The 288,358-nt window shown below is 38.4% G+C and overlaps 2 protein-coding genes across 2 annotated transcripts; one reads left to right on the top strand and one right to left on the bottom strand.

Annotated features, from left to right (window-relative positions):
* Nucleotides 1-10,988: 10,988 nt before the first annotated feature.
* Nucleotides 10,989-65,975, top strand: CCNB3 (cyclin B3; the record flags this gene model as incomplete). The annotated part of the gene is made up of 12 exons (XM_081277943.1): nucleotides 10,989-11,042; nucleotides 15,447-15,558; nucleotides 17,938-18,021; nucleotides 35,647-35,771; nucleotides 40,589-43,613; nucleotides 44,913-45,008; nucleotides 46,376-46,468; nucleotides 58,756-58,893; nucleotides 61,243-61,398; nucleotides 62,232-62,381; nucleotides 65,547-65,677; nucleotides 65,906-65,975. Exons 2-12 carry the CDS (start codon nucleotides 15,463-15,465, stop codon nucleotides 65,973-65,975), a joined length of 4,164 nt encoding a protein of 1,387 aa, XP_081134069.1. The 5' UTR covers nucleotides 10,989-11,042; nucleotides 15,447-15,462.
* A 23,200-nt stretch (nucleotides 65,976-89,175) lies between these two features.
* Nucleotides 89,176-219,002, bottom strand: DGKK (diacylglycerol kinase kappa; the record flags this gene model as incomplete). Its single annotated transcript, XM_081277903.1, has 28 exons — nucleotides 89,176-89,255; nucleotides 90,227-90,350; nucleotides 93,533-93,643; nucleotides 97,106-97,192; nucleotides 98,263-98,404; nucleotides 98,975-99,135; nucleotides 100,263-100,397; nucleotides 100,744-100,857; nucleotides 101,520-101,627; nucleotides 101,902-101,998; nucleotides 104,666-104,773; nucleotides 106,802-106,898; nucleotides 107,359-107,466; nucleotides 109,230-109,458; nucleotides 111,019-111,118; nucleotides 111,966-112,057; nucleotides 131,974-132,055; nucleotides 133,313-133,452; nucleotides 133,970-134,078; nucleotides 134,645-134,828; nucleotides 140,202-140,304; nucleotides 142,114-142,239; nucleotides 142,557-142,663; nucleotides 143,127-143,262; nucleotides 168,194-168,298; nucleotides 170,338-170,418; nucleotides 172,093-172,203; nucleotides 218,397-219,002. The coding sequence occupies 28 exons, from the start codon at nucleotides 219,000-219,002 to the stop codon at nucleotides 89,176-89,178; spliced, it is 3,783 nt and encodes a 1,260-aa protein (XP_081134029.1).
* Nucleotides 219,003-288,358: the final 69,356 nt, after the last annotated feature.

Raw genomic sequence — 288,358 nt, 5'->3', positions numbered from 1 at the left:
TTTATTTCTTCTAGTTGATCTGTGTACAAAATTTGGGGTAACAGTTAAATTTGGCTAGGATCAAGCCAATTTCTGTAATCCTTTGAAATTGGGTGGCCCTCTATAAATTTAGGGTGCTATGTACTGTCTTTTAGAGTCTCTCCATGAAAACAGTAGGAATTTTGAAAAGGCTTACTAAAATTATTTTTTTTATATTTAGTTTATTTGTTGGGTATTAATCTGTTTCGTGGTCCAGACAGATTATCAGGTTCATCCCTATATTGTGCTATGGGACAATTGTTAAGATAAATATCCCCAAAACTGTTTTTTGGGTGGTCTTTTACCTTAAAATTTAGCTGAGTACTAGTATAATATCTTTTTTGGTCAGGTCAGACATTTGACATAAATTTTGAAACACTACAATACATGTATTTGGGCCTTTTAAAAAAATCTCTCTGAATTTGTTTCAGTCTATATCAAGTCTGAGAAGTTCATGTTGATCTTACTTTCCAGTAGGCAATTTTTAAAGGCCTTGTCTCATGAGTGATTGAGGCCAGATTTAACAATAAATGAAAATAAGATAACCTTTTATTAATCCTTGTAATTTCCCAGTATATAGACTAAGCTGATTCATCTTGATGTTGTATGTAAATGGACAATTTAAAAGAAACCTTTAATCTCTTCCTGAGAGAAGGTCTCAAAATATCCCTGTACTTTATAATAGTGTCCTTTAATTAGATGTCTCTTAATTGTCTTTAAAAATTATAATTAAGTTTACTTCCCAGAGTAGGAAGTGACATACAAGTCTTACAATAGGTTCAGTCAGAGAATCTCAAATGATATAAACAAATTTCCAATAAAGTTTTTAACTTTATGGTTTAACACTAACATATGGAAGAATTAGCAGTAATTATTGAAATCAATTAAATCTTATTCTTAAAATGGAAGTTTCAAAATTGGAACAATTATTGTTTAATCAAGGATGTATGAATTGGATTCACTAAAAATTGGTCCTTGTCTTAAACAGTAAGAATTACTAGGTAATCAATGACCTTATTTAATTAAAATAACTCAACATTTCAATGGTTTTTTTAATCATGTCAAAATATGGACAAAATCTTGGTTCATATCAGTATAATAAAATAGGGGGGAAAGATCTGAAACATTTAAAAACTGATCACTTATATATCTGTAGTCAATCCAGCTACATATAAGTCTGACTTTAAATTAGTTTGGACTTTTATCTCACTATCTAGATAATTATATAAAGATTCCTTTATTAAGGGAAATCTTTTTTTACCATAAAAGTCTTAAACATATAATGATTCTTTTCTTTTACCAAAAGATGATTTCTTTTTTCCTCTTATGACTCTCTGAAGTGTGTTTCTTTTCTGTTGAAGCATCTTCTTTTCCTTCTATAATTCTTTCTGGGCTATATTTGGAATAATTCCTGTAAATCTCAGAATCCAAATAATTATTATCTTTTAATAAGAAGAGATACTTTAAATGAAATACCTTTTGGATATCTCTGTTTATAAAATTTTATCTCTATTTTATAGTAAATTAATTTATCTTAAATGCCTACTCCTGGAGCTACACCTCTTGCTAGAGATTTGTCAGATTTTGATCTTTTGCCTTTTTAGAGGGGGGATGCAGGGGATTGAATTCAGGGGCACTCAACTACTGAGCCACATCCCCAGGCCTATTTTGCATTTTATTTAGAGACAGGGTCTCACTGACTTGCTTATCGCTTGCTCTCCATTGCTGTCAAAGTAACAGCTTTTTATATCATTGGTTTTCATTATTAGTTTTTCTGTTTTCAATTTCATTGATTTCTGCTTTTTGCTTTATTATTTTCTACATCATGCTTGCATGGTTTTATTTTGTTCTTGGTTTTATAGTCTGAGGTGGAAGCTTAGAGTTTTGACTTTTAGATTTTTCCTCTTTTCCAATATAAATGTGCTGTAAATTTCCCTTTCTGCACTACTTTAGCTGTTTCACACAAATTTTGATACATTGCATTTTTCTTCATTCAGTGTAATTTTTTATTTGTATTAACACTTAATTTTTTATTCATGAGGTGGTATTGTTTAGTTTCCATTTTTTTGGAGATTTTCCTGTTATTTTTTTAAATTGATTTCTAGTTTGAGTCTATTATGGTCAGTTATGACTTCAGGTTTGGTTTTTTTTTTTTTTTTTTTTTTTTTTTGGTACTGGGGATTGAACCCAGGGGCACTTAACCACCAAGTCACATCCACAATTTTTTTTTTAACTTTAAAATTTGTTCTAATTAGTTATACACGATAGTACAATGTTCCCCAGCCATTTTTATTTATTTTTTTTTTATATTGAAACAGGGTCTCTAAGTTGCCAAGGCTGACTTTGAACTTTCAATCCTCCTGGTCTCAGCCTATAGAGCTGCTGGGATTACAGGTATGTGCCACCATGCCCAGCTAATTTCAGTTCTTTTATTTTTGCTGAGGTTTGTTTTATGACTGAGAGTATGATCTAACTTGGTAAGTGTCACATGGGTGCTTGAAAGGAATGTGAATTCTTCTCTTATTAGGAGGGGTGTTTGTAAATGTGATTTAGATTGTTTGTTGTTGATTCTTCTATATCCTTGCTGATTTTTTTTTTTTTTTTTTTTTTTTTTTTTGGTACTGGGGATTGAACTCAGGGGAACTCAACCAACTGAAGCACATCTTCAGCCCTATTTTGTATTTTATTTAGAGACAGTGTCTCACTGAGTTGCTTAGTGCCTCACAATTGCTAAGGCTGCCTTTGAACTCATGATTCTCCTGTCAGCCTCCCAGGCCACTGGGATTACAGGCATGTGCTACCGTGCCCAGCTGATTTTTTAATCTAGTTGTTTCAGCAGTTATTGAAATAGGGAAATTAAAATCTCTATAAAAATGGATTTGTCTATTTCTTCTTTCAGTCCTATTAGTGTTTACATATTTTACTGTTGTTTGGTACATACATATTTAGGATTGCTATATCTTCTTGGTGGATTACCACTTTTTATCATTATATAATGTTCCTCTCCGTCCCTTATAGTTTATTTTTCTCTGAAATTCATTCATCAGACATTAGTATAGGTACTCTTGCTTTTTAAAATTAGTGTATGTATAAAATATATTTCCACATATTAATTTTTAACCTACTTAATATATTTGTAGTGGGTTTCTTGGTGGTGGTGTATTGTTGGGATGTGCTTTTTAAATCAAATTTCCCAATCTTTGTCTTTTAATTGCTCTGATGATTCACTGATATTTTTGATATGTTATGGTTTAGGCCTGCCATTTTGTTTATTTCTTCTGTTTTTCATTTTTATGTTTCCCCTTTCATGATTTCCAATTACTTTAATTTTTTTTTTTTTTTTTTTTTTTTTTGGTACTGGAGATGGAATCCAAGGGCACTGTACCACTGTACCACTGAGTCCTTTTTATTTTTTATTTTTTTGAGACAAGGTGTAACTAAATTGCTTAGGGCCTTGCTAAGTTGCTGAGGCTGCCCTTGAAGTTTCGATCCTCCTGCCTCAGCCTCCTGAGTTGCTGATATTGCAGGTGTGAACCGCCATGCAAAACTTGCTTGAGTATTTTTCAGAATTCAATTCTGATGTATCTAAAGTTCTTTTTTTGATTGTCTGTCTTTGTATAACGATTTCAGTGGTTGTTTTACATATATTTAATATATAAATTTTATGTATAGTATGTGTAGCTTATAATATTCTACTTGAGTTGACATTTTCCCATTTTGAGAGGGGGTATAGAAATCTTTGCTACATTTACATCTCTTTGCTCTTCTCTACTTATATTATTGTTATAAATTTATCTTCTGTGTACATTGGAAATCACATCAGACAATATTTGAATTTTTGCCATACCTTTTAAACATAATGGAGAATACTCAGGATCAGAAGGCAAGTCTATTGTATTTTTTCACACTTTTGTTCATTCCACTATCCTTCCTGGTATTTCAAGTTTCCTCACTATTATCAGCTTTTTCTTTCATTTTGTGAACTTTCTATTCTTTTAGGTTAGGTTTGCTGGTGACAAATTCTTAGTTTTCCTTCATCTGGGAATTTCTTGTTTTCCCCATCATTCCTGAAGGATATTATCCCTTGATATAGATTTCTAAGTTGACAGCACTTTTGTTTTATTTCTTAGAAATTATGTGTCACTTCCTTTTTTCAACTTGGTTTCTGATGAGAGGTTTATTGTCATTCAAATTTTTTTTATTCCCATTAGGAAGGAGTAAAAATTCCTCTCTTGCTACTTTCAAGATTTTTATTTTTCCTTTGTTGATAATTTTCAGATGTTTTATTATGATGTGTTTTGTGTGAATTTCTTTAGTTTTATCCTGTTTATGGTTTCATTTAACTTAATAGGTTTGTCTCTTCCAAATTTGGGGAAGTTTAAATCTTATTTCTTGGAATAAGTATTTTTAGAAAAGATTACCAAAATTAGAATCTCTTGATAAAAGGCTACAGACATTTAATATTCATTAGGTAGTTTCTAACAACTCTCCCAAAGTTTATGGCAGATTTTATTCCCATTAACAGTGAACAAAAGTGTATCTGTTTATCCACCCCCTCACCAACAGAAGTTATTAATCTATGAAACCATTTTCAATGTTATTAAACCAAAAACAATTAATTGCTGCATTTCTTCTCTAATTAATTGTTAATTTTCATGCCAACTATTTTTTTTTTTTTGGTACTAGGGATTGAACACAGAGGCACTTAACCATGAAGCCACATCCCCAGCCCTTTTTATTTTTTATTTTGAGATGGGGGTCTTGCTAAGTTACTTAGGGCCTGGCTAAGTTGCTGAGGCTGGTCTCAAACTTGAGATCCTTCTGCCTCAGCCTCATGAGTCACTGGGATTACAGGCACACACCACCACATTGGCTCATGCCACTTCTTTTTTCTTTTTTCTTTTCTTTCCTTTCTTTCTTTTTTACTATTTTTATTTGTAGATGGTCATAATAACTTTATTTATTATGTAGTGCTGCATATCAAACCCAGTGTCTCATATGTACTTAGGCAAGTGGTCTACCACTAAGCCACAACCCCAGCCCTCATACCAATTCTTTTGATGGGTAGTTAGTTCATCTTTTTCTTATTGAACATAGAGTTCTCATTATACATTTTGAAAATTATTCTTTTGTCATTTATATTGCCAATGTATTTTTCAGTTTTTTTTTTTTGAGGACAATCTGTGTTTTCTTTTTCTTTTTTTTTATTGGTTGTTCACAACATTACAAAGCTCTTGACATATCATATTTCATACATTAGAATCAAGTGGGTTATGAACTCCCATTTTTACCCCAAATACAGATTGCAGAATCACATCGATTACACATCACATTTTTACATACTGCCATATTAGTGACTGTTGTATTCTGCTACCTTTCCTAACCTCTACTATCCCCCTTGCCCTCCCCTCCCATCTTCTCTCTCTACCCCATCTACTGTAATTCATTTCCCTCCATGTTTGTTATCCCATTCCCCCCATAACCTCTTATATGTAATTTTGTATAACAATGAGGGGCTCCCTCCATTTCCATGTGATTTCCCTTTTTTTCTCCCTTTCCCTCCCACCTCATGACTCTGTTTAATGTTAATCTTTTCTTCCTGCTCTTCCTCCCTGTTCTGTTCTTAGTTGCTCTCATTATATCAAAGAAGACATTTGGTATTTGTTTTTTAGGGATTGGCTAGCTTCACTAAGCATAATCTGCTCTAGTGCCATCCATTTCCCTGCAAATTCCGTGATTTTGTCATTTTTCAGTGCTGCGTAATACTCCATGGTGTATAAATGCCACATTTTTTTTATCCATTCATCTATTGAAGGGCATCTGGGTTGGTTCCACAGTCTAGCTATTGTGAATTGTGCTGCTATGAACATCGATGTGGCAGTATCCCTGTAGTGTGCTCTTTTAAGGTCTTCAGGAAATAGTCCGAGAAGGGCAATAGCTGGGTCAAATGGTGGTTCCATTCCCAGCTTTCCCAGGAATCTCCATACTGCTTTCCAAATTGGCCGCACCCGTTTGCAGTCCCACCAGCAGTGTACAAGAGTACCCTTTTCCCCACATCCTCGCCAGCACTCATTGTTGTTTGACTTCATCATGGCTGCCAATCTTACTGGAGTGAGGTGGTATCTTAGGGTGGTTTTGATTTGCATTTATTTTTCAGTTTCTTGTTAGATTTTTAAACATTCTTTTAACCAAACAGAAATTTAAAAATTTTAATATACTGAAATCTTCATTCTATAAATTTAGAAAGGGCTTTCCCTTGAGATTATACAAATATAATTAATTAATTAATTTTTGGTAGTTGGGATTGAATCCAGGAGTGTTCTACCAGTGAGCTACATCTCCACTACTTTTTATTTTTAAATTCCAGGCAGGGTCTTGCTGAGTTACTGAGGCTGAACTTGATCTTGCCGTTCTCCTTCATTAGCCTCCCAAGTGGCTGGGATTATAGATGTGTGCTACTTTGCCTGGCATTATTTTATATTTTGTCTAGTATTTCCAAGGTTTAATTTTCCCATTTAAGTTTTGTATCCATCTGGAATATATTTTCATGTCAAAGTGAAATAGATAATAATAGATTTTATCTTTATTTTTATTTATTTATTTATTTATTATTATGTTGAGGATTGAACCCAGGGCCTCATGCATTCGGGGCAGGTGCTCTATCACTGAGCTATAACTCCAGCCCTAATCGATTTTTTTTTAAAAAAAATCAGATTTTGGTATAGGGATATACGGAAGAAGAGAAAGGGAAGTTTATAAGAATGTTGTATACCTGGAAAGAGGGAGATACTGGAAAATGGTGGAGTCAGGTGGCTGTCTCCTCTTTTCTCAGTGTTCTTTTTGGATGCTACATAAAGGAAAGGTTAAGGCAACTGGAGGTGTGAAGGCTGAGGGAAAAATAAGTTTAAAAAGTTGTGGGAGGGCTGGGGATGTGGCTCAAGCGGTAGCGCGCTCGCCTGGCGTGCGTGCGGCCCGGGTTCGATCCTCAGCACCACATACAAAGATGTTGTGTCCGCTGAGAACTAAGAAAAAATAAATAAATATTAAAAATTCTCTCTCTCTCTCTCTCTGTCCCCCACTCTCTCTTTAAAAAAAAAAAAAAGTTGTGGGAAATCACCACTTTTACTCAGTAACATTTTTGTTTTTATAAAAAGCTAGGAAGTAATAGGAAAAATGAAATTACTTTTTTGGTGATTTTTGTATTGCTTTTGGTTGCTGGATGGACCTTTCCCTCTCTTGACTAGAGAAGAAGACTTATAGTGAATTTATATTAAATTTGCTTTGCCTTTATAGTGCATCCCATTGGAACACTGGTCCACAGTTATGAGGCACATATTTACTTAGTTTACAAAAATTTCCAAGTATATATTAAGGATGAAGGTATAGGGGTCATGGTTATTATGTGTTTGGTCTCTGGAATAAGACAGCTTGTTTTTAAATCCTAAATGGGTCACTTACTGGCTGTGTGATCTTGGGCAAGTTACTAAACTTTTCTGTGCTTCATGTTCTTCATCTACAAAATAGGGATATTAATACCTCATGGAATTGCTCAGTGTATTAGAATAGTGTTAAGCATATAATTAGCAACTCGTTAGTGCTAATCATTGGCACAATACATATGGTCTGTGCCATTTTGGACTTTGCATTCTTGAGTGAGGAGATAGGTTTAAAAATCATAAATAAAAGTAATGATTACTCTAAAAAAGTTAAGGGACTGAGAGTATCACAACACAGTGGGAGGAGAATCTTCTTTTAGATAACATGGTCAGGGAAGGCATCTCTGAAGAGGGAATGTTTAAAGCTGAGAGTTGAACCTTGAGAAAAAGCTAGTGGTTTTAAAAATGGAGGGGCTGGGGTTGTATCTCAGTGGTAGAGTGCTCGTCTAGCATGTGTGAGGCCCTGGGTTCAATCCTAAGCACCACATAAAAATAAATAAATAAAATGAAGATATCGTGTCCAGTTACAACTAAAAAATAAATATTAAAAAAATTCAAAAAATAAAATAAAATAATAAATGGAGAGAAAATATTCCAGGCAGGAGGAACATCATATGCAAAGAGCCCAAGGAGAGGGAGTTTGGTATTCTCAAAACTTTGAAAGAAGACCATTATAACCAAAGTGGAGTGAAATGAGAAAGGAAGTGTTATGAGATGAGGTTCATGTAGTAGGGAGGAACCTTGTAGACCAGGAGAAGGAGTTTGGGTTTTATATTCTTTGGGAAGCCACACAGAAGTAAAGGAGGGACATGGAACTATTTTTCTTTTTCTCAAAAGCTATTCCCTGAAGACCTTAAAAGAGCATGCTACAGGGACGCTGCCACATCGATGTTCATAGCAGCACAATTCACAATAGCTAGACTGTGGAACCAACCCAGATGCCCTTCAATAGATGAATGGATAAAAAAAATGTGGCATCTATACACAATGGAGTACTATGCAGCAATAAAAAATGACAAGATCATAGAATTTTCAGGGAAATGGATGGCACTAGAGCAGATTATGCTTAGTGAAGCTAGCCAATCCCTAAAAAACAAATACCAAATGTCTTCTTTGATATAATGAGAGCAACTATAAACAGAGTAGGGAGGAAGAGTAGGAAGAAAAGATTAACATTAAACAGAGACTTGAGATGGGAGGGAAAGGGAGAGAAAAGGGAAATTGCATGGAAATGAAGGGAGACCCTCATTGCTAAACAAAATTACATATAAGAGGTGTGAGGGGAATGGGAAAATAAACAAGGAGAGAAATGAATTACAGTAGATGGGGTAGAGAGAGAAGTTGGGAGGGGAGGGAGGGGAGGGGGGATAGTAGGGGATAGGAAAGGTAGCAGAATACAAAAATTACTATTAGGGCTCTATGTAAAATTGTGGATGTGTAACTGACGTGATTCTGCAATCTGCATTTGGGGTAAAATTGGGGGTTCATAACCCACTTCAATCTAATGTATGAAATATAATATGTCAAGAGCTTTGTAATGTTGTGAACAACCAATAAAAAATAAAAAAAAGTTGCTCTTGTTATTATGTTGCTTTTGTATTAGAGAAACACAGAGAGCAGTTGGGAGGTTGTTGACAGACAAATGAGAGACTCAGTGGCAATGGAGATGGAAAGAAATAGATGGGTATAAGGTATATTTTGAGGTAGAATCAACTGGATTTGGTGAAGGATTTATGAATAGGAGTGTAAGGGGATGGAAACAAGTTTGAGTCGAAGTCAATAGGTTTTTTTTTTTGCTTTTCTTACATTATTTAATACAGTATTCATTTTATTTTTTAAAATTTTTCCCTTTTTTAAATTTTTAATTTTTTATTAGTGTTTTATGGTTATACACAGTAGCTGGTTCATTTCAAGAAACTCATACATGCATGGAAATTTATTTCAGTTGCTGATCCCCTCTTTCCCTGCTGCCCTCCCCTTCCTTCTCCTTCCTCTACTAGATTTCCTTTCGCTTATCTATTAATTTTTATTTGAATGGTTCTTTATGACTAAGTAGCAGTTTTGATGTGGTATCAATTTTTTAAATAGGGACGTTGGGGGAAGGATTAGGTTTGGGGAGAGGATTGATAATTAGGAATTCTAATGTGAACATGTGGTGTTTGAAATTTCTCTTACATGCCCAAGTGGAGATGTGGAATAGTCATTGGATTTGTGAGCCTGAAGTTTAGGGACAACTTTTAGATGCTGTTTTAAGTCATGGATCTCAATGAGATAACCCAGGGAGATTTAAAAAAGAAGAGGGCCTGAGATGCTATGAATATCTTTAATGTGGAGGCTATAAGAGACTAAAAAGAGAATGGGCTAATAATAAAGTTAGGAATGTAGTTCAGTGTGATAGAGTGCCTGCTACATATGCAGGAAATCCTAGATTTTATCCCTGGCATCTACACTTTCTTTTTGCCTCCACAGAGGAAGGGCAGCATTATAAATTCTGCAAGTCTTTTGTCAGTGAAAGGAAAGGGAGGAACCAGGAGACAGATGAGGGAGAAATGAAAGAGGAGACCAGGCAGAGATTCACACAAGAGCTTATTTGTCAGAGCTCACAAATAAAGGTCATCTTTCCATAGATGGAGAGAAGCCCGGAAATGTTCTGTCAGCTTCTGTGGGGTAGGAGTAGGGGTTGTAGCTGTGGTGCTATGGGATAGGCTTTGGGGGTGCTAGCTCAAATGTTAAATCAATACTCTATAGTCTGTTCCTCATATAATCTTCTAGTTCCTGGCACAAAGTAGGTGCTCATTAAATATTTTTTAAACAACTAAATTAATGTATAAATTTTTAAAAAAAGAATATCTGGGTTATAGTAGCTGCCCTGTCACAATGCAGCTTTGTGATATCGGGCAGTTAACAAGCTACAATTTTGTCATATGTAAATTGGCAATTTAAAAAGTACCTATCTTTTCTGGACAGAATTTAAAGCAATGAAATGTTTACAGCAATTACCACAGAGCTACTCCTGAATTAATGTTAACTTCATTAGCTCCCTGCACTTGGAGTGTCCGTTTATAAAATAGGGGCAACAACTTCTGACCTGCTTCTTTTACAAGGCCATTTCTGAAGCCTGCAGGAGTTAATGTTTGACTCTGTAAGGGGTTATTAATATTCATGTTTTAGTTTGTTTGAAACGACACCATCTGGCTGCTCTCCTCTCGCCTTCCTCGGAGAGGATTATTTAAATGCAAATGTGTCTTTGGTGAAATCCATTACTCCCCGCTGGCAAGCCTAGCTGGACTGACTAATTACACTGAAAACCACACCCCAACACGAAGTCCTATAGCTCCGGAGTTCCATTGAAAAATACTTGGCCCCCACCGGTTCCTTGCTAGTGGGAGGGAGCATCTTAGCTGTGTACGCTGATTGGCTCCCTGCTGGCCAATCACAACTGCGCTTCCTCCTTGGGCTACAGTTTTCAAAATCTATGGGCCAATTGGAAAGAGCACAGGCCAGGCTGAGATGGACTTGTGCCGGTAAGACACGGACCTCTGTATATTTCCCTCGCCTCTCCTGTTCTGTCCTCAGTCGCGGTGTGAGGTAGGCACCTTTGGGATTGTACTGCCAGCTGGAGTGTCTGACTTTGTCTCCTGACTCCTGCCGGTGGATCCTTGGGCGTCACTCCACCCCCCTTGTTACGTGTGCTGGGATATGCAGCGTCCCAGCAACAAAAAGTCTCCCCCCATCACTCAGCAGTCTGAAAAACTACTACAAGGTTGGGCAAGGAGTGTGGACAAGGGGGTAAGATGACAAAGCAAGGGAGTCTGGTCCCAGCTTTTAGATGGAGTGACCAGTATACATGACTGAACCAGAGTACTTTTAACAAAACGTCTTTCACAAGTGAAAGTGTGCAGGATCAATTTCATTTCACAAGTGCTTGTGGGATCAGATGCATTTTTAACTTGGAGAATATTACTTTAAGGATGTCTTTTAAACTACAGGTTGAAGGACATGAAGAGAGGATAGAAACATGCTCTCTCTGTTATACCTTTTATTTCCACTGGCTCTTTTCTATCCTGTCTCCAACACACTTAAGTTCTGGCTTGCCTGCCCACACCCTGCTCCTTCCACTAAGGTCCATTTAGAATTCTAGAACGTCTGAGGTGGACCCTTAAACCATTACCTCTTAAACTTTAAATAGTATGCAGATCACCTGGGCATATCGTTAATTTGGGATTTAGAAGGTTTACCTTGGGGCCTGAGGTTTTAAATTTTAAATTGCTGACAGGTTCCCAGGTGATGCTAATGTTGCACATCCATTGACCACACTTTGAATATGGAAGAAGCTCTGGTCCCATTGTCTGATTTTATTAGGTGAGGAAATTGAGGCCCACGTTGCCCAGTGCCACCCAGCTAGAACTAGACCCTATGCATCCTTCCTAGCCCAGTGCTCTTTTCAGATGACTTTTTTTTTAAACTGGGGAGGGGTTGCCTAACCACGGAGCCATATCCCCAGCCATTTTTATTTTTTATTTTGTGACAGGTTCTTGCTAAGTTGCTGAGGCTGGCTTTGAACTTGTGATCCTCCTGCCTCAGCCTCAAAGCTGCTGGGATTATAGGTGTGCACCTCTGCACTTGGCCTTTCAGCTGTTTTCATTGAAACCTTGCTGTGTTCTCTCTCCAGTGCCTTGCTGTATGTAACCTGCCTTTACATGTAAAATGAAGCTGCTACCCCTTCCTTGAGACTATTTTGCTCAACTTCACTGCTGCCTTGCGTAGGTTTCAGCACCAGCCCTAGGATGCCCAACACTGTCTCTAACAATTATCAGTGTGTATATAGGGGAGATGGAAAGTCTGAAAAGGGGAAAGGATTCTAATTTTCTTGACCAAGTAAAGCTCAGGATTTTGTTTGTGGTGGAATGAAAAGTGTCCTTTTATAAAAGAATGTTTTTGGTGGTGTTAGTCCTCCCCTCCTCCTCTCTTTACCCCTAATGGCAGGGAAGTTAGTTTATAGGTCATTGTATTTATCTTCAAGTTATTAGAGTTCAGGACAATGAATGTAGCATTTGACCATTATCTGAATATCCTTATTTTCTCTGAGGTTCAGTCTGTAATATCAGCTGAGGTTTTTCTAGCCTGTTGATTCCAGATTTATTCTTTCCCCTGGAAAGATAAAGGTTTCAGAGCATGAGTTTTTGGTCATCCATAAAAAAATGTATAAGGCATGAATAATAATCATGGTTTTCATAAAGTGTAGTTAAGCGTGGGTGCACCCAATTTTGCTTTATTGTTGCTTGGCTGAGTTTTGAGGGATGAGATGGAAAATAGATTTGGATCCAAGGCAATAGGAGAGTAAGATGCTCTATTTATTGCATACCTACCATGTGTGCTTTGTAATACAGATTTATATTTGATCTGTATGCCTCCTCTTTAAGTGGTATTATAGTTGTCTTGCAAATGAGGAATCAGAGATGTTAAGTTAGCTGATGTAGAAATTATATTGCTCAGACTCCAAAACCTGTGCCAGTTTTACTTCCCATCACTACAGCCTTTAGCTTTTTTGGAATGTTTTTAATGTGATCTGAGAGACTTCATGGTATTTTACAAAGAGCCCTAGAAGGAGCTGAATAATTTATACTGCTTAATAGTTTGTCTTGGGTAATAAGCCATGTAACTTATCTGGGGCTATAAAGTGGAGAGTTGTACCTGCTCTGCTTAATCTCATTGTTTTGTTATGTTTAACTGAAATAAAATGTCAAGGCATACTTGTGTTGGCCTTTCCTCACCTACAAAATATTTAATATTCTCCATCCAAAGCAAAACCCAAATCAGCCTTCATCCTTTCTTAGGTTTCCTCCCAAGCTATAGTCTTAACTGCTTCCTTTCTTTTTTTAAATTTTTTAAAAAAATATTTTTAACTACATGACAGCAGTGGAATGCATTACAATTCTTATTACACATATAGGACATATTTTTCATATCTCTGTATATAAAGTATGTTCACGCCAATTTATGCCTTTATACATGTACTTATACATGTACTTTTTTTTGCGTTACAATTCTTAATACACATATATACCACAAGTTTTCTATCTCTGTATATAAAGTATGTTGACACCCAATTCAAGTCTTCATACATGTACTTTGTATAAAGATGTCCATCACATTCCACCATCCTTGCTAATCCCTTGCCCCCTCCCTTCCCCTCCCACCCCTCTTCCCTATCTAGAATTCATCTATTCCTCCCATGCTCTCCCTCCCTACCCCACTATGAGTTAACCTCCTTGTATCAGAGAAAACATTTGGCATTTTTTTTTTGGGGGGGGATTGGCTGACTTCACTTATTAACTGCTTCCTTTCTTAACTAGCTTGGCCCTCACCTAGCATATCAATTTCATTCTAACCAGGCCCCAACATATTCTTTCTTTTCCTATATTTTTGAGGTACCGAGGATTGAATTCAGGTCTTGCACATGTTGGGCAGGTGTTCTACCACTGAGCTACATCCCCAAGTTCCCCTCCCCCAACATACTCTTTATATTCAGTACTCTGAAACAAGTGAGATGTCCCTGAACTCTGCATCTTCAACAGCTCTGCTGGGCTTGAGCTTTCTTTGCCTGGAAGTCTACTTGGGAACCTCTTTGTCATTTAAGTCCAGATCAACTATTATCTCCTCCATGAAGCCTTCCCCATCTCCTGACTTTCCATTACCTATTTATAGTACTGTCTTAGTTCAGGCCACCATGACAAAATGCACAGACTGAACAGCTTCAACAATAAACATATCAACTAATCACCTCCTATAGGTCCCATCTAATACCATCAAATGGGGGGTGGTTAGAATATCCATATGAATTTTTTGGAGGGGGCAGACAAACATTCAGTCCATAAGAAGTATCTACCTTTATTAAATCATTTGCTACATTTTTATGCTAATGTTAAGAGTTGTGCATGTAAATATCTCAAGGGTAAATTGCACAATTTATTTCTGTTTGCATCTCTTTCCTAAAGCTACTGTTACATAGTGGTAAGTTTGTCGCATTGCCTTGGGGGATCTTTCTTAGAGAAGTTTATTTTTTGTTAAATGAACTTGGAAATTGAATGTGGGTAGAATTGCAAGGACATTTGTATCTAAGCAGAAATAGTCTCTTGTATATCCAAACAATGATTGCTTTTAATAATAATGTATTTACTTGTTACACACACACACACACACACACACACACACGCACGCACTCTCTTTAAATATTGAGGACTCACAAACTAAAAGGACCTTTAAGGAGATAAAGTGGGGTCTTATACTGAGATGGGAAAAGGACTCCTCTGGGTTGTAATGACTGTTAAATTCTTATGAGAAATGATTTTCAATAATTTCACTTCTTCTGCTATCTCATCTTTTGATTTTTTTTTCCTACCAGGTGTCTAGGATTGGATAAGAGTTTCTTCTGATTAAATGCAGCCTCTGAATACTGTCTGGTCTGTCATGCATAATGTGTGTGGACATCGGCTTGTCTTCTCTATTAACTGTTGTGGCCAGGACCCCATGCCTTATTAAAGAACATTAAATCTATCAGCTTGTCTCCAGACCATATGAGCTACTTTGGACTTGATTGTTTTCAACTCAAAACTCTCATATAATTTGTTCCCAGTATTTATAAGCCTGTATGATGGGCTAAGTCATAGGCTGAGTGCCTCCAGAGGATGGGAGACATTATGCTGGGCTTTTTATATAGAGTATCTCATTTAATTTGAACAGCCTTTTAGAGGTAGATATGCTTATTTTCATTTTATAGATGAGGTCACTGAAACTCAGAGAGTTTTAAGTAGCTTGCCCAAGCTTAATTGTGATCAAAACAAGATTTAATCCCAGATCTAACCAACTTCAAAGTATGTTTTCTCCTCGCGATGCTATAGAGAGAATGAGTTTTTTTTTTTTAAGAGTTTCCAGAGAATTCTGTGATGTTTCTGGTGAATGGTGATTTAAAGAATCCCTTTCTGATTACAGCCCTGTCTTGTACAAGATGCCACTGCCACTACTACGACAAAGCTCCAAACCTGAAACAAAGAAATTTCAGTCTGGCAAAATTGTGCCCTGTGATCATGACCTCTCCAACAAGGTTAGAATAAGTCATTTTTTTTCTCACATAGTCTTTGTATTAGCTCAGTACTATTTTCACCCCAAATCTTTTAGAATATGTCTGATTAATCTGAGAAAGTGGTGAGGGTTGAAAGCCCTTAAAAGTTGGATAATACCCTCAAGTTAGAACTTGGGGAGAAAGTTCTTTCTCATAAATATATGATTCACATGAAGGCCTCACTCCACAATTTTCAAAACCAAACAATATTCATTTCTCATTAGTGAAGTTGGCTATACTCTTTCTCTGAGAAGTTCTAAGCAACTTTCCAGGAGGCTGTACATCCTGGAAAGAGTATGAAGATTATATCAGCAAATGTGTTACCATGCTTTTTATAGAAACAGGTTGAGCATCACATTTGAAGAATGTGGGTACAGTTTAACTCTGATGTTTTGACCTTTAAGATAGTCTGACATTGTTATTCTGACCCTGATATGTTCTATGTTCATCATCACATATATTTTAATCAGAATTATATTGACACTGATGAACTGTCATCAAGAGAATATTTCCTAGAGCAAACATAATTAGGCCAATTTAATTTTCTTGATTGACTTTCTCTCAGTGCAGATAAACATTTGCTAATCATTTTCACTTTTCTTATTAAAATGATTTTCACAGAGGGTTCAGTTTTATTTCATGTAAATTTATCAGGAAAGATTTGTTATATTGGTCAAGATTTTGTCTATATCCATTTTCTTATAGGATATGGCAGCATTTTAAGTTTTCTTTTGTGGCAGTTATTTCTCCAAACCAAACTTTCTTGGAGCACATTTTTGCAAATCTAAGTTCTGTTAGGTTCAGTTTCTACTGTTGTACTGATTATTTCTACCAGTAATATTAAGTAGGAATTGGATAATAGCCTGACATTTTATTTCTCATCTAATTTGTGAGAAAATGATATTTAGTTTTTTTTGCTAATAATTTCTACTAAGATTATTTATCATGAATAAGATGAAAGACTAATACTTTACTTATTTCTCAGTTTAATCAGTTAGAAAACAGAAGTAATTTTTCTTAGATCTTCAAGGAATGTTACATTGTGCTGGAATAGTTTGTTGTATCATGAATCCAATTCTTTAAATTTCTGATCACTTACTATGCCATGTACTGATGGTTACTGGCATACCTGGAGAACAGAGCAAATGAGTCAGATCCTGGTGTCCTGTTTCACATTGTAAGAACTGTCTCATATAGGTAGAAGGTAGGGTTGTTCTCAGAGTTTCATAAAGGAAATCTGAGACCTAGGAGACATTAACTAAACAAAAGCTGTTAAGGAATAGAAGAGCCCTGCAGTATGGCTTGCCCTGACTTCTTGCATAGATACCTAGGAAGAAAATCCCCTCTGCTCTAGAATATTCACTCTTCTTCTTCTCCCTTATATTCACTAACAATTATTAAAGATTAATCTGATTAACCAAACTCTTCTTAAAATTATAAATCTTTCCATGTGAGGTTTATAATCATATTGGACAGTATACATTTTTTGTGGTGCTGGGGATTGAACCCCATGTGAGGCAAACACTCTACCAACTGAGCTATATCCCTAGCCCCAAAAGCATATTTTTATAGGACTGGGGATGTGGCTCAGTAGTCAAATGCCCCTGAATTCAATTCCTGATACCCCCCCAAATACTATTTATGTTCATTTATAGTTTATACAAATATTTTTGATGGTGCTGGGGATTGAACATCTGCACGCTAGGAAAACACACTACCATTGAGCTACACCCCCAGCCCTTTATACAATCTTAAAAAAAAACTGTATTCTCTTTTTTTGATACTTAAGTACTTAGTCAAGTAGGTTATCATTCTAATTTTACTGATAAGAAAATTGAGGCTCAGAGATTAAGTGATTTGTCTATGGTCAGCAATTAGTAAAGAGCTGATTCTGAATCAGGATTTAGGTATGTACACTATTATCCTTATTAGAAATGCCTCAGATCAGTTACTTTAACATAAATATTTGTTAGATTATTGAACTAAGTTACCAGGAAGCCCCAATATTAAAGCAATGACTAGGAGTGGTGCTGGTTAATCTTGGATAGGATATCCATAATTATGAGAAGAGTGAGAGGAAAAATGAGCTTCATCAAGCTATTTCCCCATTCTGAGAGTTACTCTGAAGGTTACCTTGTCTCTTCACAGTCTTGTCTCCATCATCAGTGACAGTTACCTTCTGGGATTCTACTAGCATCTCTGAGGACTGAAATATTCTTTTGCTATAGTTTATTCAGCTTATCATATGTATCCCTAGTTACTTGGAAATTCTGGAGTTTTTCTAAGCCTTGAAGATGACCCAAAGTCCCTGAAGAGACTGTTCACAATTGGATATATCATTTACCTCTTCTTTTTCAAAAGGGGGAGAATCACCAAGCAAAAATATCTCCATTTTCACCTCAGGGGATGGTCAAAAAGAGATCAGCTTTTGAAGATCTTACCAATGTGAGTATGCTAGTTCAATTCTTTGCTGTGATTTTTGCACAAGCCTTATATAACCTCTTCCTTGAAGGATCTTTCCAGTTACTAGACACTGACCCTCTTTGGAATGGTAAGAGCGGGTTTTATTTGGAATCAATGACCTAATCTCACAAACTGCAGGGGCTCTTCTACTGACACAAACCATTTGGGTCAATTGGTAGGATTCTCTGGGAGTGGCAGATAGTGTGATTAGCAGATATGAAATTGTGGATCACTATGAGAACAATGGGATATTGTGTTTTCCTCAGGTCTAGAGGTGGCTCAGCTGTCTTCCTAGGCTCTGGAGATAAGTATTTTGGTGTAATCATTGTATTCTATGGTAGTATTTATCGATTCAAGCACTATGGATATTTTGGACAGGACAATTTTTTTATTGTTTAGGCTGGACCTCAGCCAGCATATCTGTCTCCCAGATATTATATTCCAGCATCATCCCAGTGACAATCAAAAATACCTCCTGAATCCACAGAACCATTGAGAACCAAAGTTCAAAGATCTGGTCTTCAACTATGAAAATCTAGAATCTCAATTTTGATTAGAATTCTTGAGTATACCTCCAAGTCACCTACCTTCTGGTATTATTAAGATACCAGCAAAAATAATGATTAATAGACTATTGTTAGTTGAATATAGAATCAGGACAAATGATAGTCTTTGGTCATAGAAAATAGTAATAACTGATGCCTACTGAATGCTTACTATGTGCTTATTAGGCAATAGTTTAAGTACTTTTTTCCTATATCCACTTACTTAAACCTTGTATAACTCTATGAGGTAGATACTGTAATTATCTATTTTACAGATGAGGACTTTATCATTATTGACATTGAAGTCTATTTCATCCAGGCTACAGAGAAACCTGGTGAACTATTCTTGCCTCTTACAATAGAGTGCTTCTATGACTGCCAAAATACCTGTATCTACCAGGTGATGCTTTAACTCACTGGGCAAGACGGGATAAGCTTTAGCAAGGTTCTTTTCTTTGGATCCCTGCTCTTTAGAATCAGTGTGACCATCTTTCTACTAATGCAGTGTCTTTTCTCTGCAGATTCCAGCATATATGTTAGCTTTCCGTGTAATTTCAGATTTGCTATCAGTTGGTAAAAAGAGCTCCCTTACATACATATACCTATAATTTAGGTTCTTTCTTGGCTTATTTAACCACACATCTAGAAACTTGATTGAAATAAGGTAGCCACAGATGCAGTCCATCTTTTTTGTAACTTTTGTTCACCTGCAGAGCCCATGGAGGAATGCAGTGGAACGGTACAAGGTGTCTTTGTCCATTTAGGCTACTATAACAAAATACCTTAAGCTGGGTAACCTGTTGTTTATACAACAAAAATTTATTGCTCACAGTTTTAGAGACTGGGAAATCCAAACTCAGGGTTCTGGTGAATTTGTTATCTGGTAAAGTATCCATTTTTCATGATCGATGTTTTCTAGCTCTGTCCTCACAAGGCAGTGGGGCAATCAAGCTTCTTTAGGTCTCTTTTATAAGGATACTAGTCCCATTCATGAGAGCTCTCCTCTCATGACTTAATCACTGCCCCAAAGGCCCATCTCCTAATATTACCACATTGGGGATTAGTTTCAACATATGAGTTGAGGTGCAGGCACAGATATTCAGATCATAGTAGTCTCAAAGCATGTGAGAGACCAACATTCTTGCCAAGTCTCAGTCCTTTTTCCCATGACGTTTATTTCACCATTCAGAAATAACAGACAAAAATGAATTGTACCAATAATAGGAACTCCATGTAGATATGCAGGACTTCCTCATAGGGGGCAGAAAGTGGGGAACAGGGCTTCCCAAAGCAGCATCTCTGCCTGTAGCTTTCCAGCAGCTCAGTAAGCCCATTTCTCTTCTATCATGTGCCACCACACCTGGCTAAAGTTCTAAAGATTGTTTTGGTCACCTTGAATGATCTTTGGTGCTTTCCACAGAAAGTTCCACCAATATAATGTACATAAGCTATTCCTAGGGTCTAGAGTCTACAGATGTCTGAACTTATCAATTTTAGGTTTGAGGGCTCCTTATTCTGTGAATTTTAGGGATTCCCTATCTGGTGATTTGCTTCTTCCTTTCAATAGTACTAGATCTCCATGTCCCTATCTCTGTCATCTTCTCAACATTTGCTATAGTCAGGTCCTGGCCTGACAACTAGAATTGATCTGTTTTGATTCTTTTTTTTTTTAATTGGTTGTTCACAACATTACAAAGCTCTTGACAAATCATATTTCATACATTAGAATCAAGTGGGTTATGAACTCCCATTTTTACCCCAAATACAGATTGCAGAATCACATCGGTTACACATCACATTTTTACATACTGCCATATTAGTGACTGTTGTATTCTGCTACCTTTCCTAACCTCTACTATCCCCCTTGCCCTCCCCTCCCATCTTCTCTCTCTACCCCATCTACTGTAATTCATTTCCCTCCATGTTTGTTATCCCATTCCCCTCATAACCTCTTATATATAATTTTGTGTAACAATGATGGTCTCCCTCCATTTCCATGTGATTTCCCTTTTTTTCTCCCTTTCCCTCCCGCCTCATGTCTCTGTTTAATGTTAAACTTTTCTTCCTGCTCTTCCTCCCTGTTCTGTTCTTAGTTGCTCTCATTATATCAAAGAAGACATTTGGTATTTGTTTTTTAGGGATTGGCTAGCTTCACTAAGCATAATCTGCTCTAGTGCCATCCATTTCCCTGCAAATTCCGTGATTTTGTCATTTTTTAGTGCTGCGTAATACTCCATGGTGTATAAATGCCACATTTTTTTTATCCATTCATCTATTGAAGGGCATCTGGGTTGATTCCACAGTCTAGCAATTGTGAATTGTGCTGCTATAAACATCGATGTGGCAGTATCCCTGTAGTGTGCTCTTTTAAGGTTTTCAGGAAATAGTCCGAGAAGGGCAATAGCAGGGTCAAATGGTGGTTCCATTCTCAGCTTTCCCAGGAATCTCCATACTGCTTTCCAAATTGGCCGCACCCGTTTGCAGTCCCACCAGCAGTGTACAAGAGTACCCTTTTCCCCACATCCTCGCCAGCACTCATTGTTGTTTGACTTCGTCATGGCTGCCAATCTTACTGGAGTGAGGTGGTATCTTAGGGTGGTTTTGATTTGCATTTCCTTGACTCCTAGAGATGGTGAGCATTTTTTCATGTACTTGTTGATTGATTGTATGTCCTCCTCTGTGAAGTGTTTGTTCATGTCCTTGGCCCATTTGTTGATTGGGTTGTTTGTTTTCTTATTGTCTAATTTTTTGAGTTCTTTGTATACTCTGGATATTAGGGCTCTATCTGAAGTGTGAGGAGTAAAAATTTGTTCCCATGATGTGGGCTCCCTATTTACCTCTCTTATTGTTTCTCTTGCTGAGAAAAAACTTTTCAGTTTAAGAAAGTCCCATTTGTTGATTCTTGTTATTAACTCTTGTGCCATGGGTGTCCTGTTAAGGAATTTTGAGCCCGTCCCCACCATCTGTAGATCGGAGCCAACTTTTTCTTCTATCAGACGGAGAGTCTCTGATTTGATATCTAGCTCCTTGATCCACTTTGAGTTGACTTTTGTGCATGGCGAGAGTAGGGGATTCAGTTTCATTTTGTTGCATATGGAATTCCAGTTTTCCCAACACCATTTGTTGAAGATGCTATCCTTTCTCCATTGCATGTTTTTAGCTCCTTTATCAAATATAAGATAGTTGTAGCTTTGTGGATTAGTCTCTGTGTCCTCTATTCTGTACCATTGGTCCACCCGCCTGTTCTGGAACCAGTACCATGCTGTTTTTATTACTATTGCTCTGTAATATAGTTTGAAATCTGGTATCGCTATACCACCTGATTCACACTTCCTGCTTAGAATTGTTTTTGCCATTCTGGGTCTTTTATTTTTCCATATGAATTTCATGATTGCTTTATCTATTTCTACAAGAAATGCCATTGGGATTTTGATTGACATTGCATTGAACCTATAGAGAACTTTTGGTAATATCGCCATTTTGATGATGTTAGTTCTGCCTATCCATGAACAAGGTATATTTTTCCATCTTCTAAGATCCTCTTCTATTTCTTTCTTTAGGGTTCTGTAGTTTTCATTGTATAGGTCTTTCACCTCTTTTGTTAGGTTGATTCCCAAGTATTTTATTTTTTTTGAGGATATTGTGAATGGAGTGTTTTTCCTCATTTCCGTTTCAGAAGTTTTGTCACTGATATACAGAAATGCCTTTGATTTATGTGTGTTGATTTTATATCCTGCCACTTTGCTGAATTCATTTATTAGTTCTAGTAGTTTCTTTGTAGACCCTTTTGGGTCTTCTAGGTATAGAATCATGTCATCTGCAAATAGTGATAATTTAAGTTCTTCTTTTCCTATTTTTATGCCTTTAATTTCTTTCGTCTGTCTAATTGCTCTGGCCAGTGTTTCAAGAACTATATTGAATAGAAGTGGTGATAGGGGGCATCCCTGTCTTGTTCCAGATTTTAGAGGGAATGCCTTCAATTTTTCTCCATTCAGAATGATGCTAGCCTGAGGCTTAGCATAGATAGCTTTTACAATGTCGAGGTAAGTTCCTGTTATCCCTAGTTTTTCTAATGTTTTGAACATAAAGGGATGCTGTACTTTGTCAAATGCTTTTTCTGCATCTATCGAGATGATCATATGGTTCTTATCTTTAAGTCTATTGATGTGGTGAATAACATTTATTGATTTCCGTATATTGAACCATCCTTGCATCCCAGGGATGAATCCTACTTGATCATGGTGCACAATTTTTTTGATGTGCCTTTGTATCCGATTTGCCAGAATTTTATTGAGGATTTTTGCATCTAGGTTCATTAGAGATATTGGTCTGTAGTTTTCTTTCTTTGAGGTGTCTTTGTCTGGTTTCGGAATCAGGGTGATGTTGGCCTCATAGAATGAATTTGGAAGAGCTCCCTCTTTTTCTATTTCCTGAAATAACTTGAAAAGTATTGGTATTAGTTCTTCTTTAAAGGTTTTGTAGAACTCCGCTGTATACCCATCTGGTCCTGGGCTTTTCTTGGTTGGAAGTCTTTTGATTGCTTCTTCTATTTCATCTATTGATATTGGTCTGTTTAAGTTGTGAGTTTCCTCCTGACTCAGTCTGGGCAAATCATATGACTTAAGGAATTTATCGATGTCTTCACTATCTTCTATTTTATTGGAATATAGGTTTTCAAAATAATTTCTAATTGTTTTCTGTATTTCTGAAGTGTCTGTTGTAATATTGCCTTTTTCATCCCGTATGTTAGTAATTTGAGTTCTCTCTTTTCTTCTCTTCGTTAGTATGGCTAGGGGTCTGTCGATCTTATTTATTTTTTCAAAGAACCAACTTTTTGTTTTGTTAATTTTTTGAATAGTTTGTTTTGTTTCAATTTCATTGATTTCTGCTCTGATTTTAATTAATTCTTGCCTTCTGCTACATTTGCTATTGTTTTGCTCTTCCTTTTCTAGGGCTTTGAGATGAAGTGTGAGCTCATTTATTTGTTGGTTTTTCCTTTTTTTGAGGAATGACCTCCAGGCGATGAATTTCCCTCTCAAAACTGCTTTCATTGTGTCCCATAGATTCCGATATGTTGTGTCTGTATTTTCATTTATCTCTAAGAATTTTTTGATTTCCTCCTTTATGTCTTCTGTAACCCATTGATCATTCAGTAACATATTGTTCATTGTCCCTGTGATGTAGGATTTTTCCTTCCTTCTTTTATCATTGATTTCCAGTTTCATTCCATTATGATCTGATAAAGTGCATGGTATTATCTCAACCCCTTTATATTTACTGAGGGTTGCCCTATGGCATAATATATGATCTATTTTTGAGAAGGTTCCATGTGCTGCTGAGAAAAAAGTATATCCACTTGATGATGGTTGATATATTCTATATATGTCAGTTAAGTCTAGGTTATTGATTGTGATATTGAGGTCAATAGTTTCTTTATTCAACTTTTGTTTGGAGGATCTGTCCAATGGTGAGAGAGGTGTGTTGAAGTCACCCATGATTATTGTGTTGTGGTCTATTCGATTCTTGAACTTGAGGAGAGTTTGTTTTATGAACGTCGCAGCGCCATTATTTGGTGCATAAATATTGATAATTGTTATGTCTTGTTGGTCAATGGTTCCTTTTAACAGTATATAATGTCCTTCCTTATCCCTTTTGATTAACTTAGTCTTGAAGTCGATTTTATTCGATATGAGAATGGCCACCCCTGCTTGCTTACGAGGAGCGTGTGCGTGGTATATTTTTTCCCAACCTTTTACCTTGAGCCTGTGTATGTCTTTTCCAATCAGATGTGTCTCCTGGAGGCAGCATATTGTTGGATTTGTTTTTTTAATCCATGTTACCATCCTATGTCGCTTTATTGGAGAGTTTAAGCCATTAACGTTTAGAGTTACTATTGATATATGGTTTGTACTTCCTGCCATGTTTGATTATTTATCTCTTTTTTTCCCCTAATTTAGTTTGTTTCTCCATGATTAGCTTTCCCCCCGTCCTCTGTCTTTACCGAGGCACTTCCCACTGATGGTTTTGGTTATCGTTTTCCATTTCTTCCTCGTGTAGAGTTTTGCTCAAGACGCTTTGCAATGCTGGTTTTCTGGCTACAAATTCTTTTAGCTTTTGTTTGTCATGAAAGATTTTTATTTCGTTGTCGTATCTGAAGCTTAATTTTGCTGGATACAGAATTCTTGGTTGGCATCCATTGTCTTTCAGTGTTTGAAATACGTTGTTCCAGGATCTTCTCGCTTTCAGCGTCTGTGATGAAAAATCCGTTGTCAACCTTATTGGTTTACCCCTAAATGTAATCTGCCTCTTTTCTCTTGTAGCTTTTAATATTTTCTCTTTGTTCTGTATATTGGATAGCTTCATAACAATGTGTCTTGGCGTTGGTCTACTGTGATTTTTTGTGCTCGGTGTCCTGTATGCATCTACAATTTGTATATCTGTTTCCTTTTTTATTTCTGGAAAGTTTTCTGTAATTATTTCCTTCAGCATGTTACTCACGAGAAAAACATCCAAGAAATTTGGGATAATTTAAAAAAATCAAACTTACGAGTCATCGGGATAGAGGAAGGCACAGAGATTCATGCCAAGGGAATGTTTTGATTCTTTAATAAACTGAGTTTTTCTTTCCATCTCCTTTATCATTTTTAGCATGGGAAGAATTTTTGATACGTTAGAACTGGTGCTAAGCCAGTAGACAAGGAGATGAGGCCTATATCTATAAACCATTTGCCTAAATGGTTTTGTGACAATAGGGTTTTCATCTCTATTCTCCTCTTTCATATTATGAAGAAGTATAGGTAAAGATCCTCTTAAGCTTAGGTCTGAAAGTAACAATGCTTTGAATCTGCATATATGGTAGATAGAGTGTTCCACCTTGGGGGTTAGGGTCTCCACCTCTCTTCTGCCAAAAATTCACCTACTTTCCCATTCTGATTCCTGATTGCACATATGAGTACTTTGTAAAACTCTAGGTGAAATTAAATGAAAACTCCCCTCTTCAAAAAAAGAGCAGTCCTCATTTTGTATTTGTCAGTGGGAAATGAAGCCAGAGGTGGATAACCTGAGGTATTAAGAAAGAATTTCCTACTGATTTGTAGTTGCTTATTATGATCTAATCATACAGAGGCACTCTTTTTTTTTTCTACTGTTCATTTGGAAATAAATTTAAATTTACAGTGTTGTAGAAATAAAAAATAATGCAACAAACATCCCTATACATTACCCTATACACTCTAGGACGTCCTCATAGGAGGCAGAGAGTGGGGAACAAGGCCCTTTATCCCTAATGACTTAAGTCTTTATTTCCTAAAAATAGGTAAATTGTCTTATACAACCACAGAACAGTTATCAATTCATATTGATAAATTTATATTATTCATATTGAATATCACTATAGTTATACATTTACATGATACAGCACTTTTATGTAGTCAGTCATCCATATTCCAGTTTTGTCAGTTGGCCTATAAATATCCTTGATGACATTTTCCCCCTCCAGTAAAGGATCCAGTCTAGGATCACATACTACATTACTTTGTGTTTTTAGCATCTTATCTGGGACATTTCCTTAGCCTTGTTCTTTAATAATATTACCACTTATGAAAGATACAGTCACACCCAACTCCCCTCTTCATAAAAAGAGCAGTCCTCATTTTGTATTTGTCAGATTATTTTTCTTGTGATTAGATTGATGTTATACATTGTTGGCTAAAATGTTGTGCAGGTGATGTACTGTCCTGGTAGAATCACATCTTAAGCACATGTTGCCTATTGGCCTTTCATTGGTAATGTTATTTATTTATTTTTGTGGTACTGGGAATTGGACCCAGGGGTGCTCTACCAATTGAGCTACATCACAAGCCCTTTTATTTTTTATTTGAGATAGGGTCTTTCTACATTGCTGAGGTTGGCCTCAAACTTGTAATTCCCCTGCCTTATCATTCCGGGTAGCCACAATTCTAGGCATGTGCTACTGTGACCAGCTGCTAATGTTATTTTGATCACCTGATTAAGCTGTTGCCTGATTTCTCCCCTGCATAATTATTGTTTATTTTTTTCCTCTTGCAACTAATAAGTAGTCTGTAGGACATATTCTTAAGAGCTTGCAAATAATCTGCTCTTCATCAAAATGTCCCTTAGGTGGGACACCATCCTTGATGATTTCTGCCTAAATTAATCTTTATTATGATTTTTCTTACTCCAGCACTCACTCCTCATTTACCAGTCTTTCCCTGTCATTCTGCTACAAGCTTGAGCCTTCCCTTCTCCCCTGTAATTATTGGTGTGGGCTCATCAATTCCTGTTGTTTTCAGTGGTTCATAGTTCACTATACTTTATTTTAGTGCTCAAATTGTTTTAGATTTTTCCAATAGGAGTCCTTGCAATCTTATTACTCTGTCCTTGTGACATGCTTTCAATATTTTTTGAGCATTTTCTTTCTAACATAAACAAGACGTTCCAGGCTCATCTTACTCCAACTCTGTCCCCAGCTCTATAGCAAACCATTTCTCCAAAGAGTTCTGGTTTCTCTCAATGGAAGTGGTATTAGATACCAAGGTCTCAGTACTACATGTGTTACTGGGATATTTGCTTTTTCTGCTCTTCCAGAAGACAGAGGTAAGAAATTTCTGTACACATGTTATGGTTTGGAAATATGGTATCCCCTAAAAGCTCATTGTGAGACAATGCAAGGAAGTTTATAGGTAAAATGATTGAGTTATGAGAGCTTTAACTTAACCAGTGCATTAATCTACTGATATGGATTAATCGGGCTGTAACTATAGGCAAGAAAGGTGTAGGTAGAGGAGGTAGGTCACTGGGGGCATGCCTTTGGGGGTTATAGTTTGTCCCTGGTGAGCAGAGCTTTCCATCTGCTTCCTGATTGTCATGTCCTGAGCTGCTCTTCTCCTCCACACCTTTCTGCCATGATGTTCTTGCCTCACCTTGGGCCCAGAGTAACAGAGTCAAACTTTTATGGACTGAGGAGACCTCTGAAAATATGGGCCCAAAATTAACTTTTCCTTCTCTTTGTTATTCTTGTCAGGTCTTTTGGTCACAGAGGTGAAAAAACTGACTGAAATAACACACAAACCCACACACAAGTGTATTTGAGTACATGTATAGCTATATATATATATATATATATATATATATATATATATATATACACACACACACACACACACACATACAGATATACAACCAATATACAGACACATACCTACTTTGAGAATTCATGAATTTTTATAACTCTAATTCTAATACACAGATTTTTGTATTCCCTTGTTGAGAGCCACAGCCGAAGGGGCCCCAGCAAACTTCCAGCTGCCAGCAAACTTCCAGCTGCCAGCTGATGATTGGCTCACAGTGGCCCTAGCAAACTTCTAGCTGCCAACTGATTGGCTCCTCTGCGGTGATGCTCATTGGGCTGTTTTCCCGCCCTTTCAGACCACGGAGCTGCTCATTGGGGGACTTTTTTTGGCTCTGCCAACGCGACCCAGCCAATCAGCCTCAAGAGCAGGAGGAGTGGGAGAGGTTGAGAGGCTTGTGGGAAGCCGGTGGTGGCAGTTGGGCTCTCAGGGTTTTTCCTGAGGAGCTATGTGGTGTGGTGTGTGTGTTCTAAAAATAAAGTTCGTTTCTTTTGACAAGTGGCTCCTGAATTGTGCCCAGACAGACTGTAGCATTTGGTGGCTTGCACAGGGGAATGACTGAGGGTAAGTGATAAGGTAAACTGCTTGCCCCTGAGGGCAGGGCAAGAGGATGGGTAGCCATTCTAAGTTTCCTCTTTTGTTTTGTTTCACTTTTGTTTTAAGTTGCCTGTCCGTGGAGATGAGTGAGACAGAAGAAAAAACACTCACATCTGAGGAAAAACTATTTGCGTCTGAGGAACAGATAGGGAGAAAGGACAGATGGACATTTCAGGAGGATAGAAAGGCTGATATAATGATTTTGTGTTGTTCCATTTTTGTTTCATTCTTTCTCGCTTTTGTTTGGTGTTATCTTGTTGGGTTGTATTATAGTAGAAATATGGGATCAGAAATTAGTAAAAAACAAACCGAAAGAGTGTTAAGTAAATTGTTAGAGGAAGGAGGCATCCCAGTAAAATCAAGAGCAGTCAGGGCATACGTTGATACAATACAAAAATGTAGCCCATGGCTTTTTAAGGAGGAGTTGTTAAATATATCACAATGGAACCATCATGGTGAAGATTTAAAAAGAATAGAAAAGAAAAGCCCAGGGACTCTGCCAGTTGGCACATTGCCATTGTGGATGTTCGTATCTTGTTTGCTTAGTCCAAAGCCTTCAGTTCAGAAAATGGTAGAGGAAGGAGAAGACATATTGATTCAAGTAAAAGAGAAGGTCTCTCAAGTTAGTCAGACAGAGGAAAAGATTCAAGTAAAAGAGAAGGTCTCTCGAGCTAGTCAGACAGAGGAAGAAAGTTTGGAGCAGAAAAAGCCATCATGGGAAAAGTTAGAACAGGAGACTCCTACTAACACCTTTCTATCACCAGAGGGTGTAAGTGTCCAACCAACAGCGCCACCTCTACAGGAGACTGCTGCTAACACCTTTCTATCACCAGAGGGTGTAAGTGTCCAACCAACAGCGCCACCTCCATATGCTGGGAGGCTCCCAACCCCCGCAGTTGATAGTTGGGATCCTGAGACAGGATCTCAAATATTAACATGCCCTGTATTTGAGCAGGCAGGAGGGCAGCGAATTCACCATGCTTTAAATTACAAAAAAGTGAAGCAGCTAAAAGAGGCTGTAATAACCTATGGTCCTCAAGCACCCTTCACTGTAAGCATGGTCGAATCCATTACCAACTTGAACATGACGCCAGCAGATTGGGCTAATATGTGTAAAGCTGTGCTAAATGGAGGTCAATACCTGTTACGAAAGGTTGCCAATGAGGAATTTTGCAAGGAGTTGGCTAGGCGAAATGCAGCAGCTGGTTATCCTCAGAGAAATCTAGATATGTTGTTAGGAAAGGGACCTTATGTGGATCAGCAGCAACAAATTGCATATGATCCTGGCATATACGCACAAATTGCTCCAGATGCGGTTAGGGCATCGAAGACTTTACAAGGACATGGAGGTTTACAAGGTCAATTATTTAAGGTAATACAAGGAGCTAATGAACCTTACACTGAATTTGTAGATAGGCTTATTCAAACAGCTCCCAGAGTTTTGGGGAATACAGAACAAGCAATGCCATTACTAAAACAACTGGCTTATGAGCAAGCGAATCGTTGGTGCAGAGAAGTCATTAGACCATGGAAACATGAAGATTTAAACACATGTATTAAATTATGTAGAGACATTAATGAACAAGGGCAAGTTGTGGCAGCTGCAGTACAACAGGTTTTAGATGCCAGGCCAAAAACATGCTACAATTGTGAACAAACAGGACATTTTAAAAGGAATTGCCCCGTAGGAGGAGGGTTTAACAAAACTAGGTATCAAAGGAGTAGAATACCAGGTATTTGCCCACGATGCCGTAGAGGGAGACATTGGGCTAATGAATGCCGTTCTCAAACCACCACAGAGGGTACTCCATTATCAAAAAACGAACAAGGACCAGGTGTCTATCCACGATATCATGGAGAAAGGCATCGGGCTCCATTGCCAAAAAATGGACAGGGGGGCCCAGTGCTCCGGGGCCCAAGACCACAAATATACGGAGCACTGGAGGAACCCAGCAACTCCATCAGGGTAGTGCCCAGGACACATTGTCCCTTAAATCCCTCACTAGACAAACCAGAGGAAGCGTAGGATTGGACGTCTGCGCCTCTGCCAGAACAGTACTAACTCCAGAGATGGGAGTTCAAATCATTCCCACAGGGGTAAAAGGACCTCTTCCCAAAGGAACAGTAGGCTTATTATTAGGGCACAGTTCTTCTACTCTAAAAGGACTTATGATAAGTCCTGGGGTAATTGATCCTGATTATGAAGGTGAAATAAAAATTATAGCCAGTTCTCCAAAGGGTATATCAGTAATTTCACCAGGAGATAGAATAGCACAGTTACTAATAATACCCAGCCTACATGATAAATTTTCCAGTCGTACTGTAGAAAGAGGTTCCAAGGGATTAGGCTCCACAGGTATAGATTGGGCTATGCTTTCTTTAAATTTAGATTCTCGCCCCATGCTAAAACTAAATATTCAAGGACATGAATTTAATGGGCTACTGGATACAGGTGCAGACCTTAGCATCATCTCTCGTCAAGAATGGCCAAAACATTGGCCATTACAACAAGCCACTCAAACGCTTCGAGGCCTAGGAGTGGCGACTAATCCCCATAGAAGTGTAATGGTATTAGATTAGAAGGATCCTGAAGGATGTGAAGGAACTATACAACCATATGTATTGGATCATCTTCCCGTAAATTTATTGGGACAAGATGTCCTAGATCAATTAGATTTGACATTAACAAATAACATCAATCAAAATGCACCCACTATTATGGCTAGACAAGGTTTTAGGAAAGGAAAAAGATTAGAAAAACAAGAACAAGGTATAGCAGCACCAATACAAATAGATCAAGGAACAGAGAGACATGGGTTGGATTTTCAGAAAGGGCCACTGAGACAATAAAAATTACTTGGAAATCAGAAAGACCAGTATGGGTTCCTCAGTGGCCCCTGACTAAAGATACAAGCAGCCCATGACCTGGTCAAACAATTAGCGGAAGGACATATACAACATTCTGTATCTCCCCATAATACTCCCATTTTTGTCATCAAAAAGAAATCTGGTAAATGGAGATTATTGCAAGATTTAAGAGCTATTAATAATGAGATGGTTATTATGGGACCTGCTCAATCAGGGATTCCTCAATTGTCTGCTTTTCCAAAAACCTGGTATGTTTTAGTTATAGATATTAAAGATTGTTTTTTTTTTTCAATTCCAATTCATCCTGAGGATAGTCCACGTTTTGCATTTACTATCCCTGCACTGAATCATGAAGGTCCCGATCAGAGATAGGAATGGAAAGTACTCCCTCAAGGGATGGCTAACAGCCCAACTATGTGTCAAATTTATGTTAACAAAGTAATCCAGCCACTTAGAAATCAAAATCCTGAACTACAAATATTTCACTATATGGATGATATATTATTAGCACATAAGATAAAAACACATTGCTAGAATGTTATGCCACACTTATAAACTTATTAAAAAATTATAATCTAGAGATAGCAATAGATAAAGTACAATTAAATTTTCCAGTTAATTATTTAGGAGTTCTATTATCCTCAACCATGGTCCCTCCACAAAAAATTCAAATACGAGTAGATCAACTCAAATCACTTAACGACTTTCAAAAGTTATTAGGAGACATAAATTGGATAAGGCCTTATCTAGGTATAGCAACAGGAGAGTTGGGACCTTTATTTGATATCCTAAAAGGTCCATCAGATCCAAATTCACCCCAAATGTTAATGTCTGAAGCAAGAAAGGCATTAAAAATCATTGAAACATATATGGAAAATATGCATTTGGATAGAATTGATATAAGTTTGCCTTTATTATTTATTGTACTACCAACATAAAATATTCCTACAGGAGTATTTTGGCAAGAAGGTCCATTATTATGGATACATTTATCTTATTCTCCTAACACTATTCTTACTAGGTATCCTGAGGCTGTAGGACAATTAATACTCAAAGGAATAAAAGCATCAAAGGGAGTGTTTGGAATTTCTCCCAAGAAAATCATTACTCCATATACTATGAATCAAATTGATGAGTTAGCTAATGAGTTAAATACTTGGGAAATAATTATGTGCAAATCTAATGTTTCATTTGATAACCACTTACCATCTAATCCTTTATTGTCTTTTTGGTCATCGAGTCCTGTAATTTTTCCAAAAATGACAAGAAAAACACCTATCATGAATGCTCCAAATATATTCACTGATGGGTCAAATAATGGTATAGCAGCAGTAGTTACTCCTGATCAAACTTTTACATTTTTAACACCCAAACAATCAGCTCAAAAGGTAGAGCTTAATGCAGTATTACAAGCTTTTGTGATGTTTAAAGATTCTGTATTTAATTTATTTTCCGATAGTCAGTATATAGTTAATGCTATAGTATCCCTTGAAGATGCTGGTAGGATTTCCCCTTCCTCTACTGTTTTCTCTTTGCTTTCCACTATACAAAGTCTAATCTGGGACAGAAAAGATCCATTCTTTATAGGACATATCAGGGCACATACAGGATTGCCTGGAGCCCTTAGTTTGGACAATGAATTAGCAGATAAAACTGTACATGACATACATATTTTCTCTACACTAGAAGAAGCTACAAATTTTCATGAAAAGTTCCATGTCAATGCTAATACTTTACAAAAGCATTTTAAAATAACTAAGGAACAAGCTAGACAAATAATAAAACAATGTCAAAATTGTGTGACCTTTTTACCACAAGTTAATCTTGGAGTCAATCCTAGAGGACTGATACCTAACCATATTTGGCAGGTGGACGTCACACACTTGCCAGAATTTGGAAAATTAAAATATTTGCATGTTACAGTTGATACTTCTTCTGGATTTTTGATGGGCTCCCTTCATGCCAGAGAAAAAACTAAAGATATTATAGCTCATTGCTTACAAAATTTTGCCACTGTGGGCGTTCCAAAACAGTTAAAAACAGATAATGCCCCTGGTTATACTTCTACCTCTTTTAAACAATTTTGCTCATCATTTGGCCTTACTCATATAACAGGAATCCCACACAATCCACAGGGACAAGGCATAGTTGAAAGAGCTCATCAAACTATTAAAATGTACTTATTAAAGCAAAAAGAAGGAATTGGGAAGGGGTATATATTCCTCAAAGATAAACTTAAAATAACCTTTTTTACTCTAAGCTTTTTAAATTTGGATTCATCAGGGCTTAGTGCTGCAGAAAGGCATATGTGTCCAAACAATGTACATAAGCCCAAGGTACTTTGGAAGGATATTCTAACACAACAATGGAAAGGTCCTGACCCAGTAATTGTCTGGAGTTGGGGGTCTGTTTATGTTTTCCACAGGGAGAATAGCAGCCGATTTGGATTCCAGAAAGATTAACTAAAGCGATTTCTACAGACCAAAAAGAAGATGATTTGGCTCAAATCCATAACAGCTGATATCCAGAACTCCAGTTTGGCTATCCTTACATCTGCAACAGAACCAGGATCCTTTTTTCAATATCTATTTTATTATTACCCTTTCCCACATCATGAAGTTCTATTTTATTTTTTGAGCTCATACAGACCTAGGTTAATGTTTTGCTGATCAGTTCTATTTTTGACTATAGAGATTTTAAACATTGCAATGGAGATTTCACCTGTAAAAAGTTATAAGGCCTTTACTATTATGTTATGTGTTGTATGTATTATATTATGTGTGCACACTTGTGTTTTATCTTGTATGTTTGTATGTACGTATGTCCATATATCCTATATGATGAGTGCTCATGAAAAAATGGATCCAAATATTTTTTTTTATTCACGTGATTTAAATGGTTTAATTTAAATTGGGTAAACAGCTGTTGAGGATTGTTTTAATATGTGAACAAAAAAGGAGGTTAACAGACCTGTTTGTTTACTTTCACCTTTCCTTTTCATTATATTTAATAATTCTGTTCAAGATAATGTAAATTGTTCAGAAAATTGTTTTCTTTTAGTGCCTTCTGGAATGTTACATACTTTTTTTCTTTAGCCATTATTGCCAGAATTCCTATCTTTATCCCAGTGCTGGTGAAGACAAAGATAAAACCAATCTACAGCTTCTGCAATAGCCATCACTGAACTGCTTTCAGAACTTGCCTGGACTATGTATCACTTGTATGCATTGTGAACTCACTTGTATGTATTGTGAACTATCTGTTGGTGCAGCGACTTGTGGTAGTGTTGGGGTATTTTTGCTGATGGTGTCATCGGTGGTACAATTTTTCCAAAAGGAGCCATCACTGAACTGCTTGCAGAACTTGCCTGGACTATGTATCACTTGTATGCATTGTGAACTCACTTGTATGCATTGTGAACTCTTTGTTGGTGCAGCGACTTGTGGTAGTGTTGGGGTATTTTTGCTGATGGTGTCATCGGTGATACAATTTTTCCAAAAAAAAAGTTCCCCAATGAGCAGCTCCTTGGTCTGAAAGGGCGGGGAAACAGCCCAATGAACATCACTGCAGAGGAGCCAATCAGTTGGCAGCTAGAAGTTTGCTGGGGCCACTGTGAGCCAATCATCAGCTGGCAGCTGGAAGTTTGTTGGCAGCTGGAAGTTTGCTGGCAGCTGGAAGTTTGCTGGGGCCCCTTCGGCTGTGGCTCTCAACATTTCTCCACAAACCATCCTGACTGAGAATATATATTTTGAGGGTATATAGTTGAATTGGTTTTTTCTTGTCTTTGGTTTTCTCTTCCTTTTTCCTTTAATGTGATTATAGTATTTATTCAAATTAAGTTCATTTGTTTCATTTCAAAACTGTCATTTTTAAGTTTATTTTTCCTGACATTATTCGTTATTCCATAATTTTTCATATTGTTTAATAGAGTTTGTCAGGATTAGAGGCTGATCAAACTCCTGAGAATCCCATGTTAAATAAATGTCGCTAAATGAGACAGGATAGTTTTATCACAGGTAGTATTATGTTAGAGGTCTATCCCCCCAAATTCGTTGGTCTTGGCATATCCAGACAGAAAAGCCAGACATATTCCATTTTTCTCCTTTGAACATCTTTTCAGGTCAAAGTAGAATATGATATTAACAAAAATTCTTTTCGGTTATTTGCCAGTCAGTATGCCTGGCATGGTGATCAAAATTATATCTCATATTCCATGGAATAGCAGCATTTAGGGTTCTACTTAGCTAATATAAACTAGTACTTTATACTGATTTTTTTTTTCCTGCTGGCTTCCACTGTTATCAGTTGTAAGATATTTGGATTATCACTCCTGGGAACACACAGTTGTTCAGGATGGAGATGTAGGTCCAGACTTTCTTATAAGAACCACTTATTGGGTAAGTCATGGTTCTCTTCAATTTCTGGTCTGCTCCTCCCATTTTTTATAGGCTTCTCAAAGTCAACCTGCACAGTCCAAGAAGGAAGCCAATAAGGAGATTGTAAAAGATGTTTTCAAGAATATAAGAAAGAATAGGCGTGTTTACGGATCTGCTAAACACAAGGAGATGAAAAGGTAAGAGGGGATTCAGATGGTATTGTTTTTGATGGTAAAGAAAAGTGTGTGACATCCTTTTGTCTTCCCCAAGAACATGTTTAGTGAGCCACAGTGGTGACTAGCATATTTACCCTGAATGCTGAAGAGTTACAGGGCACTTCACTCTCCTCTTTCATGGTGTGTGTGTTTTTGAAAGATCCATTGTTGTTATTGAGAATTTTCCAAAAGACCTTATGTTAATCTTTTCTCTATTTTGGTAATTCAGTCTCTGTTTGAGCTGGTCTGTGCATGGGAGTGTGGAGGCAACTTAACATTTCAAGGGACTCTCAGCATGTGACTGATAGTTCACCAGTTATCTCATCAGAAGCTTTGCCCCTTGTCACTTAAGAGGAATTACTATCTCCATGGGCCAAATCCATGTGTCCTCCAACTGTTACAGATAACTGTTTACATGCTCACAAGCAGAGATGAGCATTGCCCATCTAAGATGGGAAAAATAATTTGCTTCTGAGAAAACTTTTCTTTGCGGTGCTGGGGATCAAACCCAGGGCCTTATGAATGCTAAGCAAGCACTCCAAAACTGAGCCATATCCCCAGGCCACTCTTACTAGAAAAAGACTTAGAAAGTAGAGAGTGACACATTTCTGTATTCTCTCTTTATTCTAGTGGGAATTACTTCTTTAGAATTTCTTATTCCAATCTGCATTTGAATAGATTAGGTAAATGACTATGCAGGGCTATGCATAGGTTCCAGTGAGTGATATAAAGGTTGAGAGCTGAGTGTGGTGGTGCACAGCTGTAATCTAGAGACTTAAGAGGCTGAGACAGTAGAGTCTCAAGTTCAAGTTCAGTCTTCGCACTTAGTGAGGCCCTAAGCAATTTAGCAAGACCCTGCCTCAAAATAAAATATAAAAAGGGCTTGGGGATATGGCTCAATGATAAAGTACACCTCTGAGTTCAATCCCTAGTACTCTACAAAAAACAAAAAAGAAAAGGTTAGGAACTCCAGAAAATTAACCTGCTGTGTGCATAGAACTCTTTGCTAATTGCCCAGCAGAAAGAAATCAAACCAGAAAATTAGCATTTATACCTACTTGGTTTCCTGCTGAAATGTAATTCTGAGGTTGGGTTTACATGCATATTTGACCTGATGCTGGCTCTTAATTGGATATTTGATTTATTTTTAGATAATCTTTGTTGTTGGTTAGGGGTCTAACTTCATTATTTTGCATGGAGATATTTACTTTACCCAGTCTTGAGAAGACTAATCTTTTTCCTCTTGTATTGGCATACTTGTCAAAACAATTCAATATAAATATAAGGGTTTATATCTGGACTCTCAGTTTTATTCCATTGACCCATATGTCTGTCATTACCTATCATTATGCCAGTACCATACTGTCTGGATAACTGTACCTTTGTAGTACATTTTGAAATTGGGAATTGTGAATCCTGTGTTATGGCTTGAATCTGAAATGTACCCCCAGAAGCTTGTGTGTTGAAAGCATAATTCTCAGTGCAACAAGGTTCAGAGATGGAGCTATTAGGATATGATTAGGGCTCTGATCTTATCACTAGATTAATCAATTGATAGCTGAATGGGCTATTGAATGGTAACTATAGGCAGGTGGGGTGTGGCTGGAGGAACTAAGCTGGGGGTGCAGATTTGGACTATATATGTCTTTAGCCCCTTCCTCTCTCTCTCTCCTCCCAGGCTGCCATAAGCTGAGCAGCTTTCATCTACAATGCCCTTCTTTCATGATGTTCTGCCTCACCTCATACCCAGAGTGATAGAGTCAGCTAACATCGACTGAACTTCTGAAGCTGTGAATCCAAAATAAAACTATTCCTTCTCCAAGTTGTTCTTGTCAGGTATTTTGGTCACAATGACGAAAAACTGACTAACATATCCTCCAAACCTTTTTCTTTTTAAAGATTGTTTTCACCATTCTGAGTGCCTAGCAATTCCACATAAATTTTAGGTTCAGCCTGTCAAATTCTACAAATAAGTCAGCTAGGATTCTTGTAGAAATTGCCTTATATCTGTAAATCAACTTGGCAAATACTGCCATCTTAACAATTCTAAGTCTTCTAATCCATGAACATATAATGTCTTTCTATTTATCTAGATCTTTATTCCAACATTTTAAATAGTTTTCAGAGTGTAAGTTTTACATGTGATTTATTAAATTTGTTTCTAGCATTTTATTATTATTGATATTACCATAATTGGATTTTTTCCTTTAATTTCATTTTCAGACAGATCATTACAAGTATGGTGAAGCACAGATTATTGATTAAATTATTTATTCTAATAGTTTTTTTTTGTGTGTGTGTGTAGGAGTTCCTTAGGCTTTTCTCTATATAAAATCATTGTCATTTGCTGACACAGACAATTTTACTTATTCATTTCCAATAGGGATGTCTTTGTGTAGAATTTTGTTGCCTCATTTATTAAAAAAATTTTGGAGCCAGCTATGGTGGTGCACACCTATAATCCCAATGGTTCAGAAGACTGAGGCAGGAAGATTGCAAGTTCAAAGACAGCCTCAGCAACTTGGTGAGGCCCTAAGCAACTTAGTGAGATCCTGTATCTAAATAAAAAATAAAAAGGGCTGGTAATGTGGTTCAATGGTTAAGTGCCTCTGGGTTCAATCCTGGGTATAAAAAAATGGTACTGGGAATTTAACCCAGGGGTACTTTACCAATGAAGAACATCCCTAACTCTATTTATTTATTTATATTTTGTGATAGGGTCTCTTTAAATTGCTTAGAGTCTCATTAAAATGTTAAGGCTGGCCTTGAACTTGTGATCCTCCTGTCTGACCACCAAAGTCACTGGGATTACAGGTGTGTGCCACTGCTCCCAGCTTTCTTGCCTTATTGCCCTAGTTAGAACCTTTGGTACAGTGCTGAATAAAAGAGTGTCAGAGTTGGGCCTCCTTATCATCACTGGGGGGGATATTGTATCACCATTAACCATGATGTTATCTTTTGTATTTTTTTTTGTATATGCCTTTATTAGTTTATGGAATTTCCTTCCTATTCCTAGTTTGTTGGGTGCTTTTTATTATGAAAGGCTGGGATTTTATCATGATTTTTCTTAATGTAATGATAATGATCAATTTTTTTTATTCCATTGGTGTATTATAGTACATGAATTGAATTTTGGATGTTAAACTAAGCTTGTATTCCTGGGTTATTCCTACTGGATTAAGGTTTCTTAACCCTTTATACATTGCTGGGTTTGACTTGTTAGTATTTTGTTGGGGATTTCTACATCTCTAGTCATAAGAGGTATTGATCTTTAGTTTTCTTGTGATGTCTTTGTGGTTTAGGGTATCTTCATGAAGAACTGGTATTAATTCTTTAAATATTTTATAGAATTCACCATTGAAGCCATCTGTGCCTGGAGTTTTCTTTGAGGATAGGATTTGGATTATTAATTCAGTGTTTTTACTTATTACAGGTCTATTCAGATTTTTAAATTTCTTCCTTAATAGGATTTGGTAGTTTGCATCTTCCTAGGAATTTGTCCATTTCATCTAAATTATCTAACTTATTGGCATGAAATTATTTATATCATTTCTGTAAGTGTTTTAAGCATATTAATTTGTCAGATAGTCACAAGAAGCCTATGAAGGGGACATTATTATGATCCCCATTTTATATGTGGAAAAACTGAAATACAGAGAGTTAAACTTGCCCAATGTAACTCAGGTCATAAGTGGAGGAGCCAGGATTTGAATTCAGGCATTCTGTTTCCAATCAGAATGGATGTTCCTATCATAGCTAGACTATTTGAATATTGCCTCTAAAAGTTCTCATTAGGAAGGACCTGGAACCTGTCTTGTCTGGTAAAACTTTTGAGGCAATTTTATTTAAATTGCTCAATTAATTTTTACAATACAGTGTTTTTAAATTACATTTCTGGAATTCTATAGCTATTACCACTATCTGATTTTGTATTTTATTACCATCAAAAATACCCCAACCCTATTAGGAGTCCCTTTCCTTTTCCAGTCCCCCTCTCCAACTCCTCCTGATCCCAGCCTCAGTAACCATTAATCTACTTTCTGTTATTGATATATTTTTATGGATGTATTTATTCTGAATATTTCATGTAAGTGGAGTTAAATAATATCTAATGTTTAGAGGCATGTATTCCCCCTGTTCAGAGATTTTATTTACCTTTAATTATCACTCTTTTTTATTCTGATTTCTAGTCTTCCAGTAATTTGGTCACACTAGGTTAGGCACTCTAATTGGTCATAAAATGCTATTCAGAACAAAGCTTTGCACTGACACATGTGACAAATTTCTATTTTGGTCTCTTTTTATTACTTTCATTGGGAAAGTGTCTTTTGAATAACCTAAGGTGAAGGGAATGTGATTAGATCCCACCAAAATTAATTACAACCCTGCCTCTCTCATTAGCCTCCAAACAATATTAATTTGAGCCTGTGTTTTACCAGATGTTCGGTGCTAATAGACAAAGACAAATAATTGCAGCTGGTGAGGAAGACTGATACGTAAGCAGATAACTCATACAATGTGATAAGTATTATAACAAAAGTTGTATAAAATAAAAGTAATAAATCATATGAGAGACAGCATAAAATGGATTTCAGGGGGAAATTGTAAAAAAGTGTAGGGACCTAGGCATAGAAACTATATAGTATGCTGCTTACTTGATTTAATATGGTTCCCATTATTTTTTACCCTCTACTTTGTCTCTCGGGATTGAAGCCCTTTCTTCTTCCAGACCTTAATTCATGTAGCAACAAAATGAGATGGTAGGTGAGGACTGCAAGAACTATATTCTTCTTACTCAGACATTGTTTGCTTTGCAGGTATAAGTTGGAAATCTCACCAGTAACAGCTTCTACCACCCCAGTGCCAAATATAATGGAGAAAACACTCATTGTAGACATATCCACCAACTTCAAAACACCAGCTACCGAAGAGGCATTGCTCATCAATAAGTCATTAGTTTTAAAAGAGGAAACAACTACTGAGGAGACACACATCAACAAGATGTCATTGAAGAAGTGCAGAAATCATGAGGACATGTCTCTATTAAAGCATTCACTATCCTTGCAGGAGCAGACTGACAGTGATGATGAATTTGTTATAGAGACAGTGACTTTGGGGAAGAAGCATAAAGTTGAAGAGACTGCCATCAGTGAGAAGACATTATCCTTAAAGAAGAAGACATGCACACATCAGGGGAAGAAGTCTTGTTGGGAGGAGTTGTGGACTTCCCAGGACAACAATGATGATGACAAAGTTTTTGATATGGAGCCAATAAGTTTTCGGAAGAAACCTAAAACTGAGAAGTCATCTCCCACTAAGAAGCAATTAACCCTAAAGAAGCAGCAGCATGCCACAAAGGGGAGGATCTCCAATGTGATGAAGCCACTAGTTTTGCAGAAGGTCACCTCTGAAGAGAAGTCACTCTCTAAGGAACCACTGTCCTTTAAGAGAAAGTCTGCTTCTGAGAAGGTGTCCATTTTTTGGAAGCCATCTGCACTGCAAGAAAAGCCTGCCACCGAACAAGAGGTGTCCATCTTGAAGACATCATTGACCTTGTGGGAGAAGATAGACTTGGAAGAAGAGTCCTTCTTCAAGGAGTCATCAGATTTTAAGGAGAAGCCTACCACTGAGGAGACTTTTTCAAACAGGAAATGCATTACTCAAGGGAATATATCATATTTGAAGAAACCATTAGTACTGCAGAAGGTCACCTCTGGAGAGAAGTCACTCATCACAAAGCCATCACCCTTTAGAAAGATGCCTACCACTGAACAGGAGTCTCTCTCCTGGGAGTCATCTACATTGCAGGAGAAGCACATGACTCAAGAGGTGGTGGGATTCTTGAAGAAGCCACGGGCATTGCAGGAGAATAGGAACCATGAAGATAAATCTTTTATGGAGCTAGTTTCTTATAAGAAGAAGCATATTATTAAGCAGACAACATACACAAAGAAGCCATCACCTTTGAATAAGAAGTTTAATACTCAGGGGGTGATCTCTTGCTTGAAGCCTCAGACAGTAACCTTGGGGAGGAAATCACTCACTAAGGAGCCATTGACTCCCCAAAAGTCTCCCACTAAGGAGGAATCACTTCTTGAGGAAGCTGTGGGTTTTCCAAAGGAACATACCATTGAGAAAGCAACCCTTTCCAAAAATCCTTTGTCTTTAAAGAAGCAGCAGCCCACCACTCAAGGGACAGTGTCCCACATGAAGAAGCCACTAGTATTGCAAATGGTTACTTCTGAAGAGAAGTCTCTGGTTAAGGAGTCATTGTCCTTTAAAGAAGAAAATGTGTCTTTAGAGAAAAAAAAGGGTACTACTTACTCAGTGCCCTTCTGGAAAGAACTGTCAGACTGGCAGGATATAATTGATAAAGAAAATAATTCCATCTATGTGAAGCCAGTGTCACTTGGGAAGAAGCCTACAACTGAAGAGACAGTCCTTTCTAAGATACCATTGTCTTTAAAAAAGAAGGAAACCACTTATGGGAAGGTGTTCCTGGTAAAGAATCCATTGGTCTTGCAGAAGACCACATCTGAAAAGTCATCACTCTATAAGAAGCTATTGCCTTTAAAGAAGAAGCCTACAACTGAAGAGAAGTTCTCCCAGGAGCCATCTTCACTGAAAAAGAAGCATACCAACCAGCAGGAGGTGTCCCTCTTAAAGCAACCATCATTCTTTCAGGAGATCACCACTGAAGAAAAATCAGATAGTAAGGATCCAGCAACTTTGAAGGAGAAGCTTATCACTGAGAAGAAATTCCTCTTTCAGGAGCCACATTCTTTGCATTTTAAGCCTACCAATGAAGATGAGTCCCTTTTTCAGAAAGCTTTGGTCTTGCAAGAGAAGACTAGTACTAAAGAAGACTCCCCAGAGAAGCTGTTGGCTTTGCAGGAAAAAAGCATCAGTGAAGAGAAGTCCCTTTTCAATAAGCTCTCCAGTTTGGAGAAAGAGCCCTCCACTGAGGAAGCACCAAGCATAGAGGGGCAATTATCTTTAATGAAGCTTGATGCTCAGGGGCAGTTGGCTTTGCATGAGAACATTACTAGTGATGAGAAGTTTGTTATTAATCAGCCAATGATTTTGCAGGAGTTTCTGAACATAGAGAAAGAGATCCTCTTGGAGGAGCCCTTGGTCATACAGGAGAATCCCAGCATTGAGAAGGAGACTGTACTCAAGAAGCCATTGATCTTGCCGAGGAATTCCACCATTAAGAAGCAGTATACCATGGACACAGGAGCTCACTTCAAGGAAGCTTTGGCTTTCCACGAGGAACCCAGCATCGAGGAACAACAGAAACCCACAGTTGGTGGGGGAGGCCTCTTCATGGAACCATTGGCCTCGCAGGAGAATCCCAGTGCTGAGATGGAGGCTACCCTGAAAGAGCTCTGGGCCTTGCAGGAGAAGCTCAACATTCAGAAGGTGACCATACCTGAAGAGCCATTAGTCATTCAGGAGAAGTCCAACGTGGAGAAGGAGCCATTAGCCATGCAGGAGAAAACTACCACAAAGGAGATATTCCTTTTCAAGGAGATATTAGACTTGGACGAGAAACCCATCTCTGGGAAGGAGTTCTCCTTTAAAGATCCTTTGGCTTTGGAAGAAAATCCTACTCACAAGAAAGACACTTTTTCCAAAACATTCTTGACCCTTGATATTAAGAACGACCCACGTGTATCCAGCACTACCCTTGAAACCAGTACAGACAAATCCAGTGCTGCCAACATGTGCAATGCACAGTACAGTACCACCAGCCAGTCCAGTGAATGTGAACCTGATTCCAAAGGACCTTTTTCATCTCAGAGTGAGAGCATAGAAAAGGAGGTATTTATCTTTCTTCTTAAATTCGATGATGTGTTCTCTGTATTTTTGTAGCTCCTAGAAAATAGATTTTTGTTGAATTTGCTGCTGGGGAGATTGAAACAGAGCCTTGCATATGCAAAGAATGTGTTCTGCAAGGAGCTATACCCATAGCCCCAAAGAGGTTTCTTCTTATTTGCTTTCCTAAGGAATTGAACTGTATGTAGTAATTTATAGGAACACCTTCTACTTTGGGAGAGGGGGATATTTTGGGAGTTTACTTCTAGTTTTATTTAATGATAGGTGATGCAGAATCACCTTATTTTTCATAGCTTGAAGTTACTAGGTTCTTTGACATTTTTCTTTTGTTGCTGGCCTTGTAGCTAGGATATTTTGTTTTGTACCAGGGATTGAACACAGGGGCACTTAACAATTGAGTCATATTCCCAGCCCTATATATATATATATATATATATATATATATATATATATATATATATATATATATATATATTAAATTTAAGACAGGGTCTCAACAAGTTGCTCAGGACCTCACTAAATTGTTGAGGCTGGATTTGAACTCATAATTCTCCTGCCTCAGTCTCCAAGCTACTGGGATTACAGGCATGTGCCACCACAGCCCTTGTAGAATATCTTGACTTTCTGATTGTCATAGTGATAGACCTAGGCAATCAGAAAGTATTTAAATCCAAAAGCATCTGGAATATTGTCCTATATATTTGGACTTTGCAATAGTGTTTAGCCAATTTCATTCAGGAAATTACCTTTCTTAGTAATTTTAATCAGCATTACAGTGGACTTTAGTCAAATATGAGCAGAATTCACAGGGACATATCCCAAGGAAGGTGGTCTCCATGTTGTAAATTAGAAGAATGAAGTGATGAGATTTAGCATCCAGTAGGAGAAATAACCCTCATATGGGCAAAACATTCTGGGAAAATATGTAGAAGGAAGGAAAAGGCTACTAAGAATAATTGGCCATAAAAGGAACTTAAGAAGGCAGGTGATATAGCTAAAATAATAAAATAAGATGCCTTTATTAGAGAATTGAGTATTCTTGTAAAAAGGATACCTTGTTCCTAGGGCATGATATTCGTATATTAGGCATTTCTGAATCACTGGACAGTATGAGTATTAGAGGGCCAAGAGGTTCTCTGTTATAGCCCAGAATACATGAGGCTTGAGGAACTTAGCATAAAAAGTCAGTGGGGAGAAAGGAGTCATCCTTGATGTGTATGAGCTAAGATTTTCTTGGACTTTCTCTTCTTCTTCCAATATATCCTTTTGGTGATTTCTAAATAGATGACCATACCAGAAGATATTGACAAGGACCACAGCGATCCATGTTTCAATTCAATATATGCCAAGGATATCTTCAGTTACTTGAAAAAGAGAGAGGTATGTAGGTATCTGGGGGTGGGCAATGATTTCTAGTCCTCATTTCCTCCTTCAGCCTACAAGTTGACAGGGAAGGGAATAATAATGATGAAAACAACAATAATAGCAACTAGTATCTATTGGTAGCTTACTATGAGTTGGAAACTGTGTTTAGAGATTTATAGACATTATCTTGTTTAATTCTCCCATTAATTTCATGATAGTTGGTATTACTATCTCCCTTTTACATTTAGAGGAAACTGCCCAGAGTCTTACTATTAGCCTGTGGTAGAGCTGGGACAGGGACTAAAGTCTGATTACCTTGAAGACCATAATCATGCTGTTCTAGGTATGAAGGAGATATTCTGACACAAAATTGATCAAGTAGTTTATTTCTGGATAGTTGCTTTTAGAAATCTCCTTTTTCTGTGCATGTTTCTGGCATTGAATTTAAGAATACAACTTTTTTGTTTGTTTGTTTAGATCACAGCTTTTTGTAGCTCTCTAATCTGGTGCAGTTTTCTTTTTCTTTTGAAATCTGCTAGTCTCCTTTACTACTAATATTTATCAATTCCAAATTTCTTCTGTCTCTCACAAGGGACTAGATAAGATCAAGATTATTAACCACCTAGAATTTTTAGTAGGTGAATATCTTATCTTCTCTATAGGTAGAGAACAATTGATTATCTGACTTCAGAGTCCATTCTTTTTCTAATATATCTCATACTCCTTGAATCTTGAGGGGGGTTATATCCAGATAAACCCCATCATGAGTTGAAGCATCCTAGCTGAGACATACAGATCTCTATGGAGTATAGATTATTTCCTCTGGTGACCATCATCAAGTTGAAATTTATTAAGTTAACCACTGTTAGTCAGGAACTATCTATACCTTAGGGAAAGTAAGAGACAATTTTGCTTTTCTAAACATGTGAACCTTGGCTCAGAAGTATCAGTTTCACTTGGAATCTTGTTATAAATGCAGAAATTTAGCCCCACCCTAGACCGTCTAAATCAGAATCTGAAGTTCTCCCAGATCCCCAAGTAGTGCATATATAAAATTTTGAGACATACTGTTCTACATAGCATGGTATTATGATTTAGACTGGCTTGCAAAAGAGGACAGACGCTTTTTGGCATTCATCTATAGCCACAGGTGGAATAATAGTCCTTATTCATTCTGGATTCCTCAATACTTTTTCTAACACTTTAATAAGTGTCCATTTTCCAAGCATAACTGGAACTTGTCTGGAAAAAAATTATTTTGAGCTGCCCCTATCTGATACCAGTCGAAAATAATGAGTTAGAACTGGTGAGAGAGAAGTTAATTGAGTTATAATTTGGAACTAAAATGAGAGTTTATAACATTTCTTTCTCATTGATACTAGGAAAACTTCATACTTATTAAATACATGGACAAACAGACTGACATCAACAGTGATATGAGGGCCATTCTTGTCGACTGGTTGGTGGAGGTACAGGTAAGCCTGAAAACTGCTGTCTTAAGGAGCTTCTGTCTCTTTCTTTGGTTATTCATTCCACAGTACCAGCCAAAGCATGGTAAAATTTTACTGGATCCCCAGAGCTGAAGAAACTATAATTCCTGCTCTAAAGGAGCTTATGATTTAGGGGGCAAGATAAAATATGCAGACACATAAGTATAATACAAAGTAGAATATACTAAGTACTCTAAGTATGTTATAAATAAAATACTGTGAGAACCTATTGTAAGGAGAGACTTTCTAGAAGAGACAGTGATGATATGTTGGTTCTATCATTCTCAAAGTCTTATGAAAGTGTATCTAGTGATTTGAATTTGGGGTCATTGGCAAAGTCTTCCAAGTTTGAGTGGAATGGGTGATAGGGAGGACGATATGGCAACAGACATGATAGGCAGATGTCTGTTGAGGGATTGAGGAAATTCCACTATGGATACTTTATTATTTTATACTAAGGAAGGAGAGCCCAGAATACTACCTGGCACATAGTAGGGAGTCAATAAATATTTGTCAAATGTATGGAATGAATTGCTATAGAATTTGCAAGGAAATATAAGGCATAGTCTGTGTATGCTGAGCACAGTTTTACTATATAATTGAGAAGAAAAAGTAGTAGAGTTTTCTAGGCTTGATTAAGTGCCAGAAAAGTGATTTGGGCTCGCTTTGGTGTGACAAACAAGGGAAATGTGGTAGATACAGTATATTTCGACATCAACAAAGCATGGAAATGTCTCTCTTCTTATGGACATTACTAGTAAATTAGTTTAAGAGTAGAAATTGAGTAGATCTTAAGTACATAAAATAGAACCCCAAAGTTTCTGATCATTACCAAGTTAGAAATTTCTAGTGAATTGCCATTGGACTTTGAAATTTAAAGAGGCCTTTTCTATTGTTATTGCACAAAATGCATATTTACTATAGCAAAATAAGAAATTGAAATTACCTGTGATCCCACAGTCTCACACATTGTTAACATCTATAGGCATATATTATTCCCCTTCTTTAAGCAGTAGTTATCAACTAGGGGTACACCTGGGGTGCATCAGGTTTCATCACCGACTTAATCAGAATTATGGAGATGTAGTCCAGGCACACATATTTTTTTAAAGCTCCACAAGTGATGCCAATATATAATACTATATATTTTAGTCTATTTTATCATATGCATGAACTTTGTAATTGTTTCTATAGTCAAGACCAGAAGAATCTCTCATGCTACTTTTTTAATAGCCACAGCAATTTCCCTTCCTTCACTTTCCTGTCATTGACATCTAATTTTTCTCTCCATGATTTTATCATTTCACAAATGGTATATAGGTGGGATCATGTACTAATACCCTTTTTGAGACTTATTTTCCCATTCATCATAATTCATTGAGATCTATCACAGTCGTTGTATTTATCAATGGTTCATATCTTTTCTAAAGTTTATTTTAACTGATAAAAATTAAAATTATCTATATTAATGGAGTACCATGTTAGATTTTGATACATGTGTACACTGCATAATTTTTAAATCAAGCTAAGCATGTTTATCTCCTCAAATAGATATCATTTCTTTCTGGTGAAAACTTTGAAAGTATATTTTGACATATTATACATAAATGGAGTATTACTTATTCTAATTAGGATCCTATTCTTGCAGTTGTACATGATGGATAACACTTGTCTTTATTAGTCATCCAACCATTTCTGGTCTGCAAACAGAATACATTCAGTAATAACTAAATATAGTCATTTTGATAAATTCTTCTGATTGTGTAGCTCTGAGGGAAAACCCAAACTTCATCTCCCTCTGCTCTACACTCAACACTCAAAATTTTGCCTTTCTTATATTTTTAAAATGGTACAGTACATTATTTTTTGTTATTTTAGGATCACCCTAGTGTGCAATAGCACACTAGAACCTCTTGCTCCCGTCATCCAGTACCTATTGATTAACATTCTGCATCCCTGCCCTACTCCTACCTTCCCTGGCCTTTCTTTTTAAAATTATTTTTTTAGTTATAGATGGACACAATACCTTTATTTTATTTATTTTCATGTGGTGCTGAGAATGGAATCCAGTGCCTCACATGTGCTAAGCAAGCACTCTACCACTGAGCCACAACCGCAGCCCCTAATAACTACCATTCTAATCATCTTTTATGAGATCAAAATTTTTAGATTTCACATATGAGTGAGATCATGTGGAACTTGTCTTTCTGTGCCTGGCTATGTCACAAATGACAGGTTTATTTGTTTGTTTCTTTCTTTTTAAAATTTTTTCAGGAGTTACCAGGGATTGAACCCAGGGGCATTTAACCATTGAGCTATATCCCCAGCCTTTTTAATTTTTATTTATTTATTTTTTTATTTTGAGAAATGGTCTTGCTGAGTTGCTTAGGGCCTCCCTACGTTGCTGAGGCTGGCTTTGGACTTGTGATCCTCCTGCCTCAGCCTCCTGTGCTGCTGGGATTATAGGTGTGCACCACTGTACCTGGCAGGTTTCATTCTTTCTGTGGGCGAATTATATTCCATGGTGTATATGTACTGCATTTTCTTTATTCATTTATCTCTTGGTGGACACTTAACTTTCCATTTCTTGGCTATTGTTAATAGTGCTGTAATAAACATGGGAATGCAGACTGCTCTTTGAAATGCTGATTTCATTTCCTTTGGATATATATGCAGGAATGGGATTTTATTTTATTTTCTATTTTTAGTTTTTGGAGGAATCCCCATACAGTTTTCCATAGTAGCTGTACTAATTTACATTCCTTCCAATAGTATGCAAGGATTCTTTTTCTTCCCTTCATCACCAACACTTGTTATCTTTAATTTTTTTTATAATAACCATTCTTACTAGAGTGAAGTGATGGCTCATTGTGGTTTTGATTTGCATTTCCCTTATAATTACTGATGTTGAACATTTTGTCATATGCACCTGTTGGTCATTTGTATGTCTTTGAGAAATGTCTATTTAGATCTATTGTCCATTTTTAATGTCTTTTTCTTATTGAGTTTTGAAGCTCCTTATATATTTTGAATATTAACCTCTTGTCAGATTTATCGTTTGCAAATATTTTGTCCATTCTGTTGGTTATCTCTTCACTGTTCATTGTTTCCTTTGATGTATAGAAGCTTTTTAATTTGATGTAATCCATTTGCCTGTTTTTTAATGCTTCCATTTTCTGTGCTTTGAGATCTTGACCAAAAAAATATTTGCCTATTCCAACGTCTCATATTTTATATGTTGATTTTGTATTGTACAACTTTGCTGAATTCATTTATTTGTTTTAATTATGGGTTTGGTTTGCTCTTGTTTTTCAAGTTCCTTGAGGCGCAATGATAAGTTTTTTAAATATATTTTTTTAGTTGTTGATAAACCTTTATTTTATTTATTTATATGTGGTGCTGAGAATCAAACCCAGTGCCTCACATACACCAGGCAAGTGTGGTACTACTGAGCCACAGCCACAGCCCCTAGGTATAATGATAAGTTTGAGATCTTTCTTCTTTCCTTCATTTTTTCTTCTTTTTTGTTTTCATACTGGGGGTTGAACCCAGGGGTGCTTAACCACTGCCACTGAGCCACATCACCAGCCCTATTTTGTATTTTATTTAGAGACAGGGACTCAATGAGTTGCTTAGTGCTTCTCAGTTGCTGAGGCTGGCTTTGAACTCACAATCCTCCTGTATCAGTCTCCAGAGCAGCTGGAGTTACAGGCATGTACCACTGTGCCCGGCTCCTCAACCATTTTTGTATTGAAGTCTCTCTTTCACTTTAAGTTTACTAATATTATCTTGTATATTGTGTGTTCCAATATTTGGGTGCATATATATTTAGAATTTTTTATCAATCATTATATAATAGCCTCTAGTCTCTTTTTACTGTTTTTCATTTAAAGTCTATTTTATTTGAAGGAAGAATGGGCACTTATACTCTCTTTTTGATTCCATTTTGCATGGAATATTTTATTCCTTACTTTTTACTTTAATTCTATGTGTTTCCTTAGGGGTGAAGTGAGTTTCTTGTAAGCAACATATAGGTGGGTCTTGCTTTTTTTTTTTTTTTTTAACTCTGTTCAGTCACTGTGTCTTTTCATTGGAGAATTCAATCCATTTAAATTTGATGTGATTGTTGATAGATAAGGTCTTAATTTTAGCCATTATGTAACTTATTTTCTAATTTTGTGTAGTTCCTTTATTCTCCTCCTCTTATAGTCTTCCTTTGTGCTTAAGTGAATTACTCTAGTACTATGTTTTGATTCCTTATTATTTTTAATTTGTCTATTATAGATTTTTGCTTTATGCTTACCATGAGGCTTAAAAACCCATCTTTTGATCATAACAAGCTATTCTGAAATAATATTTGTTTAACATGATCATAAAGATAAGAACAGAAACAAAAGCAGAAAATATGTTAATAAGAAAACTCTACAGTTGTGTTTCATTCCTCCCCAAATTTTGAAAATTTGATTTTCCATTTTATATTTTTCTATGTTGCCTATCTCTTAACATATATTAAGGTAGCTATTATTTTTAATTGTTTCTTAATATTAAAGATATGAATGGTTTACATATTATATATATATATTCTGAAATTTTTTGCATATTTACTCTTACCTGTGAGTTTTATACCTTCCTGTGTATTTTAGTTTGATACACAGATGTATTGGCATTTTTAAAAAATTGTAGTAGTAGATGGACATAATGCCTTTATTTTATTTGTTTTATTTTTATATGGTGCTAAGGATCAAACCCAGTGCCTCACACATGCTAGGCAAGTGCTCTGCCACTGAGCTACTGCCTCAGCCCTGTATTGGCATTTTAAGTAATCAATTCTATATCAGTTCTTTTCCTTTGTGGTTTAGAAAGGTCTTTTTCAGTTCAAAATTACATAAATATTTCTCTGAATTTTTTCTAGAACATTTATAATTTCATCCTCACTTTAAACCCTTAGTCTGGAATTTTTTTTGGTTTTGTGTCAGCCTCTAAATACATATACCCAGTGATTATCCATTTATCCTAACCCCATTTATTGGTTTCATTGTGCACTGCTTTGAAATGCTATCTTTAGCCTATATGCTTGAGTTTGTTTATGGTATTTCCAATTCCATTCTGTTGCTCTGATTGCCTGTTCTAACACCAGTAATATATTGTTTTTATTATTATGGCTCTGTAATACATTTTATTGCCTCTTTACTTTTCTTTTACAAAATATCCCTTGTTGTTCTTTATATATTATTCCTTTCAGGTAGAATACTTTTATCAAGTTTTCAAAAATAGTCCACTGGGATTAATTCAGGGAAAATTCACATATTTACAATACTGAAATTTCCAAGCCAATTATGCCATATCTGTTTAGTTATCAGATCTTTTTTTTACCATTTTAATTTTAAAAATCATCTTAATATTGGTCCTACTGACTTAAAAATGTTTTTTCTGGGTATTGAACATTTTTAGAATGTTATGAATATCATCCCTTTTTCTTTTAAATGTATTGCTTATATATTAAGAAAGCAATTAATTTTTTTTATATTTATTGTGTGCTCATCCACTTTGCTGAATTTAGTAATAATTTATTTAACTTACTCTTATACCTTATTTGGAATTTCTGCATCTCTATTCATATATAAGATTCTTTTGTAAGTTTTTGGTGAAGGATACTATCACTTCTAAACTGTGTTTAGTGCTTTAGCGAGTTAATACAATTAGGGAAAAGTTCCCATAATATTAATTTAACGCAAGAGTTATATTTTCCTTGAAAAGCTTGCCTATGATCCCACTAATTCATGGTACCATTTATGTGTGTGATTCTTTGAGAATTTTTTCTGATAACATCAATGATTATTGGCCCACTCACCTAGACTCATTTTTGTAGGTTTTCTTTTCCTAAACTATCTATTTCAAGGATATTTTCACAGTTATCATAGATTATTCATGGTATTCTTGCATAATCCTTGAAATGATTGTTTTTCATATTCATAATGAATGTGCTATGTTATCCTTCTCCCAGGTGCTTGTGTACAATGTACATTATGTCTTTTCCTTAGAAGAGATTTTTTTCCAGTCCTCTAGTCATTTTCAGAAAACAATTTCGTGGAAAAATATATAACTTTTTCTGGTTTTTAAGTTCATCATCAGTATTATTTTTTTCTTATGAAGTTGATTTTTGCTTTTCCCTAGCTTCTTAAATTAAATACTTAGTTTATTTTAGTTATTTCTGACTTTGCTACACATTTTCTTCTACATATGGATCTAACTTACCCCATTAGTTTTTTGTTTTTTTTTTTTTTTTTTTGGTGGTGCTGGGATTGAACCCAGGATCCTTATGCATGCAAGGCAAGCACTTTACCAACTAAGCTGTATCCCCAGCCCTTACCCCATTAGTTTTGAAAGATAATTTTGCACCTGTTTTGATTTTTCTCAATTATCTGAAATTATAGTTTTTATTTCATTTTGACCCAGGTTTAGTTTCTGTTGTCATTGTTTACTTTTTTTTTTTTTTTTTTTTTTTTTTTTTTTTGTGGTGCTAGGGATTGAACCCAGGGCCTTATGTATGCGAGGCAAGCACTCTACCAACTGAGCTATATCTCCAACCTGTCATTGTTTTCTTTAAACCACTGCTTACCTTTTGTTTCAAATACTTTCCTTTTCTTTATTTTGTTTGGTTTACTGTCAGTGTCTAGATTTGTTATATTGTGCATAAACAATGTGACCCAAATGATAATTTCTGCTTTTTAAAAGCTAATGAGGTTTTCTTCAGATATAACAAGTTTTTTTATGAATGACTCACTGAAGAACTGTATTTTCCATAGGGTACAGAGGCCTAATAATTACATAATTTATATGCCAATTTATGTTTTTCTTAATATACTGAAGTCTGAGAACATTGTGATAATTACCCACAATTGTTGTTTTCTTAATTTCTACTGGCATTCACTCAACTTTTTCATACCACCTTAGCTTCCCTGCCTCTTACATTTTTAAAAGTGCACAATTGATATATGTTTATAATATGTATATGGGTATGTATTCATGTATATTTTTATATGTATGCATAAAATCAACCACCCTTTCCTCCTATGTAAAGGAACATCATACAAGTTCAATTTAACAGTTTACTTGATCATGAAAATGTTCCTAGAACATTCTAGACCAAAGGTGTTCAGACCACTACATAAGCAGGTTATACCCATAGCTGGAGACAAGTAAGTGACATATACAAGCAGCCTGATTGACTGCACTTGCATTTGCTTTATGTGGTCATGTTTTGTCAGTTTTCAATCTCAGATTGGCTGGAAGTTCAGCCTCTGTGATTGGCTAAGACTCAGTTGCTTAGTTACAGGGATATACTCTTGTTTAGCTTACCACCTGCTTGCATATCAAGCTAGGTTGTAATTCACAAAAGCATGCTTTAGGCCAAAATTATCCCTCAAGTACAGAGGCTGGTTTAGGCCAAATTTATTTTGCTTCAACACTCCTTTTCTTACTCTCTGGGGATAATAATATAAACATTTAGAGTGTATCCATCCAGTTCATTTTTTGTGTGTCTTATCATAAATTTTTAACTATCCTTTCTTTAAAAATCTTAAATTATATGAGTAATATATTAATACATACATATATACTCATGTATGACCTTATAGAGATATAGTTTTTTAAATCGGTATGTGTTTCACAATATTTTTGTTATATGAATAGATCATGCTGTATTCATTGATCTGCAACTTGCTGTTTTAATAATAAATCTTAGTAGTCTTTCAATGTAAGTGTAGTTACACTACATTCTCTTAAGCTTCTTTATAATTCTCTTAAATGAATATGATCTTTATTTAAGCAACCCCTTTGATAGAATTTATTAATTTCCCTTCGAGCAAGATGACATAATTTGCACATTTTAGTTCATTTCTTTATCTGCTTTTTAAAATGAGCTAGACTTTTAAATACAAATCATCAATGTTTAATACATTATGTTCCCTGTGAATAATTATTTTGACATTTCTAGATGTGGGCCTTTTTTCTCTTAATTTTTTCTGTTATATTTAAGTTCTTTTAACCTAAAGGTCCAGTCTTTCTTTGCCCAAGAAAGAAATTTGTATCTACACTTTCTTTGATAATTTTACCCTTCTACTTTTTCTCTCATTTTTTGTTTTTCTATTTTTTTTTTTTACAAACTTTGTGCCTGTGGCTGACTTTCAATAGTTAGCAGAGTGGGAGCTGCTTTGCCACCTATGAAATCTTGACCCAGAAGCAGGTTGTCTATAAGTGGTTTACCACCATATTCCCTAGGAACATGGCTCACGTAAGCACACGCAGGGCCCACTGCCCCAGGCTAACTGAACCTCCGTTGGTCCTATAGTGATGCCCTGTACTTTGTTTTTTTTAAAAAAAAATATTTTTATTTGTAGATACACACAATACCTTTTATTTATTTATTTATTTATTTATTTTTATGTGGTGCTAAGGATCAAACCTAGTGCCTCACATGTGCTAGGCAAGCGCTGTAACACTGAGCTACAGTCCTAGCCCTGTTGCTCTGTATCTTGCCTGGAAGAATTCTTATCTTTGCCCTTCCTTTTGAAGAGAGCATAGGGGATAGTTTGTATGTATCTCCAGGATCTATTCTCTATGTCTCTGAAGTTTTCATTTATTATCTTTTATCTCTCAGTTTCAAGAGAATTTCTTAAAGTAGTCTTTGGAATGTTGATTTGTTTTTTTGGCATTATCTAACATCCTGTTTACTGTTACAAAATTTTTTAAAACTAAGTTACCGTGTTATATCATAAACCAGTCTTTTAAAAAAATTTAGTTGTAGATGGACACAATACCTTTATTTTACTTATTTATGTTTTATGTGGTGCTGAGGATAAAACCCCATGCCTCACACATGCTAGGCGAATGCTGTACCACTGAGTCACAATACCAGCACCATAAACTATAGTCTTCCTTGATCCCAGAATTTCTATTTTCATAGGTTCAGTGTCCTTTCAGATCTTGTTAAGAATATACTTTTTAAAATTTCATTCTGTTCTTGGGAATGAAAAGGTTTTTTTTTTAGGTAGATGCTTGCTGATTCCTAAAAATGTTTCTCTTTTTAAAATTACTTGTTCCTTTTCATATGTCTGGTTGATGTTTTTCTGTTTATTCCTCTTTATAGAAGATGTTCTTTGAGTTTTGGAATTTGAGATGGATTTTGACCAATTTGTCTTCTAGTTCATGACATAGTGTATCTTTTATTACTAGTTTTGATTTATCTATTGCTTCCTTTTCATTTTCTCTTACCTATTTCCACTAAGAATAATAGTTATTTATTGAGAATTGGAAGAGTACTCTAGCCAGAGGCTGTTGTAAAGAGAGGGAGAGAATATTAGTACTGTGTTGAAGGGCTTCTTGTCACATTTGTTGGAGCTGCTTGAAATTACCTAGAATATCACCCCTTCTTCTCTAACCATCACAAAGACTTTCATTTGGAGCCTGACACTGAGGGAACAGAAAACCATATAATGTAAACAATAAAGGAAGTCAAGTTGCTTGGTCTTGAATGGGGAAGATTTATGGGAGTTATGATAACTGTCTTCAATAGCTGAAGAGCTGTCACAAGAAGGATTAGACTTCTTTCACATAGTTTCAAGTGGTAGAATAACATTAGAAAGATATTGCCTAACATTCAAGGAAGAGGTATTACTATAATGGACACAGCTAATTTAAACTTTTTTGATACAGGGGATTGAACCCAAGGGTGCTTGACCATTGAGCCACATCCTCATGTTTTATTTTGAGACAGGGTCTTGCTTAAGTTGCTTAGGGCCTTGCTAAATTCATGATGCTGGCAATGAACTGACAATCCCTCTGCCTCAGCTTCCTGAGCTGCAGAGATTACAGGAATGCACCACCACAACCAGCAAAGTTAAATACTTATTGTTTCTAAATTTTGACCATTCATTCAGATATTACCCACACACTTAGATGCTACCATCTGATACCCACATGTATATATGGGCAGCTAAGGGCCTATGTAAGGGACTAGAAGGAATTTATGTAAATAATGGCTATGTTGTTTGTTCACAAGCATTATCCTCAGATGACTGCTGCTTTCCATTCCTACCCTCTTTTATCTTTATTTTTTATAATTACCTGAACCTTGATTTCTTGATATTTACGGTGATAGTCATTATCTTTCATCTACATAAACTCTTTCCATCCTTTTCTTCCCATCTTATTTCTTTGGACAGTATGGTAGACAGAATAAAATATCCATGTCCTAATCCCCAGAACCTGTGAATACATTACCTTACACAGTAAAGTTGAATTAAAATCACTAATGAACGGAATTTAAGAAAGGGGAAATATTGCCTGGAGCTGTGGCGCACACCTGTAACCCCAACAACTTGGGAGGCTGAGGCAAGAGAATCTAAGTTCAAAACCAGCCTCAGCAAAAGTGAGGCCCTAAGCAACTCAGTGAGACCTTCTGTCTAAATAAAATACAAAATAGGGCTGGGGATGTGGCTCAGTGGTCGAGTGCCCCAAAACAACAACGACAACAACCAACAAAAACAAAATAGACCAAGAAAGAGGAATTATCCTGGGTTGTCTGAGTGAGTGTGTCCATTGTAATCACAAAAGTCCTTAAATGTGGGAGAAGGAAGTGGATTGTGATTTAATGTGAGACTTAGCTGATTTTGAATGAGGAAGGAGCCATAAACCAAGGAATATGGGCTTCCTCTAGATGCTAGAAAAAGCAAGACGATGGATTCTGTAGTAGAACCTCCAGAAAGGAACACATACCTGCTGACACCTTGAATTTTAGTTCAAGAGGACCTATTTTGGACTTCTGACATTCAGATCCCTAATATAATGAATTTGTGTTGTTTAAGTTGTTGAGTTGTTGGTAATTTAATTTCAGCAGTAATAGGAAACCAATACAGATTTCTGAGAAAATTCAAAGCCATATTCATGGAACAGTTTAGAACTGCTTCTTGGTATTTCCATGATCATAAACTTACTATGTGTATTGCTGAATTGTTGTATTCAGCCATTTTCTGATAATCATTTGCTTATGTAATATATACATCCATTTCTCCAATGCTTCTCATTCGCCTGCTTTTTGGTCATCTGGGTTCCTGGCCACAAGATTAGCCTGTACAAAAGAAGGCCCAAGGAAGTGAAGCTTACAGGGAGGGTGATTTCACTTAAGATAAGGGAGAATTTTCTGTTAAAACCATTCAAAGAGGAATTAGTGTGTATTTGCAGATTTGGAAGGCAGGAACTGAATAGCTATCTTGTGGAGATGTTGGGAGGGGGCTATTAGTTAGGTGTTATGCTAGGAAAGATTTTTGTTGTTCTTGAATCCTTGGAACCTGGGAGTTATGGGGAAGAAGTATCACTGATGGTTGGTGGGCCCTCTGTGTACAGTTGTGTAAATTGTGTTTATACAAGGGCTTTAGCCAAGGCAAAAGCAGCCAGTGAAATTGAATTCATGCTGCTTGCCAAGCCATGCATTCTGGCTATAGGGCTGCTGTGTACCTTTGCTGATTCATATAAAGATATTATGTAATTGATTTCTATCTGAAGGGCTTTATTTACCCAAAAAAAAGCCACCTTTTTTTTCTTTTAATTTCCACAAAGGTACTGCATGGGCCAGCATAAATTCTGGGACTGGGGTTATAGGAGAAGATTTCTTGGAGTTGGTGAAGGAAAGATAATGATAACTAAGAAAAAGAAAGGAAGGGGAGTTATACTGCTAATGATTTAATTTCACTCTGGCTCCCCGTATCTCTTAGTTCTCTTCCAAATTGTGCTATTGATACTTGCTCCCAATCAATATATTCTAATAGCATAGCTAGTTGAGAAAAGAAACTAATAATAAATCAGCTAATAGACTCTGTATTTCAACTAAATAAACGTGATCTCTTCATGTAGTTTACAAGTTGGTAACAAATGCGGAAAGCAAGAACCTCAGTATCAGAGATCAAAGAGAGAGAGAGAGTGTATATCCACTCAAGGTGCCCCCAGAGAAGGCAAAACAGCTTATCTCTCTCTCTCTGGCTTGAAAGACTATTTACCTATTCAGATATGTGAGGGCAGATAATACCGGGGTCCTCAAAGGCATGGGAGATTTATGCAGGTACCTTACTGAAGTAGTTTTCTGCATTCCTAGCACAGTCCCAACTGGCCAGGACTATCCATGATGTTACAGATAGTCCAGGAATCTAGATCAGTATGGAGATTTTCATGGATCTGTAAGATGTGTTTATTCTTGTCCTGTTTGTGTATTCCTCCAGATGACCTTTGAGGTTTGTCATGAGACCTTGTACTTGGCAGTAAAGCTGGTGGATCACTACCTGATGAAGGTAGTATGCCAGAAAGACAAGCTACAACTCCTTGGTTCAACTGCCTTTCTGATTGCAGCAAAATTTGAGGTGAGCATGAGTCCCTAAGAGAGAACTAATCTGATTTCTACCTAAAATAGTGAATGAACACGTATGTGTAGTTAGGCATGCATACACACATATGTACACAAACTTATGCATACACTTGTGTGCGTGTATCTATCCATGTGTTTCCAATTACATACTTGCATACAAATAATTTTTCCCATCAATTTTTTATCTGTCTTCCTAAAGTGGGAAAACTGATGCTTATTGGCTATGGTGCTCTATTGGTTTCCTGGAATCAGCAAGGTTCTTCCATTTCCTCTTTGAAGATGTTATGTATGCATGTGCCTAATTAAATGGGTGGTTCTTTTTAAAACTTCTTTCTGGTCCATGATTCTCTGCTTTCCAGCCTTTTCTGTTCTTCCAACTCTATCCCCATTTACTAGAGTCTTGATCTGCATATAGAACAAAATTTTTCCAAACCAGGATGCTTGGAGCTATTTAAGAGAAAATGGCTTGATATAGAAGGTAGTGAGTCTAAATGCTCCAAGTAAAGTAGTCATTTTTGAAGTTGCACTGAAGTGAGTTTCTGGTGTGTGTGTGTGTGTGTGTGTGTGTGTGTGTGTGTGTGTGTGTGAGAGAGAGAGAGAGAGAGAGAGAGAGAGAGAGAGAGAGAGACTGACTGTAATCCTCCTAGCTACATCTCTGATGCTTTCTCCTTTCCTGGGTGCCAACTGAACTTGTTTAACTTGTTAACTGTTATTTCTCCTTTATTTATGCTAGCAGTCATCTTAATTATATAATACCTTAAGGTTTGGCAGCAGAGAGGAAGTAACTTTTATTAAGAAATTCAAAGAACTTTAGAAATATGGATTTGTTTTTATGCTGGCTCCCTTACTCCCTCCCCAGTTCCTACTTCCTATCAGAATCCTCACTACTTCCCTTTCTACCTGCTCCCTCCCTTCTCTATCTCTTCCCCTCCTACTTTGGTCATGCCCCCTCCTTTCCTGCTTACCCCAAGAGATACCTTACACCTTAGCTTCTGTTTGGGCCTTGGCTAAAAGAAAAAGGGATGGTAGTGGAATAAAAGGGGTACTTCCTGGCACAGACCTTCAGAGTTGCTCTGAGAGCCACCAGATTCTGTTTGAGTTCCTCCACAGAAAAACAAAACCAGAGAGCTGAGAGGAGAGAGGCCTATTTACAAAAGTGTATTACCACCAGAAGGAAGATAGGACATTTTGGGGTGGATTTTTACAGTGTCAGAAGCACCATCACAAGTCATAGGGACTGAGAGCAGTGATCTACTGTCCTGATGAGTGAGAACCAGGCATAGGAAATCTAAGGCCTTGTCAGGGGAAGGGAGGGAAGGAGGCCACAGAAAGGGGAGCTAGAGGTGAGGAAAATGTACTGGATGAAGCTGGACAGAGGGGCTGAGGATTAGAAGAACTACTGTCCTGGGTGCTCCCTATTATCCCCTATCCTCTGGAGCCTAAACTTGATCATAGGAAGATCAGGAGGAGGCAGAAAGACTCTTAACTCTTTTTCTTACCAGGCGGTTACTGCCTACCCCAGCCTTCTTCCTAAAGCTCTCGCTCTCTTTGTCTCTCTTTCCTCTTCTTCCTTCCCCTTCCCTGTTTGCAGATCACAGATTGGACCAATCCTATAGTATTACAGAAAAGGAAGCTGAGGCCCAGAGAGTGGAAATGACTTGTTCAGGTTCTCACACTGCTGCTTTCTTTCTTCTCTCATCATCCCATCTCCACAGGTCTCCTTACAAAAGTCCTTTTGTACTTTTCAATTCTGTGAGGAAAAGATATCCCTCCTCCATAGCACTTAGTAGGGACCCTCTATCCTGGCCACCAGAGGATGGGTGTTCTTGGCTCTAAGATTTGCTAAGAAGTGCCCCTCCCTTTCCCACTCCACCTCTTTTCCTCCTCTGCTCTCCCTTCCTCTTTGTTGGCCAGGGCCCAAATGAAGCTAAGGTGTAGGATATCTCTGAGGGTAAGCAGGAAAGGGGCATGACCAGAGAAGGAGGGGAAGTGAGAGAGAAGGGAGGAGAGAGGAGGGAGCAAGAAGAGAAGGAGGTAGTAAGAATTCTGCCAGGAGACAGGAACTGGGAAAGGAGTGAGGGAGCCAGCATTGTGCTGTGTGATTTTTGTAGCAATCCATAGTTCTAAAGTTCTTTGAACTCCTTAATGAAAGTTGCTACTTCTCTGCTCCCAAACCCTAAGGTTTCATAAAACTAATAAATTAGAATAAGCAAAATTTTAAAAGACTAACATGAAGGATAGGTTGCCTCCTACCCTTCACCCTTCTTCCCCTTTGCCTTCATCTATAAGCAGAGAGGAGAGGGATATCTGTCTGGTTGTGACTGACTGTCCTCTCCACCCACAGGAACCCAGCCCTCCTTGTGTGGATGACTTCCTGTACATCTGTGATGATATTTACAAGCGAGATGAACTGCTTGCCATGGAAATCAGTATCCTGCAAGCCCTCAACTTTGACATCAACATTCCCATTGCCTATCATTTTCTGCGCAGATATGCTAGGGTAAGAGGGAGGAGGAACATCTTTGTTCCTCCACTTCTGGGTTATAGCCACTCTATAAGCAGAGTGGCTGGCTGACAACTTCTTGGCTTAAAGTTTGGTAATCTTTATGAGGGAGTTGGGGTGAGGGGCAAGTTGCAGATTAACACAATGTACCTATAAGATTTGAGATGAGGACAGAATCAGGGGATTTGATCAGAAAGAGACATTTGGGGGGAATGTGGGCAATGTTTTCTTTCTTTTTTATTTTATTTTTTTATTGGTTGTTCAAAACATTACAAAAATAGGGCATTATGTAAAAATGTGGATGTGTAACCAATGTTTTCTTTCTTGAGTTTTGGTTACAGAGGAGGCCATTTTATAATTATTCATTATATCCTACAAGTGTGTGTTCTGCACTTTTATCTCTGTGTTATAGATTATTGGTTTTTTTTTCAAATAAAAAAGGGAAGGGGCTATTTGGGAGAGTGGGACATCTTCTAGGGTAGAACCAGGTGCATAGTTGTAGTTGTGAGACTGACTCTTTGGAGGATGACTCCCACAGAAAGGGGAGGAGGGAGAACCCACAATTGATAATTTCATTTAAAATCCTAAAGGTAACAAATTGCACTGCCAATTTCAGAATTTCCCTGTAAAAAGTCTGCTTTTGCAGACACAGACTGCTGGTCCTGTGCTTTTGTAGGTGTATAACTTTAGGGTGAGTCATGATGACAGGAGAGATACATTGCTCAAGCAGAAAGCTATTTGGACTGGGGATAGGATAACTGGAAAGGAGGTCTTCCACCTGGTGCTGTTTTCTGAATTGATTGTTGAACCAGTCTTCTTGCTGTCTTTAGTGTGTCCATGCCAGCATGAAGACACTGACTTTGTCTCGCTTCATCTGTGAGATGACCCTGCAGGAATATGACTATGTCCAAGAGAGAGCTTCCAAACTAGCAGCTGGCTCCTTCCTCCTGGCCCTCTACATGAAGAAGCTTGAACACTGTGTAAATATTTGTGATGGGGGTTGGGGGTAGGGGGGAGTGAAAATTAGGGCTGTGGGAAGCTCTTGGTGACAAAGCTGCCATGTATCCATAGTTTTGATTTATTTCATACCTGTACAACCTAGGGACATGGGTTTGAAATACTTGTTTCCTTTTTCTTAGTCATAGTACCCCTTGTTACAAAGAAAGCTTCCTTAAAATGCTGGTATTACAAAACAGAGTAATGAGAAGTTATTCAGGTTGTCGCAGGGGTTGGGGTGGGCCCACTTCTTATCCCTGACCCTATTCCAACCCTGTTCTTTGCAGTCCCCTCAGCAAAGCTGGCCCCTGAGGGAATTTATTAGAATAGGACTTGAAAAGCCCTGGCCCAGAGAATATAGAGTAGTGAAAGTAACTGTGTGTATAACAGGGTACTCAGAGGCATATCAGCAATGTGGTCTTCAAAAGAGGAAGGCCCTCAGAGCCATCTACCCCCATACAAGTAAAACTCATAATTGATGCTTTCTCAATATTATAAAATGTTGTAGATAAAAACAGCTTTAGAGAGCTTTAAATACTTACTGCTGTGTTACATGCAATTCATAGAGAGATTATGCTTACAAATAAAGAACCCACTGTCAGTTCAATCACCTCTAAGTCCCTCTTATCTAGAAATCCTGAGCCACAACTGATGGGGAAACTTCTGAGTGCTGAGAAAGAACTGCACAACAATTGTGTAATCCCAGATAAGTCATAATGAAATGGAGGACATTTTGGGAGGACAGAGAATGTATTTAATAAAGTGATCATGATGAAAAATAATAATCAATAATAATGTCTAGCAGGGTGTTAAAAATCTAAATCTACTATATAATCAGCATGGGTATTAGCCATAGCTCTGGAACTGTGGTCCTGGAGGCCCCTGTTGAGCCAGACTTTGATCCATGGATCCTGCTGAAGTTCATAGTTCTTAAAGGGGGCAATTGAGGGGTTTCAGGGTAGCAAACTGTGTACCAACTAGGCTAGAAATATTTTGGTGTTTTCATACTTGGTGGCTAAACCAATGAGCATCAGCTGAGGACTACAATCTCCATAATCCTGTTTTATATACACTGCCTCTCCTACAGAGAAGGAGTGCAGTACAGAAGAGGTGACTTTTGAGTTGTGTCTTGAAAGATGAGTGGAAACTTGTGATAGGAGATATTCAAGGTGGAGGGAGCAATAATGGAAAAAATGTGAAGGTGCTAAGGAAGGAGTGTGATATGTTTAGGTCTGAATAAGACATCCCCTGTGAATACAGCAAAGGGTGTGTTAAAAGGGAATGGTGAAAGGTGAGACAAGAATGGTAGGTTGGTAAGTTGTGGTCATAAATGCCATGCTCAGGGAACCCACTTGACGTGTGTGTGTGTGTGTGTGTGTGTAGTACTGGGTTTTGAACCCTGGACCTTGGGCATGATAAGCAAATACACTACCACTGAGCTATATCTCCAGCCTAAGAGACCCAATTCTTACTAAGGCATTGAAGGATTTTTTAGGGAAATAACATACTCTTGTTTGTGTGTTTTGGAAACAATCCTTGTATGGCAGTATAGAAGAAATACTAGTGAGGGAGACTATAAAGGTGGGAATACCAGTGAGTAGGGTGTTGTAATAATCAAGGGGAAGAATCCAGGGCCTGAACTGGCACAGTGGCAGTGGCACTATGTAATTTTAAAAAATATTTTTTAGTTGTAGATGGACACAAAACCTTTATTATTTTATTTATTTTTATGTGCTGAGGATTGAACACAGTGCTTCATATGTGCCAGGCAAGTGCTGTGCCACTGAGCCACAACCCAAGTCCAACTTTCTAATCTTATTTAACATGCCCAAATATTGTGTTAGTCCCTTGATTGGCACCTTTCATGATTACCTTTTGTCTGTGGCAGTGGTTTCCAGACAGTACTCAGGGGACTCCTGGGTTTCTAGCAGAAGTATCTAAGGGACCATGTAAATGGTAAAGGGTTCTAATTGATAGGTTTCTTAACCCCCACCCTGACTTCCTGGTAACCCCAAATATGGGCTTCCAGGTAAGCTATTTGTGGAACAAAGGAGTTCGTGTCAAATACTTGAAGATATTTTTAGAAAACCACCAGCTTACAGATAAATCCTCTTCCTTTCTCTGCCTGTTGAGCTCTTGCTTGACTTTCAGCATGCACTGCAGATGTGCCCTCCTCTGTGAAGTTTTCTGTGACTCTCTGAGTTGGAGTTCATGGGTTCTGCTGCTCTGTTCCTCCAGTGTCCTGTACTCACTTCCATCATAGCACTTAGCATACATTTTGTAACTCTCTGTTTGCATGTTTGTCTCTTTCTCTAAACTAAACTCATCAAAGGAGATGGGTCCCTTATTCATCTTGGTATTCTCAGCATCTTACATGGGGCTTGATAATATTAATCCTAGCTAGCATTATTTGGGCATCTCCTATGTACTAGACTCTATTTTCTCTCTCTCCCCCTCGCTCCCTTTCTCTCTCCCTCCCCCTCCTTTCTTCCTTCCTTCCCTCCCTCTGTGTGTGTTTACACATTCATTTAATCCTGTAATAAAAGTACTATAAAAATCCCCACTTGACAGAATGAGAAACTGAGCCATGATGAAGTTAAAGAACTCTCTAGGCCATGCTGTTAATGGAGCTGGAGTTTAAACAGGTACTGTCTCCAGTACCTTTGCTCTTAAACATTGCCATATTGCTTTGGCCAGAGGATTCTTATAGTCAAGTGAGAAAATGAATGTATGGAATGACAGTTGTTAAAACCAGAGATGAGAAACAATGTTAAGTTCCTGTTGGCTGTTGGGTTGGGAGTCAGATTTTGTTTGGGGTTTTACTTGGCCATTGGCTCTGGGCCTCATAGTAAATTACAAAATCAGTCTTATTCCTTATGACTTTGGAGGTTTTCAGCTTATGTGAATGCTTGTGACCAAGGCTAACATCAAGTGGTACATGTGAATATGGCCATCCTAGAACTTTGTGTATGAAAACTTTTCTTCTAGATAGTACCCTATAATTTTTGGTTGGTGTCTGTACTGTATGAATCTTTGAATATTATTCCTGCCTAAATGATAGATGGAGAGTTTGGATTTAGGGTAGGAGGGATGGAGGAAGGTTATGCTTCTTATGGTAAAAGTCAAACTGTTCCTGCTTCTTCTTCTAGGTTCCTACCTTGGAGTATTACAGTGGCTACAAGTCCTCTGAGCTCCACCCCCTGGTTAGGCGGCTGAACTTCATGCTGACTTTCAGTTCTTACAATAGGCTCAAGACTGTGTATTCCAAGTATTCTCACCAGTAAGTAACTGATATTGGGCTTGTGTTCATTCATGGGGACACATTAAAATGCCAGGCCCAGACTAGTCTCACTTAAAAGAAAAAGGAATTCAGACACACTTCATATTCCTTTCTACTCTATGGTTAAAAAGTAAGAGAAAACTAAGGGCCTTAAGTCCTATTTGTTCCATGGAGTCTGTTTGGCTTTGACCTAGTTTACACTGAGCAGACCCACTCTTCCTTTTGCAGGATCTTCTTTGAAGTCGCCAAAATCCCACCCTTGGACACATCGAAGCTGGAGGAGATTTTGGGCTCTTAATTATGAGGCTGAGGGGTCTGGCACTCTGGCAGTAGCCACAAGGGCTAAGAAAGCATGAAAAGAAAATAGGCTGTATTTATTCTGTGCTTGAATTTGTCTTTTGGTTACTTTTCTTCATTCTTTACTTTTCTTTGTTCGTCTTTTTCCAAACTGATAATGTTGTAAAAATTTAAGTTGTTTTTATGAAAGAGAAGAAATTATTGTTATATTTAAACAAGAAACTTAATAAAAAATTAATAGTTGTTGTTCAAATGGCTTACCTCCCTTCTTCTTGCTCAGAAGCTCCATGCAGAGCCCAAGACATTTTCTTTCCTGCCTAGTAAAGGCTGTGTCTCAGTATCTAGCTTAATCAGTTTCTTCCTCTGTTAGAAGGTTTTCTCCTCATGTGAAAAGGAATTGTGAACTGATGGGATGGGTGTATAAGAAGGAAGAAACTGGGGAGTGGTGCCCACACGAATGGGAAAGTCCCTTACCCCCCAGGCAGACCTCAATATTCAGAACTGGGGCAGCTGATAGTGTAAGCTAATAGCCTTTGGTCCCAATCTCAAATTGCTTGCTTTATTTGCTGCTTTTTTTGAGAGAGAGAGAGAGAGAGAGAGAGAGAGAGAGAGAGAGAGAGAGAGAGAGAGATAAGTTTTTAATATTTATTTTTTAGTTTTTGGTGGACACAACATCTTTCTTTTACTTTTATGTGGTGCTGAGGATCGAACCCAGCACCCCACGCATGCCAGGTGAGCACGCTACCGCTTGAGCCACATCCCCAGCCCAATATTTGCTGCTGCTTAAATGATGAAAAGGTACGATAAGACTTTTAACCCAAATATAGCCTTATTTTCATAGTAAGGTAGCTCTTCAGAGGGTAAACATGAAAAGATACTGCTTGAAGTGGTACATTGAAACCTTTTTTTGTTTTAAAAAATTTTTTATTAGTTGTTGATAGACCTTGATTTTATTTATTTATGTGCAGTGCTGAGAATAGAACCCAGTGCCCCACACAGGTCAGGCAAGTGCACTACCACTGAGCCCTAACCCCAGCCCCCATTGAAATCTTTTTTGACTCTAATCTGCCAAGAGAAGAAATTTCTAGCTGCAAAATCAGTAAGATGAATGCAGTATCAACCACTTGCCCAATGTTTCATTCATCAAACCTTAGGAATTTTTGTTCTCTTCCTCTCTGTATCCTATCTTTGGGGTAATGTGTACTGGGAAGTTGTTTCATGTGTTATTAGACGAGTTGAGCATCTTCTGAGACAGTTGTCCAAGAACCTTTGTTCAATTCCACGTCTAGGGCCTCCCTGTAATCTTACAAGTAATGTCTGTTACAGTAGCAGTCATCCAGAACTCTATTTTAGTATTGTGGCAGTCAACTGTCCTAAATGGCCTGTGGCCATTTGTTACCACTTGTCAGATATTTTGAATATCAGTCCTGGGGTAGACATTTGATGGAAGGGACAATCAATGAAGATGTTATAGGGAAAATGCTTCCTCGATTCTGATCTGAGACATCCTGTGCTATTCTGATCACATCACCTTTTCTGATGGATTGGGGACAGGAGTGTGAGCATGACAAGCCCTTAGGTATCTCCCTGCTTTTTTCCCCCCTTTGAATCTGTTTCCCATTTCCCCTCCCAACTTGCTTTGCCTTGGAAACCAGGCATCAATTATTGACCTCCTGCCAAATTTCACTACATTTCAGGATGACTAAAGGATTTATTCAGATAGGACCAAGTCACTTGGTAGTTCAGTCTGCTAACATAATTAATTTTGTGTAAATGTCCCAAAAGCACTGGACTATAAGCCAACTTGAACCCATCCTCACTAAAAAGAAGATATCTTTTACTTGAATTTTAATGCTGGAGCTTCACATCAGGGGAAACAATTAACTAATTGAATTACTCGCCCCCCTTTTCCAACCCTGCTATCTATCTATCTATCTATCTATCTATCTATCTATCTATCTATCTATTATTTTTAGTACAAGGGATTGACCCCAGGGGTGCTTAACCACCACTCAGCCACTTCCCCAGCCATTTTAATTTTATATTTTGAGACAGTGTCTTGCTAAGTTGCTTAGAGCTTTGCAAAGTTGCTGAGGCTGGCTTCAAACCTGCGATCCTCCTGCCTCAGCCTCCCAACCTGCTGAGATTACAAGTGTATGTTACCATGCCTTCCATCCCTGTTCTTAAGAGGTTGGAAACCATCAGTCATTTTTGTTGTTATTGCAAATGCATCAAAATTTATTTTACACTCATCACTACTTCAAAATTAAGATAGCTATTAGAACTGTATCTTGTTATTTTTTGCCTTATTAAGCACATATATTTCTTTATCAAGTAATTGTTTCCATATTTTGATGACTCTAGTTCAATATAACTGATTTTCTTTGTAGCCGTGTGTGTTTTTAACAGTTTTATCAAGATAAAATTTACAGACTGTACAATTCAGGTTCCAATTTCTCCACATCCTCTCTAACACTTGTTAATTTTGATTATAGCCATCCTAGTAGATATGAAGTGGGGTCTTTTTTATGTGTGTGTTGCTGGGGATTGAACCCAGGGCCTTGTGCATGTGAGGCAAGCACTCTACCAACTGAGCTATACCTGCAGCCCTGAAGTGGAGTCTTATTGTGGTTTTGGTTTGCATTGCCCTGATGGATAATGATGTTGAATCTGTTTTCATATGCTCATTGGCCTTTTGTGTATCCTCTTTGGAGAAATGTATATTCCAATTTTGGGCATATTTTAAGTGGTTAATTTATCTCTTTATTATTGAATGGTAAGAGTTCTTTAGATATTCAAGATCATACATATGATTTATAAATATTTTCCTGATAATATAGATTATCTTTTCTCTTTCCTCATAGTGTTTTTTGAAACATAAAGTTTTTCATTTTGATAAGGCCCAATTTTACCTGTTTTTTTGACATTTTTATTTTGATGCCATAGCTGAGACACCATCACACAATCCAAGTTTATAATAATTTATGCAGAAGCTAGACATGGTTACACATGTCTGTAGTTTCAGCTACTCAGGAGGCTGAGGTGGGTGGATCACTTGAGCCCACACATTCTCTATATGGCAACATAGACACTATCTTTGAAATTTTTAATGTTTTCTTCAAAGATTTTTTTGGTCTTATATTTAATTTCAAATCCATTTTGGGTTGATTTTGGTATGTGGTATGAGGTAAGGGGCCCAACTTCATTCTTTTGCATGTGGATATTCAGTTGTTTGTCCAAGCAGCATTTGTTGAAAAAAAGTATATTTCCCCCCACTTACTTGTTTTGGCATCTGTGTAGAAAATTAACTATAAATATGAGATTTTTGGATTCTCAATTCTGTACCTTTTACCTGTGTTATGCCTGTCTGCCACAACCGACAGGTGAGGAGTCAGGGGAGATTAGAAAAGACAGACAAAGAAAGAGAGAGAAAGCTGAGATCAGGTGGGACATCATACCCATATAGAGAACAATGAGCCAGAGCTAGCTCAGCATGTTTATTATATAGATATTCTCATCAAAAGTGTTTTCTGTGAGAAAGTTTCTAAAAAAAGCAGGCAGGCTGAAGGATAAAGTAATGGACAATTATAATTATCGTTTTTGCACTCATAATTCTCTACCCCCAGGAGCTAGTGTCTGAACTCAGGGTCAAGATTGATAGTGTTGTACCTAACACAGAGTCTCCTTTAAGCAGGGTGTTACCATAGCAACTGGGCAGTCTTGACCTGTGCCTTTGCACAAGAAGTACCTAGCACAGGCACTCAGCTCCTGCCGTAGGACAGTAAGAGACCGTAATTCAAATCACTGCTCCTAACACCTATCCTTATGCCAGTACCACAATGTTTTTAGAAAGATTTTTTAAATTGGCATATAAATTTGCATTACTCTAGCTTTGTAGAAAGTTCTGAAATTGGGAAATGTGAGTCCTCTATTTTTTTCTCCCTCTCAAGATAATTTTGGCTATTCTGGGTCCTTTATGTTTCCTTATGAATTTTAGTATCATCTTGTCAATTTCTGAAAAGAAGTCAATAATGATTGTGTTAAGGATTTCATGAAATGTGTAGGTCATTGAAAAGTATTATCATCTTAACCATATTAAATTTTATAATCTCACCACTGCTGGTGGGACTGCAAAATGGTGAGGCCAATTTGGAAAGCAGTATGGAGATTCTTGGGAAAGCTGGGAATGGATCCACCATTTGACCCAGCTATCGCCCTTCTCGGACTATTCCCTGAGGACCTTAAAAGAGCGCACTATAGGGATACAGCCACATCAATGATTATAGCGGCACAATTCACAATAGCTAGACTGTGGAACCAACCTAGATGCCCTTCAATAGATGAATGGATAAAAAAAATGTGGCATCTATACACAATGGAGTATTATGCAGCACTAAGGAATGACAAAATCATAGAATTTGCAGGGAAATGGATGGCATTAGAGCAGATTATGCTAAGTGAAGCTAGCCAAGCCCTAAAAAACAAATACCAAATGTCTTATTTGATATAAAGAGAGCAACTAAGAACAGAACAGGAAGGAAGAGCATGAGGAAAAGACTAACAGTAAACAAAGACAAATGGGGGGAGAGAAAGGGAGAGAGAAGGGAAAGCATATGGAAATTGTAGGAGACCTTCAATGATACACAAAATTATAAGAGGTTATGAGGGGCAAGGGGGAGGGGGGAAAAAGGGGAGAGAATTGAACAACAGCAGAGGAGGTAGAGAGGGAAGATGGGAGGGGAGGGGAGGGGAGGGGGGATAGTAGGGGATAGGAAAGGTAGCAGAATACAACAGTCACTAATATGCCGTTATGTAATAATGTGAGTATGTAACAGTTGTGATTCTGCAATCTGTATTTGGGGTAAAAATGGGAGTTCAAAACCCAATTGAGTCTAATGTATGAAAGATGATATATCATGAGCTCTGTAACGTTTTGAACAATCAATAAAAAATAAATAAAAATTTATAATCTAAGAATATTGTCTATCTTTCTTTCTGTTTAGGTCGTCTTTAATTCTTTTCAGCAACGCTTTGTGGTTTTCAAAATATAAGTTTTATACTACTTGTGTTATATTTATTCCTAAGTATTTTGTTTTGTGATAGAGCCATCAGTCTCATGTCATTTTTAATTTCTTACTTCATTCCCCCCAAACATATTTACCTCTGCACCTATTTCAAGTATCTTCATTTTCTGTCTTGGGTTGACTCACCTCCTGTTCAAGGCATCCTATTTATCTTGAGACTTTTCTCCATCAATTTTCCTCACTTTTCTCAGCCCTCTTCCTGCTTTTTTCTGCCGCCATTTTCTGTACTTTCATTCTCTTTTTCTAGTTTCCTCTTCTAGCTTAATTATAATCTCTGTACACACATACACAATGAAAAGAAAAACAAAACTATCTTTTTATGTTTTTATTGATGCATTATAATTGCACATAATAGTGGGATTCATTGTGACATATTCATACATGCACACAACATTATTTGATCAATTTCATTCCCTGGAACTTCCCCCTTTTCTTCTTTCTTCCCTCCCCCATGCCTCCTACTACTCTACTGGGCTCCATTCCATTATTCTTTTAATTAGTTCATTATAATTATATACAAAGTGGGATTCATTTTTGGTATGTTTGTACATGGATATAGCATAATTTGGTTGATTTAGTTTCCCAATATCTCGCCTTGCCTTCCCCTCTTCCTTCCCTCTAGAACCCTTTCCTCTACTCTGTTGGTCTTCCTTCTGCTTTTGTGAGATACCTTTTTATTCCTTTATTTTTTCCCCTCTCTACCTTCCACATATGAGAGAAAATATTTGACCATTGACTTTGTGAGTCTGGCCTATTTAACTTAGCATGATGTCTTCCAGTCCTTTCCATTTACCATCAAATAACATAATTTCATCCTTTATGACCCCAGTAAAACTCAATTGTCTATATATACCGCATTTTCTTTATCTGTTCATCTGTTGATGGGTTGTTCCATAACATGCCTATTGTGCATTGTGCTGCTATAAGCCTGGGAATGCATGTAACACCATAGTATGCTGATTTTAGGGTTTTTGGGGGATAAATACCAAGGAATGAAATAGCTGGGTCATATGGCGTGTCCATTCCTATTCTTTTTTTTCTTTTTTTTTATTGATTATTTAAAGCATTACATAGCTCATGATATATCATCTTTCATACATTTGACTCAAATTGTGTTTTGAACTCCCATTTTCACCCCAAATACAGATTGCAGAATCACATCTGTTACATATTCACATTTTTACATAATGCCATATTAGTGACTGTTGTATTCTGCTACCTTTCCTATCCCCTACTATCCCCCCTCCCCTCCCCTCCCCTCCCATCTTCCCTCTCTACCTCCCCTGCTGTTGTTCAATTCTCTCCCTTTTTTCCCCTCCCCCTTGCCCATCATAACCTCTTATAATTCTATGTATCATTGAAGGTTCTTGAGGAATCTCCATACTGATTTCTATAATGATTGTATTAATTCACACTTCTGCCAACAATGTTAAAGTGTATTTTTCCTGTGAATCAGCAACATTTATTGTTGACAAAATAAAACTTTATTTTCATCCCTTTCCTATCTTCTGTCCATTACATCTCTTCTTACTGAACTTTGTTTAAAGGTATACAGACTCACATTCTCTACTTATGTTCTATTTAGTCTATTTAGTCATTTTTGCCTCCCACCACTTCATTGACATACCTTTTGCTGAGGCTACTGATAACATTCTAATTGTCAAATCCAGCAGATAGCTTTCAGCTCTTAATCTCAATTGGGCCTCTTTTTTGCTACATTTGACACCAATATCTTTTTGTATCTTCTTGGAATTTTCTAATCTCTTAGTTTCTGGGCCACTGGATATTTCTAATACTCTTGTTACTGAAAACCTGGTCCTTGACCTGGATGCCAATTTAATGAGGACACAATTTTGAAAAAAAAGGAAAAAAGAAATTTTATTGCTTGCTGGCAAAGAAGAAGCACAGGGGATTCCTGTCCTAGAGGCTGTGATTCTGCCCATCAGGGACAGCAGAAGGCTTTTTAAAGAGGATTCAAAAACTATAATTTCAGGTGTGCCCTGCAGGCCCAGAGCAGGGATCCCACCTACGCCCCAATGGTATGTTGAAATTCACCTGTTAATTTGGGAGATAGTCACCTCCTAGATCTTTTGTGGACATCGCCTTCCTGGAGTGGGTATGTTCTCAAAGACAGATAACTAAGCCTAAGATGGGGAAGAAAAGATAACCCTGTCTCCCTAATCTTATTAGGGAAAGGGAGAGGGAAAAGAGAGAGGGAAACATGTCCCCTTCAAAACTAACTTCATTGACAAAACAGCAAGGGTTATATTTGAAGCATTTGGTAAACGACTGTTACATTTCCCCATTGTCAATTTTTACATTCCATTTCTATGGAAAAATTAGAAACAACAACTTCAAACTGCTTCCTGCTAGGAGAGGGTGAAGTTGCTGGAAGGGTTGTTCTCTGTCAGGTGGGGTATGGATAGTTAAGGGTATTTAGCATCAGGGCAGTCCAGAGGTCCATGATATCAGCAGGTGACAGGACAAGGCATACATAGGGAAGGGATCATGCTAGGACAACGATAAATGAGACAGCAAAGTATTACATTTTTGTAAACAATTAACCAAAAGTAGTTTAGCCAGTCTATGAAATTCAGGACAAACTTGTGACTCTAGAGTTCTTTTGTGATAGTTATTATTAGGCACTCCCACATAAGAATCCTTCCTTTATAGCTTCCAGCTTTATTTACTTTTGGTGTGGCTTATGCACGTGTACATCTCAAATGATACTAGAAGAGCCATTGTCTCTCCTAAATGTTCATGTAGGGCTGGTTCTTTGGTTATATTCTCCTGTTTGGTGTTTAAGACAAAGTTGGTAAAAAGTGACCTTGGTCCTATCTACTGTTAAGGGTCATCTGAGATTCCTCAACAGGTAATTCTTGGGAACATGTGAAAAGGCTCTTGGTTCCTATAGCCTTCATCTACCAATTGTGCCATCTGCTAGGATAGGTCAGAGTTTTTATGTCCATATGTTGCTTACTTCAGAATCATCAGGGACATTCCCTCTCCAATGCTTTTCCTCTTTGTAGAATGTACACTGTTGTCTTCCTGTTCACGAGGGTCCTCTTGATCCCTAGAGAGGGTTCCTGTCATTTCCTGGATCCTGGCTGACCCTAGAGGGCAACCGCCAAATATTGGCTGCTTTCTTCCTGACTCTTTTACTTCCTTGACTTTAGTCTCTGATTTTTTTGGTTTTAAACATCTCTAGCAATTAGAGAAATGTAAATTAAAACTACTGAGATTCCATCTTACTCCAGTAAGAATGGCAATTATAAAGAAAACAAGTAACAATAAATATTGGGGAGGATGTGGGGAGAAAGGTACTCTCATACATTGCTGGTGGGACTGCTAATTGGCGCAACTACTCTGGAAAGCAGTATGGAGATTCCTTAAAAAACCTGGACTAGAACCACCATTTGACCCGGTAATCTCACTCCTCAGTATATACCCAAAGAACAGCATGCTACAGTGATACGGTCACATCCATGTTTATAGTAGTTCAACTCACAATAACCAAGCTATGGAAACAACCTAGGTGTCTTTCAATGGGTGAATGGATAAAGAGAATGTGGGGTATATACACAATGGAATATTACTCAGCCATAAAGAAGAATGAAATTATAGCATTTACTGGTAAATAGATGGAACTGGAGAATATCATGCTAATATGAAATAAGTCAATCCCAAAAAATGAAAGGCCAAATGTTCTGATTTGTGGATGCTAACCCCAAACAAGTGAGGATGGAGAGGAGCATAATAGAAATCCTTTAGATTAGACAAAGGGAAATGAAGGGAAGGGAGGGGTGGGGAAAAGGAAAGACAGTAGAATTAATTGGACATAACTTTCCTAGTCTTGCATTTGTATTCACAACCATGGTGAGTCCACATAATGTACAACCACAAGAGTGGGATCCTAAATAGAATAAGTTATACTCTATGTATGTATAATCTGCAAAATACACTCTACTACATGTATAACTAAAAAGAACACCCCACCCAATAAATATACTTATTTCTTTCATTACCAAAAAAAAAAATCAAGCAGACCAGTTTTACCAGTGTTGAAGTAATAATAATGGGTTTTGACTTCCATGTTTATAATTTTATGGTTACCTCTTCCATTGGGGTCAGCATTAGTACTAGAATTCAGCCTTATACCTTGTCTGTCCTGTAAGTGATGGCTTACTATCTCAAATTAACTCAGTTGTTCTATTAGTAGGAATACCCCTGCAAAAAACTAACAGGCAACAGTTATAAAGTTTACAACGAGGGGCTGGGGTTGTGGCTCAGAGGTAGAGCACTCACCATCCATGCGTGAGGCACCGGGTTCCATCCTCAGCACCACATAAAAATAAAATAACGATATTGTATCCACCTATAACTAACTAACTAAATATTTAAAAATAAAGTTTACAAGGAAAATAAAAATGAAACAAACAGTAGCAAAAACATTCACTTATGTATAGTAGCTATGATTCAAGAAGTATTTTTATAATCTTAAACCTTTACTTAGTTATGTATTATATTCCTTGTTTATATTGAGCTCACAATAATCTTTATAATAAAAATCCATCCTTTGAGCATAACTTTAAATGAGCTTGGGCCTAAGTTATTTTTGAGGCATCCTGACATGTAATAAGGTGAGAGGCAGAGCCTTATCTCATGTAAGGCAAGCCTCTTGACAGAAACAACAACAAAAAATACAATATTACCTCTGAAACATGAGTTAAACAAAAACTAAGAGAATTTTAACTTTCTTTTTTTTGGGAAAAAAAAATGGCAAAATGCTTCCATGCAGCCTTAAAGAAATCAGGCTTTCCTTATTATCTTTCAAAAATACATTTAAATTTCCATCCCAGTGTAAAAAATAGCATATTGTTATAATTGATAACAGGTTACTTTCATCCAGTTACAGAACATTACATGGCATAAATAAATCCCCAGCCAGTCATGGTGGCACACCCCTGTAATCCCAGTGGCTAGGGAGGCTGAGGCAGGAGGATCATGAGTTTAAAGCCAGCCTCAGCAACAATGAGGCCCTAAACAACTCAGTGAGACCCTATCTCTAAATAAAATACAAAATAGGGCTGGGGATGTGGCTCAGTGGTTGAGTGCCACTGAGTTCAATCCCCAGTACCAAAAATAAATAAATACATAAATAAATAAATCCCCAATAAAATTTGTATTTTAAAGTATTTTTATAAGTCTAAAAGAGATACTAATACAGACAAGTTTAGTTTGGAGAATACTAGAGCTTGGTAATGTGCTCTCCTAAGCTTTATATTTTCAACAACTTTTATACTAGAAGAACAATACATCTAATATGCAAAAGAAGCCAGTAATTGTTAGTGACACAATTATACAGATGTTCTTATATTAACTAGGTTTAACTTTTAAAGGAAAAATTTACAACCCATAGTGTATGATAATGATAATTACAGGCCTGTATAGTTTAGCAGAATTAGCAAAAATCAAAGGATAGCTTTAAATCTCTTACAAATTGAGGAAACACTGTTAATGATCAGAAATACTTAATCAAAGCAGACAGATATAAGTCAATATTTCAAATTTCAGTGTGGCTCTTTTATGCCAGATCAAATGTATAAAAAAGAGCAGGGCTGGGGTTGTGGCTCAGTGGTAGAGCGCTCCCCTAGCATGTGTGAGGCACTGGGTTTGATCCTCAGCACCACATGAAAACAAAATAAAGATATTGTGTCCACCTATAACTAAAAAATAAAAAATAAATATATTTTTTAAAATAGCAAATAGTACTTATTGGTTACTTTGCCTATAAACCTACAGGAAATTTAATTTTTAAACTCTTTAGTAGAACATTTAGTCAAATTTTATATATATATATATATATATATATATATATATATATATATATATATATATTGGTTGCCTGGTCATCCTTTTCTCTGACAAATAAAAATGCTAAAAGAAATGGACATTATACATTTTACAGCTCTCATGTCTTGCACAAATTGGTACTCATCAGTGTGAGGTGTTTTTTTTTCAAACAGGCAGGAAAAAGCATATGATATGGTATATCTGGCAGAGCTGATTCACATTTTAAAAATTTGTCCAGTAGAGGATAGATTCCCCTTAATTCCTCTCTCTTAAGAGGTTATTTTTTTTTCTGTGGGGCAAGTTAGGTCTTCCTTAAACAAAATTATGGTTAAAATAACATGGATCACCATTTTCAGGGTTCCTCTGGCCCAAAGGGCTGGCTTTCCTTTTAGTAGACCTCCAGCAGAGCAGGGTCAGTTTGCTTCTCCTTGGAGGCACTTGCAAATGAAGTTCTTGCTTTTTGGGTGAGAATGTTATCTGTACATTTATTAATTTACAAAATAAATTTTATCCCAGGATCGAACAGTCTGGCATATACAAAACAACAACAAAACTGTTCCTTAACCCTGTTTTCTTTCCCAGTGTTCATTTAAGGAGTCAGAGTATAGGATATTGTTGAGTTCAACCTGTCTCACGTGTCATCAACTTTAAGTAAGTTCTCCACTGTCAGTGGTATCCAGAGACCTTTTTATTTATTTATTTTTAAAATATTCAGGGCACTCTGTCCGATGAAGGCCATGTTGACCATACACAGACTGTTAGGGCCATCTCTTTGCAGAAATCAGCAGGGCCAAGACATAGGCACTTGCATACGTTGGGACTCCTGGAGTCTTGTATTTTAGCTCTGTGGGCAACAGGCACCCAGAAGTGTCCCCTGGCCAAGTGAAACATCCTGTCAGATCTTAAAAGGGGAGATCATTTTGTCCCCAGGTTATAATCTAACAGCACAGGTACACAATGTCATGTGTTTTGTGACTTCACCTCCTGAATAATATAGGATAGTTAATCATGAGATAGTCAGGACAATGAACCCCAATTAAGGTTCTATTTTCTTTTTTTTCCAAAAGTAAAGGCCACCTTGTGAGGTCAACTCCTTTGGCCCAGAGAGGGCGTGGGGGTGGGGGGTGGAAATGGGGATGGACCCAAATGGAAGGTACAGAAAAATTCAGACTCAAGGACTAAAACCACACAGCCAATTAGAAAGTCATGGCCAAGCCAATAGCCTTGGTACCCTCCCAACGCCTATATAGCATAGACTCCAACAATTAACCCCAATGCATTTTAATGTCTGCTCTGCATGGACTCTGATCAATGCCTTTATCCAAAAGCTGTAAATCCCTTTCACCAGTTTCCCCCTTGCATCATCGAAGTTCCATCTTTTGTCCTTTCATTCAAATAAATCTTATTCCTTTTATTTTTGCTCTCTGCCACCATGTGTGGATTTCATTCTTTGAACCTATGAGACAAGAATCCAGAAAGAAATCAGTGAGGCCCACAGCCTGCATGGATTATACCCATTAGCAGAAGCGGCACACTGAGACCCATTCTCAAATTGTGGTTTTATTGCTACGAACAAAAAGTGGCTGGAAGGCAGGATAGAGGCCAGGTTCTCTTTGTCCATTTCTCGAAAACCCAGGCAACTTCCCTGGGAATTTTTCCCCCTCAGCCCAGGACAGGTGTCCCTGCCCCAGAGCAAGATGATTTGCAGGTGCCTCGGGCCAGGCTGAGAAACAGTGCCGGGATTGCCCACACTGGGTTGAAAGGATTTAAATCCTTTTTAAAAATGCTTTCTTCTGGTGTCCTGCTATCTTTGCACACCAAAGCCAGTGCCTTTTAGCACTCTCAAGCTTAGTTTTTGGCTGCTCAGTCTCCTTATTATGCAAATGAATACACGCCTGTACATACAGGATTTCTTTCACTTATTTTACCTCTGACAGACCAACATCAACTGCAAGATTGTACAATAATTCAGAAAACCATTTAAGGGCCTCATTGTTACAGTCAAACATCATCTTTTTCTTAGACAAGCTTATCTTTCTCAAGAGACTGCCAATAAGGTCAATGTAGTATTGTCCATGTTTTTAAAGGGCAAGCAACCAATACAAACAAAAAACACAGTGACAACCACAGAGGATTCCCAAACCATGGTCAACAGACAGAAAACGTTAAAACAGACAGACCAGAGAGGGGATAAATGCCCCAAGTTCTCAAATCCCACTTAACCATGACTTCTACACCAGCAGTGCCTCAGACGTTCCCACAAAGGGGAACCAGATGTGTAGAATCAAAGATTTCAGTGTGCACACAGAGGAGCCTATTGAATGGCCAAGGTGTTGTGACTTTACTTCATTCTAGTTCTTTTTCTCAGAGTATACAAAGACTGAACAACCCATATAGGTAAGGGAGAGAAGATGGAGTTCGTGAAGCAAAAGGGGCTTTGACAGCTGTTGGGACAGTCCCTTTGTCCCTCTCTTTAGTCACAGGAATTGCTCCTCTGGTTTGACCCAAGGCAAGCTCTCTGGTCACCTAACTGTCCTGCAGTGGCCTGTCAATAAGTTCATCTTACATCCTCAGCATGGAAGTAGGGTTGTTAGGAGTGCCAGGCCTGCCCAAGAGTCGGGGCTGGCTCTGGGGTCCCCTCATAATCACCAATTTTCTTACTAAGAACTTGGTCCTTGTCTCCAATGCCAATTTAATAAGGAGGATACTGTTTTGAGAAAAAGGAAAAAAAAGGTTTATTGCTTTATTAGCACAGGGCACTCCTGTGATTCTACCCATCAAGGATAACAGGTTTTTTAAAAATTTTTTTAAGTTGTTGATGGACATTTATTTTATTTATTTTTATGTGGTGCTAAGGATCTAACCCAATGCCTCACACATGCTGGGCAAGCGCTCTACCACTGAGCCACAACCCCAGCCCAGGATAACAGGTTTTTAAAGAACAGATTCATTCCAGGTGTTCCTTGTGGGGGCTGAGGTTCACAAGTTAATTTGGGAGATGACATTCCTTACATCTTCTGGCACCATCCCTGAGAGTGAATTACTTGGTTCTTGTGGCGTGTGTGTACTTAATTACAGATAACTTGGCCTAGGATAGTAAATAGGTAACCTTTTCCCCCACTCCCAGGTTAGGGAGGGGGAGAGGGTGAAGAGAAGAAGAAAATCATGTCTATTTTGAAATAAGCCTCAGTAGCAGAGCAGCAAGGATTATATTCAAAGCATGAGGTGGACCACTGTTAATTCCCATCTTTCTGACCATCATTTTCTATCTTCTTTGTAAGCTGTTTTTTTCAAACATCTGTCCCTCATAAGTTGGTGATTGATTGCTAGCTTTAGCCTCTGCGTTAAAATCTCCCTGGGTGATCTCATCTACTGCCATAATTTCAATTACCACCAAGCCATTGTCTCTTAGGCTTGATATTCAGCCCAAACCTGTGGTTCTCTTTTCACGCTTATAATTACCTTCTGTTGGTCATATCCACCTGAATGTAACAGAGTTACCTCAAACTGAATGTGTCCAAAGCTGCATTTTTCTTCTTGCTAACATCGTTCTATCTCTGTATTCTCTATCTCAACCACCGTCCACCCAGTTATCCAAATCAGACCCTTGGGAGTCCATCTAGACTGTCTATTCCCTCACTAACAACCAATCAACTAATCATACTGTTTTATTTTTAAATCTTCTATTCCTAACTTTAAGCCTGGCCATTCATACCTAAGACTTACATTTTCTGATTATGGCCTTATTACTTTGCTAGCAAAGGAAAAGCACAAGGGACTCCTGACCCACAGGATGATTCTATCCCTTAGGGAGAACAGAGGGTTAATAAGGAAGAGATTCATTCCAGGTGAATAGGTCACCTTCCCCCCCCCCCCCAGCACCAGGTAAGTGTTCCCTGTGGGGAGTGGAATTATGATTCCCTTCTGTGCTCAAAGACAGGTAACTGGGCCTAAAATGTGAAAAATGTTACCCTGTTGCCAGCCCCCAGGCTAGGGAGGGGAGGAGAAGAGGAGAAGAAAACACCCTGGAGTGCAAACACTTGCTGTTATTCCAGCTCAGGAGGCTGAGGCAGAAGAATAATGAGTTCTGAGCCAGCCTCAGCAAAAGTGAGGCCCTAAGCAACTCAGTGAGACCCTGTCTCTAAATAAAAAACAAAATAGGGCTGGGGATGTGGCTCAGTGGTTGGATACCCCTGGATTCAATCCCCGGTGCAAAGAAAAAGAAAAAAAAAGTCCATTTTAAATAAGCATCAGGGGGCTGGGGCTGGGGCTCAGTGGTAGTGAGCTCACTTAGCATGTGTGAGGCACTGGGTTTGAGTCTCAGCACCACATAAATAGAAATAAAGGTCCATTTTACAACTAAAAATATATTTTAAAAAAAGAAAATAACAATTTAAATAAGCATGAGGCAGTGCAGCAAGGGGTATATTCAAATATTCAAAGCATGGGGTGAACCACTGCTTTATTCTGACTGGAAGATTGAAAGGGAAGCACCAGGAACTGGGTGGTAATGAGAATGTGGAGAGGTAAGAGCTATTTTTACTTTATTTATTATTTCTATGTTCTCCTGGATGTACATTACTAACTTGATCAACATGTGTTGATCTGATCCTAATTAGCATACCAAGAAATTTGAGAAAGGAGCTAATAGACTTCCATCTAGATTCCAAATTGACCATCAGTCTCTCTCTCTCTCTTTCTCTCTCTTTCTCTCTCTCTCTCTCTCTCTCTCTCTCTCTCTCACACACACACACACACACACACACACACACACACACACATACATGGCAGAAGATCTAAGGAATGTCTATTTCCCAAATTAACTAGTGAGTCAAAACCCGCCCCCCAGATCTGAGTAGCATTGTGAACTTTTGAGAATTGAACTGACAGTGGCCCCCAGCCTAGGGAGGGCAGGTGGGAACATGTGCTCCAGGGACTTGTTGAGACAACAATGAAAGGTCTATCACTTGTGCTATTAGAGCCTTAGAAGGAAATGAGAGGAAAAAACAGAGAGTAGCACTGAAAAATCTGAAGAAATAATGCCTGAAAAGTTCCCAATTTGGGTGAAAAACACCCCCCTAGAGATTCAAAACAGAGGAATTAAGCTCAAGCAAGATAAGTGAAAAGTAATCCCTAGATACATAAATCATAGCCAAACTGCTGAAAAAATCTTCAAAGCATCCAGAGAGAAACAATGCATTATACAGAGGGGGAGGATGAGTCCAATGGCTGCAGGTTTCTCATAAGAAACTGTAGACCAGAAAGAAGACACACAATATTTTTCAGATGTTGAAAGAATTGTCAGCACACAATCCAATATCCAGTAAAAAAAAAATATCTTTCAGGAATGAAGATTAATTTAAAAACACAATTTAAGATGAAGGGAAATGAAAAAAAATTGGAGTAAAAGACTTTTGCAAAGAATTCTTTATATAGAACTAAAAATGGAGTCAGGTGCAGTGGTGCATGTCTGTAATCCCAGTAGCTCTGGAGACTGAAGCAGGAGGATCATGAGTTCAAAGCCAGCCTCAGCAACAGTGAGGTGCTAAGCAACTCAGTGAGACCCTGAGGGCTGGGGATGTGGCTCAGTGGACACGTGCCCCTGGGTTCAATCCCCGACATTCCCATCTTAAAAAAAAAAGAAAAAGAAAAAAAAGAAATGGTACCCAAAGGGAAAAGGACTACATAAGACAGTGGTAGTATAAAGTGGAGGGGGGTAAAGGGCTTAATAATAAGATAAGGTTGTTATATTACAATTGAAGTGATAAAATATTGATTCTAAGCAGACCACAAAAAGCATGTATTTTGCAATCTCTAGAGCAACTATTAAAGAATTATATAAACAGATGTCACAGCTGCAACAGGTTAAGTGAAATACTAAAAAAATATTTAAATAAACTGAAAGAAGGCAGGAAAAAGAAAACAGGAATAAAAACAAGGACCAAGCAAAATAAATAATAAAATGGTAAACCTGAGTCATAAAACAAGCCTTAACCTATTAAAAAGAATTGAGTGGCACATAGTGGTGCATGCCTATAATCCCAGCTGCGTAGGAGACTGCCGCAGGAGAATCACGAATTCCAAGCCAGCCTCAGCAACTTAGCAAGATACTGAGCAACTTAGCAAGAACCTGTCTCAAAATAAAATATAAAATAGGGCTGGGGATGTGGCTCAGTGGTTAAGCTAAGCACCCCTAGGTTCAGTCCTTGGTACCAAAAAAAAAAAAAAAGAAGAAAAAAAATTGTTTGCATAGTGTGTTTTCTGACCACAGTGGAATTAAAGTAGAAATCAATAACAGAAAAATAATAGTAATGCTTGGAAAATAGCACTTTTATTTCTCTTTTTTGTTATTGTTGAGCTGGGAATCAAACCCAGGGAATCAAATCACATTACTAAATCAATTGGTCAAAGAAACTGGAAATACTTCAAAGATCTTCAGTGAGAAAATGGATAAACAGATACATGGATCCATATAGTGGAATGCTAGTCAGGTATAAAAGGAACAAACTGGAGCTGGGGATGTGGCTCAAGTGGTAACGTGCTCGCCTGGCATGCACAGGGCACTGGGTTCGATCCTCAGCACCACATAAAAATAAAAGAAAGATGGTGTGTCCACCGAAAACTGAAAAATAAATATTAAAAAAATTCTCTCTCTCTCTCTCTCCCTCTCTCTCTCTCTCTCTCCTCTCTCTCTCTCTCTCTCTCTCTCTCTCTCTCTCTCTCTCTCTTCTCTGAAAGAGTAGCTGAGTTAAAGAAAACTGTCTCAAAAGGATATATATCCCATGACATTCCTGAAAGCACAAACTTGTAGTGATGAAAAGTAGATTGGTGTTTAGGGGTAGGGTTAAGGTGTAACTATAAAGGAATAATGTGAAGGAGATTCATGAGGCAGTGGAAACTGTTCCATATGCTGATATCGATAGTGGTTACATAAATCTCTGCACATGTTAAAATTGACTAAACCCTACACGAAAAAAGATAATTTTATTGTATGATAATTTGAAAACATAGCCTTAAATTTTAAATCTGAGCTGGGTGTGGTGGCACATGCCTGTAATCCTACCAACTCAGAAGGCTGAGACAGGAGGATCACAAGTTTGAGGCCAACCTCAGCAACTTAGTGAGGCCCTAAGCAATTTAGCAAGACCCTGTCACAGAATTAAAGATAAAAATGGCTGAGGATGTGGCTCAGTGGCAAAGCACCCCTGGATTCAATCCCCAGTACCCCCTCCCCATTCAGTTCTGATAGTGCTTCACTAGCCTATCAGTTGCCATACACAATTATAAACATGGATCACATAGCCCATCCTGGTGAGTTGTTTCTCTCATAAAGCCTAAAAATGTTGTTTTGTGAGAGTACACTGTCCTCAATGTCACAGAAGTTTTGTCTCTAAACAATTTTTCATATTTGGAAAGTCAGAGATTTAGAAGGTTTGCATTCTCGCCCTGGTGTAGCATGCTGTGGGATCCTGGTCTAGAATAGCCTTAGATGCCTACCTATTAAATATGACTAATACCTGGCTCCCCCAGGTCACTGTTAGTAGGGCAGAAATTTTAAATATTTCCATGCTAGGCTAAACCAAATTGGGATCTGAATGGAATACCACTTCCTACTGTGATAGAGATTTAGTATAAAGAAAGAAACATACTGAATCTTAAAAGAAACACCCACAAGCCATTGAAATGCCAAAAGCCATTTGTACATGTTGGCCCAAGCCCTTGGAAAATGAGGGGGATATGAGCAAGTACAGGGAAAATTGGCATGAAATTGAGGCATCCACCTCTATCTAGTCTGGCCCCTTCTGTAAATATTGGACCCCCACCCCAAGTCAAGGCTGCTTGCTCTTGAGAGAGCCCATTCTCCTTTGAATGTGTATTTACCTTTCTAAATAAACCTCCCTCTATGCCTTTGTCTGGTTCATGCTGAAGTTCTTTTCCAATGTGTATGCCAAGAAACTCCTCAGGGAACTCCTCGAACTGTTCTCCGGAGACAATTCTTCTCTCTTGACACTACTTCAAATACTTGTAGAAGGGAGAGGAGTGTGTGATGTTTGTGTTTGGGGAACAGATTGTACTGTGAAAGTTTTTGTTTTGTTTTGTTTTTAGTACTGGGGATTGAGCCCAAGGGTGCTCAACCACTGAGCCACACCCCTAGCCCGTTCTTATATTTTATGTAGATCAGAGTCTTGCTGAGTTGTCTCGGGCCTCGCTAAGTCATGGAGGCTGGCTTTGAACTCGCGGTCCTCCTGGTTCAGGCTTCAGAGCTGCAGGGATTACAGGTGCCACTGTGCCTGGCCTGTGTAAATTTTGAAAGGTGCTTTATGCCTCTATTTAGCATCTAAGCAGTCCCCCAGTCCTCCTTCATCGCATTCCACCTCTCCAGTAACTAATTCATTTTATTGAGATCTGTATCCTGAAGTCAATTGACTTCTAGAACAATTATAACGGCATGTATTTCCCCAGAGAATTGTTTTGCATTGTAACTAGGTTGTAGAATTCTTATGATCAACCCCGATGGCCAGTTTCAGTCTGTGTTGCCCCTGCCTGCCCTCACCTGTCATCCTGACCAGCATGGGGCTTCTCTAGAGTGTGAAGGACCTCCCAAATTCACACTCCACTTCCATCACCACGCACCCCCCACCATGCGGCGGTAAATAACGAGGCACTGGTGTTGATTATATTTATTCGTTTATTAAAATATTTTAAGAAGCAATACTTTATTAACTTTGAGGACTGGTGTTCCATTTTTGGGGGGAAGAAGAATAAGCACACTTTCATGGAACCTTTTCTTTCTGCTTTTTTTTCCTTTTACTCATGACTATCCCAGCTTCCTCCCCCAACCAGTCCCTGGCCCTGCTGCTTAATTGCAGGGGCCTCTGAGAAAACAAAAACACAGAAGACCACAATGGATCACAGGTTAAGATACAAATAGGCAAATGCAATTCCACAAACCATATAGCCGATCAAGGTCCCTTATAGGATGGAATGGTGCGAATGGGTTTGGTAGCTTTGGTATTCCTGTCTATCTCTTTTGAAACTAAAATCCTTCTATTTGCATCCTGAGGGAAGTCTATGTTGATCCCAACTGTTTCTTCTGGCCAAACTTTTTATTAAATTGAAAATCTCTTCCTTACTATTCCTTTGCCCTATCCTAGAGGGCCCTTTTTTGGATAGCTGCTGAACTCCTTAGTCCTGATACCAGAAGAAGTTGGTGACGGCTCAAATCTATTTGGCCTTCCCCCCATACTGTTCTCCTCACTTACCCACCTCATATGATTTTCAGAAAGTGCTACCAAAGATACAACCATACTTCAGAGCTTTGGCTCCTAATGATTTCTGAACATAATTGAGATGCATATTTGGTGTCTGGTCCCACCACCTGAGCAATTGTATTCCTGCAAGTGGTTAATCTCATTCTGAAAGGAGCTTATACCCTCAGGAGCTAAGACAATTCCCTTGAGAGAGGGATCACTCATCCCCCCCCCCAGAGTACTGCAAGAACAGGTGCTTCCAAAGCTGTCTCACTAACTGTTAACTAAGTCACTTTAGGAGGAATCTTAAATGACCTCACAAGCCACACCTGCTCTTGGACCCCCATCATATATCAGTTCTGCTCCATATTGGGCTTTAGCTCCCAATCCTGGTTGTTTCATTCAATATCTTTCTGACTCAGGGTGGGAGGACAAGGTGGATGAAAGGGAATCCAGATGGGAAAACAGAGCAACAGCAGCAGCACACTTTACAAAGATCTATAGCACTTCAGCAAAGTAAGCACAAGAGATGGAGTCCTATTACAGTTGGCTATTATTAGTGATAAAAATAATTACAAGAGATAGCCCTGCTTAGTCGTTGCCAAGATAAGGCTACACTTTCCCAGTATTTTCTTCTGTTTCCTTAATTTTGGTCATTCAGAAATTTTTCCATTTTGAAAAGGCTCTCCTGCAAAAAAATACAACTCAGTTCCCAACTCTGTGAGTGTGTGCACAGGTGTCAATTCACTCAGCCAAGGAGGAGCTAAGATGGCCTGCAATGATGACCCTTCTGATTGGATCTGACACCTCCTCCTGGGAAGAAAGGGTGACACAAAGCCAGTGTCACAGCAACGACACACAATGACACATTCTCCACCTGAATACATACGATACATTCTGACGCCTCAGTAGGTTTTAGGTTTCTGTCATCATTTTCCATTGACTTTCTTCTCTAGTTGTAGAGCTAGGACTTTTTTGTTTGTTTGGCACAGCAATCAGACATTTGGGGACTATCCCCTTGTTAGTATTTTTCTCCTCACCCCTGCAGAGGTGGAACACAGGTGGCTGGTTTCAGTGGGTTAGGCTGGTGGAGTTCTAAAGTAGAGAACCAGTGCTTAGAGTTTGGATTGTGCACCTCGATGAACCAGCCATTGGACTGAGTCAGGTAATTGAGCACGCTAAGTTGGTATGAGAAGTGGGGAAAAGCCAGTTTTCTGGATTGATCTTGATAAGTGGGGAGGGACACTTACCTAAAGGTGTGAATTTAGGGTGGGGTGGGGATGAGAGGCAGGGCAGAGAAAATCTCTCTGGGCACCGGGATTTGATTAGATTTGTATGAATGGGAACAGACTTTTAAAAAAAATTGAATTAAGGATTTGGAGCAATCTAGGCCAAGTTTATATTTTATGAAGAATTTGGAAAAAGAACCATGGGGAAGCAGAGGCTTTTTAGCCTTCATTTCCCCAGGCCCATGTTCTTTCTGGTCACTCTAAATGTCCCTCTTGTACTCAAGGAAAGAGACAAGATGGGAAGATCTGAAGGTGATTTGGGGACTGACCTGACAGCCTGTCCAGAAGATTCAGACCAAGAGAGAATTTGAGGGGAAGGGCCTAGGCTGCGACTAGATTGTTAGATAGTCTATAGCTAAGACATCTAAGTCACAGAGCTCTAGGTCTGGTTGCTCCATGTCATCTTTTGATTGGGGAAGGGGACAGCACAGGTTGGGGCAGTTGCTGATGTAAAGTCTAGGACAAATAGAGCAAAAAAGGCAGCATGCCAGCTTAGCCCCTTCTCCAGGGCATTGATGTTTTTGTTCCCCTTTCTGTGGCCTGGCTCAGAATTTTAAGGGGACGTCAGAATCAGCTGGACCACAGGTAGATCCCAGCTACTTCTAAGACGTTAAAAATGCACCAAAAGATTAGAAGCTCCACCAAGAACTAGGGCAGTTGGTAGAGATGTATGTGTGTGTAGGGTAATGGGTGGTGGGGTGGGATTCCTGGGTTAGCACAATAAATTAGAGGGTCACTTAGAGGTCGAGTTGTATTTTCAGTTCTTAAAAATATATATATGTATATTTACATCTTTATGTCTCTATATACTCTATACTGCAGCACAGCGGCAAAACATCTAGTTAAAAAATCCAGCAAGAATGCAGGCAGACACTCCATGGAGGCATGCAGGCTAGGATCAAGGCAGTAGGAGGGGAGCCTATACGGTTGCCATGAGTGGTGAGTTCCAACCAATGGGCCCACCCAGCCACCAGAGCACCACCTGGACATGTGCAAAGACATACATGCACACATGGAAAAACAAAGGATTTGCAGAGAGAGGGGGAAGAGAGAGAGAGAGAGAAAGGGAAAGGGAAAGAGAGAAAGAGAGAGAGGAAGAACAGGAGAAGAGAAGAGAGAGGGAGAGAGAGGGGTTCCTACAGCAACACAGAAATATTTCACATAATCATTGTAACAGGCAAGTGGACAAGACCCTGGGACCTAATTCTCATTTTAAGAAGCCTACTAGAATGGATCTCCTGCAGTTTCAAGCTATACTTGGCAGGGTTTGAAGGAGAAACACAGCCAGGCCTGGCTGCCCTGCCCCATCCCTTCATCTCCCTAGAGTGTCATTCATTCATACCTCAGCTTCTCCAGTTTCTCTGCTAGTCAGAGGAAACCATTCCCAGACTCCATGAAGAGGTGAACTTCCTTGAATCCTGTATAGATCCCAGGCCATTCATGAAGCAATTATCCCAATAAATACTGTAGTTGCTCAAAATGTACAAAGAGAAGGAGAACTGAACAAGACAACTCGGAACAAGAATCTTTGGCTAATGAGAAAATGTAAACCTCTAAGGAGACCTGATTAAGTCCAGGAAAAATGTGTAAGTGTAAAGAATTAGAGGGTCTTTCTTGGTGGTGCTCATGTTTGTTCTGAAATAATTTAGTCCAGCCTGTATTGAGGTTTTGAGAGTTTTTGTAGAGTCCTAAGTAGTGTGAGTTCTCCTTCCAACTTTCAAGAGCTACAGCTGAGATCTTGATGGTGTTGGAGGATCGTCACTTTTTGTTTCATCTTCACGATATCTGCGACGCCACAAATTACCTTCAGAGAAAAAATAAGTATAGAAATTATGAGGTTGGTACTTTGCCAGATGCCCAAAATGTATGAATCCCCCAAAGAAAAGAGACTGTTATGAGACAGACTGGTTTGCTTCTGTTGTAGCAACTATCTCTGAACCATCAGAGAAAACCAGCAGAGACCATATGAGCCAAACATAAATGGAATGCACCTATGAAACCACTCCACGACTAGACTCCATCAGAGTCTTCAGAAATACTTTTAAATGCCATGGTCTTCTAACTGGCAGATTCTTAGGGAATCAGACCAGTTAGACCACACCTGAGAAAATACAGCTTAATCCAAGAAAATATCTCTTGGCATCTGTGCAAACTCTCAGATCCTCAAAGAAACAAAACAAACTGCTTCCCTCTAATCATGTTTTTCAATGTGTGCTATTGCTATAGCTCTCAAGTGCAGGTTATTTAGGCCCCAAATTTAGGAGAGACTGTGGATATCATTGAATTGACACAAGTGATAACTCTAAGAGAACCTTGAGTCTCAATGACATCTCAACAATGCTTAGGACCAATCATGAAGAAGGATGGGATAGAACCAATATTCAAAGCATGAAATTTATAGAAATTTTTCATTTCCAGAAACTTTTACCATAACAGGAGAAATACGTGTTTAGATAGGTCATAAAACCTGTTCTTGACTCTTAGGAATGGGTCAAGCAGAAAAAGCATCTACCTGATTGTATTTTTCTTTTGATCTATATATATCATAGAGGCTACTCAGCAACACTCCTTCTCAGATTCTTCCCTTTCCAGTGCCCATATCATTTTCTAACCCACACCATGTCCAAAAGTCTGCTTGGCATTATATAAAGTTGGCTCCAAGCTGGCTCCATCATCACTATGCCTGTGAATTTGAATGGGGGTTTCCAGTCTCTGGGAGGTACCCAGGCAACTAGGGAAGTCTTTGTGTTCTTTATACATGTAGAAGAGACTTACCAATAAAACCATAAAATCTTTGGCCTGATTTAGGCTTGTCTTCCTCTTCTAGCTTCTTCTTCCCCAATTTGGGGAACTTAATTTTCAACCTGAGGCTTCTACTATCAGTATCTGAAGATTTTTCCTAGAAAACCATAGCAAGAAGAATATCAAAATATTAGTCACCTAACATTCAGAAATAATTCCTAGGGGCCTGGCAATGTGATAAACAAGAATGGCTACAGAAAGCAGGCTTTTCTATTCTCTATCCCCAAGTATGAGAGACAAGCTCGGTTACATGCTCTAGGAAAAGAACTGATCTTTACAAAAAGCCAAGTGTCTTGCTAGATACTTCAGTAAATGTTCTCATGTCAATCACCCAACCTGGCAAAGGTTGCTTATATTTATATTAGAAATGAGGAAGCAGAGTCTCAGAGAAGTCACTTGAGTTCATGTTGCTAGAGATTGGAAGGGTGAGGTTGCTAGGGCCACTGTTAGCTCATGTAGCTCCTCTGCATGTATTAGGAAAAAAAGGTACTCCTTCCTTCAGACATGAAGTCGATGAGTGCCCACTCACTCCTTGACCACGTACCTTCCTATAGGGAAGATCATGCCTCCCAGACCACCTGCTTGCCTGCCTGGAATATAGAGTGGTCTCTAAACAAAGCTCTTAGTTATGTGGGTTCTCTGCTGTGCAGATCCTATACACTCTAATTCCTGCTCAGCCCCCTAGTCTCTTGCTCCTTTTACTACTGGTCTTAGTAAAACATCATTCCAAGGTTAACTTTTTCCCCCTGAGGTTAACTTTGTTGCCAGAAAATCATCCAAACACATCTCAAGAAGCTTTGGGATTACCTTCCTTTGGGGACTATTTGTGTCTTCAATCCCCTCCACTAGGAGCAGAGTTTCACCTGGCCTCTTCTTCTTCCTCTTTGGCTCATACTTACCCTCTCTCCTGTAATACTGCTCCTGGTTATACACACCAGCCTTCAGAATTATCTTTCAGGCTGGGTGCAGTGGCACACATCTGTAATCTCAGCAGCTCAGGAGGCTGAGGCAGGAGGATCAAAGTTCAAAGCCAGCCTCAGCAATGGTGAGGCACTAAGCAACTCAGTGAGACCCTGCCTCTAAATAAAATACAAAATAGGGCTGGGGATATGGCTCAGTGGTTGAGTGCCCCTGAGTTCAATTCCCAGTACCAAAACAAAACAAAAAAAAAAAAAACAAACAAATAATTGTCTTTCAGAAAAGAAGGATGTCCCTTCATTCAACATCTTGGGAAGCCCAATGAATAACTGTCTCTCATCCTGCTATTCCCCCCAGCAAATTGGATCTGAACCTTCTGTGGCCTAAAGGTGAGCAAGTTTGGTGTCTAGTGAATAAGAAATATCTTCCTAGCTTTCTTTCTGTCCATTCAGTTGTTCACTAGCATGCCTTTTATTCTGTGGAAATATTGTAGCTCAGAAAAGAGTTTTTGTCTCAGGCTGGGAAGACTCATATATAAACTGGAATCTCAGGGTAGGGGATGTGTTTGTCTCATTTCTCTCAATAACTACTGCATTTTCTAGATCAGAATCTTGGTGAGATAGAGCTGAACTGGGTAATAATAGAATGGGGTTTTTATGGTTTGGATGTGAAGTGTCCCCCCAAAGCTCATGTGTGAGACAATGCAAGAAGGTTCAGAGGAGAAAAGATTGGGCTATATCCTTAACCTAATCAGTGAATTACTACCCAAATGGATTAACCAAGTGGTAAATGGGGGCAGGTGGGGTGTGGCTGGAGGAAGGGGTTGATTTAGGGCATGGATTTGGGATATATATTTTGTATCTGGAGAGTGAAGTCTCTCTCTGCTTACTGATCACCATGTGAGCTGCTTCCCTCTGCCACACTCTTTCACTATGATATTCTGCCTCACTTTGAGTCCTGAGGAATGGAACTGACCTTCTATGGAGTAAGACCTCTGAAACTGTGATCCCTCAAATAAACTCTTCCTCTTTTACAGTTGTTCTGGTCAGGTCTTTTAGTCATAAAAGCAAAATAGCTGACTAAAACAGGAGTGCAATAAAAGTTTACTTCCTTTGCTGTCTTAACATTATGTTTCCTTCCCCAGAGAGCTATTGATCAAAAGCATCAGGTACAAACAGCCTTGGAAAGTTCTAGGGTCATTAGAGAAAGTTATTAAATATTTTAATACATGAATTGGAACTGGGTGCAGTGGTGCACACCTGTAATCCCAGTGACTCTGGAGGCTGAGGCAGGAGGATTGCAAGCTCAAAGCTGGCCTCAGCAACTTGGTGAGGCCCTAAACAACTTTGCAAGACCCTGTTTGAAAATTGAAAAATAAAAAAAAAGAAAAGAAAAAGGGCTGGGGATGTGACTTTGTGGTTAAGTGCTCCTGGGTTCAATCCCCAGTACAACACACACACACACACACACACACACACACACACACACACACACAAATACATAAATTTATATATACATTTCCTCCAAAATTGTACTGTGTCTCTATATACCACTCACATGCATATAATTGGTGTATGGAGACAGAAAACAGGTATACTGAATAGAGGGGCTAGGGATTCCAACAGGTTGAAATGAATGGTTCTATGGTAGGGAAGTTTTGAGGAATTTTTCATACCATAAAGAAAATAATTTACCTTGTGACAGGTGAACATCTTTGGGTCGTTCAATTGATGAGATGGGACTATTTTTCAATCTTTAGAAAGTGTTCAGAGTTGTTAAAACATGACAACATCCTTGCAACTATATTGGAACAACTGCTAATATGCTTGATTTTCTTTTAAACCATGTACCTGCTAAGGAGAGCCACTGAGAGGGCCTGCTCTCTCAGCAGCAAGAGAGGTTATATTTGGAAGATTTAACTACCAGTATGGCCTGGACACTGGCCATAGAGTAACTCCAGTATGAACTAACCATTATGATAGTTGTTGTCTGTGAACAACTGGTATGGCCATGCTGGTTCATATCAGATGAAGTTCAGCCCTGGCATAGGTAACTGAGCAGGGAGGGGGAATCTGCAGCCATGAGAACAACATAGAAAAAAAAAAACAATCTTTCTTCTTCCTGATCATCTCTTGCTATAGAGTGGCTCTTCTTTCTTGTTGTTTCCCCATGGTCACCTTACATTTCATGTTTTCTGTTTCATTCTTTCACTTATGATGAGGAAATGGGTAGGAGGAAGCTCTGTTAAAGCTGAAGCTGGACTCCTGCTGCATCAGCCACCATGTCCTGACCCACACTGGAAGGTAAAGCACCAAGGAAGAATTCCCTACCCCTTTATTGTCCATTCCCTACGTTACGTACCTCCGGAACTAGGATTGGATTCATCCAGTAGATCTCCGATAACTTTTCAAACTCCTGACTCATGACATCCAGGGCATTCTGTAGTGTGGCCTCAGCCTCAGCATTTCTTAGCTGGAGACAAGAAAAACAATGAATGACCAAAGCCTTGCAGCCTGCCTTCATAGACTCTTGCCCTCTCCTGTACTCCCAGTCCCTGCTAGTGGGGGACAACTGGGAGACAACTTTTATCTCCTTTGGATGGCAATCAGCTCTTTTCTTTCTCAACAGGAAGATCCAGGAAACAAACAAATAGTGGGGCGCTCCCTGCAGTTGGGTATGCTCAATTTGGCAAGCAAAGTCTTTTTGTCCAATATCACTCAATTCTTCCCCTACAACTTAGGGTCAAGGACAAGGGTCCTACCCTTAACCTATAGTTGCTGGAGCTTCCCAGTGTCCTCTTGAATAATAACTGCCAAATTTTGAGCACACAGTCTATGTCAGGCACTATGCATACATAATTTCATTTCACTTTCCCAATAACCTTATAATACCTTACAAGAGACCATGGTTCCAATTTCATAGTTGAGAAGGCAGACTCAAAGAAGCTTAATGCTCAGAATCACATAGCCAGACAGAACCCCCATTGGTTTAATTCAATACTCCACAACCTATACCAGAAAGGGCAGATGGGGTGCTCAGATGTTGGGGGAATCTTTATTACACACTTACTGTAATTTAAAAACTATATTGTGTATCAAGGAGAGTGGGTTAGAGAGAGACTGGCTCAGATTTTCCCTTCCTGGCAGAGGGTCTGCCTCCCCAGACTGTTGTAGCCCCTGTGCTCTTGATAATTAAGAAAAAAAGTTTCAGATGGTTTGTTCTATAGGCTCAGGAAACCAAACTTAAGTGCTAACAGTAATCCCCAACACCCCAGGATGAACTCCTTACAGTGCATGGGAGACATAAAATAAATTCTTTTGAGACCATCTACAATTCAGAAGAATCAAGTGCTAGACCAGCAACACAGGTGCGATCATTCTTGCCCCAGTAGATAATGAGCCGGGGCCACAGAAGCACGCTGATATATTCAGCTCTGACAGAGCTGTCACTTGTTCACCTAACCTGATCTCACCTCTCCTGCCCACCATGCCGTCTATTTTTTTTTTATTTTGGTACAAGGTATTGAACCCAGGGGAACTTAACAATTTAGCCACATCCCTAGCCATATCTAATTTTGAGACAGGGTCTTGCACAGCAAGAAGCCACAGATATGCCAGATTAAAAGTAGAGCTGGAAGCTGGGCCCAGTGGTGCAGGACTTTGGGAAGCGGAGGCAGGAAGATTGCAATTTCAGAGCTAGCCTCAGCAATTTAGCAAGGCCCTAAGCAAATTAATGAGACCTTGTCTCAAAATTAGATATGGCTAGGAATGTGGCTTGACACTGTTGGGAAGTGGAGGAAATTATAGTAGGTGGGGACTAACAGGAGGTCTTCTGATCATTAGGAGCATGCCCTTAAAGGGAATAGTGGCATCCGCCCTTGGAGAAGAGAGTTAGATCCCAGCCCCTCCTCTTTCTCTCTTTTTCATTCCTGGTCACAAAATATACATCTTTGTTCCCATACACTCCCTGCCATGATGTGCTATCTTGCCACAGTCCTCAAACAATGGAGCCAGCTGATCATGAAACTTCCAAAGTGTAAGCCAAAATGAACCTTTTCTCTTTATATGTTTATTATCTCAGGTTATTTGTTACAGCATCATAAAGCTGGCTAACGCAATCTCCTTGCCAACACTACACAGCTTACTGCCCTCCTTCCTCAAGGGAAGGAATAACACAAAAATGAAACAAATCTTGTCTTCATCCCACATCTATGACAGCCTTTCTGGAGATACATATTCTTTCTTGGTTAACTGCTGCTTGCTTTCTAGCCTCATTTGCATATATGTGTATGTGTGTGGGTCCTCACGAGGTCCTATGGAGTGGGAACCTTATAAGTGTTCTAGAGGCCTCCACCCCATGGTATGATATGCTCAAGTTGGGTTGTAGGCTGGTATAGACCACCTGTCAGGTCATGAACCTCCAGAAAGCCTAAGTAGCAATGAGAGGCCAGAATCTCATATTTCCTGCTGTTCAAAACAGCAAGAACACTGAGTTCTGTCTATACGTGTAAAGTACTTCTATTGCTGTTGTTTAAAGCTCAAAGAACCTATCTTGGGGATCAGATGCTGGGACAGCCTGGCCTGATTGCCTTAGCCACTCTGCCTCCTGCACAGTGTGCCAATTAGATGTGCAAATGAAAAGGGAAAGTGGTTATACTTCTTGCAATTTCAACTCAGAAGCCTTTCTTCAAATAAACCTTAATTAGATGAGAGGCAGGCAGAGCAGCTGCCTCAGGGCCTTAGCAGCTGACCTCAAGTTGGGGTGGTCATGATCGCTTGCCTCATTAGAGCACGCTCATCAAGTGTGCCCGTGGGTTTTGCGTTCTGAGAAACATGCAACTAGTCTTATAGCCCCCAAACAGAGCCTCAATCTCTTTTCTCTCTCACTACCAGCTACCATCTATTGAGCCACTATTCTGTGCCAGGCACTTGAGATAAAATAACTTGTTAGATTCTCACAATAATCTAGGGAGGTAGGGATTACACTTCATATCCTGTTGATATGGAAACAAAGACCCAGAGATGCAAAGTCACTCTACACAGGTAGTATTATGGGTTGAGTTGTGCCCCCGAACAAAGATATGTTGGAGTCTAAAGTCCCAGTACCCTAATACCCTAGATGGAGTTAGGGTGATTGCAGATGTAATTAATGGTTAGGTTGAGGTTATACTGGATAAGGTAGGCCCCATTCCATTATGAACGGGCTCCTTAGAAGGAGATGGTCACATGAAGACAGGCACACAGGGGAATTGCTATGTGAAGACAGAGATTAGAGTGATGCATCTACAAGCTGAGGAACATCAAAGATTGTCAGCAAAACACCAGAAGCTAAGAAGAGGTAAGGAAGAATTCTTCTACAGGTTTCAGGGGAGCACAGATCTACTAAAACCTTGATTTTAGACATCTGGCTTCCAGAACCAAGAGACAAGATGTTTCTGTTGTTTTAAATCACCTGGTTCTTAGTATGTTGCGACAGGCTTTGGAAATGAATAGAACTACTAAGTGGCAGATTTTGGATTTGAATCCCGAATCTCCCCAGTTTTCCCACCATTTCATATTGCCTTCCAACATGAATAAAGAAATATATAGAAACTTGAGAGACACAGAGCAGCTCAGAAGAACTCACTCTTTTCTCCTGCAGTTGTATCAGGTATGATGAGAATACCCTACTTTTGATTTACCTGGTCTGGACCCAGGAGACATTTGTCAAAGGAGAGAGAGGGAACTTCTTTCAAGGGTATGGTAGTCTCTATGGATTAACATAACCCATGAAGTAACACAAGCAATGACAATTCCGGGTGACACAGAAAAGACTGCCAGGCAAGCACCTGCTTAGAATGATCCCATCTTGCCTGTGCCCTGGAACAATGCACAGAGTCTGACCATCTTTGGATAGCATGTTTTGCCCTCCCATGCTCCAACCCTCTGCACTCACCAAGTTTTCATCCAGGAAAGCTTTGGTGTCATCGTGGAGCCCTTTAAGACTAAATATAACATCTACTGCGTCATTTCTGCTTATAGTCTATGAGAAGAAGAAAGGACAAGAAAGGAAGGGAAAGGACAAAGACAGAGGAGTTGTTGGTTAGTAAGCATGCAGCTGGCTTCTCTGGGAAGGTAGAAGTAGGCTAGAGTAGGACATGGCTGTAGGTAAAAAAAAAGTAATATTCAAAATATGGCATAACTAGTAGAGTATGGGTACTAAGCACATAGAACTGATGCCAGCTATATTGGTGTGCCCTACAAAGTGGCACAGCACAACTTGGCTTTTGGCATCATTGACTGGGTGCAGTAGTACAGGAAAATATGAAATATGCAAACCGGAGAGTAAATTTGAGGCCACTTGTCCCTAGGCTAAAACCATCGTTCTCATGGCAGGTGGAATTAGGTCCAATCATCTCTCTTCTCAAAATTCCAGGCCTTGGTCTCCAGGGCTCTTCCGGCTAAGATCTGGCCCAAAATAGTTAACCCACATTTCATCATACCCTGATTATATGGCGTTTTTTTAGCACTAAAATAACTTTTTTTTTCTGTGCTGGGATCAAACCAAAGGCCTCTTATGGTTTAGGCAAATGCTCTACCACTGAGCCACATCCTCAGCCTTGAAGTTAATTCTTAAAATTATCATTTAAATCTTCTGGAAGTGGGTAAAGCCATGGGATGGCACATTTAAAATAAATGTCTAATCTGGACATTTCCTTCAAGAAGAAAACAAAAACACCTTGGAACTTTGGTTTCACTTGCAGGTGTCCCTTTATTCAGTTATACAGGGAACCACATGGGATGAGGAAGGCCCAAGGCTAAGTTCCTCTCCATTCATTGGCCGTTTCTCCCTTGAGGTTGGTGTGGTGGATAGCCATCAGGAGAAAGGGCTAGTTCTCAGGCTGATCAAATCTGCTGTGGGATTCCCCCAGCAGCCATCTTGACCCTGTAATGAGTCAAGACGTGCCTGCCTTCCTGTCCACTCTATCCATCAGTTTCCTGCCATATAAATTTGCCCAGTTTCTTCATATCCAGCCTCTGGCTCTTCTTCCCTTTGCATCTCCTTTCCTATCTAGGTTGACCCCATTCCTTCATCTGCCCCTTTGACCTTACCTCAATGGGAGTACAAGAAGCTGCACCTGCCTCATTGCCACTGTCTTGGCCATAAAATACATCATTCAGGATGGTAGCACTGGCATTCACAGAATCCAGGAGGACAGACACGTGCTGGTGGACCTTGCTGAGGTCATTGAGTCTGTAATAAATCAAGGACAGATGGATGAGCTGGGAACTTAGGACTTCTGGCCTTGGGTGCTGATAGGTTGGGATAAGGGGAGAAATGAAAATCCTAGGTACTCGATTTGGACTTTTTATTCTCTTTTGTTATGTTTGCTCTTTTCTAGAGAGCCACTGATGCTTGGAACTGTTTCTACTCTTTTCTGCATATTCACTTTTGGCTAACCTGAATTAAGATACTAGGAATTTGAGTAGAGTGGGAGACTAAAATAAAGGAGAGTAGCTTATTCCAGAAACTCCAAGGTCCTCCTGATAATAAAGGGTGAGGATAAACATTCTTTGTATTCTTGGGTCTGGGGCAACAGGAAGACATCAAAATTCATCTCTGCCTAATGAGAAATTTCCAAGCTGGTTTATTGCTAAGCACAAAGAATATTTCCTCCATGGATTGTCAGGGAGTCAGTCAATGTTCTGAGCAACTAGGTGAGATGCTTGAGGCCAGGCTCCCCAGTAGCCATTAGACAAATTGGCTGCTTCTCTCTATCCTTTCTTGAGTCTCCCATCCTTGTATCTAGGCCAGTCCACTTACCTGCTAATGAGGTTTTCTGCAAGCCGAGCTAAGTGCTGCATCTGGGCAAACTCCTCATCAGAGAGGCTATCATGAGATTCCTGGGAGTCCAGCTGGGGTTGAGGGGCAGCTTGAATTTCACTATGCTTGCATGCCCACATTTTCATTGAATTCTCAAAGTCCTGGAGATGAAAACAGTGGCATATCCTAATGATTGCTGTAGCTAAGAGGGTACGTGACAGGTCTGTCTATGAGTCTGACATTAGCGGGTAACGTGTGGGTACAATAGGTAAATGGGGAATGAGGCTCCTCTGTGCATTCCCCAGTAAACCTGTCTATAGATCTATCTATCCTTTTATTCACCATCTCTTCTGTACTAGGCACTTTTAGTTTGGTCTTGAATCAGATATCTGCCTTCCAGAAGGTCCTATATAAGGGCATCATGACAGATAAGAGAGTAGAGTTCATTTCATGCTTTTTTTTTTCTTTGCCAAATCTAGGCAATATGTTTGTGATGGAGTTTAGAGCCAGACATACTTAATCCAATTTTCAATCATGCTTCTGTCATTTATCAGTTATGTGGCCATGAGCAATTTATTTAACCTCCTGAAATGGAAATAAGTGTATCCATCTCAGGATTGTTTGGGGGTAGCATGTGAGGCAATACATGTAAAATACCCAGCACAAAGTAGGCATCTTATAAATTAGATGTCCTATCCCCTCTATTGCTGTTTCTATGGACTGTTCGCAGGTCAGGATGGAAGACAGCCTCCTATCACTGAACAGCTAATCAATAATGACTCCTTTGTAGCTTTAGAAGATTTAGGTGAAGTGGGTGATATTTATGAATGCAGCATTTTAAGGAATCTTACATGAAGCTAAAGACCATCAATGCAGATGAAATATATTGTTGAAAGAGCAAATGTCTCTATTACCATCTAAGGCCTAACTTTGATTCTCTGTGCAATGGAGACTGGAAGGATAATTTTGTCTAAAACTACAGGAGAGAGCTCTTTGCCTTGCTTTTTTGGACAGTGGTTTGCAAGTGTCAATATATATCAGAATGTCTTCAGGAACTTGTTTATAAATGCAGGCTCCTGAGAACCACTGTTCCCCATTCTGTTCAGTGGACCTGGCATGGGTCCCAGGAGTATGCATTTATAACCAGCACCCCAGGTGACTGTGATGAAATGGCCATGCAGACCGCTCTTTGAGAAATTCTATTTGACTGGAAATTTTCAGTAGTCATGTGACAGCTATGGATGGATAAAGTAGTGTGAGAGCCCAAGATGAGCCTCTCTCCTCTTACCCGATCTCTCATCAGCATCTGGGCAGCATTCTTGTATCTAATCTTGATAATACCTGGCCTCTGGATCCAGGCCTCCCCATCCACCTGCACTGGGATACCTTCTTCACCGTCAATAGTTATCATCAACTCACGGCACTGTCAGAGAACAGGAGAGGAAATAGGGGAGAAAAATGAAGCACGTTCTATAGACCAATCTGACAATCTCACAATCATGTCCTAAATGTGTACCTAACGTAGCACTAGCAAACATATGGATTAGATCATGCCAGGGAGAAACACCCACTTCCTATGAGCTTTTTTGCCCCTTTGGTCTCTACCACCTCTATCTCCAATATCAGCCAGAACCTTGGTACCTACCAGATAACCTGTTTCCTTCACCCTGAAACTTTTATGCCTAGTTAATTCCTGGGATTACCCTCACATCCAGGATTGCAGATGGAAAATTCACCCCCTTTCTAGTACCCATCTAATCCCTGCCTACCTGGGCAATGCGATGATGATGCAGGTTGATGATACGGGACATGGCCATCTGCACAGAACCAAAGATTGCCACTACCTCCAGCTTTCCATCATCTATTGCAGGAGCATCATATTCCTAAGGAGGAAGAAATGGATTATATTTCCCACCCTTGAGAAAGTACACTTTGTGTATAACAAACAAGGGTGTTTTGAAGACTCCTGTTAACCATTTTCTAGTTCAAGAAAAGTGGAAAAACTGCATTCTTAAAAGGGGAAAGGATAAAGGGAGGAAGCCAATCTGAGTAAAAGACACTTGGGTCACAGCAATTCTTATCCACTTTTGAGATCATAACTCACAGCCAGTTTCTACCTTGTCCAATCCAACATCATAAATTCCCAAGGCCAGCTCTGGGATGGTAATTAGCCTAGCCAGGCATGGTGGTACATGCCTGTAATCCCAGCATCTGAGGCAGGAAGATAGCAGGTTTGAAGCCAGCCTCAGCAATTTAGTGAGGCTTTAAGAATCCTAGTGAGACCCTTTCACAAAGTAAAAAAAATAAATAAAAAGAGCTGGGGATGTGGCTAAGTGGTTAAGCACCCTTGGGCTCAATCCCTGCAACATAAACAAACAAACAAATAAATAAAAACCTGAGTCTACTGTGGCTGCTAATAGAAGTTTCCAGTCTATGTTCCCTCCTCACATTGTCCACTTCCTACTATAGTCGACCAACTCTCCTTTCTGAGAGGACTTAGCAGGGTCATGCTTTTCTCCCACCCCATTCCTTGTTCCATACTCACTGCAGTCGCTGTGTTGCTTCCCCAGAAGTTGACACCTCCAGCATAACTGGTAATGTTGAGCACTACAATGCCTTGCAGGTTTGGCAAGGAGATGGGTTCTCCATCACACTGAAAGGAAAGATAAGCTCTCATTAGCTGACTTTCAGATACCAATGTGAAGGGACATTTACAGAGATGGGAAAAGACTCTGTCTTCTCTTCATACTATTATTTGCTTATCCATACAATAGAAATCCATCTTTCTGCCTTTCTCCTATGAGCTGTGAGTGAGGATCACAGTTAAAGCTTGGTAATAACCAAGGATATAGTGGAAAGCTGATTTCCAAGGCCATGAGGTTTCCCTTCTCCATTGCCCAGGAAGGACCACTCCTTTTTCTACTAACCTCTAGATGCACTCGTTCTTCCAGTTTCCTGTAAGAGCGCTGCAGAAGTTCCTTGCTTCCCAGAAGGCCATACCATATCTTGTTCTTAAAGCGGCTGCTACAGGAAGACAAAGAAGAGAAAGATGGCCATAAGGTGAATAATACAAAGATTAATGGAGCCAAGGCATGGTGGTGCACACCCATCCCAGCGGGTCTGGAGGCTGAGGCAGGAGGACTGCAATTTCAAATCCAGCTTCAGCAATTTAGTGAGGCCCTAAGCAACTTAGTGACACCCTGTCTCAAAATAAAAAATAAAGAGGGCTGGGGATGTGGCTCAGTGGTTAAGTGCCCCTGGGTTCAATTCCTGGGTATCAAAAAAAAAAAAAAACTGGAGGGGCTGTTGGGATAGTGTAACTGGTGTTCTTATGCAAACACATGCAGGAATGAATCCCTGGGCTCCGTTGAAGCTTCAGTATCCTATTGATGAATAAATTTTCCACTTCTCCTTGCTGCTAAATATTGGTCCCGACTTGGAAGAAACAGGCTATATTTAGAAAGCAATACTCACCAAAATCCGTGAGCATAGCTGGCTGATACAAATCAGTTACCCTGGCATGTGCCATTCCAGGAGTGCAAAATTTCAGCGGCCTAGAATCAATTTTATATGAAACATCTGATTCTTGGACTGCAATTTTTTGAAGCAGTGACTTTTCTGACAAAGTGGAGAACTTTTCCAAATACCAGAACCTTATATTAAATACTTAATTCAGTGTCATAGAATAAGGCCAGGCTTAGTAAGGAGCTTTTAGATAGTGAGCCAGTGGAGAGAATATGAGACACGTAAGAAATTGGGAGACTCAAGATGGTGTTGGAAAGAACAGGGTCCTGCTGACTGTAGGACCTCTGATAAAAACAGGTAGGCAGCTATAGTCATAGTATTGCTTACTATGAGCTTTTAAAGTATAGCCACAGAAATGAGCTATCACATGAGCAACCACATGAGCAACCACAGGGGATGAGAGGTTTTTTTGTTTTTGTTTTTGTTTGGTACCAGGAGTACTTTACCACTGAGCTACATCCCCAGCCATTTTTTATATTGAGACAGGGTCTTGCTAAGTTGCTTAGAGCCTCCCTAATTTGCTAAGGCTGGCCTTGAACTTGCAAACCTCCTGCCTCATGTACCCAAATCACTGAGATTATAGTTGTGTGCCACCTTGCCCAGCGAGGGAATGAGTTGTGAAATGTAAGGCTAGCACAACCTTATTTGAACCCTATTTGAAGCCAAAAATTTTCTGGGCACTTTAGTTTACTCATCTATAAAATAGAGGTTTAATTATATGGGAATGTAAAGCACATAGAGAAACCAAAACAATTCTGGAAAAAAAAACAAAGCAAAGTTGGAGGACTTTCATCTTCCAACTTAAAAATTACAATAAGGCCACAGGTATCAAGGCAATTTGTTACTTGCACAGGATAGATACATAGATCAATGGAACACAAGAGTCCAGAAATAAACCATCATTACATATATGGTCAATTGTTTTATTTATTTATTTATTTATTTATTTATTTATTTATTTATTTATTTAGGTACCACAGGCACTTAATCACTGAGCCATATTGCCAGACCTTTTTAATATTTTATTTAGAGACAAGGTCTCGCTGAGTTGCTTAGGGCGTTGCTAAATTGCTGAGGCTGGCTTTGATCTCGTGATCCTCCTGCCCCAGCCTCCTGAGCTACTGGGGTCAATTGATTTTTGACAAAGATGCCAACACAATTCACTGGGGAAAGGATAGTTTTTTTTTTTTAAACATGGTGCTGGGATAACTGGATATCTTCATGCAAAAGGATGAATTTAGACCCCATCATAAAAAAAAAAAAAACCTCAAAGTGGATTATCGAACTCAATGTAAGAGCTAAAACAATGAAATTTTTAGAAGAAAACTTAGGAGCAAATTTTCAAGACCCTGAGTTAGGCAAATATTTCTTTGATATGGCATCAAAAGCATGGATCATAAAGGGAAAAAAATAAGGAATTGGACTTTATCAAAATTCAAAACTTTTAAAATTTAGAACATTTCACTAAGAAAATGAAAAGACAATCAATAGACTAGAAGAAACTATTTGTAAACCACCTATCAGATAAAATGCTTGTTCCTCACCCCTGGTCTGTTCTGAGACAGAGTTTCTAACAGCAATCGCAGGGGTCAGGTAGAGCGGTATGCCTCTTTTTATCTATAGTTTCAATTTATAAGGACTGTGAGGCTACCTTAGGGTATGTCTGAAGTAGAAATGTACCACAAAGTGCCAAGCAGGCCAATGCTAGATAGGGTGAAATCAACGGGTCTAGAAGAACCAGGTTAGGAATACCAAGAACAAATAGGGGGATCTTTGATATTTTGTAATCCTTCCAAACAAGAACAGAACTAAAATTCCTGTTACAATCTAGTTAAGCTCTCACAGGCAGAAAAAAAAAGATAAGAAATTTGCTAAATTGAGTCAATGTAATCTGTTCTCAATAATACTAACACAGGAAGCTATACTTATAGCAATTCACAGATTTAGACCATGATGAGAACTCCAAGTTCAGTAGGCCAGTGCAGTCATTACAGACCAGCCCAACATTTGGAGCAAGCTGAACAACTAGGCTAGTCTTGGGACCAGTGTATTTTACTTCCCAAGGAGCCCTTTCTTTCCGTTGCATGTCTGAGAGGTAAGGGACATATGTGTATTGTCATTGCGTGTTTGCATGTAGGAAGGGGAGGAGGGTTTTTCCCCCCTTACTTGTATTGTCCTGGATGTTCTTCTCTTCTGGTGTTGAACTCCAGAGAAATTTTAGCATCCAGCCCAATTCCAAAGTAGTTGTTCATGACACACTTTTCTTTGAAGCGTCTGAAATGAGCCAAGAAAAGGACAGAATGATGCAAGAAGGAAGTGATGCTGTCATTGGGTTGTAGACTTTATCTGCCTGATGGAAAATCACTGAGACAAGGCCTCTGCTGCATTAGGCACAATGCATAATGCCCTTGAGAGGCACATGTAGATGTTCTATTGTGTTAACAACCAGCCTGTCAGCTGTAAGAGAGGGTTCCCAGCCAGTTGGGAAGCATCAATGTGATTGGGGCTCAGTAAAAAAGTAACATTCATGATCTTACTCATCTTTGGAGGCCTCAAATATGAGTGACTCATATTTTCCAAATATAATAGAGGGAAAGAGAGTCATTGGCTTATTCTCATAATAAACTTTTGAGCATACCAGATACAAATGTATTATGGCAGTGAAGTCTGCACTATTGCTTTTAGTGACGTCTGACTTCTTTGTAATACTTTCATGTCAAAACGCAAAGTGACCACACCTTTGGAGGGCACAACTGATAAAAGAGGACACATATGCACTCACCCAAAACCCAAGTAGACTTTTGAGTTTCCTGTATCCATCTAGGGTGCCAACATCAAAACTAGTGGGGTGCTAGAGCCAGGTCATACCAGCTCATGTAAACTGATTATGCATATCCGTTCCCAACTCTACCTTCAATGACATTATATTAGTGGCTTGAAATAGGCCAGGATGGGAGGTTTATACCAAGATTAAATCAGTGCTTCCCTATCTCTGAGAGCTGTTTTTTAAACATTTGCTGGCATACTATGTATCAAAGCTCACTGGGTAGACATAAACTTAAACCAGTGGTGACATGGGGACTGTGAAAATTGGAGATAGGAATAAGAATTGTTTTCTTAAACAAATTGCTTAAGAAAACAAATAATTAACCCTCAACGTTATATGAAATCACATATAAGAGGTTGTGAGGGGAAAGGGGGGGGGGAAACAAGGGAGAGAACTGAACAACAACAGATGAGGTAGAGAGGGAAGATGGGAGGGGAGTGGAGGGGAGGGGGGATAGTAGGGGATAGGAAAGGCAGCAGAATACAACAGTCACTAATATGGTATTATGTAAAAATGTGAATGTGTAACTGATGTGATTCTGCAATTTGTATTTGGGGTAAAAATGGGAGTTCATAACTCACTTGAATCAAATGTATGAAAGATGATATGTCATGAGCTTTGTAATGTTTTGAACAACCAACAAAAAAAAAAAGAAAAAAAAAGAAAACAAATAATTTCTAGTTGTATCCTTTGGAGAATCTGAAAATAGATACAGTTCAGGTATTGGATCACAGATGATTTTTGTATTCGTTACTCAACCGAGCCAACATCCCTCATATGAGATTAGCCTTAGTCCTGAAATTGGACTTTCTCTAACTGATGTCTAATTGATCTTCTTTTTTATATTTGTTTAATTTTTTTAGTTGTCAATGGACTTTTATTTTTATTTACTTATACATGGTGCTGAGAATGGAACCCAGTGCCTCACAAATGCTAGGCAAGTGCTCCACCACTGAGCCACATCCCCAGACCCAACTGATCTTCTTAATGGAAGGCAAGATGAGAGAATGTGGAAGAATTTGGCTGCTGGTAATAGTCCAAAGGAGTAGGACTATTGAGACAGATGTCCTTAGATTTTCTACCTAGTCCCTTAGTGACTTCTTTAGTACTTCAACCATTTACGGTTAAAGGCAGCACTGGAAAAACAAGTCCTCTGAAATAACAACTAACATGTATTATGTGTTTCTAATAATAATAGTAACTGCTAACAATAACACTTAACTTTGAATGCCATGCACTGCTCAATGCAAGTATTTTTTCTGCAAGTACGTTTTATATATGAAAACAATAAATACAACAAACCTATGTTGCATGTTCTATTTATCTTCATTACATGTGAGGAACATGAGGATCACATTGGTTAAGCTACTGTGTCATCATACAACTAGTAAGTAGAGTTGGGAATTGACTCTATCCCTAGGCTGTGCTTTTAACCAGGAAGAAGACATCAAAAAGTAATTGGACTAGATACTTACATTGTTTCAGGTGTAAAATATAAGTGTTCCAAGTTAAGGTTATCTAGGTCTTCACTTTTGAGAGAAGGTATAGACGACAAAGTGCCATGACGAGAACCTAGACACAAAGGACATCTCTTTGGTGTCAGATGCAAACATTAGGAGCCTTTCTGCCTGCTTGTATTTGATCTTATTTTCCCTGTTGGGGGAGGGTCAAGCTCCATGACTTTCTCCTAAATAGCATGCAGTGTGCTCATTGCAAAGAGGATCCTCTTAGATAGACTGGGACTTTCACTGAGGGAATAGTAAGGCTGGTCTGCTTCTTTGTTGGCAGTGAAAACAGCCTCAAATCTCTGCTTTCATCAGTACAGCCTTTTCAAAGTGTGTAATGGGATCATTATTCTGGTCATTGACACATGAGATTTCATAGTATAAGGTTTCTGGAAAAGGGAGGGGGCTCTCTACTGCAGAGTAGGATTATGATTAAGAGGATGCATGAGGAACATATATTTATTCTTTGGAAACTAAATGACATGAAGAAGTCTAGAATAACAGAAGAAGAAGAGAAAGATCCTTACGATGTCTTGGGCTCATCTGGTTAAAATCCTCTGAGTCATAATCTTCCAGGAAGAGAGTTGATGCAAAGTTCTTAACTGATATTGTCTGTCTGCTTTCTTCATCCAGAACTATAGAGAAAACATGGAAGGAAGGAAGGGACGGAGGGAGGGAGGGAAAGAGGAATGGAAGGAAGGAAGAATAGAGGGAATGAGGATGGGTCACATTTATTGAGCATTTCTTTTGTTAGTTAATGCTAGTCAGTGTGTGTGTAGACAATAGACACTCCCATTTGACCATCATATCTCCTCCATGATGCCCTTTGTACTCCCTTTCCATTTTTCTCTTTTCTTTCTTTTTCTTCTTTGGTTTGGAGTGAGTTTCACTATGTTGTGCATGCTGGCACAATTCACCATCCTCCTGTGGTATGCACGCCTGTGCTCAGCTTGTCTTGTGCTATTGCCATGGCTTTCATAGCCATGTCTGAACTTTATCTTCCTGGTACTCTTTTTTGTCACCCATATACATGATTGTGAGTAGAAGCTTGGGACTAGGGAATTGGGGAGCAGGGTAGGAAACTCTCTGCTCTTCCACCTCCATTCTGTTAGTTTGTTTACTTACAGGACTTTTGTCTAGACTTGGGTCTCTAGGAGCATGCCACTCTTTTACTCAATTATCTCACCCATACCTAAAACACTTGGGATATCTCCTTCCTTTCCCCAGCCTATGTGTGGTACAGCTCAGGTGCTCAGCCTATGCCTTAGCTCATAGGTTCAATTCCTACCCTACTAGGGAAACTTGATTTGTCCCATAGCTACAAGCCAAACCTATAAATCTAACATATTGATAGAGCAGACGGAGCTTCAGTTGTGACAGAGTGGTGGGATGTTCAGATTAATCTGATCTTCATTTACTTGGAAACTAACTATAGAAATACAGGTGAACTGGCTGTTTAATTCATCCACAATGCATAAGGGAGACTTTCTTTATTCCTTATAAACATGACTGGGGTTTTGTGCCTACAGGTACCAAGGCAGGGGAAAGTACCAGGCTAAAAGTCAAAGGCCAGCCAAAAAGAATTCCTTGCTACTCAGTACTTCTGCTCAATTTCAGTAATTTAATTAGAACACGTTTGGTCTTTCACCATCTTCTGATCTGATTTTTAGAAGAATCATTGTGCTCTATATGTGTAATAAGGGTTATAATGCATTCCACTGTTGTCATGTATTTAAAAAAATAATAAAATCAATAAAAAAGAAAAATAATACTAATAGCTATTTAGGAGAAGACTTAAATAAAGCAATATACCATGTTCACAAAATAAACAAACAAATAAATAAATAAATAAAGCATGTGTGGAAGAAGTGGTCACCAAAATGTTAGGTGAAGAAATTGGGGGAGTTGAAAAGGTTTTCAAACTGAGTCAGAGATTGTATATTCTTCTGAGTCCTGGGTAATGGCAATCAATGTGAGGGCCATCAGAATTACTTTGAGGGCCTTATCTCTGATTAATACTTTGTCAGACATGCAGACATGAACACCATTTCCTGTTTAAATGAGTAACAGGTTTAAAACAAACAGGAGCACAGGTTGCATGACTAGGGGTGGGAGATAACAGAGCTTTGAGCCAGGTCTCTTAGCACCCGTAATTGTTTAACATTAGTGTTAGTTGACTGCCTGGGAGATAGGAGTAGCCAAAGTGGCAACTTATCATGACTGAAGCATTTCAAATTAGTACTCTGAGGACTGACTTTCAATACAATATGAATGCAGAATCTAATCAAATTTAGGTAGTGAGGTCAGATAGCAAACCCAGAATGAGGGAAACCAATCGACCATCCATTGGAACCTTCTCTTTCCCCTACTTCAGTCATCAAAACCCCAGGCCCCATACCTTGTTCAACCTGGAATATGATGAGCTTCAAGGATTTCTGGAGATTCTGGGCCTTTGTGGCCAGCTCCAACTTGTACTTGGCTATGTGGTCTACTTGAGGGACGAAGGGCTTTCCATCTGCCTTGCCACCATCTGTGTATACTGTAGCACTTTTCTCAACAGAGGTAGCTGCTGCCTCCTCAGCCAGGACATCAATCAGGACACTGAGCTTATCATACATTAAGTCGCTCTATAAAGAGAGGAAGGAAATGGCTCATTGTTATGAGGGACCAGAGACTGACAGGACAGAATAAGGAGTTAGGGTAGGGGTAGGGGGAGAGATGACAAAATGTAGTAGTTTTCTGAGCATAGAAAAATCACATATGAGGAGATCAAACATATGGGGAAAGAAATACAGGGCTAGATATGATGAGATACCCAAAGGGTATTGGGGGGAATCAAACATGCATCATTTGTTTCTGAGCAACCTCAGGCATCAATGTATGTTTCCAAGTCTTTCTTGAGCCAGACTGGCCTATAAAATGATGTATAACATGGAAAACTTTAGGAAAGATAAACATTTCTGGATGGCATGTTCATGGGCATGCTCATGTGGATGTGGATGGTCTCTGCACGGGTGTTGCTAGCTGCTTTTGTATGAGTGTATGCTTGAAGATATACATTTGCTGCAGGATTTATTATTTTGATTCCTAGCTTCATAACTTAATAGTTTATGATGTGAAGCAAATTACTTAACCTCTTTATTCCTTTATATTCTAGGGCAGCTGTCAGGTTTCAATAAATTAATACATTAAGAGCTCTTAGAACAGTCTCTGGCAAGAATAAGTGCAACGTAAGTGTTAGCTATTGTTGTTACAGAGGTTAATGCAGGCATGATTCTAGTGTGTGTTTATATGTGCTTATTTTCAAGTATGTTCTGGTATATATACTTAGTGCACAGTTGTGTCTAGTTGTGAGCAGATGTTTGGCATATGCTAGGTATACAGCATGTGTGTATGCATGCATATGCCATTCTTTATTTGGCAAAACATGGAGGGTGACAAGTTTGAACCCTCCCCATCAGGAAGGCTCAACAGTTGCCCTTCCTTGTTTTTCTTTTACAATTCCCAGTAAGAGGCACGTTTGCTTTGTTTAAAAAAAATCTGAAATACTGCCATTTTAATATGTAATCAACATAAAATTATTGATGAGTTATTTTTACATTCCTTTTCTCCATGATTTTTATTACACATATCAATTGTACAAATTCATGGATTTTACTGTGACATTTCCATATATGCATATATCATGTATTGATCATGTCCTCCCTCCCTTCTGTTCTCTCTCACCTTCCTCTCCCTCCCTCTTCCCCCCAGTCCCTGTCTCATTCAAGGAACCCTTATATGCTGTTGATGGTAATGTAAATTAATACAGCCACTATGGAAACAGTATGGAGGTTTCTCAAAAAAAAGTAGAAATCCCATATGATCCAGCTATCCCACTCCCTATTTTTATTATGGCACTGTTTATAGTAGCTAGGATATATAATTAGCTGAGGTGTTCTTCAACAGGTGAATGGATAAATAAAATATGGTCTATATACACAATGGTGTATTATTCAGTCATAAAAAAGAATGAAATAATGTCATTTTCAGGAAAATGAATGGAACCAGAGGACATCATGTTAAGGGAATAAGTCAGGCACAGAAAAACAAGTATCATATATTTTGTCACATTTGCTTTCATTGTAAAAGGGGTCCCTGGCTCCACAAAAATGGAGGACAAAAAGACAAAAGGAAAAGAGACTTACCTTCAAAATCACAGACTGTACTGCTGTGTTGTTCTGCTTTATCTGACTCCAGGCCTTTACAATATCTTCCACAAAATCTTCCACTGCTGAGCACAAGAATCTGGAAAGAAGATAGAAGGCATGATGTGACATGGACCATGCAGTCCAGAGCCCTATCTTCCATCTTTTTCTCTCTCTTTCCTCATCTCTTCTCCCTTTCTCCCTGTCTTTTTCTCTCCAACCTTCCCCCCTTTACTGCTCCTCCCATATATATGGTAAAATATGCTCCACTTCCACTTCAGTTCAGTTTCAAACCACTTTCCAAATGAAGTATCTAAGGCAGGTTGACTAGGATTTTTTAGTCCTAATTCTGCATTTCCAAAATAGAGCATTTATTTGGTTCAAGTTAGGTTAGGTTTTTGCCCTGGTTCAATCAGCTCTGATTCAAGGGCCTCAGTAATAAAGTATAAACATAATGACATCAGGAGGGCTCTCCCTGTGGGGACTAGTTTGCAAAGGAGAGTGTGATAGCTTGAGTATGAACCGGGGAAGAATGAATGACTGACATATTTGAGAGGAGGAATGTGTTGCTCAGGTTATGAAAGAGCAGCTATAAGTAGGTAGGTACTATAGAGATCTTTCCCAGTGTCAAAGATGGAAAACATGGTATATGAGCTGTTGAATGGTCTAGAGTGTTGCATTTCCCTCCTGTTACCTTCCTTCCAAATACCTGGCTTGCAGTTTTGTGCTTTTGGAGTGGCTGGACCTCTCAACCCAATAGTATCTTATTTTCTTAAACTTTGTATTCAGGAGGTTTGAGTTGGGAGAGATCCAATTAGGAAATACAATTCCACACTTTCCTTGGCCTCAACAACCCAGGGTATCAAAATGAGCCCTGTGTATGTCCTTGGAAGAGTCTGTGAGGGGCAAAATTACCCCTAAAGAACCAGAGAGAAAGGAATACTGACCTGGTTGCAATGATCATCTCTGTGGGGAACTTGGCCCTCAGGACTTTGTTCAACTCGGTGGTTGCAGATTCTACGTGTTGGATGGCAGCAGTCTAGGGGAGGAAACAAGTATAGAGCCCTGAAGTCTTAGCACTGTGTCCTAGCATGCTGCCCATCCTCACCCACCCCATAGCCTAATTATTTCTTCCTGACTCTTGTGAACAACTCAACTGCCTTTCTGGAAATAATCACAATCAAAGAATTCTTGTTGAAGGTCCCCAGAGATAATTGTGGCTCTTCAGTCATTCTAAAAATAAGAGATATATTCTGTGTCTTCTTATTTAAATTAGTCATCAGAAACTCAGATGAAGATTCTTCAGATACATTTCTATACTCCTCCTATGTTCAGGAGCCCTAGGTTTCTGTGATACACAGGTACTCAAAGAACCATAGGGAAAATGCTAGGTGCCCTGAAATCCAGGAAATGGTGGAGAAAAGATGGCAGAAGGGAGTTAGGTGTTGAGTCCCGACTTCCTTATAACACAAAAAGGAGGTAGTGAAGGAAAAGCAGGATTGAGAGGTGGGTGACAAAATGAATGCTCTAAGACTCAATATTACAAACTCTGAGATCTGGAGAGACTGGAGGATAGGTTATCAGAATAGAAATGTGTGCAGAGTTCTCCAACCCTGAACCCAGACCAGGGTGGGGGCAAAGGGGAGGGGCCACAGAGAGAGAAAGAGGGAGCAGAAAAACTCTTAAGCTCACCCACTTCAAAACATTTGGAAAGGCAAGTAAAATTTCAAGTGTGGTGGGAATGGCAGTGTCCTTGAAGCAGATAACAACTTAAAACCAAATCATGAAAAGGAAGCTGTGCTGGGGGGTCTGCAGCCATTTTGTGGAGCCCTCAGTCAACCAGTCACCCCTTTCAATCCAGACAGCTGCAGATTAAACCCAGGAAGTCCTGTGCAGACACCTCTTCAGAATCTGGCTAGAAAGAACTTCTAGAGGAATTGCTGCTGCTGAGACCCCCCTCCCCCTCATGCAAACAAAGGGAGTAGGTGGAGCAGACCTGCATGGGGAAATGCACCTAATCCAGTACTCTACTCAGCCTCCTTGTGGCCTGGGCAGAGGTGGAAAGGTCTGCACAGCTTCCATGGACCCCAGGAAAAATGGAGAAGCAAGGCAACTTTGACCCCAAGCAGAGAAAAGTGGATCCATTAGAAATCACCAGTCCTAGCTCCTGAGAGTGGGAGGAAGCACCATGGGAAGACGAGGGACTGTCCCCTTGATCATAGGACTGTACCAAAGGGAAGCTGCCTGAATATCCAGTAACATAGATATCCAGTTTCCAGATGGTGGCAATGGGCAGAAGGCTACTAGGAGAAGTTGCATGAGTATCACAGGATACTAAAGTGGCAGGCACCCACAACCATAGCCAGAGGGAGGTCAGCTAAGGGGGAACATTGCCTGATCCAAGGCAGCAAGGAGTGACTGCTCCCAGCCTGACCCATGGGCACAACTAGCCAGTGAAGGGCCATTATTTGGACGCTGGCTAAACCTTGCATCGGAGGAAATCAACGCCCGCTGTTCACAACCTGGGGCATTGGAAACTAGAACTCAAGTGAACCACTTGAGTCCCTTTACTACAAGACCTCAGAGAGCAGTGTTAGCTGGGGGAATACTTCTATACCACAGAAAACCCAGAGAAAATCCACACATCCACAACCAGAGGGCCTATGCTTGTACACAGCCACCAGGCAAGTTACCACCATGAAAAGCATCCTAGAGAGGGGAGCAGGTATATAGTGACCCATAGCAATCACAGGGACACTCCAGAGCCTGCATCCTGAACTCTTGCATACAATAGAAACAGCTAAGCCTCTGTATAGTCAGCTACAGGCCCCTTAACTGACAAACCACAACCAGCTGATGGGAGGCCCATAGCAATTAGGGAAGTGGCTCCTCTGCTCCTGAAACACTGGAGGGATCCATAGCCAAAGATCTATGCATATCTGCTAAATAAGCAAACTCCAATGAAGCCAAAGTCAAGATTCAATAAGAATTTTATTCACCTTGTTATGGTTTACTATAAATAATTCTAATGTGAACTTTGATCATATATATCACTCTTTAACTTGATTGATAGTTGTTACCCTAGTAGCCAATATTGAACCTACATTGACTGCATTTCTCCTAATTGTTTAAACCATCAATTGGAATCAATCTATCTTTGATTTCTGAGCTCTAGTTTATACTTGCTCCTCTTACCACCTATTCATCCTCTTACATTATCTGCTACTATCTCAAATACCCACCATTCATCTTTTTCTCCTTTATACCTTGGTGTGTATTATTTTGTATCTTTTCTTTTTCCTTCCTTCTTTCTTTCTTCCTTCCTTCCTCCCTCCCTCCCTTCTTCCATCCATTCATCCTTTCTTTCTTCCTCTCTTTTTTTGCCCAATATTTCTTCTTCCTCCCTTTCAGCTCTCAAATGTTATAGCAATTTTAATGTATTTAATAACTAATTGTTCATCTTATTTCAGAAACTTGATACAAGTTTATACCTGAATTACAGGAACAGTGGAGAACAATATCAACAAGTTTTTCACTTTTCATAAGGCCGAATAGTAGTACATGCCTTGACTCTGAAGTGATTGTATGTAGTAAATAGGATTTAGTGGTATCTCTCAAAGTGGTGCCAAAATTGGGATGAGCACAGGTCACACACTGAGTTGAAGTATCATATCTAGATATTCACCCAACCTAGAGTTCTTAAGAGAAAGAATTTAAGAAAGTAGTTCTTAAGTACACAAAGTAGTTCCTTGCTCAAAAGAAGTGATAACTATCCCAGTAGATGACTGAAAAAAATGAAAAAAGCAAGAAAACAAACCACCCAAAACATTGCATAATGCCTAAACAACTGACTCCATCAACAGCACAGTGTAGGAAATGTCAGGGAAAGAATTTAGAAAGTTATAATTAAAATGTTCAATAAGCTAAAAGAAGACATATGGAGTAAAATTAGAGAAAAATACAAGGAATGAAAGATCACTTCAATAAAGAGATAGCTATTCTCAAAAAGAACTAAAGAGAAATACTTAAAATGATTCAATGAACTAAATTAAAAATTCAATGGAAAGCTTCACCAATACATGAGGCCATTTTGAAGATAGGTTTTCAGGTCTCAGAGTCAAAGTGTATAATCATGAAAATAAAGTTGACCATGAAGATAGTAAGAGACTGTCACCAGACTATCCAAGAAATCTGGGATAACATCAAGAGGCCAAATTTAAGAATCATCAGGGTAGATGAAGGCTCTGAAATATAAGCTAAAGGAACACACAAACATTTCAGTGAAATAATATCAGAAGATTTTACAAACCTTAAGAATGAGATAGAAATTCAAATACAAGAGGCATATAGGACTCCAAATATACAAAATCTCAATACACCCACTCTAAGACATATTATAATGAAGATGCCTAACATGCAGAATAAGGATATAATTTTTTAAAGCAGCAGGAGAAAGATGGCTGGTCACACTTAGAGGTAAGCCAATCCTGATTTCAATTGATTTCTCAACCCAGACCCTAAAAGCCAGGAGGCCTTGGAATAATATATATGAGGCTCTAAAAGAAAATACAGTTGCCAACCAAGAATACTATATCCAGCAAACTTAAGCTTCAAAAGTGAAAATAAAATAAAACCCTTCCAGGTTGGGGATGTGGCTCAAGCAGTATCTCGCTCACCTGGCATGTGCGGGGCACTGGGTTTGATCCTCAGCACCACATAAAAAATAAAATAAAGATGTTATGTCCACCAAAAACTAAAAAATAAATATTAAAAAATTCTCTCTCTCTCTCTCTCTCTCTCTCAAAAAAAATAAATAAAACCCTTCCATGAAAAACAGAAGCTAAAAGAATTCGTTACAAGAAAGCTGGATTATAGAACATACCTAATGAATGGTTTCATGAAGAAGAAATGAAAAATAAAAATGAAAACCATGATAGAGATGAATTAAACTACAAGAATAGTCAATTAAAGAAGAATCAAGTCCAATTTTAAACATTATAAATACATCAAAATGGCCATTTTGGTACCAATACCATTCCATTTTTGTTACTATAGCTCAGTTGGTTAATTTAAGGTCTGGTATTTTGATGCCTCCTGCATCACTTTCCAAGGCTACTCTGGGCCTCTTATTTTTCCAAATGAATTTTATGACTGATTTCTCTATTTCTATGAATAATGTCATTGGGATTTTAATAGGAATTGCATTAAATCTGTATAGAACTTTTGCTAGTGCAGCCATTTTGTCAATATCAATTCTGCCTATCTGAGAACATGAAAGATCTTTCTACTTCTAAGGTCTTCTTCAATTTCTTTCCTTAGTGTTCTATAGTTTTCATTGTAGAAGTCTTTCACCTCTTTTGTTAGATTGATTCCCAAATATTTTATTATTACTTTTTTGAGGCTATAGTGAATGGGATAGTTTTCCTAATTTATCTTTCAGTTGATTCATCATTGGTGTATAGGAACACAATTGATTTGTGTGTATAAATTTTATATCATGCTACTTGTTTCAATTCATTTATGAGTTCTAGAAGGTTTCTGGCAGAGTTTTATGGGTCTTCTAAATATAAAATCTTGTCATTGGCAAATAGGGATAGTTTGAGCTCTTCTTTTCCTATTTGTATCTTTTTAATTTCTTTCCTCTGTCTAATTGATCTGGCTAGAGTTTCAAGGAGTATGTTGAATAGAAGTAGAGGAAAGAGGGGTGGGAAGGAGAGGGAGGGGGCAGGGGAGTAGCAAGGATGGTGGAATGTGATGGACATCATTATCCAAAGTACATGTATGAAGACACGAATTGCGTGTCAACATATTTTATATACAACCAGAGATATGAAAAATTGTGGTATATATGTGTAATAAGAATTGTAATGCATTCTGCTGTCATTTAAAAAAAGAAGTGGTGAAAGAGGGCATACCTGTCTTGTTCCAGCTTTTAGAGGGAATGCTTTCAATTTTTTTTTCCATTTAGAATGTTGGCCTTGGGTTTAGCATATATAGCTTTTAAACATTGAGGTATGTTCCTACTATTCCTAGTTTTCTAGTGTTTTGAATACAAAGGGGTGCTGTATTTTGTCCCATGATTTTTCTGCATCTATTGAGATAATCATGTGATTCTTGTCTTTAAGTCTATTGATGTGATAAATTGTGTTTATCGATTTCTGTATGTTAAACCAAACTTGCATCTCTGGGATGAATCATAGTGGACTATCTTTTTGGTTTTTGTTCTAATTACTTATACATGGCAGTAGAATGTATTTTGACACATCATATATATGTAAGTGGAGTATAATGTCTCATTCATCTGGTTGTACATGATATAGAGTTACACAGTTCATGTAATCATATATGCACATAGGATAATAATGTCTGATTCATTCTACTATCATTCATACCCCCATACCCCCCTCCCCTCCATTTGCTCCCCTCTGTCTAGTCCAAAATAACTCTATTCTTCCATTGCTTATTGTGAATTAGCATTTGCATATCAGAGAAAACATCTGGCCTTTGGTTCTTTGGAATTGGCTTATTTTGCTTAGCATAATATTTTCCAGTTCCATCCATTAACCAGCAAATGCCATAATTTTATTCTTCTTTAAGGCTGAGTAATATTCTATTGTGTATATATATCACAGATTTTTTTTACCATTCATCTGTTGAAGGGCACTAGGTTGGTTCCATAGTTTAGCTATTGTGAATTGAGCTCCTATAAACATTGATATGGCTGCATCATTGTAGTATGCTGATTTTAGTCCTTGGGGTATAAACCTAGGAGTGGGATGACTGGGTCATATGGTGGGTCCATTCCAAGTTTTATGAGGACTCTTCATACTGTTTCCATATTGGTTGCACCAATTTGCAGTCCCACCAGCAATGTATGAGTGTGCCTTTCCCCGCACATTCTCACCAACACTTATTGTTGCTTATATTCTTGATGATTGCCATTCTGACTGAAGTGAGATGAAATCTTAGAGTAGTTTTGATTTGCATTTCTATAATTGTTAGAGATGTTGAAAATTTTTTCATATATTTGTTGATTGGTTGTATGTCCTCTTCTATGAAGTATCTATTCAGTTCCTTAGTCCATTTATTAATTGGGATATTTGGTTTTTTGGTGTTAATTTTTTTTGAGTTCTTTACATATCCTAGAGATTAATGCTCTATCTGAGGTGTGTGGTAATGTTTTTTTCCCATTCTGTAGGCTCTCTCTTCACATTATTGATTGTGTACTTTGCTGTGAAGAAGCTTTTTAGTTTATTGATTCTTATCCCATTTATTGATTCTTGATTTTATTTCTTATGTTTAGGAGTCTTGTTAAGGAAATCAGTTCCTAAGCTGACATGGTAGAAATTTGGGCCTACTTTTTCTTCCATTAGGTGCAGGGTCTCTGTTCTAGTGCCTAAGTCTTTGATCCACTTTGAGTTGATTTTTGTGCAGGGTGAGAGATAGGGGCTTAATTTCGTTTTGCTACATATGGATTTCCAGTTTTCCCAGCACCATTTGTTGAAGAGGCTATCTTTTTTTCCAATGTATGTTTATGGTGCCTTTGTCTAGTATGAGATAGCTGTATTTATGTGGGTTGTCTCTGTGTCTTCTATTCTGTACTATTGGTCTATATATCTTTTTGGTGCCAATACCATGTCATTTTTGTTACTATGGCTCTGTATTATAATTTAGGGTCTGGTATTATGATACCTCCCACTTCACTCTTCTTGCTAAGGATTCCTTTGGCTATTCTGGATATCCTATTTTTCCAATGAATTTCATGATTGCTTTTTTATTTCTATGAAGACTATCATTGGGATTTTAATAGGAATTGCATTAAATTCTAATTATTTTGCTAGTATAGTCATTTTGACAATGTTAATTCTGCCTATCCAAGTGTGTGGGAGATCTTTCTATTTTCTAAGGTTTTCTTCAATTTCTTTCTTTAGTTTTCTGTAGTTTTCATTCTAGAGGTCTTTCACTTCTTTTGTTAGAATGATTCCCAAAGATTTTGTTTTATTTTTTGAGGCTATTGTGACTAGGGTAGTTTTTCTAATTTCTCTTTCAGTGGATTCATCACTGATGTATAGGAACACATTTAATTTATGGGTGTTAATTTTATATCCTTTTACTTTGCTGAATTCATTTATAAATTCTAGAATTTTCTGGTAGAGTTTTCTGGGTCTTCTAAATATAAAATTTTGAAATCCAAAATAGGAAAATTTTGAGCTCTTCTTTTTCTGTTTGTATCCCTTTAATTTCTTTCCTTTGCTTAATTGCTCTAGGTATATGTATGATTGCACATATGGTGCAATGCTATATTGTGTACAACCAGAGAAATGAAAAGTTGTGCTGCAATTGTGTACAATGAATCAAAATCATTCTGCTGTCATATAAACATAATTTTAAAAAGAGATAATGGACTGGTGGAACCATGTAAGGAGTGAAAGGACTGGAGTAGTTATTATCCTTGAACTTAAAACATATGTTTCCCAGAATGAATTTGTGAGTATATATAAATATTCTCTGTATGCTCTCTTTAATCTCTCTTAGGCACCAAGTATTAAGAGTTATAATGACACTTGAAGAAAATATCTTAGCCCTGGCATTGATATAAATCTTGCTTTGCCATTCACCAAAGTTTTTTTAACAGTATGTTTTTTTACAGTATGTTTTATGCAATTTCGAATCAAGAAAAATTTGTACTTCTGTTTAAAAAAATGGTGAAAGAGGGCATCCCTGTCTTGTTTCAGGTTTTAGAGGGGATACTTTCAATTTTTTTCTCCATCTAGAATGAGGTTGGCCTTGAGTATAGCATATATAGCTTTTAAATGTTGAGATATATTCCTACTATCCCTAGTTTTTCTAGTGTTTTGAATATGAAGGGGTGCTATATTTTGTCCCATGCTTTTTCTGCATCTATTGAGATAATCACACGATTTTTGTCTTTAAGTCTATTGATGTGATGAATTACATTTATTGATTTCTGTTTGTTGAAGCAAACCTGCATCCCTGGGATGAATCCAATTTGATCATGGTACACTACCTTTTTAGGATATTTTTAATGCAATTTGCCAGTATTTTACTGAGAATTTTTGCATCTATGTTCATCACAGATACTGGTCTGAAGTTTTGTTTCCTTGATATATCTCTGTCTGGTTTTGGGATCAGGGTGATACTAACTTTATGAAACGAGTTTGGAAGTTTCCCCTCCTTTTCTATGTCATGGAATAATTTGAGGAGGATTGGTGTTTGAAGTTCTGGTAGAAGTTGGCTGAGAATCTATCTAGTCCTGGGTTTTTTATTTATTTATTTATTTATTTATTTATTTATTTATTTATTTTGTTGGTAGAATTTTGATGGTGTCTTTAGTGTCATTGCTTGAAATTGATCTGTTTAAATTTTCTGTCTTCCTGACCAAGAGTCCTCAGGAAACTTGAAATGAAACCACCGTTTGATTCAGTTATCCCACCCTTCAGTATATACTCAGAGGACTTAACATCAGCATATTACAGTGACTCAGCCACATCAATGTTTATAGTAGTTAAAATCACAATAAGTAAGCTTGGAACCAAGCTAGGTGCCCTTCAACAGATGAATGGATAATAAAAGTGTGATATGTATATACACAATGGAATATTACTCAGCCATAAAAAAGAATGAAATTATGGCATTTGCCAGGAAATGGATGGAACTGGAGAATATCATGCTAAGTGAAATGAGCTAACACCCCTCCCCCCAAAAAGGACAAATGTCATCTCTGATATATAGATGCTAATACATAATAAGGGAGGAGGAGGGAAGAATAGGAAGTTCATGGGATTAGACAATGGGTAATGGAGGGAAGGGATAGGGTGGGCATATGAAAGAGTAGAATGAATAAGACATGACTTTGCTATATTCATATATGAATACACCACCAGTGAAACTCCACATCATGTATAACCACAAGAGTGGGATCCTAATTAGAATAAGTTATACACCATGTATGTATACAAGTCAAATATAATCTACTGTCATGTATAATGAAAAAGAACAACAAAAAATACACCAACATTGACATTGGTGATTCTTTCTGTGGTGTGTTCATTTTCAATACATTCTTATTTTTCTTTGGCTTAGAATTTTCTTTTTTCGACTCTTATTTTTATAAAATATTATTTTTCCAAACTATTAAATTGGATTATTTGCTAATAAACTCTTAGTCCTTTTATGGTTTACTAAAGAAAAAAAATAAATGCATCAAAATGGCATGAAATAAAGAATATCTGTCTAATGCCAAGTGCAGGGCACATGCCTATAATCCCAGCAGGTCAGGAGGCTGAGGTAGGAGGATCATGAGTTCAAAGCCAGCCTCAGCAAAAGCGAGGCACTGAGCAACTCAGTGAGACCTTGTCTCTAAATAAAATGGAAAAAAGGGCTGGGGATATGGCTCAATGGTTGAGTGGTACCAAAAAAAAAAAAAGTCTCTCTGTAACAACAATGAATGTAAATGATCTAAACTCTTTAATCAAAAGACAAAGGTTGGCAGATCAGATTTTAAAAAAAGACCCAACAATATGCTGTTAGGAAGAGACTCAACTCACAGGCAGACATGCGCAGACTGAAGGTGAAAGGATAAGAAAAGGCATATCATGCAAATGGTACTCCTAAATAAGCAAGAGGAACTATTCTCATATAAGTCAAAGTGGGTGTCAAACCAAAATTAATGAGAAGAGACAAAGAAGGTCAGTTCATACTGCTTAAGGGGAATGTCCAACAACAAGATATAATGATTTTAAATATTTATTCACCCCAAAATGGTGCATCTATGGACATAAAACAAACTTTTTCTCAATATGAAGAATCAAATATACCATGATACAATAATCCTGGGTGACTGCATCACTAGATTGATCATCTAGACATAAACAAAGATTCTACAGGACTCAAAAATACAATTAATGATATGGAGCTAACAGATATCTACAGAATATTTCATCCATTCAGGACTGAATTCACTTTCTTCTTGGCAGTGCATGGAATCTTTTCTAAAATAGATTGTATTTTAGGTCACAAAGCAAATCTTAGCAAATACAAAAAAAAAAGAGAGATAAAACCTTGCATTCTATCAAATCATAATGGGATGAAATTATAAATCAATGATAATATATAAAACAGAAACCACTCTAACATCTGGAGATTAATTGATGTGCTTTTGAATTATGAATGGATAGCAAAACAAATCAGGGAAAATATTAAAAATTTGTCTTTAGAAGTAAATGAGACTAGTAATACAACATATCAAAATGTTTGGTACTATATGAAGGCAGTTCTCCGAGGAAAGTTTAGCACTGAGTTTATACATCCAAAGAATAGAAAGATACCAAAAATAATCTAGCATTATGTCTCAAGGCCCTAGAAAAAGAACAAACCAATACCAAAATCAGTAGAAGACAAGAAAAAAATCACAGCTGAAATCAATGAAATAGAGAAAAAAAATACAAAGGATCCATAAAACAAAGAGTTAGTCTTTTGAAAGGATAAATAAGATTGATAAACCCCTAGGCAAATTAACTAAAATAAAAGAAGACTCACATAAATAAATGCAGAGATGAAAAAGGAAATATCACCACAGATACCACTGAGATCCAGAAGATCATCAAAAATTCTTTCTAAATTCATACGCAATTAAGCTAGAAAATCTGAACTTATTGACAAATTCTTAGAGATATGACCTATCCAAAATGAACCAGGAGATACAGAAACTTAAACATTTCAGTATCAAGTAATAAAATTGAAGCAGACATCAATATCCTTCCAAGAATGAAAGCTCAGGTCTGAATGGATTTTCAGCCAAATTCTACCAGACCTTTAAAGAAAAACTAATATCGATCCTTAAATTATTCCACAAAAATGAAAATGAGGGAACAATGCAGAACTCATTCTCTGGAGCCAGTATCACACTAGTAACCAATGCAGGCTAAGACATATCAAGGAAAGAAATCTTCAGGCCAATATCACTGATGAACATAAATGCAAAACTACTTAATAAAATATTGGCAAACAGCATGTATTAAAAAGATAGTGAACCATAATCAAGTGGGGTTCATCCTAGGGATAAAAGATCAAAGTGCAGCCTCTTCATGTTTAAAACACTAGAGAAACTAGGGATACAAGGAACTTAACTGAACATCATAAAGGCTCTATATGAGAACCCCAACCAGTAACATACAGAATGGAGAAAAACTGAGAGCATTCCCTCTAAACACAGGAACAAGACAAGGATGCCCACTTTGGTCACTTTTGTTCAACATACTCCTTGAAATTCCAGCCAGAGCAATCAGACAGGAGGAGAAATTTAAAGGAATACCAACAGGATAAGAAGAGCTCAGATTCTCTCTGTTTGCACATGACATGACCCCATATTTAGAAGATGCTCCAAAAAAACTCAACTAGAAGACTTCTAGACCTGACAAGTTCATTCAGCAAGGTAGCATGATGAACATACATTAATCAGTTGCTTTCCTATATTCCAATAATGAATCTGCTGAAAATGAAATTAGAAAATCTATTCCATTCAGAATAAACTAAAAAGAAAAAAACATCTTGGGAATAAATCTAACAAATGAGGTGAAAGAACTCTATGAGGAAAACTATAGAACACTAAAGAAGGAAATCTAAGTAGACCTTAGAAGATGGAAAGACCTCCCATGTTCTTAGATAGGCTGAATTACTATTGTCAAAATGGCCATACTATCAAAAGCATTATTCAGATTCAATGCATTACCCATCAAAATAGCAATGGCATTCTTCACAGAGCTACAAAAAAACAGCTCTGAAATTAATTTGGAAATATAAGAGACCCAGAATAGCCACAGCAATCTTTAGTGAGAGGAGGGAAGTTAGAGGCTTCACACTATTGGACCTCAAATTATATTACAGAGCTGTAGTAACAAAAACAGCATGGTACTGGCACCAAAAGAGGCATGGGATCCAGTGGAACAGAATAGAAAGCACAGAGATAAACTCATTTAGATTTCATCTCACTCTAGTTAGAATGGTGATTATCAAGAAAAAAATAATAATTTAATGTTGGTGAGGATATTGGGTAATAGATTCATACATTGTTGGTGGGACTTCAAATTAGTGCAACCACTCTCAAAAGTGGTGTGGCGATACTTCAAAAATCTAGGAATGTGGGATGGGGATAAACCCTCATCAAAACAGTTATTTCATATTAGACACTGGAGAAAAAATAGCCTCTTTAACAAATGGCTCTGGGAAAACTAGAGATCTACATATAAAAGAATGAGGCTAGATCCTTCTCTCTCACCCTGCACAAAACCCAACTCAAAGTGGACCAAAGACCTAGGAATTAGAGAAATTCTGCAACTGCTAGAAGAAAATATAGGTCTAACACTCCAACAAGTTGGCACAGGAACCACCTTCCTTAATAAAACTCCTAAAGTGCAAGAAATAAAACCAAAAATCAATAAATGGAATGGCATCCAATTATACAGCTTCTGCACAGCAAACGAACCAAGAGCATGAAGAGAGAGCCTACTGAATAGGAAAAGATCTTTGCTACCTGCTCCTCAGATAGGGCATTAATATCCAGAATATACAAAGAACTAAAAAATATTAACACCCAAAATACAAACAACCCAATCAATAAATGGGCAAAAGAACTAAACATATGCTTCTCATATAGCCAGGGCAGTGGCACACGCTTGTAATCCCAGCGGCTCAGGAGGCTGAAGCAGGAGGATCCCAAGTTCAAAGTCAGTCTCAGCAAATTAGTAAGGTCCTAAGTAACTCAATGAGACCCTGTCTCTAAATAAAATATGAAAAAGGGCTGGGAATATGGCTCAGTTATTAAATTCCCCAGGGTTTAATAAAAAAAAATAAGAAAAGGTTAACAAACATGAAAAAATGTTCGATTTCTCTAGCAATCAGGAAAATGCAAATCAAAACTACATTGAGCCAGGCACCATAGTGCATGCCAGTATCCCAGAGGCTCAAGAGGCTGAGGCAGGAGGATTGCAAGTTCAAAGCCAGCTTCAGCAACAGCAAAGTACTAAGAAACTCACTGACACTTTGTCACTAAATTAAAAAAAATTAACATATATATATGTATATATATATACATATGTATACATATATATACATATATATATGTATACATATGTATATATATATACATATACATATATATATATAAATTTTAAAAAATGGGGCTGAGGATGGGGCTCAGTGGTAGAGTGCCTCTGAGTTCAATCATCCCAGTACCAAAAAAAAAACAAAAGAAAAAAAAAACCTACATATAGATTTCATCTCACTCTAGTTAGAATGGCGATTATCAAGAAAAAAATAATAATTTAATGTGGTGAGGATATCGGGTAATAGATTCATACATTGTTGGTGGGACTTCAAATTAGTGCAACCACTCTCAAAAGTGGTGTGGCAATACTTCAAAAATCTAGGAATGTGGGCTGGGGATGTGGCTCAAGCGGTAGCGTGCTTGCCTGGCATGTGCGGAGCACGGGGTTCAATCCTCAGCACCACATAAAAATTTTAAAAAATAAAGATGTTGTGTCCACCGAAAACTAAAAAATAAATATTAAAAAATTCTCTCTCTCTCTCTCTCTCTCTCTCTCTCTCTCTAAAAAAAAAAAAAAATCTAGGAATGCAACCACTATATGCCTCAGCCATCCCTTTCCAGGATATGTATCCAAAAGATAAAAAAATCAGCATCCTACAGTGACACAACCACATTAATATGCACAGCAGCACAATTCACAATAGTCAAGCTATGGAACCAACTTAGGTGCCCTCTACAGATGAATGGATAAAGAAAATGTAGTATATATACACAATGGAATATTACTCAGCCATAAAGAATAATGAAAGTCTGGCATTTGATGGTAAATGAAAGGAACTGGACAATGTGATTCTAAGTAAATAAACCAGTTCCCAAAAGTCAAAGGTCAAATGCTTTCTCTAATACGTGGAAGCTAATACACAATAAGGGGTGGAGAGAAAGAGAGAGAGAGAGAAAGAGAGAGAGAGAGGAAAAAGGGAAGAGGGGGTCCATTAAAATAGAAGAAAGATAAGTAGAATAGCTAGAAGTGATTGAAGGGGGAGGAAGGAGGGACAGGAAAAGGGAAGAATAGTGGAATAAATCAAACTGAAATTTCATATGTGCAAACATTAATAAATTGGATCCTATAAGACATGAATCAAAAATAAACTATAAATTACAGAAAAATCAGTAGAGTAGAGGGAGGAGAGTAGGAAGGGGGACAGAACTGGGAAATTAGTGCATATTATATTCCATGCTTTTGTGATTATATGAAAATGTCTCCTAATGTTATATATAACTAAAAAGAATAAATAAAAATTTTAAAAAGAAACTCATATGAAGGAGATACTGTTTGTTTCACATGAATTATCTCATATTACATAGCTAGAAAATATAGAGTTGGGATTCAAATCTACATATTTTCAATGCCAGAGCATCACCTCTTAAATCTTGATTTTACTAATAATAACAGCATCCACTTATATAGTACTGAGTATGTGCTGGCTATGTTCCAAGCTATGTGTATATGTAATTTTTCATGTAATCCCAATGACCACCCTACATACCCATTTCACAGAGGAGAACACTGAGGCAAAAGGGAGGTTGTAAGTGGCAGAGCTTAGATTTGATTCCAGGTAGCCTGGATCTTGAGTCTGTACACCTAAATACAACTTTGACTCCTTCCATTCTTCACTCTCTACATTCAAAATTCTACAAGACCTGCTAACTCTATTTTTTAGTATGTCCCAAATACATGTCGTTCTCAACCCTGTTACTACTTCACCAATCTAAATCACCACCATCTCTTGCCTAGACAACTTCAGTCTCTCCTACTTTTTCTTTTCCCCTCTAGCCTTTATTCCTTCAATTGTTTCTCCACACATCATGGAATCCCTCTGCTCAAAACCCTTCTGTTAGCTAGCAGAATGGTTAGACGGCTGAATACGTGATAAAGCAAGTGTGGTGAAATGTTAATGGTAGAATCTACAATTTCTAGGATTGTTTTTTAATAAAAATTGAAAGAAAATTCTTCTGGAATTCTGAATACTCTTAGGATCAAAGTACAAACTTCCTATTGTGGTTTACCAGATCTTGCAGGTCTGACCCTGAATATTTCTCTAGCCTCATCTTTAGTGTGTCTGTCTCTGTCTCTGTCTCTGACTCTGCCTCTCTCTCTCATAACTTCATCCCTGGTCCCTGCGCCCCAGCCATTATGAACGTATTTTAGTTCTGTGAATATTCCCTGTCTTTTCTTGTCCTTGAAATAACATGTGTTGTTCCCTTTGTCTGGAACAGGCGTCTTCTTTCTTATTTTCCTGGTAATGCTCTCTGGTCTTTGGATCTCTTCTGAAATGGCACTTATCCATAGAGGCTTTCCCTGACTCCTTCCAGAATGTACTGATATATAGATATTGAAATATAGATATAGATATACATATAAACCCATATATGCATATATATGTAACAGACTATCTAGAGAGAAATAATTCTAATAATATATATGTATATACATATATGCATACATATATGTAATGGTCTCTATACCTTTTTTTAAGCAAATTTTTTGTTTTGGTGTCAAGTTTATTGAGTTCTTTATATATTCTGAATTTTAATGCCCTGAGAGGCAGGTGACAAAGACCTTCTTGCATTCTGTAGGCTCTCTCTTCATGCTCTTGATTATTTCCTTTGCTGTGCAGAAGCATTTGATTCCTTCTCAGTGTTTGATTATTGGTTTTATTTCTTGCACTTTAGGAGTTTTATTAAGGAAGTTGGTTCCTGTGCCAACTTGTTGGAGTGTTTGGCCTATATTTTCTTCTAGCAGTTGAAGAATTTCTGATCTAATTCCTAGGTCTTTGGTCCACTTTGAGTTGGGTTTTGTGAAGGGTGAGAGATAGGGGTCAAGTTTCATTCTTCTACATGTGGATCTCTAGTTTTCCCAGAGCCATTTGTTGAAGAGGCCATCTTTTCTCCAGTGTCTAATATGAGATAACTGTATTTATGAGGGTTTATCTCTGTGCTTTCTATTCTGTTCCACTGGATCCCATGCCTCTTTTGGTACCAGTACCATGCCGTTTTTGTTACTACAGGTCTGTAATATAATTTGAGGTTTAATACTGTGATGCCTCTAACTTCCCTCCTCTCACTAAAGATTGCTGTGGCTATTCTGGGTCTCTTATATTTCCAAATTAATTTCAGAGCTGTTTTTTTTTTGTAGCTCTGTGAAGAATGCCATTGCTATTTTGATGGGTAATGCATTGAATCTGAATAATGCTTTTGATAGTATGGCCATTTTGACAATAGTAATTCAGCCTATCTAAGAACATGGGAGGTCTTTCCATCTTCTAAGGTCTACTTAGATTTCCTTCTTTAGTGTTCTATAGTTTTCCTCATAGAGTTCTTTCACCTCATTTGTTAGATTTATTCCCAAGATGTTTTTTTCTTTTTAGTTTATTCTGAATGGAATAGATTTTCTAATTTCATTTTCAGCAGATTCATTATTGGAATATAGGAAAGCAACTGATTAATGTATGTTCATCATGCTACCTTGCTGAATGAACTTGTCAGGTCTAGAAGTCTTCTAGTTGAGTTTTTTTGGAGCATCTTCTAAATATGGGGTCATGTCATGTGCAAACAGAGAGAATCTGAGCTCTTCTTATCCTGTTGGTATTCCTTTAAATTTCTCCTCCTGTCTGATTGCTCTGGCTGGAATTTCAAGGAGTATGTTGAACAAAAGTGACCAAAGTGGGCATCCTTGTCTTGTTCCTGTGTTTAGAGGGAATGCTCTCAGTTTTTCTCCATTCAGTATGTTACTGGTTGGGGTTCTCATATAGAGCCTTTATGATGTTCAGTTAAGTTCCTTGTATCCCTAGTTTCTCTAGTGTTTTAAACATGAAGAGGCTGTACTTTTTCAAATGCTTATTGTGCATCTATGGAGATAATCATGTGATTCTTGTCTAAGTCTATTTATGTGGTGAATTACATTTATTAATTTCTCAGATATTTAACCAACCTTGCATCCCTGGGATGAACCCAACTTGATCATAATGCACTATCTTTTTAATATGTTTTTCTTTGCTGTTTGCCAATATTTGATAATAATTTTTGTACTGGGCTTGGTGGTGTATGCAATGTAATTCCAGTGGCTCTGAAGGCTGATATATAAGGATTGGAAGTTCAAAGTGAGCTTTAGCAACATAGCAAGGCCCTAAGCAAGTTACAGTAACCCCATCTTAAAATAAATACAAACAATTGCGGATGTGTCTCAGTGATTAAGTGCCTCTGGGTTCAATCCCATATATCAAAGGAAAAAATTATATCTATATATTCGCCATATATTTTATGTATTAATTTGCTATAACATTACACGAGGGCTGAAAGTGGGCTAAAAAAGATTTGGCAAAAGATTGAAAAAAGGAAAAAAAAAGAAAGTGAATATAGAATGGAATGGTGCAGTCCAAGGTAAAAATAGACATAGGTAGATGTGGTATATGTGAGGTATTATAGGGATATGAGGAGCAAGGAGAAACTAGGGTTAGGAGACAGAGATTGGGAGAATTATTCTAAGTAATGCTTTAAACCATTAGAAGAAATACATTCAAATGGGTTGAAAGTACAATGTTGGCTATTAGGATGATGACTAAGTATCAAGTTAAAAAGTAATATATATGACCAAAGTTGAAGTTTTTGCTATTTATAGTAAACCATGCCAAGGTGACGAAAATTTTGGTTAAATCTTGGTTTGGGTTTCATTAAAATTTGGCACATTTAGCAGATATCCATCACTCTTTGGCTCTGGATCCTTCCAGAGGTGCTGGAATACAGGAGCCACTCCCCTAATTGCTGTGGACCTCCCTCCAGTTGGTTCTGGTTTGTCAGCTCAAGGGCCTGCAGCTAACAGCTTGGAGAGTGTGGTGTTGTGTCTGTTGGTTGGTTTATTGTGTGCTGAGGTTCAGGACATAGGCTTTGGACCGGGGTTGTGATGGATGGGTCACTGTGTGTGTGTGTTCCCCTGCACAGGGTCTTTTGCTTGGTGGGGTGGTCTGTTTGCTGTCTATAAGCACAGGTCCTGTGGTTGTGTTTTCTCCATGGGTTTATCTGTGGTGTATAAACACCACCCAGCTTATACAGCTTACTGAGGTACTGTTGTTATGTTATTTTGGAGTAAAGGGACTCAGCCAGTCTATGTGGGTTCTAGTTTCTACTGCCCCAGCTTGTAAATAGCAGGTGCTGATTCCCTCTGCTGATTGTGTCTGAGGCAGGGTCCAGCCACTATCCAGTGTCTGATCACTCCACAGTTGTGGTACAGGGTCAGGCTGGGAGCAAGTCAGACTGGGTGCCGTTGTTTTTCATTGCCTTGGGCCCAGGGAAATTCATCCCTTGGCTGACCTGCTGGCTGTGGTAATGGTCTAGGCACTCTTCCTTTAAGCTTCCTGTGGAGACTTAAGCACTTGCCTGTGGCTTTCTACTAGGTGTAGCCATGGTCTGGAAATCTGTACCTCTATGCTGCTGAATATTCAGACAGGTTCTCCCCTATTTGGCCTCAATGAGGCCCATGATCCGGTCACCAGTCTCTCTGGGTTTCTTAGGACTACTGCTACTTTCCATGGATCTCACTCCCAGTGTCAGCCGGCAGCAATAGTGGTTCTATAGGTTCCCCTTTCCTCTCCTCAGTGCCCAAACTGTCTTGCCACTCAGATCTGAGCTCAGATTTCCACCACCCTGAATTTTGAGCATCTGCTCCATCTCTGCTGGGCTCTCTGCATCAGCTGAGCAGGCACTGGATTGGGCAAGCACTTCCCAAGCAGGCTTCTCCACCCTGTTCCCCTTGTTCACAGTGGGGAGGAGGCAGTTCCAGCAACTTTCAGATAGTAGTTGGATTCTTAAGAGAACCCACTACAGGGGTGTTCTGGTTTAGTTTGCTGCTAAGTGAGGTAGGGGGATGTCATGTTGATTTAAGGCAGTGACTATTCAAGTATGGGTTCCCCCAAATGGCTGCAGTGTCCAGCAGGGACACTCCATTTACAAATTTGGTTGTCTAGTGCATGATCTGCTTCAATGACACAGCTGTTCCTGTCATATTTTAATTTTTCCTGGTTTTCTTTCCAAATGTTAAGGGAGTGAGCTTATGTGATTTTCCTATTCCCTCTTTCTCTGTTGCCCTCATCTCTTCCTCCAATCTGGTCCAGATTCAGGGTTGGGGAACTCTACACTTATTTTCTACTGTGGTAACCAATCTTCAATTCTCTCCAGGTCTCAGACTTTGTAATATTGGGCCTCAGGGCATTTACTTTTTTCTTCCAACTCTCTGACTTGTTGTTTCTTCTCTGTCTTCTTTCTGTGTGGTGAGGGGACTGGGAATTGCTGCCTAGTCCCTTTCTGCCTCCTCCTCCTCCTCCTTCTCTTTCTTTTCCTCCTCCTTCTCCTTCTTCTTCCCTTTCTTCCTTCCTTCCTTCCTTCCTTCCTTCTTTCTTTCTTTCTTTCTTTCTTTCTTTCTTTCTTTCTTTCTTTCTTTCTTTCTTTCTTCTTCTTCTCTCTCTCTCTCTCTCTCTCTCTCTCTCTCTCTCTATATATATATATATATATATATATATATATATATATTTCTTTCCAAGTAGACTATGAACCTATAAGCTCTATATCATTTCTCTTTGCTCACTAGTATATAAAAACAGATCCTAAAAGAGTATCTAACATATAGTATTTATCCCATAAATATTTTGAATAAATAGATAAGTATATGGCTAAATAAATGCCTAACAAATTCTTATAAAACAGTTGTTGATTGACATGTCCCCAAGTCATCAGTGATCTCATCTTCATAAAACCCATGGATATGCAAAAACTTTTCTCTAGACTTTGCCTATTATTTCACTCATAATAAAGATGGTAACTTAAATTAGAGTAGTTACCTCAAATCTTGGTATGTCCATCTCAACCTGTCCTTTTAGCAGTGGGGCTTGTCTGGGAGTCTCACGGATCATCACACTCCATCTGAAATGAAGTTCAAAGAGAGATATTTAGGGCTCTCCTTTATTAAAAGTTGGAATCAATGATTCATAGGTCAAAAAAGATGGCAAAATGTATATGTGGTGGGGGGATGGTTTATACGGGGTACTCAAGCACTTTCTGGCCACTGATCTCAAGGTATACCACAAGAAGGGACTCTGCTTCATGACTTTCCTAGGCCAGTGATGGAAGGAATTCTTCCTAAAGTTCTCAGAGAACAGCAGTGCTTCTCAACCAGAGCAAGATCACTGGTGGTGCTTTTTTTAAATGCATATAACAGGGCCCTGCCCAAAGACCTACTAAATAAGAATCTTTATGGTTCTGGACAAGGTGGCACACACCTGTAACCTGTAATCCTAGCAGCTTGGGAGGCTGGGGCAGGAGGATTGCAAGTTCAAAGCCAGCCTCAGCAACTGCAAGGCACTAAGCAACTCAGTGAGATCCTGTCTCTAAATAAAATACAAAATTGGGCTGGGGATGTGGATCAGTGGTTGAGTGCCCCTGGTACCTCCCCCAGAAATCAATCCCTTATACCCCATCCCCCCAAAAAGAATCTTCATGGCAGGGCCCAGTTTGGTATCTTGAAAAAGCTCCTCAGGAAATTGTTTTCTAAATTAAAATTTTAGTTGTAGATGGACACCATACCTTTATTTTATTTATTTTTATGTGGTGCTGAGGATCAAACCCAGGGCCTCACACATGCCAGGCAAGTGTTCCACCATTGAGCCCCAGCCCCAGCCTTCCCCAGGAAATGTTTACATAGAGACCTAAATCAAATATTTGAATGTTCCCCAGCATAAAAAGTTTTGTTTTTACCCCCTCAGAGGTAGTAGGATGGTAATACTCTCTCTAGAGTAGAGAAAAATCTAAGCCAGGCATTTTTGACTCTCCCCCCACCTTTTTAAAGTTTCTTTATGGCTCTTTCCTGAGGTAAAAATATGTTTATATAGATACCTGGCTATGCAAATTGAAGGAGGTTCATAGAATTCTTGAACTTTACTCATGAGGCCTCTGCTTAAGATCTTTTAGATTTGGAGAGGGCCTTCAGTGATATTTAAAGGAAATATATTACATGCTTGGTTTCCCAAGAGGCAAGACCCCCCCACATTGCCTTCAATTGAATCCAGAAAGGGCATGGGGCTCTGGGAGAGAGTTTAGAATATACTTAATTGAGATGATATAGTTGGGTGTAATGGTGTGAGACTGAAAGAGGCACAAGGGTCTGGTCTTTTGGCCACTCACCTGTCTAGAATCCTCACAGTAGCCTGCTCCACTCGGCTGAGGATGTCCAGCGGTGACTTGTTTTTGTTCCAGAAAGCACCCCAGCCCAGGACACGTGCCAGATCATTGCCGGTTCCAAGTGGGATGACTGCCAGCTGACACTGCAAGAACAAAAGATAGTACACTTTATAGACACTCCTCCACCAATCTTCCCCCATGAAAGAACCCACAGGCTGTTTTTTCCCTATTCTATTTTTATTGATTGGTACATTATAATTGTATGATTGTATAATTATAATAGTGGTAGTCAGAAGGTGCTCTTTGTGAATAATTACAGTCTTAAAGACAGTGGTTTTAAGGGGCTTCAGAATCCAGGAAGAGTATTCGGAGGATGTTTGAAGGTGATTGAAATTTTCTCTAAGGAGGTGGACCCCACACTTAGCAATACAGAATCTATTTAGTAAAGGGGAAAGTTATTGGAATATGCCAAAAGTCACGGCCATGGTTATAAAAGAGAAATGTAGCCCCAAATTTCTCTTTGGGCTGGGCCCAGTAGGTGGGATGCCTCAAGAAATAAGCTACTAGAGTCGGGAGAACAGGGACCTGCCTAGGGGTGGGCAGCTCTATATCCCTACTCTTTCTAAAAGAGTGGCTAAACCGAGTCAGCCAAGGACTTACCCTTTCATGTAATCCAAAGGCATCAATCATCGATAAGACCCAGCTCACACTGCCATCGCCACCGCAGACCAGAACACGAAAGCGAGCAAAGTTCTTGAACATGCACAGCCTGAAAAGAAAGAGGGGAAATGGGGTCATTTCATGAACATCTAGGTTTTATATGGGTTTCCTACCATGTGTGAAGGCCCAAGTACTGCTACTTTAGCACCCTGATAAAAGACACCTGCTTTCTTTCCCTTATCCACTGCTTTTGTGCAGACCTAAGACCACAGACACTTTCCCATAGGTGACCCCAGAGGTCGAGCCTTGTCTCAAGTCATACTCTTGCTCTAGAAGCCATTAGTAGCCTAGTCAAGGCTTTGTGCTGAGGCCCAGGAAGAATGCCTGGTAGAGTGGCCAGTGGCCTTACAGGAACCAGGACTAAGCAGCTGTAGGTCACAAAATAGAACAGGCCTGTATATATATACATATATACATACATACATATATTTCACTACTCAAGGAGAGGGTTAAAAACCCTCCAATCAGCCAACCCCAAATGCTATGGAGTTATATGAGAAAAATAGATCCTTCCTCTCCAGGTACAGGGACCACTTCTAGGAATCTATCCTAATCCAGACTCTACAAAGGGAATCCCTTCTACATACCCAATTATATCCCTTGCCCTGTGCTTACCCTGCTTCAGGTCCACCCTTCGATAGGTCAAAGACTTGAGACGGATTAAGGTATTGCTTGAATTTTCGGAGGAATACGACCCCTTGATGATCACCGCTTTTGGAGTTCACGAAGATGAGCAAAGGACATGAACAAGCAGATGACCAATCAAGATTCCAGAAGTCTGAAGATACTACTAGCTGACCTGAAAAATATAAAAGGGAAAAAACTGGTTATTGATATGGAAATGAGATATGAATTAATATCATACTTTGCAATGATTTTTTTTAAAAAAATCCCAGTTCCAGTCTCCTGAGGGGCACAGGGAAAGCCAGGCCACCCAAGGGGGCTTAAAAGTCTCTCTCTTATCTGTTGCTAGGCAAATATTTGCTGAGCAACTATTAATATACCAACCATCATGCTAGATGCTGTCAGGGGTGTATAGCCCATACCCTCAAGCTGGGGATACAGACCCATACGCATGTGCCCATGTAGGAACACAAGAAATTGGTGCCATGACCAAATATTAGTAGATATCTGTAGAGGAACTGAGGAAGGAGAAGATTGAAAGTCCAGGAGGGCCAGCACACTGACTGCTCCTCTCTCTGCCCAGGTTAGATGAATTCTCACAGCAAGAGGATATCAGGAGAGAGAGGGGAGGGAATGGCTGTTGTTTAGCCAGGAGCTAAAGACAGAACATATCAATGTGGAATGAAGCAAAGAGCCTTAATCACTTCTCTAAGGCTTCCAGGGGAAAACAAGACTATAGGGAAATTTTCTGAACAAGAGAGAGGCTTTTAATAATCCCCAACACTGGAGTTGCCCGTGGAGAAGCGGGGTTATAACAGTCTCAACAGCCAAAGCCTGCCAGCTCTTACTGAGTTTTCAAGCTTGTTGGCAGGGAGACAGGCTGCGAGCAACGGCCCCTCAGGAGAGGGATGCTAGAGAAATAGCAAGTCCCTGAATGTCTGTGTCCATGGCTTTCCAAATATGCCAACCCAAATTCACAGGGCTAAAAGCACGTGGCTCACTCCTGAATGGGGTGAGATGTCCCATTTATTGTAACCTGGGTAAAACAGAGCCTGAAGGAAATCTGCTTGAAGCAGATTTCATGGCTGTTTTGCATGGAAAAATCTCAGGCTGGTTTCTTCTGTGGGTCATTTCCAATTCACTGGCCAGTAGAGTTTGAAGGCATCCTAAACCACTTACCAGCCATGCACCAAACTTTCAGGGCTTGCTAGAACTCATAGCTCCAAGAGTTGGCTATTGTGTCTCCTCAATGAGATAGTTTGAAAGTAGTTCCTTTCCCCAATCAAAATTGGTAACCCTTATTGGCATATTTTAATAAAAGGTAATTTCCTGATATGATGCTAGTGATAACACATTCATTCATTCATTCAACAAATATGTATTGAGAGCGTTCTCTGTGCCTGTCTTTGTTTTATGTTCTGAGAGTGCAGTACATGGAAAAAATAGATACAGTCTCTATTCTTGCAGAAGTCAGGGTTTTTTAAAAAAATATTTTTATGGTGCCATTGAGAGCTGAAATGTAATAATATTAGGCAGATTCATAATATTAGACATAACCAGGTAATCAACCCCACCCACAAAGTTTTGAGTAGGACTGATGTTAACCATGAGGAAGCATCCCTGTATCGTTTCACAATTTTACTTGACAATTCAGATGTGAACATAGAAGGCTGGCTTGTGAACTTTGAAGTCCCCAAAGCTAAAAGAAGAGCTACTGGATGATAGACTCAAGATTAGAATATGACCTCAACAGGTCTATGGGTCAAAATCAACAAATATAAAGGGAATAAGTATGAAATTTGGCCTTTAGGCTCAAGGATATACATTTCACTATAACAGGATAATAGGGACTTGGCTTGGCAAGTGTGAAAAGAGCTTAGGGGATTTAATTGACTTTAAGCTCCAGATGAGTCAACAGCCTGGAAGAACCTTTCAAAAATACCCATGCTTCTTTGAGCTGCATTAATAAAACCACAGAACCCTAAGCCAGGGAACCAGTAGTCCCACTCATTTTTTTTCAGTTCACTCCATAGAAGGATACTAAACAGGCATAAGGTTGGTTTAGTTGTTTTTTTTTTTCCTTCCTGTACTTTTAAAATCCTCTTTAACAAATGTTAGCACATTCAGCCTCCATAATGTACCCGAGTACAACTATCATTCCCTATTAGCAGAAAACAGATGGCAAATGAGGTACAGAGAGGTTAAGTAACTTTCACGCACATTTAGCCTTCATTATACACCCGAGTAAAACTATCATTTTTTATCAGCAGAAAATAAATAGCAATCAAGGCACAGAGAGGTTAAGTAACTTTTATAGGGCCACACAGCAAATGGTGGAGCATGCTCCAGGTCTAGTAGCATGAGAAGCATCTGGAAACTTTATATAAATGTGGATTCATGGGTCCCACCCAGGTCTTCTCAAACAAAAACTCCTAGGGTAGTTCAGAAATCTGTGTTTCCAGATGAATGTGACATGTGCTTATACACTATTTTTCCTCTGTATGAATCAGTAATGCATTCTTAAGACACATCTTATTCTCTAGATTGCTCAGTACTGGGCCTTACATACAGGCAGGATTCTGAAAATGGACTAATGAATTTACTTAACAAGTCTTGACTCTGCATATACCATATCCTCAGGTCTGAGTTAAATGGTAGGGGTTCACAGAGTTCATAGTCTGGGCTAGGAGACAGACTAGGTATTTAAGTGTTCAAGAAGATGATGAAATTAGTTGTATGCTCCTTAGGGTTATGCTTGTAGATACCTAGGCCCTTTACATATTATCATTTTATCCTCACAATTAAAAGCTTTATTCTCAGGGCTGGGGTTGTGGCTCAGTGCCAGAGTGCTTGCCTAGCATGTGTGAGGGTTAGGGTTAGATTCTCAGCACTGCATATAAATAAATAAATAAATAAATAAATAAATAAATAAATAAATAAATAAAGGTACATTGACAAGTAAAACGATTTAAAAAAACAGCTTAATTCTCAGTTATATGAGGAGAAGGCAAAGCTCAGAGAATATAAGAATATAATGTGGCTGCATCAGTGTAGTATAAAAATATTAAGTCCTTTGGGTATAAACCAAGGAGTGGGATAGCTGGGTCATCTATTCCTTAAAAACAAAAATAGAAGCAAAACAAAAACCCTTGTCCTTTGCCCTTGCTTCCTCTAACATTATCAGACCTCTTGATAGAATACACAAAGTTTATTCTTGCTTCATTGATTTCATACTTACCTTCTTCCTACTCGACTTCCTACAAATAGTTAACCTTTCCAACACTTTTTTTTTGGTTGTGCTTGGGATTGAACCCAGGGCCTTCTGCATGCAAGGCAGAGCTCTACCACCTGAGTTTTATTATATCCCCAGCCCAACAACCCTTTTTGATATCCAAGTATCTGTACCATTCCCTTGGCACTTAGCACATATCATATCTTCATTTCATACTTACCTTCTTTCTGCTCAACTTCCTACAAATAGTTAACCCTTCCAACATTATTTTTTCCCAACACATTTTTTTTTTCAGCCGGAAAGTGACTAAAACTCATAGTTACCTGGCATTACCCCCCCCCCCGCCCACCTTATACCATACTGCCTCTGTGTCTCATCTATTCTTTATATTATTTTATTTTAAAATTTGTTCTAATTAGTTATACATGACAGTAGAATGCACTTTTATATATCATATGTAGATGGAGTATAATTTCTCATTTTTATGGTTGTACATGATGTAGAATCCCACTGGTCATATAGTTATGCATGCACCTAAGGTAATAATGTCTGATTCATTCTACTATAATTTCTACCTCCATACCCCCTCCCCTCCCTTCACACCTCTCTATTTAATATAAAGTAACTCTATTCTTCCCTAGCCCTCCCCCTGCATTGTGAATTAGCATCCACATATCAGATAAAACATTTGACCTTTGATTTTTTGGGGATTGGCTTATTTCACTTAGCATGATATTCTCCAGCTCCATCCATTTACCAGAAAATGCCATTATTTTATTCTTCTTTATGGCTGAGTAATATTCAATTTTGTATATATACCACATTTTTTATCCACCCATCTGTTGAAGAACACCTAGATTGGTTTTATAATTTAGCTATTGTGAAGTAAGATTCTGTAAACATCGATGTGGCTGCATCACTATAGTATACCAATTTTAAGTTCTTTGGGTATAAACCAAGGAGTGGGATAGCTGGGTCATCTATTCTTTAAAAACAAATATAGAAGCAAAACAAAACACCCCTCTCCTTTGCCCCTGCTTCCTCTAACATCATCAGACCTCTTGATAGAATACACAAAGTTTACTCTTGCTTCATTGATTTCATACTTACCTTCTTCCTACTCGACTTCCTATAAATAGTTAACCTTTCCAACACTTTTTTTTTGGTTGTGCTTGGGATTGAACCCAGGGCCTTGTGCATGCAAGGCAGAGCTCTACCACCTGAGTTTTATTATATCCCCAGCCCAACAACCCTTTTAGATATCCAAGTATCTGTACCATTCCCTTGGCACTTAGCACATATCGTATCTTCATTTCATACTTACCTTCTTTCTGCTCAACTTCCTACAAATAGTTAACCCTTCCAACCCCTTTTTTGTGGTGCTGGGGATCGAACCCAGGGCCTTGTGCATGCAAGGCCAGAGCTCTACCACCTGAGTTATATCCCCAACCCAACAACCCTTTTTGATATCCAAGTATTTCTACCATTCCCTTGTCACTTAGCACATATCATATCTTCATTGATTTCATACTTACCTTCTTTCTGCTCAACTTCCTACAAATAGTTAACCCTTCCACCACTTTTTTTGTGTGTGTGGTGCTGGGGATCGAACTCAGGGCCTTGTGATGCAAGGCCAGAGCTCTACCAACTGAGTTATATCCCCAGCCCAACGACACTTTTTTATCTCCAAGTACCTCTACCATTCCCTTGGCACTTAGCACATATCATATTGAATTGTTAATTTGTTGTATTACATCCTCAATTCACAGTAATAACTTGGTCTGGCAATGCTTGCGTCTTAGGTCTCTTTAGCTTTCAAGTAACTTGTGAATAGAGCTCTCAATAAAACCCTACTATCTGGGAATTGACAAAGCTTCAATGAAGTGTTGGAGCAATGATCATGATAGTTTCATGTTTAAGAACAACCTTGGTATTAATTTTCAATTTAAAAGTAACATAATCCAGGCGTTGGTATGTTACTTTTAAACTTCTTTGACTATCCATACCCATACAAAACCATTTCATCAATTATCTAGTATTTGGAAATTATGACAAGGCTGCAAGCAATTTGATCAGTCAGAAAGAATGATGACATAGGCTACAGAGAACATCTCCACATACATATACACCAGGCAGACCATAATCCCCCACCCCAAAGTTTCAAAGGGAACCACAAACTGCCCATACACCCACACACTCCTATTGCCCTCAAATACTTGACTCATTGAGGAGAACAATCCATCCCATCCCTTCTTCCCAGCATGCATATTCCCTCCCTCCCGGGGATATTTCAGAAATTATGGTTTAGGTACTCACCGTCGCCCTTTGGGTCGCTAAGGGCGGTTGGGGGGACTACGAGCGAGCGATGAGCCCCCAGGAAACATTCCTTGGAAAACCGTCTCTGACAGTCATTGTGCACCTGAAACGATAAGAACACAGCAAAGAAAAAAAGAGAGAGAGAGAGAAAAAAAAAAGGATAGGGGAGAGAAAAGAAAACCTTGATCAGCGTTCGGTTCCAATATCAAAAATTGTACCCTTAATATTCTAATCTCCCTTTCTGAAATTTGGTGCCATATACAGACCCCTAACTCCCTGACCATCCCCACCTCACACTGACTTCCCCCGACGTAGCTATTCTTCCCAGGTTTCTGATTTCTACAAGGACTACATCCTGGACAATTTTTAGGGGACATGAATCTGACCTGGTTATTCAAAAGCAAGTCAAAGAGCCAGAGGACAGAGTCTTTTTTTACTTTTTAATACTGAGGATTGAACCCAGGGGTGCTTAACCACTGAGCAACATCCTCAGCCTTTTAAAAATATTTTATTTCGAGACAGGGTCTCATTGAGTTACATAGGGCCTCACTAAATTGCTGAGGCTGGGTTTGAACTCATGATCCTCCTGCCTCAGCCTCCCAAGCTGCTGGGATTAAAGATGTGTGCCACCACACCTGGCACAGACTGTCTTTTTTTTTTAAAGAGAGTGATAGAGGGAGAGAGAGAGAGAGAGAATTTTTCAATATTTATTTTTTAGTTATCGGCGGACACAACATCGTTGTTTGTATGTGGTGCTGAGGATCGAACCCGGGCCGCACGCATGCCAGACGAGCGCGCTACCGCTTGAGCCACATCCCCAGCCCCCACAGACAGTCTTTAGAGAAGAACAGCATACTTCAATTTCTACTTAGAAAATTCAGTTTAAGAAAATCATCTAAAAGGCTGGAAAATCAAGACCAGGATCTCTCTATCTCAGCCTTATTGATATTTTAGGCCAGATAATTGTTTGCATTGTAGGACCTTTAGCATAATCCTAGGCCTCTCTAACTACTAGATTCCAGTAACATGCCCAGCTTGAGTTTTTTAAAAATCGAAAGTGTCTCAAATAGCTCTGGAGCATTGCAAAATTGATCGCAGTTGAGGATCACTGGTATAGAGACGTAGCAGTACTACAGTTTAAAAAATATGGTCTTTGCAGAATTATGTAGGAACCAAGACTCTTTTGTTTTCTGGCTGCATGACTTTGGGCAAATCATTTTACCTTTCTGAACCTCACTTTTCCTCATTCATAAAATGGATACAATGAGGCCTAGTTCAAATTGTATTAAGTGAGATTATGTATATAAAACATTCAATACATGGTGGCAATACCAATTTGTTAATATTATCAACGATTATTTACTTGCAAAGAAATACTCAATGAGGAAAAGAGAAGGTTTCTTAAGGATAAGCTCAGAATTCTTTTTTTTTTTTTTTTGGTACTGGGGATTGAACTCAGGGGTGCACGACCACTGAGCCACATCCCCAGCCCTATTTTGTATTTTATTTAGAAACAGGATCTCACTGAGTTGCTTAGTGCCTCACTTTCTCTGAGGCTGGCTCATGATCCTCCTGCCTCAACCTCCTGAGCCGCTGGGATTACAGACATGTTCCACCAAGACCGGCTCAGAATTTATTTTTTTATTTGACCATACTGCCATTAAACAATTCAGCTTTTCCCATATGTTAGAAGGTCTGACCAATTAATAACCATCAGATATGAGCCTTTTAAATGTCTCCCAAACACTACCTAGCCAGAGGGACAGATTACTGAGCTCTATACTATGGAATCGAATCTGAATAATATTTGGGCTTAGTAACTCTGATAGTTCTATCTATGTATAGGCACCATTGAGCTCCACCCACCCCTTTCTAGAACTAAAGTATATCAAAGAGATGAATAGAGTCTTACCGTAGAATTGCACCAGAGACACCGGAAATCTTGGAGACGGTGCTGACTGCCACAGCTCTCGTGACAAACGGCACACTGAGAGCTGACGGGAATGTTTCCTTCTACCCACTGATGAGGCATGATTTGCTGAAGGGGGAAAAGAGAAAAGAGGTAGAGGTTAGTGATATCAGGAATAAAGGACTAGCTGGAATAATTTTACTATGCTATGAAGGATCTTAGGTAAAAGCCCCAAATTATTCATAATCCTACCTTCCCTGCTCTAATTCTAGTGACCAGTAACAGGTGGAAGTGCATGTGGGGCGGGGGATTTCATTCTTTGAGATTGATTGGAAAGCAAGCTTGGGGAAGAGGTCTACTTTCCTTATCTGGCAACAGGAAAAATCTTCCTAACCCCCATGTATCATGACTGAAAGGGACATAATAGAGGCATATCTGGTACTTACTATTTCATCAGCAGGTAGGAGAAGATCATCAGTAATGGACAAGGTATTCCATTTACAGTCTTTGCTCGCTCTCAAAGCACATAACTTATGAGATTTCACTTTGCACACTGTGAGAAGAGAGGGAAAAAAAAAAGAAGATGAGTGTGAATCTTGTGCCGATAAAGATTCTAATTCCCTTCCCTAAGCTACCCTGCAAATTCAAACTCAGATGTATTCTAAATCGTTATGACCCACTGCCAAAGGTCTATTTCTAACATGAATCAGTTCCTCTTGCTTCTTACCAGCTCAACTTTCTACTTATTCAACTTGAATGGAAATTAATGGTAAGAAGGAGTTGATTTCTTTCCTACTCTTGTGACCATTAAGCTCCAGCCCCCCCATTCCCAATTTTTCCTTTTCATCCACGAGAATTCCCTTTTAGGCTAGTTTCCTCCCTTCTTCTTTCCTTAACCTTACCCTTATCCCAGAGTGAGTGATCTAGAGCTAGTTGGGGATATTAAAGCCACCTGAGCTCCTTTACCCCTGTCTCCACCCACAGAGTTCCATTTTCAAAAAGAATAAAGAAGGTACCTTCACAGATGATGGCATCTCTCGATAAGGCAGGAATGCTTTCTCGACAAACATTGCAGTGCTGAGTCCGGGAACTGTGGCTGGAATACCAATAGTGCATTCCGACGAGGAAAGGGTTGTTTTCTGCGGCAGGTATCTAAAAGAAATCAAAGAGAAAAGAGAATGGAGGGTTAATCACAGAGAACTATTAGGAAAGGCTAGAAAATCTGCTGCTAGGATTCAATGATCTGCTATATAGGTGTCTGAGCATGCAAAGGGGAAGACTGAAAATTGGAGCCAATACCTGTTTTGTTTTGTTTTGCTAATGATTTAAAAAGGGGAGAAAGAATAGAGAGCAGATCCTGAACTAGGAGCAATGTTCTTTAGAATGCTTGGCCAACTGCTGTATCAGTTTAGTCCAAGCAAGCTTTGCTGTTAGCCTTGGCCTTGGTTCTCTTTAAGTCGACAGCAAAAAGGAGATGGTGAGTTAGAAATTCAGAGATAGTAAAGTGCTCTGCCCCGGGAAGGAAGAAAGAAGGCAGAGCTCTGCCTCTGGACTAAGGAATACTTGTCAGACTTCACCTACTTCCTGGAAGAAGGGCAGTTACTCCCCTTCCTGACCCTACTGATACCAGGTGAGCAGAGCATTGCTTTACCTGGACAACAGTTAAAGGAATTTAACTCCTTATCTCAGCAACTTTTGCTCAAGCATGTTTTTCTGAATAGCAAGCTCAGACTGCCTATAGCAGTTTCCTGGTTAATAGACTCAATTCACTCAATAACCCACTAAACAAATATCTACCACTTGCTATATGCTTGACACTGCTTAATATATTTGGGATATAGTGATGCACAAGACAAAGTCCCTGCCCTCATGAAGTGACATTCTGTTTGGTGTTCTCTTACATGATAATGACTCTGACATTATTGTTCATCTGCTTATGAATACTGCAGTTCTGTATCACAGCCTGACTCTCATGACTGTGGGGAAGGCACCAGATATACCACTGATAGTTTGGGTGTTGAAAGGAAGGAAGGGGTGGCACTGAAAACCCCCAACTTTGTTTTTCTATATTTTCAAAGGACTTTTCCATTTTTTCTATAATTCCTGTGATTAGAAAATCCTCTCAATTTCTCCTCTCTGCCTTCCTCTAGAGTTTAGACATAGGCACACACACACACACACATAGCATTTTATACTTGGCATGATAATGGATTGGGTTTGTAAAGGGATGACAAGACTTTTAAAATAATTGTGTAGTTTCCCTGATATCATCTGATTGTGATCCATTAGAGGGAGAGCAATTGTGGGCTCTGCCACCTTAGGTGCTCAACCTTTATCAATTTATAGGAATCAGTCACTCAAGACAGAACCTGCATACAGCAATCTGTCTGGTCCCTTCCTCTCTACCTCTATCAGCCTGCAGACTATAGCCTAAACTACTACTGGATTGACTTGGAAGGTTCTAGAAGAAAAAGTTAATCTGATGAGCTAAAGGCTCATTAAAAATGGTCCAGAATTTCTTTGTGATAGGAATGTTTATTGTATATTGAGGACCTGGAAAACTCTAGGAAGATCAAATTAGAAAATGAAGAGTACCAAGAAAGTGGCTTAGTCTTGGCTTTGGTACTCTGAGCTCTCAGTATCTTTCTATTCCTCAAGCCACTCGACTGTAACTCTCCAACACCTTCCCTCCTCCAATAATTATAATTATTCTACAATGTGTTATATAAAATACTAGGCATTGGGTCTACAAAGATGAAAAAGCCACAGTTATGGCCCTCAAGAAGCTCTTAATTTATCAAAGAAGAGAAACTCTAAAATAAATCATTTCAGTATACAGTAACAAGTGAAAATCTTTAATATGCAAGGTTCTAAAGGACATAAAATGGAAGAAATGCAAAACTCTGCCAATACAGAATACTGAATTCAATGGCCCAATTGGCTACAGAATAAAAAGGAATATATTAAGTGACAATTACTTAGGTTTAGCAGTTAAGGAGATGGAATTGATATTCCTGTTTATAAGGAAGCTGTGATGCATCTAACCCTGGAAAAGTATGTGTGATGGGTTGAATTGTGTGCTCCCTCCAAATATGTTCAAGTCCTAACCTCATACCTGTGAATGTGAAATTCACAATATTATTTGGAAATAGGTTCTTTACAGATGTGATCAAGCTAAGATGCACTCATGCTGGATTCAAGTGGGCCCTAATCTAATGACTGATGTCCTTATAAGAGGGAAGTATGGGTACAGGCATGCAAGGACATAAAAGGGAACACTTTGTAAAGATAGGTAGTGCACAGATACGGGATAGAACACCATGTGACAACAGAGGCAGAGATTACAGTGATGTATCTCCAAGACAAGAAATGCCAGGTTTTGCAATCATCAGAAGATAGGAACAGGTAAAGAAGAATCCTCCCCTAGAGCCTTCAGAGACACTATGGTCCTGTCAACAACTTGAATTTAGACTACAAGACTCCAGAAACTTGACAGAATAAGTTGCTATGTTTTAATTCATCCAGTTTGTGGTTGTTACAGCAGTCCTATAAAATTAATATAGATTTTGATACTGGCATATGGGAGCTTTTATAACAAATACCTAAAAATATGGAAGTGACTTTGGAATTGTGTAATGCATAAAGATTGTAAGAATCTCAAGGCACATGATTTATAAACCCTGGATTGCCTAAAATAGAATATTGCTAGAAACATGAACTTTTTTTAAATATATTTTTTAGTTGTCAATGGACCTTTATTTTACTATTGATACGTGGTGATAAGAATTGAACCCAGTGCCTCACACATGGTAGGCAAGGGTTCTGCCACTGAGCCACAGCCTCAGCCCTAGAAACATGAACATTAAAGGTGCTTTTGGTGAGGTATCAGACAGAAATGAGAACCAGAGAGGATTGGAAGAAAGGCAATGCTTTTTATGGAGTGACAGAGAACTGACTTAATTCCATTATACTGTTGGGTAGAGTATAAAATATGTAAATTATAACTTGGATATTTAGCTAAGGAGATACCCAAGCAAAGTAGGGAAGGTGCACCTTGGTTTCTATTTGCTATTTAGTGTAAAATTTAAGAGGAAAGAGATACATTGAGAAAGGTACTTGTGTTAGTCTGCTCAGGTTTTCATAACAAAATATCATAGACTGGGTGGTTTAAACAACATAAATCTATTTTCTCATATTTTATACTTGAGTAGTCCAAGAGCAAAGTGTCAACCCATTTGGTTCCTGGTGAAGACTTTCTTCCTGGCCACTTTCTCACTGACTGCTCACATGGCCTTTCTTTAATGCATGTTTGTAGAGAAATAGAGATCTCTTCTCCTCTTCATGTGAGGCCAACAGTCCTATTGGATTAGGCCCCCACCCTTATGATTCCATTTAAATTTAATTCCTTCCTAAAATTCCTATCTCCAAATATAGTCACAATGGGGGCTGGGGTTTCAATATAAGAATTTGGGGGAGGGCTGGGGCTATAGCTCAGTGGTAGAGCACTTGCCTAGCATGTGTGAGGCACTGGGTTCAATCCTCAGCACCACATAAAAATAAATAAAAGTAAAGGTATTGTGTCCATCTACAACTAAAAAATATTTTAAACAAAAGGAATTTGGGGAGAAAATTCAGTCCATAATAGAACTATTAAATGAAAAGTCACCAGAACTTAAATATTTGTAAATTAACATTCTAGCCTTATTCCAAATCAGAAGAAAGTGTGCTCTGGAGAGAATATCAACCATAGATATTTTCCCTAGAAAGATTAGGTGTGGAACACATGGCTCCAACCAACTGTCTCAGCAGGATCGCTCTTACCTTAGACCAAAAAGAACAGAGAACTAAATTAAGGAAGATTGTCAGACTTCTGAGACTATATAGCATAAAACAGACTGATAAAGCTACTCATCTCTGAATGTGTGTTATCCTTCAGGAAAGTGACTTCAAGGGATGGCTTAGAGTCTAGAAAGACTGCTGAGAGAAGCTCAAGGGCCAGAATTGCTGCTGTTGCCAACACAGGAGTATGGACCTATAGGGAAGGGCAACTGCCTCTTTGGTTCCAATGAGTAGGGTTCCCTTCTGAGTTCCAGAAGGTTCAGCTACTTCCTTGGTTACAAAGAGAGAATGCCACTCAGGTGCCTGAGATGGTAGCACCAGGAGACAGAACATAAAGGCACAGATAATTATTCTCAAGTCTGGAAATCTAATGAAATTGTCTTTCTGGGTTGCCAACTTCCTTCAAACCAGTACCTTTTGTTCCTTCTGGGTTTTTTTCCATTTTAGAATGAGAATGTCTATCCTGCATCATTCTCCACATTGTAATTTAGAAGCAGATATGTTGTTTTCTGTTTCATAGTTCCACAGGTGGAGAAGAATTTTGCCCCAGGAAAGACTATACCCAGAGTTTCACTCATGCCTGCTTTAGATTACTCAGAAGATGAGAGTTTGGAATTTGAATTAATTATAGAACGGGTTAAGGCTTTTGAAGATGTTTTGATGTGGTAAATGCATTTTGTGTGTTAGAAAGGTGAACTAAGTAGTTAGAATTGTGTTTCCTCAAAAAGTCCTAACCTCTGTATCTGTGAAGATGGTCTTACTTTGCAATGGAGAAATAGAGTCCTTTAGGATGTAGTCAATTTAAGAGAAGGCCATACTGGATAAAGAACAAAATCAGCATATTACAGGAATACAGGCATACCAATGTTAATAGAGGTACAGTTCACAATAGTCAAATTATGAAACAAGCCCAGGTGCTTTTCAATAGATGAATGGATAAAAACTGTGGTATATATACAGAATGGAGTTTTACTCAGATGTAAAGAATTAAATTATGGCATGTGCTGGTAAATGGATGGAACTGGAGAATATCATGATAAGTGAAATAAGCCTGGCTCAGAAAATCAGGGTTGAATGTTTTCTTTCTTTTTTTTTTTTAAGAGAGAGTGAGAGAGGAGAGAGAGAGAGAGAGAGAGAGAGAGAGAGAGAGAGAGAGAGAGAGAGAGAGAGAGAATTTTTAATATTTATTTATTTTTTTAGTTCTCGGCGGACACAACATCTTTGTTGGTATGTGGTGCTGAGGATTGAACCCGGGCCGCACGCATGCCAGGCGAGCACGCTACCGCCTGAGCCACATCCCCAGCCCGAATGTTTTCTTTAATATGTGAAAGAGAGAGAGAGAAAAAGAAAGGAATAAAAAGTGTGTGGGGGGGGTCTCACCAAAATACAAGGGAGACCAATAGAGTAAAGGAAGGGAATCAAGAGGAAGGGAAGAGGGAAGGGCATGGAAACATACTAGGGACTGAAATCTACCAAATTATGCTATGTTCATATATGAGCACATCATGATGAATCTGTTTATATATTTAGTTATAATGCACTACACTAATTGAAATGATAATAATAATGGAAGGGAAATCAGTAAAGTAGAACAAGCAGATCAGTGAGAGGGAGGAGAGGAGGGAATGGAAGGGACTGGGAAATGAGATTGATAAAACTATGTTATGTGAATGTATGAACATGGCATGATCAATCCCACTATTATGTATAATTATAATGCACCAGTAAAAATGTTTAAAAATATAAGGCCATACTGGATTGGAGTGGGTTACTATCCAATGACTGGTATCCTTATAAGAAGAGGGAAATTTGAATACAGAATATGCAGAAAGAACAACAACTTGTAAAGGCACAGAGCAAATAGACACAGGGAAGAGTACTATGTGATGATGGAGGCAGAGATTGGAGTGATGTATCTGCAAGCTAGAGAACACCAAGGATTGTCAGCAACCACCAGAATCTAGGAAGAGGCAAAGAAAGCTCCTTCTCTAAAGCCTTCAGAGAGATTATGGCTTCACTGACACTTTGATTTCAGATATCTGGCTTCCAGGACTGTGAGAGATTAAATTTCTTTTTTTTAAGCCACAAAGGTTGTGGTAATTTATTACAGCAGCCCTAACTAACTGTCACAGCCATGTCATTACAGGTCTTTTTTATTTGCTGATGCAGATTTCATACTCCATTTTGAAGACAGAGTCAATCTGTAGCATGTACACAACCTACCAATTTCTAAATGCTAGAAAAGTAGGTTTAATTAAAGCTTTTAGTGTGCAGTTATGTTTTTAAAATTTTATCACTTCTAAAATACTTAGGTGAATACATTCATTCACCAATACATTCATTGCTCCAGATTCTTCATTTGCAATTGACTGAATTTGCACCTCCCTTGATACATATGATGAAATCCTAACCTTCAATGCCATGGTTTTAGAAGGTGGAAGCTTTGGGAGGTGATTAGGTTGTGAGGGTGGGTCCCTGATAAATAGTATTAGTGCCTTTATTACAGACCCAGAATGCTTCTCTCACTGATTTTTCTGTCTCAGAAGATGGCTATCTATGAACTGGGAAGAGGGTCTTCATCAGGCACTAAATCTGCCAGTGCCTTGATTTTGAATCCCCCAGCTTCCAGAAGTGTGAGATATAAATGTTTATTGTTTAACACACCCAGTCTGTAGTATTTCATTATAGCAGCCCAAAATGACTCAGACAGGAATCATTACCAAGAAGTGGGGCTACTGCTGGAGCAAATAAATAAAAGTGTAGAAATGGCTTTGGAAGTGAGTTATGGGAAGAATTTGGAAGAGTTTTAAGGTACATGCTAGAAAAAGCCTAGATTGTGGTGAAGGGAATTTTGTCAGAATAAAGGTGATTCTGACAAAAGCTCAGAAAGAAAAGAAGGAGGGTAATAGAGAAAGCTTCTATCTTCTTAGAGAATATCTAAGTAACCATGAACAGAAAACTGGTAAAAATATGGACAGCCATTTTGATGAAGTCTCAATGCAAATAAGGAATATACTATTGGGCAATGAAGAAAAAGTCATTCTTTTTATAAAGGGGCAAAAAACGTAGCTGAATTGTATTTGTGTTCTGGTATTTTGTGGAAGGTAGAGGTTGTGAGTGATGAAACTGAAGTTTTAGTTGAGGAGGTTTGGTTCTTTCTGCTTATAGTAAAATTTGAGAGAAGGACTGATGTCAGCAAGATGGCAGAATAGGAGTTCTCCAGCTTTAATCTCTGCCTACCGAAGTCCAAGTAGTAACTACTCTCAGGCAAGAGTAGCATTTTGAATATCCCAGAACTCAGAAGTGAGGCTGAGACACCCCCACTTGGACTGCAGAACTAAGAAAAGCTGTGATTAGAGTACTATGAATGTTTCTTTTTATTGCACCATCCCTCCCTCCAGCTGGCACAGTACCACATACAGTAACTTCCCCTGGACTCAGTTTCTACACTGGGAAAAGAGCTGGAAGTGGACAATAAATTTCCCCATCATTCTGGGGGTTCTGCAGAATGTTTATTCCTGTTTTGTCCCCTGGGAAGCAATGGGACTACCGACAGGACCTGAGCACCTGGGATCAGTTAGAAATAAAGAAGAGGAATGGGGTTCACAGTGCACAGTGTGCAGATCTTGGTGGTTGTTCTGCATTTTTGCCAATGGAGGTGCCATACCAGAGAAACTAACCAATGGCCACACGGAAGGAAACACAGTCCACGGGTCTTCTAGGCTCAGATCCTTACCCAGCTTCCCCACACAGCTCAGGTGCTATTAAGTATTCCCCTGGGTGGAGAGGCAAGTGAAGGTCAGTGATTACCCACTGAAGGATCAGCTGGCCCCACCCAACCCTACCGTTGGGGAGGTGATCCAACTAAGTTTAGCTGTTCACATTAAGTCTTTCCCAGACCTGGAAATTACTTAGAGGGAGCATCTGGCCCTACCGAATCCTAGAGCTGTGACTCTTCCAAACCTTAGTGCTTTGCATAAGTCTGCCTTGGATCTGGAGGCAAGCCCAAACCCATACATTTATATGGAGACCAGCTTCTGGTCCTGCCCACCCTGTGGGGTTGAGCAACAACTCCAGAAACCTCATTTAGGCTTAGAGCCCATCACACAGCCCTGCCTAACTACAGAGTTCAACAGCAGTACTACCCAGCCAAGGAAGACAACCTGCAACCCTGCCCAATCAGAGGTGATTAGAGCCTAGCTAGCAGCCCCATCTAATGACAGAGTCCCCTCAGGGTCTCACCAGCCTATGGAACACAGCCAGAAGTACCACTCCACTCAAGAGCATAGGAAATAACACACTCAAGCTACAGAACCCAACATGAAGATCTGCCTGTGCAGGGTTGCTACTAGATTGCCCATCTTGAATCCTAAGCTAAACTGAACAGGAAAAGCCTGTCACTGCCAAAGAATATCTGCAAAGGCTAGAAGAGGTTACCATCTCCTCAAATGAGCAGCATGTAAGGATACAAGTATTATGAAAAATCAGGGAAATGTGATACAACTAAAAGAAATGAATAAAGCCCAAGTGACAGAACCAGAAGAAATATAAACCTATAAAATTACTGAAAAATAATTCAGAATTATCTTTTAGAGAAGCTTGTGGAGGTACAAGAAAATACATATAGAAAATTAAAAGCAATTTGGAAAATAATTCATGAACAAAATGAGAATTTGGACAAAGAAATAGAAATAATAAAAACAGAAATTATATATATATATATATATATATATATATATATATATATATATATATATATATATATATATATATTAACCTAACTGAAAAAATCAATAGAAAGCTTCAACAGTAAACTTGGTCAAGAAGGAAAATGCAGAATGTTTATTCCTGTTTTGTCCCTTGGGATCAGTAATCTTTAAGACAGGACATTTGAGACTATCAAATCAGAAGAGAAAAAAGAATGAAAAAAGAACCAATTAGAATTATGTGACACTGGTGGTGCATGCTTGTAGTCTCAGCAGCTTGGGAGGCTGAGGCATAAGGATCTCAAGTTCAAAGCCAGCCTTAGCAAAAGTGAGGTGCTAAGCAACTCAGTGAGACACTGTCTCTAAATAAAATTCAAAATAGGATTGGGGATGTGGCTCAGTGGTTGAGTGCCCCTGAGTTCAATCCCTGATACCCCCCAAAAAGAAAAAGAATTTTGTGATACCATCAAGTGAACTGAAATTTGCATAACTGAAAGAAAAGAGAAAGAAAAAGACCTAGAAAATATATTCAAGGAAGTGATGGCTAAAAATACCCCCAATCTGGGGAAAGATGGCAATATTTGAATATAGAAAACTCAATGGTCTCCAATTAAATTTGACTTAAAAGGGAGTTTATTAAGACACATGAGAATAAAATTATCAAAAATCAGGGATAGTTACGTGCAGTGGTGCATGCCTATGACCTAGTGGCTCAGGAGGCTGATACAGGAGGGTTGTTGAGTTCAAAGCCAGCCTCAGCAACTTAGCGAGGCCCAAAGTAACTCAGTGAGACCCTGTCTCTAAATAAAACATAAAAAGGATTGGGGATGTGACTCACTAGTTAAGTGAACTTTTGTTGAATCCCTGGTACCAAAAAAAAAAAAAAAAATCAGGGGTAAAGAAGAATACTGAGAGCAGCAAGATATATGAAACATTTAATATCCTCAAATCCCCAATATAGCTTTCAGTGGTTTTCTTAGCAGAAATTCTAAAGGCCAGGAAAGAGTGGGATGGTATATACATATTCAGTGCTGAAGAAAAAACTGCTGACTAAGAATACTTTACCCACCATATTATCCTTCAGAAATGAAGGATAATAAAAAACTTACTCAAAAAAAAAAAATCTAAGGGTCTGCTAAATAGCTAAAGAAGTTCTTTTGTCTAGAACAAAGGCTGCTAGTTAATAAAAAAATGAAAATAAAAAGCATAATGATATTATTAATACATTATCATACTGAGAATTCTCTGATACTGTAAGGGTGGTGTGCAAAGAAATTTTATCCCTTACTACAAGAGTTAAAAGACAAAACTATTAAAAACAACTATAGAGAAGATGAGATGGTAGATTAGATGAAGAGTTCATCAGCAACAAACAGACTTAAAAGCAAGAAGTCTGCTCCTCTGTGAGGCGGGTAGCTAAGGGAACCCACCAAATTCAATACTGAGTGATAAAAGAAACCATAGAGATACAGAAAGTTGGGAATTTTGAACATAATATAGGACATCACATCAGTTGCTGAGGGGAGGGGAGAGGAGTGCAGGGAGAGAGAGAGAGAGATGGAGAGAGAGAGGGGGGGGGGAAGTGCAGCAGAAAAAGGAGAAAAAAATGAGATGGTAGATTAGAACCTGTGCAATAAAGGTTTGTGGGAACCTGTGCAATAAAGAGGAGACTGATCCTAATGGACACAGAGATCGTGGGAGCAGTTGTTTATTAAGAAGCAAACAAAATCCTCTGCCTGTGAATGGATAGTTCCACATTAACCAGGGTTTGTTGGTGCTTGGAGCTTTATAAGGATTGCATGGGCTCCAGCAGAGGCAGGAGATTGGGAACTCATAAAGGAAGCTGCCAGATGACCCAGAAGTTGCCTATTGTGGGCCCCAGAATGTGCCTGGTCCAGTGTGACTGGAATAAGCACAAAAAGAATTGCGCCTAGGGCATCCAGGCTCCAGATATGAAGAACAGAGACCTTCCTTTGTTGCTGGCATCCCATAACAGCTATTGGGAAGATGCTGAAAATGGATAATGGCCATACAGGAGCTTCTGCATTCCAGGGCAGATGTTGGGTAATTCACATCCAGAGCAGTGAATATGAAACTGTGGGGTTTGGACTCCACACTATAAAAATGGAGTTTACAGGAGGCACCTTAGACCGAGATATTCAGCAGAGATTGATATCTTCCCAGCAACAGGAGGTGGGGATCAAATTTCAAATACCCACTGACCGAGTTCCAAGGGTCAGGCAAAATGAAACCCCAGCTACTGGTACTTCTAGTTTTAGAATTCTGTAGCACCCCCATTAGAATATACAATTTGCCAGCACTCACCAGTCTATCCCACCCTATATTGGGAGACAGGAAGCTGAAAGCTACTACAACCAGCTTTGGCTCCTGGCCACAGTGGCTGGCAGCTAGGTGAGGAACACAAAGAGGTTGGACTTAACAACCCCCAGCACTTGACCCAAGGGTTACATTGCACAAAAAGAAAAAGATGAAAATCCATCCTTGCGAGCCACAGTTCTGACCACCTCAGCAAAAACAAGCTCTTTATTTCTCATATTTTTTAATCTTTATTTTCTCTTTTTTCCATGTACTGCTCATTTAAAAAATTTTAAAAAATATATTTTATTTCAGCTTTGTTATTCCTCAGATTTAAAAAAAAATCTTTCATTTGACTGGATATTTTTAAAAATAATTCTTCTCTGGCTTGATACATAGTTCTTTTATTTTTTTGTTTTCTTAATTTTTTTTAGTTATAGATGGACACAATAGCTTTACTTATTTATTTTTATGTGATGCTGAGGATAGAACCCAGTGTCTCACATGTGCAAAGCAAGTGCTCTACTACTGAGCTATAGCCCCAGCCCTCATTTGGCTAGATTTTATTGTCATTTAGTTTTCCTGTTTACTTATACATTATTCATGTATGCCTAAGTTCTTTGCTCAGACACTAGAAAGATCACTTGATTAACTATAACATCCATGCCACATTTCCTTTTGAAACACCTTGTCTAGTGCTCTGTTGACTATAGGATGCTATAGTCCTTTTATTGTGATATCTCTCTTTATAAATTGGTTGCCTTGATTAGTAGCTGAGTTGTTTGATTTATGTTATTTTCTTCCAAGAAAAGTTCATGTGTGCTATAATTCTTACTTGAGAATTTTCCACATATAGTCTTCATACTTGAAGAACAATTTCACTGATATAAATTACTAGGTCAAACCCCCTTTTCCCTTGAACTTTAGACATTATTCTATTGGTTTCTGGCATTGAATGTTCCTATGGGAAAGTCTAGGATATTTTTGTTAGATATCTTGCTTTCTCTGTGTAGATACCTAAGGAAATCTTTCTGCATTTTGTTTTTATAACCTTTATACATTACTGCAAATTCAAACATTCTTTATCATTCTATGTCAGTTTTTCCTAAAATAAAGTTTGTATATTAGGTTTTTATTAGTTTACAAAAAAATTTATTACAACTTTGTCTATATTTTTGTGTCATTTGTGTCATTTTTATCTTTTTTTGCTATTCTTAAATTTTTAATTATTTATGTATTTTTATTAGAACTTTTTAGTTATACATAGCAGTTGGGTTCATCCTGACAAACTCATACGTGCATGGATTTTGATCACTGTTCATGATCCCTCCCATTTTTAAATTTAAATACTTAAAATATCATTTTATTATATTTTATAATTTTTTACTTTTTTTCCATTCTGTGAGAATATATGTATGTGTTCTTATTGTGCAGAGAAGTTCAAAACAAGCAGATGTGTATATATATATATATATATATATATATATATATATATATATATTTATTTATTTACACATACACATACACACAAAAACAATTTTATATTAATTTTAATTGCATACTTCTTTACCCAGTTATTATTTATCCTTGGTTTGTTGGGGTATAATTATATGCGGGTTAGAGTTGTTTGATCTGACATTTGTTTGTTCATATCTTGGTTTTTGTCCCACTGATTGCCACTTCTTCACTCTCTTTCCCCACTAATAGCCACAATTTCCCTTTCCCTCCTCTTCTCTTTCATTTTTTTATTATTTTGGTTATTTTTAATTCCTCCTTCTTCAGAGACATCATCTGCTACACTCTCCTGCTTCTGTCCTGTTCGCTTTTATATATTTCAAACTTTCTCTTGCTTTTAGTACCTTATTTTCTCTTCACCTGAGAAACTATAATCCCACAATCTAAGATAATTATATATTTGATTTAATTCCTACTCATTCATGTTGTTGTGATTATCATTACAGTGTATGATGTATTAGACATCTAATGTTTAATATCTGATCTAGTTCATAGTTTTTTTTTATTGTTGCTGTTGCTGTTAAATAGCAACCCTTTCATTCCTATGCAGGTGGAAATTAGTGTTGTACATGTCAAAGTAGATACTGGATATTTATCTTAAGGCTGTACATCTGTTGCTAACATTTGTACTATTAGTGACTCCCCACTTCCTCTAAGGGAGGGCTAGAATGTGATTGGGACTCTTCAAATACACAGGGTAGATTTCCTGCTGCTGAGAAACACTTATGACTCATCCATGTAACAGCAAACTTCACCCCACATATGATCTAGCCTCACATTACTTCAATTCATAGAACTGGGGAGACAAAAACCCTAAACCAACAACCAGGACCCAAGGAGGAAGAACCAGAGGGGGACCTCACTTCTTACACCTGGACATCTACTCATACATGAAAAACAGAGAGAAGTCCAAGAAAAAAAAAGATAACAACAAACAAAAGGACAATATAGAAGAGGAAGGGGAAACCATGTCAATTGATGTGTAAGTCCAAGATGTCTAAAAACTTGAGAAAAATGCAAACAAATGTCACCCCAAAATTCAGAATCCCAACAAAGGAACCTACAGATATGCAAGAGAATGAAATTCTAGAGAAAGACTGTAAAAAACTGGTTATTGAAATATTCTATGAACTCAAAAAATATCTCAGGAATGAAATGAGAGCAAATACAGGAGATGAAAGACCATTCTAATAAAGAAATAGAGATAATGAAAAGAAACCATTCAGAACTCCTGGAAATGGAAGACTCAATGAATCAAATTAAAATTTTACTTGAAAGTATCACCAACAGATTTGATTTATAGAAAATAGAACTTCAAGCCTTGAAGACAGAAGTTCAGGCTTTAAAGATAGTGTATATGAACTTGAATACTCAGAATTCAATAAAGAAAAAAAAAGACCATAAACAGAATATACAAATGTGAGACAGCATCGAGAACAAACCTGAGAGTCATTAGGGTAGAACAGAATATGGAGATATAGGCTAAAGGCATTAGGAACACCTTCAATGAGATAGGAATGGAAAAATTTCCCCATGTTAGAAGTGAGATAGACCTCCACATATAGGAGGCATATAGGAACCCAAATAGACAACATTGAAACAGAATCTCTCCAAGACACATCATGATCAAGATGTCTTGCAGAAAATAAGGAAAGAATACTGAAAACTGCAAAAGAAAAATGTCAGGTTGTATGTAGAGGCAAACTAATAAGGTTCACTTCTGACTTCTTAACTCAGACCTTAAAATAAAAGAGGGTATGGAAGGAAATATTCTAAGCTCTAAAAGAAAAAAAAATGCCAGCCAAGATTGCTATATCCAGCAAATCTATCTTTCATAATAAATACTGAAATAAAAACTTTCCATGAGAAGGACAAACTAAAAGAATTCTTGACCACTAAGCCAACACTACAAAGTATATTCAAAGATAAACTGCACAAAGGGGAACCCAAAAACAAATACCCAAACTCCCAAACAAATGAGATCACCAGAAGAACAACAAACTAAATGAAAATTAAGGCATAATTAAATACAGCAAAATTAAAATGTCAGGAAACTACAAACATACATCCATAACAACACTGTATGTAAATGGTCTTCAGTCCCCAATTAAAAGACATAGATTAGCAGAATGGATCAAAAATAAAATCGAACTACATGCACCTTGAAAGAGACTCAACGCATAGGCAAGGACTCACAGACTGAAAGTAAAAGGGTAGAAAAATATTCTATGCAAATGGAGTCCAAAAGCAAGTAGGACTGACAAAGCAGATTTCAAGCAAAAATTAATCAGAAGAGATAAAGAAGGCCACTATATAATGATAAAGAGAACAGTCTAAGAAGAAGATATAACAATGATAAATGCCCCAAATGTCAGTGTACCTAATTACATAATAAAATACTTCTTGAAATTAAATCCCAGATAGACACCAATATAATAATACTGGGTGATTTCAATAGACAGGCCATCCAAACATAAAATCAATAAAAATATATCTGACTTAAATAATACTACAAATCAAATGAACCCAATAGATATTTACAAAATATTTTACCCCCCCAAAAAAATCTGAATTTATTTTTATTTTTATTTTTTTTAAAGAGAGAGTGAGAGAGGAGAGAAAGAGAGAGAGAGAGAGAGAGAGAGAGAGAGAGAGAGAGAGAGAGAGAGAGAATTTTTAATATTTATTTTTTAGTTCTCGGTGGACACAACATCCTTGTTGGTATGTGGTGCTGAGGATCGAACCCGGGCCGCACGCATGCCAGGCGGGCGCGCTACCACTTGAGCCACATCCCCAGCCCTGAATTTATTATATATTCAGCAGTCCACAGAACATTTTCCAAAACATTATAGGTCACAATGTAAGTCTTAGTAAATACAAAAAAAAATTGATGTAATCCCATGTATCCTATCAGATCATAAAGAAATGAAATTAGAAAACAACAGCAAGAAAAATTATAAAAAGCATATAAATAACACAGAGATTGGAAATACTCTTGGAAATGAAGAATGGATCAGAGAAAATATGAGAGACAAAATCAAGAAATTCTCAGAAACAAAGAATATACAACATATCAAATTTTCTGAGACACTATGAAAACAGTTCTAAGAGGAAAATTTATAGCATTAAGTGCCTACATTAAAAAAATAGAGAGATCCCAAATAAATGAGCTTATGCTTCATCTCAAGACTTCAGAAAAGGAATAACAATCTAATTCCAAAATTAATAGAAAATAGGAAAAATTTAGATTAGAGTTGAAATTAATGAAATTGAAAATTAAACACTACACAGGATCACTGACACAAAGAGGTGACTTTTGAAAAGAGAAATAAGACTGATAAACCCACAGGAAATTTACCAAAAATGTGGAGAGAGAGATAATTAACAAAATTATGGATGAAAAAGGAGATATCACCACAGACACAGCTAAAATCCAGGGATCATTAGAAACTATTTTAAAAAATCATACTCCAATAAAGTGGAAGATCTAGAAGACATTGACAAATTTATACACACATGACCTGCCAAAATTGAACCAGGAAGATATAGAAAACATAAACAGACCAATATCAGGTCAAGAAATCAAAACAGCAATTAAAAACCTTCCAACAAAGAAAAGCTCAGGACCAGATGGATTCTCACCTGAGTTCTACCAGATATTTAAAGAAGAACTAACACCAGTCTTTAAAATATTCCATGAAATTGAAAGGGAGGGAACACTTCCCAATATATTCTATGAAGCCAGTATAACCCTGCTACCAAAACCAGACAAAGACACCTCAAGGAAAGAAAACTGAACCAATATCCCTGATGAACATAGATACAAAAATCTTTAATTAAATTTTAGCAAACCACATTCTAAAGCACACAAAGATAATCCACCATGATCAAGTTTAATCCCAGGGATGCTAGGTTGATTCAACAGAAGCTAATCAATAAATGTAATTCACCACATAAACAAAATTAAGGACAATAACCATATGATCATCTCAATAAGTACAGACAAGGTCTTCGATGAAATCCAACACCTACTTTGCTGGGGAAACAAGATATAGAAGGAACTTACTCCAACATTATAAAAGCTATATATGATAAACTCAAAGCCAACATCATAATGAACAGAGACAAACTGAAAGCATTTCCTCTATAATCAATAACAAGACAAGAATGTTCAGTCTCATCACTTCTATTCAATATATTTTTGAAACTGTAGCCAGATTAATCAGGAAGAGAAGAAATTAAAAGGATACAAATAGGAAAAAAAAATGGCTGGGTGTGCACGCCTGTAATCCTAATGGTTCTGGAGGCTGAGGCTGGAGGATAGTGAGTTCAAAGCCAGCCTCAGCATCTTAGCAAGGTCATAAGCAACTCAGCAAGAACGTGTCTCTAAATAAATATTTAAAAAAGGGCTGGGGATTTGGCTCAGTGTTTAATTGCACCTGAGTTCAATTTCCTGGAACTAAAACAAAGCAAAATAAAAACAAAACAACAAACAACAAAAGCATAGGTACTACAAGTTACAAAAACTATTATAAATTTTTACATCAAAATCAAAGGGCAAGGAGAGTGAAATTGTTGGATATTTTTATACAATTAAAATATTTATTGTCAGTTTAAAGTAGCCTGTATTAAGAAGAAGATATTTTATGTAAGCTTCATGGTAACCACAAAGGAAACACTTAGAGAACTTACACAGTATTAAAAGAAAGGATTCAAACCATACAATTACAGAAAACCTTTAAAGCACAAACTAAGAAAAAAAGCAAGGGAGAAATAAATACAGGGTTTACAAAATAATAAAAAAAAACAAGTGGAATAAACAATCTTTAAATTTATATGGAACTTAGTCCTACTTGGCTGCCAAACATGCCATTATTGAAGACAAGGAAAGAAGAACCCCTAAGGTGATTCAGAGACCATGAGGTGTGCCACTCCCACCAAAGGCCCAAAGTGAACAGGACAGAGGGGGCGGGCTAGCCTCATCCTCAATTTCTTTTGTTTTTCTTTATTTTCATTTTATTGGTTCCTTTTATTTATATATAACATTAGGATTCATTTTGACATAATTATAAAAGCATGAAATATAATATGTTCTAATTCAGTCCCCCGTACATCCCCTTTTTCTTCCTTCCTCCCTTTCCCTGTTTCCTTCCCTCTACTGATATTTCTGCTATTCAATTATAGTTTTTTCCCCTAAATTAGTGTCTTGTGAATGTACATGATGGTGAGATTCACTGTGGTATATTCATATATATACATGGGATAGTTAGGTCAGATTCATTCCACTGTTCTTCCCTTATTTTGTCCCTCCTCCCTCCCCCTCAATCCCCTTTCTCTACTCCACTTATCTTTCTTCTATATTTCAAATATAGAATTTCTTCTATATTTCAAATATAAGAAATTTCTTCTATTTCAAATTCTCTCTCTCTCTCTCTCTCTCTCTCTCTCTCTCTCTCTCTTCTTTAATATGGACTAGCTTCCACATATCAGAGAAAACATTCAACTTTTGACTTTTTGGTTCTGTCTCATTTCACTTAACATGATAATCTCCAGTTCCCTCTATATACCAGCAAATTCCATAATCTCATTCTTCTTTATGGCTGAGTAATATGCCATTGTGTATATATACTACATTTTCTTTACCCATTCATCTATTAAAGGGCACTTAGGTTGGTTCCATAGCATGGCTATTGTGAATTTTTTCTATTATAAAATTTTGATGTTGCTGCATTCCGATAGTATGCTGATTTTATATATTTTGGATATATACTGAAGAGTGGGAGAGTTGGTTCATATGGTGGTTCCATTCTTAGTTTTTTTTTTTTTAAGAGAGAGTGAGAGAGGAGAGAGAGAGAGAATTTTTAATATTTATTTTTTAGTTCTCAGCGGACACAACATCTTTGTTGGTATGTGGCGCTGAGGCTCGAACCCGGGCCGCACGCATGCCAGGCGAGCGCGCTACCGCTTGAGCCACATCCCCAGCCCCCATTCTTAGTTTTTTGAGGAGTCTCCATATTGCTTTCCAGAGTGGTTGCACTTATTTGAAGTCCCATCAGCAATGTGTGAGTGTACCTTTTTAACCACATCCTCATGAACACTTATTATTATTTGTATTCTTTTTTGTGGCGGGGTGGTACTGGGGATTGAACTCAGGGGCACTCAACCACTGAGCCACATTCCCAGTCCTTTTTTAATCTTTTATTTAGAGACATGGTCTCACTGAGTTGCTTGGCACCTTTCCATTGCTGAGGCTGGCTTTGAACTCAAGATCTTCCTGCCTCAGTCTCCTGAGCCTCTGGGATTACAGGCATACACCATCATGCCCAGTTTATTTATATTCTTGATAATTGCTATTGTGATTGTAATGAGATGAAATGTCAATGTAGTTTTGTTTTGCATTTTCCTAATTGTTAGAGATGTTGAACATTTTTTTCATATATTTCTTAGTTATGTGTATTTCTTCTTTTGATAAGTGTCTTGTTCTCTTGCCCTTTCATAACCGGTATTAAGTTTATTGAATTCTTTATATATTCTGGACATTATTGTCCTATCTGAGGAGCAGATAGGACATTCTGTAGGCTCACTCTTCATGTTCTTGTTTCCTTTGCTGTGCAGAAGCTTTTTAATTTGATGTCATCCCACTCATTGATTTTGATTTAATTTCCTGTGCTTTAGGGGTCTTGTTAAAGAAGTTGGTTCCTATACTGGCATGTTGGAGTATTGGCCTTACATTTTCTTTTAGCTGTTGCAGTTTCTGATCTAATCCCTAATCATATATGTACATGGGATAGTTTTTTATCCACTTTATCCAGGGTTTCTTTAACTATTCTGAGTCTTCTATTTTTCCAAATGAATTTTGTAACTGCTTTTTCTAGTTCTATGAAGAATGTCATTGGTATTTCAATGGGTTTTTCATTGAATTTGTATATCACTTTTGATAGAATGGCTGTTTTGATAATATTAATTCTGCCTATCCAAGATCCTGGGAGGTCTTTCCATCTTCTAAGGTCCTCTTCAATTTCTTTCTTTAGTGTTCTATAATTTTCATTGTAGAGGTCCTTCAACTCCTTGGTTAGATTGATTCCAAAGTACTTTTTTTTTAGATTATTGCAAATGGAATAGGGTTTCTAAATTCTTTTTCAGCAGATTCATTATTGAAGTATAGGATAGTGATTGATTCATATATGTCAATCTTTATTCCTACTACTTCATGAAATTTGTTTATCAGCTCTAAAATTCTTCTAGTGGAGGTTTTTTTTAATTTTTCTTCTAAATATAGGATCATGACATTAGCAAACAGATAGTTTGAGCTTTTCTTTTCCTACTTGTATCCTTTTAATTTCCTTCTCTTGCCTTATTGCTCAGGCTAGTTTCAAGGACTATTTTGACTAAGGTTAGTAAGAGTGGGTATCCTCAATCTAAATTTCAAAGAATGGGACAAATGCTTAGCAGGGCCGTTAGGGTAGAGCCAGCTCACCAGAGACCTGGGGGCATGATCCCTGCCCCCAAAAATAATTATGGCGTGGATGGGGTCACTGTAGAGAGATACAGCATTGGTCATGACCTCTGATTTGTCGTGTGACAGTGCCACCCAGCTGATGTGGAATGCTGAGATCTCTACTCTAGTGTGTGTTTGGAATGTGGATCCTCTGACCTAGTGTGTTTGGAATGAGAGACTGCCATACCACTGAGTCCAAAATGCAGAGTATGAAGCCAAAAATGGTTATTCTTGGGCCTTATGGTCTCATGGATCTCTCTTTGCTAAGTTTTGTACTTGCTTGGAACCCATCATCCCTTCCTTCTTTCCAATTTCTCCCTTCTAGAATGGGAATGTCTATTCCATGCCTGTTTCAACATTGTGTTTTGGAAGCACATAACTTATTGAGTCCACTCATTCACAAATGAAGAGCAATTTTGCTTCAGGATGTCTTACTCATATCTGATTTAAAATGATATTTAGATGATATTTTGAACTTAAGACTTCAGAGTTAATGTGGGAATGAGTTAAGACTTTGGGGACTTTTTTTGGTTGAAATGAACTTATTTTGCATGTGAGAAGGACATGAACTTTGATGGGACAGAGTCAGATTGTCATGAACTAAACTTGTGTCTCTCTAAATTCACATATTGATAGACTAACCCACAATATGATGGCTGTAAAAGGTGTTAATTAATTAATTGGATTAAAAAAGGAAACCCAGAGAGCTCTCTTGCTTCATTTTCTGTCATATAAGGACATAATGAGAAGCCAACTATCCATGAACCAGGAAATGGGCCCTGAGCAGACATAAAATCTGCCAGTGCCTTGATCTTGGTCTCCCTAGCCTCTAGGCATATGAGAAATAAATATTGTTTAAGCCATACAATTTATGTTATTTTTGTTATAGCAGATGGAACTGCCTAACACATTGCTGATCTATGACAGCTAAGGCTGTTTTCCCAATTTCCTTAATCCCTTTCAGAATAATCCAGAACTTAGTTATGTATATTAATTATTTGCATAATTCTTAAATGAGATTATGGTAGTTCAGCTGTTTTGCAAACTCTAAAATACTATCCAAATATGAGGATCTGGTAATATTACATGTCTTAAAAGTGCATAAAAGTCTCAGGTGAAACATCCCGTAAACCACAAAATTTTCTAAAGATGTAACTCCTTAAAGAATCTTGTTTGGAATTGCTTACATGATGAAAGGTTCAGTTTAGATAAAACCAAATCAGTGGTTTGTGCTGTAATGTGAACTCAACTGCTCAGTTTCATCAAGATTTGGGTAACTACAGAAGACTGTTAGGGCCTCTTTGGTTGGTCATTGATAAGGTAACCATATTGTCCAAGTCAGGGCACTTTCAACAGTGAAAGGGGACAAGTGTAAACCGAATTCATCCTGGGCAAACCACTAGGCATGGAGATACTGAGCTAAAGCATCTTTTATTCTCTTTGAATCTATTTGTTGATTTGCACAGTTCAGTTTTTATCATAGTATTCTTATTCCACAATCACAAAGGATGGGGATTAGAGGAGTGAAAGAAGAATGTTATTTAGGCAGAATTGAAGATGTCTTTCCAAGAGCATAGATTAAGAATTATAAGAGCTAAGATCTCAATATTGCCACAATCATCTGTGATTGCAGGCACGACATCTGAAATCTCTGAGGCTTAGTTTTCCCATCTGTTTAGTCAAATCTTGGAATCATATGCTTTACAAATTGAAAGGAATGCTGGAGTTCATTTAGTTTGTGCACCTGAAAAATTAATTTTCTATACAATATGCTGACAAGCAGTTGTATAAATGGTTTGCTTATAATATAGTCAATGATAGGAAACTTTCTCCCTCAAGAGGCAGCCAATGCCATTGCTGTAGCTAGCCATTATTGTTCAGATGTTCTTTCATTCTTTCTTCTACTTAGGCCAAAGCCTTTAAAATACACTGCAAGATTTAAGACTTTAGGAGCATTGAATGGACTCTTTTTTTTCTTTTGGTGATGATTGAACCCCAGGCCTTCTACATGCAAGGCAAGCACTCTACCAACTGAGCTATAACCCCAGCCCTTGAATGGAGACTTTTGCAAGAAACATCTCCTTGTTGTTGGAAGGGTTCAAATAAAGGCTTCGTGACTCATGATCTCTAGGTGCTCTAGGATCTAGAATCTGGAATCTAAATGAATTTTAAGGTCCATTTTTGCTTCCTTAATCAGTGGTTACATGACAGTTCATTAAAAAGAATTAACCTTTACATCAAGCCTTCTGAACAGCTCCTTATTTCCAATTTTTCCTTTCTATTCTTTTTTAAAATTCTGTAGCCTCAAACCTTTCATCTGCATATGACTCCTCTCTCTCCTTTGTCTCTTTATTTTTCTTTCTTCATTTCTTTCTCTTTTTTTTTTGTTCTCTTCTCTTTTTCTTTTGCAGTGCTGGGGATTGAACCTAGGATTTCTTGCATGCTCTACAAGTGCCCAACCACTGAGGTATATTCCCCTTTTCCCGTCATATGTAGGTTCTCCCCGGTTCCAAACTCAGTATCTAGTATTTGTTCTCACTTCCTTTTCTTATTATGGTGCTTAACTGTCTTGCCTGAATTAATATAGAGCCTCCTCTCTGAACTACTGGCCTCCATCTTTTCCCTTTCAAATCCATCCTGTGTTTCTAAACTGTCTCTCTGATCAGCTCTCTTCCCTTTTCACTTCCCCTTCACCTTAATTTTGATCATTGAAAATCTTCCCCACTCTTTATCATGGCATTGAAAAACCCTCCCCCGTCAGGTCCAACTTATCTCTAGACATATTTCTTGCACTCACTTTCCTAAAATCTTCTAGTGAAATGGATCCCCCCTGTACTGTATTCCAACAAAGTTCTGTTTTCTTTTTATTCAGTTTTTTATTATACAGTTCTTTATTATACAGTTCCCATGCTCAGGACTTCCCCTGCCCTAATCACTTGCACCAAAACAATCCTATCCATGTTTCAAGGTCAATCTCAAGTCTCTTCTCTTTTAAGTATTCCCAAATGACTCCAGCTGAATGCCTATAACATTTTATTTTCTGTATCATTCATCCAGCAGTCGATCATGTGTTGCCTTATAAAATCTGTGGATATTATTTACCTTAAGTAGTGTCATTTATTTTTTTATGTATATCTTGTCTTATCAACTACCTCAATGTTCAGTGAGGCCAGAAGTTCAGTTTTTACCTTTTTTTCAACTCTATGGAACAGAACTGAGCACCTAGTAGAATCTGACTCACTACTGTGTACTGACTAGTTTCCAATAGATTACCCAATTATATTGTCACTACTCTAATAGACCACTAAATCCATGATTAATCTTCCCTCACCACATTTGTCAGGTGCTGGTGGTGACAGAGGATAGAAGAGACTGTTAGAGATAAGGTGCATATGAGAGAAAGCGTATTTGTCCCTTTAAGCCTCGAGCAAGACAAATTGCTAAGATGCTGGTGGTGAGACATTTCTCTATCAGCTACTAGTGTTCCTTAATAGATTTAGGTCCCTGGGGCAGCTCACAGAAGTTGTGATTATAACCTGATACTCACAACTCTTCAAGAAAGTAAATAGGCAGATTATTTTTTTTTCCTTTCTGCTTTGTGCTGTGTAGTCAATACCTAGGTGTTTAATTCAGTGGAATAAGGAATGACACATCAACTCTCTGGTGCCTTTCTCTAGCATGTTTTGCATCCATGGACTAATAATTAAAATGCAAAATATCCTATGTGACCATTTATGCCAAATTTTAAATGTCACTTGATTTGTAAGAAACATTGCTGTTTGAATAGAAGTAAGCCAAGGAAAGAAAAAGATTGTTCCACGGGGATAAGGATGGGACAGAAGCATAGAATTTATAGCTTTTCATGGCTACCTCTAATGTTGTGCCATAATGGCCTCACTGCCAGGGAGGGGTATGCTTTTCCATCAGGAAAGGGAAAAGAAAATAACAAATGTATGAAATGCTGAGTCATATGAAGGACCATTATCAAATGCTAAGCAAAGGATCTCTTAATTAAGCACAACACATCATGGGCTTGGAAAAGGCTTTAATGACATGTGGAAAGGCCCCAGGTCAGCAAACTTGTCATGTTCCCTCATCACAGCCATAGGTATAAGAAGGTATATTTATAAGACTAAGTGGTCAAAACCTTAAGAAGCCCTGGGAGAATAAGGATAGATGGTTCTTCTTGGTAGTATTATTTTTACTTCTAAAGGCCATTGTTACTAAACTACATTGCAAAATGCTCCATCTGAATTACCTGGAATAATCCTCTGCCCTTTGCTAGTTATTTAAGACATAGAGATCTTTTAAAGGATGTATTCATTTGTTGATCTCCAAGACCTTCAAAGAAGAATGTTGCTTTAATATGAACCATGTATCATTCCTTCTCCAAAACCTAGCTCCACTATTGTCCTCAGATACATTTATTCACTCAAAAATAATTATTAAGCCCCTGTCAGGTGCCAGACATTGTTCTAAATAAATAAATGCCACGGATCCCTCCTTTCTTGGAACTCGCATAGCTTATAACTATAGAGATCTAATAGAAGAACAGGCTGGGGGCATAGCCCAGAGTTTGAATGCTGTAGGAAGCAGTGGTGAAAGACTTGATATTGCCAAGGAGAGGAAGAACCCTAATAAACTTTGGAGAAAACTGTGCCTTGCTCTTCCCTCTATGCTGATTTTATGATGAACAGAAAACACAGGAAGAATCCTATCCTGGTTAAGGACATAAGCTTTGGGATGACACAACCTAGGTTCAAATCCTGATTTTACTACTGAGTAGTTTTCACCTCAGTCTGATTCCTTCCTGATTCTGAGCTTCAATTCCTTTACCTGTTACTATAGTCATTCAGCAGATGCAACTCAAGACTTCTAATTGAAGCCTTCCTAACAGAAGGGCATCTAAGTTACTTGCACTTATACATCTTGAGTGCCTTGTTCATTGGGTAATACAGTGATATCTACATATCAAGTGCATGTGTGCCAAGGTATATAAACCATATATTTATCAGGGTCTGAATCTAAGCGACTTATTCCTTTTCAAGTATAGTTCTAAACAGGTTTCCTAAAGCTATCTGTTTGTACTTCCTGACTGAATACTCCGCTTCTATTATATTATTTCCCTGTTTAAAATGTGGATTAACCAATGCAATTACCTAAGCATTTACCCATGAGAGTTGTGTGGGTTTTCTACTATTTCCCTTACCTTATGAACTTCTCCTTGTTGGACGGTTTTTATGATGTTAATCCATTCTTCCATGTCTTTCCGGTTAGGTGCTGCCAGGGTGACTTTTCGTTCTGGTGTAATAACCTGAACAAAAAGTCACATTATTAGCTCATTCTTGGTCCACAACTTTTCCTCCATAACAATCTGTGAATAGTCTAAGGAACTAGCTAGATCTATCAAACATAACCCAAACCATTTCTTCAATATAACACATGATTTCCCAGGGTTACTCACAGCTCCTTATATACACACCCAAAATAATAACAATGGCAATAATAGTAATAGCTAACAATTTAATTGTACTTCCTATGTACTAGGGACTCTTCTAAAGGACTCCACTACAGCCTTCACTATAACCCCATGACAGGTGTTGTTAATTTTCCTATTTCATCATCAGGAAAACTAAGCCAAAGAAAGATAAATGACTTTTCCAGGGTCACCTAGCAGGTAAAAAGCTAAGCTAGAATGGAAAGATAGTTTGTGGCTCCAGAATCCATGTTTTTTTTTCAATACTGTAGATTCAGCTCAGAGGTGCTCTATAACTGTGTCACATCCCAACCCTTATCATTTTTTTTTAATTTTAAGACATGGTCTCACTAAGATACCCAGGATGTCCTTGAACTTGTGATCTTCCTGACTCAGTCTCCTGAGTCACTGAGATTATTACTAAAGCCATGCATCATCTATTATTCAAGTGAGGTTGCCTGAAAACCCTATGTGCTTACTGCTGCTGTCTACTCAAAGTGGTAAAAGTGTACGCAATTCATTAGGTATACATCTTTCTGTTTGGGTGTACACCAAAATGAGATGTCCAAAAAATCCAGTTTCTTTCTTTCTTAGGGGCAAGAACAACCTGAAGAAAATTTTATAGCTGTCTCTCTTAATTTTGCCTGGTTCAAGAACCCTTCAGGAATAATAAGTAAGTCATGGTGAGGGTCTAGCAGATGTAGACCATGGGCAAAACTTGGCCTTTCCCCAGAGGAAAGTGGGAACATGGATAGTTATAGCATCAGTCATTGCTTCAAAGGCCTTATTTGCTTTGGCTATCAACACCTCAAATCTTAGAACTAGAGCTCATCACACCAACAAGCAATTTCCCTTTCCTTTTGTATGTAACACAGCATGATTGTTTGGCAGGTAGTTGTGATTATGATCAGAGCCACTCCTTTGATCCAAACCTATTCTTAGTTGGGACTGATGTGCAGTGCCTCTGTGCTTACATTAGGCTAAGGAGCAGCCTTGCCTGGAGGATTTCTTTATAGAATCAAGGCCAAAAACATTAACCTATTGGCTCATTTGGGGACAAATCAGTAGAATGCCCAGATTTACCTTGGGCCAATGTGACATAATGTGAAAGAAACAAAGCTGGGTTTCTATGTTAGATCTATCTGCTCTCCTTTCAATAGAGGATGGAATGTGGACCAGCCATGGAAGAAGGGTATTAGGCCTATAGCTTTTTAGTCCACTAAATACCATCCCCTACCTGCTGCAGAGGATCAGCCACTGTTGAGATTGGGAAGAGATACTTTGGGGAGGAGGTGGGTAGGAAATTTCTGGGTCAATGGACTGGCTATTTTTCAGTGAGTTTTCTAGTCTGGATTCATTTGAATGACAAAAGCCCCATGTGACATTTCAGGCATACTAAGCCCTTAAACACTTCCTTAGAAAATCCTTTTTTTTTTCTTTGAGATGCTCTCATTAGTAATATCAACATGGGGGTAGATTTCACTTTGGATTTAGGTTCTTATCTATTTCATCAAAGGAGGGGATACCATGTAACTGGATTATCCTGATATTTTTCTATGACATGTTGGTAGTCTCTTGAAACCCTCCCAATGATACTCTTATAAATCACTTTATCAGGAAGATTGACTGACTATTTTAATAGTCACGCAATCTGAAATCAGCTTAGCTTTATAGTATGCTGATAATAGGGAAAAGGACTATCACTGTTTGGCCCCAAACAGTGGGTTTGTAGGAAATGTTTGTATGAAAAATAACACTTCAATATCAAAGGAGCCTTGGGAAACCTAATGTCCAAAGAGGGAATGAGTGGGCATGGCGGCCCCTCTTTTTATCTAGCCCCCACCCCTGCTCATTCAGTCTTTCCCAATCATACTTACAGAAAAACTGTGGCAAAGATTTCTACAGCTGCTTTCTGCTAAGGTGACTTGAGACAGATCAATTGTTTCAAAGTGTACAAACTGGAAAGATATAAGAGGAAGAGGAACCATTTGTTTAATGACGCAAAGTGACATTAAAAGGTAAATAGACATACATATACATGCACACACACTGACAGGCATTTTTGGCAGTAATGATCCAATCACTCTTTTATCTTCAGGGCTGAAATTTATTTAACAAATGATTTTTGTGGATATGTCATATGACAAATAAAAAATAAATCAATCTAAACCAAAACACAAATTTTCCAAAATCATTTATGTGGATTTATAGGAAACTTGGGTTACTGAGTCAGTCTACAGTTATTCAAATATAAAGATTAATGCTGGAGGAGATAATGGGATATCATCTGTTAGTGTACTAGTAGTACAGATTGTTATTAACATCTGTTCTATTGGATGACAGCCTTTGACCACATTGCTTGTCCCATCCAGTTTGATCCTTATATCTCCTTGTACATTGGGCATAGTAGATACTACCCAGCCAGCAGCAGGAATCCAGTACTACTGACATATACAGGGATGGCATCACCAATATGAAACCTGCACAGTTACACAAGGCCCAATATTCAGAAGGGCCCCACACTTGGTTTCATGATCAGCTATGGCCATATTGAAATTTGCAATCATGTTATCTTTGAGTTTGTGTTTTGCATATAAGTTCATTGGAACAGTGAGCTGTGATATGAGCAGAAAATGTATGGAAAAAGACATCCACCCATTTGCATTTGTGATGTCCATAAGCATAGAATCACAGTGGACCCATCATATGTGGGTCTACAGTGAAACTTAAAGCAAATACTAGGTTAAGTGTATTATATCCATGACCGAGTAAGCAGGGGAGCTGACAGCCCTGAGAGGCCACGTGTGCTGTTGGAAACAAAACTTGCTGCAATCATAGAAAAGAGGCAATGGCGTTCTGGAAAACGTGAACTATCAAGAACTCCTATCATATTCTTTCTTACTTATGTTACTTCTCTATGTTAGCCAACAATTTATGCTTAAAAGGATGACATTGAAGGAAAGGGGAAAATAGAGCAAAGCATACATAGTTCTTTCAGTCAGAAAGTGTTGATAGAGTGTGCAAATATTAAAAATTGAAAAAATACAGTTGAGCTAGTTTTGTACAGTTTTGTGTTCCGATACGAACAAAATACATATGCATGTATGAGATACTAATACAAATTATATAATTTTAGTGATTATTTACAACATATTTGCATTTAAAACTAGCACAGTACAATGTACAAATGAATGGTAAAATTCAAGCTAATCATTTAAAATTTTATTTTTACTTAGAACAACATTAAATATTAAAACAAAAGCAACATAAGTCATTGCTTTATATTATAATGTAAATATAAAACAGTATATTAGCACCATTAATGACCTATTCTTCCTGATTCTTGAATAAGGAGCCCTGTATTAGCATTTTACACTAGACCCTACAAATTATGTAGTTGACTCTGGGTGCAGAAGCTAACTGAAGAAAAAAAGGGAAGAGATACAGGAAGGGGAAAGGTGAGAAATGTGTCTCTCATTTGACCCAAAAGGAAGTCAAATTAATGGAAGAGTAGAGGGTTTTGACGTCCATCCAATATTTGCCACCATGTCTTAAACCTGTTGGCCATCCTCCCACCCAAGCATTTCCTGGCACCCATCCACTAACTCAATTGATACGATTCTATATATTACCGAGGGATGATGTGAAAAGTAGAGCTTTCGTCCTTGAACGAGACAATATCTAAGTTTCCATCTCTTGACGGAGTTACAGTTCTTCAGCAGAGGTCCTTCTTTAAGTATTTTCTGAAAGACAGAAGCATAGGGATCAATTATATCAATTTGCAAGACCATATCATTTGTTCTCTCAGATGAGAAGATTAAATATCTTGAAGACTCTATCTCTGCTGCGTAGGTGAGAAATGTCCTATAACCTATGTAGGAATACAATGAAGTTAGTATGACCAGAAAAGGGATTGGTTACCCTTGTGTAACACATTCAAGATGATATAAGCTTCAAGTTTCTCAGGGTACATGGCCTCCAATCCTTGGAGAATATCTCCATTTGTCACAATGAGTGGTGGTGTGAGGGAGAAATATGAGACATAAAGATAATATTCCTAGGAAAGTACAATGGTCAGGGAAAAAGGCTGAGTTCAGGTAAGGCAGAAATGTTCAAAGTAGCAAAGTTGTAGCTCTTTTAGAGTGTTCCTTTTAGAATATTAAGTTGTATCACTCCCCTTCCCTGCTCAAAGCATCCAATACCTTCCCAATACTTTTAGAAACAAATATAAATTCTATATCAAGACCTTCAGAGGACTCATGGTCATACTCTATATGCAGAGTTATGAAAAATTGTGCTGTGAATGGATAATTATGAATGTAATGCACTCCACTATTGTCATGTATATAAGAAATAAATAAATAAACAAAAGCACACCAATATACAACTATTTTCTAATTACTTTCTTTACATATCTCATAATGTGATCATTGATTTTCCAGCTATGTGAAAAACATGCTGACCCCCATGAAGACATTCTCATGTATGTTGTAGGGTACAAACCATCATGCAAGACTGGTGTTTGGGAGAAGTACTCATCCCTACCAAGCTGGAACCAAACCTATACTTACTGGACAATAAGCCAGATAGTTTAAATCAACAAATTAAGGTTTGTGAATTCTTTCTATTATGTAAATTAGAATTCACTATTGAATGACTATAAACATGTTTTATTGGCCTACTGAGTTTTTTTCAAAGGTTTTATTTAGTTGATAATATTTCAAAGGCAAAAGATTCCATATAAAAATCCATATTTACCATTTCTTAAAAAAACAGACTATCTACCAATGGTGGGATTATATTCTCACACATGGAAAGAATCTGCTGGAACCATGTAGCAGCTTCTTCCTTCAAATAAGGTGCCTGATTCCAGCAATTATTCATCTTTGATTGATTAAATGACTATTTGCCACTCTCACTCTCTATCACATATGCTTCTATATGTTCTATTCTCTAACCAGTAAGATAGTACTAATGGACAGAGTCTCTGTATCTCAACTGAAAAATGAGTTCATAAGCAATCACAATTTACCTGAGCCTTTTTGATAACTTATGAGTTTCAAGATTATTGTCCTACTCTTTTTAAAAAAATATTTTTTATTTTAAATATTTTTTGGGTGATGATGGACCTTTACTTTATTCATTTATTTTTATGTGGTGCTGGGAATTGAACCCAGTGCCTCACACATGTGAGGCAAGTGTTCTACCACTGAGATACAACAACCGCAGCCTTGTTGTCCTACTCTTATATGAAAATGGGTGATACCAACGAGGAGTCAGAACAAAGAGAACAATAACATCTTGTGGGAAAGGGGGAGGTGGCATGGAGAATGAGATATTACACTTAAATAGTTGATACTGAGTCATCAATGAAAAAAAAAAACTTTTGTCTAAGCATTAGCAATACATAGTTCCTTTCTTTTCTCTGTCCAGGTAGGCTATAGTGTATACTCTCAATCATAGCATTTAATTTTCTCTTCCCTAACCCTCTCTCCTATGCCATATCCTAAGTCCTACCATACTAATCTTCATAATACTTGGGAAACATAAGAAGTCATATTTACCTCTTTCTATTAAAGACTTAAATTTTAAAATGGAACCGTTCCACTGGGTATGGTGGCACATACCCATAATCCCAGTGAGACAAGAGGCTGAGGCAGGAGGATGGCCAGTTGGAGGCCAGCCTAGGCAACTTAATGAGACCTGGTCTCAAACTTTAAAAAATCAAAAATAAAATATAAAGGGGCTTGGGATGTAGCTCAGTGGTAAAGCACCCCTGAGTTCAATTCCCAACACAACCCCAAAAAAGAGAAAGAAAAAAAAAGATCCATTAAATGTTAGGTAGACTCCTGTTTTCTCTTTAAAGAAAATTTGCTCTTCCAAATCCTATGAAACTGAAGCTACACCCATTATTTATGTCCTTTCTCCAAGCTGTTCAGCACTATCAAGTGTTAAATGTTGCCTTTAGTATTCTTATTTTATCATATATGATGTCTCCTGTACTAGTTCATTTTATAGTCTTTGGCTAGATAATTTCCCTTCCCACATTTTCAGTTTAAAGCCTTATAGCACATACTGGCAGATATTTACACAATTATATTCTCTTCTCAAAAGCAACTCCCCCTTAAGGAACCCATTTTTGGAGTATTGCAAACCATGGACCAGTAAACTAAGATCTCGCATTTTGTAACCTGTGAATATGATAGCCCAAGAAAACTCAGATTTTAGTTAAGGTATTTGCCAAGTCCTTTCATGATATTACTATGAGCAAGACGGAAAAGTGATTATTTCCAAAGTTCCTATTTTATCTGTCTCCAGACCATATCCCCTCTCCCAGCAAACCATCGTGAATGTCAATGATTATTCAGAGCCCACTTCAAATAAGCCAGCACCCACCTCAATTTAGAGGACCCCAGCCAAGCACCACCAGTCAGAGGACCAATAGAGATAATAGGAGTAAGATTTCTCTATCTCATTGTAAATAAGTTTGAAGTAGATTCTGATAAGATGTGTATTGTAAACCCTGAGCAACTACCAAGAAAATAAGTTTAAAATATTGTTGAACCATGATAAAACTATAAAATACCTCTGCATGCCTATTATAATGGCTAAAATTCAAAACACTGATATTACCAAATGTGCAATAACAAGAACTCTCATTCATTGCTTGTAGGAATACAAAGTGGTACAATCAGAAGACAGTTTGGCAGTTTCTTTTAAAATCAAACATATGACCCTATAATTGCAGTCCTTAGTATTTACCCAAATGCTTTGAAAATTTATGTCCACACAAAAATCTGCTCACAACTGATTATTGATGCTTTATTCATAATTGTCAATTCAGGGTTTTTTGGGTGTGAAGTTTGATAATTTTGAAATGTTAGCAACAAGTTAAGAGAGAAACTTTTGAAGCCTAAACAAAACATGTTTGCAAGCCATGGTTGGCTCACAGGCAAGCAGTTTGTACCTTCTGAACTATATAGCTACTGTCACGTCAAAGGAGGTTAAGAGTGAGTTCAAAGTTCATGTGAGACACATACTTATGAGATATATATTACCAAAATGGGAGCAGATAAGTAATGTGATTTATGTATAGTAGGGAGAAGGGTTAAAATGCCATAATGAATTTCTTTAAGTTCTAAACACAGGCTTTGTATTATCAACTCTGAACATCTAGAAATACCCAAGCCTAGAGAAAAAGTAAAGTACCACACTACTAAATTTCCTTCTTCTAAATTCTGACCTCCTTCAGGAAAACTTACCTACTAATCCAACACTGTTTCTGGAAAGAAATTTAAAAAAAAAACTTGTTTATTTCAAAACCCAATAGGCAGTTCCAGGAAACTAGTTTGAATAGGGAGAAGTCAAAAACCACTCAATCAATGGATTTTTTCAAGCCAATAAAATACATGCATGAAAAACAACCTTTACCTGCTTGGGGCTACTAAACCAAACAAGGACCTAAGAGGAAAATTGCAAGCAAACGAGTCAACACATCCTGCAAATGGATGTGTTGGAAGGTAAACCCTTGCCTCTCCCTTAAGAGAACCCTGCACAATGCTTCACAGTCCCTGGCCTCTTGCAGATAACATCTCATTGCCTCCTCAGCACAACTATTCAGAGCGTCATCTCCAATTTCCAGATGGCACATCTGAAGCTTGGGCATTTTCCGCTACTTTGTTTAAAGACCCGCAATTACAAAATGCTGTGGACTCTGTGCTTTCTCTCCCCATGACAAGGAAACTAGGAGTTCCTAGTTAATTAGTATGTATAGGACACAACACGGTGAACACATAGCCCACCCAACCCCCCACCAAACTTTGTCCCCAAAGACAAGATTATAGATAGCATTAGGTTTTCTGTGAACAGCCTGAATACTCATTACTAGAATTGTTCATGAGTTTCCTTCCAAGAGGCAAATAGTATGCCTTATTTTTCTAAAGACTTAATGTTCCATGATGAGCAAAAGGGGACTTCTCCTGCTTTTTTAAAATGATGTCCAAGATTGACCAGAACATTAAATAGAGTTCACATGGATGCAGCACTTTGCAATTAATAAAAAGGCAGCAGAATACAACAGACACGAGTATGGCAATATGTAAATCAATGGAAGTGTAACTGATGTGATTCTGCAATCTGTATACGGGGTAAAAATGGGAGTTCATAACCCAATTGAATCAAAGTGTGGAATATGATATATCAAGAACTATGTAATGTTTTGAACAACCAACAATAAAAAAAATAAAATGCTTTTATTTTCATTATGGAACCTTCCCAGCAGCCCTCTGAAGTAGGTAGTAAAAGGCATGTTTCTGACTCAGTTCTGTCCTATGAAAACCACCCTGATCTTGGTTTCTTTAAGTCACTTGTCCATATATTCCATCATCAAGGAACTTTAAAATTTCCCTCTCAAACAAGGTAGTCCATGTTTTTTTTTTCCCCCACTTTTAAGACTTTCCAGCATCTTGGGGTTACAATATTTGTCAGAAAAATGCATTTCTAGTGCAGTTATAAAAGGCAATGAGGAATGGAACTCTATGGGAAACTTCTCAGGGCTACTAAACCACCTTTGCAGCCACAGAGCTATTGCATAAAATGGGGCATACTTATAATCTTCTTGTCCAAGCTGCCATATTCCCATTGCAAATATCTATGATGTGGCAGATACGGAAAAATGAGGCAGGGCTGCAGGAACCTTAGAAATTCTGAAATGCCTTGGCCCCACCTGCAAAGCTTCTCAAACCAGAGCACATTGAGGGCAAATCTCCTAGCCTTTCCTGTCAGTTCTATCACACATTAAAACCCAAATAAAGTTGGTCACAGTGGTGCACACCTGTAATGCCAGTGACTCATGAGGCTGAGACCGGAGGATTGCAAGTTCAAGACCAGCCTCAGCACCTTAGTGAGACCCTAAGCAACTTAGCAACACCCTTTCTCAAAATTAAAAATAAATAAATAAATTAATTAATTAATTAATTAATTGATTGATTGATTTTAAAAATGGGCTGGGGGTATAGCTCAGTGGCAAAGTGCCTCTGGGTTCAATCCCCAGTACAAAACAACAAGTAACACCTTGGGCTCTACTATTAAATTCTCACTGCTAGTGTTTTGTAGTGGGAGTGAGTATTGTGCTAATGAGTCTACTGTCCCAAGTTCAATCACCACAGACATCAGTGGTTGTTGTTCAAGTCCTAAGAGTGCAGGACTCCAAGGCATAGGGTCCTTTGTACAGGGGTCACCCAAAATGTCTGCCCAATCTACAGAAGACCTTGCAGAAAACCCTAGAGCTTTGTAAAACTCTGTTTTAGCTTCATTTTTGGATCCTCTTTGATCAGTCAATCCCTAAATCTATTTCTCCCAGAAACTCTCACACTCTGGCCCAGGTAATCTCTCTTCCTGATGCTCTCTACAAATCAGCATGTATAAATTTGTTGCCAACAGCAAGGATAAGCATTTCCTTTATTCCATATTTATAAAATAACTTCTAGAAAATATCTCACCAGGGTCTGTAAAGCAGCCCAATTCCCTATATGTAATTAACACCCGCCTGCTGCTTAATTGAGAAAGGGCAAGTACAGCTGCTGCCTTGACCTTTTCATATGCTCCTCTGAAGTCCCCAAAGCTTTTACTAACTTCTGCATCTTTTTCTATGGCTTGGTGGAGTTTGGGTGCATGAAGCTTTAGGGGATTTGCTACTCTTTCCTGGCAAAAGGATCCCCTATTACATAGCCAAATTGAATTCCACCCCCACCCAATCAAAAGGTAGGCAAGCATCATGACAAGCACCGCTACCTGTTATCAGCTGGCTTCTCTTCTCTTTTAATTGTTCATGCTGCTCTTGTTAGAGAGTGGGGATCAAGTTGTGTTGGGGGATGATCACTCTCCATGTGAGAACTGCACTCCCACTATGGACACAGCTGCAGAGACCAGCTTTCTGCCTATGGCTCCTTCTGTCCAAAAACCCAGACCATCTATTCTCTTTGCTTTGGGGGTGGGGGGTGATGGGAAGAAAGCCATTTCCCAACACAGGCCTGCCAAAGTTGATTCAGAGCAACAGTGTTTGATTTAGTTAAAATGCAACTCCTGGTGCTTTAGGCTTTAAGAAAGGCCAGATCCGCTGCTTCAGTGAAAGCTTTACATTCCCCAGGGTCCTATTGACATGGCAGGAGTCAGACAGACTGGCTCCAGCACTTACTAGCTGTGTGACCTTGGGCAAATCACTTAACCTCTCTGAGCCTCAATTTCTTTGTCTGTTAAATGAGGATACCCTGCAGAGCGTTTCCTGCCACTCTGTGAGTCCCTTGTCTCTTATAGGCTATGGAGGCAAGGGCTGGTACCTTAGCTTCACTCATTGCTACCAGGAGCTTCCCTCCCTGGCTGGCTAAGGGCTATAGCAGAAGGATAAAGGATAGGGTGATCTACTGTCTGGTCATCCCAGGAGTTTCAGCACTAAAACCAGGAGAGTCATGGGCAAACCAAGACATGTTCTTCATCCTAGCACTGAGAAGCCAACTCTTTCTATTATCCAAGACTGAAAGGACTTTGAATCCTCTTCCACTACTTCCAGTGCTAAGGAAGAATTGTAGAGGACCTTCCATGTCCCTGCTCTCCATCATTGAAATGAAAGAAAGCTCAGAATAATGACATATTTATTTATTTTTCTGCCTAGGCAAAAACTTTAACTAGCCCTTTGTATATCATTTAAAACATATTTAACACACATAAATTAACATATACATATACAAATGTGTACATGTATAACACATAACATATAACATGTAACATATAGGAGCTGGGGTTGTAGCTCAGTGGTAGAGAGCTTGCCTAGCATGTGTGAGGCCCTGGGTTCGATCCTCAGCACCGCATAAAAGTAAATTAATAAAAAAAAATAGGTATTGTGTCCAACTACAACAAAAAATATTTTAAAAAACATATAACATATACACATGTGTTAATTTTTCTTCACATAAATCATAGTGTGCTATGTACAATGTTTCTTACTTTCTACACTTAGTATATCATGGGCCCTCACATCTTGCTACATATTAAGCAGCTTCATTTATTTTTACAATTGCACAGTATTTCACTGCATGAGTGTAATATGATTTATTTAAACAGTTCTCTATTGATGCAAGCAGTTTCAAATCTTATTCTATTACAAACAATATTATAAGGACTGTTGTTATATCCATGCCATTATTTATTTATTTATTTTTGATAATGGGGTTTTTACCCAGGGGTGCTTAACCACTGAGCCACATCCCCAGCCATTTTTAAATATTTTACTTAGAGAAAGGATCTTGCTGAGTTACTCAGGGCCTTGCTAAATTGCTGAGGCTGGCTTTGAATTTATAATCCTCCTGCCTCAGCCTCCCGAGCCACTGGGATTACAGGTGGGCACCACCCCACCAGGCCCATATGTTATTTTTTATTTAGTGTGAATACATTGGTAAGTTAAATATCAAGAGTTAGTGACTTTAAAACCAGTACAATGAACTAGTAAAGCTTAAATACCTATACAGTTTTGGGGAGGAGCCAAAAGCTTAGAAGCAGGAAACAGTGAAAGGAATAGTGTTAAGTGGAATCTTAGCCTATAAGCCTCTGTCTTCTCAAATCTCTCTGCCTCCTCCCCCACATTCCTTTTTCTATTAGTGGAGTTTCTTAGGAAGGGTAAAGACCACTAATTGCTGGGGGAGTACAGAGGAGGTGAGCGACCTGGGCCCAGGCTGACAAAGTACAGAAAGTGGTAACTTGGCTCTTAGTAATTGGCCTGGGATTGACAGCAGCCAGCAAGAGGGAAGAGCTCAGCTGAGCCCTCCCAGATGCACACAAGTTTGAAAACTGGTTTTACTGTGCACTGGCTGTATAACCTTGGATAAGCCAATTCACTCCTCTAAGTAAGTTGGCAGGATGGGGATATGAGGAGCTCTGGACTATGTAGTGCAAATTCTGTATTCCTACCACAAAACTGCCTTTCAACTTTCTGAGCTAATCTTGACCATAGCAATAAGGACTCCTGGGCCAGGGCTGGGGCTCAGTGGTAGAGCGCTTGCCTAGCACGTGTGAGGTAGTGGGTTCCATCCTCAGCACAACATAAAAATAAATAAATAAAATAAAGGTATTGTGTCCATCTACAACTAAAAATATTTTTTTAAAAATAAGTATTCTTAGCACCCCCTCATTAAAGTTGATGAAAATAAAGTCCAGGAAGAGACTGCACTTACCCAAGACAAGAGCAAATTAGTGGCAGACCCAGGAGAGAGCTTTAGGCCACCCTTTCCATTGATATAATGCCTCCTCACCAACCTCCCTAAGGTGAATGCAGGTGCTCTGTAACCACAGCCATTGAGTTTGCTGTGCCTCCTTAAACATATGCAGCGTTCTGGAGTTCTGGAGAAACAGCATGGGAAGGGATGCGAGGAGACCAGTAGGAAGATGGCTTGAGTCCCCAAGTGGCATCGAGAGGAAGGGCTGGGTCAGAGCATTGGAAGTTGGTGGAGAAAGGTGGCTTCTGGGACAGCTTCCTGCAGAAGTTTGGTTTTCCTTTGCAAGTGCCGGGAAGACTAACAGTTGCCATCAGGAGAGGAAGATTGCTTTTGAGCCTTAGGGGAGCCAAAAGCTTAGAATACAGTCAGATAGGAAAGAATAGTGTAAGTGGAAGTCTAGCAAGAGACCCCTATTTCTACAGTAGCAGTTGCTTGCTGACTCGAAAAGGAAGTACTGTGGTCAAAGAAGTCCCAAAAGGAAAGATAACAGGGTATTTTGAGTTGGTATTCTCAACAGAATCAGACTCACAGAGGCCAAAATACCAATTAGCTTATCTAGTGCCACCAAATTACAAAGAATGACAAAGCAATACCTGCTTCCAACTGCCTTCTTCCCCACCCTTCCACTTGACCATCAGCTACCAGAGATGAAGAGAGATGAAGGTCCTAATATTCTACAGCTGTTTCTTCTCTCAGGGCCTGTCTGTCCACTGCTTCTAACCCTGGTTTCCCACCATGAAGCCACATGGGCTCTTTATCTTAGACGTACTATAAGATGGGTGGCTCTTAATCTGCTTTTGGTGATGGTCCTCATTCAAAGTAGTAGGAGCAGCAATTTCTTATTGAAGTTTCTTTTCAACCATTCCCTTCCAAAGGAAGAGTTACTTATGTCTGACAAATATCTATTGTATTCCCTTGCTTTACATGCACTATTTCACTTAAATGCCCACAGAAACATTCTCATGAGGGAGATAGAGAAGTTGAGGCTTAGAGAAGTTGAATGACTAGTTCCAAATCGTAGTGGGTAGCAGATCTGTGGCTCAAACGCTGATCTGTTTGTCTCCACTGCATGCCCCCAATAATACCAAAGAGCTACATAATCATCATCATGCTGTGTCACATCTAATTCATGGATCACTTTAGTCTGCCTTTTTTTCTCCTAGGGGCCACTATTGGTAAAACAGCAAGAAAAGCCATGAACTGGTAATGTCTGAAGATTTCTAAATAATTTAGTTGAATTTCTTAAGGAGACTATATATTGCAAATGATTTCACAAATAGGTAAGAGAAAAAAATCACAGTCCTTTGGAGAGGTACCTGAGATGTCATAATCCCAATTTTTTGCATATATTGAATACTTTGTTACAATATGCTGGACCCTATCCAGGAGCTCCCAGGTCTGGAGACTTTAGCCTTTAAAGGTATGTACAAATGCTTGGCATGGGTCAGGAGACTGAGGTAGGAGGATCTCCAGTTCAAAGCAAGCCTCAGTAACTTAGTGAGGCTCTAAGCAACCCAGCAACCCTGTCTCTAAATAAAACATAAAAAGGGGGCTGGGGATGTAGCTCAGTGTTTTAGTTCCCCTGGGTTCAATCCTTGGCAGCCTAAGGCCAAAAAAGGAAGCTTACAAATACGTAGCTCATTTGGCTAAAACTCACTCATTTTGTGCTTTCTGTGCTCTGGTCCTTCCAATCAGGGCTTTAAATGTCTCTCAAAATGTGGAATTGGTGAGTCCATATCACCCAACCATACATACTTGGGAAGTAAATGTTTACCTCCGAGTTGGAAAGATTGCTTTATTGCCAAAATGGCCCATTGCTGAAAGCCACATGGCACCAGCATAGGACTTAAGAATACATTCACAAACAAGTTATCTGGGGTTGAAGTGTTCAGATAATAGAGAATGTATTTTTTTTTTCTTAGCCTAATAAAGTGACATTGACAAGAATCACGAAGAGGGTAGATAGAAAATGATGCTAGCCCAGTTGATTCTGATTACTATTTTTTGTAGCAATGGCAGTCTCGGGAAGATGAAATTCACTATTCACTAGACACTGTGTGTGAATGGTTAGAATGAGAGGTGTGTGTGTGTGTGTGTGTGTGTGTGTGTGTGTGTGTGTGTATGCGTGCATGAGGCAGGGTGAGGAGGGAGAATCCTTTGTCTACTTTGCTCCACCAATGCTAGGTGAGAGGAGGAGGAACAAGTTGTCAGGGCAACTCTGGGGTGGGATTGGCTTGGGAGTAGGATGGATGATGATGGATCAATGGGAGAATCCACTCAAGCCCTAAAGCTGTGGATGGCTTTGTTGCCTTTGAGAAGAGGACTGTCCCTGCTGAGCAAACTTGCCTCAAATAGAGCCAGAGGTGTGGTAGGTTGCCAGCTCACCAAACCTGGAAGGGAATGGGAGGGTAGAACAGGGATTGCAGGAGATACTATGCCATCACAAAAGCAACTGTTGTGGGGCTTGGTTCAAGAGAAACCACTGGCCAGGTAACAAAGCTAAAAAGCTGTACCAGTTGGTGAAAGAAAGTTGTCAGAGACAAGCTTCTGGAGTAATAATAACAATAATGTGAATTGCTAACTGTTGCTGGTTTCTTAGGATGAAGACTATGCTAATAATATGACATGGGTTATCTCTTTTGATACTAATAACTCTAAAAGACAGGTGTCATAATAATTCTCATTTTATAGATGAAGCAACTGAGTTTTGGAGAGATTGAGTCATTTCCCTAATGGGTTAATACAGGGAAGATCTAAAATTCTTTGTGGAATTCTATAGGACATGGATGATCAGTTATTCCTTTGGGAAAGAAAAAAAAAGTAAGGTTTCAATCACTGATCTGATTGGAAGTTATATTGTATTCCAAGTCAATCAACAGAAGGAGGGAGGTTGGTGGTATAAATCACAGCTTGGTGGTTCAGTTTTGCTTTTCTTTTTAGTATTAAATGCTAAAGTAATCAAGTAGTAATAATTATTTAATTCACACAGCATTTTATAGACTATAATGATCTTAAAGATTTTCATTTGTCTTTGAAGACAGCCCTAAGGGGTGCCCAGGGTAGGCAATGCTATTGGATTTTTTTTTTTTCCAGATGAGAACGCCGTGCCTCAAGGAAGTGAGCTAAGTGACATATACAAGGTCACTACTACATGGTAATATAACTGGCCTCCTGATTTCCAGTACAAGCCTCTTTTCACTGTCTCTCCACATTTTATGTTTCCCGTGTTTGATGCCATTTTAATCAGCAGTCTATATTTCAAAGCCTGCTTTCCACTTTCCTGCTATCCTGCGATATAACTCTTTGCTATCCCTGCTGGTAAAGAAGTATGACATAATGAAATGTGCCATTGGAAGTCATCTTCAGTTAATGAAGGTAATATCATGCTGGACCCAAAGGGAAATTCTTCTCTGACCTGAGTGGCTCAATAATAAAAAAAAAATTAACTTGGTCATGCAAGTATTGCACAAAAGCATCCCACAAGGATCTTACAGAAAAAAATCTGAATGTGCTGCTTTTACTGTTGCCTCACCCTCCCAGCGACATTTCCACAGCTTGTTTAGGTGTTTTACCCTAAGACCCACTGCTACCCTTTTCACAGTTTTGGATCTGTATTTATCTCCCTGTTGAAATACCATCCAGATCTTTATCCTTTTCCTACTTCTCCCTGCAGGCAAACACCTGGTAAAATCACAGCCCCTTCACTCCTCTCTAGACAGGCTATGTTGAAGGGATTAAGACTGCTCAACTACTAAATGGCCACTAACTACAGTAATCAAACTCTGACACCCACTGGCCAGGCCTTAGAGCAAGGCTGACTGTTACCATCTGGATTTCATGCTGCTCAATAGCCCATCCAGAATGGGTGACCAGGAAAGAAAAAAATGCACTAAGGGAGCAAAGGAGGGAGGGGACAAGAGAGAGAGATTGGGTGGGGAATCAATGGTATGATAACTCAATCTGACAGACCTAGAAGTAGGAGACGGAGGAAGAGGAGTAGGAAGAAATAATATTAGCATGTTACATTGGAAGAGTCTTTAGGTGGTAGCAGCAAACACTCACAGACTCGTACATGATGAGAGATGCTCATTTTTCCGCCAATGACTCATAGTATTCCCACTGGTCCTGGAACAATCTCTGAGCCACCATTTTGTTGGCTCTGAGATTGTACCTTTATCAATGTGTGCAGCTCTCTGTTCAAAGTTGCTTGGGAGAAGGCAAAAGTGACTAAGTTTGGAAGAGAAGTGATATCACTTGCAATCTGGGGAATAGGTAGTTTTGAAACACACACACACACACACACACACACACACACACACACACACGGCAAAATTGTCCTGGGGGTGAGTGGAAGGGAACTGCCCTTTAATTGGAAACAGGGCCTTCCAAATAGGGCTTAAGAAAGGGAAGGATCAGGGGAGAGTCCAGTTTGAAACAAGCCCACTAATAGCAACGTGCACACCCCAAAACTGAAGCAGAAATATGGAGACTAGACTCAGCTTTCTCTTTCTTGACCTTTCTACCTCTACATACCTATGATTAAAAAAAATAATGGTCTCATTAGACTGACATCTGATATTCACTCCATTTTTGAAATAACTTCCTACTTTGTACACATTAGTGCTAACACTCACAATACTGCAAGATTGATATTATCTTCCTCATATTACAGATAAGGCACTGAAGCACAGAATGGTCAACTCACTTCTCCAAGATCACACACAGTCCCAAACAGTGATGAATTTGTACTCAAGTCTATCTAAGTCTAAAGCCTAGGCTGATTTCAAGTCATTACCCCATGCATACTATATGCACTGCCTCTCTCTCCTGGGAAGTGAGGGTTGGTTTTAGGTGAAAGAGAGGGATGATAGTTTGAAAAACCATGAGAGATCTGAATGAACCCATGTCACATTTCATAGCAATGTTTGTACATAGATACAGCATGGGCAGCAATATGGCACCTGGGAGAGACCATGGGCTTAAAGGCCTATGAATTCCATGGAGTTTGGTCCTCAGCAGTAATATGCTATACAAGCAAAGCATATTACTTCCCCATGCTGCCATCTCCTTGCTAGGAACTGTGGATAAGGATATTGAGATTTGGCACTTGAGTCATCAAGGGAAGCCAAGATATAACAGGAAAAAAAGAAACTATTAATATCACTCAGGTCTGTTGACATAAAGTAGCTTCCTACTAAATTTCAGACTGCATGGATAGCCTCTGATCCCAGGACTAGAAATTATCTCAAAACTGAGCAGATCCAAAAGGCAAACCTAGGAATAAAATTCTCTTGATAAATCATAATATGCATCATATCTGAGTTATGTTTGACAGGCACAGAATGCCACAATGCCACAACTTACCCACAGTAGGCACTTGATGAATGTTTATAAAGTGAAATCGAGTGAGGAAAAACCACACCCAGGGAAGACAATAAGAAAGGGTGTTATCAAGTGTCCAGGGATCCAGCTCTTATCAATTGGCTCCTAAAAGCTAGTTGCTGTTGCAGGAAACACGTGAAGATTGTTATATATCCAAGCACTTATATTTAGGCAAAACCCAATTTAGCACAGTAAAAAGGAATGTAGATTTTGGACTCAGATAAACCCAGATTTGAAACTCAGCTCCATCACTTACTATATTAGCTGTGTATCCTTGAGTAAGTCATTTAAGTTACAAATCTCAGAATTTTTATCTGTGAAAACACTTATAGGTGATATTCAACTTTAATAAGGATCAAGGCATGAAAGTGCCTGGTGTGAGGTTGAAATAAAATACATATTTCTTCTTTCTTGCTGTGGATATGGTGATCATTTTTTGGACCCCTAAAACATAAGACTTGTCAAGTGTGAGTGTATATGTGGTTACAACAGGGTCTTGAGGCTGCATTTGAAATCAGTGTTTGCCCCAAATTCAGGAGCATAATTTACATGTGAGTAGTCTAAACTCAGGGGGTCATTACCCACTGAGATTGATTTTTTGTTGATTTAGTCCAGGAAAACACAGACTCTCTCCTTCCCATGGGTAACAGAGCATGGATCACTGAGAAAGGAAACAAAGTCTATAAGAAAATCAAATTTGAATCTGTAGAAGAATGTGTGCCTGCTAACCCTGTAAAGATGCTCATTGAATACACCACAGTGAATCTCACCATTGTGTACATCCACAAGACTGGGATCCCAATTAGAATAAGATATATGGTTGTATAAATAGACCAAAATACATTCTATTGTCATATATAACTAAAAATAAGAAATAAAAATAAGAACATTCTTTGTGTTGGGATGTATAGAGTCCTCAGGAAAAACAGAACCTAGAGCATCAGGATTACTGTTGTAGATATGAAGATCTGAAATAAGTTAAGAGAAAGAGTTCTATTTAAGCCTGGAAGAGAAAACAGTGTAAGGATAAGTGGTGATTAGAACAGTTAGTGAATGCAGGTGTTTGGATCTCTTTAAATTTAGTACATAGACATTTTAAATCTGATGTGCTCTAATGTTTGTATGAAGACAGCCAGGCAATTTTCAAAGGCCTAAAAGCCTGACTGAGTTGAAAACATTCTCTTCTGTTGTAGTCCTTTACTCACAGATATGGAAAACATTGCTTCAAGAGCTGCTATAATCTGCCATAACTAAGGTACCACCATTTACCTGGTATAGATTTATTCAACTCATAGTGTATTCTAACTCAAGGCCAGTTACCCAGGAGGCTATCACTAGCTCTTTTTTCTTTAATCCAACTTTTCACACTCAAAACTAGTTAAATGAAATACAGGTAAATGTTAAAAGTGTCATTTTCCCATATAAAAATAAAAACAAAATTAAATTAAATTAAAAAGAGCAGTGTTTTATCTATGACTTTACTGGACAAGATCCAGAAGTCTACAACTATCTTCATAATGGCATATGCCATACACTTATCCTAAAACCAAATCAAATTCTTTTTCATTCACCTTTGTCATTCATGTGCTTTGGGCTCTCAAGGGAAGTCTAAATGTACAGCTCTACAATGAAATCTGTCAAATGCATTTTCTTATGTTATCTGTATGCCTTTGAAAAACTTAAGAGAGTTGAAGTAGACTACATGATCAAAAATCCATCTCCTTGCCAATGGCTATATGGGATGACTATATCCTATATCCTTAAGCTATATCCTTCAGATGGTTGTTCTTTCTGAAGTTTCTGCTCTTCCTTTTACCTTTGATGCAGAAGCGGGAAACATTTATTCTACTTAACTCTTAATTCTGCCAGGAGCAGCCAAAGATTTGTTATGCTAAGGTGAGACCAGTGGAAAACCAAGAACATTTGTGATGCAAAGAATGACTATAAAGCAGGTGGACAATAGCCCATGCTGGCGAACTCTCTAAAGTTAGTACAGACAAATTAGCTCTAAGGGAACTCTGTCTTCCTATAAGCCCCATGGTTTTTCTGAGGATTGGAACTTCTACTTCAGTGTTCGCAATTTGATGGACTTTCCCCCCTTCTCCAGGTCTTTCTTACTCGGAAACATGATAAGACTCTTTTCCAGGCTCATGATTTCTAAACTATCTGTACTCAGAAGTAGCATGTTACAAAATGAAAAATAAAGGAAATGTGAATCAAAACCTCATAAATCTTGAATAAGTATGAAAGGGGCCACTTTCTGACTTCAAAATGTGTGAAGTACATAGATATACTATCTCCTAATTTAAGGAATTGGGTACCATGAGATCCCTTTGGTCTATTTCAATTTCTTAATTGAGTCCCACATATATGTGTCCTTCAAATAGCATGTTCAGAGCTAAGAAGACATACCCATTGATGGCTTGAAACTAGGGTGGGTAGATGAACAGATGAATGAGATAAGGTAGCTCTGGAGGAAACTGATACTAGAATCAAAGAGAGAAGCAATTTTTTAGAGGAAAAGTACTCAGTGAACAGATTTGAAGAAGGCAGACATCAGTGTACAAAACCTTTTACCTTATGGAAAAAGAGTATCAAGTACACATTTGCCATGAAGTTTAAAATGTTTTATACACTACTTGATTCATCCTTTCAACATCCCACAAAGGCAATTGAGGAAGTAGGTCATGATTTTCATAACTTGTTGCCTTAATAGATGCACTTAGAGTGCTTTTCCTTCCCTAAGTTTAAAGTGCACTAAAATGTCATATTTTCTTAATAGCATCTATTTCCAAGAATATCAAAGTGTGTTACAGACTATGTTCATTTTGTATTATCACACTTATATGTTTTTTCAGAATGTGTGTGTAGGTATATATTAGTCTAGGTATGAACCTTTTAGTAAATTTATATAAATTAATAAAAATTTTAAAATGATGCCATTTTCATGGGCTAAATGCTTTCAGGGTCTCATTGATACAGTTCAATGAAGGATCTTGAGAAATTCCATTGATAGCATTCTTTACTTTCTTATTGAGTTCTATATTCTAATGCAACGAATAACTCCCAAAGAGGATTTTCGAATCAGAATGTTAATTCATTCCTCCAGGTAGATGTCACAAGGCCATTGCTTCATATAACAAGCAACCCAGAGCAACTTAGAGCTAACAGATATGCAAAATGTATATTTTTCAAGTTTTAATAGGCATTCTGCTTAAATTGGATACTTGGCCTGTGTATAAGATGTAATGCCATCTATTTTCTGAATGAAATGTGAAGTTACTTGGGCTCATATATCCATATTTAAGTGAAAACGTAAAACATGTTCTAAAAGCCAAATATAAATATATTTTGATCAGTCCTGCTACAGCTAAGAACTGATTATTTCAAAAAACTAAGCAAACCCTATTAGTTTTTCCATTACATTTAAACAATGAGTTGGAAAATTCTGGCCCCAGCCAATTGCAGGTATCCACTTTATTTTTTTAAAAATAGCATTATTTCAGGACATGATCAGCAAGAGAAGTGCAAAACTGCTTGTTTTAATCTCTCTCTGCCTCAAGATGATGAGGCAGGTCATGAGGAGTGGATCTATGTGGATCATGGCTTCAACTCTTAAGTTGGACCCTGAAAGGGACTGCTGCGGGTATTAGGTCTTGCCTGCCAAGTAACTAGTTACCCAAAACTTAGCTTCTTAAAAAAAATCACCTTTTTATTATCTTGCAGTTTCTGTAGGTCAGAAGTCTGGCTGAATCTCAGGGTCTTACCAGATTGTGATTCAGGTATCTGCCAGGGTGGTGGTCTGTCTAATCAGAATCTTGGCAGAGGGAAGATTTGCTTCTAAGATCCCTCATGTTGTTGGCAGAGTTAATTATGTTCCTTGTGCAGGACTAAGGCTTCAGTTTCTTGCTGGAAACCATACTTATTTCCTACCAACAACAGTTCTTTGCTACATGGGCTTCTCCAACATAGCCACTTATTTAAAGGATGATTACTTCTACAAGGGTCAGTGAAGAGAACACTGTCTAGCTTACTTGCTAGTAACACAAAGTTTTATACACACATATACATATTGATATTATCATGGGAATGACATCCTATAACCTTTGCCATATTCTGTTGGTTGGAAGTAAATCATATAGTTACAGGTTCTGCCCACACACAAACAGGAGCAAGTACACAAAGGAGTGATCTCCCAGGAGGCAAGGATCATTGGAGGTAAACTTAGAATCTGTGTGCCACAACATACTGATGATCATACCTCAATAAACTCCATATTAGTGTGTGTGTGTGTGTGTATACACACAAAAAGGCACAGATAGGACCAAAAGAGGAATTATATTATTTTTGGTACTGTGGATTGAATCCAGGGGTGTTTAAACACTAAGCCAGATGCCCAGCCCGTTTTTAAAGTTTTTATTTTGAGACAGGGTCTTGCTACATTGCTTAGGGCCTTGCTAAATTGCTGAGGCTGGCTTTGAACTTGTGAACCTCCTACCTCAGACTCTTGCGCTTCTGGGATTACAGGCATGCAACACCATACCCAGTGGAATGATTTTTAATACACAAACAAATTAATTATGATCTATATGTAAAACGAAATATACAGAATCCAAAAAAGGTTACCACTGGGTTTAAAAAAACATTTCTTAAGATTTTAGAATAATTATGGACTCACAGCAAAGCAATGTGCAAAGTGGTCTTGTGCATCCTTCACCCAGTTTTAAAATCTTGCATAGTACAAAATCAAAAGTAGGATATTGATATTAGCAAAATCCATAGAGCTTGTTCATATTTCATCAGTTACATGTACATTCATTGTGTGTGTGTGTGTGTGTGTGTGTGTGTGTGTGTGTGTGTGTGTCTATGTCATTTTACCACATGTATAGCTTTGGGTAATCATCACTACATCCAGATACTAAACTGTAAACATCACAAAAAGGCTCCCTCATGCTGCCCTCTCGTAGCCATATACATTCCCTCTGTTCCTGCCTATCTCTAACCCCTGGATACCACAAGTCTGTTCTCCATTTTGATAATTTTTTTCACAATTATTACATAAATAGAATCAATGAGTATGTATCTTTTATTTTTTTTAGTTATACATGACAATAGAACATATTTTGGCAAATTATACATACATAGTGTATAATATAATCCATTTTAGGATTCCATTCTTGTGGTTGTATATGATGAGAAGTTACCCTGGTCGTGTATTCAAAAATACAAGGCTAGGGAAGTTATGTCCAATTAAATCTACTGTCCTTCCTATTATCCTCCCCCTCCTTTTCCTTTGTTCCACTTTGTCTAACCCAATGGATTTCTATTCTTCTCCTCCCAACCCTCCCTTGTTTTGGGTTAGCATCCACATATCAGAGAGAACATTTGGCCTTTGTTTTGGGGGGGATTAGCTTGTTTAATTCAGCTTGATATTCTCCAGTTCTATCCATTTACCAGAAAATGCCATTATTTCATTCTTCTTTTTAAAGATTGACTTCTTACAGTATAATTTCTTTTGGGTCCACCAAAGTTGTTATGTTGCTCAGAGTATTCCATAGTACAAATATATCATAATTTGTTTTAAATATTCACCCATTGAAGGACATTGGGTAGTTTTCTGTATTTGGATATTATGACTAAAGCTGCTATGAACATTAGTGTACATGCTTCTCCATGAAAATGAGTTATCATTTCTCTGGAATATATACTCAATATAATTGCTGGGTCATGCGCTGTCCATTTTTAATTTTAAAAGAAACTGCTAAACTGTTTTCCAGAGTGACTGCACCATTCTACATTTCCACCAACAGTATGTATAATACAGTTTATCTATATACTCTCCAGCATTTGATGTTGTCACTGTTTTTTTTCCAGCCATATGTAGAGATATGTAGCCATGTATGTAGAGATATCATACTTTAATCTTAATTTGCATTGCCCTAATTATTATTGATGTTGCACATCTTTTCATGTGCTTATCTGCTATCTGTAAATCCCTTGGATTAAAATGTCTTGTGTCTTTCAACTGCTGTGAAAGTATATACTGAGGTTGGCTTTGAACTCACGATCCTCCTGCCTCAGCCTCCTGAGCTGCTAGGATTATAGGCATGAGTTACCATGCCCAGCATCAACTTTTACTTTTATTAACCATGCATTTGGTTGCATATTGTTTTGTTTTTTAAAAAGTGTTGAGTTTTTAGAATTCTTCATACATTATAGATATGTGATTTGAACATGTTTTCTCCTAGTCTGTAATTTATCATTTCATCCTCTTCACAGGTTCTTTCATAGACCAAAAGTTTTACATTTTTAACAAGGCCCAGTTTACCAATTTTTGTATTGTTGCCTTGGCAGGGGGGCATTACCAGGGATTGAACTCAGGTGCACTTGACCACTGAGCCATACCCCCAGCCTTATTTTGTATTTTAATTAGAGACAGGGTCTCACTGAGTTGCTTGATGCCTCGAGTTTGCTGAAGCTGGCTTTGAACTCACAATCCTTCTGCCTCAGCCTCCTGAGCTGCTGGGATTACAGGCATGAGTCACCGTGCCCAGCATCAATTTTTACTTTTATTGATCATGCATTTGGTAGCATATTGCTATGTGCTGGTTATACAATACCGTTGGAGAAATATTCTCTGTGAATATTTCTGCTGTCTTTCGTGCTTTTGGAGGTTTTTATGTCTGTGTACGCATGTGTGTGTATATGCATATGTACACATGTGTGTGTATACATATGCTGACTAGTCTAACTAGAAGAATTAGAGCTTATTGCTTGTGCAGAACTATTAGGGCATATATACTATGATGAAATTCATAGATCCTTCACTCCTGGAACTGCGTAAGTATTACAAAACATATATCTAGTTAAATTTATTTACCATGTCTGGTGTGAGCAGGAGGGAAATAGCTCATAAAGTTACATTCCCTCTTCAAATTATACTGCTGTCTATGTAGATAAGATAAATAAGGAAGCATGACTAGTGTATGTATATAGACATATATATATTTGTATGTATACAATGTTATATAAATCAGTGAAAATTCTATGTTTTCATACACAGGAAAAAAATCTAAAACTCAAAGTTCTTTGAGGAGAAGCAGTATATACTTTCACAGCAGTTGGGACACTCCCACTTTTTGTTTTGTTTTGGAACTGGGATTGAACCCAGGAGCACTTAAACCCTTTTTTACTTTTTTTTTATTTTGAGACAGGATCTTGCTAAGTTGCTTAGGGCTTTGCTAAATTGCTGAGGCTGGCTTTGAACTTGCCATCCTCCTGCCTCAGCCTCTCAAGCCACTGGGATTACAGGTGTGTGCCACTACACCCAGCCACACACCTACTTTAGTAAGACACTAATGTGGTTTGGCAAACTGGAACTCACTGAAGAACAAAGGATTTAGGTGTTTTATACAAGGATAATCAGATTTCATGAGTTTTTATATTGTCAAGCACAGACCAGTTATCATAATCAGCCCACTCCTAAAGCTCACCTTGGGCTAAAGTAGATTTCTGAGCCTACACCTCTGTACCAATATTTGACCAATTCTTGTTATTTTCACAGTAATTTTTGTGTTCAGGACAGACAGAGAATCCAAGTGACTTGCTTGGATTCTCTCTGAGAAATTCCCTCAGGAATTAGGGACCAGTAGCCCAGCTTTTCTGTGTTCTTTTTAGAAAAATCTTCTAGACATAAATATTGCTTTCTTCCAAAGGAGTGGCTTAAAGATGATCTAAAAATAACTTAAATACTGAACACACTATCCCTACCCCACCCCAGTTCACTGTCAGATAAATATAGTGGGAAGTATATTTGGAACCCTTGAGCAAAAACATCAGCAAAGGTCCTTTGACCTCTTGTTAAATGCAAAATAAATAGATCTCCAGTCACCTGGACAATTTAAATGCAAGAGCTATTTGTATGTTATTTTGAAACATTGAAGGAGAAATCAGGCATCAGCAGGGGGTCTTTTCACTCTTTTACCAAACATCCTTTCTCTCCTTTTTTCCTATCCCATCCCCAAGACCACCATCTTGCAGGTCTGGTCCCAGTACCTTTTCCTAGCTCCCAAATGGCTGATCTGAAATCTGGGCTATTTAATTTTCTGGCAGCTCCCCCAAAGAGTTCTGATTTGAATTGGTCCTTTTTGTAATCAGCCCAGTCTTCTTAGGGACATCTGGAGGTGGGAAGTGCTTTCTAAACAAATTGCTCTATTAATTCTCCTGAGAATGCCCCTCATAGGATTTGACTAAAAAATATAATGCTAAACTCCTACACAGAAACACTAACTCACACTGGTAGGAAGAGAAATACGCATGCATCAGCAGGGACAAATCTATAGAATGTGCGTAAGTATACAAAGAGTAACAGATGGATACAATAGTGCATGGAGGGGGTGATGTAGGGGCTGGTGAGCTTCAAAAATAGGTTCTCTGGTTCTTTTGAGGGTCTGTAAAGTCGATATAACTATCAAGGGTTCACAATGAGCACCGGATGACCAACATCCTTTAATAGGGTGACTCAGAAGATCAGGTGCCTACTATGAGTCACAGTCCAATGTGTTCCAATAGTGAACCAAACTGCATTCAACAAAACCTAAGGTTCCTATCTGCTACCAGACCTGGAACTACCCATGCAGGATTCTCTAGGAATAATGGCTCTTGCTACCCCAGAGGGACCATAGGGACTTGTAAAGTGGGGAGGGTTGGGTAGGTGCCTTTGTATTTATCCTGACAAGATAATTGCCAGGAGATGAGAATGAACTGAATGGCATCTTTACTGAGTAAGTCTTTGGGCCTTTTCTCCTAGAGCAGGTAGAGGGCAAACCAGATGTCAATCTTGTTAGCAACACCCTCAACACCTGGCCTACACCAGCTTGGTTTCTCCCAAAGATATCAATTGCCTTATAGATGCTGCTGCACAGGAAGTCCAAGTTCCAGAATGAGAGTTGCATGCTCAACCACACAGTGACATTAAAACACACACACACACACACACACACACACACACACACACACACACGAACTCTGGGTCCTTTAGGATGACAGATGAGGGAGATGTCAAGAGAGGAAATATGAGAAGTAAGAGCCTTTCAGATATATTACCCACTGGAAGCCTCCTGTCCTCACTCACTCCTCCCCACTTTTCCCCTCCTCAAGAGGGAGCTGGGAAAGGGCCTCCCAAAGGTGATGAAATACTCAAATGCCCCATCAGTAACCTTCCCACAAGGGAAGTATCTGCTGTGGTGGAAGCCTTAACCCAAATAGCCAAGACAGTTCAACAATAATGGGACTAGAAGACAGTGAGCAGAGAGAAGGTTGACTACTTGGATTGTTTATATCTTCCTCTATATGCTCAGAGTTAGAAAGAAACCACACGCCAGAGAACAGAAACCCCATGATGCCTTTGAGCAAAGAATGCAAAGGGTCATGCACTGACCCCAGTTACCAGTTTCCATAGAAAGAAAAGCCAATAATAACATACTCTGACCTCAAGAACTGGGCCACCTCATAACCCACCCTGTGCTGCTATTTATGCAAGAGTGGGTATGATGCCTACTGTTGATCAGGTATACATAGAGCACAGAGGCCCTTATAGCTGAGTAAAGCTGTAGTGGCTGACTTCTCCACTATCTGACTTTAACTTTCTCCTACAAAACTCTCCCTGGCAACCAAGAGTCAGTCTCTAGGATTGACCTTAGCCTAGAAAGGATGATTGGATATATATGGCACTTTTTTCCTTTTCTTTCCCCCGATTCATAGAAGATGTGTACATTGGCCTACTGTAATATGGATTTCAGAAACAAGGCACACATTGCTGTCTTTCATGCTGGAATGTGCTACAAGTTAGAGTGATGTCTGGTCATGTATACACGTGGCTGCAAATAATTACTGAGGGGGGGGGGATCTCTTCCATGCTCTTCACATAAACTCTTTCCTTGAGGCCAACCTTATCCATTACTCATGCCAGGTGTTTTTCATTCCTTTACAACTAAGATCCAGATATGGCTCAATATGTAAAATGATATTGTGTTTCTGAGAGTTCCTGACTAGAATGGCCTGCATATATAGTTTCACTCGTTGCAAGTTGAAGGCCAAGCCATGCCTTCTAAGCCAAGTCTTAGAAGCTTTTCTTCATCATCTAGCCTTCTGATGGCCTAATTTTATCACACACTAGCTGTTTAGTTTCCAGCCACTGTTTATAATCAACACAGTGCCAACTCAGATGGCTGAAGGTGTGATGGGAACTTGAATGTTGCTGCCTTAACATTTTGATATGGCTGGCCTTGTTCCATTGGTGGACTTTAAATGGCAGCTTTCTGCTGTGGGTCAGATGTGGACAGAACTTGATCTTATTGCAGGATGACACATAAGCTGGGTCTGCTTTATGCTTCCCAGCAGTGCAGGGCTCTCTGTATGTCATTTATAATCCCTTGCCTGTCTTCTGAGGTGTGTGCTTACCAAACACAACCATTCAACTACAGCAATGTCTACATGAATATCACTGGGATTCAAATGTCATTTTAAACTACTATGTCTAAGAATACCCTAGGGGAAAAGAGACACACTCTGCCATGAATCTCTTCTATGAAATCTCAAAGCTACTTTGTACTATGAATAAAATACCTAAAATCTTCTCTTCATTTCACCTAGTGATAAAGAGGTGGTTATACAAGATGCCATCAAGTGTGAGGAGCCTCGGGATCTTGGAGACATTGTCAGGCCAGCCAAAATTGATGTCAGAGCTCAGTTCTAATAGTAGCAAATGTTCTATCAGTGCAGAAACAGATTAGCACTGTTTCTCCCACTTCTCATGGTTATCCATCCATGCAACAGAGATTGGGGCTGTAACCTCAAATTACAAGGTGATCCTAGGAAAATATAGTTGCCAATATCCTTTGGTGATAGATTCAGAAGAATTATTTTTAAAAGGAAGTGGCATGGAAAAATACAATGCAAAACAGGTATTTTCCCCCCCAAATGGAAGAATGATAAAAGGAGCTTTGACATTCAGTGGCATCTCTCTAGTCTTCTAACAGAAAAATCTCTAGGTAGATATTGAATTAGTATCTCTTCTATCTGCTTGAAAATTTTCCCTAAGAGGGCCCCCAAGTAAAAGGAGAATCTCCCAGGGCTTAGGTTTCCACGACAATTTCTTCAGAAGTTATCATCAAGTTAACGCTAGAATTCATAAGCTCCCTCCCATTCCTTGGTTGTGGAAGCTCATCATCATCATCTTTGCTGAAGGAAGTTTGTCAGCTGTAATGATGAAAGTCCATGATATCCTTGATGACTGAAGGAAGATTACTCATGTGTTATTGATAAATTATTGCCAAAGGGCAGTTAAATTGGTGCCAATACTATGCACCCTAGAGAATATGCATACATTCATATATAAATATATACATATATTTACATTTGTATATTACATATAATATAAATGATAGTAATTAGAGATAAAGCTAGCTCAGATGTCAGGAGAGATTGAAATAAGTATTGATTAAACCATAGGAAATCCTACAATTATTCATATCAATAAAACATTTCCCCTTCCCCATTAAATTATGGCAAGAGAAGATAATTGGTTTTGAAAGAAGTCAAAAAATGACTCAAAATACTTGTTGAATTGAATTGCACTTCTCTGTCTTTATCTGCTCCTTTAACCAGAAGAAAAGAGCAGTAAGTAAAGGGCATATAGGCTCTGATGTTAAAATTCATGGTTAAGAGACAATGATAGCCACTCTTGTTCCTACTTTTTCATATTCTGTATGGGCACTCCTTTGGAAAGGTAAGGAAAGCAGAGGCAGTGAGCAAGTATAGCATTTGTTTGAAATAAAATCAGTGTCTTTGACAATGTAGCATCTACTCCTACCTAAGATCAACTAGGTACAAGGGATTGAACTAAGCCACCCATATGTCATTTGATCCTTAGAATAATTCAACAAGATGGGAATCATTGGCCCCATATTATAAATGAGGAAAACAAGACTCTGTGACCTTGGTCTTTGCCCAAGTTCACAGAACTAACACGTGACAGATCTGGAATTTTAATTTTAATTAAAAGTATATGATTCTAAAGCTCAGATTCACTTAATTTGAATTAACATATCTGACTCTAAAGCTCACTAATTATACTGCAATTCCTGCATTTAGCTTCGTACTCCATACTTTTAAGATCTGCAGGTAGAAGCAAATCTTTATAACTCTGTTTTATAGACTAAGACATTAAGGCATTGGACAGAGAAATATTATTCAAAAGGGCCTAAAACATTTGGGCTGGGGTTGTGGCTCAGTGATAGAGTGCTCATCTAGCACATGCGAGGCCCTGGGTTCAATCCTCAGCACCACATAAAAATAAATAAATAAAATAAAGGTATTGTGTCCAACTGCAACTAAAAATTAAATATTAACAAAGGGCCTAAAACATCATCCTTTCCATGTGGTCTAATCTTTAAAGGGTGGGAGATGAAATAGAGAATTAGCTTTCTTCAAATTAGGCTTCTACCTTAGAAAAATCCCCACCCAGAGATATCAGTCTTAGTGCCTTTTTACCATCCATGGAGTACCATGCAAGATAATCCATCTTGCTGTGGCAATACTACATTATGGCAGAGATGGAAGCAGAACAGTCCTTAGCTGCATCTATTTAAAACAGTAGTAGGCAGGCAGAAATCTTTGCTTTGACCATGTCTCCATACACTTATTTTGAATGAACAAATTCCATTTTGTATTGATACAGATTCATTTTGAAGCTGTGCAAACTGCTCTACAGAATTTGTAAGGCATTAAAATATTGTTGAGCCTAGAATTAGAATTTTAAAGTGCTTCCTAGATATTCTATGGTGGGAAATATGCTTATTTACAAATGGATAAATAAGATATGAGAGGTTAAAGGATTTACCTCAAATCACAAAGGCACAGCTAGGAATAGAATTAGCCTCTTAAATCTCAATTCTGGGCCCAAACCACTAGACTGGTGTGTTTTTAATCTCTTAAGACTGTAGAACGTTTTGAGAATTCTGATCTCAGGGAGTTTCAAACCATTTAAATGATGAATCATCATTATAAGCATTTTAAAGCAGTTTTTAGCTTTAGAAAGAAAATAATCATTATAACCACCTTAAAACTGTATCTCATCTTAAGTTTGTGAGTTTGGTTAGCTTTAAAGCAGGTAATTAATCCTAAAATGAAGTAGGTTGCCTCCATTATACCACTTTGTTTAGAGGAATCTAGATAATTTCTGGGCTCAGAAAACCTTGTATTAACTAGACTGATATAGATTAGGGATTGGTTTTGTAGTCAGGAGCTTGGGATTTCACTGAAATCATTAGTGCTTAAGTGGCTTTCAGTTTTCTCATATGCACAATGAAGATGAAATTAAACAGTTAATCACACAGGGTGGGGGTGAGAATCCAAGGACATAAGAAATGGGGGATGTGGAAACATTTTGTGAGGCTGTAGTATATGATTTAAAAAATAGCACTACATTTTATGGCTATCTCATGCCTAGGAAGGGTCTCTGAAAGGCTGAGTCTGTGATTTGAATATCACAAGCATATCTAGAAAGCTCATTAGAAGTCATATTTCCTACATGCATGATAGGGCCTTCCAAAGGTATGTCAATAGACATATACAGGCAGCAAAATTGAGACTGAAAGAGCTTCTTGAATGACAAGGACTCAATATAGATGTTGATTTGTGTAGAACCTGTTCATATATGAAATGCATGAGGGAATGGGTCCCCTTCTCAGACCTGGACATCTCTAGATCTGATGCTGTCACATGAAAGAAAGATGGCACACAGAAATGGGAAGTCCAGAAATTTTAAAAAATCATCTCAGATCCCAGAATGGCAATAAGAAAGAATCCAGAGATTGAGGAAATGGTGAATTGCAAAATGGAGAGAAAATGTGAAATTATCACTATCCTATGCTACCTTCTCTGGCCATTTCACATCCTTCCTACTTCCCCCATTTACTGTCCTCACCTTCACCTTCTAGTTCTTCATTTCTTGCTGCATCCCCAAACCTTCACATTATCTGGTCTCTAAACTCCTGTGTTTTCACATTTTACTTCCTTTGCTTATACCATTTTTTGCTTGCCTAGAATTCCCTTCTCATCACTCCACTCATCCCCTCCACCCAAATAATAAATTCTGGAATGTTCTTTTATTCATCTCTGTACCTAAGTCTACTCCATCCAGCTAGGCCCCAAACAATTCCTTTTTTAAAATTTTTATTTATTAATTTATATGTGGTTCTGAGAATGAAACCCAGTGCCTCACACATGCTAGGCAAGCGCTTTACAATTGAGCCACAATATCAGACCCCCCAATCAATTTTTATCTCTTATGAATTTAAGAGTTTCTCATGTCCATTCTCATTTTCTTCTTGGAATTAAAGTTATTCAAACACTTGATTTTTTGTTGTTCTTGTTTTTATCCAGGGATTGAACCCAGGGGTGCTTAACCACTGAGCCACATCCCAAGCCCTTTTTATTTTTATTTTTTAATTTTGAGACAGGTTTTCACTAAGTTGCCTAAGACCTCTCTAAGTTGCTGAGGCTGGCTTTGAGCCTGTGATCCTTCCACCTCAGCCTCCGAGCTGCTGGGATTACAGGCATGTGCCACTGCCACTGTTTGACTTGGTTTTATTTCCTTTACTTGTCTAGAATTACAGATATTGGCACAGTGCCCCACACAGAGTAGGCACTCTACAAATGATTTTTATCATCATTGTTTCCAATAAGCAGGCCACTACATCTTTCACTTGGATTTCTGTAACAACCTAGGTAACCTCCATGCCTCCTCCTATTTTACTGCCCTCCAATCTACCCATTACACTGTACATATACATATAATGGGTAGATTGGAGGGCAGTAAAATATATATGCAGATATACAGTTGGGGGTACAGACATTTTCCACCTTGCCTAATTTTCATTGAAAAATATGTTCCTTTAACCCCTAAGTCCTAGCCTCTCACTGATCACTGTCTTGAACTTCAGCTTCACCAACACCTCAAAGTGTTTGAGAAGCTCTTCCAGTCTCACTTCTCCAAAACTGAACTGATCATCTTACTCTAGCTACTACCTAAGCCTGCTTTTTATCCTGTGTTCTCCATAATTTTTATAACTCCAGGTTAGAAAGTTGAGAATCATCTTCTACTCTTCCCTCTCCCTCAGCCATTCACAATAAATCAACTACAAACTGAATCCTGTCAGCATCTCTTCTATTTCTTTCAGTACCTATTGTCTTAGGGTAAGGCCCTTGATAGCTTTTGTTCCGTTCTCCAGAGTTTTCCTACCTAACATATCCTATATATTGAGGTTATTTTTTCATAAATCTTAACCTAATAATTTTATTCTCAACCAAAAATATTCCAAGATTCTCCATTATTTATGGAATAGAATACATATTCTTTTGCCTGGCATTCTAGGTCTCCTGCAATTTAGTTCCTACCTAACTTTCCCAGCCTTTCTTTCTGATGCACTAAAAGTTCTACCCATGTCAATCTTTGTGGGATTCTCAGAGCACTGCCCTTTCTACCTCTTCCATGGCTATGTTTAAGATATTCCTACTGCCTCATGGGTCTGTTTTTGTATGCCCTTCCATCAAAATCCTACCTAATCTCCAGATATAGTTCAGATAGGTCTTTGCTCCTTCATAAAACCTTCCTTGCAAGACTAAATGGCTTCCATCTATACATAGCACTGTTCTTTGTCACTATTAAAGCCTTAGTAAAAATTTATTAAATTAGACTCACATAAGTGTATGTAAACTATAGGGAACTCACTGCCAGTGGGAGTGAGGCTGGCTGAAAATAGGTTAAAAGGAGAATTGGAAGAGAAGTTGACAACCACAGCAAATAGCCAGAGCTTACTCCTCCTTCATATGCACACCTCTCTCTTCTCTCTCTCTCTCTCTCTCTCTCTCTCTCTCTCTCTCTCTCTCTCTCCCCTCCCTCCCTTCCTCCCTCCCTCTCTCAAATTTATTTTGTGATTCTACAATTAGGCAACATTTTATTCTATAAAATAGAATTAAGTGTTCCCCTCAATCACTATCAGTGTGTATATGCATGTGTAACTATCAGGGTTTTCAGCAATTGGAATATATATACTTGGGTATGTTCTTGGGAGTGAACTTATCAGTGTGTACTGATGTCTGTATGTCTGCCTATGCTTGGGTTCCTTCATTCCTGTTTCAAATCCTTATTACAGTTTTTGGTTTTAAAATGACTCTTGGATTAAATATGATATGGAATTCATTATGTACTTTTGGAGATCAGTTCTGAGCATGTAATTTATTTTCTTCTAGGGGATTGCTAAAGAAATCACTGTATTTAAATGCAAGGAATTAATAGTAGGGTTATCCCACAAGACACCTTTGAGCACATTGGGAAAAGATACCTTTTCCTAAAGATACTTTACCTTCATTTGTCAGAAAATTGACATAATATATTAATTTTGCTAGAACAAGGCACTTCATTGCCAGAGAATTGTTAGAATAAATGTATACATCTGTGAGGCTGTAATATGAAAGCTGTCCCCTTGGACATGGCACTTCATATAGTATTCAACCTGAACAACATTATGTGGTGCTCCTGCCCAGCAAGCTATTCTAGAAAGGGTAAAAGTTTTCTATCTCATTTAACGGAACAATTCTTCCTTCTGATTGGAAACAAGATGGCTGATAGGGATCTCTGCTATCTGAAAAAAGACTCCACATTCCCTTTCCTGACCAGGCCATTTTCTAGCTCAGGGTGCTAATCTGCCCAGATACATTGGTGAAACAAGTTAAGGCTTTTTTTGTAATTAGTGGAAAGCTATTTTGGATACAACTTGGACTACCAAAGGAACATCAAAGCTTAGCTGTTGCTTCTCAGTCCTTCTGAAAAAGGGAAAGCCTGGAGTAGTCCTACTGACACCTAGCTCCAAATTCAAGTGACAGCTATAAGAGAGATTTGACAACAAGGTAATGACACAAGAGCTTTTCAATTAAAATGAAAAGAATACCATAAATAGATTAAATTTTGATTAACAGTTAAGATTAGTAAAAAAGGGTACCAAATGGTATCTGGTTACTTGTTTGAACTTAGTCTTTATATATTAGACTTAAATATAATATTCTTTAGTTTGGCTTTGCTTGAATATTTTCTTACATTTGCATTTTGCTTTTCTTAAGAAATGATTAGATAAAATTTATCAAAATTAACTATATTTATGATTGAAGACTAGGAACTTAAGACCAAATGATCAATACAGGGTTGCTTTAAGTGCATAAATTGCTTCTGTGAGAGTTAGAAAAATCTACTGTTATTTGGGAAGATATGACATAGCCCTGCCAACCATTACCTACTGGCAAAGCACCAGAATTGCTAAGTCCATTTTTGACAGATAAATATATTAAAACTCATCTGCATACCTAAACATAGGAGAAATTACAGCAAATATCTTGGCACATGTACAAATGATACTAAAACAAACTAGCATTTGCATGTTTCTTATTTTTGAAATACGTTCTAATTTCTCTGGTAAAATTCTGTGGTGAAAAAGCTAACTACACTGATCTTATCCTTATACATTGTACACATGTATGAAAATATCAAACTATATTCTATAAATATGTCTAACTATTATAGGTCATTTAATGATGAAAGAATAAAGTCTACTTTTTCATCATCCTTTATCATATTCTTCTAAGGTAGTTCCACCAGCATTTATTAAGTGGCAGATAGTATTCTAGGCCCTAAGGGCCTTGTTGTTACAGTCTAATGTGATACTCAGCTGATGATCTCAGTATATGGCAAATAAGCAGCAGAGGTTTGCATAATGTGTTCAGGAGCCCAGAGAAAGGGTGATCCAGCCTAGATGGGATGCTACTGCAAGCTTTCAAGAGGAGACTTCTGATCTGAGTCATTGGCATATTATTTGCTTCATTTCAGAGACACAAAGGCTAAGCCATGGAAAGATTAAGCAATTTACTCCATATTGGATAACTATCTAAAATGGAATCAAGTTAGACCAAAGAGAAGGGAGTCCCAATTTAAGAATGAGTTCACACTCTTGGGCTTCTGGCTACCAGTTACCATGGAACAAGGGCTTATTTGAGAAAGTTCCATACTGATATGCTTCACAGACACATGCATTAGAATACTGGGAAAATGCAGGCACACCAAAATAACCCAAGCTTGCAGCCTTCTAGGACAGCTAATTAACACCTATACCACAATCCTGGCAACCTTTAGTTCTTCATTTTGTGGTTGCTGCAGCTTGCTACAGAAAGATGTATTGCATAAAAATGAGGCATCGGTTCAGACTTCCTCAGATACAAACTTTAAGAGGGCTGAGTCATTCAAATCATTCCCTAAAGTCCTTCAACCACCCAAAGCAGCAAAACAAAAGTACTGCTAATTAAATGTGTAATTAGGGTTTATTATAACTAGCACATATTAGTTTTAGGTCTCATTCATCACTGCTTTGAGATGGCTTTGTTCTGTTTTTATTTGTTCTTAATTGTCCTATTTTATACACATTTAATTTTGTAAGATACTTCATGTTCTTTCTGGATTCAGGCAGAGTGTAAATTCCAAATAAATAATAAACAATACATTCAATTTGTGTACAATCGCCTCTTTTATGTGCTCCATGTACAGTTTATGGTGTACTGGGGCCACTTAGAAAATCGATGTGTATGGTACATTTATGCCCATTTTATAGGACTTGGAACAATTTTGCTGTCTTAAATGTTTACAGAAGCTTAGAGTTATATTTTAGCTTTTACTAGATATTTTTAGTTATATCTACAGTTTACTAGGTGTGGTGTCCTTGCTCAGGAACAAAATCCCCAATAATAATGTTCCTACAAGCAAAGACAGTGCTGAGACAACCCACTTTATGAGACAGTCGTAACATTCTGGGGCTGGGGGAGGGGAAAGAAAATCTCAAGATGGACCATGTTTCCAAGACAGTATTACCTAGTTTCTGGAATATTATAGGCCACTTTTTAAACTCTGACTTGCTTCTCTTCCCTGTCCAATTTGCTCCTGTATCACCAACTTCCTTGCTAAGGAGCCAATAATAAACAAGGTGTGCAAACTCACTCTCCTATTATCCTAAAATAGACAATTGGGGTGGTAATTCAGTTACAAACTCATTTTAGCATGGAAAAGGACTAATGAAACACAACTTGTTTTGTTAAATATTGGGTTTTCATTTATGATTTCATTGAGGAAAACATAAAATTCTACTTCAAAAATGTTTTTAAAAATACTGGACTAGCTCTTTCCCCAAAGGCCCTTTCCAGTACATTCTATGGTTCTATAATACTGAAGATAAAATTGAATGCCCATCACGGTTTCTTATTTTCACTATAGAAAACACTGGGATATAAAATACAAAAAAAATGATGGAGAAAGTAGACCAGATTTCCAAAAGTGGAATGTGGGTCAAAGAAGGCCTGAAACAGTAGAAAAAGTACACTAGATAATATAATTATTTTCTCCCATTTTTAGCTTTTATAGGTAAAATTGGCATACCAAGATACTGAAAGATAGTTTTAAAATTATATGTCCCATCTGCCCACTCTTCATTTCAGCCATCCTATACTAATCTACAGTCCTCTGATGGTTGTATGTCATCATATGATATCCAAAATTTTACCAGTTGTCTTCGAAGTTTCAGTAGTATTTGCCCCATAAAATTTATTTTCCACAATATTTAAATCTATACCCTATAATTCAATCAAAGTAGTCATATTTATATAACTTTATATACAAGAGCTTCACTACTGTCTCCAAGTCCTAGACTTTTCTGCCCAATTCAGCCATAACCTTGCTTTTACTAATACTTTTATGACACTGATTAATTTAATGCTGGTTTTCTCTATAGGTTTAAGGAGGCTGTGTTGTTCTCACTTACCTCAAATAATGTCTTCATTTCTCCCTCTAAGCTTCTTACATCAAAGTGAATTTGTTATTAGTAAATCCTTCATATTTGAACCTGATACATCTTTGAAAACTTGTTAAATAGTGAATTTTTGAAACTGAGAATCTTCATTCCATTATTCAAGCTGGAAAAACAATAATGCAATCCTATTCCATCTAAAAACCCAAACCAATTTCACCCAAACATTCTCAAATATCCATGTAATGATCCTCCAAATATGTATCATATTATGTAGCATTTAAACCACCAATTGCTTAATTATTGAAAACTCAAAGAACTAATTATCAGATATATTTGCATGAAGTTCATTATTTTTATTTTATTACATTGAACGCAAAGAACTACTACCCTCAGTCTAGAAATGTCTTTCTTTGATTTCCATCATTAAAAGAGAAAAATGCAGGCATTATTTAAAAACTTAGTGCTGATGAGGCGTGCTATAAAGGCAAAGAAAGGCTTTTCCAGGAACTTCTAAAAAGAGGAATCACCAGTGAGAAGCAATATAAGAAACTCATGGGGCTGGGATTGTGGTTCAGCGGTAGAGCACTCGCCTAGCACGGGCAGGACCCGGGTTCGATCCTCAGCACCACATAAAAATAAAGGCATTGTGTTGTGTCCATCCACACCTAAAAAATAAATATTAAAAAAAGAAAAGAAACTCATGATGAGAGCCACTGAGTGCTTTTATCCCATGTGAAATCAAAATGAATCCACCCCGCCCCAACCCCAAAAGGCCTGGAGATCTCATACCATGTTGAGTAAATTAAAGCAGAGGAGACAACAGCAATGTCAAAATTATCATTTTAATTGAAAATTATTAACAGTCAAGCAGAGTAAGTACTTTGTTGCTAGAGGTGAGGGAAAGAAAAGAGAACAAATATCCAAAATTTGGTGTAAGAAAAAATAAGGTTTTACTCAAGCCCATCCGGAATGAAATTGTCAAAGCATACATTAATTGAGGTTAGACTGAAGAGTAGCAACTTGTTAATTTTTTGAAAGCAAGAATCTTGTTCTGTAGGTGCATTGATTTTCCTCTTTACTGTTTATGCTTACCTGTTTTAATAAAGTGACATCACATTTTCTTTTATACTGCAAGGAACATGCATAGTAATATAAGTATACCATGAAATAATATGTGAAGGTATGATAATTAATGCAAATGACACTTATCAAAGGAAAATTAACAATTAAGATCATTATAAAATGGGGCTCAGAGACTACTGTTAGGATTCAAGAAATAGTCCCCTGATACTGATTGAAGCCTGCTTCAGGAGAGGGAGGACTCAACTGACAGAGCCCAAAGCTAAAGGAACTTTCCTGGGGTTTCAAGTCTCTCTATTCATAGCCAAGCAGCTTAACAAATTTTGCTAATCAGGTACTTTTCATATCCTGCCTCAAAGTTGCAAAATCTCAGATGAGAACAGGTAGAGACACTAGTTGCAGGAGAAGGCAAATGAATAAACATCCAAGATTGTGAACATTGTTAGCAATCCCCCCTTCCTATTCCTGGAGGCAGGGTCCAGGCTCACTTCCCAGGCCCACTGTCTCGTGTTTCAGGATAATTATGCAAATTTCTGGGTGGGGGGAGCATCAAGCCTCTCTCTCAGAATCCCACAGTATTGATTAGGAGCCTCCAGTCCCTGGCTCTTTGCTTGAGGGAAATGAGGTGGGAATCCCTCTCCTCAGGGGCTAATATCTCTTTTACATGCTCTTTAAAGCAAGAGGCTTAAACAATAAATGCCTGTAATGCTTTGGAAGATGAAAATCTCTAAGTGCTACAGACAGAGTTGAAGATTCCAATCTTACTCAATAATGCATTATGTTTGCCTTTTAAATTACCGATTCAGCCTTGGTTGGATTGTATACAGTTTATTAACTCTCAATCGTCTACCACACTTGGTTAATGAGAGGTGGATGGATTGAATATTCTATCTCCTTATAATTGTCAATAATGTCCTCACACATGAGTATTTCCCTTTTCAGTCTGAAGTACTTAGCTGAGCACGATACAGAAACTTTGTATTAGAAATAGATCCATCAGTGATATTTTTGCTTATGGTTATAAGTGACCCAAGAGGTCAAGTGTGGTGGTGCATACCTGTAATCTCAGTGGCTCAGGAGGATAAGGCACGAAGACTGCAAGTTCAAAGCCAGCCTCAGCAACTAAGCAATGCCTTCAGCAACTTAGCAAAACCCTGTCTCAAAATTTAAAAGGGGAGAGGGGGCGGCACTGGGAATGTGGCTCAGTAGTTGAGTGCCTCTGGGTTCAATCCCTTGTACTCTCCCCAAAAATGTGACCCAAGAGAGTCTCAGAAATTTACATTTTCCTTTTGTGAACTTAACAGTGGAAAGATGGTGGATTTTGTTCTGGATCCGCTTCTCCAAGGCCAACTCACATAAAGCTACCTGGACAAATGAAATTCGGATATCCAAGAAAGTACAGTAAGTGAAAATAAAATCAAACTGCTATTTTATATGGGAGTATTCACAACAATGTGTCTTCACAGAATGTATTATTAGCGTATTGCTTTGCACCTCAAATACATGCCTGCACAATTACATTTCAAGCACATGTTTATCAATTAGTTCATATAGCAATTTGACTAGATAAATATTAAGCTAAAATTTATAAGTATATCCTAAAAACAACAGAGAACAATGAATATGATCTAATAATTAAGTTTGTGATGGGGGGATATGACTGGAACAGGGGGAAGGCTGAAACACAATTGTCCATTCCCTGACATCTTACTATATAGACTAAATGCATGTAGTCAGAGAAAATAAATGGATAAACATAGCAATATATTTTTACAGTAATTATCTCTCAGTGGTGGGGTGGTAGAAGATTTTTATTTACTTTTTGGAAATTTCCTTGATTTTCTACATTCTCTGAAATTAGCACAACTTCATTTATTACCCTGGGTTTTTGAGAAGAGATGTTGAGACAATCGGCTATTAATAGTGAATACCTCAGCAAAGCATCTGATAAAACAAATAATCACCATTTGTATCTTTGTTTTGGTAATTGGGTCTCTTATTTATCAGTTTTGCTTAAAGTAAGTCTCAACTATGCAATTTTGTTTACCATGGACTCCACTGCTTAGCACAGTGCTAGGCACAAAGCAGAGGGAGCAAGTACTCAATTTAATTTTCATGTGTGTGTGCCCACATATGTGTCTGTGGTAGTGAAGATTGCACCCAGGAACTCTCTACCACAGTGCTACTTCCCCAAGCCTTTAAATTTTTATTTTTTTTTTATTTTTGGGGCAAGATCTCATTAAGTAGCCCAGGCTTGCCTTGAACTTGGGATCCTCCTGCCTCAGCTTCTGGAGTATCTGGGAGTAGAGGTCTGTGCTACCATACCCTGCTCGATTTTGCGGGGTGCTCAACCACTGAGCCACATCCCCAGCCCTTTTTGTATTTTATATAGAGACAGGGTCTCACTGAATTGCTTAGGGCCTTGCTAAGTTGCTGAGGCTGGTTTTGAACTTGCGATCCTCCTACCTCAGCCTCCTGAGCCACTGGGGTTACAGGCATGCACCAATTTAATTTTTTAAAAAATAAATGAATTAAAAAATGTGGAAAACTTTAAGTCTTACTCTCTGTCTATAAATATGACTTGCAGATTTTACGAATTTGTGACAACCAAGTCTTTACCACCCTACAACAATGGAAATTGAAGCCAGCACATCTTGAGACAACCACTGTAAAATGGTATGTCACCCCTGTGACAGAACTGGCTAAGGGTCCTTGCCTGTTAGGAAAAGGGGTGTATCTCATTGGGAATTACTAGCAGAGTGTCACTGCTTTAAAGTTTACTATCTACTCTGTAAAATTAGAAGTTGTATTAGAACAAACAATGATGCAGCTCATCCTGAAATCATCTGTTTGGTTTGGAAAAGAGGTATATGCCTTTTCCCCAGCAGGTTTGCCTTTCCAATTTTTTTTTTCTTTGGACAGGGTTTGCCCTCCTGAGTGCTTACCCTGCCTAGCTATGGGAACGGTAACTGGAAATGGGCTGAGGCAGAGGGAAGCCAACCTGGGATTATATATGCACCTCCCTTTAGCCTTCCATGGTCAAATTAAAACTCACTGGCAGCATTTGAGAGGGATATTTATTACCTTTTCTTTGTGTAATATTTCTGAGTCTGTGGAGGGATTGGGTCAAGAGGGTGCTTTTTTTAGAAGACAGTTTTCTTTTCCACTCTTTGTTTTGAAAAACCTTCTTAGGGCAAGAAAGTTCAATGGTGCTGGTAGCTTACAGCCAACTTGCCTTGGGGTAAGAGGGTCCCCATTATTTAAAAATGTTTGTTTTTTTCTTATTGGGTGTAGACAGAAATAAGACCATTGATTTTGGTGAAGTTGAAGGTATCCCCTGTTGGGATAGAAGGATTTTTCTTTAAAAAAAAAAAAGTCTGGGAGGAAAGAATCTTTGCTTTAGACGGGGTTGAATGAACACCTATTTTTAGGTTTGGAGGATTTCCATTAAAAATAGGTTTGTGAAGAGGTACTACAAGGGCCACCAGTTTTAATGAAGTTGAGGAACCTTCCCTAGGAGGATTTTTCTTTTTCTTTTTTTTAAATAAATAATTTATTTGGAAGATATTAGATTGGGGACATCTCTCTTTCAAAATATTTTTTTTCTTTCCTTTAAAAAATAAACAGTGAGGGTTGTGGCTCAGCAGTAGTGCACTTGCCTGGCATGTGTGAGGCACTGGGTTCGATTCTCAGCACTGCATATAAATAAATAAATAAATAAATAAATAAATAAATAAATAAATAAATAAATAAATAAATATCCATCAACAAATAAAAAAATAAAATAAAATAAACAGTGAAGATTGGAAGATAAAAAGGGTGCCTTGGGTTGGATAAATTCCTGCCCCCACCCTTGAGGAAACTATAGAGGGAGACTCTATAGTGTTTCCTCCTTATTGTAGGGTGGGATGGGTTGATTTTCAGAAATAACATGCATTGTCTTCAAGATGGTGTGGACACATCTTTCCTGAGAATTCCTTCCTTTTAACCTTTAATGAGGTAGCTCTTTATTTATTTACTTTTGCAGTTCTGGGGATGGAAGCCAGGGCCTCTCACTGAAGCCACACCCCGACCCTCTTTATTGTTTTCCTTCTGTCTTTCTCTCCTTCCTTCCCCATCTCCTTCACTATCCCCTCCCCTCTTCTCCCCCCCCCATCATCTGTCACTCTCTCCTTCTTTGTCTTTCCCTGTTTCACCTTCCCTCTCTCTCAACCTCTTTCCTTCTCTCCCCATCTCCTTTCTTCTGTTCTCTCCCTCTCTCCTTCCACCTTGTCTCTCTCCCACCCTCCTCTTCCTCCTTCCCTTCTTCCCCTCGATCCTTCTCTCACTCACTCTCTTTTTTGCTTTAAGAAAAATATCCTAGGACTTTGGTGACTTTCCCTTTAAAAGGGGAGTTTAAAAACCCTCTTCAGCCTGCGTGGTGGTGCAAGTCTGTAATCCCAGCAGCTCAGGAGACTGAGGCAGGAGGATCATGAGTTCAAAGCCAGCCTCAGCAAGGGGAGGGCACTAAGCAACTCAGTGAGACCCTGTCTCTAAATAAAATACAAAATAGGGCTGGGGATGTGGTTCATTGGTTCAGTGCCCCTGAGTTCAATCCCCAGTATCCTTCCCCCAAAAATCCCTATTCACATTCTTCCTTCCCCCCCCCCAGTTCTGAATGTATTTACTTATTTTGAGGGGGAAAAAAGGAAGGCAGTTTTGTTGAGGATGGGGATTCTTTTCCTTAAGTGGATGTTTTTGTTTTTTGTTTCTGTTTCTCCCCTACATTTTTTATTTCTCTTCCAATTAAAAAAAAAAACAGTTTCTGTATTAAAAATAAAGCTTTTGGGGCTGGTATTATAGCTCAGTGATTGAGAGCTTGCCTCACATGCATGAGGCAATGGGTTCGATCCTCAACACCACTTAAAAAAAAATAAAGATATTGTGTCCATCTACAATAAAAAAATTAAAAATAAAGCTTTTGAGTTTGTGTGAATTTGGGTCAACTCTAATTAGAGGATTTCCTTTATTTGTTCTTCTTGAAAAATTCACATTTATTTACATGGTGTTCATGGATGTTTGTGAGGCTGGAGCATTTTATTAATAATATTCCATCCACCAACACACACACTTTTCCATTATTAATTTTCTTTTATATCATAAAAAAAGCGTACATTGAGAATAAGTCTCATGTGCTTTGGTCATCTGAGGATCGTATTTCTTTTCTTTTTTTAATGTTTAATTTTTTTTAGTTGTAGTTGGACGCAATACCTTTATTTATTTATTTATTTGTATGTGGTGCTGAGGATCAAACCCAGGGCCTCACACGTGCTAGACCCGCTGAGACACAACCTCAGCCCTTTCTTTTATTTCTTTATTCCCTTTCTTGGAATTAAAAATTCAGGACATTTGGCAAGATCAGGAACCCTGTCTTTTAATATTTTTATTTTAATTAAAATGCATGTATGGGGCACAATAAGTACATTTCATTGACTGATGATTTTAAGCGAATCTACCCTTAAAACAATTTCCTTGTTTGATTGTTTTCGTCAAAATATTAAAAATTAGGGTAACTTTAGATAAGGCATAGGGGAGGGAGGGGAAGGGAGGGGGCATGCAGGTAGGAAAGACAGTGGAATGAGATGGACATCATTACCCTAAGTACATGAATGAAGACACAAATGGTGTGAATCTACTTTGTGTACAACCAGAGACTTGAAAAATTGTGCTGTATATGTGTAATATGAATTGAATTGCATTCTGCCATAAAATATAACAAATGAGAATAAATACATATTTTTTAAAAATTAGGGTAGTTGTGAATAATAGTTATTTTCTTTGGTGAGGTTGGAGGCACTGTCCTTATGAGGATCTCTTTCTTTTATTTCCTTTTTTATATTCTTTTTTCAATTTCTTTGGTTGTTTGTGGGAATATAATAGATTTATTATCTTGAGGTTAGGGGATAGACTCACTTACTTATCTTTTATTTTATGCAGTTCACATGCCATAAAATTAACCATTTTAATGTGTACAATTCTGTGGGTTTTAGTGTTTAACAAGGCTGTGCAACCATCAGTGTTATCTAATTCTAGAACATTTTAGTATCCCAAAGGAAGACCTGCACCCCTTAGCCATCACCCACCCTTCCCCTTCCATTTTGTCCCAGTCCTTAGCAACCATTCATCCCCTTTCCATCTCTAAGGATTTGCTTAATTTATAATGATTATTTATTTATTTATTTATTGTGGTGATGGAGATTGAACCCAGGGCCTTGTGCATGTGAGGCAAGCACTTTACCAACTGAGCTATATCCCTGACCCAGGATTTGCTTATTTTTGACATCTCATTGAATTGAAAGAAATAATATTAGGGAACTTTGATGAGGTTGTGGGTCTCCCTGTTAGAAGAATTATTTTTGTCCCTATAATTTTCACCAGGGATTAGGCATGGGACATGTAGTGCAAATAAAGTTGAAAATTTCATGAATTTTTTGAAAATTAGAAATACTGTTTAATTTAAGATGTTTATTTCTCTTTTCATAATTTTTATTTAGGGGGATAGAAACTTCATGAGCTTTGGAGGGGGTGAGGGGAAGATGTTCCTTTAGAATTCTTTCCTTCCTTTCTTATATTTCTTTTAAAAATTTTTGGAGGAGAGATAACTTTTATTATCTGCAGTGACTGTCCCTTTCTTTTCCTTATAAAAAATTCATAATATTTTTTTCTATTTTGAGAATAAGGTTTATTTGCTTTGATGAGGGTGTAGCATCTCCATCTAGGAATGACTGCATTCTTTCTTTTTTAAATACTTAAAACATTTTTTTCCACGGAGGGAATTACAGTCAGCAGGCATTGGAAAGATTGAATATCCTATCATTCAGGAGGATTTCTATTTATTTCATTTTCCAAAAAAGGTCTTTTTTGTGTGTGGGTAATAGGTTCAAGGGCTTGTGCTTCTTCTCTTTCCTTGTGAGGCTCCTGTTCTATGCTGGCCCCCTCTGGGAGCCTGGGAAGTGGAGCAGCAATCACTGCTTTGGGAAAAAAATCAGAGCTAATGAAATGTCAGCTAAAAAGACTTTCCTTAGACAAATGAGGATCTTATGTGTCACAGAAAACCTTGTATTGAATATTCCAGAAATATCCACGATACATAAATTAACCATTGTACAGTATTTTCTGTCAACTGTTTTCTTTGCCTGTGCTATCGTGCTACCTTCCTCAGGGGAATAAAAGGGTTAATAATGCAGATGAAATCATTCTGTAAACTGTAAAGTGCCATACTAGCAGAATAGATTAAATAATCCTTATTACAATGTCTCTGAATGGTTTCCTGACTTCTATGGATTTTTACCCTTTCCTGGGAAGCACTTTGGATAAAGGCTCAACCTTTCCTTTTGGGCTACCCATCTGCAGAAATCCAAATCATAGATTTTTATAAACACTTAAGAAAAGTGCTCTTGGAAAGGAAAGACCACTGACCAAATGCCTCATTATCTTTTCTCAAACATCCTGCAGCAAATGCTCAGGAGCTCTCAGAATATACTAAATAAGTCAGATGGTTTCATCAAAGGCTGGCAAAGAAGGGGGAATGAACCTAAGAAAAAAAGAAAATAATTTTGTCCTGACCTTCAACAGGTTAAACATCGAAATTTATATTCCAAAAACTGTTCACAGTCACTGCAGATATTCTGTGCACTTAGGAAAAAATTTATTACTCCTGAAACCAACAACATCACCATTAGTCTGCTACTGCTGGGACTGCATGGGATAAGGACACTTTACAAGCCATTTTTAAAAAGGTGTTATAATAATTTTATTCTTAATTATGGTTCCAATATCCATTATGAAAATGGAAAGATTGACTGCATTTCCTTAAGAGCTATATATTCCAGGCTATTTAAATAAGCATTTACTTCTCACTCTGAAACCAATGAGAATGAATTTTTTTCATTCACAGCAGCAGCATCTACGTCGCTGGAAATGGAATTAATAGGTTTCAAGTTTCAGTAACTAATTATTGAGCAAAAACCTGGTGGGCTGCATGTACCAGGTCTGAGAAAGACAGTACTTACTTCTGGGAAGCTCACAAATAGGTAAGATAATAAAATATTTGGGTAGGAATTGCCAGACATGATATAAATAAATGCTTGCTGTTTTACAAGAAAACATGTGTCCAAAACACCAGTTTTGTGGGCAAAAAAAAATGTTCTGTTCTGATTTTGGAGTAGTACTTTGTAGTCATTAGAAGGGATATACAGACCCCTCCCTCTTCAAATAAAAGATTTTCATTGATTGCTGGTATAGTATGATTGCTGGTATAGTATGATTATAATTTCATAGCTGGTCAAAATCCAGTGAATAAAAATATAAACTGTCTTTCCTCAAGCACAGCTGAGGGGAGAAAAATGTGATCCATTTCATATAAGCCCCCCAAGCCCCCAAGAGAGTATAGCATTGTTAAAGAACCAATTCACACATCCTTACTTACAGTTGCGGCCAACAGGAGGGAGACCATGGCTCATTTCCTGGGAATCAAAACATTTTAGAAAGGAAGGAATAGGCAGGTTTGGTTCACAGACTGCATAACCTTGATAGCTATTTGGAAAGAAAACATGAGCCCCCCTTTCTTAGTCACTATCCACACACTTGGTACAGAATTCCAAACAGCAAGTCCCAAAATCCCGAAAGAAAACAGACGACAGGCTGGAAGATGTTGTATTTTTACTGCAGTACCAGTCGATGAAATTAACTGGAAGAAGTTTGCATTTGTATTCAAACACTTGGCTTTGTTAATTTCATCCTTTGAATTATTATACTAGTTTCATGATAATTAAGTGGATTTTATTGTATGGAATTTTGTTTTGTTCCTTGATTGTGTGTGTGTGTGTGTGTGTGTGTGTGTGTGTGTGTGTGTAGTTGTTTTCCCCCATATTTTCCTCAAGGAGGCAGTGTTTGAGAACAATGCCACTCCAACTAAGATGGCAACCTGTTTACCTTGAATGTTAAGATTCAAGTCAGCTGGTTGCAGTTGCTACTTGATTGAAGAGGATGCCGCAGAGAATGGTCCTATCACTGAAGATCAGATATTCTCAACTGCTCAGAGAGCAATTACAGAGCAACATGGAGGGTATTGGGGAAGGGTTCTGCTCCTAGCAATCTGAGCATATTTAACTAGATCTTTTGCATTCTTCAAAATCCTCCAGAGCCATTGATTAGTTAATCTTCATGGCTTTCTTTTTTTTTTTTTTTCTCTCTCTCTCTTTTTTTTTTTCCTTTTTTTTTTTTTCATGGCTTTCTTGATGGATGGTCAGGCAAAATCAAACCTCTGGGACCCTGGACTCCTTGCAGTGCTGTCAAGTGTCTGTGGGACAGCAGTCCAGCATGTCTGAATGGACATTATATACCTGATGCCCCTTGCCTTGATCCTCCAAGTCAGTCTGGCAACAGGCGTTTTCAGAACATCTCCTACCAGCTTGACAGGAAGATTTTTATTCAGGATTGAAGGTGGGGGAAATTGGAGGGTGGGGAGACTCTGGGCCTCTAATCAGCCTTCCAGAGGCCAAAGAGTATTAGCTGGCCATCTTGGTAATTAAGTCACTAGGTATCAGTTTCCCGGCCAGGTTCCCCAAACTTGACTTAAGATGGCCACTGATCAGGTGATTCCTGCTAGTCTCTCTCCCACCAGCTAAATGTAAAATCTTCCAAACAGACCAGAGCAAGCCTCAGGGTTAGTGTGACCCACCGTGTGGAGCTGCCCCACCCTTCCCTTTATTGAGATCTCAGCAGGGAAAGGGAAGGTATCTGCAGGAAGGGGAAGGATCCACCCCCTTGTGAGAGTGGGAGTATTGAATTAAAAAAAAAAAAGTCTGAGTCCCCTACCAGCCTATTTTATTCATTTATTTTTTAAACCTCTGCACTTTTTGTCTTCAGTGAAACTTTTCCCTTTAGACTTCCTATTTTTCAGTCGTTTATCACTGCAGATATTTTGCAAACTCAAGCTTTCCTACTAATAACTCAGGAAGCAACCAGCGCTTCCATTTCGTGGTGCCAATCTCTGTTCCCGCCTCCACCCCCGCATTCTACATTCTACAAGTGTGCGGTCCTCAGAGGAAAGGTTCTGGAGCCTTGTCCCTTTGCCCTGCCAAACAGCAGGATGGACTGGCATTGTTGGTGTGTTGTTCATTTGCTCGTTTCTCTGTGTTTTCCCAGGGTAAGCTAAATTGAAGTGTACATAAGCATTATCGTGATTTTCACTGTTTTGTGGAACGAAGTTTGGAGGAAAGAAAGAGTAGGGGGAGCACAGCGAAAGCAAAAAAGACTCTCACTGAAAAGCAGGCTGATGAGGTTTCAGAGATCCAGGATAAATACCAAAAACCTCCCTCACTCCTCCCGTTTGGGTGGGTGCCCGAGGACCCTCGACGCATTTTTCACTGGCTAAGTGCAATGGTTTAGAAGGTATCTCTGTAGACTGGTAGAGATGAGGGTTCCCATTCATACCCTCTCAAATCCCAACTCTTATTTTCTTGTGTCTAAACCAGGACTCGTGTACCATTCCAACTGGCCCTGGTGTGGGATGCCAGTTGCGGGCTTGTGACACGGCACATCACTGTATCACTGTTTGCGACTACCTGCTGGGAAATCCTGCAGACAGATGGAATGGTGGCTTCGACACACGCATGCTCTCCCCTTCCTCCTAGCGAACCCTGCCCTTCCCCTGCAGTGCGCGTGGGCGTGGGCGCCGCCCATCCCCTCATCCCCCACCGAGAGTACCAGTACCCGGCAGCCCGCAGAGGCGCCAAGCCCCCCCTCCCTGGACCTTCGCCAGTTGCGACCCAGCCTGGGCGCCCCCTCCTCATGGCAGGGAGAGGGCCAAGTAGGTGGCAGCTCCGCAGCTTGGGCCTCTGCGGCAGTGACCACGACTAAGAAGTGTGTCCCACCGTCCCCATTCAATCCCATCCTCTGTGTACCCGGGACCGGCCCCAAACAGGTCCCTTGCGCTTCCTGAAGGCATCTTCCCCCTCTTTTCCCAGACAGGCGCTCATCGCACTGTCTCTTCTCCACATGGGGAAAACTGCTCCGACTCCCACCCCTTCTGTCACCTCCATTCCTAGCCCCCCAAAACCCACTCTTGCTTCCCACATGTTGCTTCCCGCCTCCTAATCGCTTCCCACTCCTCCTGGCTCCCCTATTCCTGCATCTTTCTGAGCATCTTGGTCAGTGGATGGCAGTCAAATGGGATGCAAGGGATACCAGGAGTCCCCTAAGCTCTATAACCACCTGACTTCGCCTGGCTTCTTTCCTCCACCTCAGGGGTCTTTTTCTTACCTTTATTCTGGACCACGTCACTGGTGTTCGGGGTGACGGCAATGGCGAAGTCTTTAGATCCCTCTCTCGAGGGACCACCGGACACTGCAGTAGACATGGTGCTGGACTCGGTTTCGGACCGGACTCTGGAGCCGGCTCAGGGCAGAACTCTGGGGCAGGTTCTGGGGCCAGCTCTAGGGTCGGCTCTGTGACTGGTTCTGGAGTTGGCTCTGGGGCCGACTTTGGGGCAGGCTCTGGGGCCGACTCTGGGGCCGGCTCTGGGACAGATTCTGGGGTCAGCTCAGTGGCCAGTTCTGGAACTGGCTCTGGGGACGGCTCTGGGGCTGGTTCTAGGGTCGGTTCAGTGTCTAGTTCTGTAGCTGGTTCTGGGGTCGCCTCCGGACAGGGACCTGGAGCAGGTTCTGGACAGGACTCTGGTGCCGGTTCCTGTGAGGGGTCGGGAAGTGGTGGAGGAGCAGGCGGCGGTGGAGCCGGCGGCGGCGGAGCCGGCGGCGGCGGAGCGGGTGGTGGCGGCGGCCAAGGCGGCGGAGGCTCTGGAGACTCCAAGAGCTGCTCTCCATCCTGAGGCGGGGCAGTGCCCTGGGCCGCAGCAGCTTCGCGGTCCATGGCTGCACACCGCTTCAGGTCCAGGCAGTCGGAGCCCTAGATCTTAGAGGGCTAACGAGCTCTCGGGCGCCCCGCCCACTCCTGTCCGACATCCCCTTGCAGGGTGCCAAACTTTCCCCCGCCGTGCTCCATGGCCGGCTCCGCTCTGAGGTCTAACCCAGGGGCGCTCAGTGTCTCCTTGTACTGGAACACGCCCCTCGGTGTGCGCACACCTCTTCGTAAGCAGCCACGGGCCAGATGGGCGGGAAACAGAGGGGCTTGCGAACGCGGACTGGGCAGAGCGCTTGATGACCTCCTAGCGACGCGCACAGAGAGGAGGGGGGAGGCATAAAGGGGAGGGGGAGTGGAGCGGGCTTCGAGGGGAGGATTTGGAGCCCGGCCGCGTTTAACTCTTTAGTGACACAAATGAAGGGGGGGGGGAACAGGCGAAGTTGAGGGTCTTTGTAATCCCCCTAACCACTCAGTCGTGAGCTGCTGCTCATAGCAGCTTCCATCCTGTGGCTGCTCTCTCACCTCAGCAGCAGGTGAGCCTAGTCTGGGACCAACCTCTTGCCCCCATCTTCAAGCCTCGGTGGGCAAGTAATCCTTTTTATCTAACCCGGGAAAAGAAATTAACCTGCACGGGGTTGGGGTTGGTGTGTGGGTGCACGGGGTCAGGGGAACGGGATTCCACCTCCTTTGAATTGAAGTAAAATTTGTCACACACCCCCCCCCCCCCAACCCTGCCTCGGGTTTTGCATTTCTGTGCTTTGCCAGATCCCAGCGGTTTGTCGTTGGGTACAGGGTTTGGGCTGCTTAGGGAAAGGAGTGTGATGAGGGAGAATTGGAGCCCTGGGTTTCCGCAGCCTGCAGCCCTGAGAGCAAAGCGAGAGTGCCCAGGCAGCGGCAGCTGGGCTGCGAGCTTGGGAGCTGAGGGTACCCTGATCTCCGCAGCTAGCAGGGCAAGTCTGGCTGGGCTTTGCCAAAGAAGACTGCCTTTTGCTTTTAGCTGGACTTTGCAAGCATCGGCAGGACTTTTTACCGAACTTGTTAATGTTTGTGAGTGTGTGTCTTGAGCTGGGAAAAATTCACTGCAACACCCACACCTTTTTCACCTCCTGAAGCACTCTGGCATTAGGAATGGGAAATTTTATTGCTACTAGAAGGATGGGTCGCTGCCGCAGCACCCTTCCCACCACATCAGGAGACTTGAGAAGCTCTCTTGGTTAGTCACGTACGCATACATACAAACCATCATTTTAGTCAGACATAGACTTTAGACGCCAATATGCTGCCAATTGCAATTAAAATTTGAGAAGACTTCCCATCAAGCTACTGTTGGGTGGGGGTGGGGTGGGGGAGGAATACCTATAAACCTAATTTGAAATATGACAAGTGAATTTATTTCCCACACACATAATGCTGCAGTTGTGGATGGCAGCCCTCCATCTGCAGTCCCTCCTCTCTCGCTATCTTCTCCCAGACCATATCCCGCACTAGTTCCCTCTTCTTTTGCCAACCGACACTGACCCGCCCAGAATTATCTAGAACCTGCAGCATTTTTCTCTTCCCTACACCACGTCCCAGCAGTAAATAATGCCACAAAACACAGTCTCACCTAACCCCCTCCAAGACCAGAATCTCTGATGAAATCTGCATTTCCCGGATCCTTGCTGCAGCATGGCAACCTAAGCCCACCCTTCCGGAGATGTGTTTCACTGCTTGGCAGCTACTAAGCCTAGTGCAGGGACAATCTCTAACCCTTGGAGATGGAGAAGCCCAGGGGAGGTGAACCCTAGAGTCTCTCAGGTGGCAGGCCTCTCAGTAAATTCACCCTTGTGTCCACCATCTTCACCTTCCTTGGGCTTTTTCTCCTCTCTCCTCCCCAACATTCAAACAACCAAGGTGCCTTTAACCCTGAGAGTTCAGATCTGAAACATACAGGTGCCAGATGTGATCAGCTTGTAAGCCCAGGCTTGGAACTCATTTCTCAGGCTATCACACCTTGGTGAAATCCCTGTCCTTAGAAGGAACCAATATCCTACATTTAAATATTGCTTTTCACGAAACCCTGCCATGTAGTTAAAAGGACTGAAGACTGAACAGCCACAGAGTAAGATGGCCTCTTAGGTTAGAGAGCAATGAGGTGGGGCTTGACATAGACAGTATGTCTGTTGTCAAGCAGGACACAACCAGGGGACAACTTGGAGCTATTGCCTTATGTACATTCGTGGAAACTCCTGTCTATAATTCTATGCTCAATCACAATGAGTCCAACATTATGATGTAAAATCTCAGTGCAAGGTCAGTTGAGATAGTTCGCATGTGGCTTTTGCTCCTCTAGGATGGGTTACTGACAATACATTGCCTGAATTATGATATGGTTATATTTGAGGATTTTAAAAAATTACTTCTCAGCACATCACAAGCTGTCTTATAGCCTCTGCCACAGTAAAAGGTGTTTGTTCTAGTCTCTCTTCAGACGGCATTGAACATAATGCTTTACATTGGGGAAGGGATGGTCAGAATTGTTCATTAGTACCTAATTCGGGAAGTCACCTTTGTTGTAACTAGTATACATCTTCCTTTTCCCTGTAACCTGTTGGTGTCTGTGTAAGTGTGTGTGTGTGTGTGTGTGTGTGTGTTTAACAAAGCTTTACTTAGATTCTTGGGTATTTTCCTCAAAACCTAATCCTGTGCTAAGGCCATAGTAAGCAATTCAGGAAATGTCTGTTTAATGGCTGATTCATTGCAGGTTACTGGTTTGGGTGTCTTTTTGCTGCATTGCTTGTTAGCAGTATTTGATATTTCAGATGATTAATGATCTCCTAAGAGGCTCTTTTCTAATTGAACAATACTGATAAAAGGCCAAGAGCTACAAAAAATTTTCTTCAAGCAGGCATACCAGCGTGATGACCATTTCCACAGTCTTGAATGGCTCCATAGAGACATAATTCTGGATGTCCCAGGGCAGATGTGGTCCCTAACCTGGTACTATTGGGCATGTTGTATAAAAGTAACCTGATTGTGCTGGATGAAGGATTAATCAGTATAGTGGCTCATGTCTGTTGCATGTACAATCTTTTATTTCACCCCTACACCCAGCATTTACTCTGATTCCACCCCAAATAAAGTCCATCCAAGTCATCATCAGCCATGCTAGGAGTTCCGGAGAGGCAAAGTAGAAAAAAAAAAAACTTGAGAAATGTAGCAAAATTAAAAGCTCTTCCTCCTTATTTTCATTTCCTTTTGTTACCAAATGAGAGAGTAACACTGCAGTGCTAGAATAAAAGCCCCATTTCCCTTAACCAATTGTTTCAAATTCCCTAAGCCCTCCGTTTTAGAGAAATTTGGGAAGAAATCAGTGCTTCTCCTGAGGCTTAACAGGTGCTGACCTCTCCCACCCTCACCACCTTGGCCGTGTGCACAGCCCAAACAGCAGCCTTTATAATAATCTGTTAAATAAAATTAAGAGATGGGACCATGAACAGCATTTACAGAGAAAGGAGAGGATTCAGACAAGTAATTGAGATGGGATTAAAATGCAAGCCTGTTATCCTTCACTCACTCTGGTCTCCTAGGATTTAATTGATACAGGATTGTAGAGATAAAAAGTTAATACCTTGCATTCATATAATGCCTTTTGGTTTTTAAAGTACTTTCACATACAATATCTCACTTGAGCCTCACAACAAATGTGTGAGGCAAATAATCTGGATTCCCACAGCACATCTCCACCCTCTAACCTTTTATAGAGAAGAAAACACAAGTCCAGTGAGATTAAGTGCCATGTCTTAGGTCACAGAAATAATTAGTGTTGGAACAGACATTTAGAACTTATGTCACTCAACTCCCAGCTGAGGGAGACCAAAGCACAGTGCTGACCTGGGAGTTGTGAGACAGGGGCTATGTAAATCCTCTGTGGTACAGAATGGGTCGCTGTCTTAATGCCCATTTCCTTCTCAGCCTATAAGAGGAGCTATGACTCTCAGATTTTTATCTCTGTGTTTCTCAGCTCTCTCTCTCTCTCCTAGGGACCCCCAGCCTCCGGACGGTACTTAATGAACGATCTGTAACGAAACTCACTATAGGAGATCCTTGTTTAGAGGAACATTTTTGAATATGTATGTAATACAATAATTCTTCCAGAGTATACTTGTTTTATTGGTTCTGTTCTTATATTTTCTTGAAGCGAAGCACTCTGCAGCTAAGATGCATTTACTGCCAGTCTGAAAGGTGTATGGCTCTGTTAAAGAGCCACTGAAAGTGCTGGGCTTGTAGCTCAGTGTCAGAGCACTTGCCTATCATGTGTGAGGCAATGGGTTCCATCCATAACACCACATAAAAATGAAACAAATAAAATGAAGGCATGCTGTCCATCTACAACTACAAAAAAGTTTTTTTTAAGGAATCATGGAGAAGGAGGAGAGGGAGCAGAAATATGTGTCATGATCTTTCCCATAAGGATCATCAGAACTTGGTTGTTGAGATAAATCAGATGTAGGTGAAAACCAATCCAAACACAGATACTAGTTTATAAACATGATATCACACTTTGTATTTGTTTTTTGGGGGGGCAATTAGTATGGTGGGAATAAAGTTTGACAGAGTGGAAAGAAAAATGCAAAGGGTGGAAGAAATCTGGCAAGGTTCTACCACTATAACCCATAGCATGATCTTATACTAATTAATATCTTTGGGCCTCAAGTTTTCTCATTTGAAAAAAAAATGTATTGGGGGATAAAGTTGAACTTGATTGACTAGCTCTAAACTGTTATAACATGAAATATCGATGTTGCTATGAGTGACTTAGATGTGAGTCTTGAATAATTCAGTTAACGTGGGTCAGCAAGGTGGAAGTGGAAAGGCGCTGCAGGCAAAGAGAAGGGAAAGCATAGAAACCTGGTAGTGAAAGGGCTGAATGTTTTCTCTAATTAGTGGATGCTGATCTATGATGGGGGGGCATGGGAAGAATGGAGAATTTTTAGATTGGGCAAAGTGGAGAGTGGGAGGAGTTATGAGGGTAGGAAAGAAAGATGGTGGAATGAGATGGACATCATTACCCTGGGTACATGTCTGATTGCACGAATGGTGCGTCTGTCTCTACACTGTGTGCAACCAGAGAATTGAAATGTTGCACTCCATTTGATGAGTTGAAATGTATTCTGCTGTCATGTACAACTAAGTAGAACAAATTTAAAAAAGAAAAAGAAACCTGGTAGTGAGAATGAGCCAGGCTGATTGAGGCAGAGGGTCCATACCAAGGACTGATGAGATGAGGTTAGATAAAAGTGAGTTTGTAAAAGGATTTGGATGCCAGATTGAAGAGTTTGAAGATTTGGTTTTAAAAGTAATATGATAGTAGAGAATAGGATAGACAGCAGAATACATCAGACACTAGAATGGCAATATGTAAATCAATGGAAGTGTAACTGATGTGATACAGCAATCTGTATACGGGGTAAAAATGGGAGTTCATAACCCACTTGAATCAAACTGTGAAATATGATATATTAAGAACTATGTAATGTTTTGAACGACCAACAATAAAAAAAGGAGAAAAGGTAAAAAAAAATAAAAGTAATAGGGAGCCAACAAAAGTTGTTTGAGTATAAGGATGACATGGTAAAGCCAGCTAGTGAAATAAATTATCCTTGACACTGCACTTTATTCTGGAAGCATCTACAAAGCTACTTTGTTCCCTTGAGCTGATATTCAGTTAATGTGGGGTCATTTGTGAAATCATGATTCTTTCTTGATTTTTGTTGCAACCTCTAGTTTCGGGTCTGAACTGCCAAGGCTTGGGCCAAGCTGCTGGCTCAACCTGCTTAATCACCTGCCTATATATTTGGATTCATTCCATAATGGGACATTTGGCTTCCATGAACTCAACATGCTAATGGAATTCCTAATTTGAAATTCTAAGTGATGATGAATGACCAAGGGATGAGAGAAAGGTCTTTGTAGTCAGGCTGGAGTGTGATGGTTGTGGATCTGAAAGCAGATTAGGAAATAAAGAACAATTTGAAGGAGGAGAATAAAGAAAATGGATCTTTGCAGAAGCTTAGATATAGGGGAATGAGGATGAGAAATAGCTATTCTGTCCTGAACTACCAAGGATCTAAACTGAGCTTGGATTAAGAAGAGAAAACAGATTGTCCTAATGGCACAGAGAAAAAAGTGGCAAGATTTGGTATGGAGGTTGCAGGTATGTGTGGGGTGGGGTGATGCTAAGAAAAAGAGCATAGAGCTGATAGTATGACTAAGGTGATGTTTAGAAAGAGTGGAAAAAATGTGTTTTAGAACACTCAAGGTGTGATGTCTCTAAATGAAGGAAGGGGAATGCTTGTAATACTCATCCTCAATATTTAAGAAAGAGAGAGAAGGATTTTATTCTAAAAGGAAAAAAGGGCTGTGGAGTTGTGGCTCAGCAGTAGAGTGTTTGCCCAGCACATGTGAGGCACTGGGTTCAATCCTCAGTACCACATAAAAATAAATAAGAAATAAAGATATTAAAGAAGAAGAAGAAGAAGAAAAAAAGCCAGGCATGGTGGTGCATGCCTGTAATCCCAGCAACTCCAGAGCCTGAGGCAGGAGCATTGCAAGTTCAAAGGCAGCATCAGCAATTTAGCAAGGCTCAAAGCAACTGAGTGAGACCCTTTCTCAAAATAAAACATACAAAGAACTTAGGATGTGGCTCAAAAGTTAAGCACTCCTGGGTTCAATCCCCAGTGCAAGAAAAAAAATAAAGAAAGGACTCATTTAGTAAGAATTGTCCTTGCATAGTAAAATTATTTTACTACCCTGCCACTCTCCACAAACATTTCTTTCTGACACCAACCCAAGGGGAGAAAGTGATAGAGGGAGAAAGAGATAGGGACAGGAATTTAATAAAAATGGATTGGCAGGCAGAATGGCTATGAAGAAGTTGGTTTTGTTTCTTCCAAAGAAACATATGCTGTGTTGCTAGATGTCCTTTTATTTTCCCTCATAGTTCTGCCTTACTGAGAGGTAACTCAAAATGTACAATTCATTGGTTCTGTGGTAAGAGGTAATCATAGGGAAAATTCTCTACATATCGAAATGACTTACAAGGACAAGGTGTCACAAAACTCAGTTTTAAAAAAATGGTGGTTAAAGCATTAAACAGTTCCAGGGCCTCCTTGTCTTCATTAACCTTTTAGGTTTAAGTCCCCATTCCCTAGTTATAACCTTTGGGGTCCCTGCAATCTCTTGTAGTGCCTATTCCTTTTAACCACATTCCATATACCACATCTAGGCTGAGTCTTCCCACTTCCCACTTTCTCTCAGTCTCACACATCTCTGTATTAACAAGGACTTTTCACAATTGGTCCTCAGGGCCTTACTTTGGCCCTAGGAGCAAAACCCCAGCTGCCTGATCCCAGAATTCCTTGGGGTTGCTTCATTAATGCATTGTACAAGTAATTACTGAACATGTATTATGTGGTAGGCACTTGTTTAAATGCAGGGAATCCACCAGTAAATAAGACAGACACCAACCTTGTTAAAATAACATATTTGGAATAGGGGCTAAAGCAATACTGACATTAAACAGACAAGTAAATATATCAACAATTTTTTTTTCAGAAAATGATAAATCTGATGAAGAAAACAAAATAGGATAATGTGATAGAAAGCACCTGAAGGGCTGGTCAATATATCTACTTGTTTGCTTCATCCTATAGCACAAACAGTTTGAAATTAACTTTATCAATACTACTACCACCAACAAACACTAAATGAAGTTCAAAAAAATTCTACTAACTTTTAATTTGGAAAAATTTCAACCTTTCTAAAAAGCTGCAAGGATAATACAATGAACACTCATTTATTCTTAACAATCATTAACATGTTACCACATTAACTTGATTTCTGTCTGTTTCTCTCTCTCTCTCTCTCTCTCTCTCTCTCTCTCTCTCTCTCTCTCTCCCTCCCTCCCTCCCTCCCTCCCTCCCTCTCTGTCTCTCTTTGGTGCATGGGTCTGCTTTGGCTGAGCCATGTCATAGTTGCAAATATCAATATAGTCTACCCATCAGTATTACAGTAGGGATCTCATAAAGATCAAGGACATTCTCCTGTCTACACAGCACAATTATCACACTCAGAAAACTTAAAAACAATAAATTAATATCATCTAACATACAATGCATATTTGAAGTTTTGCAATTACCCCAATAGTGCTCTGTATATATTTTTTAAATACATACTCATAGATTGCCTTTAGTTGCTTTGTCTCTGTAGTTTCCTTTCATATAGAATATTCTCCAGTTTTTATTTTTCTTTCATGACAGATTGACATTTTTGAAGAATATAAGCCAATTGACTTACAGGCTGGACTTTGATTTGGGTTTGTCTGATTGAGCGTTTGAGGTTGAAGTTGTTTGAGATTATGTGGTTATGGAAGGCTTCTATGAATAGGCAATTTTCTGATGAGTCCTATAAAGAAAAAAAAAACTATAAAAGAAAGAAAGAAGAATCCAGCTATTAAAAAAGAAATCTGAGGGCTGGGGTTGTGGCTCAGTGGTACAGCATTTGCCTCCCACATGTGGGGCACTGGGTTCAATCCTCAGCACCACCTAAAAATAAAGAAACAAAATAAAGTATTGTGTCCATCTACAACTACAAATTTAAAAAAAACTGGGAAAAATGATTCCAAGCAGAGGGAGAAGCAAATAACAAAGCCCCTGAGATGGCAGCAACCTTGTTGTACTTGAAGAAGAGAAAGTGGGCTGAAGTGGCTGAAATCTGGAGATCAAGGGGAAGAGTGGTAGGAAATGAAGCAAGAGTTAGGCATAAAGAGCCATATAAGTTTGGAAAATTGTTGGGATTTTGTTCTAATTGCAATGGCAAGACACTATGGGTTTTAAGCAATTCAATGACAGTTTGATTTGAATTTTCTTTTAAAAGTAGTTTTGATATTCTAAAAATCATACTTTATATGTAATTTAAAGAAGCAAGTTTTTTGTCACAGCTATGGAAGTGCAAAAGTCCACCCCCATTATCTACTTGCTGAAAGAAACTACTTCGAACTATCCTAGCTAAATAGTATACTTATAAACCTAATTGATAATTTTTCAGATTCATGAATTCTATGGAAGAAGAGAGGGTTTTTTCATCTACCTTTAGCCCTCATGTGTACACAAACACAAACTTCTCATTTCTCTCTTCTCCCAGCACAGTTATGTCATAATTTTGATTAGCTCAATATTTAGTATTCATAGAAATCCTATTCCCAATTCAGTTATGTAGCACACTGCTATGATTATTTTTCCTTGTATTCTTTGGTTTTATTTATTTATTTATTTATTTATTTATTTTTGTACCAGGAATTGAACCCAGGGGGGCTTAACCACTGAGCCACATCCCCATCCTTTTAAAATTGTTTTTCTATTTAGAAACAGGGTCTTGCTAAGTTGCTCAGGGCCTTGCTGAGCTGAAGCTGCCCTGAACTTGTGATACTCCTGCCTCAGCCTCCTGAGCCACTGGGATTACAGATGTGTGCTACTGTGCCTGGCCATCTGCTAATATTTAATGGAGCAGATAATTGTCTTGTTAATTCACTTGCTTGTTTTTCTATATATTTAACATTAGTTTATCCACAACCTGTTATTTAGTTGACTAAATCTTCTCCCATATGTTAAGATGCATTAACCCTTCTATCAATTTCATCTTTTAGGAGATATCCTTTCAAATTGCTCCAATCTGGCTCAATTGCACTTTAAATCTGCAGAACTCCTCATCCTTTCATATTCCTAATAATTTCAAAGGCATTTATTTCCACATTGTCTTCTAGATTCTACCTTTTGAGAAGTCTGAAGCCATTCTCATTCCTTATCCCTTGTAGTATTTTTTCTTTGGAAGCTTTTAGGTTCTTTGTTTTGCCCTTAGTGTACAACATTACATTTATATCCCATGATGCATGTTTATTCTCTTCCCTTGTGCTGAGCATTCCATGGGCCTTTTCAATGATAAAATTGTCAATTCTGGGAAATTTTCTTGAGTTATTTTTTCTCTCCAATTTTCTGACCCTTTTTCCCTCAAATTCATATAATTCTTATGTTGGACTTTCTGCACTGGTCCTATAATTGGCTTACATTTTATCTTCTATTTTCCCCTCTCTTAATTTATTTGTCTTTTTGTTCTATTTCTGGGAGATTTCCTCAGCTTTATCTTAAAACTCTTCTAAAATACTGCAGTGCAATTCTGATTCCAACTACCCAGAGTTAGCACAGACCACACCAGTTCAGGGCACAGTCTCCAACAAGACTGGCCTCATTTCAGAGGCCAGCCACAAATTCTTGGATATCTCTACTGTGCCCACACTTTTGACCAACTGGCTGAAAATTGGGAATTTCATTGAGTCCTTCGGGTTTAATAATTCCCTAGAATAATTCACTGAGCTCAGAAAAGTACTATTTTATAACAATTTTTATAAAGTATAAAAAATAAGGACTAGCCAAATGAAAAGACCTATAAGATGAGGCTTAGGAGGGTCCCTTTGTGGAGTTTCCGTGTCCTTCAGGATGTTATTATCATGGCATATCAATGTATTCACCAACCAGGAAGCTCACCCAAGCCTTGGTGTCCAGAGATATCATTTGAGTCTCATTACATAGGCATGACTAATTGAATCATTTACCATACAATTGAACTTGATTTATAATCCCCCTTTCCCTCTTCAGAGGTCATATTGTACTGATATTATCTGACTCAAATTCCTAACTCTCTAATCACATAGTCGGTCTTTCCAGCATGGCCAGTCCCCATGCTTAAACTATCATGGGGCCCATCATGAATCACCTCATTGGCATCAATTCAGGCATGGTACCAGAGGCATAGTACTAACAACAAAGACACATCTCCCACTCGACAAATTTCAAGGGTTTAGAATCTCTGTTCCAGAAGCCTGGGACAAAGCCTATAATTTTTCATTATATAAAAAATTATAAGAATTTCAAAAGCAGGAATTTTAAGAGCAATTTTTTGTTCTCAGAGTATCTTTTTAAATTTCATCTTGTTCTTGTTTGATAGATACAGTATCTTCTCTTATTTCATTGAAGATAACAATGGTTGTTAATATTCATCTGTTTCTTTTGTTTGGTTTGCTTGCTTGTTTAGGTCCCTAGTATTTGATATGAGAAGCTTTTCTCAGATCTTTCCTCATCCTTGACTATTTGTTCATATTTATGAGTAGTTTTCTAAAAAACGAATTGGAAGGTCAAAATACTTAGTGAGACTTGTGGTTTATGATTGTATTAGTTTTCTATTACACTGTAATGAGTTACCACAAGCAGTGACTTTCAAAAACATACATTTATGATCTCATAACTTCTGTGCATAACTTCTGTGTATTTCAGGCCTGGTACAGCTATATTCTCTGGTATTAGGTCTCCACAGACTGTAATCAAAATATTGGTCAGGATGCAGTCTCATCTGGAGTTCTGAGTGGTGAAGAATTTGCTTTCCAAGATCATTTAGATTGTTCCCAGAATGTATTTCCCTGTGGCCATATGACTGAGGACTTTGTCTTTTTGCTATCTGTTGGCTGGAGGCCACTCTCAGGTCCTAGGGGCCATCCAAAGTCCCTTAGGGCCACTGCCAGTTCTTTACCACATAGGTTTCCCTAGCATAGTCTCTTTTTTTGTCAACTCCACAAGATGAGACCTTATCATGGGTTTGCTAAGGCAGAGCCTTATAAAATGTAACTTAGTGGGCTGGGGCTGGGGCTCAGTGGTAGAGCACTTGCCTAGCACGTGTGAGGCCCTGGGTTCGATCCTCAGCACCACATAAAAGTAAATAAAATAAAGATATTGTGTCCAACTACAACTAAAAAATAAATATTTAAAAAAATGTAACTTAGCACCTTTGCCATATTTTATTAGCTTAGAAGCAAGTCACAGATCCTACCTGCATTGAAGAAGAGAGAATTATACAAAAGTATAAATAACAGAAGGCAGGAATCATTGGAGATTTCTTTTGAATTTGTCTACAGCAATGAGCTTCACTACAAAGTGGCATGGCTGGGTCATTTCACTGGACATCCCCTAAATCTGTATCTTTAGTTTTAAGGAGATTTTTCACTTTCCCAAAGAAGAATCTTCCAACCCCTGCCTAGAATTTATAAACCTAAGAACTAACTGGAGTAAGGGGATAGGAGTCTCAATAATCAATATGTAAACTTATTAACTTTTTCTGTTTTCCATATGAAACCTCTTCCTCAACGGTACTCAATTCCTCCCCTTTTCTACTCTCTCTAGAGAATAAAACTCATATACAGTGGGGCTGTGTGGAGTTGTGGAAGAGATCTTGGAATCTAACTGCATGATTAAAATGTCTCCTTTTCAGCTTCACTATTGTCTCTACTTCCAGACATATTGATACCACCAATTTTTGAGCCTTTCACAGCTTCTTTATTGTGAATTGTGTTGCTCATCAACTTTCTCCATTGACAGTTTTGTATTCAATTTCCCTGGGTCTGCTAAGTCAGTTACTCTTGTATTTCTATTTTCCAGCTTTGAAAATTGCAATGTTATCGCCTCTCCCAAAATTACTGTCATTTTAGTGAGGTTTGGCAATGGAGTGGAGGTAAATGCATGTGTTCAAATTGTTATGGTCAGTTGAATATCCTAATTTACATGTTAAAAAGATTACTCTGACCTTTTTGTGAAGAATAGGCTATGAGGGAGCACTAATCATAGAAGTTGGAAGAATAGTTAGGTAGCCAATCAAGAGATATTTGAGAGGAGAAATAGACCTTGGTAATAGGTTGAGATTAGGGAGAGAGAGAGAGAGAGAGAGAGAGAGAGAGAGAGAGAGAGAGAGAGAGAGAGAGAGAGGAAGATGTCACTGATGAGTCCTAAGTTGTATTGCAAGATAGGTTTCATCTCTTTTTTGATTCTGTGTTTTCATGTTATTTTCTAGGCTTGCTATGAAGATACTTGTCTCCCCTTACTACTCCAATTGATGTCATCACAATACCAAATCAGGACAAATATAACATTGCCAGGAACACAATAACCATGATAAAGAAACCCTAATTTAACCAATAACCACCACAACAATAACAACAATACAATATCAACAATAACTCCCATTTATGTAAAGTTGACTCTAAGACCAGTTCCAGATTAAGCATATTCTATATATTTTTTTCATTTAATTTCCCTACCAGTCCTATGAGGTAGACATACATCTGTAGTTCATGACCATTGAAATCTTCAAATGGATTCTTTCCAAATCAATCAAATTTTGAAGAAGATAGTTTCACTGCAAAATATGTCAGGGGCTCTTGAAGTGACAGCAGGGGATATCGCATCAGCTATTGTCATTCCTATTCCTTTGTTGTCCACTCCACACTTGTGGTAGTATGCACCTGCTTTTCAGTCTCCTGATAACTGATTCCTCTTGTCCTTTCATTAGAATTTTGTTTCCTCTAATCAAAATCCTCTCCTGGGCTTGTATTATTTCCCAAGAAATAATTCTTTATTTCCTAAGAAATGTCCATTTCTCTTACAATTGTAGCTCAGAAATGCAAGTCTTATTCCATGCTACACTTTCTTCATAGGTGAGGAGGCTCAGAGTGGAAATCAGCAGAACTTGGCCCAATCTGCATATTTTCTGTGGAATCTCAGGAAGAAAAGGCATGAGAATGAAAATGTCTTGAATTGTTCATATAACCTGGAAGTGGACAAACAGGAAAAATAAGGAGATTTGACTTCAATGCAATTTGAGACTTTTCCTGACCTTCTTGAGGAATGGAAGGATTGGGGGAATGGAGCAGACAGTATACACTACATTCGTTTCTTATATTGGGTTTTTTTTTTTTTTTATTGGATTGCTACCCCCAGGATTAAACCTTGGAAGGATGTTTTAGTCAATCAGACTGCCATAACAAAAGTCACAGACTGGGTGGGTGGGGGCTTGAATGACAGCTATTTCTGACACTCTTAGAGTTTGACAGTCTGAGATAAGAATGTCAGACTGGTCAGATTCTGGAAAAGGCTCTCTTCCTGGTTTGCGGATGGTCATCTTCTTGCTGTGTGCTCCTGGGGCAGAGAGCCATCTTTCTGGTGTCTTTTCTTGTAAGGTCACTAATTGCATCATGAACACCTCATGCTCATGATCTCATCTAAAGGCCCCATCTCATCTACCATCAATTTGGGGGTTAGGGTTTCAACATATGAATTGTATGTGGGGTGCAATTCAGTACCTATAAAAGATTAAGCTCTACTTTTCCACATCCTCACTGAATATCTCCCGTAATGTTAATTAACAAAATTGGGAACATGGGACGTTAACAACCAAGTCAATCAGCAAATCTAGGTGAGATTTGCATGGACCCTTTTGTTTCCTTTGTGTCATTCTCTATAACAGTGCCTGTAGAGCTGACATTCTTTCCTCGAACCACTTTTGTTCTGCTGACTTCTGGTTGGATTTTCCTTCTCTGTAAATCTCTTCCTTTTGTGTTATATTAAGGTTCATTGAGATGTACTTCTGGTTTGATGATAAAAGATGTGGCTAGATTGACTGACTACATACTAAAATAGCATTGACTTTCCTCCCTTGAGAAAGGTTCTTTTTTTGTGTGTGACTAGTGACAGGGGTGAGGGTAATTCGGAGCATAGAATTTGTAAAAGAGGTTTGACTTCTTAGGAGACAAGAATGACGAGGGAAGATTTTGTAGTCTTGACGACATCAAGCGTGTGCTCTCTCTCCTCCATGGAAACCGAAACGTGTGAATGAGACTGAAGGAGTCAGCTAATTCTCACTCCCTGCTCCACTCCCACCTCCACCGCTAGCCTAAGGGCTAGTATTTTTCTTCTTTAGTGCCAATAATGAACATACTAAAGAATAGAAAGGGATATCACAGTGCTATAAGTAACTAAATAACTTAGTTTCCTGGTTATTGTATTTCTGGTTGCTGCTATAGAGCCTTCTATTATTTCCTGAGGCACATTCACAATAGAGTTTGTGTGGCCATTCACCATAAACCCAGATGGTTGAGTTCCAAATAGTCCATAGGTCTCAATGCATGTGCCTGTTTTTGTTTGTTTGCTTTTTCCTGCATAGGGCAGGTAGCGTCTTTCTAGACAGCCAACCATATTAATCCTTTCATCAAAATTTATTGAGTACTTGCTGTGTGCCAAGCACTCTAGTAGGTATTGGAGTTACAGAGAAACACATAATATACAATTTTCTGCATTTGGTGCACTTACAGGTCCAACACAGATCTCTCTTCAAGACAGAGCTACACACAAATTGCTGAGGTATACTGTAATAAGTGTGATGATTTGGACAAAGTGCTAACTCAGGGAGAACAGCATATCTCTGCTTCATGGAAACCAAGGAAAGGTTCATGAATGAGGTAACATATTTGCTCTTTCAATGATATAAAAGAAAGGAATGGTCATTCTGGGTCTAAAGAATTGCATGTGAAGATAGAAATGTAAAGCAGCACAGAGTGTTCAAGGATCTGCAAGAAATTGTTTGGCTAAATCTGTCAGGTGATTTTGCTAGAAAAGGAAGTTGGAGTGATTAGGAAGGACATTATTGTGCCATGCTAAAGAACTTGGATTTGCATTGAATATTTTGGGGTAGAGGTGTAATATAGTATTATTGAGAATTTATAATTAAGTCCACTCCAGCAACTGCAAGGAAGGCACTTTGAAAGGAAGCAAGAATGGATGCAGAGAGACTGATTAGATGGTTGTTTCAAAACTCCAGGTGGGCAGCTATACAGTTTTCAAACAAAGGCAGTGACAGTTAGAAACAATGAAGAGGGACTATGATTAAGAAGCATTTTGAAAGAAGATAGAATAGGAGTGTGTGGCCAATTGAATGTGGTTACTGAGAGCTGTGTGACTCTAAGATTTCTAATTTAGGTGACTTGCTAGATGACAATGTCATTACTAGAAATCAGTTGGAGAGCTCCAACAGACAGTTCAGTATATGGGTCTCGAGTAGGGGATTAGGTACAGGTTCGAGGTAAAAATTTGCATATCATTATGTGGTAGTTGAAGCCATAGAAGTAGAGATTGCCCTAAATGAGTTTGCAGAATGATATGAAAAGGGTGTTATGAATAAAGCCTTTGGAAACAACAACATTTAATGGGTATGCACAAGAAAAAAAGTCAATGAAAGAGAAGAATGAATACTCAGAAGGGAAACCCTGAGAGAAGGAAGGTCTTATTTACAGTGTCAGTTTCTCCATAGAGGTCAAAAAATGATGACAGGAGCAGGACCCACTTGATTCAGCATGTGGGTTGGTAGTGGTCCTAAAGAGGCATATTCAGTAGACTAGTGCCAGAGGAAGCCCACTCCAAGCAGGAGGAGACAAATGGGAGGGAAGGAAGTGAAGACAGAGAGTACAGACTACTCTTTTTTTCACTTTGAAATATGGATTTGTAAACATTCCAATAACAATTAACCTTGCCCTGAGGTTCCCTCGTACACTGAAAAACACAGATGAAATGATAGTAACAGATGCTTTTTTCTATATCTAATATTTAGCATTTCATTTTGTGTAATGTGCCATGGTTTATATAATACATATGAAGAAATATACACATATGTGAGTGTCTTTTGTTTCTGGTAGGGTAAAAATTTGATCAAGGTTTTGGAGATCCCTTCAGGATAATGATTGGCAGAACAGTTACTTACCCCTTTGGTTCCAGAAATGCTCATGCCTGCTTCAAAGCAGCTTCATCCCCAGTGAAAGGGGGTTGTTACCATGAAAGGCATGAAGAACTTCCTGGAAGCATTTATGATTTTTGTATTTACCTATGCTGGAAACAGTACTCTTCCCATGAACCATTATTGAGCAAGAATGCCAATTTAGGATGAGAGGCACTCCTGAGTCCATCCGGGTTTCTCAAAGCAGTTATAAAGAATGAATTCCAGGGCTGAGGTTGTGGCTCAGTGGTAGCAAACTTGCCTGGCATGTGTGAGGCACTGGGTTCAATTCTCAGCACCACATATAAACAAATAAAATAAAGGTCTATCAACAACTAAAAATAATATTTTTTTTAAAAAAGAATGAGTTCCAAATTCTACAAAGAAACTTTCTTGGGTAGTGATGCTCAACCTGTGCTTTTTACTCTAACACACTTGAGAGTCTATCTTACACTATCAGTAACAGTAATCCATTGATAGTAAACCAGGAGGCAAGGTAATAATGATGACCACTTTTATTAAATAGCCAGATACTGTCCTCAGCATTTTATATCAAATAAAATCACTGTGTGCCCAGCATACAGGTGTGCAAATGAGTCAGAGAAATCAGGCACTATGGTTTGAATTTTAAATGTCCCCCCAAAACTGATATGATAAAAGCTTGGTCCCTAGCTTGGTGCTTTTGAGAGGTGATGGAAAATTTAAAAGGTGGGGCCTAGTAGGATGTCTTCAGGTTGTTGGGGACGTATCTTTGAAGGGAATAATGGATCTCCAGACCTTTCCTCTTTCTGCTCTTTGCTCCCTGGCCATGAGAAGGGTGGTTTTGCTCTGCCACACTCTGGTGATGATGTTCTGTCTTACCACAGGCCCCAAAGCAATGGGTCTAACTGATCATGACTGAAACTTCTAAAACTGTAAATGGAAAAAAACATTTTATCTTTGTAAATTGATAATATGAGGCATTTGTTATACAAATCACATCATGTGATTTACCTTGACAGACTACCCCTTCAAGAGGTGTGATGGCAGCCGGGTGCATTGGTACAAGCCTGTAATTCCAGCAGCTTGGGAGGCTGAAGCAGGAGGATCATGAGTTCAAAGCCAGCTTCAGCAAAAGCGAGGTGTTAAGCAACTCAGTGAGACCTGTCTCTAAATAAAATACAAAATAGGGCTGAGGATGTGGCTTAGTGGTCCTGAGTTCAATCCCCGGTACACTCCTCCCCCCCCACCCCCCCGAAAAAGACATGTGGTGGTGAAGAAATACAGAATGTAAAAGGAACAGGTATGGAGATGGCAGATTGAGTTTGATATTCAGCTGTACTCTTATATAAACCATATTCTTCTCTCTGGAAGATGTAGGATGTGCACCTGACCCTGTGTTGGAGGGGCCATAGGTCAGTGTAGGATGAAGATGGTATATTCCTAACTTTTAAGTACTTATGGACTGTTTGTCTAGGTTTGTTGTTTAAAGAAATAAACATATGGAAAAGTAAAGTATAGATGGTGCTTTTTAAGCCTGAGTTGTAAGGCAGTTGTTTGAAACTCAGGGTTCATTTACTGAGGGGAACTTGCTAAAGATGTACGTTCATAAATCCAATTTGTCCCATGAAATAGCTGAAACACTATATATTTGTTAGGAAAATTTGTATGAAATAACATTGTTGTGGTATTGACAATTAAGCAGATTTAACTATAAAGTTGCATAAGACATGAGTTTTAAATTCTGGTACTTGAAGAGAAGTTGGTTTAATTAGGAGTGGACTAGAATAGATGAATATTTTTATTAAGATTCCCAATAGGACTTTAGACACTTTCAAGGACTTTAGAGGGTGCTGCACCTTTTTTCATCGTGTATTATTGCACTTTAAAGTATATGGCTCTTCATTCTTCAATTTGGTTGCATTAGCACTGCTCTTAGACTCATCAACTGTAATTAGAGCTTTTGGTTGAATCACAAATGGAACAAAGAAGAAAATGTTAAGGCCACCATAGATTTGTGGCTACCTAGGAACACTCAGTCACCTTTTTACCTCCTAAACACTTGGCCTTTAATTTCTACCCAACCTGTTTTCTCAATATAAGATAATCAACAATAACTATTGTAATAAATAATCTTAACGTGTGTCCAGAAGAATAATAGAGTGGCTAGCTGAACATATAGCAGTGTTTTGGCTATGATGAGATTCAACAAATGGCTAAATGAACTATGGATACCTTTTCTGGACAGTGCAATTTAATATTTTGTTGGGTGCAATGGCTGATGTCTGTAATCCCAGTGGCTCACGAGGCTGAGGCAAGTGGATAGTAAGTTCAAATCCAGCCTCAACAACTTGGTGAGGTGCTAAGCAACTCAGTGAGACCCTGTCTCTAAATAAAATAGAAAAAGGGCTAGAGATGTGGCTCAGTGGTTGAGCATCCCTGAGTCCAATTCCCAGTAACAAAAAAAAGTTACTTAATATTTTAAAAATAATGAATGGCCTCTATGTGCATTGGCATGAATATCTGTAGAATATTTGGATGATCAGTTAGAAACAATTTGAGAATGATACCTTATAATATAACACCAATATTCTTATTAGTGCATTATAATTATACATAATATTGGGAGTTTATTTTGACATAATTGTACAAGCATGGGATATAATTTACTCCACTTCAGTCCACAGCACTTCCCCTTTCCCTCCCCTCTTCCCTCCCCATTCCCCTACTTATTCTATTTTTTATTTATTTTTAGGGCTTTTTTTTACAAATAACAAAACAATGCTTTAGTGTACTGATGGAATCTTTTAATTTTTTTATTTATTCTTTTTAGTTATACATGACAGAAGAATATATTTTGAGATATCATACATACATGGAGTATCTTCCTATTCTTGTGGTTGACATGATGTGGAGCTAAACTGGTCATGTATTCATAAATGAACATAGGAAAGTTATGTCTGACTCATTCTACTGTCTTTCCTATTCCCATCCTCCTTCCCTTCTGTCCATTACCCCCTGTCAAATCTGGTGAACCTCCATTCCTCCCTCCCCTCTGCCTATTGTGAGTCAGCATCTGCATAACAGAGAAAACATTAGGCCTTTGGTTTTGGGATTGGCTTATTACATGTAGCATCATATTTTCCATTTTCATCCATTTACTAGCAAATACCATAATTCATTCTTCTTTATGGCTGAGTAGAACTCCATTGTATTATATACCACAATTTCTTAATCCATTCATCTGTTGATGGGCATCTGGGTTGATTCCATAATTTAGCTATTGTGAATGGAGCTGCAATAAACATTGATGTGGCTGTGTCAATGTAGTATGCTGATATTAAATCATTTGGGTATATATTGAGGAGTGGGATAGCTGAGTCAAATGGTGATTCTAGTCCAAGTTTTCTGAGGAATCACCATACTGCTTTCCAGAGTGGATGCACTAATTTGCAGTCCCATCAGCAATGTAGGAGTGTACCTTTTTCCCCACATCCTTGCCAGCATTAATTGTTACTTGTATTCTTGATAATTGCCATTCTGACTACAGTGAGATGAAATTTCAGTGTAGTTTTAATTTACATTTATCTTATTGCTAGTGATATTGAACTTTTTAAAAATATATTTGTTGACCATTCATATTTTTTCTGTGAAGTGTCTGTTAAGTTTCTTTGTCCATTTATTGATTGCGTTACTCTGTGTGTGTGTGTTAAGTTTGTCAAGTTCTTTATATATGGTGATGGAATCTTGATTGTACTCATGGCTATATAATCTACACAATCATATTTAGATTATAAAATAACAGAATCATCTACACACATTGTACCCATGTCAAATTCCTGTTTATGATATTGCATTCTCATTGTCTAAGTTGTAAAAATTGGTGAAAACTGGTAAAGAGTATATGTGAATTTGATACAATTTTGCAACTTCATGTGAATCCATAACTTCTTAAAATTAAGAAGTTAAAAATATCAATGTTAAAACTAAAATAAATGGAAAATTGAATTTAATCAAATAATGCTCCATGTAAGTGCATATTTTGTGTGTGTGTGTGTGTGTGTGTGTGTGTGTGTGTGTATGTCTAGCAAAAGGTCTAAAATGATACCAAAACCTAAAATGTCAACAATAGTTATTTTTGAGTAGAAGATGAGTGGACCTTAACTGTTGATGATATGCAAAGTTGACCTTATATATAACTTCCGAAATTTTTACAAAGAAAATGAATCCATGTGTTATATGTATGATTTAAATTTATACAAAATAAAACTCATTGGAGATGTGCACTTTTTCATTTCCAAAAAGGATTGTAAGGTGTGAGTTTAGTTTTTTGCTTGTTGGATTTAAGGAGTTAATGGAATATCCAGGTTGATCTTGTGGTTGGAGCCCAGGAGGCAGCTAGAAATGTAGGCTTTCAGTTCTGGGGAGAAGCTAAATCTATAGATGTTGATTTGAATGAAATTTCTTTGATTAGGGGTGAATATTGAAGCCAAAATCATGAAAGGACCACAAAGGTGATGCTTTTCAAAGTACCAGGACATAACAAGAGGAAATAATTGTGGCAGAATGTAAATCAATGCACTCTTTCCTTCATTGAGAAACCTTTGTTGTAAAAAATGCAAGCTAAACTAATCTATGAGCTTAGTGATAGGAGTGATTTACATTCTACGCATGCTTATAATCTCATTGTGGACCAATAACCGACAGTTTGCTGATGGGCACCAGTATGTGAACTACAGTTTGAATAGTAATACTCTGTGGAAGGAAGAATGTAGAAAAAGAAGCAATTGCAGAAAGAGATTTCTAGAAGAGAGAAGAGAACCTTAGGATGTGACCATATTTGGAGGGAGTAGTAAGAGAAGAGTTACCAAAAGAGAAAGAAGTCACAAGAGTCTGCACTAGTGTACAATGTCCCCAGTCAGCTGTGAGAAATATTCAGGAATGGAAATAGTCAATAGTATCAAATGCCATGAAGTGATAAAGAATGAGAAAAGAAAAGCCAATGGAATTAAGTGTGTGTGTGTGTGTGTGTGTGTGTGTGTGTGTGTGTGCACCTGTACATATGTGAATGCTTGCTTATGTTTGGGAAGGACTATGATGTTATTGAACACTTATTCTGTGTGAGGAACTGTGTGTGTAATCTACATGTAGTAGCTCATTTCATGTATTTATTGATTAAATAATAGTGTAAGTGAGAGATGGAGATAGAAGCCAGCATGGTGGAGGTAAAGGAAAGGTTGGGTGGGTGGATATGAGCAGTCATCGCAGAGAAGATGGATGATACGAAGAAGGCTATAGAATGTTAGGTAGAAGAGTACGGAGGAGGGAAGTCTGGGGAGCTCACTTCAGATGACATTGATTTCAATAAGGTGGGTGGCAAGATTGACTAGAGGAGGCTTGACTGAGCTGAGCAGGTATGTGACATGCAGTGGGAATGTAATGCAGGAGCCAAAGAAATATGTCTAAAATGATTTAAGAATTATTTCATGACCTGTTCTATCAAGGCTTAGAAGGACAGAAATCACTAATGCAGAAGTACTGTTGACAGAAGGGAAAGGTAGTTGAGAAATTTGTGCTACCAATCACTAAGCTACATTTCCTAATCTTCAATTTAAAATAGCTTGATTTCTATCAGGATCCTATTTCTTTTCTGTGGTTTTCTTTATTGGTGCATATAATTATACAGAATAGCAGGTTTCATTGTAGCACATTCGTACATGCACATAACATAATTTGATCAATTTCAATTCCCCAGTACCTCCCCTCAGACAATTGTGACAGCTAACCCCCCCCCCCCAGATTGGGATGTCATTGATGTGTTGGCAGATAAAGCCTTGGAGGTTTCCAGCTCTGCACTCTTCTCAAGAAATGGGAAAATAAAACCAACTCATGTAAGTAGATCCATGGGATCATCGTTTCTGCCCTTCCTTAAATGGCTTTAATACAGAAAGGATGGCTGGGAGCCTGTCTGACCTGCAAGGAGACAGAAGATTGGGTACGATTCAGTGTGGGGTGACACTATTACATGACACAGCCTAGAGCTAAGGGCAATTGAAGAGATTGTACTGGGGAATGAAGGACCAAACCTGGCTGATTAATAGCAATACAAAGATGACAACCACTGAGCTCAGGGATCATAAAATTCTCAATAGTATTTGCAATATGACTCTCATATCATTTCTGGGTAGATTCTGTCAGACTAGTGTGTATTGGAAATTTCAGACCTTCACAGGTTCTTATCCCCATGTAAGTCCTTGAGTAATTTAAAATCTCCTCGGCCTGTTTTTCCTTTATCTTTTCTTTGTGAGTCCTTTCTTGAATAGATTCTATTGGGTACTTTTAAGTTTGTATGCCACTGATAAAAAGAGCAATTGTGGGCAAGGTTGTGAATAAAGGCAACAAACTGGCTATATCAAAAGTGGATTGGGGCTGGACACAGTGGCTCACACCTGTAATCTCAGAGGCTCTGGAGGCTGAGGCAGGAGGATCACAAGTTCAAAGCCAGCCTCAGCAAAAGTGAGGCACTAAGTAACTCGGTGAGACCCCGTCTCTAAATAAAATACAAAATAGGGATGGAAATGTGGCTCAGTGGTTGAGTGCCTCTGAGTTCAATCCCCAGTACACCTCCCCCCAAAAAAGATTGGACTGGAGAGTCAGGTCTGACATAACTTTGCTGTGTTATCTTGCACAAGTCCTTTTACTCTTAGGCACCACTTCTTTAAGAGGGCATTGACTAGATAGACTAAGAAACAACAGGAAGATACATTTTTGAGAATCTGTATGCCCAGACCCTCTTGTGGGAGCCTCATTAGATGTGGAGTAGGTACCAGGTATCTCTAGTTTTGTAAAGCAACTTAACTGATTTTAATGCATACCTACAATTGAGAAGCAATGGCAATAGATGATAGTTAAGGGATCTCCAGATCTAAGACAATAAGAGAGGAGAGAGAGAGATGAAGATTTTCACCCTCTGGAAAGGAATTTAACTATTGTTTACAAAAGTCAAAATTGGAGACCTGGGACAGTCATGCAAATTGTTCACGTTGTTAACATACAGAGGTGTTTTGGATGACTTAGTAGTAATGCACATGGACACTCAATTGATTTTCCCAAAGAAATAACAAAATAAGAAGATAAATAGTTCAGAATAAAAGCAAGGCCCTCTTAGGAGGACGAATATAGAAATGGACCAGTCATGAGCCCAGCATTCAGGCAGCTTGGATTTTATCCCCTGTATTAGTTTTCTGATACTTGTCAAGGACTCCCAAAATCATTGACACAGGACTCCCAGAATCACTGACACTTGGTATTAAGAATTACTGTGTTTTGAAATGTTATCATGCCAGGGCAGTTTGCATTTTGAGGATCCTAGGCCAAATAATTGCATTTTGAACTACAGTTCACAAGAGAAATTTGGGGAAAGATTTCCTACTTGGAGGTTGAAATATGGTTTTTGAATTCTCATGATGGTGTGGAGGGAACTAGATAATTGAGAGTCTATGGTGGAAATGGTGGCCTGTGATGGCCAATAAGTATAGGGCATGGATCTTCTTTTTTTCTTTTTTGTTACCAGGGATTGAACTCAGGGGCACTGGACCACTGAGACCCATCCCCATCCCTATTTTGTATTTTATTTAGAGACAGGGTCTCACTGAGTTGATTAGCATCTCGCTTTTGCTGAGGCTGGCTTTGAACTCGAAATCTTCCTGCCTCAGCCTCCTGAACCACTGTGATTGCAGGCATGCACCACCACACCCAGTTAGGACATAGATCTTTAAGAAGCAGTAGGGATGGGACTTTGTGGGAACTCTACTGGTACTCTACTCCTGTTGGGAGCTGAACTAGAGATAAGAGTTTAGCAAGGTAAGTGTAGATGTCCCAGGGTGCAGAATTCCTAAGCATGAACTTTGTTTTTTGGGAGAACTGAGAAAGCCCATGTTACTAGGTTCCATTATTTTTTAAATGAATTGTTGGTAAGACAGTATTTCATTGTTGTTCACTCAAAGGAGAAGTCCACGTGAGCCAAGTAGGTTGTAAAATCAAACCTCCAGGCTCCACCATCTCCCACTAACTCCCAAATCCCCAAGGTGTGAACTTGGGCCTGACCCAGCACCAAGAATATGGGTTGGATGTGGCTAGAAAAACCCAAAGCACTCTTCAGGTCTGGCTGCTTGCCATTGTGGCTCTAGTGAGCAGTCAAGAGGAGATTCTCCCCTAGGGCTTTTTCGTGTTGCATAAAGTAGCTGCACAGTCTCAGGATAAAGAGCCAGCCTACAGCTTTTTACAATTAAAAGGACAAGTCCCTTGCTCTAAAAAGCAGTCCTGCTTTGCACCTTTCTGTAGGCAGAGTTGTAGTACCTCACCTTCCCTAATCCCCTATTTAAAATGCAGTTGCTCTGGGAGCATTCACATTTTATTATCATCTAAAATTTCTTGAACTGCTTTTAGATGCTTTTTGAAAGCAAATCTCTGATTTTCAAGGTTTAGTGCATTGGTCTTTAGTATAGTCCTTAGATCAGGAGCAGCAGCAACACTTGGGAATTTGTTATAAATGTAAGTTCTCAGGCCCCATTCAGACCTCAGACTCTAGGGTTGAAACCTGGTAATCTGTGTATCAACAAGTGCTCTAGGTCATTTCTGATGCAGGCTAAGGTTTGAAAATCCCTGGCATAATGAAAGGAATTTGGGTTGTGGAGCCAATAGACCTGGATTTGAATCTGGTCTTCACACTGCATAAGTAACCTTGGCTAATGAAAATAGCTAATATTTATTGAGCAATGTTCTATTTACCAGATAATGTGCTATTTATCATTTAAAATTTTTTTTAGTTGTAGTTAGACACAATGCCTTTATTTTATTTATTTTTTTATGTGGTGCTGAGGATCAAACCCAGTGCCTCACACATGTTAGGTGAGTGCTCTACCCCTGAGCCACAACCCCAGCCCCCTATTTACCAATTTTTAAGGGATTATCATGTATACATTTATGTTTGTGTTATCCCTATAGAATTAGATATCTAAATGTCTAATTTAGAATTTATCCTTGCTTTAGAGATGGGGAAGCTGAGGTTCTATAATGTTAATTGAGTTCCCCAAGATGACAGAGCAGCGAAGCTCTACTCAGATAATCTGGATCCAGAGTCTAAGCTGTTAAACTTCTACTAAACCTGTCTCAGTTTCATCACTTGTAAGATGGGGTTACTATTATACTACTATGGAGATATATAAATAATATATCTTGGGCCCATTCTTTATAGGTACTCCAGAGCTAGTGCCTTTAAAAAGAACCCTTCAGTAGAATCTACAGCACTGGTGACGCTTTTCCTTAAAGATATCACCAGCAGTGTGACTAGGAGAGCAGGAGAGAGGCACTGCTGTAGAAAGAGCCCCAGAGGCGTCATGGAGCCTGAATCTTGCTTTACAAGCTGCAGCATTAATTCATACTAAGCCCCTTCCTCCTCACCATCTCCACCTTTTACCCAAGCCTAATGGAGTTAAGGGAAGCAGCCCTCTCCATGGAAACTCCTCCCACACAATGATTCAGGTAGGCCCCAAGGGACCACCTTACTGAGAAATTGGCACTGTGATGCACTTCTCAATCAGTGTGCTCAGGTGACAATGAGATTGATGGAGAGGCCTCTTTCACAAAGCAGTTTGGAGATCCACACCCAGTTAATTAATGAAAAGGAGACGTGATGTGGGCCTCCTTAAAAAAAAAAAAAAGCCTCTTCCTTTTCTCATCTTCCTTATAACTCCTAAGTGGCTTGGGGAAGAGATGTAAGATAGATTCCTTCCTATGCTTTCTCTTGAATGGTTGTTATGAAGACCAGGCCTGTTCTTTGCCTCTGGCCTATTGGTAGTCAACAAATGGCCTGTGGACTGCTTTTCTTATTACCATGACCCCCTTTCCCAGCAGCTGTTTGTATATCAATATTGCACGCAATAGGCATTTAACTTTTGTTAGTTGAGCATCTACTGTATGCCAGGCATTGGTCCTAGATTCTGAAGATCAGAATATAAAGCAAACAAATAAATGCTTATTGAATTAAATTAAACAAATTGGGTTGAATGGCTTAGCTCTGGGCAAGTTAGAAAACAAACTCAGTACGGCAAAGGATCTCAACTGCTTTTCACAATGACTTATTTCATGAATGAAGCACTATTCTAGCTGCTGTCAACACAGCTGCATTAAAGGCCTTTTCTTTACTACAACTTGGTTTTTTTGAAGAGTAAGACAAACAACAAACAAGTGTATACTGATATTAGATGATGATCATTGCTGTGAAGGTAAATATTTAGAAAGTGACTCATGTTGGGATGTGGGGCTACTTTAAATATGTGGTCATAGAATGGCATTTAACTTGAGATTAGAAAGAAGAGAAGGAATTGGCCATGGCAGAATATAAGAGAAGAGCAATCTAAGCAAGGCAATAGTATTTGCAAGGTCTCTAAGCTGGTATAGCATGGCTGAAAGGAAACCACCAGAACAAGGTAAATAGTTAAAAGAGGTAGATAGGGGTTGAGTCACCCAGGATTTGTTATGCCAAGATAGGGAGTTTAGATTTTATTCTCATGTGATGCAAAGTTATTGAAGAATTAGGAGCAGTGGACACACATGATATGATTTATATTTTGTAAGAACACTCTAGCAGGCTGTGTAGGAAATGGGCTGTGCATGGGGAAGAGTGAAAGCTGGGAAACCAGTGGAGTAGAGATTGCAATGTTCCATTTAATTTTTAAAGTTGTGACCAGACAAGTATGCAATATAAGCAACAAATTGCAAACATTGAATATGCACAACTTGAGCTTAAATTAGTGGCTTGCAAAAGTGTCAGGCTATATTCATTATGCTACCTCACATCTCAGTTAACTGGGATTCTTTCAGGTTACAGCGGAGACCAAAGAAGTCTTTCTAATTTACAACATTTTTTTCCCATGTAGGGATGTGTGTGTGTGTGTGTGTGTGTGTGTGTGTGTGTGTGCGTGCGTGTGTGTTTGCATAAGGTACCTTAGTGTCTTCTCATTTAGTTTTCTAAAATTAATTCTGGCCCACTTAATGCATATATAATCCTACAAGCAAAAAATACGAAAATTGTATAAAGTAATCAAAGAGAGGTGTGTATGCTTGTAGGAAAAAAATATACTTATAAAATCCTAGACATACAAATCAGGTGAACTAGGAGATAGTTATTCATATTACATATTCTTCCCTTTTCTTCTTTCTCTAAATGGTCACAAACATGTTCTTTTAAATAGCAATTTGTCTAGTGCAGTTAAGTTTTTGTTTATAGATCATGAACCAATCATTACTAATCATTAACTGTGGGACAGAGAGGTGAGAGGGCAGAGAAATTCAATTCAATTCAACAAACATTTGTTGAGGTCCACTTTGTTCAAATAAAGAAGAAGGTAATTTCCAGGTAAAATATAAAAATAAATAAGATTAATTCTTTGCTCCCTGGAAGCATGTAACATTGTGAGGGAAGATACCTAGTACACAACTAGTTATCATGTAAGGTAGCCTAGAATAGAGGTCTGTAAAAAAAAAGGTGCCATGAAACATGGAAAGAACAATTTGTTCTTACTGGTAAAGGTGGGGAAGACTTCATATAAGTGGATTTTCTTTCATTTATTCATTTAGCATCTTTCACTGAGCACCTATTATGTGCCAGAACCTATGCTGGGTGTGCCATGGTAAACAAGAACCCAAACAAATTATTATAGTCTGGTTTGATCAGGGTCTTGTGAAAGTGAGTACAGGATGCTGTGGGAGTATAGAGGAAGGGCATCAAGTGAAGACACAGGTTTCTTGGAGATGGCATCATCTAGGTTAAGACAGAAGAGTGCAGATTGGCTGGGTAAGAAATGGGCTGGGAATAAGGGACAGCATTCTAGGCAGAGGAAGTGGCATTTGGCAAGGCTTAAGGGTGTGCACAGAGAGAGGAAGAGAGAGACAGACTAAAAATAAATGAAACATGCCCCCCCCCAGTGATCTACTTCCTCCAGCCATATCTCACCTGACTACAATTACTGCTCAGTAATCCATTGAAATTATTAATCCATTAAATGAATCAATCCACTGATTAGGTTAAATCTCATAATCTACTCATCTCGCCTCTTGCATTACCTCACACATGAGCTTTTGGGGAACCTTTTATTTCCAAAATTATAACATCCTGCCACTGGTCCCCCCAAACTCATATCAATCTCACAATGTAAAATGCATTTAGTCCATCTTCAAGAGTCCCCACAATCTTAACAGTTCCAGCATTTTCCAAAAGTCAAAGTCTGAAGTCTCCTCTGAGACTCAAGGCAAATTCTTAGTTGTGAACCCCTGTAAAACTCAAAAACAAGTTAGACATTTCTGATATATTGCATATTTATATATGCAATATATAGAGGCACAGAGTAAACATTCTCATTCCAAAAGGAAGGAATCAGGGTATAGAAAGAAGGACTTGGACCAAAACAAGATGGAAACCCAGCTGGGTAAGTACGTCTGGAACCTTCTTGTCCAGCATCTAGGGCACGAGGAAGAAAGATGTGATCTCTAAAAGGCTTGGGCAGCTCCATCCTTATGGCCTTGCTGACTGCAGCACATGTGGCCTCTCTTTTAAGTTATCTCTGTCCACACCAGCAGCCTTCCTTGGCTGACATTCCATTTCTCTGGCATCTTATAATTCCAGGGGTTTCCATTCCAGCTTATGCATCACTCTCTTAGAGTCAGCCTGCTGGGACTGCAACTCTGCTACACTTTGCATGGCCTCTCAGGCTTTCCTTTGAAATCTCAGCGGAAGCCTCTGACTAACTTCAGCTATCTGCATTCCTGCAGAGCCAGCACATGTGGACAACAGTAAGGTCTAAAATCAGCTGAAGTAGTAGCTGGGCCTTTTGGAACCATAGCTGCACTGGCCTCTGATCTGAGTGCCTGGGTGACTGAGCATACAAATCCTGGGGAAAACAACTTTCTAAGCAATCCTGTGTGAGCAGAGTGCCCTAGTGTCTCTTTTTAAAGGAATTTTCATTTCTACACACTTTAATCTACAATGGATGTGGTCTTGCTAATTCGTGAGGTGACCTCAAGGCATCTTTCTTATTGTCTCTGTTCAAAGTACTTAACTTCTTTTTAGTTGCTGGTAATCCTTTCAGCAGCTGCATCTTCCTTGACCACAGTTTTATATATGCTTTCTGGCCAAACTGCATTTTTCAAAATCTTTCTTCATTTATTTCTTCTCCAAATGATCCCAGGAAACCTAGCTAAAAGCTTCTAGCAATACTCATGCCACCTCCTGAATCCTGTGCTGTCTTAAAATTTTCTTTGCCAGATTACTGTTCATAACCTTTAAATTCAACTTCACACAAAGTGTCAGGACACAGGCAAAATGTAGACAATTTCTCAGCTAGAATGTAGCATGTGTGATCTGTAGTCCAGTTCCCAATAGAGTTGTCATTTTCATCTGAAACCTCATGAACACAATCTTTAATGTTCTTATTCCTATCAGCATTCTGGTCTTCTGAGATCCCACCAAAATTGCCCATTAATCTCCGCTTGCAACATTCTAAGGCTTCTCCAGCCTGCATTTCCCAATTTTTGCAAATTCTTTCCACAAACCAGTTCCAAACGCTTCTGAAACAATTGGTCACATTAGTCACAGCAAAAACCCTACCTCTTGGTAACAATTTCTATGTTAGTCAGTTTTTCATCACTGTTGTGTGACAAAAATATCCAGCAAGGAGCACTTGGAAGAGGAAAAGTTGATATGAGGCTCATAGTTTTAAAGTCTCAGTCCATGGTGAGGTAGAATATCATGGTGGAAGGAAAATTTCTCGCTCATGTCAGGAAACAGAGGGGGTGGGAAGAGGGTCCTACCATCATTTTAATATTCCCAACCAGTCCTGGGTAGGTTTGGGAAGAGAGGTGAGAGGACCATCACTGGACATTTATTTATTCTTTAGCAGCATTGTGTCTAATTAGTCATTGGGCTTTAGATTGTGTCAATAAAGGACAGCAACACAAACATTTTTTTTTTTCAGAGGTTTTCACCCCCAAACAAATTCTTGTAAATCTGCCAGAGGTGACTATCTTCTTTTGGCAGCCACTTTTATGGGCTTTTAGATGATAATGAAGGGCTTATTGCTTTCTGACAAGTTTCAGAGATGATAAAGACAATCAATTACTTTAACAGAGTGCAAAAGCAGTGCCTTATGATCACTTATTACATTTAAATGCTTCTTACTATCTCAACAAGTACTCAACTCACTTCATCAGTTGAAAACAACCTAACTTTAAAAAATATTTTTATGAAATAAAATGCAGATATAGAAAAATATATGAGACACAAATTTACGGCTTCAAAATTATTTTAAAATAAAGAACTGGCTAACCCCTACCCATGTCTGATACTAGAATATTGACAGTATATTGGAAGTCTTCTGCATTTCTTTTACCAGTCACAGCCCCTCCTTTCACACTAATATAATCAATAGATTATCTTTCATGATAATTATTTCTCTATTTATGTTTTTAAGTTACTACCTAAATATGATTTCTGAATTATACATAGAAGCATACATAATTATACATAATATATTCATTGAATAATTCAGTTATCACTATTTTACAATTGGTATAAATTTTTGTGTTGTACCTTTTGGCTTATTTCACTCAATGTTATGCTTGTGAAAGTTATCAATGTTGTTGCATATAGCTGTAGAGTGTGCCATTGTGGGTGTATACTATAATTTATTTACTCATTCCAATGTTGTTAGGCATTTGAATTATTTCTAGTCCATGACTATTGTGAATGATGGAACTGTGTAGATTTCTGTTCATGTATTGTGATGTGCATGTTCACCCATTGCTCTTGAGTATATACCTTGGAGTGAAAATGCTGACTTACAACATATGTTCAACTTTAATAAATAATATCAGTTTTCCAAAGTGGTTGAACCAATTTTCATTCCTTCCAGCAGTATGTGAAACTTCTTGCTGCTTTACACCCATGCCAGCACTTTGTATTGTCAGTCTCTTTAATTATAGATATTCCAGTATCTATATAATGGTAACTCATTGTAGTTTCAATATGCATTTCCCAATGATTTATATGGTTTAATGTCATTTTGTGTGTTCAGTTGGCCATTTGGATAGCCTATTTTTGCAAAGCTCCTGTTCAGGTTTCTTGTCCACATTTATACTGGAGTAAAGCATCATGACTTCTGAGCATATGTTTTAAGTTGTACAGGCTAAGGATGTAGCTCCCATGCATGAGGCCCTGGATTCCTTCCCTAGTACATCAAGAAGTTGTACAGAATTTTGTTAAGCATTGTTGAAGAACCTGATGTAGCTGGAATAAAAAGTATATGTAGGAAGTCTGTAAAAGTAGAACAGGAGTGCTGAGATTGCTTCAAGAACTGGGAGCCATAAATGGTGAAAGTAGCATGATCAGATTTACATTTTAGTATACTTTCTTTGGATGTAGTATAAAGAATGGATCAGAGGAACTGAGATGAGTGACAGTGAATCCTGTTAGGGGCTCTTTCTGTCATCTCAATAAGAGGATAATAGTGACTGGGCTAGGGTTAGAGTAGCACAAACAAAGAGAAACAGGTAGGTTTCAGATATATCATAAGGTAGAAATAAGGGATCTTATTTCTACCTTATGATATATTGTTGGTATGAAAACTGGGAAGAGAGGGTAAGAAATTATTCCCAATTCTTAGAATGGAGACCACAGATGATAGAATTGAGATGGAAGAAGATAATAAATTTTATTTTCCTAATGTTGATGTTGAGCTGACTATGTGAAATCCAAATTATTTTCTTCAGACAATCCTTCAAATATGGGTTTTGATGGTGTGTGTGTATGCACACATGTGAGCACACATGTACTTTTTAAAAAAAATGCTAGATCACACAGTCTGACAGTGTTGTTACTTGGGAATAAAATATTTGTTCCTAAATGTTTGCGATTTATGGTTGTTTTAAATCAGGGTTTCTCAACTTTAGTGCAATTGACATTTTGGGACCAGATAACTCTTTGTTGTGGGGACCTGTCCTGCACATTGTAATAAGATATTTAGCAGCATCCCTGAACTCTACCCACTATATGCCAGTAACAGAACCTTTCCCAGTTGTGAGAACCAAAAATGTCTCCAGATATTGGTGGATGTCCTCTAGGGGGTAAAAATCACTTCCAGGTCAAGACTATCATTGATTTGGGTATTATCAGTCAATGGGTGACAGGCAAAGGAATGGGAATGGGTGAAAGAATCTATGCATGGCATATAGAGGAAAAAGTTGGCCAAGGACAGAACCTTAGGAATGCCTAAATTTAGGATGTGACTGAGAAGTCAAGAAGGTGAGTCAAGAGGAACAATCAAAGTTGTAGGAGCACAACCAAAGGATGCAGAAGATAAGGAGGAAACTCTATCAACAAGGAGGAGGAAGCTGGTCAATGGTATTAAAAGGTACAGATAAGTAGACTGGGTGAGGTCTGGGAATAGGGGAGACAAGGAAAGCATGCTTATACTCAGGGGAAATTAATAATTTCAGGTACCTAAAGGACAGTGGCAAACACAATGCTAGGTTATGGAAGGTTCATGTTGTCTCCTGAGGGGGGGGAATGCTGCTGCCAAGGGGGTATTTTGAAGGAGCAAATCATTAGAATATTTATTTTATCATATTATAATAATTGACTTATACATCTGACATTCTTCATGAGAGTCTAGAGATAATGCCTTAAATCTTACTTTTTTAAAAAAATGAAATACCTACTGAGTGTGTGCCTTTTAAATAGTTCAATAAATATGGATCAAATAAAGAAATGAAAATATGTTTTTCTTCCATTTTGTTCCTTTAGGGACAGAAAAATAACCAGCAAATATGTTTGGCAAAAGACTCATGAAATTTGAATGGGTAGGCTGGGGTTGTGGCTCAGCAGTAGAGCACTTGCCTACCATGTGTGAGGCACTGGGTTCCGTCCTCAGCACCACATAAAAATGAATAAATAGAGGTATTGTGTCCATCTATAACTAAAAATATTTTTTTTAAAAATTAGAATGGGTAGGGGGCTAGGGTTGTGGCTCAGTGGTAACACACTTGCCTGGTATGTGTGATGCACTGGGTTTGATTCTCAGCACCACATATAAATAAATAAAATAAAGGTCCATCAACAACTAAAAATATATTTTTTTTAAAAAAAGAATGGGTAAAGCAATTGTAGTGAGTTGTTGAATCAAATAAGCCATGCAACTTGAATCAGATCTGGAGACAAGAGGGAAGTTGATAAACTGGGCATGAAAGAAACCATCTACTATCTTTACAAGGGTGGAATGAGAAACAGGTTTTAGTGAGAAAGGAAGCTTTCCAAGAGGTGACAGTTACTGAGCTCCTACTATGTGTCGGCATTCTTCTGGATTTGTCAATTATACCTTAATAATGAACAAATAGATAACATTGACACTCATCTTTATAAATTATCCTCATGATGGTTCATGGAGATGAAATAAGTCTTACAGGGGCTAAATGACTTGTTTGGTTCATTTAGCCAGACCTGACATAAGCCACTTAGCTGGACCCCTCCAAATGGCAGCTTTGGGGAAAGGAGGATAAGCCAGGCTATTGCTCAGAGTTCTCATGGACAAACAGAACAATTCCTTAAGGAAGAAGCTTTAAATCACAGTTATCAGGAAGGCATAGCAAACTGTTCTTGCCAGTATGACCTGGCAACAAGAGATTCTAGGCAGAGTTGGTATTTGCAATATATACAAGTTCACGCCTTGCATCTACTATTTATCAGCAGGTCACTTCAATTCTCCAAACTTCATTTTTAAATCTGTAAAATAGTAGAGTAAATTCTATCTCACAGGGCTGTCCTAAAGATTAAATGTGACAGTGGATATGAGGAATCTTTGCAACTGAATTATGCTATGCAATTGTTAGCTGTCATTATCATCTCCTAGTCCCATTTCTGTTAAAGCACATCTAAGGGCCCTTTTATAGTGTGTGAGATGGAATCTATCCTTGCAAATGGCATTTACATCCTTTAATAGAATGTGAAGCTATATATTTATTTTCTTGAAAAACAAAAATAAAGACAAGAATGCCTTCAAATTGGTTTTTGTCTTCAAATGTGATATCACATTTTTGTATTCAGTAAAAAAGGGGTTTTTTTTGAGTAAGGTAGGCTGATTAGGAACAGAATACTCTGATTCTTGATATGACCTTTGGGGTCAGAATGCTCTCTAGGAGGAGGAAGTGGAGGGAGAGGGAAGCATCCCTGCCTGCCTATTCTCCAAAGCAATAAGCAACTTCCAACCATCATTACTGGGCAGTTGCTGCTCTTCCTTTTTACCTTATGGCAGTTCCTTGCAGAATAAAATGGAGCCATTGTTTATCTACAGAATATTAGATAATATGGTATATATATTTTTAGTTTTTTAATTTTTTTAAAGAGAGAGATTTTTTTAATATTTATTTTTTAGTTCTTGGCGGACACAACATCTTTGTTTGTATGTGGTGCTGAGGATCGAACCCGGGCCGCACGCATGCCAGGTGAGCGCGCTACCACTTGAGCCACATCCCCAGCCCCTATTTTTAGTTTTTTGAAGATACTGTATAGTATTCTCCAAATTAAAAGAAAATTTGTCAATAACTTATTTTGTAAAGTACAAAAAGAACATAGCATTTAAGAAAAGCATACCGGGATTTTCCACTTATTTAATATACTCACTCTATATTTTTTACACACCTATGTGTCTAACTCTGTGCCAGACAGTGCTATGAAAAACTGCTCTCTACTCTCACTGAGTACACAGAAAAGGCAGCAAACCATATAACCCAACTCTTAGAGCAAGATGGATGCCATAAGCAGGGCAGTTGGGGTCCCCAAAAGGGGGCCATTATTGGGATTAATGTAATTTAGAGGGCAAAGCCTTAGCAAAGACAAAGGCAGGAATAAATATGACTAGCTTTTGGGTTTCTCTGTGGAAAATTTTATATTTTAGCCCTCCCCCAACTTTCTAAAGAGATATGCACATGAGTGAGCGCACATGCACACACATCCTGACTCACACAAATACCTTTCTTGAACACTCACGATGTACCAGGCATTGAACTAGGCATTGAAGGCATAATGATGACTAAAGCTGTGTCTCATTTGGCTCTTCACATCAGGCACCTCTTAAGATAGCTGGACCTCAAGTACTTTTTAGCTTCAATTTTCACCAAATGCTTCTCTTTTTCCTGGCCCAGCCTCTTTCGGCCTTCAATTTCTGGTTTTCTTTTTCCTCATTACTTCTTTTTACCATTCCCCCCCCCCCACCACCACTTGCTTGTCCTTTCTATGACAAACCAGTTGAAGAACTAATGAAGAATTCATATCTACAGCTCATCCCTAAAGACATCCCTGAAGTGTCCTTCACTGGCTACAGTCACCACAGACTGCATTCTACCCTGGAGTCCCTTTCACTTCCCTATTCCTACAGCAGACAGCAAGCAACAATGTTGGTTTTCTTTTCCATCTTCACCACTGTTAGCATTAAATGTTCCTAGGTGTCTACAAGATCCTCTCCCACCTTCGTCCTCCTTCCCTCTGCCGTGTTCATTAGTTCATCTCCACCCACCATCTCTTAAGCATACACAATTCTTTTATTTTTCAGTGGCAATGATCTTTCAGGCCATTTCATTCCTGTTCTCTTGTATTTGCCTAATTATCTCATTTCTAGTCTAAACTCATACAGGTATCAAATAGGGTCTACCTCTGTCCAGAATATATACATACATACATATATATGTATATATATATATGGATATATATATACACACACATATATATGTATATAAATGTGTATATATGTACACACAAATATATGTACATACATATATATAGTCTATTTCTATTGCCTAGATTTCATCAAGTTACACGTTTTATGTGCCTTAAAGTGCCTTCAGAGAATTGAGTCCACTCTTCATTATTTACACTATTTGAAGTTATCAGTGGTACTGATAATGTTAGAATGATCTCCTTTTGAGTTAGAGGTATATTTATGAATTTGTTTTACAGTCACCTCAGTTCCTAATTCTGTTTTTCTTGGCCCAATATTAGAATGAGTTTGCATTTCCTGAGCACACATGAATTGCTGGCAAAGGGAAGGGGGAGCCTGATGGCTGAGAGTGGAGGTGTCTGGATGCAGCCTCTGCGGTTGGGGGAGGGGCAAACCAGGGCTCTAAATGACCACAGATAATTCACAAAATAAATGATCCACAGGCTGATAATCAAGCGGTGAATGTGCTTTAAACACTGCAGCAGGCTTCAAGCCATGATGAAGTGTTTTTTGGAGCTGCTCTTTGTCGCAGCTGTGAAGCTGCTTTTCATAATAGAGCAGAGAAGTACTGGAGACACTAGCTAGTATGCAGAGACCAGTCTTTGAGGGGCCACTAAAAGGTCTAATGCATGATATCCAAAGAATGGGACAAGCTCAAGGCTTCTGAAAAAAAAATGGAGACTCAAAAGCCCAATAGGTAGAGGGATCTTTGAAATTGGGTGCTTCTCTGCTAGGGATGTAGTTCAGTGATATAGTACTGTCCTAGCAGGCCCGAAGCCCTGGGTTCAATTCCCAGTATCCCTCCAATAGGTCAGGAGCCTTTGGACAATTAACTTATTTACTCTAGACTCCAGTTGGGGAATAGAAAGGTCAAAGAGATGGCTCCAGCCTCATCCATATAGACTAGGAATTGGAGTAGGGCCCTAGTACCAGAGCAGTCCAATGTTAAGAAGGATGTAGAGTCCGACAGATAGACCCCCTATTGTACAACCTAGATTAAACAGAGAAGTTAGAGGAAATGGGAAAGGAGAAGTGGTATTATGGAAATGTTGTAACTTAGAGGTTATATAAAAGCTTTGTGTTAGCCCTAGCACTGACAATGCATTGCTAGTGAGATTATTTTAAGTTCCTATTTTAGGTGGAGCTAAAGATACAGATATTATTAATTTTTTATCAAATTTAAGATGCATATCTCTCTTTGAAGACAGAATGAATCTTGCAATCAGTGACTTCTTACAATGGCCCTTGGTCATTTTTCATTTTGATATTTGTGTGTAACTTCCATTTGATGTCATGTTAGACTTGAAATGTGCTAAATGTCTTGCCAGAATAAGCTTTTGATGAGGGCAGAGCTGAGCTTGTAATGACTGTAGCTGTGAAGGGTCAAGTTAGTTAGGGTTGCTGTCCTTTTAGAATTTTGACAACTATATTCCACTGATAGCAGGAAAGGGAGTCGGTGTGAAACCACAAATCTACATAGTTCTCATATGAACTGGTGTGAAGACACAACTCTCCACCCTAGTTCTTAAGATCCACAGGTAATCCATTCCATTTATTCCTTTATACTTTATTGTGTTTTATTTAACTCACCATCCCATTCATTTACACAGTCAACTCTTGTGATAGGTGCTGAGATACAAAGACAGCCCCTGACCTCCATGTATTGTGGGGAGAATAGTAAACAACAAGACTGACACACAGATGCTAAGTTAGAACTATGCAGAGTTATGTGGAAGCACATAAAAGAGGTACTAAGTCTAAACTCGGATTTGGGGGGATAAGCCTAGAAAGATAGATTCACTTAGCCTTTTAATAGTTGCTCAATTCCTCATGCCTCATTCTCTGTCATTAAAATGGTGATAATAATAGCACCCACCATGAAATTGCAAGGATGAAATGAAATAATGCAAGTGGAGATTTTAGAACACTTTCTGGGGCATGGTAAGGGTAACATAAGTGTTAAATTAGTCTTCAGCAGCTTAGCTTGAGTGTTTGAGCAGCTTCTTAAAAGATTAGAAGAATTACTTTAAAAGTGAAGGATAAAGCCTTTCAAGAGGTAGGGTTAGAAAGAACATGATACATTTTGAAAATTGTAAGTTTGGAAGAACAGAGCAAAGATTGTATATTGGCAATGATAGGGGAAGAGGTGACAAGGAGGATGTCAACACATGAGACTAAACCTTGTTTGCCATGGTAATAAGTTTGGATCAGACCCTGAAAAAGCAGAGTAGCCTTTGAAGAATTTTATGCCATAGTTATCCACTCTTCAGCTTGTGAGGTAGTTACTTTTTTAAAAATAATTTTTAAATATTTATTTTTTAGTTTTTGGTGGACACGACATCTTTATTTATTTATTTATTTATTTATTTATTTATTTTTATGTGGTGCTGAGGATCGAACTGAGTGCCCCGTGCATGCCAGGCGAGCGCGCTACCATGTGAGCCACATCCCCAGCCCCACTTTTTTTTTTTTTTGGTACTGGGGAGTGAATCCAGGGATGCTTAACCACTGAGCCATGTCTCCAGCCCTTTTTTGTATTTTATTTAGATACAGGGTTTCACTGAGTTGCTTAAAGCCTCGCTGAGTTGCTGAGACTGGCTTTGAACTTGATCCTCCTGCCTAAGTCTCCCGAGCTGCTGGGATTATAGGCATGTGCCACATACCCAGCTACTATCTTGTTTTGTAGAAGAGGAGATGGCTCACTGAAATATTAAATAACTTTCCCATAATTATGTAGTCAGTTAGTAATGAACTGAAGTTGCATTTTAATCTAGGCTCCAGAATTCACATGCTTAACCATTATATCTTCCCAATTTCCCAAGGTTACATATAAAAAAATCAGATTTCAGTAGAAAAATTATAGGACTAGTTTTTGACTTGTTAAGTGTGCAATACATGTTAGAGATACACGTATTTATATCCTGTGGCATTTGGATATGTGCATGGAGAGCTTGACAGAAATATCTGAGTTTAATATTTAGATCTGAGAGTTAATCATTATAAGATATAGAGTGAAAATTTGTAAATCTGATGGAGAAGCTAGAGGACTTCAAAATCTATCAAAGGAATAAGGAGCCCCAAATGTTGACTAAGAATCAACAGCAAGGAAATAAGGAAGAAATGCAGAGAGCGAGGTAACAGTATGAATTTCAAGAAGGAAGCTATAGGCAACAGAATCAAATGTTGCAGGGAGGTCAAATAAATTGAAGATATAAATTATTACTTAGGATTATGGGATTTCTTACAGGAAGTTAGAGTAGACATACTTTTTCCTATTCTATTCATAAATACAGCTCAAAACCCTGGTAATTATACTTTTTTTAAAAAAACAAAATAAGACAACTGAAAGGTGTTGGGAAGGAGGAGACTTGCTAAGGACCTTGGGCCCCAAGGAATGACACAAAGCTAAGTCCCCTGAGTTAACTTTGTACCTCATATATTGAAGATTGAGTACTCAATATGCCAGAAACATAGAAACATCTAAAAGTGCATATATATATATATATATATATATATATATATATATATATATATATTCATTCCAGGAAAGCCTGATTTCTCTAGACAAATGAATGACAAGGAAAGGGGAAAAGTAGCAAGACAAAAAAAATCCCAACCAAACACCTTAGAAAAAAATCTCTGGTCCCTCTCCCACTATTGTCAGCAGAGATCAAGTGGGGGAAGCTAGACTTCCACCTTCACCAGGGCTACAACAAGGTACACCAACCCCATACCATTTCCTGCCATGGTGGTGTTAAAGAATGCTGAGCGATGAGCTGAGATTTTCATCCTCACTTGGATGTAATGATATTCCCTTCCATGATATCACATAGAAACTCCATGGGAAGCTAGGATTTTGAGTAACTCCATCCATTACTTGCTAGGGTGATGTCAGAAGAAAAAATGTGTGAAGATGAGACTCTCGATGATACTCCCCCTGAGGAGCAATGTAGACCTATGGGAAAATTTGAATTTAAGTGTTAGGCAGCAATGAAGCAGCAATGAAGCAGCACATTCCTGCCCCATGCCAGAGCAGTGTCAGAGGAAGCCTGCTAAAACAAGATATTTAAAAGTTACAGAGTCTCATTAAAAAAAATACCTAAGTGTTCAGGATTCAATAGAAAAATAACTCATCATGCCAAGAACTAGGATGATCTCAGAAGCTAAGAGATAATCCACAGATATCAATGACAGGATGACAAGAATTAAAATAAAATGGTAAGAATTAGCCAGGTGTAGTGATACACTCCTATAATCCCAGAAACTCAGAAGGCTGAGGCAGGAGGATCACAAGTTCAAAGGCAGCCTCAGCAACTTATCAAGGCCATAAACAACTTAAAGAGACCCTGTCTTAAGACTGAAAAAAGGTTTGGGGATGTGGCTCACCACCTCTGGGTTCAATACTATGTACAAATAAATAAATAAAATCAGAATTATCTTAAAATAACTCATAAAGCTACTATCATAAAAGTGCTTTAGTGAGCAATTACAAACATTTGAAACAAGTGAAAATGTGGAAAGTTTCATCAAAGAAAAAGAAATTCTCAGAAAAATAATACAAGACATAAAGTAGAACAAAATGGAAAATTTTAAACTGAAAAATACAATAAGAAAATTAAAAACACTGAAGGCATGGGGATCAATAACAGAATGGAGAGAAGACAGAGAAAGCAATCAGTGAACTTGAAAAATGAAACTATAGAAAGTATCCAATGTAAATACTAAACTGAAAAAAAATATAGCACCTGAGGGATTTGTGGGACTATAATAAAAAATCTAACCTCCTTGGCACTGAAGTTACAGGAAAGTGAAAAAAAGATGGGACTGGAAAGTATTTAGAGAAAAATGGCTTACATTTCCCCAGGTGTGACAAAATTTGATTCAGGATGCTACAGATTCAGAATGCTAAGTGATCCCAAAACATAATAAAAGTTTGTGTCAAGTCACATCATAGTCTTGAAAACTAACAAAAAAGAAAAAGAATCTTGAAAGCAGTCGTAGAAATATGATGCATGTTCTATAAAATTTTCCATCAGAGACCATGGTGGCCAGAAGGAAGTGGTATGAGATTTTTTTCAACAGCTGAAAGAAAATAACAACCAAATCAGAATTCTGCATCCAGTTAAAATATCATATAGATATGATGCAGAAATCAGGACATTTTCTGAGGAAAGAAACTCAGAGAATTTGTGGCTCACAGACCTATTTACCTTAAAAAAATGCTAAAGGGATTTCTGACAGCAAAGGAATCTTGGAATATTAGGAAGGAAGGAAGAACAGTAGTGCATACAATAGACTTTATGTGCTGAACTACATCTCCCCAAAATTCACATATTGAAGCTCTAACCTCTAATACCTCAGAATGTGACTATATTTGGATATTGGGCCTTTAAAGAAATAATTAAGATAAAATGATGTCATTTGTGGGCCCTTTTTTCAATATGACTGGCATCCTTATAAAAAGAGGAGATTCCAATATATATTGGTGCTCACACAATGGAAAGATCATGTGAAGAAACAGCCAGAAGGCAGCCATTTATAAGCCAAGGAGAGAGTCATCAGAAGAGACCAAACCTGTCAACAACTTGCTCTTTGACTTCCAGCCTCCAGAATGATAAGAAAATAAATTTCTGTTGTTTAAGACACCCAGGCTGTGGCATTTTGTTACAGCAGCCCCAGATGACTAATACACTTTCCTTTGCCTTGTGATTTTTATAAATTATGTTTAATGGTTGAAGCAAAAATAATAATGCTACAGTTGTTCTCAGTAAACATAAAGGAAATATTTAAGACAATTATATTATAAATTGGAGCTAGCAAAAGGACATAAAGGGAGTTATGGGTCCTCTGTTTTACTCTACATGGAAATATGTTGCCACCAGTAGAATGTGATATATAAATTATATATGTCTATATATGTCTATATATGTGTATGTCTTATATAAGTATTATATAAGTTGTAGAAGTATAGTGGAGTATTAAGGACAGTCACTAAAATGCTATATAAGGAAGTAAACAAAAAAGTGAACTAGCTAATAATGTTCAATTAATCCTCCTGGGAAAAAACTCAATGAACTTAAAACTGAACATAAAAATGGATTTGTTAAAAATAAAACGATAGGGCTGGGATTGTAGCTCAGAGGTAGAGCACTCACCTAGCATGTGTGAGGCACTGGGTTCGATCCTCAGCACCACATAAATATAAAATAAAGACATTGTTTCCACCTATAACTAAAAAAAAAGAAAAAAAGAAAATGATAGATTTGAGCCCTAATGTATCAATACTTATATTCACTGAAAATTATCTAAATACACAAATTCAAAGAGAGATCTGTAGGGTGAAATTTTAAAAAGAGAATGACTTAACTAAATTCTACCTACAAGAAATTCTCTTCAAACATAATGATGTATATAGCTTGAAAGTAAGAGGATGGAAAAAAGATATCCCATACAAACATTAATATATAAGAAAGAAATAAAGTGGAAATGGCTATGATAATGTTAGATAAAGTAGATTTTAGAAGAAAATCACCAGAGACAGAGAGGAATGTTGCATAATGATAAAAGCATAAACTCACCTAGAAGATACAGCAATCCTAAATGTGTTACAACAAACCAATGGAGCCACAAAATCACGAAGCAAAAATTGACTGAACTAGAAAGAGAAATAAATCTAAAATTATAGTTGGAGATCAATATACTTTTGTTGTTCTAATAATTGATAAAAGTACTAGACAAAATATCAGCAAGGATACAGGAAAACTAAACACATCATTGTTTTCATCTGAATGTGTCACCCAAATTCATATGTTGGGACCTGATTTCTACAGCAATAACATTAACAAGTGGAGCCTTTGGGAGCTGATTAGGTCATGAGGGTTCTGTTCTCATAAATGGGATTAGTGCTGTGATAAAAGAGACCCAAGGAAGATTGGTTGCCCCTTCTTCCACATAAGGAAATACCTGGAAGGTACCATCTATGAGACAGAAAGTTAGCCATCCCCAGACACCAAATCTTCTGGTACTTTGGTCATAGACTACCCCAGCCTTCAGAACTGTGAGCAGTACATTTCTGTTGTTTGTAAGTTACCAGATAATGGGTATTTTTAATATTTATTTTTAGTTATAGTTGGACACAATACCTTTACTTTATTTATCTTTTTTTATGTGGTGCTGAGGATCGAACCCAGGGCCTCACACTTGCTAGGTGAGTGCTCTACCTCTGAGTCATAGTCCCAGCCCTAAAAGGTATTTTTTAGTAGTAGTTCAGCCTAGGACAATATCAACCCAAAGGATCTAATGACATTTATAGAGCATTTCACCCAAAAATATCAGAATTCACATTCTTTTCAAGTGCTCAAAGAATATATGCCAAGATAACATATCCTGGGCCATAAAACAAACTTAAACAAATCTAAAAGAAGTGAGATCACATAGAGTGTGTTCTTTGACCACAAAAGAATCACAAATCAAACCAGAAAGGTAAGTGAGGCTTATTCCAGGGATGAAAGACTACTTCAATATTTGAAAATTAATCAATACCATCTACCACCTTAAGAATCTAAAGGGAAAAAATTGCATGATCATATCAATGGATGAGATTTAATAAAATTCAACACCCACTCATGATAAGAACTATCAACAAACTAAGATTAGCAGGAGATATCATGAAGTTGATAAATAAAATATACAGAAACCCTACAGCTAATATCATACTTAATGCTGAAAGACTGAAAGGAGGGAAGAATATCCATTCTCACCACTGCTATTCAACACAGTACTGGAAATTTCAGACAGTTCAAGAGGGAAATAAAAGGCACACAGAAGGGCTGGGGTTGTCATTCAGGGGCACAGCACTTGCCTAGCATGTGTGAGGCACTGGGTTCGATTGTCAGCAATGCATATAAATAAATGAATGAAATAAAGGTTCATCAATGTCTAAAAATATTTTTAAAGGCACACAGATAAGAAAGGGAAATATATAATTATCTCTATTTGCAGATTATCTATGGAAAACATCCCAAAGAAACCACAAAAAAATCCTAGAGGAGCTGTGGTTGTAGCTCAGTGGCAGAGCACTTGCCTAACATGTGCGAGGCACAGAATTTGATCCTCAGCACCACAAAAAAATGAATAAATAAAATCAAGGTTAAAAAATGTTGTATAAAAAATTCCTAGAATGAATGAGTGAATTTATCAAGGTCTCAGGATGTGAGATTAACAACAAAAATAAATTGTTTATATATACTAGCAATGAAGACATAAATACTAAAATTTAAAACACAAGACTGTAATCACTCAAAAAAGAAAATTAAACATAAAAGTATAATTATAACAAAACATATATAAAATTTTATATTGAAAAATATTTAAATAAACTGAAAGACATACTGTGTTCATGAATAGGAAGATTTCAACATAATAAGGGTGATAATCCTGTCTAAAGTGTTATATATGTTTAATGAAATCTTTATCAAAATTACAACAAGATTGTGGTCATAGACAAATTTATTGTGAAATACATGTGGAAAGGCACAGGATCTAGAATAATTAAGGCAATATTTGTTTCTTAAGAGCTCCAAACTGAAAACAACCAAGATTTCACAATAGGTGAAAGGATAAATTGTCACACATTCATACCATAGAATACTATACAGCACTGAAAATTAATTAACTATTGACACTTGTAACAACTTGGATGGACTCAAGGGAATTACACTTAGTGAAAAAGTCAATCTCAAAAGGTCATGTACTGTATTATTCCATTTATATAACATTCTCAAAATCACAAAAACTATAGAGATAGAAAACAGTTTAGTGGTTACCAAGAGTTAGGAATAACAGGGGTGAGGGTGGTGACTGATATTATAAAGGGGTAGCATAAGTGAGGTATTTATGGTGATGTACAGTCTAAGATTTTGATTGTAGTGGTTGTTGCAGGAATTAATGTATCTGATAAATTGACATAAAATTGTCTATGTATATTATGCTAATGTTAATTTCCTGTTTTGATATTGTACTATAATTACATATGACGTAATCATTTGGGTAAAGTGAGCAAAGGACACATGGGACCTGCCTGTACTATCTTTGCAATGTTCTGTGGATTTGTAATTGTTTCAAACTAAAAAAGTTAAACAACATTTGAAAACAATGACTTTGTGTCCAACAAGTCATTGAAGTCCTTTGAAAGGATCATGTCAGTGGAAAGGGAGATGGTGAAGATACAGAGAAAATATAACAGACTAAGGTTCTGGAGGAAACAGAAGGCATGGGATCAAGAGAACAGGTAGAGGGATAAATATTACTTAGAAGGGGCCACCTCTTTTCCTCTGAGGCACGAGGGATCAGGTTAGGGTAGTTGCAGGTACTGATAAGTATAGGAGTACTGTTGGGATAGGTCTTGACCCCACAACATCTGCTTTCTTAGCCTTGAGGAAGGAAGGTCATCTACTGAATATGATGGGAGATATGGTGGGTAGCACACCTGAGGTGCATGGTGAGAGTTTCAAATAGCCAATGATGGGATTAGGGGAGGAGCCTGATTAGGGTTACATGGGATGATAACCTGTCCTGTCGAATGTCTATCAAGTTAAATTTTGAGTTCAAGATTTTTTTTTTTTTGAGAGAGAGAGAGAGAGAGAGAGAGAGAGAGAGAGAATTTTAATATTTAATTTTTGGTTTTCAGCGGACACAACATCTTTGTTTGTATGTGGTGCTGAGGATCGAACCCGGGCTGCAGGCATGCCAGGCAAGCGTGCTACTGCTTGAGCCACATCCCCAGCCCCTTGAGTTCAAGATTTGATAGTAGTCATTATCCACATGCTTATGTGATGTTTCTCCAGTCATACTCAGCCTAGGATACGTGAAGGAAGGCCAGATGGCCAATGTTAGAGTTTGGTTGTGAGGGTGCAGTGGAGGGAAAAATGTAAATACCAGAGACAGGAGAGTGAAGAGGTGAAGTTATTGCTCAGGAGTTCTACACTGGTCAAAAAAAAAAAGCAATTTAAGGTTTCTGTGAGATGGAATAATTGGTATCCTAGGAGGAGGGAGTGAGAGAGTCAGAGGGTAAGAAGGTGTGATCACGCAATAGGATGTTCAAGTTCAAAGTTTCAAAAATGGTACAGTTCCAAGTACCAAAAAAGTCCAGGATGTGGCTACAGTTGAAGCAGAAAAGAGAAAGTCACTGAAATTAAAGAGAGCCAGGGACTATGAGACCAGTGGCTGAATACATTTTTGACCGTTAAGTCCCCCAAGGATGGCAGGAGGCTTGGGTGAGAGAATTAAGGGTAGTTTACATAGATTTAATGAATGTGGAAGAATGACCAAGTGGCTTTGACAGGTACTGGCCATCTGCTGAAGATATGAACTTCCAAAGAAAAGAGTTTTACTTCTACTTCTTTGGAAACAAATATGGAGAACTAGAAGGATATATAATACTACTGTCTCCTGATTATGCCACACCAGAAAGGACTTAAGAAGTAGAGTTCTTAGGTGAGATTTATTAGTCCATTTGTTCATTCAGTCAACAAATAATTATAGATAGGGGACATATGCCCTGATCTGCAAGTTTATGCTTGTTTTGCTGAGATAATTCTTCAGAATGCCTCCATTGCTCTCAAAATCTTCCAGTATGGGTGATAAACTACAGAGCACTTATGACTTGGTTGAGAGAAAAGATCTTTGTGGCTCCTTATTCTGATTTCCATCATATTTGATATTCTGTAATATGAATGTTGGGGATGGTCATTAATCTTGTGGGAGAATCCATCAAATTCTTATCATCCTTGTTAATTTATCCAGTTGTTGAGATAAATGGCAGGAGGCACCTGCCTAGCACTCAAATATTCCCTGTTAATAGTATTTCTATGAGTTACTAATTTCATAAATAGGGCAAATGGAGGAAGACTGCCTTACCTAACACGTGGTGAGCTCTACCTTGTTTCATTTCTTTGCAAAAAAAATATATTTTCAAATAATACATTTAGGAATTTGGACCTAGATTAACATCAAACACATTGGTTAATGGTTTTAAAAATTATTCTTTTCCCATTTTTTTGGAGGTCAAAATTGTATTAGCTAATTTTCAGTGTTTTGGACTTTCTTCCAGTCTTGATCCCAGTTATCCCTCCCCATTAAAAAAAAAAAACAACAACAACAACTTTGTTTTCCTCCTTCTCATCTTGAATGTGTTTAATGTTTGTAACCCACAACATTAATGGCTTCCAAAGTTTGCTCTCTTGCTTTTAGGACTTTGCACATGCTATTCCTTTTGCCAGGAATGACTGACCCAAATTTGTAATTCAAGTTGCTTAAGGTATTGTTCTGCAATTGTGAAAATACAAAGGGGATCATGGAGATGAAGATTTTAAACAGATTGACCTGGAAGATCAAGTCCATTTGGTGGCCAAATTCACTTACAGTGGGGTAGTTTTCCACACTCACACAGAGATCACCTTTGATAGAGAACATTAAACATCATGCCTCCTGTTTTAGTCAGATTTTGCACTGCTGTGACTAAAAGATCTGACCAGAACAATTTTAGGTAAGAAAAATGTGAGGGTTCATGGTTTCAGAGGTCTTAGTTCATAGAAGGCCAGCTCCATCCCTCCGAGCTTGAGGTGAGGCAGGACATCATGGTGGGAGAGGGTGGTGGAGAGAAGCAGCTCACTTGATGATCAGAAAGCAGAGAGAGGTTGCCAGATACAAATATATAACCCAAAGGAACTCCCCAATGAGCCACTTTCTCCAAATACTCTCCACCTGCCTCCAGTTACCACTCAGTTAATCCCATCAGAGACTAATTCTCTGATTAGGTTAAGGCTCTCATAGCCCAGTCATTTCTCTTCAAACATTCTTGCATTGTCTCACACGTGAGATTTTGTGGGACACCCCACATCCAAACAATAACACCTCCCTTCCATTTCTCACTACCTCATATTGATGAAATACACAGAAGCATCTCAAGAAGTACTTTTATAAATAATGTTGGGTTATCATTTTGGTTGCATGTGATTTGATGCTGCATCCATTTAATTAATTCAAATAATGAAAGGAAGAGCCAATTTTCTTTTCATGATGTCCCAAACATTTCCTCTTTTTGTTTATTATGCATTTCAAGATCTCTCCACTTTCTGATTCTTGGAGATGGGATTGGGGGTGGGGGATTGCAATTGGCTCTAGTGTCTCTTTGTCCCAAATTTTCTCAGTTCTGGACCCACACAGATGGCACCTGGGTTTAATGGTTTGGGGATGCATATGGGGTCCTGGCCTAAAAGCATGGGTTGCATAATAATTTACTAGACAAATGGATTTCCTTTTTGAGCTGCAGTGTCTTTATTTGTCAAAGAGGGTTCGATTAGGTGATACTTTAGTTGTAAAATTTATCTGACTCTTTTCTTTGTAGTTTTATTTCTAACCCTACAATATGCAGCTGTCCCTGAGGCCTCCAACTTACATAAAATTCTGTCACGCCTCAGATTTGAATCATAGCAAATAGATCCCTGGGAAGCATCCCAATGTATGAATTATTAATGTTCCCACCACACAGTCTCTGTGTGAATATTTACTTATATCACTGGGTATCTAATCCTGACAACAAATCATCATTTGAATGGTTTACTGATGTTTTCTCTTCCCCTCAGTAATTCTGCATGTGTCTTCCTTTCACCTTGAGGATTGTGTAATTCTGTATTCCCCTGCGAGCCTCTGACACTGAACAGTAAAGAGAATGTCAACATCCGAATACCATCTTTAATATTTTTCCCTATTCTTTTAGAGATTGATGCTTCCCTTCCCCCATTCTATATTCCCTTCCACTCTAGACCACCTTAAGTCATTTCCATATCCAGGAGATTATGATTTGCCCTCCACACTTTGTAGCTCCAGCCACTGTAGCCACTGTGCTGTTCAATTAGGGTATTTTTTCTTTCTTTCTTTTTTTTTTTTTTTTTTTGGTACTGCAGATTGAACCCAGAGGCACTTAACCACTGAGCCATATCTTCAGCCCTTTTTATTTTTTATTTTGAGACAGGGTCCCGCTAAGATGCTGAGGCTGGCTTTGAACTTGCAAACCTCCTGCCTCCAATGAGGTTCTTAATGTGCTCACAGATCTAGTTATTTCCCAGAGGGGGGAAAATACTCTTCAGATGTCTCAGCCCTGTGCTATGGGGCTTGATCAGCAGCTGTTACGTGCTTCACCTTCTCTCTGGTCTTGGTTATCCAGTATTCCACTCATTCTCCCTCTTTCATATGAATCTCTTATTTCCTTTCCTTCCTCCTTCCTTCTCCCTCTCTCATTTCCAGCAACAACTGCAGCAGACTTTGTTGCAACCAACATTTTTCTCTGCCTACAGGTTAGACAAGCCTTTTTTTCCCCTCAGAAATCTTCTGAATTAACTGCCCTTAGCCACTTCCATTGGGGGTAAATGGGTACCACAACATTGATTTAATCAAAGATATAATGAAGTCAAACCACAGAAACACTTTGAATGTTAATTCTGTGGCTTATTATGAATCACTCTCTGGATTGCCTTCCAAATTGGAAACTTGCAGGGGGGTGTCATGTAGATGTTTCATTTTGTATTCATGATAGTATTGGGGATTCCTCTTCAAATGCTATATGCCTTTCTGTAAGCAAGGGTGTCTCAATCATCTTAGTGGGAGTTCTGCCACGATAAATCAATTCTGAATATGTGGGGAAACCTGAGTTGGATGTCACTAAGTGGCATGTCAGTGAGGTACTGCCACATCAGACAGAAGTTCCTTTAGGACATACAATCTGAACCAGATCCGTAATAAAGGCTCTTATCTGTTCCATTACAAGCAACTAACAAGCTGGGTGCATTGGTGCATGCCTGTAATCCCAATGGCTTGGGAGGCTGAGGCAGGAAGATTTCAAGTTCAAAGCCAGTTTCAGCAGTTTAGTAAGGCCCTCAGCAACTTAGTGAGACCCTGTCTCTAAAAAAATAAAAAGGACTGGGGATGCAGCTCAGTGGGTAAGCACCCCTGGGTTTAATCTGTGGTACCAAAAAAAAAAAAGCAACTAACAAACATTACTGAAACACATTCACCAAAGTAATGTTGCAAATATTGATGACATAGCCAGCTACTTAGTTAAAAAAATGAAATGAAGGATGTAAGTTGGATAGTACCACCTAAGAGGAGACACTGATTTTGACAACCCCTATCAGAACAATTCAACAGGTCTGATGCTGGAAGGACTGCGAGTTTTCATGGAATTTGCCTCAGTCCAGAAATAGACAATATTGTGCCTTAATACCCCTAGGCCATGCTCTTCCCCACTAACAAAGAGAAAACTTGGATTTAAATAAGTTCAGACTTCTCTACCCAGGAGTCCTTGTTCATCATGGTTAGTCTGAGACTGATTTTTTCTGAAACTCAACAGCCCACTTCTAACACTTCCACATTGAGAGTAGGCTTGAACTGTATCAGCCCAGGAAATATGGGATGGCTACCAGTCTGTCAATTCCTTCCCATTCTTGCAATGGATATTGGAGAAACATTTTTATATAGTTATCCTTATGTGTGGCTGCAGTTTGACTGTGGGCTTCTGAAAATCACAATTATATCATGGGAATATGAATGATAGCATTAAAGGAGACTCCCTTACCACTTGGTAATTCTCTCCCATTATTTTGTGCCATGTTTGTGGGTGGTAAATAGGACCAACTAAGAAGAAATTTAAGGTTCTAGGACCAGTGCTTACACATTTCTCTATGAGAGAATTGTGGGGTTAGACAGAGTGGTATCTTCTAAAAAGAAAGAAAATTCCCTAGTTTGATCTAGGGACAGAGATTCATGAGTTCTATGTTCCATTAGCTGCACACATCCACCTTTCTGACCTCAGGATAACGCAGGGAAAAAAAGAGGCAGCAAGAAAAGCTGATTTCCTCTGCTGACCCCAGATCTCATTTCCTCTTCTTTATTTCACCTGCCCCAGTCAGTTACCTTCACAGGAAGTTTGTGTTGATGGCCTGGAGGAAGTAGGAATGAAAATATCTCCTTCTAGCTATGTAGGTTTAGCATGGTGGAAGCAGCTTAGAAGACACACTTTAAGACCCATGATTTGTATTTGAATTCTGCTTCTATCATTTGTTTTCCTGTGTGATCTAGGGCAAATAATTTAATTTCCTTGTATCTTATTTTCACTATTTGTAATGAAAATAACAACACCTACCTCATTGGAAGTGTTGAGACGATTAAATAACTTCATAAACCTAATACCCTAAGGAACATACTTGGTACGTAATCGTGTCTATATGAAAGCTTGTTACCAATCATAGAAAGGGCACTGAAACTGAAGTCAAATTGATCTTCATCATTTTTAAGTCACTTCTCATTCTTGTTCTCTATCTTATTACTAAAAAAAAATGGAAAGAAATACTCATCTTGTTCCTTTGGGGTCTAAAATGAAGTAACATACATAAAACATCTGACACTTAACAAACATTCAGTACCTGGGGATGCTTTTTTTACTCCCCTATTTTTTTAAATTTTTATCTATACTTTCAGCCCTGGCAAACTCCATGCCCTTAAGCCTCAAGATCCTGTCTCTAACTTGCTTTGACTAAGAATTCTATAATCAAGTGATCTCTGCCAACTCTATTTCATTTCCATTATTTATTTAAGTAATGGTATTATTACTGCCATTTATTATGCATCCACTTATTGAAATGGTACTGCAGTGGCTGCTGAATGGGGCTATGCTACCTTCTCTGAAAAACCTTCCCTGACACCATCCCCCTGCCCACCCCCCACAGTCAGTTTATTTCTCTATGCTTCCATAGCATGCTATGCACACTTCCACATCTATTATAGTTTGTTGAATGAATGAGTGATGAAAGAAAGACAGAAAGACAAAAAAAAAAGAGAAGCTTATCTCAGGTTCCAGAATATGCAGACATCACCCTGCCACTAATGACTAATGGGATTGATGATCGCTCTGTACTACCTTGACTAATTTCATCCATAAACATGATTCATGTTTGTTTCTGTTTGATTTTCAAGGTGAAATTGTGGATTAAGTTGGAAGCTGATTCTTATTAAATAGATATTTATGATACCTGTTTCTTGCCAAGTCCTATGCTACTAGGTACACTGAAACTATAAAGATAAATAAGACACAGTTGTTCCCCTCAATTAGTTCAGAATCAAACTGGGGAGCTGAGAAAAATGTGTAAATAGATGTCTAAGGACACCAATCAGTAAAGTATCATGGGCCAAGAGTGTGGTCTTGGGGATCATGTGGCCTGGACTGGAACTTTGTCTCTTTCATATATCAGCCATGAACAAAATTACTTAGTTTTGTAAGCCTCAGTTTCCTCATCTACAAAATGAGGCTGACAAAAACATATTTGGAAGAAAAAATGTATTTGGATCTGGGCTTCTTGGGAAAAGTAAATGAGACCAGGCATGTAATTGCATAGCATGCTGCCTAGGTCTACTAGGTAGCAAATAAATGTTAACCACTGGTGGTAGCATCAAGTGTGTGGTATAGACTCTGAAAATTGCAGAGTACAGATGTAGAAATCAGTATGAGCTAAAGAGGAAGTCAGTGGAGCTCCATGGTGAGAGGTGGAATTTTAATTTAAGTTTTTACTCTTAATGAGAGTTGTAAAGAAAGGGGAAAGAGCACTGCAAGAGATATAGTGTATGCAAAGATGTGTTGGAGTAAGGCACATTTGAGGCCCACTGAATACATTACTTTGAAGGAGATAGTTCATGCATGGGGGAACTGGGCATTAAGAGAATGGGAGGCCAGGCATGTTGGCACACCCCTGTAATTCCAGTGTCTGGGGAGACTGAGGCAGGAGGATTGCAAGCTCAAAGCCAGCCTCAGCAACTCAGCAAGGGCCTAAGCAACTCAGGAAGACTCTGTCTCTAAATAGAAAATAAAAAAGGACTGGGAATGTGGTTCAGTGGTTCAGTGCCCCTGGGTTCAATCCCTAGTATTAAAAAAAAAAAAAAGACGAGGAGGAAATTGTAGGAAAAAATACATTATAACTGTGCTCACTGGATCCACAATTGTTAACTGTAAGATTTTAGAGATTACTTAACTTTTTTTTGTATTCTGGTTTCCTCATCCTTAGAAATTATTCCTGGTTTTCTTTAATCTTGCTGCAGTCCCACCCAGCCTTTCCAGAAGGCACTATTTTTAAGGATTTCTTCTGAATTCACCTATTTAATTTTTACAATGACAATATCATGAAGGTGTTCCTAATTTATGTTTTTTTTTCATAAACTGAAAAACTTACATAATAAGTCATATAGCTAGATGAATGTAGCATAGACAGTGATAGAGGCATGATTATTTGGACCCAAGGAGTATTTTTTTTTTTTAAGTTTGAAGCTCGGGGCAAAGCAAGCAAGATGCAATATGTTGAGAAAGAAAAGCTTTAGAATGATGGCTATTTGATCTTAATTTTAGGCATAGTGTATTTGGCTGTTACAACTGATTAATTGTCTTATCCATTAGCTGGATAGTAGTAATAATTACCCTTTATGGGGCATCAGGTTTTATGAGCTGGGCACTGTTTCATGTCCTCTATAAACATATTTTCTTGTCATTGAAATTCCTGGAGGTAGGTACTGTTATTATTCCCATTTTACAGAAGAAAAGAGTGAGGCACAGAATGAATTCATTTTCCCAAGTTTCGTGTGGCAGTACTGAGATTTGAATTGAGTAGCTGAGTTCTAGATACTGCTAATTTAGCCTTAAGACAGGAGAGTTAACCACAGAGTGATTGGACTTTGTGTATAACTTACCTTTAAAAAAACTAAACAAAACCAATCTGAAAGATGACAAAACTGGTCTCTTCTACTGTAGGGTTGCTCTGGTTTTGTGGTCCATTCCCCTTCTCTGATTTATTACATGTCTGACATTTCCTTGTCTATATACTTGGGAGCATTTTAATATGTGCCTCACCTGTCAGAACAGGTTAATAGATGACTAGCATGTGGGAGGGGGTTATCTTTACAGGAGGTTGCATGCTACAAAGAATCAATTCACACTGCCAAGATAGAATCCCTGCCACACACCTTTTCCAAACCCACACATTGGGCCATTGTAAATGGGCCTGATAGATTGAAAGCTTAGAAAGATGTATATTGTCATGTTTGGTTCTTTCCCTATTGTATCTGCCTGTCAGCTCTATAACAGCAGCCTGGTAATACTCAGTTGATGTCTTATCTTTACAAAAATGAAGAAAAGATCCGTGGTTTCTCCTCTTATTGTTGGATAGAATAATTCAGAATAATAGTTGGGGTAGTTTGAAGTTCATATTCACCCATGAATCTCAAGGCCTGGCTATTTGTATTTCATAGTTATTATTCTCATATTCTGTTTAAGAAGCTCAAAAAGGCACACAGCCCATGGAATAGAAAACAAACAAACAAAGGCTTAGATTTGTTAACTAGCAACCTCAGAAAAGCTGAAAACTCTTTTAGTCCATTTTGTATTTGGTCTCTGATGTTTGATCCATACTCAGAGCCCTCAGATCATGACTAAATGAATTCTCGAGGCTCCTCTTTTAACAATGTAAATTATGAACCTTGCTATAAAGCTGTGAATTAGTTTCATCATTTGTTTCCAGAAAATTATTTTAGTTATGAAGTAAATTGCTATTTGGATCCATTCAGCAGAAGCTATAGTTCTTTAACTATATTAGGTAATACATCTCTATTCTATTTCTCTAATAGACTAATTTGTTCATCTGTGGGGAAAAAGCAGTATTCTTAGTCATCTGAGAACACTCAACAATTATTTCTGAAGCACTCATTACAGCTTCATTCCTTTCTTTCCATGACTTCCAATATTTCTGGGAGGAAGGGGGGGGGAAAGATAGGAAAGCACTGATCCCCCGGAAAAATGAAGATGAAGCTTCAAAAGCATTATCCTAAATGGGGCCAAATCTACATGTTTTTAAATTATTTTTTTAGTTGTAGTTGGACACAATACATTTATTTTGTTTATTTATTTTTATGTTGTGCTGAAGATAGAACCTAGGGCCTCTACTGCTGAGCCACAAGCCCAGCCCCCAATCCATATGTTTTGAAAACCATTGTCCCTCTTGGAGACAAAAGGGAAGCAGTACCTTTCCTTGAGTAGTTTACACTCTATAGTAGTTGGAAAGTCAGACTAACCCATATAAGAGCAACTTTTAAGTCAATGTTTGGTAATTCTGGGAGGAAGATGCTATAAGCTGAGACATTTTTCACACCCAAACATGATGGACCCTTGAAAGGACCTCAAGATGTGCTCCCATTAACATATAAACTCAAAAAAACCTCTAATACCTATGTGAGGTGATGGATATGTTAATTAGCTTGATTGTGGTAATCATTTCATAATGTTTATGTAAGTTAAAACACCATGTAATACATCTTCAATATATATGATGTTTTCTATTTTTAAAAAATTAACTGATACACAGAAATCATACATATTTATGGGATACAGTATGATGCTTCAATACATGGATCGCATAATGTTCAAATCAGGGTTTTATAATTTTTATTTGTCAATTATATCTCAATAAAGCTGGAAGAAAAGAATCTCTGAGAACTAGTAAGTCTGCCAACACTTATACCCCATACAAATTGCTCTAGTTATCAGTCCAATAATTCTCCAATGATCATTTTCAGTGGTTTTTCAAATTGTCCTATTACAAAGTATAGACAGTTTTGTTTAGGTGTCTTGAATAATCTATTTATTTCCAACAAGTTTTTTTTAGTAAAATTATCTTCCAAATGCTATTCTAAACATTAGAGATATAGCAGTATATAAAACAGATCAACATCCCTGCTCTCATGAAACATACTCCAAGGGGCTATGTTAATAATCCTCACCATCACTGCATAATAACACTTTTTTTAAAGCTTTTTCCCTCTTGCTAGTTCACATGCTCTTTTTTTAAAAAAATATTTATTTTTTAGTTATCGGCGGACACAACATCTTTGTTGGTATGTGGTGCTGAGGATCGAACCCGGGCCGCACGCATGCCAGGCGAGCGCGCTACCGCTTGAGCCACATCCCCAGCCCCCATAATAACACTTTGTTCAACAGTGCATACCACAAATATGTGCTCAAAGAGGATACATTAAAGCAGACCTGAACAATGTAAGGAAATAAACTGATAGAAGAGTTTTCTAGAAGAAAAGCAAGTACAAAAGTCGCACAGGGAGTGTTCAAGGAGTGGGTTAGTGGAACAGTAAGGAAGCTGGTATATCTGGAAGTGCAAGGGAGCAAGGAGATTGAATTAGTATTTCTATTGAGCACCCATTGTATATTTTTCACTGTCCTAAGCACCAGGGATATACTAGAAAGCAAAATAAATCCAGCCCCTGCCCTCCTGAAGCTTACAGTCTAATAAAGGAGATACATTATTTTAAAAAAATCATGTATGCGTTCTAACTGCCCAAGTCCAAAAGTGCTAGGAAGAAAAACTTGCACATATCATGAAAGAATAATATGAGGTCCTAATTCAGACCAGGAGATCAACGAAGGCTTCTCAGAATAAACTGAATACTATGAAGAATGAGCTAAACAGGTTAAGCAGATTAAAGAAAGAACCTTCCAGACTGAGGGAACACTATGTTCAAAGTTCCCTGTGGCAACAGGAAACACAGAAAGGAGGAAGGTCTGAAATAAAGATAGCATGGCTGAGTGTAGAGAATAGTGTGTGCATGCTTTGAGGTGGGATTGGAAATACAGAGGGAAACAAACTACAAAAGGTCATGTTGAGAGGTTTTGTTTTCTAAAAGCAATGGGAAACCACTGAAGAGTTTCAGGCACATGTAACACAATCCAATTGGCTTTCTGAAAAGGTCATTCTGCTTGTGATGTGGAGTGGGTTGAATGAAGATGGCAAATATTCATGAGAGAATGTTGAGGTATCCAGGTGACAGATGTTGGTGGTTTGGACTATGGAGGTAGCAGTAGAGGCTACTATGCCCAGAGAGGGTGGGTGAATTCAGGATATGTATGTGGGATAGAGCTCACAGGACTTGCTGATGGTTTGTATGTGGGAATGAAAGGAAAGATATCAAGGGAAATTAACCATGTTTTTATCTGGTGCATATGGGTGGATGGTATTATTGTTCACTGAGATTAGGAGTTCAGGAAAAGTATTGACAATAATTTGCAGTGGAAGGTCATGAATTCTGTGTGTGTGTGTGTGTGTGTGTGTGCATGCACATGTGTACGTAAGCTTGTATATTATTCTATGTTTAAGTGGTTGAGAGTGTTGACATGGAAGATTACATAAATTTAGGTATCTTGTATACATCTATTTCTTGTTGTGAATCTTTAGCCCTCACACATCTCTATAATCTGACTATAATAGTAATCTAGTTTCCAGCCAAGCCATTCCCTCTAAATACATCCTAGGAAATTCCTGCTTTAATACCCTTGCTCTTGCTCTTTCTCTTGGTTAGGGTGCTTTATTGTCTTATTTGTAAAAACTCTTTCCGAATCTTTAATCTCTTTCCAGATGAATTCTAATAGCATTTCTTGGCTGCAACATCATCTGACATTTATCAATCATAAATGTCATTGCTAATTTACAAATGGTCTGAGCTGCAAAGTTCATTTGTATGTCAGTTGTCTGAAGTACAGAATTAATTTTCCTATGGAAAATCTTTTACAAATGTTTGTTCGGTCCCAAGGCTAGCCTGTAAAACCATATTAGTCTATAATGTGGCTGAAGTATGGAGACTTAGTGAGGAAAAGGGTAGAAAGTGATACTGTTAAATGAGTAAATGGGAAAACAATAGAATTGAATAAGAAATTATTTTATGCATTTAGGATTGCTAGTGCTTGAAGAAAATCAGGTTTAATTAGAAGATGATGAAGAGGTAGATGGAGAGTTTTGTAGAAATTCTGAAGAGGACTTCTGGAAACTTCAAGGACATAAGAACTTGATGATGCCAGTTCTTTATTACACTTAATTTCACTTCAAAACTTACTCAAAACTTTGCTGGTGCAGGTATACTGTAACACTACACTCATGTGTGCCCACTATGATTAGGTTTCTTTATTTTTCAATGTGATTTTTTTCTTGGCTTACAAAAGCAACAAATGCATAACGGATCTTTTTAAAGGAGTGTTTTAGTCAGCTTTTACTCTGCTGTGACTAAAAGACCCAACAATAACAATTTTAGAGGAGGAAAAGTTTATTTCAGGGCTAACGGCTTCAGAGGTCTCAGTCCATAGACAGCTGACTCCATTCCTCCAGGCTTGCAGTGAGGCAGAACATCATGGAAAAAGAGAGTGGTGGAAAGAAGCTTCTCACATGATGATCAGAAAGCAAAGTGAGACTCCACTTACCAGATACAAAATATATATCCCAAAGGCATGCCCCTAAATGCCCACCTCCTCCAGCCACACACTACTGGCCTTCAGTTACCACTCAGTTACTCCCTATGGGGATTAATTCACTGATTGGGTTAAGGGTCTCACAACCCAATCATTTCTCCTCTGAACCCTCTTGCATTGTCTCACACATGAGCTTTTGGGGGACACCTCACATCCAAACAAAAACAATGAGTTTATAAAATTTCTTTACTCTGGACAGCACCATTATTCATATTCTATCTATGATTCTTTTAATCTTCTCATGGTTATTCTCTGTTTCTCTCTATCTCTTTCTGTCTCTCTGCTTCTGTTTCTCTCTCTTTCTCTCTCTCTCATTCTCTTTCTCCTCTCAGGCAGTATCATTTATTCTTGATTTTATAGTAACACAGCAATATGCCTCTTAGGAGTATGTAGCTAACTAACCAGAGTTAGAATTCAGATCTATTCTCCCATTCTCTGGCCTGCTTGCATATTTGCTAGCTTCTCTCATCTGGCATACCTACAGCTAACAGAATGGGACACTCAAGGCCTTCCTTCAGGTGCAGAGACTGAGCCCCTTATTCCACAAGGTGAAGTCAACATTTACTCCTTAATTATGCTGACTCTCATAGGTCAGACTCTGGGTGATAAAGGATGCTCAGTGAGAAGCTAAAGCAAAAAGGGGAGAATCTTGGGGATGGGAGCAACTCCCTGACATTGATATATATAATGCTCATATGCTCATAAAGGAATTTAAATCCGATGCTCAGGAGTCAGAAAGTCTGTACAAGTGACATCACAGGCATCACTCACAGATTGATCCATTACTTAACTACCATTTAAACATTTTGTTCCAAATGTTCTCTCTGATTTATGGATGCTAACCCAAAATAAGGGATATTGTGGAGGGGAATAGTAGAAATCCATTGGACTAGACAAAGGAAAATGAAGGGAGGGAGGGGGGGAAGGGAGGGAGGGGGGAAGGTAATAGGAGAGACAGTAGAACTAACTGGACATAACTTTCCTAGCCTTGTATTTGTATACACTATCAGAGCAACTCCACATCATGTACAACCACAAGAGTGAAGACCTAAATAGAATGTTACAATTTCTGTATGAATATTTTGCCAAAATACATTCTACTGTCATGTATAAATAAAAATAAAAAAATTGGGGCTGGGGATGTGGCTCAAGCGGTAGCGCGCTCGCCTGGCATGCGTGCGGCCCGGGTTCGATCCTCAGCACCACATAGAAACAAAGATGTTGTGTCCGCCGAGAACTAAAAAATAAAAAAAAATTAAAAAAAAAAAATAAATAAAAAATAAAAAAAAATAAAAAAAAATAAAAATAAAAAAATTAAAATATGAAGAAGAAAAAAGTCATTCACTGCCATTTGCAATTTAGTTGCTAAATGTAGGCTCTAAGGAGAGCAGATACTTTATTTGGCTCACAGCTACATCCCATACCTGTATAGGGCATAACACAGAGTAAGAACTCAAATATATTTAGAATAAATCAAAAGAGGATTACTACTTTTCTATTAAAACCAATGTTTATTTTCTTATAGTTCCTCTGCTGACTCAATAATTAAGGCTCTTTGTGTCCAATTCCTCAGATATTGTCTACAGAATCACCTAAAACCTTTCCCAGTTCTGAACCCCTGAAGTAACTGTGAACTGGCCATGTTTTAAAGTCTTCATCATTGATTTTGGAACTCATATCTTCCCCCAAAGCACTCATCCCTCAGTCACCTCCTTACCAGCCTTTCTACTACAGATCTTGGTCTTCACAAATGGATATTTGCTTGAACCAGAACACAATTACGTATTGATTTCGTTTTTGCAATTCTAGTGTAAGCTAAAAGGGAGACTATTTTCAAATCACAGTTGTTTGGATACAAAATAGAGCACAGAACATTTGCTGTGAAGAGTTTATGCAGAGTCCAAAATCCACACTATCAAGGTATGAGATGGGAACCCAACATTCATATTCCTTTCTGTGTTTCTTTATGTCTTTTATCAATTAGATTTTGACAAAGTTTTTCCAAAACTACAAATTTGACAGTGATGGTCTATCTTGAAATTATTAAAGCATTTTTTCTCTATTTTCCTACTATTTTATATAACTTTGATATTAGTTTGAATGTTGAACTTGGCTTTGATTTTGCTTATTTGTAATTTGTATGTGAGTAATAAATAGTATTTATTTATTGTTAGGACAAATATTTATAATCAAATTGTGGATACCTGTTTATGTTACATTTATGCATACTGAAGAAGAAACCATTATCACATTCCCGGTTGACTGAATTTGAATAAGTTGCTTCACATTTAACCAACAGATTGGATAGGAATGGATTGTTAGTGTCTAATTGAATGAAATAACAGAAGAGGAAAATTTTTAAATTCACTTCTCTTAAAAAAGAAAAAAGAATGGTTGTGGCTCAGTGGTAGAGCACTCACCTCTCACGTGTGAGACCCTGGGTTTGATCCTCAGCACCACATAAAAATAAATAAACAAAATAAAGATATTGTGCCCATGTATAACTAAAAACAATTTTAAAAAAGAAAAAAGAATTTAGTGAAAATATAAGGGAGAATATTATAGTATTATAGTAGAGGAAAGGGATTGGTGGAGGGAGGAGGGGAGGGTAAGAGGAGGTACTGGGGAATGAAAATTATGTCATGTGCATGTATAAATATGTCACAATGAAACCCACTATGCACCAATCAAATTTTAAAAGACCATCACCACAATCAAAGCAGCAAACATATCTCCTTAGCATTAATAATTTTTAATGTTTGGATTTTGAAAACTGTGTTTGAGAGCCATTTTAAGGATGCAAACATCAGGATGGATATTGATTACCAAATAAATATCCTTGTATGGAAGATATGAAACAATATAACAAATTACTTATGAAAACCTCTTGTTATCGAGTCTCTTATTTGAAACCTCTCATTATAGTCTTAATATCCTGCATATTCCTTTAACAGCATTTATCACAATGTAATTATAGTTATTTGTAAAATAAATAAATGACAATGTCAAAATCAACAAATGAATGTATAAAAAAGGGAGGATATATGTACACTGTAATATTAATTAGCCATGAAAAGAATGAAATCCTGTCATTTGTGACAACATAGATGGAACTGAAAGACATTATGTTAAGTGGAATAAGCCAGGAACACAGAGACAAATATGATTTTTTTTTGTTCATTGTGGAAATGAAAAATGTGATTTCTTAAGTTGAGAGTAGTCTGGTGACCACTGGAGACTGGGTAGAGTAGTGGGGAAGGGACATAATGAAAGGTTGGATTATGGTTACCAAAATACAGTTTTAGGAAGACACTGATTGTATAGTGGTGAGCATAGCTGTCCTCCAAAATATACTTTTGTAGGATAAATTAGTTGTAATGTGCTACAGCATAAGAGAATAACCACAGGCTCTGGGTTCAATCCCCAGCACCACACACACACACACACACACACACACACACACACACACACACACAGTCTACAACAATTTGTTAGATATTTCAAATGAACTAGAAGAGAAGGTTCTAAACACATAGAAATACAAAATGTTTGTGGAGATGGAGATAATTACCCTGATTTGATTATTATACATTATCTACATGTATCAAATTATTATACTGCACCCCATAAATACATAAATGTGATGTTAATTAAAATACACAAATCCCCATTGTTGCTGAAAACAATCACCTTTTTTTGTCAAACAAGTAAATCTGAAGAAAGCCCTTTTCTTTCTTTTTAAGGCTGAAGTACCAATTTCCAATTCTTATTGCTTTTGTGACGAGTGACAAGAAAATGAGTTTTTGTGTCCAGTGCCTCTTCTTCATTGTATTGCTGCTATGAAGCATCTGGGTGCCAACTGGGATATCTTCTCACCAAGAGAAGAAGGCATTCTTGTCTGATTAAAAAAAATATCAAGTTGGGCAGCTATCATCTTGATTTGTTTATTTGGGAAATTGAAGTTTGGCTGCTTTACCTGCATACCTCTTGCCAAATAAAGAAATTTAGGAACAGGAAGACAGACAGGCCAGGGTTCTGTTCGATATTTAATTGTCTCTGCATCAGATTTTTCTCCCCCAAACTGTTTGCAGAAATGTCTAGGTATTTCTTGTCCAAGCCCCCACACCTTTTAGTCTCTTTTACTTTTGTGTATTTTTCTATATTATTGAATTTATTCTCATGATTCTCTCCATTCTCCTCCAAATCTCCAAATAATTTAAGGTGCCTTTATTTAACCTCTAACAACAATCTAGACTCATGTGAGTCAGGAAGATACATTACCAATACTGCACTTGTTCAGTAAAAAATATACAGTACTCATTAGAAAGAGTCAGCAAAGAGGTTGTGTGGGCAGTCACCTACCAGGCTTATCACCCAATCCTATACACAGATCACCCCAGGAATGACCCTATTTTTAATTATAAAAATATTTATGTTTTTATAAGAATAAATGTAACTGCTGATCATCCTAGAAGAAAACAGGTTAGGAATTACAAAATAAATAAAACATAAAAAACATAGAAAGGATAATCCATATAGTTTCTTCTTACTTTTGGTCTTTTCTGGATATAATTCCCTGTATCAGCTGCTATGAGACTTAGTGGCTTAAAACAAGAATGGTTTGTTATTTCTCATGATTCTGTGTGTTGATTTGAAAGTTTTGCTTCATGTACTGAGCTAAGGCGCTGGGATGGCTGAAAGATCCAAAATGGTCTCATTCACAGGGCTGGGAGTTTGTGCTGGCCGTTTGCTGGGAGCTTAGCTGGGCCTGTTGGCTAGAAGCTTGGTTTTCCTTCATGTGGGCCTCTTTATGTGGTTTCTTGGGATTCCTCACAGAAACACAGCAAGGTTAAAGAAGGTGTGTATTAAGTAGTGACTTCAGAAAATTAAGATATTTTAAGACCCAACTTAATAAGTTACAAAGCATTATTGCTGCAACTTCTATTGGTGAAAATGAATCACAGGGACAGCCCAAAGTCAATGTGAGAGAGGAATACAAAGATGTGAACTCTGGGAAGTATGGTTCACTAAGAGTCATGTTTGGAGGCTACCTTCCACAGAACCTTACCTCTGATGCCACCAATCTTTGCCCTTCTGTAGCCGTAAATGGGCAGATTTGTCTATGATGGTAGTGGTGTGTGTGTGTGTGTGTGTGTGTGTGTGAGAGAGAGAGAGAGAGAGAGAGAGAGAGAGAGAGAGAGAGAGAGATTGAGGGAATCAGTTGTATATGCAGCTGAGCTCCCCAGTGTTGAATGACTCTTTATTTATGGTTTATGCCCTATTTCTAAGTAACTGACCTTTGAAAAGATTGATGAAAATCTAGATCTGAGCTTAAATATTACTTTCTAAAAGAAGACTTAACTACATACTCTGCCCCTTCCCTAGTTTAAGTTTCCCTAAATTATGATTGATTGTTTTTGTTTTATGATTTATTTTATATATATTCACATAATTATTCGTCTTATGATTTTTTTCACAATTCATCAGCCACATGAAGGCAGAGACCTAGTGTGTATTGTTCAGAGCACCACCTAGCAAAAAGTCTGGAAGAGAATAGGTTCTTACCAAGTACTTGTTGAATTAATACTTTCAGTGACTGAAAGGGAACGGAATGTCTGTCCTCAACACTTTTACACTCACATGTGTGGAACCACAGTAATCTAGTCCTGACTTATAAATAATAAGTTCTTAATAATTATTTTCCCACTTTGTGGGAAATAAGGAGGTGCAGGGGATTTCGATCAAACTCAGTCTTAAATATAATTACTATAGGAGAAGACCATTTCCAGGTTATATATTGGAAACCTCCACTTCACTTTTGAGTTTCATACCTCTATTTCCAATGACTCAAAATCTCCACAGATTTCTCATTTTACATTTTCTGTAACCAGTACTATTTCGGCACTTGAGACATAATCACATTAGTTTTCCATACTTTGCCATCAACACTCTTATGTACCCAGTTATCCCCAATTATCTTTTCCACTTTGCTTAGCCCCCTTTTTCAATACCCAGCCAATCACCAAGACCTATTGTGTCTTCTGTTTGCTATTCCCACAGCTGCTACCATAGGTGAGGTTTCTTATATATGTACAAAGCTGAAAGCTTCATTCATTCATTCTCCAAGTCCAACAAACATTCACTGAGTGCCTACTATATGCCAAACTCTGAAATACAAACATGTTTATGATCCAGTTTCTGTCATTGAAGAATTGATAGTACCATTGGTGCATATAATTATTCTGATATATATATATATATATATATATATATATATATATATATATATATATATATTCTACTAGAGGCACTGTGATAAAATAGACAGTAAAGCAACAAACTGTATCTGGGAGAGTAGGACATAGGGAAGAGGTACTGGTAGAAAGGTTGTAGAGAGGTAGCCCAAGAATGGCAGAACAAGGGAGATTGCATTTGAACTGAATCTTAAAGGAAAAGAAGTTCAACCAGTGACCAAGGTGAAGATTATTTGAAACAGAGGGACCAACACACATGTAAAGGCATAAAGGTATGAGAAAATAAGGCACTTAATATAGGAGGAATCTATGGTGCATAGGAAGGACGAGGTGAAGATGAGACTGAAAGTCTAAAAAAGTATCATAATTCTATATGCACTATGTACTACTACTACTCCATAGTTTTATACTTTAATTAAAATATTTTAAGCAGAACAATAACATGGTCAGATTTGCATTTTAGAAACTTCACTCTTATAACTAGTGAGGAGAATGGACTGGAGATGGCAAGAGTGGAGAATGGAGATTTATCCAGACCAGAGACCATGAGGGCCAGGTATGTTGGCACATGCCTGTAATCCCAGTGGCTCTGGAGGCTGAGGCAGGAGGATCACAAGTTCAAAGCCAGCCTCAGCAACAACAAGGCCCCAAGCAACTCAGTGAGATCTTGTCTCTAAATAAAATACAAAATAGGGCTGGGGATGGGGCTCAGTGGTCGAGTGCCCCTGAGTTCAATCCCTGGAACCTATCCCCCACTGTAAGAGACCATGAGGAAATAAAGTAAATAGTGGTATAGAAGCTGAGTATAGAGGACACAGTGGAAGGGTAACAAGGAGAAGAGCACAGAAAGAGAGACTAGGTAACATGAGGACTAAAATAGGATTTGCCAATTTGGTAACACTATAAAAAGTGATATCATGTAGTGGAGAAATGAATCCAGATTTCAGTGTGGGAGGTGAGGATGTAGAGACAACACAGGCAAATATTTACAGATTCTTGAAATAAAAAAAATATGAGCTAGAATGGCATTTAAGGAGAAAAACATGTTGACTCTTTTGTTGATTTGATGTGGGTTTTTGGTAGATGAGACTTCAGGGTATATATTCCCTGAGAAGAAAAAGTCCATGGAAACAGAAAGGTTGAGTTTACATGGGAAAGACAGGAGATAGTTGCTGAAGAGAGGTGCCAAGGAGGTTGGAGGAGATGGATAGAATGGAGCCCAAGGGAACAGTGGTGCAGACATCCCTCACTCCCAGACTGCATTAGTTTTGAGGGTGATATTGGAATCAAAACACCCTAGGTTCAAATCCCAACTCTGCCACTTACTGTCTAGGAGAACCTGACAAGCACTTAACCACTCCAGACCTCAATTTTCTTACTTACAAATTGAGGATAATGAACCCTTTCTCACAGCATAGTTGTAAGGATTATATGAGACAGTAAGTGCTCAGAATGGTCACTATTATTACTAATGAGAATAAGACAGGACAAACTAGAAATAAATTTGGCAGTAAAGAACCAAGAATTGAAAGCATTCTTACTCGAGTCCTCTGTCTTTCTTGATAAATATCTGCTATTGAAAGTGTCACCATTGGGGGCAGTTAGGGAGCTGGAGAAAAGGATTAAAATGCTTGGAACCTGCTGAGAAGTAGAGAGGGAGGTGCTGAGGAACAAGAAGATTGCTGAGCAGTATTAAGGGCCCTGACTTGACTTCTATACTTCAGTCTCTTGCCCTCAAATCCATCTTGCACAGTGGCACTTGATTAATATTCTCAAAAAGACACATTCATCATGTTGTTCCAATATATGTCTGCTGCACAAAGTTCATGCTTCACTGTTTGGCATTTTAGGCCATCTGTATTCAGATGTCTTCCTACTATGCTGCTTTCTGCAAGTCCACACACCAACTAGAACATTCACTGTTTTCTGTCTCTGAAAATCTGCATCTTTGCTTATACTATTTCTTTTTTTTTAAAAGAGAGAGTGAGAGAGGAGAGAGAGAGAGAGAGAGAGAGAGAGAGAGAGAGAGAGAGAGAGAGAGAGAATTTTTAATATTTATTTTTTTAGTTCTCGGCGGACACAACATCTTTGTTGGTATGTGGTGCTGAGGATCGAACCCGGGCCGCACGCATGCCAGGCGAGCGTGCTACCGCTTGAGCCACATCCCCAGCCCACTATTTCTTATATCCTCAACCTAAGATTCATTTCAGGACTTTATAATGTGCAGGTTTCAGATAGATTCCTAAAGAACTGGTTTCCATTCTGATCTCTGCTACTCACCAGCCATATGTTCTTGGACAACATGATTTGCTTCTCTGTGCCTCTTTTTCCTTATGTATAAAATAGGTTGTCTTAGTCCATTTGGTGCTGCTATCAAGAAATACCTGAGACTAAGTAATTTATAATGAACAGAAATTTATTTCCTAAGAGTTCTGGAGAATGTAAAGTACAAGTTAAAGGCCCTGGTATCTGGCTAGGGCTTTCTTGCCAGATCATCATGTGGCAGAAGAGAGAGAGGCAAAGGGTGAAAACTTGTCATTTTATAAGAAACCCATTCCTATAACAGCTTTGATCTGTTGGGATGCTCTTGGAACATGATACCTTAGGATATGGTCCCTGAGTGTCATTACCTCATAAATGTATCATGTCCCAATAACACCCCAATGGAAGTTAAATTTCAGTGTGAGTTTTGGAGGGGAGAAACTATATTCAAACCGTAGCATTGCATTCCTCGCCCCATGAAACTTATGTCCTTCTTACACACAAAATATGTTCATTCCATCAAATAACCACCCCTCAACAAATCTTAAATTGTTTCAGCATCAACTCCTAAGTCCAAAGTTCAGAATCTCATCTAAATCAAAGCACATGTGGGTGAGGCTGAAGACATGATTCATCCAGAGGCAAACTCCCCTCCAGCTATGAGCCTGTGAAATTAAATAAGTTATTATCAAAATATAATGATGTGGGGGCTGGGATTGTAGCTCAGTGGTAGAGCACTTGCCTAGCATGTGTGAAGCACTGGGTTCAATCCTCAGCACCACATATAAATAAATAAAATAAAGGTCCATCAACAACTAAAAAAATTTCTTTAAAAAATACAATGATGTGGGACTGGGGTTGTAGAGCACTCACCTGGCATGCATGAGGCACTGGGTTCGATCCTCAGCACCATATAAATAAATAAATAAATAAACAAAATAAAGGTATAAAAAATACAATGATGTGGCAGGCAATTTTAAAGGAGTAACATGTTCCAAGTAAGCCTGAAACCCAATAGAGAAGACAATATAAAGTCTTAAAACTAGAGAATATTTTTTGACTCCATGTCCCAGCCTCTGGGAGTACTGGAAGCAGGACAGGGTACACAAGGTAGTACTGCTCTTGGCTTTGTTGGGCTCATTCCATATAGCAGCTTTCACAGGTTGGGGTCTCATGCCTGCTACTCTCCCAGATTGGTACTGAACATCAGTAGCACTACAGTTTGGGAGTCTCTGGGGAGGCCCTGCTCCATGACATTACTAGGCATTTCCCTAGTGGAAAGTCTTTGCAGGGGCTGTGCCCCAGTTGGTAGATTTTTGCCTGGGTTCCCTGACTGTCCAAAACCTTCTCTGAGATCTAGGTGAAGTAGCCACATGTCTTCACAGCTTGAGAACTCTTTACACCAGCAAAATTAGCACTACATGAATGCCACATGGGCTTTCTGCTTTCACCCTCTGGGAGGGGCAGCCTGAGCCATATCTAGGTCAGCTTGAGTCAGGGCAGGGATGCTACATTCAAATATAAGGAGCAGAGTCTCCAGGTGGATCTGGGCTGGGAGCCAATGGAGGACACCCAGGGCTCATCCCCTAAAACCACTCTGTCTTCTAGAACTCTGGGCCTGTGAAGGGAGGAATAACTTAGATGATCTCTGAAATGCTTTGGGGGTCTTTCTCCCATTATCTTGATGGCTTCCTTTTATCCATATTAATCTTATCAAAGTGTTGTTTGACCACACTTTTAGCATTTGATTGAATATACTTTCTATTCTTTATATGGCCAGGTGGGACATGTTCCAAAATTTTATGTTCTGTTTCTCTTTTAATTATAAGTTCCATCTTTAAACCATTTATCTCTTCTATCATTTTGCTGTATATAGCTTTTTTTAAAAAAAGCTATGAAGCTCTTGCAATATTTGCTTAGAAATCCTTCCTTCTGCCAGACATCTTAGTTCATTGATCTTAAATTCTAACT

The sequence above is a fragment of the Spermophilus citellus genome (assembly GCF_964194105.1).
Source record: "Spermophilus citellus genome assembly, chromosome: X".
NCBI classification, from domain to species: Eukaryota; Metazoa; Chordata; class Mammalia; order Rodentia; family Sciuridae; genus Spermophilus; species Spermophilus citellus.
The sequence above is the reverse complement of the archived record's forward strand: the minus strand, read 5'-3'. Positions and strand labels throughout refer to the sequence as shown.